Raw genomic sequence first — 283,493 nt, 5'->3', positions numbered from 1 at the left:
TGAGATTGAGAAGCTGTCCTTAAGGTCATTTGCTAGGCTAAATTCTTCACAGTAATTGTCATCTACATGTAAAGAAAGAACAGCATTGTTTAACTGCTTAGGATGTGTTTTTGCAGTTGTGAAGTTTTTAATTTTTATTCTTGAAAGGGAGGAAGTGGAAAAAAACCACCAAAACCAAAACAAACAAACAAAACAACAACAAAAACAAGCAGAAAAATGAAAGTTCCTGCCTAGTAGCAGGAAATTTGACCTGGACTTGGTAGGCAGCATGTTTACTTGCTATCAGTGAACACTTCTCCACCAGCATCAACAGGGTCCAGGGTCTTGCTTGTATATATTCAACAAAGGCCAGACGAGTACCTTTAGCCACACACCTACACCCCATTTAATTTCCTTTCACTGCACTCACAAGGTGTCTCTCCTCCTGTAGTTCTCCAAGGATGTCCCTAAGAGCTATGAGAACCAAGCTTACAATCAAGATGAACACCCAGATCTGAGTGCCAAAGAGCAGGAAAGCTCAGAAAATGGTGGTATAACTGAGCTACAGCAGCCATCATTTTTCTTGACCTCTTCTAAAGAAGAAATTGATGGCCTCCCAAAGACTTCCACAGCTTCCGCAGTCGTCTTTGACCTGGAAGAGAAAGAGAAAGAGGAAGAGGAAAAAGAAGAGGAAGAGGTGAAAGAAGACACTAAGCATGAGAAAGAAGTAAAGTCTATCCTCAAAACAGACAGGAATGAGGGGGACCAAGGCTACAAAGCCGTGTGGTTTAAGACCGATGTGGATCCAGATGCTGGAGAAAAAGTTGAAGTGATTAAGGACAATGCATCAGATTATGATGATGACAGTGATCAAGATCTGCAGGAGAATGAGGAGGAAGAAGATGACAAGGATGATCACCACAGAGGGCCAGGGGTATCTATTGATTCAGAAAACTCATCATTCCCAGCTGCAGAAGTGATGATTAACATGTCTCGCACAGCGACAGAAAATGACGTTAAAGTGTAATGGGAATAAGTCTGTATGTTCCCCACTGAAATGGGGGAATCTCTTCTGCTTTTCTGAGATGGAGCCCACCTTTCTGCTCGGGGGTAACTGGAATGCAGGAGGACACAGTTGCCTCTCCTGCATGCAGAGATTAAAGCCAGAAGAGATTATAACTAATTTAACCTCTTAACAAGACCTTGAAACATCATGTGGGATTTTGGACGGGGAAAACATGTCCCATCTCTCCACCCTTCTGCCTGTTTGCCCTGGAGTCCTCTACATCACGTTTCCCAAACTGGCTGCAGGAATAGCAGAGATATAGCTACACTGACTTTGAAGCAGTTAGCTCAGCTCATGGTAGCAATTTAATTGCACAATCCAATGCTCTCATCTCCTCTTGGTGGGTAAATGAGCCAGCACTGACTGCTTGGATGTTCCCTTTAGGGTGTTGCAGGTTGATGCCAGCTGCAGGGCGTAAGCCAGCGCAAGTCACTCTGACCCTGCAGTTGCTCATATGACTGCATCCAGGTGCACACGTCAGGGCTTGGCTCTGCTCTCTGCACCCCAGCACACGCAGCTGGCATGACATCAAGGGGACTGGGAGCAGCAGGAGTGCCACGACAGGTCCCCCTTTTGCCACAAAGCGGGTGTTAAAATGCTCGGGAGCTGTTGTTTCCTCTGTCACTGATAAGCAAGGACGGATCACGTGCTCTTTCCTGAGGACTTTGCCAGGCATTTTTCTATGTCACAAGACACCTAATTGTGCTGTACCTTGTGGGCCAGATAAGAGCTTCTGCCAGAACCTGCCTACAAAATGCCAGGAGTATTTCCACCTCCCTGGGATTTTGGCAGCGATAGATATCATTCTGGGGTGCTGGATGTAGGTCAGCACATTGCTTCCCATTGTGTCCTTTGTCCAGCAGGACTCGAGGTGTCCCTTATAAAAGGGACTTCATTGCTGCTGAAGGTGGAGGTCAGCATTTGCTTCCTAGTGCCTGACGTCACTGCCTTCTCTGCCCCTCACTTGTGGATGTAAACCTTTTTGCATTCCCACCTTTCTCCACTCATAAGAAGCCCAGCAGGCTCTTTTACTGGTAAAATACAATCTTCAGGCTTCACCGAGAGCTGAGCTGTGGCCTGAAAAAGGAGGTAATTTGCTGAGAGCAAGTAATCTCTGCTGTGTGTGGCTTTTGAGCTCAGGTTTGAGCTAGAAAGGCTGCTAGCATGATGGACCCCTTCTCCCTCAATCCTCCCTCATCTTTCAGCAATCTTGTCTTCAGCTGTGGTCCTGCCACCAATTCAGCAAAGAGAGCACTCCATTGCCTGGCGGCATGGGGAGTGATGCTCTGGTCCAGATTCACACTTCCCATCAGCAAATTGCTTCTCCTAGCTGGCAATCAAAAACCGGGATGTTTTCCACTGACTGAGAATATGGCAGTGTGCGTTTGAATCTTCTGATCTATCAACACAAAATTTGTGCTGCTGCTGGTTTTTCCACTTGGGGGCTAGCTCAGGGCAGACACGGGCTGTTGAGCATTAAACTTCCAGTAAAACAGGGACAATAATCCTGGGTCATAAATATTTATCTCACTTGCTCAGGTTAGCACAACTGCACAGAACTGTAACAGTGTAAGTGTCCTTTAAGAGAAGCAACAACAATAAGTACTCCTGCCTTTGCCCTACAGGGCAAATCTCCACATTTCTTCCTTTTATCTAGATAAACCCTTAAGGGAGTGAAACAGAAATACATTTGCCGGGATTCTCATGTACACCAAAACACAGGACAATCACTTCCAAGCAGGCTTTCATCTTGGTTTATACTTTGTTTCTTTACATCTCCCCGTCCCAGTGTTGTTAGTGCTCATCTCTGTTGTCCTGTCTCTGAGGAGAGCTGGCCTCGTTGCGTGTGGACTTTAGGAGTTGCACTTTTGCTGAAGGTGGAGACTGAGATATGGAAAGCTTTCGTCCTTACTGCAATAAAGCTATTTGCCCAGAAATTACAGCTGTGGTTTGACTGATAATGGAGGGTGGGGAGTGTGCCCTGTGTTTCCTTTGTAAGCGTGGTACCTCCAGTAGCTTAAGGTTATGTCCAGCAGAAGTTTCCCATGGGACTGTGAGAACTCTCCAGCAGTTGCTAGTTGCTAGCCCACCACCTTCAGCCATCAGCAAGGGTAGAGCCAAGCCTGCCCACCGTGCTGATGCTACCCATGGGAAGATTGCTGGTGGGTGGGTGGGTGAAGCTGAAATGTTTCTACTCTGGTTCCCTCCAGGCATTTGCTTTATTCATCTCGTCTGGCTAAAGGCCCAAAATATTGGCCACCAGCTTGCCGTACACCAACAATCAGCATTTGTGATGGTGTTGCAAGCAGTGCTAAGTGTCCTGCTGACTAGGGATCATTTTTTCAAGGCAGGATTGTGTCCCGGGGCAGTGGTTGACATAGCCTAGCCTACACAGGACAAGGGGTGATCTCTGTGGAAGGCAAGCAGAAAACTATCCTAAGAAGCAGCTGTTGTGCTAACGAAACAGCCAGTTCTCCCCATTGGATGGGCAAAGGGAACAGACACAGCACTGTGTTTTCTAACACATGTGGGAGTGAGAAGAGACTGCAAAGGACAAAGGAGGTTTGTGAGAGGGAGCAAAACACAGATAAAAGCAACCTGGATTTCAGCAGCCCCTCTGACCCATTTTTCCTGCATCTGGGACCAGTACTTCCCAGCTTCCATTTATTGCTACCCACAGCTCTGCTACATGGGTTACAATTGGCCGTTCCTGCCTCCATGCGTTATTAAGGAGCCTTGAATTATTTTAGCATAATGACCTGAGAAATGACTGACTGGCACTGGGAAGAACTGCTGATTGACAGATCATCTCTGTCTTTAACGAACCAGCAAAAATATTTCTGGGAGAAATGTTGGCACACAGATATTTATACTGAAAGCAAGGAACATGGGCCAGGCCCAAATCAGTCCTGGTGCACTTGGATATGGAGTGCTGGCTTGGTGTCTACTGTAGCACAGCAAATTTGGCCCCACCAGCCATTACTAAAGATGATACCACCACAGTGATGGTGGGACACACATATTCATGCACAGCTCCTCTGGATCAGCTGTCCCTGAGTAACTTAGTGTTACAGCAGAAATACCTCTCTTAAAGCTGCTAAAACCAGGCCCACAAAGTCCAGGTTGGCAGAGATGGTCCTCCACCTACTCAGATGACTGGAAAGGCAGCAATGAGAACCAGTGATGGAGGGCAAGAGCTAGGTTGGTGTGGTCTGCGATCATGTTCGACCAGTTCCCCCAAGCTTTAGCAAAAATCATGAGTGGAGTGTTCTCCATTGGGGGGCAGCAGGTCACCTAAAGAAAATTCCCTTCCTGAGTGAGACCAGAAGATGGATCCCTTCTCTCTTACTCCTCACACTGATACACCAAGCTATTTTCCTCACAGTCTCCCCAGATGTGCAGCTCCTGTTTTCCCATCTCATTTTCTGCAGCATTTTGCTAGCATGGGGATTACCAGAGACGCAACTTTCCTCTCCCTTTTACATTTGGAGACTGCTTTTCTGTGGATCCTCCTTCTCCAACTCTTCTTTCTTCACAGCTGAAGAAAAAAAAAATATCAAATCCTTTTCTGCTTTTCCAGAAGACTGTTTTGTGATAACCTGTGAGCAATGACTGAAATAAGTGGTTTCCAGCAGAATGTAGTTCCTGGTGGCTGACACAGCATAGCTGCTCCATTTCCTCCTTTTTCTGTGCCATATGTGATCTATTCCTGTCTGTTGGCACAGTGTTGCACGCTGTCTGCCCTTTGCTGCTGTGCTGTTTGGGCTGCTGGGCACGTGCATTGGCAAACTGATTTATGTGCCCCCTCAATCTGCAATCTGTACTCATTTGTTGGTGCTTTTCCTCCTCCCATTGGTGTACTTCTCATGCTTTCAGCTTTAGGTGTTGGCATGCAGTCTGAATCTGGGCACCTTCAGTTTGCTATTTGTTGGTTCTTTGGCTTCCCTCCCTTGGCATGCAATTGGAATTCTATCAATTTGCCACTCATCTGCCAGGCTCCTTGCTGGCAGTTTGTTCCTCTGCAGCCCCAGCTGACCATTCTGTTCCTATGCAAGATCTGATAGTCTTGTTCTTTTATCCAGCAAAATTCATACTGGAAGGAAAAAAAACCAAAACAAATAAACAAACAAACAACAACAAAAACCACCACCACCACCAAAAAAAAAAAAAAAAAAAACAGAACTCAGTGATTGTTAAGGCATGTTACACTGCAACACTTGGAAGTGAAAACGTGTTCAAATAGTGCCGTCACATGGACAGCAAAGGCATCTGTCTTTAATTCTACGCAGCTTGAATTAGAAAGTGGAAAGATAAGGTGCTTCTTCAGACTCCTTTCTGTACTCTACCATTCCTTCAGAGCCATTCAGTGAATTAGGGTCTCCTGTGAGCACGAAGGTTTCACACCTCGTGGCGTACCATGAGGGTTTAGAGACCCATACTTCACCTTTCCAATTATATTGCAAAAGATCATTCCCTCACAGATAATGATGTATTTATTCCTGGTAAGAAGGCAAAAGAAAATCCTTCCTTTTCTTGGCATGAATTTGACATACAAAGTTAGCAACACCTTCAGTCATGTTTCACTTGCTCATTCTCTTCCTTTTCAGTGAGATTTCAGATTTCATTTAAGAAGGTGTCTGATATTCCCTGTGTGTTCAGTTCCCCAGAAAAAGCCTTTCCTGAGAGGTAGGTCAAGGATGAGTTCCCTACCAGTCACCAGTTTGCACCATCATAAATTCTGGGAGATGTGGATGGTTATGAAGTCTCCTGAAGCCTCTTTTTCCTGAGTCTAAGGGGTGTGGGATGGGGGATGTCCTGGCCAAAGAGGAGCATTGGCACTGTGGGGCTCCTCAGTGGTTGGTCCTGCACCTACCACGGCTGAGCAGCCCCACTGGTTGCCTGGGGATACTCCTTGGAGCTGTGTGCAACCTTTGGGGTTGTTCCAAGGGGTCACTGAGGAGGGGCTGGCACAAGATTCAACATGGAGGAGGGCCTCCTTTCCATGGAAAGGATACTGGTCTTGTGGTCAAGAAGAAATTCAATCGATCCTGACTCTACTCTTTTGTTACCTAAAATTTTCCTTTTATTAATTTATTTATAGCAACATGTTTCTGTAGTACAGACAATTAACAACAGAGAAAGAACACAGGCAAGAGTGCTTTTCTCTCTGGAGCTCTTCTTCCCTCTTTCCTATTGGCTTCCCTTGTAGTAACCTTTTTTCTATCCCCAAACATGCATGATTTGGGATCCCAAGCGGTCTTTAACACAGTTGCCAGGACAGAGCTTCTGGCATCTGCAGCAGCTGTCATTTCAGGGACTCTGCTCCTCTCCTTGCTATGGCAAGAGAGAGTCCAGACCTGGGCATCATGAATTTTCCTTAGGAAAAAGCCTTGTGAATGGCTTTTCTGAAGCAAAGAGAGGCAGGTCTATGGGGGCTCCCACTTTTGCTGTCATTGTTTACCCCTAGGACAGTGGGACTTTTAGCAAAGTGGAGATGCTAAAATCCAGATTTAAGTGCAAAATAAAGGCAGATAGTGACAATTCCCAGCCCAAGTAACCAGCCTGTGCCTTGCCTCTAATCATAGACTTTACTAATCATAGACTTTTTTCACTAATCGTGGAATATCCCAAGCTGGAAGGGACCCATGTGGATCATCAAGTCCAACTCTGCAGAGACAAGTAATGGAAGAGATGGTGAAAGTCCCACATGCTCCACTTTTCCCCATTATTTAACAAGAGAGGGGTGAAATGATTCATCCATCTATACTTTTGTTTAATTAATTCATAATATACAGGATAAAATGCTACCATGTGATATCATCTTCCATAACTTGAATGCCATTAATCAGGAACACTACATTAAATGACCCCAAATAAATTGTACTATTATGGATTTGTTAGATGAGCTGGGAACTAAACTTGATGTTCTTCTTGTAGTGAGGGGCACAAAACTGAACACAGTTTTCGAGGTGTGGACTCTCCAAGCTGATTTGTACAGCTGTTTGGCAAAGTACAATAGTGTAGACAACCTCGCCAAGATTTCCAGGATTTTCCATGGAAAGGATTACCTCTATACTGGGCATCACAGAAGTAATCCTACCCACGTGAAAGGGAAGTTTCTAGTCCACAATTTGGAAGTAAAACAACATTTCTGTTAGGAAGAATAAATTCCATTAGAGAAAAAACATAATATCGGTTTTGTGTGGATATAAGATGTTAATACATTTCAAATACATCTCTAAGATGAATCTTTCAGACATATATACATTTGACAGATTCAGTTAAACCATTATTTTCTTTTGCTTTTCTACCTCTAGCATCAGTAAATACAGCCATTGTATTTATTATTTCAGGGTTATGCTTGTATCCATTCAAAAAGTTATATTTTGTAAATATTATGTCTATGGTAGTGGTTGTTTTGTTGTTGGGAGAGCTAATAAAACTTGGCAGCAGGCAGCGCTCAGCATCTGTGAGTGATTGCCTGTTAGAGTCTCCACATCCTATATTCTTTTCTCTTGTCTTGGTCCTGCCCTGACAGTATTTTTGGTTTAAGTAAATCATTGAAACTGGATGAAAAAATAGCAATGACTGAAAAATGGTAAACAAAGCCCTTCATTTTTATTATACTTCTAAAGTTTTACACTTTTTTTTACTTTTGATTTTGTTAGCTTTTATTTATTTATTTATTTATTTATTTTAAGTTGAACTCCATCTCAGGTTACACTGAGCTGGGTTAGATTTCTTGTTTGTTTGTTTATTTTGGGAATGTTGACTAACTTTTTGCAATACTGCAGAAGAAACTTTTATTTATATATATTTACATGAGAAATAGAAATATACTTAGTTACAGAAATGTTCTTCTATTTTTTCAGGCCAGTTATAAGCCTTTTGATAAAGCAAAGTAACAGAACTGTGTTTCAATAAGCTTCTAAACAAATGTCATAGGCTCACATACAAGTATTATGAGGAGCACTATATAAAGTATAACATTTCCTGAGGCAGGCAGGCACTGGTTTCTGCATTGACCCTTTTCTGTCCAGGACTGAAAAGTATATGTGTTTATTCTGAAGTAGCTTTTGATCACAAATAAGCATCTAAATACCTTTTAAATCCCATCTTTAAACTCCAAAGCCATTCAAATCTTTTTCAAAGTTTAACTCTACAGGTTGATTTATGAATTTCACCCCAACCCCATCTTTCACCCCATTCACAGCCAAGCTCTGATTTTTATCTCCATACCAGCTGATATAAACATTTGTTTAATATCTGTAGTACACATATCTGTAAAAAGCCAACTCTGGATTTGGACTTTGGCTTTTGAAATGGCTGCCTTTCTCTACTGATTATTTTATTTGTTTTACTGATGCAAAAAACAGGTAGGGCAATCTCTGCGATAAATACAAACCACTAAGGAACAAAATACACAGAACCAAGAACCTTCAATACTTCTCTGCTGGAGTTAAAAACAAAACAAACAAACAAAAACAAACAAACAAAAAACCACGAAGTTCTGATCAGTTAACTACAGTCCTTTTTCCATATGTTCAGAATAGTGTTTTGCAAACTTACCTTAATATTAGCTAAAGGACACATAAACAGAAAAGCTGTCATACAGCTTTCTTTATGAAAAGAAGCATTAATTTAAGGATCTGGATTCTCTAAATGAGTGTCAGACTTAAAACATACTAACATACTGTATATAACATGGGAATATGGCTCAGATAAGTTCTTTTTTTTTTCTTCTAAAGTTATGCCATTTCTAAGATCTTTGAAAAATGTTTTGTCATACAAGATGTGCAACTATTTCCAGATTTCTTTTCAGTGCAACAGCCTGGAGTAACACTTTATGGTCCAAGGTGAATGACCATGTAGGCAGCAATTCTAAGGAATTTTTCTCTAGCACTAGTATAACCCTGGCTTGCAGGGTAAGAAAATATATTCACAGTTGCCAGCAAACCTCCAAGGGGAGAACACCTTTTTCAGTGTTACAGAGGTAGATCTGGATTTGAGCTTACAGATGGTGACTGAAATGCATTGCAGAAATGACCCAGGGAGAGGACACATTTCTGAGGTTTGAGCACCCTCTTCTGGAGTAACATGCACCTAAGAAGTGGCCATTTCATTTTCTTTCTCAGACTACGAAGAGGAAAGAGTAAACATCCCTTCTTGGTTGCCAGGGAAAACTGTAAACCTAAATTGAAATCAACAGATACAGGCAGGGAATTTGAAAAATCGAGAAGTAAAATACAGTCATTTTACCTTCAGGAATTAGCAGAAACCAGTAAACAAACAAACAAACAAAAAATAAGTATCTAAAAATTAAATTTCTACTAGCCCAAATTCTGTCTCTGTTTAGAACTGAGTGATGTCACAAATTTGAAATGGATTTGGAACTGTCATTAAAACCGAGGCTGCAGAAGTTACCTGTGAAGAGCAGAGACTCTGTAGTAATACTGTGATACAGATTGTGTTTAGGAAGGTACAATTCTATCATTTGCTCCTAAAGGAAGGAATGATTCAAAAGAAGGTGGTGTTTACAGCTATGAAGGCAGTGGCTGAATCATAGTGAAAACAAGCACAAAGATCTGGGGGAGGATTTGTATTCTTCTGTTGAAATCGCCTCTTCTCTCCATATGTTCAAGAAGTATTCCTCCTAAAGCCTCCTCACAGCCAAGGAAAAGCCTTTTTCCTTTGTCTGTGGCTCAACACAGCCAAATTTTACAGTATAATATCAGGAGCCAGCAGGGTGCTCAGGTGGCCAAGAGGGTCAACAGCCTCCTGGCTAGCATCAGAACTAGTGTGGTCAGCAGGGCGAGGGAAGTGATTGTCCCTCTGTACTCAGCTCTGATGAGTCCACACCTTGGAAACTGTGTTCAGTTTTGTGCCCCTCACTACAAGAATATCGAGGTGCTGGAGTGTGTCCAAAGAGGGGCAAAAAAGCTGGTGAGGGGGTCTAGAGAGCTAGTCTTATGAGGAGCTGCTGAGGCAGCTCAGGTTGCTTAGTTTGGAGAAAGGAAGGCTCAGAGGAGGCCTTATCGTACTTTACAATGACCTTGTAAAGTACAGTATAGGAGGCTATAGCAAGCTGGGCATTGGGGTCTCGCAAGCACCAAGTGATAAGACAAGGAGAAATGGTCTCAAATTGCACCAGGGGAGGTTTAGTTTGGATATTAGGAGAAATTTCTTTACTGAAAGGGTTGTGCAGCATTGGAATGGGCTGCCCAGGGAAGTGATTGAGTCACCACCCGTGAAGGTCTTCAAGAAATGTGTAGATGTAGAACTTAGTGACATGGTTTAGTGGTGGTCTTGTCAGTACCAGGTTAAAGGTTGGACTAGATGATCTTAGAGGTCTTTTCCAACCTGTATGTTTCTATGATTCAAGTATTTCCTTCACAACCACTTGATTAGATAAAAATATTGTGTTCTAAGATATATATGAACAACGACCACAACAACAAAACCACTTTGATTAAACTCAAACTTGGAGGACTGTCCTCCAAGACAGCACTGTTGTAAAAAGTCAGATTTTTCATAAAATTTACGCATTTGGTACTAGGTTCAGCTTAGGGTTATTGCTCTCATCTCTGTTAGCTGAATGTGTTCTGGCACGCATACATGCAACTATATCTGAGCCAGAAATCAAGAATAACATGAAAAACAGTTCCAGCTATTAAAAAAAGAGATATATTGTCATAAATCTTATTTGGGGTAATATCCAAAACACATGCCATTTTGAGAACTTGTGATCTTTGTTTTTACTGTTCATCCTGTTTCACTGCTCATCCTGTTTTTCTCAGTCTTCTACCTTATTTTGGAACGGTGAGGCCTTCTACTGTCCACTTACCTACTTAGCACTTCTCCTTGTTATGACTACACAACTACCTTTGAATACAGAAAGTTAGTTTTCTACTGCAAAAACACACTCTACTTTGAAAACGTGTTCTACTGCAAAAATACAACTTAGTTTCTCACACATAACTCTCTATCTGTTTCTACACAGGCACTTGGAGGAGCCCAGAAAGGATGAGACGGAGACCTTTGTCATTACTGTGGACATATCTGAGTTTTTGTTGGTGGATAAAAACTTAGACGTTGGAAGTTCAGTTGTGCTATTGTTGTAAGAGCACAAGTAGGTCTGTGACAATTTGTGTGCAGGCTATTCGCTTCACAATAGCATACAGCATCTATTTGATGTTAAATATGGCACAGAGAGGTTGCTGGGTTGAATGACACACATTCCAGTTCTGATTCTCACCTTGGGGTTATGTAAATTGACATGAATTCTTCTCTGATAAGTCTCAGTGGAACAGCTGGAGTAATTAAGAGGCCATATTATGCCTGATGTTATGCTTGAGTTGATATATCTTTATGTGTACATTTTATATTTTATTGTAAGATAAGTATGTTAACTGTTTGTGTTTAGATGTAACAGATTTGTTAGGGGCATGTGAGACCGTGTATCTTTCTTAGGTAAGTCACATATTTCTTACCCATACAGTGAAGAAGCAATTACCCATTAGTGATATGATCACAGCTTGCCTTTGATATAGGCACTAAACCAAACAAAAACCAACCAACCAACCAAAACAAACCACCACCGCAAAAAAAACAAACAGCAGCAACAAAAAACTGCAAGTATGAGGCAGTGATGCCCCTATGTGTTTACTTTGCTTACTTGCACTCACAAGAGGACTCATGCCTTTTATTTATATCACATAAATGCTATGTGTGATTATTACATTTCTTCTGTGAGTACAAAAGTTTCATAACTCATAGGCACCACAAATGCCCTCAGAGTTTGTAAGTTATTAAGGCCTGCTGTGAGGGAAAAACAAAATATCACTTTTTACTTGTAAAATATTCAATTTACTTTATAATAAATATTTTTTAGTTATCACAATTACAATAAGAGCAGGCAGATAATCTGCATTACTCATTGGGTAATACTTATTCATGTGTAAGGCAATTTTTTTTAGCTGTCTCATATTTTATTTTTTTGCAGATATAAAACACAGAAGGGAGCAATACAGGAGTACACTTAGGACCCTGTTCACTAAAACTGCTGGCTTTTATTAAGATCTCAGCTGTCACTTAAAGGGAGGTAAACATTTAGCCCTAATTCATTTTTGTGTCTTTTTAGTCATTTTTAGTACCTAAAGAAGGCCTACAAGAAAGCAGGAGAGGGACTCAGGGGCTTCGGGCAACCTTGTCTAGTGGAAGGTGACCGTGCCCATGGCAGAGGGGTTGGAATTGGATGGTCTTTAAGGTCCCTTCCAACCCAAGCCATTCCGTGATTCTATGATTTCAGTTAGTCTGCAGGAACACAAGAACAGCTTGAAACTATTGTGGGGAGCTGTAAAGCACTTCAGCCATCTTATTACATGGCTAACTCTTCGGACATGCCTATACCATGTAAAAAAGGGCTGACCAGAAAAATGTGATCTCTCACTGCGTGTCATTCTCTGGCACTGGAAGCAGTATAGCAATATTATTGCAGCATTATTGCAGCCCGTTGCGTTAATTGTTTCTGCCTTGCAATACTTTAGGAGAGAAAGTAATTAAAGGGCTGAGCATCACATTAACACAGCAATGCTGCTTCTACAGCCTGAGCAAGTACCTCTGTACATTTTTTTGTTCTGACAGGAGATGTTACTTGGAGCCAGCCTCGGAAGCTCAAAACCCTGCATTGTGTTTGTCAGGGACAGCAGAAAAGTAAGTTTTTTTGTGGCAACAAAGCCCATCGAATAGCTGGTTGCATGCTGAAAGGAATTATTTTCCATTTTTATGACAGAGAACTGAGCAAATTCAGTAAAGCCAGCCAGGTCAGCCACAGACCTGAGCAAATGAGCTGCCAGGAATACGCGGAAGCTGGAAAAGGAGGGCGCAGGACTGCTCCCTGTGGTGGCAGCTGCCTTTTAGGTGAGATTAATTATGAAGTTTTCAATTAGAGAATTAATCAGCCATTTCTCTCTGTCCTGGAAGTCTTGTAAACTACAACTCCCATGAGGCACCGGCGCGGCAGGACGGGCTCAGGGCGTTAACCAATCAGGCGGGGCGCGGCGAGCCTCGGCCAATGGGCGAGGAGGCTGGCGGCGGTTGGGGGTTTGAATTTGAAGGGGGCGGGGCCGGTGCGGACGTTGCGGCGCGGGGGTGTGTGGGGCTGGGTGCATCGCGATCGTCTCTCAGGCAGGTCTCGGCCGCTGCCGTGAGGGAGCCTCTGGCGCGGCTCCTCGGGGGGCTGCCCCCAGCCGGAGGTCGCTGCCCGCCGGCCGCAGGGAGGGCGGTGATGTTGGGAGGGCGAGGGGAGCACGGGGCGGAATGGGGGTGGGGGCGGAAGCACCTTAATCTCAGTGTTTTCCCCCCTTAGATCACCTGGCTGGGGTTCTTGGTTGTAGAGGAGGGCTTAGCTCTGGTTTCGTGTGATTCCTGTGACGGGGAATGAAGCGCTTAATGTCTGAAGTGTGAGGTCTGTGCGATGTGTGGAAGGCTATGCTAAGTGTGTGCTGGGTAGGCTGATGAAAGCCAGATCTGTTGATTTTCAGGGTACTATCCTAGCTAATGTATAAATATTTTATTGTTTTTGCTCTTAATGCAGAATTCAGAGGAGAGGCTATCATGTCGCAAGACTGCAACGATGAGTGGGAGCTGAGCAAAGAGAATGTGCAGCCCCTCAGGCAGGGCCGTGTCATGTCCACCTTGCAGGAAGCACTGGCTCAGCAGGAGGCTTCCACTCACACTGCTGTTCAGCTCAAAAAACAGTGAGCAAGATCTTAGACACCTTGTTTTCCCTTACCTTCCTGCCTTCTTGTCAACTTTTCTACACCTTCTTTATGTGTACCAGTGTTTAAAAAGTATAGAAAAACAGAAGATTAGAGAGAGATCTGTGCTAGTGCTGTGCCACAGGTACTTAGGGCTTAGGTACTTGTGCGTGCTGCACAGCACAGATGGTTATTTTTAGGTTTGCAATGAAGTATTGTCCTGGTTTCAGCCAGGATAGAGTTAATTTTCCTCCCAGTAGCTGGTAGGGTGCAATGTTTTGGATTTAGGATGAGAAGAATGTTGGTAACACACTGATGTTTTAATTGTTGCAGTGCAGTGCTTACACTAAGCCAAGGACTTTTCAGCTTCTCGCGCTGTCCTGCCAGCGGGTAGGCTAGGGGTACAGCAGGAGCTGGGAGGGGACAGACCCAGGACAGCTGACCCAAACTGGCCAAAGGGGTATTCCATCCCATATGGCGTCATGCTAAACAATATATAGGGGTGGCTAGCCGGGGTGGGGGGGGGGGGCGGCTGCTCGGGGATAGGCTGGGCATCGGTCATCCGGTGGTGAGCAATTGCATTGTGCATCACTTGTGCATCACTACCCTGAACAAGGGACCGCGTGGGGAGTTCTAGAGGGCAAAGTGAGAGCTGCTACTAAGCACAAGCCAATGTTCTTATCTGACTCACGCTGCCAAGTGGCTTTCTTTCTTGACTTTTCTTTTGCTGCCTGAGAGCAAAGCCATCGTGTTGTAGGAATGGAATGATGCATGGGAGTTGAAGAACAAGGCAAGATAGTGACTGTCAGCATGGCCATTTAGATGTCTTCACTGTGCTCTGTGGTGTGGTTCTGTAGTTGTCTGATCATCATCACTTTCCGTTGTCTTCTGTAATCCAACCCAAATAATGTACTTTAATAATATATTTAGGTAAAGGATGTTTCATGCAAAAATTAGATTTTTAATATCTGTAATAACTTTTTATAAGAGAACAAGTGTTCTGTTGGTCTCTCACATGGGAGACCATCTGGGTTTTAGGGTAGTAGTTGTTCTTGGAAGAATACAACCGTCATAAAGGTTGTTGCAATGTATTTCTGTTCTTTTTAAATAAATGTTTCCTTATGCCTTCCTTTTGAAGAAGAGTGCAAAAGGGATGTTTATTTTAGCTTCTCCTGGTCTCAGTAAAAGATCAAGTCTAAATATATGCAAAATACCTTTCTTTGTTTACACTTAAAAAAAAAAAGTATGAGTGATAGCAAAGGTCTTAGTTTACAGAGTAGAAAACATGCAATTTATTGGATGGATTTTATATATATTTATTATTATTATTTTTTCTAGAGAGTTTGAATCAGAGATCCGATTTTATTCGGGTGATGATCCATTGGATGTCTGGGACCGGTAAGCTTCTTTCCACTCCAGAAGAAATAATGAAATCGTTAAATCTATGTCACTGAAATGTTAGATACTCTTGTAAGAGCCTAGAAAAATATTATTCTAATCTAATAATGAATTAAAAGAGAAGCTCCAAATAATTTTTATTAATAATCTGTAACATCTGTTTCAATACTATGCCTAATGTTTATTCTAACTTTTGTTAGGTTGTATTGAAACAGAAGCTGTGTATCTTATGTAGAACTGACTTCCTATGAATATGTTCCATTTCTAGGTACATCAAGTGGACAGAGCAAACCTTCCCCCAAGGTGGAAAGGAGAGTAATCTCTCAGCAATATTGGAAAGGGCAGTGAGAGCACTCAATGAAGAGAAGAGATACTACAAAGATTCCCGCTATCTTAATCTCTGGCTCAAGTTTGTGAGTGTTTTTAGAAAATCCCTTGGACGTTAGTTTTTCTTGCATTTGTCCTGTCATTTGCAGTGTTAACCTGATTTCTCTTTGTAACTGAGTCAAAAAGCATGTTGTACAGCAAGTGCAATATTAGAACTTTTCTCTGCAAACATGTTACTTATTCTGGAATTCCATTTCACACTCCGAATAGGATCTTCAGATGTTTTTCATGATCATTCAGTTTGGACAGTGGTATACTCTATATGCTTTGTTTTGGAAAATCTAGTTTGAATGAGCGAAGCTTGATTCTTTATGTATATTGGAAGAACATAAAAACGATTTAAAGATATATTTTAGGTGTAATATCTGTCCTACCACTCATTAACGTGTCTTGTATCCATATCCTATGCTTAAGAAAAACTTGAATATGTTCTGGTCTTGGCTTGTCTCTGCTTTGCTATAAATTTTGTTGTTGCTGTTCTTGTCATCTTAATGGGACTTTCTCCAAGCCTAGCTTTCTCAGCTGATTTACCAGTCCCTGGACTAATAATAAACTGTCCTTTATGTAGAGATGAAGTAACTATTCTCAGGAGTATTAAAACGGCATATTTCAGTCAATGAATTAGCTAAAAAACTTGAATTTGAGGCTCTGAACATGTAAGCTAGACTTATGAGGCTGCTAATAATGACAAATACATACAAGGAGTCAGAGGTATTCCTCTTCCTCCTCCTGTTGGGTTTCTTTCCTCTTTTGTGCACCATGATGTGATACAATCATATGTCCTGGCCTAACAGCTGCTTCTGTAAGACTTTTATTGAAATCAATGCAGTGTTGCAGGGTGTATCAAAGAGCAGACATTGAGTTGGAATCTTTTGTAATTACTGAAATACTTTGTTTCAGGGAAATTGCTGTAACGAGCCCTTGGATCTATACAGTTACCTGCATAGCCAGGAAATTGGTACAACATTGGCACTACTCTATATCACGTGGGCAGAAGAACTTGAGGCTAGAGGAAGCTTTAAGAAAGCTGATCTAATATTCCAGGAAGGCCTTAATCGCAAGGCAGAGCCTTTGGACAAACTCCAGTCCCATCACAGGTATGTTTTCAGCTAAGAGAAGGGCTTAGAACAGTTTTGTGGGCTTTAGTGGATATCTCGTACAGTGAAGTTTTTGCTGACTTCTCCAATATTTTCCTCAGGCAGTTTCAGACCCGTGTTTCTCGGCAGACACTACTGGGGCTTGAGGAAGCTACTGATGAAAGAGACACTGGTCTTCTGGGAACTGAAGAACCCCAAAGAAGCTCACTGGCAGATCTAAAAGGCAGGGGGAAGAAAAAAGTGAGAGCTCCTATTAGTCGTGTAGGAGATGCACTTAAAGGTACATTCAGTTGCTAAAGTCACATATTAATGGAAAATTTATACCCTTTCAATGTGGAATTTGCATTTGAGTACAGTAGGCTAAAGGTTAATTTGCATAAATCTCTTACTTACAGCCACAAACCAAAACAGAAGTCTCCAGACTCTAACTTCTCAGCAGCTTTCAAATAATCCAGGTTTTGCTGTGTTTGATGAAAATTCAGCTTTGGCTTCTGGACCTGAAATTCCTGTACTTATGCCACAGTCATGGGCAGCACCTCCAGTTCCAAGGGCCAAGGAGAATGAACAAAGTGCAGGACCTTGGAATTCTGGAAGGGTAAGGAGTCTCAAAGTAGACTGGAAAAAAAAAAAGGAAGGTGTATGTAAGTTGATGTCGTCTGATCACTGAGACAAATGTCGTGTTCTTTCTCACTTTCCTGACATTTGTTTCTATAGGTAGCAACCAAACTTTCTAGTTTCTTCCTAAAGACTCTCTGGCCCTGTGTAACCTGGTCAGGTTTAACAAGCTGATCTTGCTAAAATAATTTCTAAAAACTTCGTATTTCCTAAGCCAAACTTACAATTCTTGCTAACCAGAAAAATAGGTAGTTTTTCTGCCCTCCAAAGACTTTGCCAGGCTAAGAATATGAGGTAGAACTACATTCTGCAAAGAAAGGGAGAGAAGCCAGACACTAGTTATTTCTATAGAAAAGGGAGCAAAAGTTAAATTAACATCACAGAATGGTTTGGGGTGGAAGGGACCTTTAAAGGCCATCTGGTTCCAGCCCCCCTGCCATGGGCAGGGTCACCTTCCACTAGACCAGGTTGCCCAGAGCCCCATCCCAGCTGATCCTGAACACCTCCAGGGATGGGGCACCCACAAATTCTGTCCATTCTCTGCCCAGCCTGTATTTGTGCTTGGGATTGCCCTGACCCAGGAGCAGGACCTTGCAGTTGACCTTGTTGAACTTGACAAGGTTTGCAGAGGCCCACCTCTCGGGCCTGCCCAGGTCCCTCTAGAGGAGACCATACAATACCTACCCAAACGTACAATACGTACATGAAAAAAGAACTCATTGCCTAGCATATGAAAAGAAGGCATGTACAGCATTCTGCAAGTCTGTTTGGAGTGTTAGTGATGAAAACAGAAGAGTCAAGATCAAAGGAACTGAAGAACTGTGCCAGTTAAATATTAATCCTAACAATACAAAGAAGCTTGCCAGTAGATGGAAGAGGATGACAGAAGGTTTGTTTCAATAGTGTAAACTAATTGAAAACCAGCTTGAAATATCCCTACCGTATAACACTTTATTCTTGGGAATCTAGGGGAATTTCAAGTAGGTAGATGAGAGCAGAATGATATCAGAGTTGATGCTATGTTTACTCTCTTTAAATAACTGGCTCCAAAAGTAGTTAAGGGATTTCTGTGGTGTAGGAATGGTCCTTGAGAGGAAAAAGGAATGGTCCTTGAGAGGAAAATGGAGAAGTCTGGAGGTTCTTAGTGGGCAGCAGAAACAATAATATTATATGATTGAGACAGTCTTGGCTGAAAAATGTCTATAGCATTTCTGGAAAACAAACAAGGAGAAAATGGAATACCCTGCTAGACCAACGTTCCCTCAGAGTAATAAAGAACATGATGTCCTCTGATGAGGACATGCAGGAGTGGTGTCTTGCTTTTTTATGTGCCAGTGCCCAACTGACTGGTCTGTAACTACCTGCATATCAGAAAGGAGGTAGTCATTTAAATTTATGTCTTGGGAAAAGTATCAAGTTTAATTCTTCTTAGTAACAAACCCACCAAATATCCCATATTGGGGGGGAAAAAGGAGATTCAATTATCGGAAGAAAAGAGAAGCTAACAATGAATCTTTAGGCTGCTAACACTGACACTTCCTTTTTCAGCGTCCTCACAGCGGTGCAAATTCTGGCATAGAAATGTCCTGTCCACTGCCCAGTTTCACCCCATATGTGGAAGAATCAGCTCAGCAGCAAGTCATGTGAGTCTTCAGTTTGAAATGAGAACTGCATTTGAAATTATCAAAGCTGCTTTGTAATATTCTGACTTAGCCAGGTAATTAAGCTTCTAGATCTAAGAAAATTTAAAAATCTGTCAGTCTGGAAGCTCTTAGTATTTCAGCTTGATGGCAGAGGCTTCAGTGGAGGATGCATAAGGGTATGGGAAATATTTGGCTGTGTTCATTTTGGGGGAGGCTGTATCACATTTATACATGTTAAATAGTTTAATGGCTTGACTCGGTGTATTGAAACAAAACCACAGTTACCTCTCTTAGGACGTTGCTTGCTATGAAAGCATCCCCAGATTGACACAGGCTTACTGCTGTTTTCCTCTCTCTTCCTCTGTGCTCAATCTATCCAGAGTTTTATACTGAAACAAGCTGTCAGTTTCCATGACAACAGTGTTGCATAGGTTATGGAGGAGTATGCAGTTTTGCCTGAAATAACCTTCCTGCTTGTACAGCGCTCACTGTTTTGTTACAGCAGAGGAAAATGTAATATTTTGCAAAGCTGCCTAACTTTCTTTTTCTGCTGGCTGATGATGGCCATGGAAAGCATAGTTTCTCCCGAACAGAAGGGTGGAAAAGAATGTTTGATATTACAGGCTGCTTCCTTGGTTTTGAATTATGTGTAATCAAAGAATACTGAAAAGTGGCAGTGTAGATCTTCCTTATGGGTTTTGTATGTTGCATGTGGACTGCAAAGTAGCTCTGACCAAAGGGCATACCATGATTTAAGAATGCTAAGTAAATAAAAACTGTTCTAGCTATATGGCTTTCTCCTGAAAATCAGTGATGGTATAAAATTAGATTTGACATGCTGCTCTCTTGGCTTCTTTCACTGCACAGACGTATTAATTTCTGTAATACAGAATGTTTTTGTCACTTAATATGCAGAATATTTTCCTTGAGCAAACTTAAATCTTAAGTCTTAAATCATTTTTTATCCCCTGAATCTAAAATGCCAAGCACAATCTAGCCCAAGACCTTTCATTTTTAAGTCCTTCCATTTCTTTTTGTTGTTTTGTTTTTTTTGTCAGGTAAACTCTGTTTTGTAGGATGAGTGGGGACTTGTCATCTGTATGGTCACACAGACTGATGGAACTAAAGTAAAAAACAGATCACACTTCAGAATGCACAAAAATTCAGAGTATCATAAGACCTTTATTTGCTCTTGACTGGGTCTTATTAACACTTTTTTCTGACTTGATATTCTTGGTATTCTGACTTGATATTCTTCCCTTTTATGTACTATCATTCAATTTTTCTTGTTTGTCTGTCAACACAACAGAATGTCTGTAGACTTATTCTGCAGCTGGTTTCTGAAATTTGCTGTTTTCTTGCCTATAATCTCTTTACAGCGTTTTGGTGAAGCGCATATAATCCAAGTAATAACTGCTTGTGTTTTCAGGACTCCCTGCAAGATTGAACCCAGCATAAACAGTGTTTTAAGTGCTCGCAAGCCTCAGAAGGAGGAGGATCCACTACGGCGGGTGCAAAATCATCATCCGGATAATCAAGAAAAGAAAGAGATGGTGATGTATTGTAAAGACAAAGTTTATGCAGGAGTGGAAGAGTTCTCACTGGAAGAGATTCGAGCTGAAGTCTACAGAAAGAAAGCAAAAATGAAAGCTGAAGGTATGCTTCAGAATGGGATGACATAAGCCTTTCTGAGATAGAATAGTAAAATTGGACTTCTTGTCAGTATGAAGAAACCTCTATTATTGCAGCTGCTTTTTTCTAGTGGATTGATTACTTAACGGGTCTGAAATATAGAGAAAGCAACATAGGTGAAAGCTTAGTGTGTAACTCAGGAAATGGGGAAAGACCACCAGAGGTTTTAGCCCCTTAAAAAGAATTCAGGCTTGATAACAGATCATGTGTGAAATACATATTGTGCCATGTAAGCTCTTCTTCCTTAGAGGAGTTGCAGGCCATAATGCAGAAGAAGGAGGAAATACAAAGGAAAATTGAGGCACTGGAGAAGAAATTAAAGGAGAAAGAAGATGACAAGCAGCAGCAACAATCATGTGAACAGGTATTGTCCTCCTTGTTTACCTGAACTCCTACGAATAGCTACTATTTACAAGTACCAGAGGAACAATATCTTATGTTTGGCTTTCCTTTTTTTGAAAGGATACCTCAGTCTGTTGTATCATGTACATTAAGTGTCACCCAGTAAAAGAAAGTTCAGAAATATTTCTTAAATCTCCTTCCAGTATAAGGGTGTAATCAAAGACTTCAAGTCTTGTAGTCTAACTTAATTTTACAAGTATTGCTGCTATGTAAAATCTGACAAGATGCCTTATGCTCAGGTATAAGCTTTCTTCTTTCCTTTTTTTATAAAGGGAAGTTATACTAAGTACTTGAGATTGAATTGCTCTTTCAGGCTATTTACATGCAGTTTCCTTTTATATAGAGAAGTTGTAGTGCAAAAGAAGATAGAAGAAACTGGAACTAGGGAAAGGAGTGAAAAGGTGGCAAAGTGTTGTGTTAAACTCCTGTAGGCAGCACAGCCACTTTCTCGCTCCCCACAGTGGGATGGAAGAAAGATTCACAAGGTTAAAACTGGGGAGAACTTGTGGGTTGAGATACAAACAATTTAATAGGCAAAAGCAAAATAAGGAGTTCACTACTTCCCACCAGAAGATGGGAAGTACTACCTAATTTCACAGATCCAAAACATAGCACCACAGAATCTGCTATGACTAAAATTAACTCTACCCAGCTAGAATCAGTACGCAAGCCATATCTGAGATTTGTCTCCAAGTCTTATAGATAGTATGCTCAATCATGTATTATTTTTTTATATGCAGAGCAGTCTTGATCAAAGTATCTTTGAAGCAAATATAGTTTGTTCTCTTGGTAGTGTTTAATTAGAGTTGTATTTTTGTTTTTAAGCAAAAAAAATATATCACCCAACCTGTTCTTATGTTTGCAGAAGTTCTTAAACCCCAATTTTCCTACAGGTTGTAGGTAACAAGTAAAAGTTAATTACTTTAAAGCTTTTCCTTTTCTCTACTATATCCATTGGGCTAATAGAGTATTTCTATTTTCTCTTACTCACTGCCCCCAACACCCCCAGTACTCCCAGACCTCATTTCCAGAACAAAGACTTAAGGATAAATTTTTTTAAATGATGAAATGCAAAGTGCTCTGGATTTGGTGTAAACTATGTAACTGTTTCTAACAACACGTCTTTAATAGTTGCAGTGTATTTAAAAGTTCCTATGAAAATTACAGGGTTGCAAAGAGTAAAATCTATGCACTTTAACTGGACTAAGCATAAGAATGGACTCTATCATGCAACTTATTGAGTACAATAAAAATGTACAAAGACAATCATTAATCCATCAGGGTTCTCATGACCCACATGGGGATTATCATACTGTTCCTGGAATCTTCTTGTATGGTTTGTGATTCCATTCCATTCCTGTAGAACCAAAATATGTCTTTGTTCCTACAGCCAACAGAGATAACAAAGCCTTTTCCATCTCTGGGACAACAAGAACTTAATTTTTCGAGTGCAACAGAACTTGGGGTGAAAGAGCCTCACTTGGAAAGGTAATAAAGGATTTTTTTTCTCGGCAATGAGAACCTACGGGTACAATTACTTAAACAGCATTCTACATTACTTATGTTTTCACAGAAAGAGTGGAGGTAACTCTAGGCATCAGCCTGTAACCAGAATCTGAACAGAAATTGCGTGAAGATAAATTTGTTTGAGAATAATAATCTTAATTTTTTTATGGATAGCATAGGTCAACTTGGCTTGCCCTTTTTATGAAGTTTACTTATATTTTGTGAGTGTATAAAATAGAAGCTTGTATCTTGTTTACAGTGAATACCAGCCCTCAGAAGATATTAAGCTGCACAAACCATCTTGTTCCGAAGGTAAGGATTTAAATTTTTTAGTGGTAATGAGAAAGCTGCATTGATGGAAAGTGTTCTGTTACATGAATAGCAAAACTGCAACAAACTAAAAACAATAGCCTATATGGGTTAGTGGAATGAAAATGAGAAACTGTGATAGTGTCCAGCACGTTTAAGTATATTAAACAAAAGACTGAGCACCTGAGTTTCTGAGAACTCTCATAATTTCAAGAGTCTTTCAGGAAGAAGATAAGTTTTTTCTCTTTTAACAGCTGAAGACTTTCTTCTGCTTTTATACTCTTTTGCAGATTCTAGTAAGACTGCATACATAAAACTCATGTTAAGATTGATAATGTCTTAAGTCAATTATTTTTCCCTCTGAGGATTTGGTAGAAGGATATGATTATAAATTACATATCCAGTTTTGTTGGTATGGATATGCGCTATGTGCTGAAGGAAACTTACTTTTGAATGTAACTGACTACTGTTGCTGTTAGCAGAGGTTATCCAGTCTCTTGATGTATGCCCAGATACACAGAGGAAGTGTGTTTTTAGACTGAGGATGAACAGGAGGAGCAGAGGGATAAGGCCAGCCTTGGGAGAAGAGAAAAATTCAAAGGTGTATGCTAGAAAACAAGTTGGTTAATGTTGTAAAAGTGTGGATGTTTAACATGACAAAACCAAGCTTGTTTTCTAAAATTTCTTTAATTGTCAGCTCTAACTTCCTGTCAGGACTAGTATTTTTTAAGTATTAGAAGTTTTAAGTAGCATTTGATATGTTGTAGAAAAACTGTTGATATAATAGAGCCTCTTGTTTTTTCTCTCTAGATGTAGTTTTCCTTCCATCAACGGATCCGTGTATGTCTTTCTCCATATTTGATGAATCATCTACTTCAGCAAACCAGAATATAAGGTAGAATTACTCAAGGCGTAGGTTTTAGAGGGAGAAGGAAAAACCAAAATTTCAAACTACTTTATCAGCTGAATTAGTCTCCTCCTTGAACAGATATGGGTTTTTATATTTGTGTTTTTTTTCCTTTCATTACTCTGCTTGGGATGTCCATGATGACAAGAAATTGTGCTGTTGTTCCTCATAGGTTTAGAGCTATTCAGGGTGTTATATAAGCTTTCCTTTTTCAGGAGAGCAGTATATATTGCAGTCTGTTGGTAGTTCTGTAGTAGAAAATGGTAGATTGAAATGTTGAGTGGATTAAACTCTTGAGAGGAAGTTGTTGAAGATTGGAAGCTACTCTAATAAATATTTAATGACGTATAACTCTTATCTTAGTTGTTCTACAGATCATACAAAGAAAAGTGCCCGGCGCCCTCTCGCTGTTCGTAAACCTTCAGAATCTGCCACTGCGAAGGAAAACATACCACCAGAAGCCTGTGTAAGGAAAAAGTTTAAAGGAAACAATTTCCTGTCAAGGAGAAATCAAAAAAGAATGTCCTACTGTTGAACTGAGTGAGATAGGCTGAACTGACGTGAGATCTAAGCTTCTGTCTGGCATGCCAATACTTGAATTGTGTGATGTTTATAGAATCAGTTAATATTGCACTGGAATTAATGTTTTTATTAGGCTTTAACCTGACTAATATGGAGATAGTGGTAAAGAGTCTTCCACATTGTAAGCAATGGATTAGTGGTCAGGATTCTTCACTCCAAAATTTGAAAAAGCTTGTGTGATTGGGTCTAACTCTTAAACACTGCATCCTGTTCCATCCACTTTCTTGCCACGCATCCAAACAAACATTTCAGCTCCTGTTACCTAAAGAGCCACATATGAGACTCCTCTAAATCTCTGCACTGGCTTCCTAAGCTGTCTTGATCTGATGTCTCTGTATGGGAGTCTTGCAGATACTTGTAAAGCTTTCAGTAGAGGTGCTAGCTGTTGTCTCAAAGGATTTAGTTACTGCATGCTGCAGTAGACCTTTAGGCTGGTGCTCTAAAGAGTTAGAGGATTTTATTCCGAGCTGAGAAGGATTTTTTGTACAGCTACAATATGGAATAGTTAGGGTTAAATAATTCATGGTAAGCATCATACTGAGTTTGGTTCCACAGTCAGTCTGGATATCTGCAAAGTGCAGCTTTTACTTCAATGCCTAACACTTCTGTCACCTGTATGACTCCTTTAAATCTCCGCACTCATTTCCTAGGCTGTCTTGATCCCATGCCTGTATGTAGGAGTCCTGACCAATCAACACTTGAATAATGCAATTATAACTGAACTGAGAGGTACTTCTAGGGCGTTAGATACCAAGTAGTCTTTGGCAATGCCTGACAGCTCTGCAACACTCTAGAATGTAAACAATGATAGGCTTTTTTGAGGGGAGAAAAATGCAATTATAGTTAGGGTTCAGTTAATCAATTGGAATGAGTGATGTAAGTGGAGTATGCAAAGTGTGGATGTCAGAGCCAAGTTAGAAGGTGGTGGGGTGGAAGAAATGGAAGGAAGGAGTGTTCTTCATACTGATTAGGTGATGGATACCTGTTGGACTGGAATGACTAAAAGAGTCACATGAAGTATAACAGGATTGAAGACAGCAGAGAGAACATTATTATGGGAGATAATTATTCCAGTTTAAAAATTCAGTGACTAAATTTTATTGTTATACTTGCAGATAAACTTAAGTCATCTTCAATTTTTTTTAATATGACATACTTAGTAATTGCTTGTATGACGTGTTATACATACTTCGTGTTTGTGGAAGGAGTCTATGTTTGAAGCACATCTTGGCAGAACTTTTGAATTCCCTAACAGGAAAAAGGGGAGAGGTAGAAGATAGCTTTTCAGTTAAAAATAAGTCGTTTGACACAATCTACAGCCTTTTCACTGTCTTTCCCTATCTGTTTCAGGATGAGCTGAATGGAATTGAGCCTTTGACTGAAGATGCAATTGTGACAGGCTCCTACAAGAACAAAACCCTTTGTGCCAACCCAGAAGACACATGTGACTTTGTTAGGGCTGCCCATCTTGCCTCAACTCCCTTTCACGGGGTGGTAGCTCAGAGAATCCCAGATCCTGCTTATTCACAGAGTGTTCTGAAGGAAGACTGTCCAGAATTGAAGAGTGCACCTCTGAATCAAAAAACACCAGTTTGTGAGGGGACATACAATGAAGCTCTTTGTGTAAATAAACTGAGGTAATTAACAGCACTGCATCTTAAACCCGTTTTCTTGTCTCTTTGGTTGCAGTTTTACTACTGTTTCTGAAAAAACAATTTTCTGAAGAGATCAGAGTGTAACAAATGCTTTCTCTAGATCAGGATCCATTTTGCCTTGAGCAGATTTAAGAAGTAATAGCAAGCTCAATCTTCATTTCTGTTGTAAGACTTAACTTCATGCTTTTTCTACCAATTAATTTGTAAAGAAATTCATAAGCTTATTCTGACTTTGTAACAAGAGAATAAAAGCAGAATCATCGTTTTTTTATACTCGTTTCTGTAGTCATTTCAGTATATAAAATGGATCTGATGATTATGGCTTAGACTTCTACAGAGGAGAAAAGCTGCAGAGAAGGAAAAAAGGCAAAAAAAAAAAAAACCTGCTTCTTACTATACAGTAGATGCTTTTTTCCTTTACAGTGGTATTTTCTTAATTCAGAACTGAGTTTGATTTGCTAGCTGTTAGTGTGTAAACATGTACAACAACCTGAAGGTGTGTGTTTAGTAAGTTCCCTGGGAAGACATGCTGATTATAGTTACGAAGGAAAATCAAGAGTGATTTTTCTTTCCCCCACCGCTCTCCACTGTTTTAAAAGCATTGTTGGTCTGCTGCCAGAATAAGGTAGTAGAAAATGTTTGGCATTCTCTTCCACTGTAGCAGTTGTATTTAATGGAAGAGAAGTCATCTGTAGATTAAGATTCTGAGTGTGAACTCATTGAAACTAAAATGAGGCTGCAACACAACTGTCCACTTTCCAGGAAGGATAGGAAAGGGCTTTTTTTTTTAAAAAAGTCTAGGAGTGCACAGTATCCTTTCACTGGTCATACCCTGCATTTTCTGGAAGTCTGAATAGATGATGTCTTTATTCACAGTCCAATCATGGAAGCAAGCCTGGAAGATACTCGTTCATCAGGTTCTTCTGTCTCCTCAGGATCTTCTCTTTCTTCTGTTACACAAATATCCACAATTAAATACCTGCACATCCCTGAGAAACTGGAACTTGCTCAGACTTTGCCTGCTGAAACAATTACTGATTCTGGAGGTATCAGTGAAAACATTACTGGTTAGTACTAAACTGAATTTCACTTTGAACAAATAATTTGCAGCTGTTACTACCTTGTAGTTACTCTGTAGTGCTTCTGTGTATCTTATGTTTTACTCTGTTTGCTGTGTATTTACCACTACTCTGTCTTGTGACTGAACTTGTCATTTTTCTGTACTATATAGCATTGCAACTTGAGGTATGTAGTATAGGGTGCTTGTCAGTATCTAGAAGACAAATATTTAATGGACGGTTTCTTTAAGGTGATAGAGAAGTTTTATTAAGCTATTATTGCAGAGAATGTGTGGGAGTTGAGGTTAAATTCAGAAGTGAAGAATTCTGTCTGGATGGTAGGGAGAATACTTAAAGACAGCTTTGTTTTGACTTTTTCTTCTGTCATCACACTGTGTTCTCTTGATAGGCCAGTAATTGCCACATTGAAAAAGGCCAATCAATTTTAAGTTTAGAGAAAATTTCATACTTGTAGTTTCAAATTTGCACTCTAAATCTCCTGTAAACATCAGCATGTCTTTGCAGTATTTTTTTTCCTATTGAAGAAAAACAAAACTGATCCTTTCATAGTTAAGTATTTGCTAGGAAGAAAGAAATTTTGTTTTTCTGTTATAGATCTTTGTTACAATTAATACAGGAATGGTCACCGCCTTCAAAACGTGGCCAGTACAATTAAGTTTGTATTGAATGAGTTTTCAAGGTGTTTAACCTCTTTTGTCTCCTTTGATTTCAGTTTGACATTTTAATCAGACTTGTGTATCTGAAAATTCTCAGTGTGTCTATTTTAGGGAACAATATGTTGTTGTGTGACTAGACTACATTATTTAAGAAGTCTGTACCACTCGTGTTTTATGATGAAGCATGATCAGGAACTCAGGAACTGGAATCAAAGTAAAATTAGGAGAACACTAGGAGAAGAGTGCTGTAAACATAGCTGGCAATTCAACTAGATCCTACACTTTTTCATATTCGCTACTGTTTGGAGAAGGATGCAGGATCTTTCCTTTTCAGAAAGAGAAGGCATTTGTTCAGTTGCTCTAACGGTCCTTTTTTCTATCACTTATCACCTATCACTCTTTCTTCCTTCCTTCTTTTCTGCACATCTCCCTTGAAGTGCAGTTATCAACCTGGATGTAGTAATAAGTAATACTTAATGCTGCATAGCAGGAAAAATTACTTCAGGCATCTGACAGTTTATTATTCTTAAATTTCATAGAACTATGAAATTTACAGTGATATATTAGAACATGTGTTTAGCCTATAAAGTACAATATTTCCTGGATCTGCTTCCATGGACTGACTTGTACTAAATACAATGCTTTTAAATAAGTACAGTAGTAGGTAATAACACTCCGTTTCTTATTTCTGTGCTGTGAAAGATTATAATTAGTAATGGGTGACACCATTTTAGTATTTGGGATAGGAAGTTGGCAGAAGCCTTCTAGTTTTGATGTGTTTTACTCTGCCTGGTATTGGAGACCAACGCTATTCAGGCTACCTTGGTTTGGGATAGATGATCTCATCCACTGAATGGTGTCTTCTGTTATGCAGAAAAACAACCCAGACCTACATGTAATTTTCTTGTATGTTTTCATGAGGTGAAAGCCATTAAATCCTTATTGTAGAGAGCAGCAGAGTTGGAGTCCAATTTGTTCTTTCCTAAATAAAAACCCTGCTATATTCAAAGAAGTTAATTTTAATTAAGCCCATCACTTCAAAAACCACAAACTGATCACTTACTCCAGATTTAGATTTTAAAAAAGGAAAGCTAATTCACGAAGTAATGGTTTTGGATTCTGCTGTTGCTGAGCAGATAGATGTACATCATCTAATTCATAGCTTTGTCTCTTGTGAAAGGCACATCTTACAATACACTACAGTAGTGTCACGAATCTCATGATGAGATGCACTCGCTTTTGAAACTGCCTTATAGAGTTATGTTCACTTCATAGAACAAGAAACTATTGGGAAGAGACTAATGGACTTGCTGAAAGGTGATGCAGTGAATCTGTATGCAGATGGAAAGCTAAATTAAAGGCTTCCAATATCTAGGTTACTTTCTTCTTGACAGATACAATCGTTTCAGAGACTCAACACCTATATTGAGCTCATCTGTTTCTATTACTTGTCTTCCTAGGTGATGTAACTCCACTCTTGTGGAGTGCTGAACAGCATAAAAAGCTTTTAGATCCCATGCCAGAATCTTTGACTGCTTCTCCAGATTTTCATTTGGAGGCTGGGTCTGTGCCTGTCATGGAGTTTGAGAAAGACATTGAGCTAGGTAGGTATTCCAGACACCCTGGGGAGTGCAAGGGATCTATTGATGTTCTAATTGGTTTGAAATATACTTCATATTCATGCATACCAGTTTTATGTGGTGTAGAGGGGGAATAACGTGAACAGTCTTGGACGCACATTTGCTGTCACAGCTCATGAATGTAAACTTTCATAACAGGAGATGAGACTTACTCTATCAAATGGGAATATTGGACCAGTGAAGAATACAAGATGTTTTTTGCCATTCTAGCTAACTTTACCCAGTTGGATGCAAAGGGATTTGTAATAAAGGTAACATAGATGATGTTTTAACATTTTGCAGCTCATGTATAAAGCTCCTATGAGATATAACTTACATTGTAAGTGAACTTGGCCATGACTTCTGGAATTCCATGCATGAAGTTTGCTATCCCATGTCCTTTTTCTAATTGCTGATATAGATTAAAATTTTTTAACTGCGGCAAATGTTCCTTGCTAAACTGGGAATTAAAAAAGATGAGAAGAATGTGAAGATGAGCAATTTTTGCTTTATTCCAAAAATAAATGTTCTTATGCATTCTCTTGTAGGTGTATTCTCAGCCTGTGCCTTGGGACTTTTATATCACACTTCAATTACAGGAGCGTTTGAATACTGACTTTGACCAAAGCTTCAGTGAAAACCGCAGCTGTTTCTTCTACCAGGATGGCTGTGTGATTCTGCACAGGGATGTAAATCGTTTTACGCTTGGGGTCAGTACAGATAACCAAAGTACAATTGCAAAAGACATGAACTCTTCCATAGGTACTTGTTAGTGAGTTTTGGTCATTGCTGAAGATAGTTTCATGTGTTTATTCCTGCAATCTAAATCCTCTTTTTTGTTTTATCTACATACAAATTAAGGCCATCTGTTACAGCCTTAGAGCTGGTTTCTCATTTATAGATCATGTGCTTCTCTGAAACAAACCCATTTTTTTTAAACTTTATTCATGAGTGATAAACAACCTGAGCCCAGAACCATGCGCTATTTCACAATAAGGCTTACATCTAAAACTCTGCGTTGTTTAACTTGGCATCTTTCAATGAGTTCTGTCTGCTATAGAAAGGTCATAGCACTCAGTGACTTGTTGAAGGATTTACATTTAAAATAAAGTCTGGTAAGTGCATTTTGGGTTGTTGTGTATAAATTAAGTAGGGTATAAATCAAATAGTCATTTCAGTCTTAAGTTCAATTTTTCCTCATGTTTTTGTCCATTTCTGAATAATGGTTATTTTAATTCTGGCTGGATGGTTCGTGGGCAAAATCTGATTACACTAAATTTAGGGTAGGACCGTTATCTCTGTACAGTTAAGTAGGGGGGGGAAAAAAGGTGAGCTATAAATATTTCACTTAATCTGGCATACAGATGCATGTTTATTCCTTGTTTTCAGGATCTTATTCGTGGCTGCAAGTCTATCACAAAGGAAGTTATCCTGCTGGTTGTTCACGATCTCCTGAGCGTGGTTGAGAAGCTCCACAAAGCAGAAATTGTCCATGGAGATCTCAGGCCAGAGGTGCTCTTTCTGGGAGACAGGTTAGTTTCTTTGTATGGATCTGAGAGGATATGTAATACTTGGTTTCAGCTATAACTCTTTGTAATTTATCCCTTTTAGATAGGGAACTGATATCATAGTTCAGTTTTTTTAGGCTGCAAAATTCCAAAAACAGTGAAAACGCATAGTTTAGGAGTCAACCTTCTGCCCGTGCACCCCCCCCCCCAGTAATATATAGTGATGCTGTAGAATGTCTGTGATACTAAATAAAAAGGTTTCGCTATTGTCCCTGTTCCCAAATTTCTCCTTTACTGAAATTCTGTACAATTAACTGGATACTGGTGAATAACTTGTCTTTGGTCTTGCATATCTGGAAAACACAAAATTAGAAAACAAAGGACAGATGGGAATACCCAGGCACTCTTAAATGTGTTGCTTAGCTTCCACTGTAGTCCAGCTTGTAACTTAATGTACGTACAGATCTAGCTTTCTGCTTTAAACTTATTCCTATATTAATTCTTATATTAAGTTTAAAAAGTCATATATCCCTTGGAATGTGATCTATGAATGGAGTGTGGGAAGATAGTAACTTAAAGAATATCTAATGATTCAAATATAATTACATTAGAATAAATTCACTGAAGCAGTTCTTAGTCATTGCTGATAAATTAAAAATAGCTATTGACTTTAAACTAACTCTCAACCTCCAGGCATCTAACAGTCTCTAAACTTGCTTGTGCAACCCTATCAGGGGAAAAAAAGGGGGAAGGCACTTCCAATATATGTATACTTGTTTATATGTTATTAGTATGTTAGTAGTATACATGTTCTTCACACACCCCAATGGATTGTCTTGCACACTTTCTGGGGTGCATGCACCCCATTTTGAAAATCACTGATGAAACAGTGGTGTGATGGACTTGGCTATCTGCTGGTAGGTTTATTATGATTTCTCTGTGGAAAATGCAAACCCAATCTTAGCTGCCAAAAAGTAAGGATGATGATAGGTTTTGGTGTCATAGGAGAAAATTATCCTAGGACAGGTGTATAACGTAAATGAAGTCAAAATTATGAAGTATGCTTATAGCATGCAAATATTAAGAATAGTAGTGAGAAGTGTGATCTGGTTATATTGTTGACTTGGCAGGTGTCATTTATACAAGTACTCGCTTCTACCATTTAGGTTTGTCCTCACTGGTGTGTGGACTAGGGAAGGTTTAATGAAGTATGATTAATTCTTAATTCTTTCTTTTATTTTGATATCTTGAAAGAGAGGGAGAAGTACTAGACATTGTTGTTTTTCTGTTCTACCAACTGTGTTTCAGATAACTGATGAATATCAAAACAATGTCTTTAACCATTTAGAGTTTCTTATTGCTATTCTGGAGATGCAGGTATCATCTGTAAGCTTCAAGCTGCCAGCTGGTTCCCCTTTCAGGGGAAGACCTTTCAGTAGTAGTTCTTAAGCTAGCCATCAGAGGGGAGCATTGATGTAGCTAAGACTTGCTTCTTGAGTTTGTTGTTTTTAAGTATGTGTTGGTCTGTTTTATGCTTCATTTGTTTTCTCTACTCAGTATCTGTGACCCATTTGGTTATGATAAGATGACAAGAGCTCTGAAGGTAGTGGATTTCTCTCACAGTGTGGATTTGAGATTGCAGTCTCAAGTAAGCTTGCCCAATAGTTTTCCAATATCTCAGACTCCTCATGGACAACAGCTTCTGGCAAAAAGTTCCCTTCCTTATCAGGTAAGTCTGTTTGGCAGGATATGTTAGTTTGTTTCCTTTTCAAAATCTTGGTTTGTTATATTTTATGGAATCTATGGAAAATACTGAGAATTTCTCGTCTGCTTTACATCTTTGGCGTTAACTGAAGGGGTTAGCAGCATTGTTCCGGAATTGCTGGGTGCCTGTGACTACTGTATTTATTTAGGAGTGTAGAGGAAGACTAGAATTCTATTTTGAAGTTGTCTTGCTTAGCATCTTCTGAAGATCCTGATGCAAAGACAAATACAGACTTAAATATGTAAAAGCACCAACATTAGAAATCTGTGGTGGACTGTAGAAATCAACAGAAATTGAACTTTCTAATGTTTGTTATGACTGCAGGTAGACTTGGTTGGCATTGCAGATATAGTCCATTTGATGCTGTTTGGTGATCACATCGAGGTCTATCAAGAGAATTCCATCTGGAAAATCAGCCAAAATGTATCAGAGTAAGTCCTTTTTCAGAGAAGGCTACTGGGAAGTAATAGATTTCTTCCAATTTCCTTCACTTTCTTTAGTCCTTCATTTCTAGTGTTACTATTTTCAAAGCTTAAAACCTAGCTCTTCGTGTTGTAGCTGTCAGAAGTGGAAGTTCTGTGGGGGCCTAATTTTTGAAACTACTAGTCTTAGTACCAGTACTGCTAGACTTACTACCGGAAGCCTTAGAGTTATGTAGGAGACAGTTTTAAGCTGAATACAGGCTAGTTACAATGATGTGATCGACTTTGTTGTTGTTTTTTGGTCTTGCTTTCCTTTCAGACCAGACTGTCTTAGTATCTCTTTTGACTTGGTAGACAAAGCTTGGAGATGTTTATAAGTGGGTGAGTGGTAAGAAAATTCCATGAGCTTTTGCTTTAGAAGTGGTGATTACTTGGATTTTCTGCTCTTTTAATTCCAGGATCTATGGAAGGCTTACTAAGACACTGACACTAGGGTTCTGTCTGTAACAGCTGTGGAAGCAGTATAATTTTTAATTATTTTTCCTTCTTGTGCATTGATAATTTAAGCTGCACAGGCAACCGCTTCTTTGGAAGTTGGTGTTTGTTCTCAGTTATTAATTTATAGGGTCCCCATTTAGCCACATGCTAGGGCTGGGGCTATAACACTATTCTGCCTTCATCTACACTTTGTTCTTAAACTAAAGATTTGTTCATTTCATTAGTCATATCCTATAGAATTTTTCTGCCTTAGCATTTCATAAGGATTTTGTAGAGCTCTCTGCTCATAGCAGAAGTTGCTTGACAGCTATCTGCATTCAGGGTCATGGTATATTAGCTATACTTGGTGTGTAGATGCACTTCTGTAACTATTGCTTTAAGAAAACATACTACAGATCTGGGATTTGTCCAGTTCCCTAGCAACCTACATTACTTATACATCTTTGTTGTGTTCAACCATTAGAAAAAAAAAATTCATCTTAAGCTGGGTTATAGGGAGGAGGAAAGATTCCTTCCTCCTCTTACTCTGCATATATCTGTTTTTTACATATTGTTATAGAATGATACCAGTAGTTACGCAGCTACAGCAGACTTCTGCTGGGTACTTACTATATACTTCATATTGTACCTGGTTGCTTCTTTTTTTTTTAAGAGGATCAACTTACAGGACTAGATGAGAAGAACAAAATCACCAAGAGCAATTCACCTCTGAGGAGATGAATATCAATTATATATAGGTTGGCAGTAAATATGTATTTTATATCACCTTAGTTCCAGAAATACTGGAACATTCCTCTCCTTCCAAACTTTCCCCATCAGTTAAATCATTGATGGAAACAGGATGTAAGTATCAGGTATAGAAAGTCTGAGTTTGGAAGGATAGGACTGACCATTATGGGGAGTTTGGAGAGAAGGAGTCAGTTGGAAAGGTATTTGGGTCAAAACTGGGGCCATTGGATTGAAGGAAGGGCTCAAAGTAGAGGCAGAATTCGGAGGGAGACTTGGGTAGAAGAGCAGTTATCACTGAGAGCTGTGAGGAGTTAGAGGAGACTTAACGAAGAAGGTGAAGCCTGGACATGTGCTTTGTATAGCTGAACCCAGGCTGTAATGGCTCTCTTCACACTTGGGTACATTGGTTTATGACTTTTTCTCTGGAGTTGTAAGTACAAATAAAGAACTTATTTTCAGTCCTGTTTCTTATTTTGCTGCCGAAAATGTGATTGTGCCTATCATTCTTCTTTTACTAATTTTTTCAATATCAAGAATTCCAACAAATGTGTAACTAAAACACCTATACAAACATGTTATCCTTAAGCGTTCTACCAACAGTGTAAATGGTGTACTTCATTATGCAGGAATTAGGAATCTGCACTGATTTTTTTTTTGCTTGGCAAAGTTCTGCATTCACACTTACATCTGTTGGTGTGTCTGGTTCTTACTAACAGCTAATGACTCTTCCTCCAGTCAATTTGAAGCTTTCAATAAGTTCTCAAGTCATCTTTGACAAGCTGGTTTACAGCTGCAGGGAGTCTTCATCCACCAGAAGGGTCTGCCCAATTAAAGTACTTCCCATTTGATGGATATTACTTAATCTTGTGCTCTATCCTTGCAAGCTGAGAATTGCAAGGCAAAGCACAAAAATGGCCTTGGAGACCCAGTGGCACTCAATGCCACCTTAAGAGCTGACAGAATGAATGCAAAGCACTTGAGTTGAACAGTATAGTGAAGACTTCTGGAAAGGTAGAATGTGAATTTTGGTTGAGTTTCTATTTTGATCTTTGAGCCTTACTATAAGGTTGAATTTAATCTTTTTTTTTTAACATAGGGAGTTTTAGCATGTTACTGACGGAAACTGTTCAGTTCCAGAAGTATTTTTTTTAGTTTTTCTATTTTCACCATGTTATTTTAGGAAACTTCATCTGTGCAGGCTGATAAGGGCTATCATACAGAAACTGTTTAAAATTTTAGGACTATTTTTGTCACTCTAACTCCTTAGACATCTTTACCGACATGTAACATCCTCTGCTATTCCCCCTTACTTGCTGTGAAGGAAGTGGTCTTGTGTATTTTTTATTGGGTTCTGTATGGCTTCATTATCTTAGAAAAATGTTAGAGTTATTACTGTAATAGTACAGGTCAGATTCTCTCTGAGATGAGACTATGGCTGCTGCTGTTTTGTGAGTCACTTACATAAAGCAGAGGTAGATAATTTGTTCAAAAGCCAGCATAACTCCTGGCTTAAAGGGGAAAAGTACTTCAGTAATCAGAAACAGCACAGTCTATGGTCTTTAGTGCAAGACTGAAGAACAAAGTATTGGCTCTGATACTAGTTTCCTTAGACTTTAATGAGTCACCCTTTTATTCATGTTGTGTGGGTACATCTGTGAGATGGGATTTATCACTATTAATTGTCTTTGAAATGCTCTCTGTATGAGAACTCTGACAGATGGAAGGTGGAGGTTAAAAAACTAAACTCCAAAGGGAGTTTAAAAACTGGCTGTAAACCATCCATTTTTTATTTTTTCTTGGAACTTTCTTTTAATATTGACTAGGAAACTTAGCCTGTAAGTTGGGGTATAAGAGTTATATCCGCCCCTTATTCATGAAAGGAATCTGTCAACCTTGTTGGTGCAAAAAGTCCTCTTGCTAACTCATTTAGAAGTGACGTGTCTCTGAGTGGTAATAGTGGTCAAGTACACTAGAAGAGTTAACTGGAAAAACATTGCTTTTGATAGAACTGTGAAACAGCATGTTTAGTTATGCAGAAGCCTACTGGGGAAAGAAAGAGGCCCACACATAAACCTAACAACACTCCTAGTTTTCCTTTATATGCGGATGAAAATGTTATTATTGGTCTTCCCAAGGCATTTAGTGCTGAATATAAGTGGAAATATTGACAAACATCAGTGCCTACTGTTTAATTGAAAATTACTTTGTTTTAGGACTGTTGGTGGTGATTTCTGGCATAAACTTCTTGAGCGATTTTTGAATGCAGATGGTAAGTCCACAGTGCCTCTGCTGAGGGAGTTCAGAGAGGAAATAAGTGACAAGTTTGACACTGGTTTCCAAAAACGTCTTTATGAATTCTTAGCAGCACTGGGAGAAACCTTCGTCTTGGACAACTTCCTCTGATTTCATAGAGGACAAATCTCATGTATTATAGAAGGGAAATTAACTTATTTCTTTCAAATGTAAGCATGAGCAGCAATTGTAGACATTTCTATGGGACTTGCTAAAGAATGTTGCGTCAGTGCATAGGTATCCTAAAACTGTTAGGTGAACTACTGTCTGAGAAGTTTGCCAGAGAAAATAAGCTGTCATAACTGCCCACTCCCCTTTCTGTATAGCTTCTCAGAAATGAATTTAATATCTAGTTCACCCTGTAGTCTTTGAAGTGTCTTTGCCCTACATTTAGTTGTTCTATAGTACTGCTTTTAATCACTGTTTCATCAATAAAGTTGTTTTTTGATGGTATCTTGGTTGTATTAAACATTACTGTCAGATGGTTTCGAAACACTTGATTTATCATCCATACTGGAGTGCTTCTGCCTGACTGGGAATTGCCTTTGACTGCAAGATATGAAAGCATGTCATTTGGTGGCAGCTCTCATAACCACACAGGACTTCCTGGGCACTTAACACAACTTGAATGTTCCTATTTGGAATATGTTCTCATGGATGATTGTTGTAGGAAAAGTAGAAGGTAGAAGGAGTCACAAGCAAAAAAGATGCATATTTGTTTTTGTTTCTCAAAGCAAGGCCAAAGTTACTGTCTGGAACAAACACCTTTCAGAAATCACTTTGAAGACTACTTGCTATATGTGCTGAAGTGTTTCCAGGTTTGTGTGAAAGCTTTTAGAGATGTATGTCTGTGTAACTTTTTACAAACTGCATTATTAAAATCAATACAAAGGCCTGTACTCACTTTATTTAAGACTGAACAGAAATTATAGGATTTCATACCAAGATGCTATGTACCTTAAGCACAGAGAAACTTCTCAGATGCGTGGTTTACTTCCTTACAGCCTCTCCCTTGTATGAAAGAAGACTGCATCGCTAGTAATTCTGATTAACAAACAAGCTGGCTTAGTGTCTCTTTTATTTGGTCAAATTCTCTGGTCATGGTTCTGTTTGATTCTCACTTAATTGAACTTAAGTCCATATTTTCTATGTTGTTATAAGCCACTTTCTTTCCTGTTCTTTCTGTTTGTCTGTCACTAATCCTTGTGCTTTGACATGTGTTCTTGCTCTTCCAGATCCCTAATGTCTTCCTCATAGTTCCTTTTATGAAGATTATATCCTCTTGTAATTCAGGAATAAGACTAAATGTGTTGATAGACAAGCTTTACTATGTCCTAATGTAAACTGCTTATGAAGAATTTTGTCCATTAATGCCTTAAATAATGCTTCCTGTAATACAAGTTGTTAGTTAGCTACCTACTGAGCAAGTAAATAGTAAAATATGATAATGTTTCTCTAGCCAGAGGCTGAAGCAAAGATCACCAGTAAAATATCTGGGAGCTAAGCATTGGACTAACTGCTGTCAGCTGAAAAGGAATTTACATGCATGTCAGCACTTTTCATTTAGCTGAAATTTTTAAATTATTTTTTCCAACTTGATTTTAAACAAGTTGTGGGTGATATCACTCCTTGTCCTCTCATTTTTAGCCTTTACAATTAGAGCCTGAAACACAGCTAGGAAAACCAAGTAGCTTAGTAAGAAAGCGTTCCTAACACTATCTGGTCATCCTAAGGACCTCTCAGACAAAACCTGTTTCCAAGCAGCGTTGATGAAACGTTAGCAAAGTTCTTCTATTTCATTAATCTTACTCAGACAAAGCTTTTGGGAACAGTCTGCACAGAGTTTCAGGGAGGAAGTTTGCTCCTTATGTCTTCAAAATATGTAACTAAACCTCTTTGCCTTTATTCTAAATTGAATTCTACTTTAAAGCTGAAACACTATTATTGTGTTTTCTTGACTACTGTTTTCTCTGAGCAAAAAGTGTTCTGATTCTTTTACCTCAACTAAGACTCTATCCTAGAACAGTAGTACAATAGCATGTCTTGTTACTGTTCAGGTGGGGATTGTGGATTCAAGTCCCAGCAGGCTCTACAGCAGCTATTTTATAGCCCTGCACTACATTCAGCGTATAGGGGTATTCTGGTCTCTTCTTCCAGGTGTAGGTTGGGAGCGGTTGGGAGCCATGGCACAGAGAGCTTAGAACTAGGTGGTCCTTAAGGTCCCTTCCAACCCAAACCATTCTGCTGTTCTGTGTACATTCCAGACAATGTATGTACCTCAGTGTATTGTAACCAGTGAATTATTAAAACTAATGTTATTAGCACTGTAATTTAGCAATGACATTACAGACTTTGACATAAGAAACAAAAAAAGAAAAATGAAGAGGAACTTTTTACAAAAAAAAAAGTGCAGGCATCTCTGTATCTCATTCTCAGTTTAACTCAGCTGAAACTCTGTAGCTCTCCTGCCTGGGTTTGTCTTTGCCTCTCTTATATTGGTGCAATCAACTCACATAAAAGGTCTACTTCTTTTTCCCCCAGACATCCCTGTTATCTGTACAACATTTGCTTGCCAAGCTATTGGGTACAACCATGATCTATGACATTCCTTTGACTTATTTTTATTCATATAAAAACACTATATTTGAATTTGTAGCTCTTCCAATTGTCATCGTAGTTATTACTAACAACCTCCCTTGGACTTCTAAGCCTGGACATCAGCTGTGATTTTGCCCTACCCTTTATTGTTTGTGGCAGTTCTTGTCATCTTGGTGTCTTTTAAAGCTGCCTCTTTTCCTGTGTAGATGTTAGGACAATTTTGATCTCCTAGCATCTTGAGGGCAGGGCTGGTCTCTACTCTAGCTCATAACTGGCTTATTACAGTCATGGTATCTGAGGTGTCAGCATGCCTGTGTCTTATAATTCAAAATGAGATGCTTAGTGCAAACTTGTCTGAGGCTAGAGGCAGACACTTACCTGGAGGGCTGGTGGAAACCAATCCAAACATCCTAGCCCCAAAACACACCATTGCTTCAGACCTGGTTGGAGGGTAAATCTGAGAGGTCTTTTCCAATCTGAATGATTCTAAGATCATCTAGTCTAACTTTTAACTTGTACTAAAGTCCACCACTAACCCATGCTACTAAGTTCTAAATCTACATGTTTCTCAAAGACTTCCTGGGTGGTCACACAACCACTTCCCTGGGCAGTCTATTCCAATATTGCACAACTCTTTCAGTAGAGAAATTTCTCCTAATATCCAAACTAAGCCTCCCCTGGGGCATCTCAAGGCTATTTCCCTGTGTCTTAACACTTGCTGCCTGGGAGAAGAGCCCAATGCCCAGCTTGCTTTATCTTCCTTTAAGGTAACTGTAGAGAGTGAAAAGGCCACCCCTGAGTCTCCTTTTCTCTAGGCTAAACAATCCCAGTTCCCTCAGCAGCTCCTCATAAGACTTGTTCTCTAGACCCTTCAACAGCTTCATCGCCCCTCTTTGGACAAGCTCGAGCACCTGCCTGTCCTTCTGGAAGTAAGGGGCCCAAAACTGAACACAGTACTTGAGCTTTGGCCTCAACAGGGACGAGTACAGAGGGGCAATCACTTCCCTTGCCCTGCTGGCCACACCAGTTCTGATACTAGCCAGGAGGCTGTTGGCCCTCTTGGCCACCTGAGCACACTGCTGGCTCCTGTTCAGCTGCCTGCCCACCAATCCCCCCAGCTCCCTTCCTGCAGGGCAGCTTTCCAGCCACTGCCCCCAGCCTGCAGCCTTGCATGGGGTTGTTGTGCCCCAAGTGCAGGACCCGGCATTGGCCTTGTTGAACCTCATACATTTGGCCTCAGCCTATCCAGGTCCCTCTGCAGAGCCTTCCTGCCCTCAGGCACATCAACACTCCTGCCCACCTTGGTGTCCTCTGCCAGCTTGCTGAGGGTGCACATGATCCCCTCGTCCAGATTATTGGGGAAGATATTACAGAGAACTGGACCCAGCACTGAGCCCTGGGGACACACCACTTGTGACCGGCCTCCAGCTAGATTTAGCTCCATTCACCATGACTCTCTGGGCCTGGCCTCCCAGCCAGTTTTAAACCCAATGAAGCATACGCTCATCCAAGCCATGAACAGCCAGATTCTTCAGGAGAAGGCTATGGGAAATGGTATCAAAAGCCTTACTGAAGTCTAGGTAGAGAACATACACAGCCTTTCCCTCCTCCACTAAGCAGTTTGTCGAGCAGGACCTGCCTTTGATAAACCCATGCAGTCTGGGCCTGATCACCTGGGCATCCTGTAAGCATTTTGCGATGGCACTCAAGATGATCTGCTCCATGAGCTTCCCTGGCACCAAGGTCAGATTGACGGGCCTGTAGTTTCCCGGATCCTGAAAAGATTCATGTAAACTTTGATCCATGGTCAAAACAGGTTTGACCATGTTCTGTTACCAGAAAGCAATACCATTGGAATCTGGATAAAAAGGTGTCAGGCTGACTGATGCTACCTTGGGGAAACACCATATACTTGAAATTTAACACAACCATTCTACTTCTATTGTCTTTGGTTTCTTCTGTAACTAATGTGAAAATATGAAACCTGCAGATAAAATAAAAGTTACCTTGCTTAAGGAAATGGCTCTACATTTTCATCAGAATAACATAACGTTTCTTTAATTGTATAGTTGGGGGATGTAACACAAAGTGTGTGATGTTCAACAATATGAACGTTAGTTGAATCAAAGTGCCTACCACATTTGAATTCCGCAAATCAGTGGTTACATTTCAGAGTTTGAAAATCTTTAACTATAGGAGAGAAATACAACTGTAGAAGCAGATATACTAGAAAATCAATTACTCCTAAAACCAAACAAAAATACCTTTTTTAATAGATGAAATGTATTTCATTTTACTATCTGAAAGAAAAAACACACACCTGTATGATCTCTGAGATGTTGCTATTCCTCTTTAGCCTGCTTTTCATTTGTACACAAAGTCGTTTTTGCATGTATTGCACCGTCTAGAGATACAGCAAAAATCCTAGCTACTGGGTCAGTAATAAATTTTCACTGAAATCACTAATTAGATGCAATTCAAGTATAGTCTAAAGTTAAATATGAAGCTGTACTTAGAATAATATTATAGTCCAGATGATGCTTTTTCTCCTGCCTGGGTAACCTGCAGTAGGTAAACTAATCTTCTATGCACAGCTTTTTTTCCTTGCTTCTAAAATGTTTCTGTACATACTAGTGTTGGATGAGAAAGGTTAAGAGAATAGAAGTGATTTATAATGTTGGACATTGCTGGAAAGTAAATATGGATTCTCCTAAAGCCTGAGAATCTTATTTGTGTTATTTCTCTTATGATCTGTATATCAGCAGCAGTACTTTAAATTTTTGATGTCTCCCTAGATTTCTGACTGGCCAGAGAATGGGAAGAGAACAGTAAACAAACCTTATCCAGATTTCTTTCTTAGTCCTTGCTAGGATATTGGACTACAGGGAAAAGTTCAGCACCTATAGAAAAGGGCAAGGGTACAGAAGAGCTTTCTTCAGAGATTAAAAGTAACTTGACTGAAGCTCTGGATGTCCTTGAATGTGCAATTTGCAGAACAGCTCCATATGTGGTAACCTACCCAAATGCCAGATATTTTCATCTGAAACTACGGAATATTTGGTCTGCTTGTCTGTTGAGAAAATTCACGTTGTATATATTCCTGCCTCTTTCTACAGTATTGATGTTTCTTCTTTTTCTGCCAGACCTATTTACTGGTCTCTATAGGTTTCCACCTAGGTGTAGGAACATCTACATTATAACCCCAGCCAAGTGGCTTTTCAGCAGTTCAAGAAACTGATTTTTTTTTTTCCATCTGCAAAAGTCATCATTCTGTTTTGAAATTCCTGGCAGGACTAGTTTGAATCTACCTTCTCATTCAAGGCCATCTATGTCCTGAAGACTTTCTGTAATTCTTATGTTCTTTAAGAAATTCTTTCCAAAACATTTTCTACATGCAGTCTCTTTATTATTCTACCCCTAGAACTTTTAAACCGGGGTTGTTGCTTCATCCAGGAGTGTTAATTGTATCCAGCAATTAATGCATCTTCTTCTATATTGTCTTGTATTGTTGTAAGATACTGGTAATTTGTATAATGTAGCAGTAACCATGAAGGACTCCTGGACTGTCTCACTGTCCAGCTTGGACTATTTAGCTGCTCAACAGAAGATTCACATGGACAAAGACTTGAAGAAGTGATAGCTGTTTGTTCTTTGAAACAATTTGTTGCTATTCACAGGAACCCCCTTTCCTCCATGTTCACATACACTCTGTGCTTTAATTCAGAACTAGTAAAGGAATTATATCAATAATGTTGTCCACTCTGTTATATTTAGTGAAAATGGGTCTAGAAATTATGGCAGAAAGTCACTGAGCCCCCCAACAGATGCTATGGATAAAAAGAATCTACGCTAATAAAGTGTGCATTAGATGTGTATATATACTGTGAAATGTGTGTGGGGTATTACTGTGGGGTAAAAAACACAGATCTGAGTCACTTACTGCTCAGTAGGCCATGTTAGCTCTATCTGGGTTTAAAGGAGTTGCTCCTAGTATTTGTAGGGCTCATAGAGATCGTTGTCTTTACTTACAGATAATACAGGTTACCTCATCAGTATTTATGTACTGTAACGACCAGCGACGTTTTATGATTTTATTGCTTCTACCTGATTATGTCAGTGCAAATGATGAGAAAAAGCAGAGTTTGATAGTTGAAAGCAGAAAAGTGATTAAAAGAATCTGTAGAAGCCAACAATAAGAATCAGAGTTCCAAACCATTAACACCAAAGCAAAACTTACTTTGAAAAGCACATCTACAAATATTTACAAAAAATGTGTTGCAAGCTCTGAAGCTAACTTGCTAAGGGTTTGCATCTTAAAAGATTATTTTAAGGAAATGTCAGCTATAGAATTCATCACCTGCTCTCCTAAAAAGGTATTTAATTTGTATAAGATGGAAAATTTTAAAACTGAGATAGTTGATATATATTTATTTGATTTGAGTTGATATATATTTATTTGAACTGATAAGTAAATGTTCTATATGTCCTCATATCTGAGACTTCTCAAAGCCTAGGGTCTGTGTTAAAGACAAAGGCTATGAAAATCACACAGTTGAACTAGTCACCTGTTTGACTGATACATTATCAGAGCTCTAAGTTTTGCTTGTGCTAGCAGAAATTACTTGACAAAAAATTTCCAGAGTGAACTAGAAACAGTAGCTTGCAGTTTACCTTAATATGTGCCCCCTGTAACACTTAAATTAGGTGTGTCTATAGATTCAACTGATGAATAAGGAGAATGCATTTCATGTGGCTGGTGCATGAAAACCCACATTTGTATTCACAGCCTTTGCTATAGAATTATAACATTATTTGATATTCTTATTTATGGCCTATGTTATGTATTTATATAACTTCAGGAATGTTTAACAAAAATTCAGCACTGTATAAAGGTAATTATGTTGGATTACATCAGTAACCTTAAATTTTCCTGGGACAATAGTTAGGTAATTCTAAAGCAAGCAAAACTCTCACTATTACATATATGATTCTTGTCAGGCTTTCATTCTGCAAAATAGTTAAGAAATTGCGAAACCTTAGACAAATACAGGATCTGAATCTTGAGGTCTACATCTCTCCTGTACAGCAACATTTTTTCCCTCGCGCTACAGACTAGCAAATCTCAGAGCTCTTCTTTCATCTGGTGGAGGGCAAGGCACGAAAAGTAGACATAAAGACCAAGATGTCCTCAGCCTCCCCTCACAGGTCCAGACTTCAGGCCCTTTTACCGGCTTTGTTGCCCTCAGGATACTGTGAACAGCTGACAGGATGTGAATCTGAACATTTGGAAGTTTTTGAATTATTTCAATAAGCTGAATTATTTCGGTTTCGAATATCTTTATATTAATTTGGTAATTGGCTTCCATTGTTTTCTACCTATTGGTTGTGTCACTATCCTCACTACTTTGTAAAATAATCTTACATAATAAAATAAAGTCTACTCATCAACCTCATTGAAATTTTGCTGTCTGACTTGAGAAGAGACAGTGAAATCATATTTTAAAAGAAAATTTTAAAAGGACTTAAGTGAGCCACTTGTTCTATCTGTAGTCTAAAATTGAAAAAAATATAGAAACAAAAAATCCTAATTATTTTTTATGGAGTACACTGTTGCTTATCATGTTCTGTCATTCTGACTGACCTACCAGATTGTGGATTCCATGCACTAATTAATTCTGCTCTGGTTCTACAAAATCTACTATGAAACATATCCAACTGTTTTTTGGTCCATACAATTTATGAATACTTTTAAATGTAGACAAATTACACCTCCTGCATGTGCATCAGCGAATAATTCCAAGTCTTTCCTCTGTGCTGCTGCTGATTTCCCAAATAATAAATATTCCAAAGTGGCTTTGGGCTAAACTGTAACTTCTGAGGTATTGCACTCTGTGCTGTGCACTGGTGATTTCCCAGTGATGCTTCGGTGTACAAAAGCTCAGTGTTCTTATTCTAAGTGAGTTATTTGACTGTGGTCTTGAGAATTGGTGGTTAGAGTCTCTCATTTAGCCTTGGGCTATGGGCACTGCAGTTACATTAATGTGCATGCGCTTAAAAAGATCGCCCTTAAAGATTGTTGAAGGAAGACTGAAGCTCCTTTTGCAGTTTTATTCTCTCAGTTCTTACTATTTTACACTCATTGCCCCTCTCTGCTTGATTAATTCAACAGAATGCCATGTCTTGAAAACTCAGAAATAAGGAGGTTTCACTGTCATTCATTCTTTATATGATAGAATATTTTAAATTACTAAACTAGCTTGTGATCACTGCGGTCACTCAGGAAGACCTGGGAAGAACCCAGTTCCTTTTATTGCTTCTATAACTATTTATTGTTCCCTACTTTTCTTTTGTCATAAATTCCATCCAAAGCTATTTAATTATTGATCCTGTGGCTCCTGATTGATATGTAAGTGTGGTTCACAAAGCAGGAGCAGTAACTAAGTGACACAATTCCAACAAAAGACAAACATTAGTCTTCTGCTCAGTTTCTGTGCTCAAGCTTATTTTTGTTTTTCTGGTGCTTTGCATTCTTTAGATACACAGTTCTTCAGTATCTCTTGAATTGTATAGCTCCTTTCTTGAAGCTGGAATAATAATGTAGTTTGATGTAGTGTAATTCTTCAAATAATCATTCACTCGGGAATAATTTAATTGGGAAGAAAAGTGTTGAAATATTGTAGGATTTACTGGTGGCTGGATATAACTTACTGATAATTTCCTAAATGACCAGTAAAAATAGATCCAGTAAAGGCATTTTGGACCATTCTGCCACACCACTAGATTTTCATTTACTCCCTAAAGAGTCAACCTTGCCTAGTTTTTTTACCTCTACCATGAACTGAACTGTCTGCAACTTGTCCTTTCATTAGTCTGTTCCCATGGCTTCACAGTCCAGATCTGCTGATATCATTTTTTAAAAGATAAGTATTTGGGGGATTAAATCGAACATCCTTTAAACTGTAAGCAGACATCTATTTTTTCAGTGACACATCAACTGTTCCTGCTGTGTTTGCAGGCAAACCATGCAAAACTTCATTCATAGAGCTTTAGTAGGGTCGGCCATATTCTTGTATCTTGGAAACTATTGCTTAGATCCCGTGCAACTGAAAGCAGCAGTTTTTATATCAAGATGTAAAACATGAGTGTCAGCTGAAAGTAGTCTTGCCTAGCCTGAAACAGCAAACGTTACTGACAACTGGTGTGGGCAGCTGTACAGATAGTCTCTCATTTGCTTAACATATAGGGAACGTGTAATAAGAATATTCCATTTTTATGTAATTAAAACAATTATTATTCCCCCTCATCTCCTGGGAAAGCATTTTTTTCACTTGCTGAGCTAGACAACAATGGAAAAGTCACACTGATCCTGTTCTCAGTCCTTTCAACAGATAATTGCCACACAGCTGAGCATGGGAGCCATCCTCACTCCAAGATTAAGAGCATTCATTTCTGCTACACATGTGATCTATGCACCAAGATCAAAATGTCTTTTGCTTTTTATTTGCTCAACTGAGGATATTTTTATCAGTGAGCAGTGTACCTTTATACTTTTAAAGTGTCAGCAGATCACTTCATAACTTTCTCAGTTATAAGCCTAAGTTTCTGTGGACTTTCACTATATGGCATGTTCTTCACTTTCAGTAAACTTTCCTGTGGCTTCCACAATGTTGTTTCCTGAGGTATCAATATCCTTTCCAGAAATGGATGCATAGCAAAATAGGTGGAGGGGAAAGGGCTATGTGGTTGGGAATGCACGTTGCACTGGATGAGGCTCATGAAGAAGATTTACAGTTCTTGGTAAACTGGTAAATTTACCCCAGTCTTCTCAAAACAGGAGACAGCAAATATGGGAATGGTGTTTGAGTAGTTGGACTAGCTGTAAAGGTGAGATAAGGAAACCCTACGCTTCTCCTGAATCATCTTGCAATTTCATTATGTTAAAAGCCAACCTGTTGGATATCGTGCTGCAGAAGCTGTGGATGTTTTGGCAAAGCCCTGTTAATACTTCGAGCATTTATGGTTTTGTTAAATTTCTGTTACTGAGACAAATGGTTCCAGACTGAAGAACTACCTTCCACTGTCAGCATTGCTCCTGGCTTTGTGTGTGATACTGGACAAATTGTTTAAATCCTATGTTTTCCCATTTATAAAACGGGCACTATATTCTTATGTATATTTTCATATATAAATATGTATGTATATTTATAATGTTTCACTTCTGTGGAGAAGTGGTACATAAAAACAAGGTAACACTGATGCATGCAGTTACTGGTTTCCTAACCTGCATTTGGACTAGTACTTTCTGTTGTTTCCTATCACTGTGGTGCTTTTGGGCAGTTGAAGTGTACAGTGCAACCAGTAACATTTTACCAAAATAGGTTTTGTTATTGACGATAGTTAGTACCCAGAGAGTCAAACTGGGGAAAGCATTGCTCTGTTTTTTTGTTTAAACTGGAGTGTAGTTGTACCAACTATTGAGATCCAAATATTTTTTTCTTTGATAACTAAGCTGTTTTGTTGAGCGGATAGTATTAAAAACTGAATTTTGGACCTTGAACTGTATCTTGGTGAAATAATTCTTCTTAGCATCTGGCTTTTAGGAGTGTTTAGGTGCTTGGTTTAGGTGCTATACACATGCATAGATACCATACTCTCGACATCTGTGAGGCTCTCTGTCATGTTCTTAAACCACCCTTCATTCCTCCTAATTTATTCCATTTTGTTGTTGTCGTTCATGTCTAAATTTCTCTCTTTTCTATGTCTTCTGTGTGTTTGCAGTTTTTATATGCACTAAATGTTTCATTATATAAGGGGTACATTAATGCACAATGGCACCCCACATAGTTAAGGCAAAACCAACAGTCAGAGTTATTACTCAAAGTGATTATAAGCTGCATGAAGCCTTTACATAAAAAAGGGTATCTGTCTCCTCTCTTTTTCATTACATGCTATTGTCCTTTCAGAAGTGGCTATATTTCAGTAACACCGCACAGATATTCCAGGATAGAAATTACTATACAAACACGAGTGTTATATGACCTCAAAAATAACTGTGAATTGGAAGGCTAAATCCAGCTCTAATGAATGAAGTCCGAAAGCTGACAGCATTCAGCAATTTCATGAGCTCAGGATATTTTCTAACAAGAAAATTCATTTCTGAGACTTGTTGACAGGAACATCAAGAATGGAACTGCTGCCTTTGCCTCCACCCACTCCAGCAAAGAGTGGGGGGAGAAAAGCAGCTCTTTTTATAAATAGCACTGTTCCTGTCGTATTTGTAAATTCAGTGCTTTTTGTGTTAATGACATCACCCTTTTCTCCATGGCAACTCCCTACGATGTCAAAACTGCAGGGCACCATCAGAGGAACTTAAACCACCGAACGAACACATTGATTCAAGATGATTTAATTGAGAAATAGCACAGAGGGTGACAGGAGGGGGTGGGAAACACGAGCAAACAGACTACTGTCAGCTCTGCTGCTCTGGAAAGCGTGCATCTTGAATGACTGTCCTCTAAAACTCTGCCCCATCTCCTCTTTTTGTAACTCCTTGTCAGGAGGAGGAGGTGGGTGGCAGGCAGGCAGGCATCTTCTTCATCTCCGGTGTGTCTAGAGAGAAGCACTACAGGTGACTAAGCAGGAGGAGCATGACTGACTCATTCCTGAGTTATTTTCTCGCTCCCCTTCTCTCCCCCCTCCTATCTTTTCTGTTTGTTTTTCAGCTTTTGCCCAACAGCTTGTATTTTTCCCCAGGCCCTGATGAGAAAGAATTAGCAGCAGGCTTTCTTGTTACCTAATGTTCACAAAAAAAAGTGCTTGTGGTTATCCAGGTGAGGAAATAAAAGCCAACTCTAAAAGCAAAACACCACCAACAAAAAAATTGTCTCTTGGATACAATGTCTTTACATTGTTAAGAGGAAAAAAAAAAAAAGAGAGAGAGGAAAAAAAAAAAGCTTTTCCTTTGTGAATGTTGTCCAGGAAATACTGAAGTAACTGACATGCCAGGAAACAGTAAATAACTGGCTTCTTTATCAGACTACCTATGGAAAATACCTAATTGCTTCACTGGCAGCCCTGCTGGTTTTGACTTGATTTCTAAACTGACTGCACTGGGGGGAAGCTATTTCACTTGCTGTCTTGATTACAGAATTAGATTCTGCTGGGTTCCACTTGGGACTCAAGTAGCAGGAACATAATGGTTACATCTGCAGAGTTTCAGTCAGTGTAAACTCTTGTTGTTCCAATCATCTTAATAAATCTGTCCTAATTTACATCCCTATGAGGTCTAAAGCCTTAGAACACTTTACCTTCCTTCTTCTGCGGGGTGCCGTGAGATCTGTTGCTGAAATTTAGCCTGCAGAAGTGTCAAGATGATATTACATTTTGTGTTTCTGAATTGCATGTCATGGATGCAGGCCAGTTATGCAAGATCAGCACAACACCCACGGAGTTCCTATAGCCAGCCCAGGGACACAGGAGAGCTCACCAGATTGATAATAACACTTGGTTTGCCTGAGCAATGCTGTAACGCTATACTTGCCACTCACGGTTTGCAGCTTATATCTCTATAGGGCATAGGAGTCTTTAATCACTGATTCTCAAAGTGTGAGGCTTTGTTATGGCTGTTAACTCCCTCCCCGCCCTGGAGTGAAGCGTAAGTCAGCAGTCCTGTGATTTCAAGGCTGAGTTGAGGGGAAATGCACGTATAGTCTTTATGCACTAGAATCTAGATTAGTATCTTGCTCTTGCCTTTTGTGTAAAATGTCACTCAACACACAGTCCCATCCTCTTTGCTGAGATCACAGCATCAGCCCACAATAAAAAAAGGTCCCAGAAAACATTGATTCACTGCATTACAGATCTTGGTAGTGGTGTGTGTCTACACTGAGGTCTCGGCTACTTAACTGCAAGGCTTTAATGGAATTTATCATTGTGGTCTTCTCTGTCCTCTGACTGTGAGGTTATTTTACCTTCGGTTATTCTTCCAACACCTCTGCTGACTGCCAGAAAGAGGGGGCGTCTGGCACTGATATACTCCTCCGTGCAGCCAGCGCTGGGGTAATGCTGGTGAGTAAGCAGCTGCAAGCTTGATGTGCTTGCATGTGTATGAGACTGAACCAGGATTCTTCTGAAGAAGCTTTAAGATGAAATTGCTGAGAATTTTTGCCTGAAGCAAGGGATGTTTCCCATGTTTAAGACAAGCAGCAACCTGCCGTCAGAAGGAAGAAGGGACTGAATTCACTCTAGAAGTATTTCTCAGAGATCTTTTTTCAAGGTAAGACTCCTACTGTGGGAGGTAGAAGGGGCAACAGGGTCCAGCTCTGAACACTAAAATTGAGATGACTTCTAAAATATTCTTACTTTCCCAAATTGTAGAATTGAGATAAATCTCTGATGTCTCTACCAGTCCCTTTTCAAGCTGGAAATGTTAATCAGCCAATGAGAACTAATTTTTTTGAGGTCCAAAGCCATAAGAATGGGAGGGAGGACTTTTTTTTAACACTGCCTTTAGCTGGCCTGTATACTAGTGGTGAATAAGCACCATTGAGTGTGCTTCTAAATCATGCACTTAAATACTAGAATAATGGCTATTTTAGGAACAGAGTGAATTCAAGTAAAATTTAGTAAATAGAGGTTGGTTTACAGTTTATTAATTTTGTTTAGTGCCTTTAAATGCTGATAGAGTATTTTTTGTTCTATAGGAAGCAAAATGAAGGTGGTTCCTGCTTTGGGATCTTGAGCTCAAAGTTTCTTAACAGGCTTGGTTTGAAGAAATGGCATTGAAACGAGCAAGGAGGGTTTTTTTTTTTTTTTAAGCATCTATTTGAGTTACACCTGAACAACCAGTTTATCACTGTTGAAAACTATTTGCAGAGAGACAGAAAGTAGTAGAGACCTCCTTGTCCCTGTTGCTGGCATCTCAATTGAAAAGCATTATTTAAGATAGGAAAAAAATACCTTGAAGATACAGAGACAGCTTTGGAAAAAATGGTAACATCTAAAAAATCTTTATAATTAGTACCGCCTTCTCCCTGGCATAAGCTAAGACCTGAGACTATCCCGAATTGGGAACCCTCCAGACTAAGAATTTTGTGCTTGGGTTGTGGCGTATAAATTATAGTCCTCAATTAAAATGCAGCAAAGCACAGATCCTGTAAGGGTTCTGGAGCCATTAAGGAATGCACTTACCAAGCCTAGAAGTGCAGACGAGTGTGGGTGTGAGTCTACACTTTTTCTTTGCACACTAATTGATCTAATCATTGTGTGCAGTTCCACTTTCCTCTTGGACAAGAAATAAAATACGCTAGTAAAAGCAAAAGCATCTTGTGTCCAGGGAAGTAAATACAGTTGGTAAACTTTTCCACACAGAGCTGAGAAGGAGGAAAAATCCTTGTCAGATCTGTGAAAAGCATAATCAAAAGGATCTCTGACTTGTTGCCTCCTCTTCCCTGCCCTGGCACGGTAAGGAATGGAGTGGTGCCTAGGGGGGGAGCTGTGCTCTGCACAGATTTAGGAGTGGTTAGGCGAGATTGCCTGGGGAAGGTACTTGTGCCCAGAATTCAGGTAGGGAATAATGGCCAGGAAGGAGTTTGGTGCCAGCAGTCGTTGCGTAATGTGGTGCTGTCTCCGCAGCTAGCCTTGCCAGGTGCTGGAGCAGTTAATGCAGTTGGATGCTGTTGCTGCAGTTTGATTCCACTTTGCAGGAATAGTTGAGATGAGGAAATCTCTGCCAACTTCACAGTCAGGAGTCATCTGTTCTGCCGCTGAAACTTGGGGAGCATGAATGAATAGCTCTTAAAACATTAATCTAGGGCGGCTTCCAAGAATCATGTGTACTTGAAGTCTAGTATACATTGTGATCCGATTCATTATCCAGGGACAGCAAAGGCTTTGGAGAGGTGTTTAGCCAGTGTGTGGACATACTGAACTGTGAACTCCCAAAGAAAACCTCCCTTGGCAACTTTCAGTGGTACGTTCAGAGTGCGTAGGTGCAGCATCAGAGGGTAGGGGAGCAAGTGCCACTGCAAGCAATGGACGTGCAAGCAAGGCAACAGAGAAGAAGGGACACCAAAGAGGAACAGGAGGAGCAACATGCTGTGAGACAGGACAGAGCAGCAGACAGCATGGCTTCAGGGTATAGAAGAAGCTACTGCTTTTGGCAGTGTCACTTGACATCAATTTAAGCTCACTGAAATTCCACGTAACCAGTGTTGAGCACCATATTATCTTCCATGGGATTGTTCCTTTCTTTAGTAAAATCTTCTATCTCTTTTTGAGATGATAGGATCTGGGGGGAAAGGGCAGATTTTTGTGGTTCCTGAGAGAACTTGCGGGATGGATAAATATGAGGGAGCAAATGATACTGCTAGAGAACACAAAGCACAGCAAGATAGATAAAGGTGATCCTAACTGAGGAGGAGGATTGGTAGTTAATTAAAACTACTGTTAAAAAACAGGCTCTTAGTAGTAAAATAAATAATAGCAGGACATGAGTAATTCCTCTCAGGGGAATGACGGAGACAAAATTAAACTAATGTAATAATAAAAGGGGTGTGTGTGCAAATGCTCAGAGGAATAGTAACAGGATAGAAAGGTGTTTTTTTTTTTTCCACTTCCAAGAAGTTCAAATGTGGTTCAAGTCAAAAGGGACAGAAACCTGTTAAAGAACATGCTCCTCAGGGCTCATAGGCCATTTCAGAAGGCACAGTTGTCTGAGTTACTGAACCTACTATTGCCTCTGCTGCTCCACTTAGCAGTCTCAGTAGAGAGGTGGGAGACTGAGCTCATCCTCTGCTTTAACAAATGATGGCTAGTTAAGTGTGGAGGTGCTTGCACACACACACACACGCCCCTAATTCTGAAACCATTTCACAGCTCTGTCTGCCTTCCTCAAGCTGTGATGCCCATTATTCTAAGGTGATTAAACAGCATAAACTCATTAACCATTCTCAACTATGTAATATACAGTGATGTAACTTCTTTTCCATGGGTGGTTTGCATAATACTGCACTCCAGTTGTTACTCTGTTTCATCTTTTTCATTTCTGTGATGTCTGTCTACTAGACAAGGTTTAAAAAAAAAAAATAAAAAATTCCAGAATATATATTTAAAAGATTAAAAAAAAAACAAAAAAAACACCTAAACACACAAATGAGTGTAAAAGGTATTTAACAAAGAAGAGCTGTAATGAGACATTGGAATGAGAACTCTTGTTGCCCTGAGCAGGAAAGCGGGAAAAGATCCTGGGTGCTTGGAGACCAAAAAAGCAGGTTGTAGAAGCCTTTTCTTTTTTCTCTTCCTCCTTTCCTTCTCAGTGTCCTCCAACCCCCAGAACAAACAAATAAAAACCCTGAAACAGTTGGCCTTCTGAACAACTGTCTTGTTTACAAAGACTGGCATGCATTGCTGGCTGCAGTCAGCTGTTGGTCACATCACCTCCTAAAATGAAACTCTCTAGCAGGGGTTCATGTTCCTCTGGACTTGCATGAAGTCTAGTAAGAAACAACGATGCTTCAGCCAAAGACCACTGCGGAAACAACCTAGTGATGTGTTTTTTCTCCTGCAGGTTGCTGAGGGGAAAGACTTGTGAATCTCTGAGATGCTCAGGTTGCCATTTGTGCTAGAGCCTTGCAGGATACAACCACAGCCCCCCCAAACAAGTTTAATCGAAGGAAAGTGTAAAGTAATGGTGGTTTGTGGTAGATAGGGACGGTTATTTGTAGTCAGCTCTGAAGAGTCGCTCTGCAGCTAAACTACAGCTCTGAGCCTTGCTCGTCCTAGAGCTGAGGCACTGCAGTCAGCAGACATTGGCCAGTAACAGCTGTCTAGCCGATATGATGTGGAGATGCTTAATACACCATTGTATATATTAAAAAAAAGACATTTCTTAAAATGACACATACCCTTTCAAACTAGAAGGCAAACGTACTCAGCAGTTTCAGCAGAGACAAGTATCTCTATGAACTGACATTAGTCAACTTGATAGCTCTGAGCTCAATTGTTTTTCCCCTAAGAATCTAGTTAAACAGGACTGTCTGTAGTATGTTGTCTTACTGACGGCCTACTGGTTTTCTCTGCAATGCACAATGCCATGTAAGCTACTATATTTTGTTTTTTTCTCATCCTCTGTTGCCTTTTCTGTTGAAAATTCAAGGAAATTTTCATAGATCTTGCTTATCTTGTCTAAGCTTGATCCTATTCTTGTTACTGTGCCCAGAAGTTGGGACTAAACAGGCTGCAGAGCCTTGCTTGCCATACTGAAAGAGTATGGACCAGTCTGCTGTCCTCCTTATTGTATTGTGGGTATGTTTATTTTCTCACCTGTGTCAGCCTTTGGAAATTCTTTAAAGGCTGTGACTTTTCAAGGCATAGCAGGAGATGAGGGTTGTTAGCAGCAGAGCTGAAGATCTGTGCTTAGATAGGGAGAACAGGAGTGAAAGGCTTGCCTTAATCTGGACCAGGTACAGAGGGGTTAAAATGTGTAGTGGCCAGAAGGCAATGCACCGAGCTTAAAATAACCAAGATCAGGATAATTTAGCTTTAAAAACCATCTGGGGCCTGATTCAGTGCTCATTAAAATTCATAGTAGCCTTACGATTGGCTTCTGGAAGAATTAAGGAGAGTGTTATACTTTATAATGAGTGCCTTGGGCCTTGCCCAAGAAAGTACATAAATGTATACAGTAGTGTTAGAAATGGACTTCTTTTCTGTAACATCCAGCTTAGAATAAGAGTCCTTCTAGCACTTGTGGAAGTCAGTGAAAAAACTCTGTTTTCAGTGGACTTTGGATCGGAGCTGAAGAACAGATGTTAGAGCTGACTCTGAAAAGTAGTCTCTGGGCAAATTGTCTTTGAGCTGTTCATGCAACAGTAAGCTGCCCAGTTTGGGTATAAACATAATTAATTAGCAGAAATCAGAGCTGCTGAGTATGTAGTGAAAGTTGTGGAAAATCAGATTGCAAACCTAGATGCTCTTGTTAGCAACTGCCACTGAGGAAATCTCCTGATTTCTAATGCTTCGTTATAAAGTATGTGCAGCTGGGGGCAAAGAGACAAGAAAATATTAATTCTGCTGCTTATTCCTAAACCATGAACTTGCAGACATTCTTCAGGCTTTTGTGTTCTCTTCCAAGTTCTAAATATGTTCTCTCTAAGCTTCTGCAAAATAGCAGCCTGAGTGACGTAAAGCTGAGCCAATATCTTATTTAAAGAACATTGCCATTTATGTCTGTGTTATTTAAAAGCACGTTTTTAAAAGTCTCTTAGAACTTAGGGTCACTTGCCAGCTGCTCACCTACATTATCTGGCTACTTCTAACTTGTGGTTTGTGATCTCCTTCATAATGGGTTGTGGCTGTTCTTGGACCGAGCTCGTTATTTGTTGAAAGAAGGAAATGAGAGAATTTTCCAGATAACTACCCAAATATTTCTGCAGAGGATCTTTGCTTAAGCATTTCAGTACAACTGTTAGCCAGACTTTTGATTTCAATGAAAGTTCTGCAGAACAAAACAGAACGTTCATTAGGAATCTTAGCAAGCGTTTGATTTTAAAGGTCACGCATGGAAATGAACTAATTGATACTTTTTTAATTTGAACACCTTTCTCTGAATTAATTTATAGAATTTATTTGGTGCTCCAGAGAGCAAATGAACAAGAAATATTTTTTTTTGTATTAGTCATTTTTTGAAGTAACTAGAAGTTTAACGAACATTTTCCACTTATTTTTATGATGCCATCTTCAGAATCTCAAGATCTGCAGAATAGATGTGTCATTTTATCTGCATCTTAGATGGTTATGTCTGATGTTGCTCCTTTCTTATTTTTTTAATTAACTATATATATATATGTATACAGATATATATAAGTAAAATCGAAAGATTCTGAATATATATATATTATTGGATTAGTTTCTGGTGTTATCTTGAAGAGGATTCTGGTCCAGCCACACTGCTACGGTTTCATTTCTTGCGGTGACCAGCAGGACGTAGACTTGTTCCGAAGGAAGCACATTTGTTATGATTGTAGCCAAATACCGGCATGTCCATGTGGTCAGGTAGGCTGTATAAGCCTGTTTAATTTGGATTCCATTTATCATGTGGTATGGTTTTGGTATAAAAGTGTTCTTACAATCCCAGAAACAGACATCTGGCATGTTCAATCCTTTATAAGCTGCATTGCCAGTGTGCACATTTTAGTTTCTTATTGTGGAATCTGAGAGCATTATTACTTTCACAAATGTTTTAGGTAGTTTTATTTTTTTTTTTAACAGAGAATGGTGGTTGGAAGCTTCATTATGTGCCCACTGCATGTGTTCTGATGAAACACTGCCCCAGAGTAACCAGCATCTTATTCTGTCTTAGACAAGTGTTCAGACTATTATAAATCCTAGCTTCAATGAAAACTGGGGAAGAGAGCTGAGGATAAAGAAAGTAAAAGGTTTCTCTAACTACTAGCAGGAAAGACCAAAAAGCATTCTTAGTAGTAATTGACTTTTTCTCTTTTCTCTGTTGTAGCAGTTACTACACAAGACGAGGATATCACAGCTCACATTTTTCTACACTATACAAATAAATTTCTAAGTGGCAATTATAACCAATTAATCCTCTGCAAACCATCCTGCGGACTCAGTGCATTGACAGCTCATGTAGATAAGGGAAACTGAGGGTAGAGTATTATGACATGCTTGTTTCAGTGGCAGAACAAGAAGGCCCAGTTCCAGCATTGCAGGTTGCTGGCTTCTGAGTTGTGGTGGCATGACTGTGTGGTTGAGCTTTATGCCAGGCCACTGAAACAATCTGAGGTTAAAAATGAATTAGATATTAATTAAAAAAAATTAAATAAGCAGGTTTAACCCTTTGCCTACAGCCTTGTCTCACTAAAACCATTTTTTTTTTTTAATTATTATTTGATGCAAGTATTGTATTGATTGGCTGCATGGTACGGTCTGCAAGCAGCTGTACAGTTGTACCTGCACAAGGAGGAACTGCAGTGCAAAACTGCAAATGAGTGACATGCAGTGGTGCCAACCAGCCAGAGGAAAGTGATTGTTAATCCAGCCTCAGCAACTGGGAGGGGTTGACCTAAGGTCTGGAAACTCATCCCCATTGCAGCAGTCAACCCTTCCCCTTTTCTTTTCCTCATATTCCCCTCAAGCAGCTGCTCTCTGGCTTTACCATTTTACCCCAAAATGAGCTACCACACCACCGTAGTACAAAGCACCCTCCTGCACTTGCTGTAGGGTGGCTGCTGCTGGGAGGATGACCACGATGCCTGCTTCCTGGCACAGGATTCACAGGGCAGCTCTGAGAGGCTGCACACGTTCAGCTGCTTAAGGCTGCGTTGTCTGCAAGGGCAGTTGTTGTTCCCTGCCTCCACATGGCAGCAAGCGGGACAGGAGCCTGCTGTGCTGCAGGGAGCCATGCGGCTGGATTTTGACAAGCACAAACTGCAGCCCTCAAATTATTCTAGGCTCTTGAGAGTTGGGTTTGAATGTACCCAGAGGTAGAGAGCGACTAATAACAGCAAATGGTGTTAGACTTTTGCTACCTTTATTTTAGCCACTAGGAATTCTCTGAATTCTGATTAATACTTTTGCAATAGCTGACTGACCTAGTTATTCTGAGCAGAAGCTGTAGTATGTATTCCTCTTATGTCAGCCAGGGATTTCAATCTGCATTTCTGTAGCATCTTTAAGGATTGCAGCATGCTTGAATAAAAACAACAGATTAAGCTGCCTCTGTTCTGGGGGAGTTAAGCATTGTCACAGTCATTTTACTAGTGTGCAAAATGACTTTCCCAAGGTGACCTGGTGAATCTGTGAGAAGGTAGGTTACGCTGACTTTGTGCTGTGATGCCGCCGTTGCAGGACTGATCATCCTGACACTTGTGGGAAGCAGCAGATACACCTCTTGTAGAGTGGCACAGACTTGTCTGGTGGAGCATGATGTTACTTCTTTTATAATCTAACATGTCTGTGAATTTTTGCAAGTAAAAGATGTGGAAGAAGTGTGAGGCGGCTGTGATCCAAGCTGTATTGATATTACCTGCAGGGAATGTCTACCAAGCCACAGGAATTTTACCAGTAGCAAAATAACCTGTGGTGTGTTCAGGTGATCCTCTCAAGCTTTGGTTTCAACTTCTCATCAGAGTAGTAGTTAAAATTTAAAGTCTGTTGTTTTCCTACCCTCTTTAAGATTAATTTGCTTTCTTGCCTACGTTCTTGGCTCTCGCTGCTCCAGACATTCTCAGTCCAGGTTGCAGATCTCCATGCTACTTCCTTGCCAGCTGTGCTCTGCTCCATCATTGGAGTTGTCAGGCCCTGGCGAGACCGACTGTGATTCTGCCTTGGTGCTGCACGAATTTTCTTCTTTCATGTGACCCAGTGTGCATTGTAATTGGAGGTATGCACTCTCAGTCCCACAATGGTCTGCCAGATTTGAGCACGCAGACATGTCCTATGACAGCATGCAGTCCTCTAGATGAGGCGATAAACTTTAGCCAACTTCCAGTTCTTAAGTTCTGGTGTGTTTTATTTTCATTTTGAATTGGGGCAGAAAGATGGAAACTGGATTAGGCAGTAAATCCTTGAGGACACTTAGAAGCCCACTGAATAGGCTTATGCAGTAGGAGTGCAGATAAGGCCTTGTCCTGCTGGGATCTCCAGGATGTTACCTTTATAATGTCAGCAGTGCATGGTAAGCAGGAGATAGCCCTAATATATAAGCAAGCAATCCAGATAGTGCTGTCTTACAATTTTCTGCCCACCTCTGAATGCAATAGCCTCGGGGAAAAGTAGCACAACTGTAAGCACTTATTTAAAGTGAAACTGCCTCTGGATTGCTCCCTTCTCATCTCCAGGCCTGCTAATCTCATGTGTTGATTATGAGACTTGCCGATTTGATTCCTATCTTGTGCTTCCTCCCACCAGCTGATGCTTCGTGAGTTTGCAACACACCCTTTCTCGTAGTGACCCCTTTGTCCCAGTTGTTAGCACAGTTTTGCACTTCCATGTTAGTTCACTCTGGATTTCAAGAGCCATGAAAGAGAAGAAGAGACCACAGTTCCTGATGGAAGTGCATTTATGCCTCCTAGCAAATCCCAGAGTTTAGAGGAGCCCTGCTAGAAGATCCAGCTCCAAATCACAGCCTTGCTCCATGGATGGGATTGCCTCAGTTCTTCCTGGGATTTCCTGAATGCATCAAAGTTACTGTACCTTGGCATTAGGCTTTGTCTGGAAGCTTGGTTGAAAGAGAATAAGGTGGTTGTTGTTGTTGTTGTTGTTGTTGTTTTCTCTGTAGCTTGCTTAGTTCCCCAAAAGCACAAAACAGGCGGCCAAATACATTTCTCCTGACTGACACAGAAGGAAGCCCTTGTATATGGCACAGTTGGCCATGGTGCTTCTAAAATGTTTTTTTTTGTTTGTTTTAAAAAATAAGATTAGAAGTGTCCCATCTTACATGTTGCCATAGTGAAATGTTGAAAAGTTTGTTTCTCCCACAAAATTCTGCTCCATTAGAGATGACTCTCCTGGTGCTGTGACGTGGATGGGCAGGATGAGGAAGAGAAGAGAGATCAGCAGCTTTTATCAGAAATTTGTTATGTTTTGTGGGGGGAAGGTGGCATGGCATATGGAATGGCCATTTGCTGTGTAGATGAACGAGATAAGCAGTCTGCGACTCAAGCGTTTACTCAATGTACCCTGCAGCACTTCTTGCTCGCAGGTTATGGCTGCTATAGATAAGACAGGGTCTGAATGAGAAGCATGGAGTATACAGCAGCTGTAGGAGGAGTGGGGTGTGTGTGCATGTGTTTACAGAAATGTGTGAGCATAATTATTTATATTATCTTGTGCAATTCTCTAGGTAAGAAGGGAGCAGTGGGCAGGGAAGGAGCAGTGAAATGTTTAATAAAGGGACAAACGCTAAAGGGGAAAATTAGAGATGCATCGCTTTTACTGGTAAATTTTTCTTCAAAGTGTGTAGGACTACTGGGACCGAACTTGTGAATAGAAAGACTGGAAAGTGTCCTAATTTTTCATTAAGACTGTGGGCAGCAGAGGTTCACACCAACTCAAAGCTGCTTTGGTTCCATCTAAGCTTGTGTCTTGACAAGTAAAATCAGGCTCTTCCATTTATAAAGAACTTGCATCTTGTTCTAGAAGACTGTCTTAGCATGTAAATGCATAAAATATAATACTTATGCAAATCTGAAGCCAGTTTCCAAGCCTGGGTGACTCCTTGTAGAATATAAATGACATTTCTTTGTGACGCTCCCAAAGCTATCGTTGTGTAGATGACTGACTCCTCACTGATTGGCACATCACCAAAGCATAGATAGAACAGATGACAATGATGGTTAGCAGTCGTCATGTTTCCTCCACACCTAGAAGGATTAATGCTCTGTTTCCTTATTTCTGATCCTCCACAGTAGTTTTTCTGTCTTGCAAGTTCCAGTCTTCAGGAAAAAGAATGCTGTCCCTCTCTCTTGATCTTGATTGTAGTATATTTACTATTAACATGAACTTTCCTTTTTTTTTTTTTTTTTTTTTTTTTTTTTGTTGATTGCATCAGTGTATGGGGCTTGCCCTGTAGGGGGAGGCAAGCTAATCCCCAGACAGAAAGGAACCTGGCTAACTTCACTTCTTATACCCTAGGGATGCTGCTGTGAGGTAACAGGCAGGAAATCTTGGTCTCTTTGGCAGGCTCTGGCAGGCAAGGACCTGCAGTGTAACGTGTAAGCTGTGACTGCACTCTCAGGAAGCAGCCTTCCACAGTTTAGCTAGCAGATCTGTAAATAGGGATTATGAACCTCAGACCATCAGCTAAAATGCCAGGGTTTCCTTTACATTCTCCATAGGAACCCTAGTTCTGTTCCTTCTCCATAATGTTACGGTAGATCTTGGGCATTCCCACTCAATCTGTGACTCTGGGTGTTGTACGGCACCACCACCTCCTAGCCAGGCAGGATGAACTGGTAGGAAGGAAAACGGGAACAGGGAAATGTGCTGAGCTGGCCCGTTTCTACTGCACAAGCCCACTCCCAGTAGAAATGATGACAGCCTAATGGTTATTAGTAATATGACATTTATTCATTTTAAGGGCAATTTAACAGAATTGAGGTGGGAAAAAGAAGTGTGTGTGGGGGGGATTTTTTGGGGGGTGGGAGTGGGGAAGGAATAGTGCAGGGGGAGGATTTTTAAGGCTGACTTTTATCTCTGCTCTTTGGATCTAAATATAATGCACCTTGGGGTTAAGCCAGCATTGTTTATTGTTCGTGGTTGGGAGAGGCCAAGAATCCCCTTTATTTGCAGTGGAGAAAGAGCAGTCACAGGGTTTGCTGAGGTGAACTCTGACCTGTCCCCTGACGATAACGAGCCCTTCCACCTGCGCACACCCGCTACTGCTGAGCAGTGGTGGAGCCGGCGTCCTACCGAACGCAGGTTGCTCGTGGAAATGTCTATTTCCAGGAGCCAGTAAGCCCTGAGGCACGGCACAGCCAGCGCAACAGGATTACAGGGTGATACTAGACTTCAGACCTCGCAGCACTGAGTCACGGCAAGCGACAGGGGAGAAGTAAAAGCGCCAGGTCATGTGCTGCACATCTGCAATGCAAATAAATTGGTGAATTCTCCTATAGCCAGCCGTATAGCAAGCAATCAAAGCTTTCCTGCCAGGAATGACAAGGAATTGGTGGCAGGTCCTGAAATCTGCAGCCAGGCGACACAGGCGGAGATGTCGGGATTCGTTAGAAGCTGCAGCAGCTCTAGGCCCTGAGGCTGCGGAGCCGAGAGAGGGGAGCTAACAAGCAAGCCGGAGCTTTAATAGGTCAGCAGTGAAGCAGGGGGGGGGTTAGGAAAGGGTGGAGGCGAACGGGAGATGATCTTCCCGAGGTTCTTGCCTGAGACCTAGCAAGCCTCGGTGCCCAGGTGTGACTGAGCTCTTTCTCTCTCTCTTCCCCCCGTAGGGACCAAAAGGAGGAGACAGTGAGAAGGCAAGATGGTCCCATGAGGCTCTGCTGTCAGTGTGTGTTATTTTCCTTTAGAACATGAATCCGAGGCTTCTCTGCGCTGACTGTGCCTGTGCTCCATCTACTACCACACCCTGAAATCAAACTCAGCAGCTTAGGTGAACCAGGCACTGTACAAACATGTCAGACTTGCCTCCACCCCTTTTGCTTCTCCCGCTTTCTCCTGCCATCTTTCTCTCCCAAGTTTATCGGCGTGTCAGCGGATCCCGGTGGCAGAACATTTCCACCTCACCTCTGGTTACAGAGCAATGAAGAGCCAGGGGTAAGCTCCCTCCTGCAGGTTTGGGGTTCAACATTGACTTGCTTGCTTGCTTTAAAGCAGTAGCAACACTGTCCTAATCGCTGCAGTTTCATGCGATTTTGTTTCCTCTGTTTACAGAGGACTAGGTTTGTCAGTTTAAACTAACATCTCTGTTCCCCAGTGGCTGTGCTGCTACAGCTTAACCCCTTCCCTTCAGAGCTCAGCCTCGCCACTGCCAGGAACTAGCGTAACGATCACACGTGTGTTGGCAATGCCAGCCTTGGGCAAAGTGAGAGGCGAACGGTTCAGGGTGGTCATACAATTTTTTCTCTCGAGGGATGGTTCTGGAAGGGAAGAAAAACCAGGAGCTGGATTCCTTTGGGAAGGAGTTTACTTCGTCTTTACTCCTATAGCCCAGCAACACCGTCCTCCAATCGGCTTTGCTGCATGGCAGTGGGAGAGTTTCCCTGCAGACCCTTCTTTCTCCTCTCACTTGGAATTGTCCTCTACCGGCATTGTTGCAGCGGGACTGCCAGTAAGATCTTGTGTTTTTTGCTTTCCAGTGTCTTTTAGATGGGCTGATGTATGGGTCTCTGGGGTCTGGTAGTGTAACCTATGGAGAGTGAAGATGATGGGGAATGTGAAGAGGAAAATGCATTGTTGAATATTGCTGGGTGATGATCTTAAAGCATTGGGGTGAAGAAGGGGTTAAAATTACTCTGGGTGATGCTTGGGAAAGCAGACAGCACGTCAGGAACATGCATGCTCATTGCCCTTACGCAAGACATAGCAATATCTCCTCCTAAGTCCTGTGTCCGTGAGGACCCTTACCATACCTTTGAAGAAGTCTCATCGACTCACCAGTTGTAACCCCTGGTGTCTGTATTCCTGACCTTCTGGCTGCTGTGCTAGCCAAGGGCTTTTCAGCACACCCACTGAAACACTATGTTGTAGAACTCGCGTTTGTGTGTGTGTGTGGGTGTGGGTGTATGTGTATCTTGGCTATCTGAAAGCTGGCTAATTTCCTCCAGTTTAAATTACTATAAGTTTTACTATATAACTATATAGTTACTATCCTACTGGGCATTTGTACTTGATTATTTTTGCCAAGTGGTAGCCAACATATACAGACAAGTATTTCATCTCACAGCTACAGAAGTAGTCTTGTCCATTAATGTTTGCTGATACGTGTATTTTCTTCTTTGGCAGGACATTAATGCCTTAATGTATTTGGGGACACAGCACTGAAAAAAACCACAAACACACAAACCCAAACCAAAAAAAAAACAGAAGAGAAGTTCGTGGCTGGTGAGTGAGAGTTCTCAGGTGGTGCTGGGGAATGCACATATAGGAAGAGGTGTTTGCTGAAAAGTATGTGTTTGGGTAAAATCCAAGCAGCTATGCCCCTCCAGAGCTGCTGGGGAAAGGAATACTGCTGGCTCTCTCTCAAGTCCCATCCCTTTGAACAGTCTCATTCTTGATGGCATGACGAAGCTGTATAATGATGTTCATATTCTACAACTGCCCTGGTATGTACATCCTGTGTGCTAAGTGTGAGCAGAGGATTATGTATCCAGTAACAAAGACAGCTGATCAAATAAGGGAAAGAGCTATCGACAAATAGTTGGCTGGATTAGTAACTGTGCTTCAAGGTGGACAGTCTGTTCCCTGTGCAGGGGTTGTTTCTGTCTAGATGGGTGCCAGTATGGCCTTAGGTATACGTATGTACCTGGAAAGAATATCCTGGGTCCTATTGACAAGGCTTGCAAAAATGAAACACAAAACCTTGTTTGGTCACAAAATTATTTTCATTCACAAAGAGAAGCACATACCAGGAAGTTTGACTTTCCTGTCTCTGATTGGGGGGGGGCGGGGTGGAAAGAAGACTTTTTAACCTACTTCTCTGATATGCTCAGGGAAATTCACAAGCAGAAAAAAGAGCTAAAATATTTTGTGCAAACTGCGTAAAACAGCATGGACTAGCCAACTCCACCTGCAGCTAAAAACTCAGCCAGGTTCCAAGTTCCACATTGCACATCACGTTCTCTTGAGGTACTGATCCGAGGTACTGTGGTGAAGTCGCATCTCATTAAGAGCTGCCGATCAGTTCTGCACATATAGGACATCAGCTCTGAAGTCAGCAAGAGCAGCAGAAGGCTGGCCAGTATATTGTCCTTCTCAGCACTGATAGCTGGAGAAATGCAGCAAACTTTCAGATCTTGCTATGGGAGGCTCTGGGTTAGGGGATCAGCTTTCTTGCCTCTTTGCCTTCCAAGGTATAGACTCAGTGCAACGGAGTACAGAATCAGGACTTGGCTAATTTAGGCCTTGTTTCTAAGGAATTTCTCGGTATGGTTCCTAAAAGTTGCAGGAGAATTACTGTGTAGCTGGAGGACAAATGCACTGGGATCTCATGTTAGTTCGAGACTGATCAGGTAATGTGAATGTAAGGTGATGACAGACTTAAAGTTGGAATCTATTTCCCTCAGAAAAATCTCAGGAAATTACATTTACCCTAGGGCAGAGCCATTTTAATTTATAGTGTTAGTAATTAGATTACTTTGTAATTTATTGATGATCAGAGTGTAGTTGTAGACAATAGTTATTTATATTTACTTGTGTTATGAGTGCACCTTAGGTTTTAACATATGGAATGCTGCGAACATTCATACTCATAGCATGTTTTGTTTTTTTTTTCCTTTCTGCACTGAGCAGAATAGTTGATATTCCCTGGGAGAAGTCTTGTCTGTTATGATTTAAATTTCCGTATCAGTTGGTCTTGGTTAGTGGCAGTAGTGAGTAGCAAGGTGCTGAGAGACAGCCAGGCTGTGGGGCTTAAGCTGGCCTCTTCTCTCCATGTTTTGGGGCCCACTGCCTGGACTGCAGCTTTCTCATCAGTTATTTCATGGGGATAACACTAATTGCTGTCAACAGCCTGCAACTTAATATATATGCATCCCACTTTAGGAGAACATAGTGATCACAACCAGGGAGTAAGATTGTTTAGTGTTATTTGGATGGAAGTTTAACTCTTAGATCATGGTGCCAGCGGGTGGTCTGGGCATCACTGTGGTGACTCTTCCAGCCCTCTGCCATGCTGCTGGAGTGAGGAGTGTGATCCGGGATGTGTGTGGTCATCAGTGCCCCTGCAGGGGCAGGTGTGCTTTCAAGCAATCAGCCATGCCCAGCGAGTGTTCGACTCATGCTTGTCTCCTGACTTCAGTATGGTAAAGTCTGTATCATGTGTGTTTGCAGCACACGGCTATGGCCTCCCTCCTGCAACCCAACGTGTCGGAGGCAGCTGGATCTGTGACCCATGACATGGTATGGAGGAGCACAGTGGGGTTACAGTGCGCAGACAGAACCGCAGGACTTGGCACCCGGTGTTTCGAAGTGATATGCTTGAAGTAGCCTGTTCCCCAGATGCAGCCTAGTGCCTCGGCTCCCTCCTTTGCCACGTGACCCAGCATGCCAGATGGGGCCCCTTTCGCTTGTCCCAACGTAACCTTCTGTCTGAGAGATGAGATGTTGTTATACACGTGAATTTTTGCAGACAGAGCCTAAAATGTTCTTATTCTAATCTTGGTAGTATCTTTACGCTGACTTTGAGTGGATCTAGCACACAAGACAGTGGAGATTGAAGCCCCATATCCAAGCTTGCAGCCACTTGCTTTTAACCATGCATGCATCCTTCGTGGCAAAGTAATGTCCGTAAAACCATTTGAAACAATGCAGTGACTCTCTGGACATGGAACAGTGAAGTGTGCATGTGTCAAAGAGGTGCAGTGCTGAATGGCTTTGTACATCCAGAAGAGGACACAGCTACATCAAGTATTTGAAAGGTAGGGAAACGGTTCATCGATGTTATAGTGACATATGTCTCAGCCTTATGACCTGCAGCATACATCTCACTGGCTTGGGTAAAGAGGCTGAGATGAGCTACATCCTTCTTTTGGTGCTGCGGTGGTATTTGTTAGCTGTAACCCTCTTACAGACCAAATACAAATGGGAAAAGGCGAATCTTCTAATGAAGGCATTGGATTGCAATTGAGGTTTGGGTGTGATTTCTGTCTGTGCTTCTGGTTTTTGTCATGGTGTCTAGACCTACCTGCTGGCATTAAGATCAAAAAAGTGGTCAGAACATGTCTTAGCTCCCAATGGTGCCGTGCACCCATATTTTCTCTCCATGGAAGCCAGGGTGTGTTGGACCTCGATCTGGCCTTGATATGTAGTTAAAAAGCAGCCAGGAGACGTACCTGGAATCTCTTTTAGGTTTGCTAACCTAGACATAGCCGGGAAGAAATTGGGCTAGTCATTTTTTTTCTGTCTCATCTGCAAATGAGGATAATAATTCCTTTTCCTTACCTTTTGTCTCTATAGATGAAAACCCTGGAGGGTGGGGACTGTCTTCAGAGCTTGGCACAGTGGGACAGTGACTTTAGCTGGGATTTCTGGGAGACTGTAAATAATGGAAAGCTTTATTATTTGTCAGGGGAAAAAGTCCATTAGCATTTGGGACATGCCTGTACCGGTTTCAGAAAGTTCAAGAGGTCTTTCCTTTGCAAGTGCTTTTATATGTCCCAGAACAAATTTGGTGTAGTATAGCTGAAACACACCTAGAAATATGTCACTGAGCAGCATCCAAAACAAGCTTAGCAGATAGGCGTTCACCGTATTTCAGGTTTTAGTCCTAATTTATGAGCAAGGAAATGGAGCGGGGGAGAAAGGCAGCACCATAGGCTGTAGACCCTGTTCAGTGGAGGCAGTGCAAAAAATGTTAAGCTGTTGTGTTCTTTTTCTCATTTGTCAAAAATAAACCCAACAATATAACAAATACATCACTCCCTAAGCTTTTATTCTAATGTAATATTAATCTGTGTGCTCGTGTGTGTTTGTGCAGGATTTAGAGCATTTCACCGGTTTGCTGTGCTGCTAGTTCACACCAACACATAGCTTTGCTACTGGGGGCTGTGGAGGAGAGAGAGAAGGGGGTTGAGGGAAAGGACTTGAAGTGATGGCACACCAGACAAGCATCCATTCTTCCTTTAGGGAGGCAAAGTTACCTAAAACTGCATTTCTAAAACTAGCATCACAGATGAATGTGGCAGGGGTCATTGAGACAAAGCTCTGTGCTCTGAGATCTCATTTGAGATTTCAGCCCATTTACCTGTTCTTTCCCCCTTTCACTCACCCTTTGTCATTCTTTGCTGCGTGAAGTCACATTTAGATTTTTAAGCTCCTTAGGGAAGGAACCTGTCATTTTTCTTTGTCTGCAAAATGCTATGAACATCTTCTTTGGCTTCGTATAAATAATGATCATGTCAGAAACCTTAGGAGAGTAAACAAGGATTTTAGAAGGTATGGAATGCAGTGAAATACCATGTGTGCATATTCACATGCACATATTCATGAATATATGCCTACAACAAGCTAAATAGGCCATTATTAATGTATTTGAAATGTATTACATGACAGTGACCTGTATAGCAAAGTACGGAATTATGCTTTTCCTTTTAATTGGTGAGTTCTCTGCAATCTTCTTTATCTTCTGACTCCAAACCCAGTCTACATATTGCAATTCCTCAGGTCCTGAGTACTTTTCTTCCCCCACTCCTCTCATAACTGGCTAGAGTGGGTTGGCATTATCTGCTGGGGAAGTGCTTAGAAATCATGGGAACTGCTTTCTTCAGCCCAGGGACCCAGCATTATCTCTTGTCCAGGGAGGGAGGAATGTGGCAAGCTGCATCCAGATCTGTGATACAAGTGGAATAAGCACTGGGTGAGTGAGTTCAGTTGCTGCAGCAGGAGGGGGAGGGAAAGCTTATTTTTAACTGGAAACTACACAAGTGAGCCTGAAGTAGCTCTCTGCTGTTTTTGCTATCATCAAGTGTATGTGTGAGTGAATGAGTGTATGTAGATAGTTAAGTACAGTGCCTATATACTAATGGAGTATATAATCAAATGTGTATAGGGTGGAGGCAAGTCAGATTAAATAACAGTGCGTGTGAGCTTCTTTGTCTGAGTGTTTGAACTCTTGTGTTGTAATGAGCAATTCCTGATACCGTTTATCTACTTCTTTTTTTTCCGTGCAGTCGATTCTTTTCTGTGCCCTGCTCCTTGGGTTGCCTGTCTCCCAGTCGTTGCTCTTTCCTTTCCTAACTCTGATTCCCCTTTCTCCCTTCCATCCCTAATCTTCCCACCCCTTCCTCTCATCTGAGCCTGACCCTTCTTTATTCTTGCCCCTCCTTCCCAGCCGATCCCTCCCCCTGCTCTGGATCTGCTGGCTGTGGGATTTTTTCTCATGCTCACTGGCAGATGTGACAGCTTTTGGAACTGTATCATCTAGGAACAGCTATATCTGGAGTTGAAAAATCTAACGTGGTTTCCCAGGCAGCAGGAATGGATCGCTGAGAGAATTTCAATCTCCGACTGCTTTTGTCTTGTGGTAGTGACTTTTATTATTTATGTTTGTGACATTTCTTACAGTACAGTTGTCAGCAGTGAATGAAAGACTAAAGTCTAGTAGATTATTATAATATCAGTGTCACAGTATTTGTATTATTATATTAAAGGGATGCTGTCTACGTTTAACTACAGGTTTGTCTTGATTTACAAAATCTTATATGCATAAAATATTCTTATGAATTTGTTACTGAATTAGAAAAGGCCTGTTTTATGTTTTTTATTTAAACATTCGCTAGCTGGGTATTGGAAATAAAAATAAATAGCTCTTGCATGAAAACCACAAAGTGAAAGGAGACCGGTTAAATACAGACCTTCTCAATGAGATGCAAAACCTACACAGATTATTACAATCCACTGGATTTCAAATAACTATTTTTAGTGTATGAATTTCATTTGATCTTAATGCAGTGTACCTTTAAACCACCTGTCTGATATGGCAATGTCTTTATAATCAAAGATTGATACTGATCATATAAAGCAAATGTCACTGGATACCCAGGAGTATATTATATTTGGACTTGATTGCATCTTGTTGTTTTTAAGATGTCTATTATAAGCTGATAAGGTAGATGCAGGCTGCCAGTTAGTCACCCTAAAATTGACTGTGAACTTAGTAGATGCTGCTTTCTGGGTTTAGTAAGTATGCTTTTGTATATGGGAACTAAGTGTATTCCAGGTGTTGATTGACAGGTACAGTGATTTAATGTAAATCCACAAATGTGGTGTTTGTGCTTATGGAAACTGATATGCTGGCGTAGAGCTGCTGTTCTACTTGGGGCCAAAATATCACCTAGGCTTTAAAAACAAACATTCTGAACCTTGTAGTTCAGCTAGAATAATTCTTCTTCTGGTTCAGAAAACATTTGATAGTACAAGTGCTAATGGCTGTGGCATTTTTAAAACCACATTTTACAGGACCCCTGGCCACCTGAAGCCATTAAAGAGCAAACTTAAAAGACAGTGTGTGCTATGCCCTGAATATCTTCTCATTACTGGGATGAGATGAGGAATGAAGCTGTGAGAGTTGGCGCAGGAGAAGGAAAGATACTGGTTAAAGCAGTAACATCACTATGTCTGGAAATGCCCCCATTCTGGTGGATCAAGTAGCTGTTATGACTGATGTGTAAGCAGTGATTCAGAACTTAAGCACTGGCCATAATACTACAGATATACTTCCTGCTGTCCTCGGGGGCTGTGAAAGCTCCTCAGTAGCACCAGCTGTTGGTTTGAATAGTACTAACACCATGAGCTGTTAGAATATCTTTCCTTTCCAGGGTTGTCTGCACCTTAAAGAATTGCCCTTTGACTTTAGTCTTGGTAATTAGTTAATATGCAGCACCTAGGGGGCATTGGAGGTGAATCACTGCCTTTGAGCAGTTGGCAATACAAGCCTGGAGTATGGCCTCTCTTCCCATAAGCTCTCCTTAAAGATGTGTTTGGGTTTCCATTAGAACACATTCTGAACAAAGATTATTCTGGCTGCAAAACCTCTCCTAGGCAGAGCAGGTACTTCCAGTCTCTTTTGTACGTGTTTTTTAGTTGCCTAGGATTTTCTTCCTTTTTCATCTGGGAGACATCTTTAGTAGGCTTCTGGATTGCAATGGGCATTGTCAATGTGTGAAATCTATGTTGCACCACGGATGGATTGCACGACTCGGGGCTTAGATGGTGTAAAAGCTCTTCTGCGGTACATAAATGGTTCCCATTCCAGTGACTGCAGGATCATGGTAACCATGTCAAGCTAGTGTGTATGCATTTTCAGGATCTCAGAAAAGCACAAGGAAGCAATGTCATTGCTCACCTGGTGACTGCACTTTGCTCTCTCATCAAGTTTTAAGTAAAACAACTCAGAAAATGTTTGACTTGTTTTTCACTGTGGGGAAAAAAGCCTGTGGTGTGCTGATTGTTGGGGCTAGTGACTCCTAGAAGTGTGTGCATGTATACAGCACAATGTTATCTCTGTATGTGTTCATTGCCTCTGACCCTTGCAAATATTTACGCAGCACAAATAGTTGGAAGCTGAGGTCCTGTACAGGGGAAGATGATCGTTATAAAGGTGAAGTGTCAGAAATCTTCTGATGTCAAGGAAGTGGTAGTCTTCATCACTTCAAGCTATGTTAGTGAGAGGCAAATGCTAATATTAATGCAAGATTAAACCTGGAGATCTGTTGTTCAAGCCTAGTATCCAGAATGTGCTGTTTCTCTTAGCACAGTGCTTGTACTACTACTGCATGCTTGATAGACTGCAATAATCCATAGAGTAAGAAGTCATGGACTAGAATTGTGTTGTGTAGTCAGTCTGTTTCCCATATTAAAAACCAGCAGTTTACTACCTTGGTTTAAATTGAATCAATGAATGGCTAGGGGAAATGTTATCGATACAACATTATTACTTTAGAGTTGTGGGAACCACTTAATTAGAACAGTTGACTTCCTTCTAATGATTTCAACCTTTTTTCCAACTGTAACTCTGTAAATTTGTTTATTTCCAGAAGTTCAGAAATAGCACATCTGGGTTCATTTCTTAGAGAACTACAGCAGTATAGCAGTTATCTAGAACATATCCTAAGAATCTGGACATTGAATTTCAGTAAACGTAACAAAGTTTCATGTAAATTTGGTATACAAGAGTGTTGTCTTCAGAGTGACAGAAATAAGGACTGGGAAAAAGGAGTTCTTGTATCAGAACCCAAGAAAGAGTGAACCTAAAGTGAAAATTAGGAATAGGATTGTGTTTCATTATTCTGAGTAATCCCACAGAGGGGGTTAAATTCAGATAGCCTTGGGTCTATAAACTCTGTTCAAAGCAAGACTGGACTTTCACACAATTTATTTCTAACAGTGTCTAAGTCCCCTTCTAGAAGCTTTCTGACCAAAAAAGGTCTGAGTACAGATGGGTAAGCAGAAAATTGTCAGTGGAAGGGGGAAGAACATGTACTTTTTTTTTTGGGGGGGGGGGAGGGGGGGAGGGGAGATTTCCTGCTGGTGGATATATATTATCTAAACTAAACCTGCACAGCTTATTCCCAAACTAGAAAGATTAGAAAGCTTTAGCATTAAAGTACCTAAAGTGTTTTGGCAGTCTGCTTTGTCTAATCTCTTATGGATCTCCTTACTCAGTCCATCCTGATGCTGAGCTCTGGAGCACACCTGGTCCAATGCATCCACAGAACTGTCATTTGCCCATTAAACATATTTCCACAACAGTGGAAAGTTACAGAAATATTCCAGTTATTACAGAAGTATTCCAAGTTACATTTTTAGAAACTTATAACTTTAGAGTCATCAAACCATTTCACAGAATCATAGAATAACTCAGGGGAGAAGCCACTTCAAGAGGTTTGTAGTCCAACCTCCTGCTCAAAGCAGGGTCACCTTTGAGATCAGACCAGGTTGCTCAGGGTTTTGTCCAGTCTGTTCTTGAAAACCTCCAAGGATGGAGACTGCTCAGCCTGCCTGGGCAACCTGCTCCAGTGCTGGACTCTCCTGTCATGAAAAAGTTTTTCTATCTACCCAGTTGGGACCTTTCTTGTTTCAGTTTATGACTCATCTCTCAGACTCTCACCAGGCACCTCTTTGAAAAGCCTGGCTCTCCATAGAAAACCTCCCTACTTCTGAGCTGTTTCTTCCTGGAAAGGGCAACGTCCCTCTCACCTCATCTCTTCCCTGTCTGTCTTATCTGAAGAAGTTGTGCCCATCCCTTGCAGTTCTCCAGCTATTCAGGCTGTCCCACTGTGTCTTATTCTACCCATGTTGGAGTTAAGTGACCACATGCAGAGTGCTGATTCTTTCTTTTCCTTCATATGTTCCCAATTTCAGAACAGTGTAAAACTTTTGGCTTTTGGTTTATCTACATCTCTTTTTTGGATGTAAATTCAGGTTTTGAACACCTCCTGTGTTTGGATATACTTAAGTGTTAGCTGATTTTGGCTTGCTGTAATTGTAAGGACTATTACAGAAATTGTATCTCTCAGCCCTCAAGGGAAAGGAGTCTTATGTTTTTTCATTTTACCTTCTTCAGCTACTTGCTGGCAGAATTTTGTGTCCAGCTACCACTTCCTTTCTCTCTCAAAAGCCCTTGCTCCTATGCTAGAAAAATGAAGATTCAAAATCTGTCTTGGGCAGCTCTTCCTTTGACAACAACTCTGTTGCCTTTAAATGCGACTCAAACGTGTATTACTTATTTGTAGTAGTCTTAAATAACCAGTGAGAGGACAACCAGAGCCCTGTTTGTAAGCACCCGTAATTCCAGGTTTGTAGCGCATCAATATTGTCTTAACTGGCTGGACTCTAAAGCCAAACCTTTCACTTAAGTACAAACCTGTAAAATATAAATGTGTATCTATTATGTGTATTTTAATTTTTTATGATAGGCAAAATGAATTTGTAGAAATAAAGAGGAGTTCAGCTATGGATGTAATAGGTATCCTTTTTTTTCCCCCCTCTGAAATAGAACCACTGTTTCACAGTGGAAAGAGCACTAAAAAGGTCACCAGCAGTCCTAGTTCAGCTATTGACCTGGTAGGTGTTCTTGCACCGGCCATTGCTCTTTTATTGCTTCTATTTCCACATCTGTAAAAAGCAGATGATCCTGTCAGCTCCATTGTTGTCCAAGTGCTTGTCACTGAAGAATGCTTTTAATACAATATAATTAACTGATATAATCAATATGTGATGTTACTGATTGGGCAGATCGCATCTAGACATGCAAGAGCACTGACTACATTGCCATCTCTGATTCAGGCACCATGTTCCGCAAGAAGAAGAAGAAACGCCCTGAGATATCAGCTCCGCAGAACTTTGAGCATCGTGTCCACACTTCATTTGACCCAAAGGAGGGCAAATTTGTGGGCCTACCACCTCAATGGCAGAATATTCTGGACACGTTGAGGCGCCCCAAGCCAGTGGTAGACCCTTCAAGGATCACCCGGATGCAACTCCAACCTATGAAGGTAAGAAAGGAAGACTACTCTTTCCTCTTCCCTGGGCTAGGAGGGAGGCCAAGCTGAGGTAATGTCTCCAGAACCCCATATACATTCAAGAAAGGCTAAGGTTGGGGCCTGTAATGAGTTCAGTGGACAGCAGTGGTCTGGGCTTTGATAACACTGCTTTTTTTTTTTTTTTTTTTTTTTTTGAGGAGATAGTTCATCAGAAATAAGGACCTCAGTATCCTTAGTTGCAGTAGTGTCACTGTTCAAATAACCAGCTGGCTGCCTGTCACTGGAACAGGGACCTGTGAAAGCTCGCATGGTAGCTGACAGGGACTCGGATATATTCAGCTGTTGTACAGGGAAGTGAAGAGGAGAGTTCGTAGAGAGACCTGTTTTAGCAAGTTTGTCATTCTCGTGGGTGAGCAAATTTGGCTGGTAATTAAGTTGACAGGGAAGCCTGAGTGGGAGAGAGCGGGGTAGCACTAGCTTGCAGTTCGTGGATGTCTAAGTGAATGAGAGAGAACGGGGAGCAGAACTATGCTTGGGTTTAGGCTAAAAGGCTTTATAAACCAGCAGTTTTAACAGAAAGTGCGGCATAGTAAACAGGAGAATTTCCTTAAAGGAAGTCCTTCAGTAAGGAGAAAAAGGTTACTGATCCTTGCAGATGGGTGAATTTAGATGGTTGTCTTGCTTGGATGGCGGTTCATAATGGTCATCTGGAGACTGTGTGCTCATAAATGTCTGCAGGGACCTGGTGTGTGAAGAGAGGCAGATTCACGATGGCCTCTTGGAAAAGGGAATGAAAGATGGTGACAGAATTACTGTGTTTAAAGTCTTGCTAGCCTGTGGGAACTTATTGTTCTTGGTTAGAAGAATGTTACAAGAGCCTAAAAAGTGAAAAGTATGTTGTAAAATAGAGATATTACTACTTGGATTTTGGGAGGGACTTAAAAGAACATAGCTGTCTATCTAATGAATATATTTAGCCTTATGTGTATAGATGCCTAAAATGGACTAAATGGGACTACATTTTAGTATAATACAAGTAGTAATGCAAAACCAAACCTGCGATTTAAATGGCACATCAGGATCTTCCAGCAGAATGCTAATTTATAAGGGAAAAGCTTGTTCAGGAAGAACAGGTAAAATAAAAAGGGTATTGTCTTTGTTTTATGGTGTCCCGAATCTGCTTTGAGGTTCAAAATGTAGTAGGAGACAGAACTGCAATCCAGAGAAGACAGAAAATGTGTAATAAGAGACCAACTTGTTGAGATCAGGAGCTCTCTGATGAGCTTAAACTGCAGGAGGATTGCTCAGAAAAGTGGAAACTAGGTCAATTTATAATGGGCAAATGAAAAAGAAATTTATGTAGGGACAAAACTGGAAGGCCAAGGCACAAAGAGAGATGTTATTCTCAGAGAACATAAAGAGCACTAAGGAAACATCACAAGTACACTAAGGAGGAGGAGAAGGGGAATGAAGAAAAGAATTAGTTCACTGCTCATTGTGGAAGAAAGTTAATAACAGATGACACTGAGAACTCTTAAATGTTTAATGTCTTTCTTCAGGAAAAGGTTAACTGATCAGTTGGCTAACAACACAAGCACAAAAGGATAGGAACTCAGGCTAAAATAAGGGAAGAACACATGAGACTTTTTAAATAAGTTAGATATTTTCAAGTCAGCTGGGCCTAATAAAATTCAAGGAATTACAGATCAGTCAGAGTAATTTCAATTCCCGGAAAGAAACTGGAACAAATAGGCAAGTAATCTATTTGCAACCACTTCCTAGAAGATAACAGGGAAGTAGCTAGTAGCCGGTGTGGATTTATCAAGAACAAGCCAATCATGGCAAGCAACCCAATTTCCTTCAATGACAAGGTAACAGGCTTTGGGTCAGGGAGAAATGATGGATGTCTCCTACAACTTGAGTTAGGCTCTTGACACTGTTGCTTATGACATTTCCAAAGCAAACTGGACAAGTTTTTCTTAAGTATTTAGGAAAAGTATACTCAAGGAATACTTTGAGGCATCACTGTCAAATATAGAAATGTCCACAAAGAGTGGAGAAACTGGAATTTTTCCTGAGTCTGATACTGGTCAGTACTTTCATCTATGACTTTTTATATCTGTAGATGGTAAAAGCAAGAAGTAGTTGCAAAACTTTTAAGAGAACAAGAGGTTAGAATGCCCAATAGTCTTTAAAAACTGCAAAAGACTCTTAAATGAATACTTTTTTTTTTTTCCCAGTAAGTCCAGGTGCAAATACGCTTTTAGATTGCATTGTATAGTTGATTATTCCTGTTAAACTTCACTTGAACAAATTCCTGTTCAATGATACCAATCAATGGTAAGATATATATATATTTTTCTAAGTGCTAATAGGCCCTGTTAAGCTGAGCCATTATACATAAGGTTCTGGATTCAGCTTCCATAGCGTGTATGGTTTTTGTTGTTTGTTTTTTGACATGTACTGTGTGTGGCTTGTAGAAGGTCACTTTTCTTTTTAAAAATATCACTTCTAGATCTTGGTCAGTAAGACAGGATGTCTGTAAGAGCATTCCATATAGGTTTGCCTCAAATTTAGATGCTTATTCATTAATCTGATGCAGTCTTTAAATATGGCTGCAAAGTACAGCTAACTCCCATCTTCACTGTCTGCAGGGGATAGGACTGACTTCATGGGTTGGAAGTACAACGGGAGTGACTTAGTCTAATTTTGAGATGTTTTTGTCTAAAATATAAGGTGAACAATTTAATGGATTTTCTGAAGAGGCAACAGCATCTCTTCTTGGAGACTTCTTATTTTGTGAACATGCTGGACGGAAGTCCTTTCTGGAATGATTTTTGTCCCTCTACTTTGGACTACTTGGCATCTTGAGATTTCTTTTAACTTTATTTTGAGCTATTCTTTTTCCAAGTTTGTAGAAACATTGAGCACATCAGTGAGCTGTGGAGGAGGGCCTCTTTCTCTCCCATCTTCCCTGTGCAAGCATGTGCAAGGGTGTGGAGGCATCCTGCTGAGGGCTGTGTTACTTAGGGACATGAACATTCCATCTGTCCTTGCTCAGACTCATTTACGATCTTGTGCTCTTAACTGAGTGCATTACTGAAGTAACCTGATATGTCTTAAGTCTCTAAAGGATGAATTGGAGTGCAGAGAAGACTCTTCCCACCCCAACGACAAGTTTAAAAGACTGGGTTTCTTTATTTCTGGCATTTTTTTCCTACCAAGTTTTGTGCAAAAATGATGGAACCAGGTTGAGGAGTTAGTGCCTTCAGCGTGTTATTTACTTGACAGCAGCTTGGGCCGCAGAGGAAGGTGCATGTATATGGTGAGTGAGATATATTGCTACAATAGGACTGAAGAGCAGAATTTTCAGCTGCAGGTGATGTTGTGTGTGCAGTGTTATGGGTTGGATTATCCTTTCTTGACCTTGTTTGACAAAATCTTTCTCTTTGCCTTTTGTTCCCAGACACTGAGCAAGCCAGGTGCATTTCATGCACTGTGGTGGCATTCTGTTGAAATTACCGGAGCTGCTGTTTTGTACCAGCTAAATATTAGGCTTGGTGTAATTAATTCAGCATCTTTAGAAGATCCCCAGAGTTCAGTTAGCAAACAGGAGATTGCCATCACTCCAGGGAAGGATTTTCCTCAGGCAGAGATTCATGAAAGTGCAGGAGTGATTCTATGCTGTGAATTTCTGTGAAGAAATGAAACATTTTGGTTTCCAGCATTAAAAAAGCTTCTGTAAGCATTTCAGTTCTAGAATAAACAAGGTAGAGCGCTATGTAATATAATGACAGCTTCAAGTGTCCTACTTCTGTAGTGCTGTTGCTTGTTTGGATGGAAGCCTTGTTCTCCACCACTTGCTTACAAGGCATTTGTGAGCTGGTGTGACCCTTTGTTCATCATTTTTAATTATAATAGCTTGGCAGAACAGAGGAGAAATACAGCATTGGAACAATGTGGTCTTCAGTGGTCAAGATTAAGATGCATTAGCAAAAACAGTAGACAACCAGACTAAGGGATGCTGATTACAATGGTACTGAGACTGGTAGAGGGGAGTGATGAATCTTATCCTGGAATGGCAAGGTGATTCTTGCAGATAGAGCTTGCGGCATGCTCTAACTTCTTTGGAGAAGTATTAGTTCTCAGGAGCTTGTTGAGCCTAAGTTAGTGATGTAGTATGGCACAGGAGGGAGTGCTAAATACTCCCTGTTTTGCTCTAAGGTTGTCCTTTAGGATGCAAGTGCAGCAGCAGGATTCACTGTTCTGGCTGAAAGCACTGCTGCCTCTGTTAAATAAGCATGTCACCCAGTGATTCATTTTTTTTTTCTCTCAGTAAAGGAAAATTAAATTTTTCTGTCCTTTTATTATTATTATTTTTTAATTTACTTTACTAAATTCCCCGGGTCTGCTTTGGCTAGACAGACAAAATCTAAACTTTGTCAAGATTAACTGAACCTCAAATTGTAAATCTCTAACTTTTCCTCCTGTTCTCTCTGTTTCACAGACAGTGGTGAGAGGCAGCACCGTGGAAGTGGAAGGCTATATCTCTGGGATACTCAACGATATCCAGAAGCTTTCTGCCATCAGTTCCAACACTCTGAGGGGAAGGAGCCCCACCAGCAGGAGGAGAGCTCAGTCCCTTGGGCTCCTGGGGGAAGACAGACCCCCAGACATGTATCTTCAGAGCCCTGAAGCAGACTGGGCAGACAGATATGGAAACTACCTCAATTGCAATGGTGGGACCAAGGTGACCCGGAGGCAGACTATGTGGCCTGATTACAAACCCAGACTGGATGGACAGTCTCATCCCAACGGTATGGTTACAAAAGCCCAGTCCCTTGGGCCTTCGGAGTTCCAGGGTGCTGATGGCAGCTGCCTCCAGCGCACCTCTGGTCTGCAGCACATGCCTGCTCTGCTGGGGGAGAGTGACAAGATGGGAAAAAAGAGCTCAGAAGAGTGCTGGCCTCAACCTTGTCTAGTACGACAAGCAAACTCCAGGCCCTCAGGAGAGGGCAGCCCTAGCTCCAAATCAAGGGAGAACAGCTTGAAGAGGAGGCTGTTACGCAGTGTTTTCCCCTCCTCCAGCAGCTCAAACAAGTCAGGCCCTTCCCTGCACATAAAGGTACAGTTATTCCTTATTTTTAAGTGAATGAATGCAGTGTTGACTTTAGAGTTCCAGAGGTTACTTAAACAGTGGAACAAATTTAATTGCAAACAGTGCACAAACAGCTGTTACTGTCGTGATTAATGCTGGAATCAAAATAGTCCTGGCCAGAGGAAACATATACTCCTAGGCTTCACAGCGTATACTGCTAGGCATAGCTCAAAACAGCAGCACTATCTCCATCAGAAAGCCTTTTCAGTGGAGCTGTACATGCAGGGGTGTAAGGTGGGAAGGAGATAGTGGACTTACTAATTTTTGCCCTTTTGTATTTGTAAAGGCATAACTTAAATACCCTTATACTAACATAAATGTGCCTTTGCTATTCGGGAAATTTCCATAATTTACATTAGGAATGTATTATTTTGCCTGTGCAAAATACGACTACTTCAGGGGAGTCTGGTGGTTATAGCTTATCTGCCAACTTGCCTACAACAGGAATGTTTGCATCAGCACCCACAGTACTGTCAAACAGGAAATCTGACTTGGGTTTTGCTGCAGATGGGACAGCTCATAGCTACGTCTCCCCCAGGAAAGCTACCCTGAATGAGTGACTCACTTATTAATCTATGAGAAAAACTCCAGGTCCTTTTACTAGATAGGAAATACAGCCCCTCAGGCCACTGCTTCTAATTCATCACAGACTAACCTAGCACTCATTGTCCTTGCACAGCTGTTGAGCATTTTTAAAGGCTGTGCTGTGCTGGTGCTTGGCCAGGCTAATTTCTTGCAGGCGTGGAGTCCTGAACTCAGAGGAAGATGACAGGAACCACTGGCCCAACAAAACGGATTGCTCTAATACATGTTGCAAGCTCTAGCCCAGCTTGTTGCAGGAACACTTGCAGTTTGCATAAGGATCAGGCTCAAGGCTTTCCAACGCAGCCTTCTCCCTGAAGATTCCCTTCCTGAGGCAGTGGGGTTTTGGAGGAATGCAGTTCTTCTGTAGCACAAACCATACTTCAATGCTGTCTCAGTGACTCTAGGCTGATCTGTACTGGCTGGAGGCCTGTCCCTGAGTGTTTAGGAGGACTAACCTCTTCTTTCTTCTCTGGCAAGAGTGTCTTTACCATGCCTCTGCACTTTCACAAGGAGGAGCAGAGGTTACTGGCCAGATAGCACGTGTGCGTGCATGTGCTTGGGTGTGTTTTGAACTCGAGCTATTTGCGAGAAGAGTAAGAAAGACCTTGAGGTTATCTAGTCCATCTCCCTGCTCCAATGAAGGATCTGTGCCATCACTGGCAATTGTTTATCTCCAGTGATTAAAACTGGAATCTCCCTTACAAATGGAGATGATGGTGTGCAGCTGTGACATTTAAGAAATGTCTAATTGCAAAAGAAATGGAGAGGGGATATCTGACTGAAAATGGGGGGGAGTGTGCCTTGACAGGCTGCCGATGGTCACCGTGGGAAGGTGGAGGGCTCTCTCCTTTTGGCGTGGCATGGGGGGGAGAAGCGGGAGAACAGTGACACATCAAAATGTCCAGCGACTGCAAACGTGTGTACAGGGGCTTTCAAATAACCAGAGCAGGAAATAATACTTATGTGTGGTTAGACAAACATGTGTGAGCTTGCATGCGAGTTGTGCCCTTTTGCCTGCTCTAGGTTATATAAAACTTTTTTTTTTTTTTTTTCCTCCCTCCTGAGACAAAACAAGAGTTGGGAAATAGATATTTCGCTGCCATGAGCATGTCTCCACAGAACTGCAGGGGTGGAGCTGGTAAATGAAGAGGAAGTAACTTCTGACAGGCAGTTTGTGTTTGTGCACTCCAGCACCACGGTGCCAGGACCTGCTAAATCATACGTTCAGGGGCTGTGTGCATATGAGAATGAGCTGTGCATGTGCTTGGCTTATGCAGGTTTTACTGTTCTCAGAAATCCTTGATTTTTAAAAAAGCAAGGTGGATGTAATTAAATTCTATACAAATATTTTCTGAGAGAAAAATGAATGTTCTTTTAAAAATTTCTCTGCCACAAATCTTCAGTTCCCATGCCCATATTATTAGCTTTATTAACAACCTGTCTGGATTGTAAGAGTAAAAAAAGCCTGTTGCTTTGAAGTTCTTATTTGTCCTGTAATACGAATGGGTGGTTGGCTCTTTCCGAAGCGCTATGTTGTCAGATCCACTATTACTGTAAATATGACGAAGTATAATGCATTTTATACCTAACCTGCTAGATGTTATAATTAGTCAGCATTTTGAGGATGAGTACGAGTGCTTCAAGACTTCTCCTTCTTGGGAGACCGATTGTAGTGCTAGCATGGGAATGCATACCCTGAAGCCACGTTACCGCAGGCTGTGATCTTACTACATCTCATAAACTAAACAGGGTTGGGCCGGCTTGGTACTTGAGTGGGAGGTCTCCAAAAAGCCTCGAGTACTTCAGGAAAGAGCACTGCTAACCCCAGTTCATCGGAGACCAGTTGTAAGCCCGTGGTGTGGCAGGTGGCTCCGTGCAGCTGAAGTGCTGCCCTGGCCATCCGCAGCTGTTCTGGCTGGTTGTGCTTTTCCCAAAACAGAGGGCTAATTCTGTGCCTGATCGACAGGAATGCTCTGCAGGTACCAGTGGAAAGTGTAGGGAGAGTTTTCCGTAGGCAGAGTGTAATTACCCGGAGGGAATTAGGCCAAGACATCAAAGTGATTTACAGCTTTGGCAGGAATCCTCTTTCTTTTTGTGTATAGGAAGATCAGAGGAACAGAGGGATAAAGGATTTTCAAATTCTCTGCAACTCGGGTTGCCCCTGAGTTTTGGTGGCAAGGTTGAAATGCTTTTTAGCAGACTGCTGGTTCTGTGTGTGGGGGGGGGGTGGATTTGTTTGTTTTAAGCATGAGCTGATATCTAGCCCTCTGAGAACAGAGCTCCTGCCATATCTTGGAGGTCCTTAAAGCATAGCATCCATCCTTTAGCCAGTTCTTGAAAATCAACAGCCATGTGGCTTCCCCTAATCATGCAGAATATGCTGGGCAGGCCTGGAGACAAGAACATAGAGCTCTTAACCTAGAGCGCTTTGTCTGCTGCAAAATGCATTAGGACAGAGTGGCATAAGATGCAGCTGATGCCTGCCACTTAATCTAACCAGCATTTTTTCTTTCTTCTGCTTTCATATTTGTTCTTCCCATAGCCTAATGCTTTCTTCAGACCCCAGCAATGGGGTTCACCCCACAGCCCTGCAACCAAAGCCCAGTCTCTTCCACCAGATCAGCCTGCGTCTGACTTCCCCAGGATGATTTCGGAAGCTGGAACTCCCCAGAAATCCCCAACCACGGAGAAGGCGATCGCAGTGCCCCAAGGCAGGCCGTCACCAGCAGGGTCTCCAAGAAATCGTCAGACTCAGACGAGTTCTAGCAACCTTCACCTTCCCCAGGACTCTTCTGTGAAAGGGCAGCCGGCCAGTGAGGACCCAGTGGTTGTGACTCATGAGCAGTTCAAAGCTGCCCTTAGGATGGTAGTGGACCAAGGGGATCCCCGGACGTTGCTGGAGAACTATGTAAAGATTGGTGAAGGGTCCACAGGTATCGTCTGCATTGCTCGAGAGAAGCACTCAGGGCGTCAGGTGGCAGTGAAAATGATGGACCTGAGAAAGCAGCAGCGCCGGGAGCTCCTTTTTAATGAGGTAAACGTAGAGAGGTGGGGTTCTCTGTCCACCACAAAGCCATGGTAACAGTAAATGTGGTTTTAAAAAACAAAACAAACAAAAGAAAAAAAGGGGGGGGGGGGGGGCAGGAGACATCTTTTTAACAGAATTCTGCTAGTACCAAGGTAAAGAATGACTGCAGGGACGGAGGCTACTGCATTGTACTTGTAGAGTTCCACATATTTGCTTTGTAGGTAGGATTAGATTTTATAAGTTGTGGCGTGGTGGTCAGTCGTTCCCTGTGTTTTTACAGGTGGTGATAATGAGGGACTATCAACACGTCAACGTAGTGGAGATGTACAAGAGCTACCTCGTGGGAGAGGAGCTCTGGGTGCTGATGGAGTTCCTGCAGGGGGGAGCCCTCACAGACATCGTGTCTCAGATCAGGTACGAAGCAAAACCCGAAGTATCAGTGCTTATGTGTCCACCTCATAGACAACAAAAGAGTGGATATTTATGGGAAGAATAGTTTCCCTCAGAGCTCTTGTGATGCTTGTGATTGCAGTGCCCTGAAACTGCTATGCTTCATAACTGTCATCCATTTGAAGCATTCAGATCTGCTTCTGGTGTTGAAGGGAACTTGTTACCATACTGATCTCTTTAGATACTCACTGTTTATCTCCTTGATAACCTCCCCTGTAAAACACAGTACTTATAAAAAGTATCTTTTACTATATCTGTTGTATTTTGGCCAGGAAGCTCACTGAATAACTATTAAAGAATGTGCAAATAGTTTGACATGGTACAACCTTAGTGAGGTGGAATTTGTGGCTAACTCCTCTGGGGAAGTGCAGCAGATCCTTGAGGTCTGGGCGCCTTCCCAAATTTCACTGCCTAAAGATAGCAACTACTGGACACTCTCCTAAATTGGTTTTTGTATCCACACCACTTCATATTCATTAATGCCCAAAGCATTTCTGTAGGGTAAAGAAATTGTTCTCAAATGCCCTCTTCGGAGTCACACTCTCAAAGAGTTTTGGTGATGTGTTTATGAGGACAGTGTCTTACCTGCCCTCGCCCAGCTGCTGAGCAGTCCTGCAAGGCTGTAAACTGGCACAGGGAGCTCCAAAGAAAAGACTGACCAAGAGTTTCTGTAGAATGAGTTTTCCTCTTTTAAAAGATTCAGAATATTAATTGGATTACAATTAAGTTGTATTGCTAATGCTAATTGTATTTACTTTTAAAAATTTTGGAGACGTTTATCTGGCCAGCCCTCCAATTTTTTGATCAGAGGTACATCTCAGGGACTGAGAACCAAGGTTTCGCTAAAAGTCCCGTATGTGCTCCTGCACAGGAAACAGAACGTTTAGTCCTGAAAAGTGCTGAGTCCTGGCATTGCAGAGCCAGTGAAACTCTTGTAGCTCTTAGCTGGTATTAGTAGAGCCAATGGAACTATAATTTAAAACAAAGCAAACAAACAAAAAAAAAACCCCACAACATATTCTAGAAAGAGTTATGAAGTGTCTATGTAGTCTGTATCCACCATTGAGACAGAATTACATCATGGGATGTCAGCATAGATGTTATTTTACAAAGCCTTCCTTTGAACCCTTTAATGAATACTTGTTTTTCCACATAGTGGAAACAGGATCTGTTATAACCATAACATTTATCAAAAGTAAGCTGAAAGCCTTTATCATTATTTCACAGGGAGGAAAACACCGTCATTCCTCTCATTAAATACTTGCTGAAGGTGATAACTGATTTGCATCTCCAGGAGTGAGCTAATCCCCTAGTAATCTCTCTTACACTATGCAATCACTTGACTGAAACCAAATTCCTTACATTACAGGCTGAAAGTATACCCCTTTTTATCTTCTAGAACCACAAAGCTCAGAAGAGTATCAGCTTTCCCTATAGCTCATGCTATATTCAAAGTAAAAAACATTGTTTCTGAATAGGTTAGGTTCTGTACTGGGGTAGTCTTTGTACCTCTCCCTTCAGAGGTTAAATTGTAATGGCAAAAGTAGCCCCCTGCCATCCTTCAGATACATTTCTGACATAGACATGGCACAGTGCAGCCAAAATACGCAGTGTCCTGCTCAGAGGGTCACTTTTGTAGAATGAGATGTGGAATAACAATCAAGCACTGGAAATATGAATTTCTCAGGTGATGGTGCAACCTCCTTCCTAAATGTATAGAAATTGCTCTTACCTGTTCAGAAAGTGCTGTGTGCTCTGCACAGTTCTACATTTCGAGCTCTCTTTTTTCCTCAGTCTTACCGGCAGACATGGATTTGAAGAGTTATCATTTCCATGCCCTCAAATAAGAGTGGTTTGAAATAACTGCTAGAGACAGGCTGAGAATCAAAAGTACTCAAATAGGGGCCTTCAGTGATTCTTTGAAGTACGTATCTTCTAGCATTCCTCGGTGTACATGTGCAGAAGCCATTGCCGCTGGCCACAGCTACAAGAGATAATTTTCATTTCTGCCCTTTTTAACTTACATTTGATCATGAAGGTTCTTGTGTTGGTAGTCCACATAGCAGGAGTTTCTAAAGAGTTTCTTGGTGTTTCATATGCAGAAGTTTCTAAGGAGTTTCTTGGTGTTCTTACACAGTGTGCTAACAGATTACTAACATTCAGGAATGACAGCATCTCCACCTATTTGTGCTACCTTTAGTTAGGTATAAGACTATCCACGCTGTCTAGCTGCATGAAATCTGCAGGGGATCCCCCATTCTCTATAAAATTACTTGTTTAGATCCTTACTGCGTAAAGTTGCACAATAGGCCTTGTGAACAACAGCTTCACTATATGTGCTTAAAAGAAAAAAGCTGTCTCAACAGTTCCTGTGGCATCTTGGCGTGAAGAAGCAGTCTTGCACATCGCAATTGTTTGAAACAGCATGTTGCTTGATGAATTGAGATACCAGATTTAAAATGCAATTTCTCTGAATTAGACTTATTAAAGTTTTAAGTTGCTAATCATGAAGACAAAAATGTTTTCAACAGTAAAACACAGTTGTAAAAGAATAGAAAAAGAGGGAGAGAGTAATGGTCATGGGGAACCAAAATACCTATGTGCAGCTCAGCTTCAAAACTGTGTTGTGCCTTTACACAGGACTTGTGAGTTAATGCTATCCACAGAAGAGTATAATGCAGTTAAAAACCTATGTCCTTAATTTCAGGCTAAATGAAGAGCAAATTGCAACAGTGTGTGAATCAGTGCTGCAGGCTCTTTCATATCTTCACTCTCAGGGGGTCATTCACCGAGACATTAAAAGCGACTCTATTCTGTTGACACTGGATGGAAGGGTAGGTTTCCTCTGAAAAATTGTTTCCTGTCTTCTACTGCTGTAGCTTTAGTCTGTCTCCTTATTTCCTTTCTGTTCTCAGTCTTTTGTTTATACCTCATTCTCTTATTCCTTTTGTATTCTTTATCTTTGGTGCTTCCCTCCACATAGCTTAGAAATTATTTTAAAGTTTGGTTGTTTTTCTTTTCGCACAGGTCAAACTCTCAGATTTTGGTTTCTGTGCTCAGATCAGTAAAGATGTACCCAAAAGAAAGTCCCTAGTAGGTACGCCTTACTGGATGGCTCCAGAAGTTATTGCAAGGGTACCATACACTACTGAGGTAAGGGACCACTTTCCTAATATCAGAAGAGGTAGCAAATGATATTCTGAGGTGTCACACTAAAATATTAGGCTCTCCAGGAAAAGCATCTAGGATCTATTTAAAATAGAACTATAACTACGATTGCAGATATGATTGTGATGATATCAATTTGACCTAAAGCAATAAAAATAAATAAAGTTAAAAAAAAAAAAACAAACACGTTCAGCTTCCTGGAACAAGGTGTAAACTTACTCTATTTTTATACCTGAAGGTTGGCATAGGCCTGTATATGCTGTAGTGTGGACAGATGTTAGCAAGGAGCAGCCTGCGATGTGATATGGATCAGTAAATCAATCAATGCCGTGAGGGGTGGGGAGGAGAGCAGGGAAGACACAAATGGGAGCTCTGAAATTATGGGCAGGTGGCAGCAGACTGATTAGTTTTGTTTACCGACCGACCAGGTGTAGCACAAGCAGTTACTTGCAGACCTTTGCATGTTGCAACACCGGCATGGATCAGTGGAAAGCTGTCTTTGTTAAATGGCAGTAAGGGATCCAGTAGCATTAAGTGGGTTAATGGTTTATGCTCTCAGTAAGATTTGTCGTGGAAAGGGTGTTGTAGCCTTTGTGAAAGCAGCATAGTGAGGACCTGTTGCTCTGAGCTGTGTATTGATGCAACATTGGCTCCCACAGGTGGATATCTGGTCTCTGGGAATCATGGTGATAGAGATGGTGGATGGAGAACCCCCCTATTTTAGTGATTCTCCAGTCCAGGCAATGAAGAGACTCCGTGACAGTCCTCCTCCCAAACTGAAAAATTTCCACAGGGTGAGCATACCAGCAAAGCACTTGTGAACCTGATGATTATCATGGGGAAACATCCATACCAGCTGTTCCCTGCAAGAGCTGGCTGTGAAAACGGTCTTGCTAGAACATGTTTCTTGGGGAACTTCTTTGGACCTTCTTTGCCTCAGTGGATGCAAGCTGCTGCTGACAGCTAGTGGCTGGTTTGGGAAACAGTCCTAATAATGTAAAGTCACTAGGGCATAAACCTAGTAATGCAAATCAAAGCTGCTTCTGATGGAGGCAATAGTTAGTATCTTGCTGTTGTCAATAGAGTAGCTCATCTTCTAGGGAAATAACTAGGAGGATCCTTGCTCTGGAGAGTTTCCAGCTTAGCAGCTTTCAGGAATACAGAGGCTGTGTTATGGTCAGAGCAAGAGAGCTCAAAACAAGACAGCAGCTCACTGGGGACGCTGCAGCTGCTTTGAAGATTAACTCAGCTTCATGGTTTCTTAAGAAAAACTAGTAGTGACATAAGAAATGCAGTGATTACCTTTTAGTCATCACTTAGAGCCATCCTCTTTTCATTTCAGTCCAAGCCTCTAAGATCAAATAGCTTCTGCAGCATTCCAAGCTATGCGGCCTTTCCAATTAATCAGAATATCTGCAGCTGCTAAAACTGAATTATTTAACAGAGTAGGCTGCTGAACTAACAGCATACACTCAAACATCAACAGCTGCTGTCTTTCCTATTTGCCTTTGCAACACTAATTGAAGTTTCAAGGTCACATTCTGAACCCACTTACTTAGTGTAAAGCCAGTTCTGGTCTGGATCGCGCACCTTGATGGGTGAGATGACCCCACCGTGAGCTGTGAGAGCCAGAGCTGTTCATAGTCTTGCTCTGTTCCACTTCATCCTGGGAAGCATACTGGCTTTCAGCAGACCTTTGGATCGACAGGCCTCTGGCCATCCTCCTGTCTCCCTGCTGTCTGCATGGAGCTAAGAGGGCTGAATCCACAGCTGCTGCATTTTGATTGCAGTTAATGGTTCGCTGGGGTCAATTGCTGTAGCATTGGGTGCAACAGACTAAACAGACACCACCTGGGATAATCTTTGCTGGTTTTCTAAAGCATGGGTAGATTTATTGACAGAGCGATAAAGGTTGGATCCCGACATTCAGCTGTGTTGTGCCTTCATCCTCTGGCAATCACAGTGGTTGTTCAAAGCACTCTTGAAATAAGCTGTGCCTCACTGTGAACAGTATTTTGTGATCTACTAAGTTAACCAGAGCAAGAAAAGTGCCCTCAATCTAAAATGGACGTAATTAGTGACATTAAAATAAATAAATATGCACCAAGTTAATTTTTTATCCAGTTTTAATGTTACAGAGGATTACTACCAGCAAGAGATGTGCAGAGCCTTTCAGTGGTTCTTGGGTCTGGCGACTCAGCTGGCCTCGATACCTGTATTTTAAAGGACAGGCCAGCTGAGGTCATACAGTTCTTTTGGTACACTGTTATGTAGTTTCTTAATTTTGTAGCGGCAGCATCAGGTTTCCAGATTCTCAAATCCTACTTGGGTTATATATTTAAATATTTTAAAATATTTTAAGTACCTAAATTTAAGTATTTTTTCCGCATTCTTGTGCCCAGTAAAAGAAGGAATTGCTCAACCCTTCTCACCCAAGTGATGTGCCTTAGGAAGTCTACTGAATTTTTGAGCTGAAATGCAGAAAGGAACAAATAAAATGGGAAACAAAATTAACTTAGATGAAAGGACATGGCAGGCACTATTGTCCTAGTTTGGTGTGCCCCCTTAAAAACAAGCAGCCTGTAAATGTGCCTACTGGTGACAGACAGTTGTTACCATTATTCCATAAAAAACATGCTGTCTCCTGTTATGTTTCTGTGCAAAAACAGGGCTACAAAGTTGAATTGCACAGGTCCTTTTTAAGCAAACCCACCACAGCAACCTGTTGTCAAATGACCCGTTGCCTCGTTCCTCTACCTCGCTGACTTGGTTGGTTGCTTTTTCACAGACTTCCCCAGTTCTGAGAGACTTCTTGGACAGGATGCTGACCCGGGAACCGCTAGAAAGAGCAACGGCACAAGAGCTTCTGGATCACCCCTTTTTGCTCCAGACAGGACTTCCAGAGTGCTTGGTCCCCCTTATCCAGCAATACAGAAAGCGTACCTCTACCTGCTGACTTCACGTAAGGGGAAAATAGGAGGAAAAAGTAACACTTACAAATAACCAAGAGACCAGGCGGTCTTGTCCTGGGAATGGTGCTCGGAACTTGTCAGTGATCTTCTTACAGGATGAATGTGAATATTGTCCTTGCGGTCTTGGCCTTTGTGGCTTCTCATTTGCTGAAGACAATCAATATGTACTAGTTCCTAATAAGACCAAGTATGTCTCAAGAATAAAGCAGGTATTTCGTGACTTCTGGATTGCTTCTTCCAAAGAAAGGCATTTTTATGCGGAGTCTGAGGTGGTGTATCCGAATGCCTGCAAGTTCCTGTAAACCTTGGCTGCTGACTACTGAACTGGAACATAATTTCCCAGTTAGAAATGTGATCTTTGTTTTGTTAGTTGTACACTGGAGTCTTGAGCTGACCTAAATGTACATTTTGGGGCACAGATGCCTTTAAACTGTCCAACAATGCACAAAGACTTAACAATTTTTCTCTTCTGAGACTTTTTCCACAGATGATTTTAATCTTCAGTTAAATGTGGACCTAGAAAACTGTACATATGTTCCTAGGGAGCAGATGTGATATGTACATATTTATTTTCAAACAGCTCTCTTGCGTCAACATGCTTCTCTTTTGCTGAGGAATATGTATGGTTTAGTGGTCAGTCTTGAATCCATTTCATGATCTTAAACTTTTGGAGGGGAAACCCTTGGAGGCAGGCCTCAGAGTAGACTCTGTGAAGACAATTGTTCTTGCCACCAGGATTTTGTGGTTGAAAATTCATAATATGCAACACCTCCAGTGCTGTTTGGAATGGAGACTCTAGGGAAGCTTATTCCTATTTGTGGTTTCCAGGCAGCTTTCCTTCTGAGTCCTTTCTCACAAGAGGGGCCAAGAAGCGCTGCCCTGAGATAAGTGTGGGGCAGCACATTGGGAATGCTTTAGGGGACAGAATGAAAACATTTCAGCTGTCCTGCATGTCCCAGGAGAGATTTTTATGTTCACGGTGAGGCTGTTTGTTCAGCCTTCGTCTCCCCTGCTTGCTGCTGCAGAACACGGGGAGAAGGGAAATTTTTGATGTATGTTTTGTAATTGGTATCGCCTTCCCCACCACCCCTTTGCTGATATGTTCAGAAGGTTTCTGGTTGTCTAAGCTCTCTGTTATTTTTAAATAGATTTAGATATTTTGTATGATACAGTTTCTGATCAGTGAGGTAGTTGAGGTAATTGGACTCTAGGTCAGGATGTAACATTGTACAGTGATGGTGTGCACTTTTGTGAGGTCTTAAGAATATAGTCTTATATGTGGAACTGGGATCCCATTTTGAAAATCAGATACAAATTTATTGGAATTTAAGTTATTCTTGGGACAGTCTTACTGTCTCAGATACTAACCTCATAACCGCATTTTCTTCAGAAGATGTAAATAATCTCTATCCTCTGCTATTTACTCCAGTTACAGATCCTGCTTCAAAATTGAAGCCACAGTTGATTACTTGAAGTAATTTGGGATGGAATTCATCTGCACTGATGACAGTCACCTAAATGGTGGGCACCCAGACTGCAAAGCATATAGGTTGCCTCTGTAGACCATGGTGAGAAGAGCACCTCCAGAGGGTGATTCATCTCCATCATTTTAGATACATGCTGAAGGATGAAATTGCTTTCTCTCGATACCACTCTGCCTGTGGCCAGTAGAGGGATCGTAGGTGGTTTGCCTAGACTGGATGTCTAAGTTTGGGGCTGATGAAGTTAATTGAAATGAATTTGTTTAGTTCTTCCTTAGCTGCACTGGAAAGTTTTTGATGTAAAATGTTTCTGTATTCCAGATATACTGCTTTTTTATGCAAAAGAGCAGGGCTTTAAAGATTTATAATTTGAAACAAATGATCCTGCTCATCTGTAGTTGTGAATCCTTTGCACCTGTGTTTTAAATTAAAGTAGATCTTGATTTATTCACTTGCCTGTTGCAGTGTTGAGATGCTTTCAAATATGTCTGTAGTTCAGGGATCAGAGATGTAAGGGAAGAGTGTGGATGTTGAAGTCCAGTGTAACTTACCTATTCTGTGTCTGTGTGGCTTTTAAAACATGAAAAGGTTATAGCAGAAGACCTGGATTCTGAAACAAACATTTCTTGGAGCAAGGGATGACAGCTTTAAGCTTTAATGTTGTTTCTACTTCAGCCCAAGTCTGACTTAAAAACAGTGAAAGGCCCTTGGAAGATTGCATTCAAGTATCTTATAAAATTTTAAAAACTCATTATCATATCTGTGAGGAATGCAGGAAGTATCTATTTTTTCTGTCCAATACAGAATTAAATATGTGATTTTTGTGTGTTCCTCTGTACAGTTCATGCATGGCATATCACCAAGTAATTGCTCCATTACTTAGATGAGTGTGGAACCAAATATAAATCCTAAGATAAACCTGTGGTTGTTATGAAGACTGAAGTGCTCTGTCTCCAGAGCCAACAGTTCCCTCCCCAAGAACTATGCAACCAGTTAAGAGAATTATGATAAGCAGAGCAGGTTTTTAATTTGCATTGCAGCAATGTTCAGGAGCCAGATTTCCTGTATGCTAAGCGATATCTAAGTATATAACAAAATACAGCCTCTGCTCGGAAGAGCTTATAGTCTACTCAGTGGGTAACTATGCTTTGAGATGTTGTTTTCTCTGGATATCGTTCTGTATGTGCTATCAACAAGGTTACACTTGTATCTCTTGTTTTGTGTCATGCTTCTCCTGAATTGTTCCTTTTATTTTTTCTTTCTGCCAGCTTTGCTGGTATTGAGTCTTTTCCATGCTGCCACAGCTCTGGCAATCAGCATACAGTAGGCCTTTGAAGATGGTAGGCTGAATTTATATGAACAATTTGCTGAATCAAACAGGGAGTCTGCGACTGCTGTCACCTCCCAATTGCACTTGTGTGTATATAATGGTGCTTGTCCTCCTCAAACAGGGCTCTATGCTATCGACTGCAGCAGCTTATTATCCCATTCATTTCAGAATGGGACAAATCTTTCCCTAGAGGCCCCTATCTTTTAACCACTGATTATAGAAGGACCCTAGGTGAAATGAGGCTCCCAACTTTTAAGATTGTTCAATTTAGTGAGAAGAATCCTATGTTTCTCCCTGTCGCCTGGAGAAAGCATTTTGATGGGCTTTAGGTCCCGGTACATAATAAGCAGTAAATCCTGACTGTGTGGGGATGTATTGGGCAGGGAGAGTGGCTCTAAAATACTGTAGCTATTGTGCAGCACTTCTGTACCTTCTGTAGCAGCAATGGTCATGTCAGCGACATATCTTCATTACAGAGGTAGAAGATAATTTTAGATCTTCAGGTACAAACTGAGCCTGAACTGTGACTCTCAGCTGGACATGGTTTATAGGAAGATTTAGAGCAGCTAGCAGTATGCAGAGTGGCCACTAAATATTTGAAGGTAATGTTTCCTCTAATTGCAGGAAAGGAAGCAGAGAAAACAGCCTGTACAGAAGGATCTGCATCTACTCATCACATAAAACTAATTTGCATTAGCAGTGACTTTCAGGCTTTTCCCTTTTGTCTCTAAAGAGCTCTGAAAATGTGAAGGGCATGGTGATAACAAAGGTGCTAACAGCAGGCCAGCCAGCCACCGGGAGTTGTGCTTGCCCTAACTTCCCTGCTGCCTCCAGTTCCCAATGGATAGTGAAGAGACTACAAGGGGAAGATCAGGGAATCTGCCTGCAAAAATGTTAGCCCATAAAGGAGTTTGCATGCTGTGTGTCTTGTTAGTAATGCTCTTGATTTAGAGAGTCCTGATTGTGCTCCTTCAGGTATAGTGTATAACCCATGTTATTTGTGTCCCTTGTTGTGGCTGGAGTCCTTCTTTGCTTAGGAATCTCCATTATTTGATTTTGAAGAATATATTTATTGATATAATCAAATAATTATATATCTTAATATATCTTAAATATCTTAGTATAATCAAATAATATACATTATTTGATTGTTAAGAATATAATAAAAAGTTGGGTCTCCTGAAAAATAAGTATTTTGCACAAAAACATATAGTGGTAAAAAATGAGCTTTAGAATATGCCACATAAAAGATGAAAATATGAAAAGAATCTAAGATAGATCCTAAACCTGCTACTGTTCTCTGTCTGAACAGGCACTGTTCTTGTCTTAATTACCTTGATCTTGGTTTCTGTATAAAACAGCCTCGTTAAAGAGCTCTATCTCATCCAATTACTGTATCTCCCTGTGGTCAGGAAATATCCTTTGGTAAGCAAAAACACAGGCAGGGCTGCACAGCTACCCAAAGAAATCTTCAAAGGTGTTTGAATTCTGTAGGAAGAAATATTGCTGGAAGATCAGAAGGTGGCATTTCTATTCCGGAGTTTGTAAGTAACCAATACGCACTGACTCGGCGAGCTTCTGTGCTGCTGGAGGGATGGTGTCCCTCAAAACTGGGAAATTATTCCTTGTGCTGTTTGAAAACCCCTACAGTAACATTTGCCCAAAGAACTTTTAGTGCCTTTATCTTACTTTTGTCCATTTCTCATGTTCCAGAAATTTCATCCTCTTTGGTTAGAGCTGGTATTCGGTCTAGAGGAGCATCAGCACACCCAGCCTCTGAGGCATGAAGACTTCAGTGAGGAAACGTGTTGATGCCAAATGTGGTCTGTACTCTGAGATGTGGCTTTGCTTACACTTAGTGATTCTTCTGTATACACTCTGAAAAGTACTTTTAGCTGATTTTTTTTTTAGCACTGAGTTGTAATGTACATTAAATATTCCACCTATTTTTCATGCATTTCTGCATAAATCACCTGATAAAGCTGTACCAGTATTTTGTTTAATAGCAGAAGCACAACAGCACAATAGAAGCTGTGATGTGGTTTAAGGGTCGTCATGGTGTGAGGTTTCTTCCGCAGGCTTCAGACACCACAGGATGCTGATAACATGAATCCAAACTACTAGAGTTAAGTTTTCTTACATCTGTGTCATAGTCTAGCTGAGCTATGATTATTTTTTGAAATGTCCACACCATTAAAAAGAAGTCTCATTAAGAGCATTTTACTTTGGCATTATATCAGCCCTCATTTTGCCTAACCAATTTATGTTGTCCAAAGGCTGCCAAGAAAACTGATGTTCTGCTTGGAGCTGATGGCAAAAAGAGCTAATAAAGTTAGAAGAGAAGAGTACTGGGCTCAGCCTGCTATATCGACCTCAAAAAGCTCACAGACAGCACAGGAGCTCTCACTGAAGGGAGCTGCTAAAAAGATAAGAGGTCTCCTGATAATGAAGCAGCTGGGGATTTGGGGATTTCTTACAGGTGATGCCGGATGAGCTGGCGCAGGCCAGAGGGAAGGGGCTGTAGCTGTGCTGTCCCTCTTTCCTAGGGCTGCTGTAGGTGGGGAGCAGCCTGAGACTGAGCCTGCCTGACCTGGCTTAGAGAGACAGTCTTTGTCCTGTTGTGTGCTGCATGGAGGAAGAGGGCTCGTCCTTCCCCTTTTCTCTGAGACTGTGATTAGGGCTGTCCCTGTTCCTATGAAACGTGTTCTTTTTTAGGCAGTGTTGTCATGGGAGAGAGGACTGAAGTCTTCCACTAGCTCAAGCCCTGCTGCTCTGCCCTGGCTTTACATGTATGTCCCTGTAACTTGTATTTATTCTGTTATTCATAATATTCATTTGCTGTAAGGATGTGAGTGCAAAAAACCTAACCCCTTGTGCTTTAGCAATGCATGGAGAGGGGGGCACCCCATGTCCACATCGTGTCTGACTGCCCTCCAGAGAGAGATGAGATGAATTATCCGTTAAAATAACCTCTAAAAAAAAAATGTCTGGAGGGATTTGGGATGGTCACTGTGGACTGGGTGTCTGAAGCTGGGGACAACCCCCTGTTTTAGCCAGTATGAGAGCTGTGTTTCTGCAGTCCTGGGTGTTGTGTGCTTGCAGTAGGGCGGGAAGCACACCAAGCAATTTGTGTGTGTTAAGCAATGCATGCAATGTAATGACATGGAGCAGGTGGGGGCTGTCGTGCCCCTGGAAATACAGTTAGAAACAGCTCCAAACGGCTTTTGTTATCAGCAGTCTCAGGTTGTAAAACGGTGAGCGTTGCTGGTTTATATTTATGCTGGTAGGAAGTTCGCATGTACTTAAGTGCAGTTCCCTGTTTTCCAGCTGCATCCACGTGTGGCTGAATCCGGGTGAGTAATTGCAGGCAGTGTGGTGTGGCTGTTTTGTCTGGAAATAGCAGGTGCTTAGCAGAAACTGGGGAACCCCACTCCAGACAAGTGTTTTTTTCTGGGAGTTTTTTTGGGTATGTTTTCCATTTGCAGTCTCCCTTACTGCTGTGGCTCTGCTCTGTGTTTTTACTGGGAAAGCAGCCTCTCCTCTTGTGCTGATCCCATTTCTAACACCATCCTTGATCTCCACTGCCAGCTCCACACTGTAGAAAGCAGGGGGCTAATGAATATGAGCTGCAGTTTAGAACTGCCAACACTGCAAGCTGGTTTAATAAAAGATATTAAATTGCTTCCTGGCTGCAGTTGTCCCTTGCTGTGATGTTTGTCATCTTTTTTTTTGAAGGCCCTCAAACTTCACAGCATGAGTGAGACTTCAGGGATGGAGAAGGCTGTTCTAGAAAAGCAGCAAAATTGGTCTAACTGGAAAGCAGTATTTTATCACCTTCTTCCTGAAGCAAAAACTTCGGTCCTGCAACAGAGAAGGCACTGCTGTCAGCAGAAGGAAAGTGGCCTTTAGCAACGGATATCCATGGCAGAGCCCCGCTGTACGTGTGAAGGAGGCCAACCAGCAGTCACGATGAGCTGTGAAGGAAGGGAGCTGAGCCCGTGTTGTGGTAAGCTGGCATTGTTCGGGTCGGGAGGGTGGGAGACGACCACCTGCAAATGTAAGACACTGCAGGCCAGGCCCTGCATTGCTGTTCTGGTATGTCTGTGAAAGGCTTTTCTGTCTCTAGGCAGGCCCTTCGCTAGGCTGAACTAGGAATAAGCCAATGTGAGGAGTGTGAACACACCAAAGTAGTTTTGACTCCTGTTGAAATGCTCTTCTGACTTGTGCTTGTGAGGAGGATGCCAGTATGTGAGAGTCAGGCAAGGTTGCCTGTAATGGTAATCAGTAGTGGTATTTGAGCTGTCAGAAAATGGCTTTGCTAGATTTGGTTATTAAGTACAATAAAGAACGGAATGAACTAGTGCTGAATGTATATGAGAATGATGTAGGGTTTTTTTATTAAAAAAAAAAAAGCCACCTCACTGCATATTTAGTAACTGAAGAAGCTGAATTTGAGGACTGCAGGCGCAGATGGCAGAAAACTCTGGGCATTTGCTGTCTATATTAACATATGCATATGTTGTGCAGCATTTGGGACTTGCACCCATATCTGCTAACCTCAATCAAAGAAAGTAAAAAAGGTGATCCAGTTTTTGTAAGAAATGCAATGTTTTATTTTTTTATAGAAAATAAATAAGTCAGAAATTTACAATACACAATTCCAGTATTTTGTTAATGCCGCGGGGGAGATACGGTCTACGTCTTGGATGTCAGACCAGGTTTGGAACATCTCATTGCTCATGTCTACTTCAGCTGTTTTTTTATAGCAGCACTTCATGATGCATTTCTCGATGCAGTTTCTAGGTGTAACAGGTCTCATGTAATAAACACTGCATGCTGTAGGTTTGCCATGACTGAGCTCACTTTTCCAGGAAAGACAGAAAGCTGAAGATCAAGTTGAGGGGTGAGGAAGGCTAACAGGTTACTCTGTGGAGTGGCATGTTTGGGAGACAGACTGTCGCTGCAGTCAGGAACACCGCTCGTTGTCTCAAACTAAAGGCAAAAGTTTCACTAACAAGAGGAGGGAAGAAGCAACTTTTCAGAAAGGGTTCTCACCTGTTTATCTTCTATGGCTGGGTTTAAAGACGCTGTACTGTCTACAGCTCTGTATTGCCACAGTAAAAGGCGGCTTGAATGGCCAAGTGCATTGAAGGGTCAGTTCAATGCAAGGGTCTCTGGGCAGCTGGTGCTCAGACATACAGTAGCTGCAAATCTGCTCAACTGCAGGTCCAGGATTATGTACAGCAGTGTTTTGTTTTCTGTGGTTCCCCCTCCACACACACACACACTTGAAAAGCTTAAAAATGTGGAAGGTTCGACTTCTATTATCTGACTGCCAGGATGAGCAGTTGTAATAAAAAAGTGGCAGTTCCCCTTTCCTTTTGTATCCCCAAGCATATCGTCTTCCACCACTTTTATTGTCTTGCTTATGGACAAAATGGAAAACTGAAGAAAGACGAGTCTTTTTTCATTTGGTCAGATCAGTGCTTCCTCCGGTGAATACAACCGCTGAATTTTGCAAAGCCCCTGTGAGTTGGTGCATGTATATGTTGGCAGGCCAAACTCCAGTTCTTGGGCTAATGTTATTTCAGGACTTGATATAAGGAAGGCCAGGATGTTGCTACTTTGTACTGAATTATTGTTATTTTCTGCTTTTTTAGGATCCATAAACAAAGTCTATCTTACATGGTGCTAGGAAAAGAGTTGGACCATATGTTTCCAGTTCCTTCCTTCTGGATGAGTGAGAACTTGCTGTGTCAAAGCTGTTCAGTGCAGACGGTCATAAAACAGGTGAGAGAAAGTACATGTGGAGGCAGGGGACAGTGATGTAAGTTCTGCATTCACAAAATAAGGTTTTGCTGTCCTAGAAAGTGGAAGTGTAAAGATGGCTAAGAGGAACCTATCCTTTTTTTTCTGACAAAGCCATGATATCGGGAACCTGGACCTCCCAGTGTGTTCTGCTGGAAGATTTGATGTTAGTGAAGACAGACAGCAAGAGGTGTCTGCTAGGGCTGAGTGAGGTTGAGGACCATTTGCCCTTTAAAGTCATACAACTGGGCAAATTTCCTTCAGCATCAGGCTGTGAAACAAGACTTATATGTTATGTCACCAACGGGGGGAAATTGCTGTTAGTCCCAGGTGGGCATAATTCATAGCAAAATGGGAAGTGACTAAGGCTTTGGGGGAAGGTGTGAACAGTACTCTGGCAAACAGAAATAGTGTGTGGTCTTCCCCTCCAGGCCCCAAAGAACATGGGTATTTGAGGAGGCTGGCTTTCCCAGCAACAAAGAACATATTCTATAGATTACTGCTGAGCCCCTCTGTTGTCATTAACTGGGATGGCAGCCTGTGAAAGAAGCTTCTGTTTTTTGCTGTTCTTTCTGCTACCATTCTGATAATTCAATGTATTTTTTTATGAGCTGTGCTCAGCTTTCTGTGCAAGGTACTCTTATGGGCAATATAACTGGCTGGCTCTTTAAGCAACACAATTATTTTCAAACGGTTTAGAAATTTTGGTAAGTGCTGTTATCCTAAGCCTGTAATATGGAGCTAAATTAGCTCCATGGGAAAAAGTTTCACTGACGCTCTAAAAATGTCAAATTATTGTAGGTGAGAACTCTGCAAGCGTGTTTGTGTTAGCAGGAATAAATGCTAAGGCTAAGTCTCTTAGACTTCTCATAGTATTATTGCCTTATAATTGTCCAACAAGCCTGCTGAAGACTAGCAGGGTCTTCAGGAGATACCGGATCTAGATCTAAGAACTTGCCTGAAGACGTGTCAGAGTTATAAAGTTAGAATTAGGAGTGAGAATCAGCCCCTGGGGATAAGTGGAGGTTAAAACGAAAGAAAGAGGAAGCTAGAATGCTGGTAATGCACATTGCCACAGAAGGAAATGCTGTTTGTTTTATGGATACCATTGCACTGAAAAAATCTCCTCATCTGACTATTGGGGGGAAAAAATTAAAAAGCCAACACTGGCTGTGCAAGGGAGTGGTATGCTGACAAAAAAAAAAGATGGCATGAAGCTCTATCAAAACAACCTTTCTTCCTATAAAGAGAAGCTGTGTCTGTTAGCAGGTAGTGTTGCCAGAAGGAATGGTGCTTTACAGGACAAGAGTTTTTGCTGAGCACCTGACACCCACACTTACGTATATTTCACAGGGTGTTATTGTTATATAATATTATATACTTCTGTATATTTCATAGGCTGGTTGAAGCCTGTTAGGTAGGCTATTGTAGAATGTCTTTCAGTTAAAGTTTGTTCAAAGGAATCTAGCTCTGAGACTGCTATGATGAGAACAGATCTGTGATGAATGACGAGGGAACTTGCTCTGAAAATTGTTGTCTGAACCCAGACTCAGGTATTAATGTAGACATTGCCATCAGTGTCAACAACTAGCTTGTCTTCAGCCACAGGCCCCTTCACTGCTGAATCAGATTAGTGCGAAGACTGTAGAAGACAGTGAAGTGTGCTCTGGAAGGTGAGCTCGTCAGACTGCTTTCAATACCTAGAATACCAAAGTAGTAAATCCCTGAAGAAATTCAGAAGTTTCCCAGCATGGAAAGGGAGAGTAATTTGTCAAGCTGGTCTTTAACTTCACTATATATGTCCATAAACATTCCTGAAGTGGAACAGTGAGTAATGGAAGCATCTCTCAAAATCTACTTTCCTCAATATTACCATCAGTTTCAGTTTCTGGGGGCTCAGCCATAGCTATTGTAAGCCTTGACACCTCTGCCACAGGGATCTTCTCTTCCAGTTGCTCTGTGGAGCCTTGTTCTTCCTTACGAATGCTCAGAACTGCTTCATTCATTATCTCTGGCTCTTCAGGAAAGACTACTTTTGCATAGTTCTTCACCATCTCCTGCACCTCTGTATTCAGACTTTTCAATTTCTCCTCATACTCTGCCACTGCCTCCTGCTGAAGCTGCAAACAGAGACCTTGAATCATTCTCTAAACACTGAAGCAAAGTAGAGTTCAGGCTGAGAATGGCATAAAAATGTACCCTAAGAGAGGCCAATATGATGAAACATTAGCACTTCGCAATTTTGGTTTCAACCCACTATTGAATGACTTATCTCCATCCCCCAGGCAAATGTTGTCTTCCCTGAAGATGAAGAGGGGAGGAAGGCTGCATATTGATTTACATTATTCTGTTTTGCATCACAATTTGATGGATGACTTGTCTGCACATTCTTTGCATATCAACCTCCAAAGTACATGAACATGGTTTGTGTGTTCTGAGAGTATGAGTAACTCAGGAATGAGCCTCACCTCTTCTAAAAATACAGTTCCATCACATTTTAAATTTAGGGTTTTGTATGATTGGATGGAAGCTGTTGCTGGGAGAGGGAGTGTATGAGTGCAGCAACTCTGCCTCAGCTCTATCAAGGCTCCTATGGAGCCACCTTCTAAACCATTCATTTTCTCAACATACTGAGGAGTGGGTGTCTGAAGTATGTGTGCAGAGGATGAGTGTAGCTGTAATTAAAGAATACACAAGGAACGCTGATCCCCTGGGGTAGTGTGGATTTACTGTATGGAGTAGCAGTGTTGAACCTAAGAATCATTGCCTTTACCTGGCTTTCTTTCTCCTTGATTGCTCTCAGATTATCTGCCTGCTTCTCTTCCAGTTTCCGCTGATACCTGGCTGTTTTTTCTATCACCTTTAAGAGAACAAAAAGAAAAAAAACACTGAATTTTAAGTTTTCATAAACAAATGCTTGTAACAGCAAGACAGGCTTATAAAGCACATGCCCACAGTAACGCCCTCACTCCCAATTCTGAACAACTTCTGCTGGCTCTGAGTTACTTGTCCAGTACTCAAGACCCTGAACACCAATGCTACATAAGCACTGCAAAAGTATACATAATGTGTACATGCACTCAACACACAAAGGGCCATGCTCTACAAGGGGATTGGTAGGACAATCTCCCCTTCTGCAAAATTTCACACATTATTAATTAAATAGATGTGGGGTCATGCTGCCAATTAGTAATGCTTACAAAAAAAACTATACCACCTGAATTAGAAAGCCAGAAGCTAGACTGCTCTGTTTGCACTGTATCTGCAGCCTGGTGGGAGGTCTGATTAAATACTGAAGGACCTGCAGTATCTTAATAAGTGTAGTAACTGTCTTCAGCTGCACTTTAGTTGACTAAAGTATGTGTTCAGTCCTCAATACAGTAGCAATTTAATGGGATTTAAATACCTCAGAGAACTCACATTCTGCATGTGACACATGCTGATGACGTACACGAGACACCCCCACTTTGCAGAAAACAGACATGCTGTGGCAGATTGTCACAGAACTTACCAGTTTGATTGTTTGCACCACTTCCTGAATATGAGAGTTATTTATTTCTTTCTTCAACCTTTAAAGAAAAGAAATGTATAAAAAAAACCTAGAATCCATCTGTTATCTTGATACAAAACCTGTTTATCAATACTGATAAAGTGCCATACAGCAAGATAGGACTGCTAGTGCCCACACAGAAAGACAGGTGTGGTATACTCGCTTAGTGTCCTCCTACATTACAAGCTTTCTCCAATTTTAGGAAAGGGCAAATAAACACCATTTGAATTTGACAGAGACATTAGTCAAACAATTGGATGTAAAATTCCATATTTTTTTTCAATTTAACAGACAGCAAAATGACCTTACTATGAGCAGGAAGCAGAAGAGGCAGCATAGCCTCTTTTCTATACCCTTAAACACATGAAACTATTAAAACTGATTCATATCAAGCAGTACTTGAGTACAGAAGCCTGGTAGCTGAGTATTATTTTCATAACAAAATGATTGTAAAGGAAGGATACAGTCATTATATGCCCAAATACAACCTCTTAATTGAGAGGGCTCTGAAACTATAGATTCTACAGAGGCTTGGGAAGACCTGTTTTTGATTCTACAGGGGGAAAGTGCCCACTAAGGCATGAAGGCAGGCAGGAAGTATTTAGAAGCACTCTTAGAATTCAGCTGAACTGGCTGGAAGGTACCTTATCACTTTGGCAAGTAACTGAGACATGTAACAGAGCCAAAGACACAGGGGCCATAGGGGAGGGTCATCTCCAAGCTACCATTTCTCCACCATAATGACCTTCCCCTGTATTTTTGTGTTAGCTCCTAATCCCTGCAGAAGGGAGTATTTCTTTAGAAATGCTCTATGCCTCTCTGGCTATTCAGAAGTCCAGTAAGTGACATGGATCTTGCTGACTGCCATACACAAAAAGAATTAAGCCTAGGGAGAAAGCTCCAGAAGCCACTGTCAGCAGTGACTGCAGGAATGACATTATCATTGCAGCTAGGGAGCAGATGTTTGGCTTCACTACATATATGCCTGTGTACTGAAATGAAATGGTGAAAACAATGCTATGCCATGAGAAAGTGCAGGCCAGCAAACCTTCCCTGACCCCCTGTAGCTCTGCCACTACCCGTTTGGTTGCTTTAGAAAGTTTTTTTGATGGTGACAGAGACTGTGGAGTAGTGCTGTTCCCTGCCTGAAGCAGTATAGCTAGCATTCCCCATAGGTAAAGACCAGTAACATCTTCCTCAGTACCTCTCCTGAGCAGCCTTGTCACTAGTATTCCGCATCATGGCTTGGATTCGGTCCACTCTCTTTGCCTCCAGCTTCTTCTTAATATCTTTAATATTACTGTGGAGAGAAAAGTGTGCTGTGAGAGACACGACTGCTTACAAACCCCACAGGCTGACAGAGCAGCGTTAGCCCACCACACATACTCTCTGAAGAGTGCCTACTGTGCAGAAAAGCAAAGTTGAGTGATTGCGAGACAAAGTCATAAGACTTAAAAATATTTTAAGTCCTGGAGGTCTTTTTTTTTTTTTTTTGAGTCAGAACAAAAGCACAGGAGAAAACACAGTATATAATTAGGTTGCATTGTATACCTACATTTGGATTCCTCTGGAGCAGCAGAACACTTACTGAAAGTACTTGAGGGAAAGGCTGTGGATGTGGTCTACCTACATGTCAGTAAGACTTTTGGCACTGTTTCGAAAACTGTGTTCAGTTTTGTGCCCCTCACTACAAGGAGGACAGGCAGGTGCTAGAGCGTGTCCAAAGAAGGGCAATGAAGCTGGTGAAGTGTCTAGAGAACAAATTTTATGAGGAGCGGCTGAGTGGGATAATTTAGCCTGAAGAAAAGGAGGCTCAAGGAAGACCTTATCACACTCTACAATTACTTTAAGGGAGGTTGTAGCGAGGTGGGTATTGGTTTCTTCTCCCAAGCAACAAACAATGGGACAAGAGGAAATGGCCTGAGGTTGTGTCAGAGGAGGTTTAGACTGGATATTAGGAAAAAATTTCTTCACTGAAAGGGTTGTGAAGCACTGGAACAGGCTGCCCAGAGAAGTAGTTGAGTCACCATCCCTAGAGGTCTTCAAAATACCTTTAGATGTGGTGCTTAGTGACATGGTTTAATGGTGGACTTGGCAGTGCTAGGTTAGAAGTTGGACTAGATGATCTTAGAGGTTTTTCCAACCTAAATGATTCTACCTTCTATGATTCTACTTAAACTGCTAAATTTAAAAAAAAAAAAAAAAGAGAGAGAGAAGGAACTACACGGTTATATGAGAGCTAAAAAAGAACACCTGAGGCAGGTAGAGCGGAGCATCAGCTATGGGATGTGATCCACACAGCAGAGACCATAAATGCTTAGAAGGCATTCGATCAGTGAGTAAGATAGTTTAAAAGAAAAAAAAAATAAATCAAACAAGATCTCTGTCCCTGACTGAGGCATATGTGGCCATCAAAAATGCTACCTACAGGCCAGAGAACGTGACAAGACTGCTGGAGAAAGGTGTTAGCGTTAGAGGTAAGAGTCTGCTGACACACAATCAGTGCCTCCATCCTGGCCATCCAGGTACAAAATGATTACAGCAGGACATCTGGTGAGGTGGACATGAGAATGGCCATCAAATTGTGGCCCATCCATCTGGAGTCCTGCCTCCAACAGTGGAAAGAAGATATGCTTAAGGGAAGCAAAAGAAAGAGAACAGCTGTAGGGTAATTTTTCCCTTCTACACCTTACCGGTTTCCTGTCTATGCTCTTATCTCTATGCATTTATCTCCCATGCACGTCTCTCATACTTGGAGTTTAGCTCTACTTTTGGACTGCTTCTTGCCCTGAGAGGCAAGGAACTGCATTTATTTGCTCCGTGGAAGTACTCCCTGAGTACTTCACTGGGTGTTCCACATTTCTTCTCTTATGAGAAACAGTGAGTAATCACTTCCCTGTTCTTCTTCTCCATACCATTCATGATTTTACACATTTGTCACATCCCCCTCAATCATCTGTTCTCCAAGCTGAGTCCTATTTAATTTCTTTTTGTGCAGAAATTACTCCTTACTGTTGATTATCTTTGTCACTCCTTGCTCTTTCAAAGGTTTTTGTTTAAGATGGCATACTGAAAAGGTGACTGCACTATGGGAATACATCTGGAGGTTATGCTGACTTTGCTATCTGCCTCTCCCACACACCTCTCAATATTTCTTCCATACAATTCCTAAAATTCTGTTTGCCACTTTGGCTACTGCAGAGCTGTGCACATGATTGCAGAGAAGTGCCCACAGCAGTTGAAGATTATCTTTCCTGAGTTACAATAGCTCATCCCTGTGTACAGCTGAGCTACGGTTGTTTTTTCTTTCTGTACACATTACTTTGTATCTATTCACACTGAATTTATCTACCACCTTATTACCTATTGCTCAAGATCTCTGAATCTTTCTGGAGTTCCTCACAGCCAGCTGTAGATATGACTATACTAAATGATATCCTATTGGTAGAAAACCATTAGCTAGTTACTCAACCTGTTTTTCTTAGTCCTGTCTGAATATAATCAATAGCTGAGAGAAACAGAATCTTTCTTGATGCAAGGACACAAAAAGAGGAAGTTTTGTCTGACTTAGCAACTAAAGGTTGCAAGAGGATTTAATGGCAAGGAGCAAGGACTTTAGCTTCAGGAAAGTGTTACTGCAAGAACAAATGGATATATGTCTGGCTAGAAATTAGTGAATTGATTCTGCCAGCCTATTTACGTAGTGGCCAAAACTCCACTCAGTCTGAGCTGGTCAGTCTCTGGAAGGGATTATGTGATGTACTGACTACAGCAGACAGAGATGACATCCAGTGACTGGCATTCTTACTTCCTATCTTTCTGAATTAGTCAGTCAAGGCTACTTACTACAGCTCAAACACTAGTACCTATTTGGTTCCTCGTGGCAGGAACACTGTGCTGGGGGTCACAAGACAAGAGCTGTCTTCCCAGCACCGCCACTCTGTAACTGTGTGAGACCCTACACCACATTGCTGTGCCTCAATTTCTCACCAAAGAAATAATTCTCTTCTCCCATATTCACTTGCTCACTGTAGTACATTGCTCTGAGATCTAACAGAAAATGCTACCCGAAATAAGAGCTATGTGTTATCACTTTGCTATTCAAGTACTAAGTTTACCTTTCTGATGACTCCTTCAGTGCCTTCAGCTCAGCTGTCTGCTTCTCTTTGGCTAACTCCGTTATCTTGGTAACTTGCTGTTTGGGGAATGAAAACAAGATCAAAAACAAACAAACAAAGATGAGACATAGTGCACCGTCAACATCTAATTACCACCAGATTCAGCTTTATCCCTCCCTGTACTGAATTCCAAGGGCCAGCTAATCCACGAGGCTCTGTGCAAACCCTTGCACCACATCAGAGAGCTCTGACATGCACAAAGATTAGACTGTGCTAGTGGACTGACTGCACCAAGGCTTCGGAAAAATACTCTGTGAACCAGGTCACACACCTCCAGGTTGTCTTTGTGGACAGCCTCCTATCTTTCTGTGCTGGAGACGACAACAGATTTATGGTACTTGTGGGTAAATGGGAAATAGCATTGGAGCCTGCCTTCTAAACAACAGAAGCTAACAAGAGGATGAGCCTCCTGTCCTGTGGAAACTCCTGCCACAGTGTCAGTTCAATGAACCTTCTCTGCACTGCTGAGACAGCTGGAAAGGAGAAAATCTGTCTGCTGAGCTAACTGCCATGTAGAGAGAACTCAGTTTTTTATTTCATTTTTGTAGCCTTGATCACTAAATCTCACAACGTTTGACAGCGTTGGGAGACGGGGATGTTTTGTTCCTTTGGCTTCTCTGGTGATAAGCATGATTTCTACATAATCTAGTTCTAAAGAAACAGGTTTTTTAGAAACTTTTTTTTTCCCCTTCAGGGTTGGTATAGGATAGCCAGTATTGCATACAGCTTTACAAGGTTCTTGTCAAGCCAAAGTGCACCAGGGAAATTTAAGACATGATGCAAATTTCTCAGCAAAATAACAATAGGAAAAGGCCTCTGATTCCTGGAGTCATCCCCCTTTCGTTACAATGGGTAGGTAGCATATGCCATACTTATTATTACTGTCTGTGGACTGCAATTTGTCTCCAGGCATTGTGTCTCTTGCTAGTGTTTGCTCAAGGTGGTGGACCCAAGGCGATAGGAAACGCTCGTGCACTGCAGGACCAACTCGCAACATCTTATGTAGGCACTTACTTTGACTTCAACTAAGACAAACTGGAAGGCACTTTCCAGATTTCAAGAGGAATGAGATCCAGCCCTGCTGTCAGTGCTCGGGGGTGGTCCTCAGAGTACTGTCCTTTGCAAGGCTTTCCATTCATTAGCATGGATGTGTGCCAATAGAAAGCACTGAATGTATTGTTGGGGCTGCTCTGTTCCCACGTGTCAGCTGTTCTGGTTGCGTGACAGCAGTGGATATGACTGTCCCTACAGCATTGTCTGTAATGCTCTGATGCTTGCCACTGGTGAACCTGCAGGGCTTCCGATGTGTCACCCTACCTCTGATGGTACTGCATTGAGCAGGCAGCTGTGAGAAGCGTGGTACAACCTGATGTACCTATGCTCCTATACAGTTGGCACTCAGCAACATATGAAGCCAATAAATGCTATGTTAACCCGAAGCTAAGCTATCAGAAGAGTTTGAGACAGAGCCTGATGTGCACCAGGGCAGTTGCTTCTCATATTTTTTTCAAATTGCAGGCCTTTAAAAATGTTTCTGCTGTATGTTGTAGCTTCTACCAAATAAGTATCACTTTCTACATTCTTTTAGTTACATTGTATGGACCTAACAATTGCTATGAGGAGTGTTTTCTGCCCCATGGCCACATTTCTGAGCTCACAGTTCAGTGAAGAGCTTGGTTTTTCACATTGCCCTTGCAGGGGTTCTCCCAGGCTACATTTTCTGTTGACAGATGCAGTCCTTACCTCTGTGGCATGCTGCTCCTTCCTCCTTCGAATCCCATCATAGTGTTCTTCCCCCAGCTGGATGAGGTCCATCTCCAGCCTCTCTTTCAGCTCCAAAACTCGGCTATCAATGCTTTCTGCCATTACTACAGGATTTGCACATGTAGTACCAACATCACCTGTTGTCAGACTCCTGCAGAACAGATACAGCAGCTGTACTGCTTCTAGAGATGCTTATATGCTCCCGACAGTCCCACCCATCCATCCCTCAATAAAGCCAGGGAGATGTGGATGTCCACATCACTCCATGCTCCCCTCAGATAAGGGGAGCACACTGCTCATCCCTGTTTATCTGAGGGGTCTCTCTGCTTTGGTTTTCTTGACCCGGAGGCCAGATAGGCCTGCTGAAGACCCTTTGCTGTATTTACCTCTTCTTCTGGGTTTTCCTGGAGTGTATTGCCCTTTTCTTGCCTCCATGGTAGATAGGCTCTGAAAAGAGGACAGAGTATTTCTGCAGCAGCTCTTCCCTCCGTTTACTTCCTTTCCGTTCCAGCTCCTTTAGCTCCTTCTCCTGTTTCTTCAGCAGCTTCAGAAAGAGCTTCATCTGCTGCAGTTCTGCGAGGCTGGCTGTCTGAGGCTCTAAAATACAAAAATAGAGGCCGTTTTCTCTCACACACTATTTCTCACCCTGCTGTGATGTCTTTTGGGGTCAGACAGGTTTTTTCAGCACTGCCTTCATTCAGCTTTTCCTCTCTCTTTTAAGCTTTACATACAGCTCAGTTCCCCATCTGGTGGATGCCTGGCTTGGGGACAGCCAGAAGAATTGCTGACTTTTGGTATTTTGGCCAGAAGAACACAATAGTGGTAACGTGCCATTAGGTCTATCTCAGGACTTGGATCCTTTTCCACAATTCTAAGCATCCCAAGCACAGCCCAACTGTTAAGCTAGCTGGCAGTTCTAATTGCAAGTGAAAAGCTTTGTTATTTAATTACTTTTTTTTTTTTTTTTTTTTTTATTTTTGCAAAGCCAAGTTACAATGACAGGAGCTTTCATTCCCTCCAGTTCTAAGAGCTGGCATTCCCTTAGTAGTCAGGAATGAGTGAAAGGCCTTTTTAGGTAGGTGAAAATATGAGGAGGAAAGGTGCCTGTGAACTGTTGGAGAACTTTGTTATCTGACAGCAGCAAGTCACTAAGATGCAGTTATCTGTGGCAGAAAAGCCACAAGGAGTTATCTTCTCAGGGGAAGTAACTGTTTTTTGGCGTGGAACGTGCAAAAATTAACAGAACTCGTGGGCGTGTCTGCAGCGCAATGCTGCACAGGGTCAACTTCTTATAAAAGACTTGTATTGAGGAAACTCAAGTGTGCAGCTTAAATGCAAGTCTCTTGGTCAACAAGTCTAGACTTTCAAACCAGAGCCCACTACACTTCCATATTATGTGATGCCTCTTGCCAGAGTACATATTTAATGTAATCATAGTTCTGTCTCGTGGAGCATTTTTGTTTATGAAGAACATAGAAACAACCAACCAACCAACCAAAAAAAAAAAAATCAAAACCAAAAATCGACCAAAAAAAACCCGTGCTGCATATAGCAGTTATTTGGCAACACGTCCTGAGGGCAACAGGTTTATTCTTGCGCCTTCAGTTCAACTTTGTAGCGTAATTAGGCACACTGGTTATTAGTGTTTTGTATCAATTTGTACCATACTGCATTGAGACAAAAAACAAACAAACAAACAACCAGCTGAACAATACCTTATTACATGTCTGGTTTAGTCAAGGTAATGGACCCATCAAATCTGGCCAGAGCAGAACTTGTGTGATAGCTCTAAGCCTCCTACCTTGCTATGAAGTTGAAGTGCAGCAATGTTGCTGCAGCCTGTGGCCCCAGAAGGCTAATGCTTGAGCAGTCCAAAGCTCTTCTCACTAATCTGTGCTTACAGCAGTGGCTGAGCGGGCATAAGGCATGGACCATGGCAACTCTCAAGCTTCTTTTCTCCTTGAGACCTGCTGTGAGCTCAGTCCCAGCCTGAGAGCTTGTCACGCACCAGAGCAGTTGTCAAACTGGGTAAATGGTGCTGTAGGCAGGGGAAGGGGGTTCCGAGCCCAAGGGATTCAAGTAGTTTGTCCTTTATGCTGGCTACATCCAGCAGGGCTGGGTCAGGCCTTTATTAATTTGCAAACAGGTTTCAATTCTATCCCAGTTGGAAATTGGGCAGCAAGGGAATGCAAGATGACTGGCAAGGCCTCAGCCCATAGGAACAGCATAAAGGGAGTTACCTGTAATCTGTGTCACTTCTATCACATTTTCATCCTTGGCCAAAGCCACTGCTCCTGAAATCACAAGAGGTTCCTGTTTATGTTCTATCTTGAACCTTTGGGTTGAAAAAGGACAGTGGAGAGCTCATCAAGAACATGAGCCACACAAAGGTTGCTGATGTGAACAGGAAAGAATTAATTAAGCTGCTGAGATGCTGAAGTGCTTGGGAACGTTGTTAACAGGCACAGCAGAAAAGGAACAGGATTCTTGGCTTTGATGGAGAAAAAAGGGCATTTGGTCTTTAATAACTGAATATTGCTAGCGATGATTTGGAATGTGTTAACTTGCTTTGATAAGTTGAGGAGGATATTTGAGACTATAATGAAATTTGAGAAAATAGATTGTTTCAATGCCAAAATATTTGAAAGGACACTAACTACATTAATACGGCTAATATGGAAGAAACACTGATTAGCTGTCAATTACTACACAATAGATCAGAACGGAACGAGTTAATCTAAGTGCATAGTAGAGAACATGCTCTTACCTAACTTGAAATTACTCTATCAGTCAGTTTGGATTAGAAGCATATTAAAGGAATTTTCCTTCTGGCACTTTCACCAACACATCTTTAATGTTTGTTGGTTTGTTTTGCAAGGCCAAGAAGGTACCAGTATGAGAGGAACAAACAATGTGAGATCTTTCATTGCTACTCCTTATTTGAACGGAGTAATAAATGCTTTTTATAGTAGTAATAAATGAAAGAGACTTTGTCTCTTGACTTCTGGTCAGGCAAATCCATAATTTTTTTAACTTGTGGCTGAGCAGAGTTATATGGCTTTTGCTCTCATTATGTTAATAGGTCCCCATTTGATCTAGTGGTCAAAACACAGGACTGTGCTCCATTCACATTCTTGCAGAATGCCAGATGTGGGATCTGCTTACTCTGAACTTGTAGTGAATCTTATAAATGAGTCTTGTCTTCATCTGAGCTGATGAATAAAATTACCAATCTTTACAGCTCCCCAAGTATTACATAATAGAATGCTGGTTTAAGTGCAGTTTCAAAATGTAGAGTTTTCAGAGAGATCTGAACATACTTAAAATGTCAGAAGTCAACGGAGTGATCTATAGGAAAAGATCCTTGAACAACAAAGAGGTGAAGAGCAGTAAGGTGTTAAGTGATAGAATCAAGCCAGATCTTACAACCTTTCTCTCACAAACATCCAGAACTCTCATGTCTTTGCTCAAAATTAAAGTCCAACCTCCAATTTCACACTTGGGATGAAAAGCTACATCTTTGCCACAGACCACTTCTTCCTCGATTCCCTCCTAAGGTAGTTACCTCCCAGGAAACAGTGATACTAGCGCAACGAGTTAGCCCTGCCTTGGAGAGAAAAGACGTTCATGCCAGTTGAGCCTTCAGATTGATTCCTAGTATTCTTAGTGGATATCTGAGATTACGTTTCTGTTGTGGAGTAAAAGCAGTATACATGTCGCACCCACTCCTGTCACAACAGTCAAGGCATACCTACACCTTTTGCCATTAATGACAAGCACCAGAACTTAAGGTGGTGACTTGGCTTGAGAGGTTCAGATCCTGTTACCAAGGATCTTTGCCTTCCAGCACGCTTTCCAGCCATGTGAGTGTACAGGCTTTCCCTTCTGTAAACTCATCCCACATCCACAGCTTTACCTGCAGGTCCATTTGCAAAAAGGGTGCTGAATTTCCCAGCGGAGTCTGGTATCCCATTACTTTCAGCAGATGGGAAGTTCCTCTGCATGTCAAGCCTCTAAAACAAAAATCAGAAGTAAATCAAAGCACAGCAGATGGAAACTGAGACCATCAGATTAGCAAACAAAAGTTGTAGCAAAGACGCACAAAGCTGTCATATGCTTTCTCCCTTGTTGGACTCAGGAATGTGTTTCACACCACTGAGATTCCCTCTTCACTGGCAGTGGTGTTAACCTAAGAGAACTAAGACAAAAGAAACTGTAGCAATGTATGAAATAGTCTCTGAAGCTTCTCCCACTGCTGTTAGTCTCTAACACTTTCCACTTCTATACTGAGGGCAGTTCGCTGCCTGCCTCTGGCTAGAAACAACAAATAGACCCATCCTGGACAGCCTTGTTCCAGGTTAGTGGGAATCCTATTGGCAATCCCCTCTATTTCAGGCTGAATTCACACAGCATGTTTTAGACAATGACAGAACTTGGGAAAACTTACCTCCTCTGAGCCATCTTTTAGTTTAACAGACTTCTTATCTTGCAGACTGAAGAACTTAATTGGGTTGGAGAGAGCAATAGTCAGATCTAGAAACAAAAAGGAGGTCTTTGCTTGGATTATCAAATAACTCACACTACTCCGCTTTTTCTTGCCCTTTCTGGCCTAAATTAGGAAATTGTGGAGAAGGGATATTTTGTATTTTCTACTTGTAACAAGTTTCTCCCTGACAGCACAAAGGGAGGGGACTGTCTTCACCTCAGTCCTATTCTACTGTGATGGCTCACAACTGATGTTTACAGACAGCTGTAAGGAGCTGAGAAAAGCGTATTGCTCCCAAAAGCTCCAAAGCCCGGCTAAGACTGCCAGCTTGCACACCTCCCTGCTCCAAGCCTAGTTCAATCCTGTATAAAACTGATATTTTTTATGAATCTGTGTTAAAACCATCAATTTCACTTGATTTCCCCCATGAATAATGTTCCTGTATAAGAACACAGAGGAGAGAGCAAACACAAGATGCCTGCAGTTGAAACAGGAGTATTCACAAGAACTTTTGTGGCTGATACCATCAAAATTCTGCATGGCTTTGTTCACGATTGTTAAAAGGTTTTCCTGTTAATACCTCCAGGGGTTTGTTTTCCTCCTTTATTTCTCTCTCTCAATCTCTGTTTGACCATTCCCTTTTTAAAGGAAGATCTCTGTATTCCAGTACCAGCAAGAATCTCCCCTCTCTTCATACAGGGAAGAACTTCTCTCCTGTGCTTCCCATGCAATCCTTTCTGTAAAACCCTATTGCTACCAGTCCCTCACAGTCACCTCTGCACTTGGAAACTGCTCCATGCCACTGTGCAAACGCGGTAAAGAGGCCCACCAACTGCAAACCAGAGAGGCAGAGTTGCATCTACATTGCACATCGGGTACATGCACCGTGGTCCACACAGGGAACAGGTCACAATAACAGTGCAAGTGGCCACCTCTCTTCATCTAAAAGCAAGGGTGTGACAGGATGATAGTATGTGCTCAAGTCCCACTCTGACAAGGAATTAAGGGTACAGTGCGAAAGCACCTCCACAGCTGGAAAAATGCTTCTAGATTTGAGAGCAGAAGATGAGAGCAACGCGTCCTCCCCGCCCCCCAACTAACGCATACTACCTGCCCAAGCGTCAGGAACATAATCCTTTACTTCCAGGTACACAAATAGAGAAGGCATAGTGAGTGGCATGTTGCTTTCACTGCGGAGACAAACATGGTGATAGCCTGAAAACAGAAAGCAGAAGAGGTAAGCTGACACAATCTCTCTCCCTTCTCATCTGTGTACTCCACCAGTAAGACAGTCTCTGACTACAGGAGGGCATTGTGAATATATTAAGGCATTAAACCAGGGCTTTAATAGGATGAATTGAAGGCTCCACTGCCTACAGGTATATTCTACACCAGAGATTAATTAACAAAATTAGCAGATGTCCATATTTTCTTCACCAGCTTCAAATGGATAGGTCTCAAGGTTACAAAAGTTGAAGAGATTTCCACAAAGTTTACCTGAGTGCACCGCAATAATGGGAATGACACGATGACCAATGAACTTCCCTCCTTCTTCATAAGCCACGATTTTTAGAGATGCTAGCTCAGGCATCATGATCTAAGGGAAAAAAAATCAGAGTAAGGCAACTATGTTCTGATCTCTAGTAGCATATTGGCTTCACTAGGTAGAACTTTACTCTCTCCTCCTTCCAACAAAACAACACCATCTCTCCAGGAAAGTCATCGTCTATTTCCACATCTTGTAATTTAAGGCTGCGGTTTGTCACAGACATGACTGAATTTACAAAAACTCCACAAAACACAGGCATCTCAGAGGAGAGACTTAAGGAGGGCAGGCTGCCTAAAGAAAGAACTGTGCAATAAATCCACTGAACTAGCATTTCCACAAAGCAATTCACCAGAGAAGGAAATGAACTTGGAAGGATAATTTAGCAAGCTTGGTAACTTTGCCATAAGAGTTGCTTCATCAGCCTCCCCCATTTCCTTCTGCCATAAAATGAACTAAAAATTATTCTGTCAAAACTGTAGCTTGAAAAGTGTTTTCTGAAATGTGGATAATATTTATCTACCACATCCCAAGTAGGCTGAAAATATCTGTGATTTCACAGTGTGCTTGACAGAGATGAATTGTGTAACATATATTTTGCCTTTGTAACTTACAGCAGAAAGGCCAGACATTACTATCACCTTTGACTTAACCTCCCCCCATGCCCTACAGCTGAACTAGTGACCACTGAATTCTTGAAGACAAACAAGGCAGCTTTCTGTAACCTGACACAGCTAAAAACCTCCTGCTGGTCCCATTACTTGTCCTGTATGTCTGCTTCTCATTCACAGTTTAACCACAGACGTTCAGTTCCTTTCTGCTCCCTCATACTTGAAGTCTTCAAAGCTGATTAGTGAATTCAGTCTAAAGTGTGTCACAAAAGGGAGATTTCTTGATGCCTGTTATTGCCAGAAATGTTCCCAACTCCCCTTATCCATACCTGGAAATCTTAATGGGGAGTTGTTTTGGACAATATTGTTTGGGTATTACCTGAGGGTGGAACATGTAATAACTCCTTGGTGTGTCTAAAGCCATGACTGAGATCTCCAGAAGGGAGTCCCTTCTGTTGTCATTGACCTCTCAAAGCAGTGCTTGTGACCAACAGGATCTGTAAAGATTCTCCATCTAAATGACTATAAAATGATACTACCTTTTCAAAAACAAAAGGCTCTTCTTTCCATACAGGGTTAATGGAATTGGCAGTGGAGGTCAGTTTGGTTCTGTATTTGCGTTTTGTGTCCCTTGGCAACCCAAACAGCTCTACTTCCACATATGTCTTCACACTGCGGTCTGAGAGGAACTGACCAGAAAGTATCTAGAAATAAGCAGAAACATAATTAGCAACTGTTGAAAAGAATAAAACAAAAGAACCCACCCATACTTTCACCCTTTAAGGCCCCCTCCAGCCCCAAACATCTTTTCTGCTGCAGCTTCCAATCCACATTAGGCTTTTCTTTTACCTATTCTTCACCCATGTTTCTTGCTTCAGCACTTCCTCCAACCTCCTCCCTCCCCATCATCACAGCCTTGGCTTCTTTGTGTGGCAGATGCTAATTTTCCATTTTCATGTGATTATGATTAATTTGATATAGTGAAAAGACTGGGAGTTGCCATGGTAACACTCTCCCACAGGACTCTCTGGGTTCATTTGCCACTAAGAACCCTACTGGGTAATAAATAGAGGGGACATACATGCCAGTTATACACGTGGTGACAGCAAATGGCTGTCAGGGGAGGAACAGCACTATGGTTTGTACTTGCCGTGACAGACAGGGTACTTGCTACCACCACGTCAATGCGGTCCACAGAGAAAGGGTCAAATTGCTTGTCTGGACGCCGCATGAATTCGTGCTTAAGCAGATAGCCACACTGGCCATTGAACTCAAACAGAGCCATGTTCTGCTGCATGGGGACATCTGAGATACAAACAGAGGAGAACAATGAGAAAAATTTCTGTGGGACCTCATCAGATGTCTTGTGTAGTATGCATGAGCTGAAAGATGCTGTACTTTTATAGCTTGTGCCAGCCAAGGGCTCACAAAGTCCTTTCAAAAACTAATTAAGCCTCTCAGCACCCTACAGGGAAAAATATTACAGCAGCTGTTATAAGAAAGGTAAAGTGGTTTGCTTATGATTGCACCATAAATCATGGGTAGAACTAAATTAAAACCTACTCTAAGAAGTACCCACTATTTTGGGTGTGAAGTAAATAGTTGTCTCTACTCCTTCCTCCTGTCATTTTGGGCCTCCTCTCAGTCCATCTCCTCTGCTACTTATTGTCTTGTGGACAGTGTCTTGTGGCTTCTGCATCTGTCTTCAGTATGATACACTCTTCGTAACCAATCTATCACTCTCCCTTTTTAAGTAAATTATTTTTTTCTCCTACTTATCCTATGAAGTCTCTTACACTCTTTATATGTGAGATAGTGAAGAAGAAAGAGCAGTAAAGAACACCATTATCTGGAGGCTTTTCTGTGTCTCTTTCTTATGCTGGTTGTACAGCAAGGAATGGCCTTTTCTTTCCTGCCCAGGTCAGCATACTGGAAATAATAGGACAGACAGTCCAGTCCTGTATCCAGATGGAGCTATGCCTGCTGCCTTGTAAAAGAGGAGGCAGCTTAGGGGAGGCAGGAACTTCTGGTGCATCCATACAAGTTATTTACTCTGACATCATGTTACAGAACAGCCAGAGATGGTACCCAGATACTGGATGACAGCAAGCCTGTGTATGTGTGCATGCACAAATATGTAGGACAGGCATCACAGGCACTGCATGCCAGGTTTGTGCCGGGCCTAGAAAAGTGCTTTTGGTCTGTGGGAGACTCAGGCAGAAGAGCAATACTTTGGGAACAAGGCACACAGAGCAAATTCATTCAGGGAAACAGCAGTCATAGGAAATAGCAGCGAAGGAAGAGACAATGAACATGAGCACACAGCCTCATCCACTAAGAAGCTGGAGGACAATGCGACACTCACCCATAGTCTGGAAGTTCAGTGCCACCATCTGACAGCCAACATTCCAGAACATCTGGGGCATGTAATTAGAGGAGTCCATCCGGGTGCCTTTGGGGTAAATCCGGCTCATCTGTCGCTTGTTGTATCTACAGTTGCTCTATTGGAAACAAGTCTGGAGCACTCCTTGTGTACCCTGGGGCTAGCTCATGTATTCAGATTAAAGAGTTGTTTAAGCTCTTCTACGAATGCTCAGAGCCTTCTAAAAAGAGAGGCCCACGCAACAACAGGCTCCTTTCCCACATCCCTTTCTGTTTAAAAGCAAACAGCTGACAGTCTTGGCTTTTACTATAGCAGGATACAAGAATCTGTCAAGAATCTCTGTTAACAGCCCCCCAGCACACCCTGGAAGCTCCCACATCTCTAGCACCTGCACTCTTCATACCTCTGATGAAGAGCTTACCAGGTCCTGAAACCAGAAGCCAGTTGGACATACCTTAGCCTTAACTCGAGCTTCATATTAGCTCCCATACTCCATATGACCAACTACCATGGGCAAACATTGCCAAAAGGATACTCTACAAACTGCATAGGGAACTTGGTTAGCAGATCATAAGCCTTCAATTCTGTGAAGGAAGAGATGACATAACTCCGGTTCTTCTCTAGAAACAGGAAATAAGAAGTGTTTAGACAAAGGATGCACCCAGCTCCCCATTCTCTGTGTGGGGACCAATGGGCTCAAGAAGCACTCAACCTGTTTATTACCACTTTCTACCAGCTGCTGGTTTCTATCAAGGCAATTTACCTTTCTCTGGTCCAGATGTTGTGACTGTTTAGAGTAACCTATCGTGTATAAAGAAATTGCATGCATTTTCAGCATTTCAGATATTTCTGTCACCAGCCAGGGTCCTAATCACCACAGAAGAGGAAGGCCAGTTTCATACATTAAGAAAAGCTGGGCTGAATCCTTCCCTCAGAAGCAGCTAAGCAAGATCACATAGATGTCATTAGCCTTAAGCTGCTGCTTTTCATTTTCATTGATGTAACTGAGAGCAGTATCTGACATATTGTTGTCTTTTCCTTATCAATTCCTTACTACAAGGAGAAGAACAGAAGGAGAGTGTTTGTATTGTACATATCTTGTGGGAGAGAGAGAACACAGCAGAAAATAGGTTCAAGCAAGTCACAAAAGTAAGTAGAAAACAGCAGCATTTGAAAACAGTATTCTCCTGGTCAAATGGAAATACTCAGGACTTTCAGGACTGAGTATGACTTACGGGCAGAGACTTCAAAGGAGTCAAATTTGATAGGCTGTATGTAATTAACTAGGCTGGACATTTCCTCATACGCTGTCACTTCCAAACCAGCAGTGCCCTAGGCAGAAAAAAAAAATTAGAAAAAACACACAAGAGAAGACAGATGAAACCTTCTCCAGAGGTGAAACAAAACACACCTGGGCTTCACACACAAAGAGCTCCAATGGCTGCCCTGACCAAAGCACACCAGTTTCTTTGGCTTCCTGATCTAACAATTACATTGTGAGCAGCGTTGTCAAGGGCACACTGAATTTCTGGGTAGCTTGGCAAAAACTGAAACCAATACATACAGAAAGGTATCAGTACATAAGAAGTCTAGGACCTCTTTAACTTCTCAAAGCATGGGCTCTGGGACAAACCTGGGACATTTTTTGCCTCTTCTGAGTGATACTAGGGAGAAGGAAATGGGAAATGGATATTTTCTATTCAAGGCATTGCTGATCTGCTTCTTCCCTCTTCTGCAGCAGCACTTCATGTTTTTGTAACAACTTTTATCAGACTAAGGCTGAGCCTCTCCAAATACCCTGAAGGCACACATTTATCACCAAATCATGCAAAATATCAGTCAGAAATAATACCTCTTCTGCTATATCCTCTGTGCTATACTTGTCATAGCACAGGTTCACTCCCCTTTGCATTCTGGAATTAATCTCCATTCAGTATGGTCAGACCCAAAAAAAAAAACAAAACCACAGAAAAGGAAGAGAGACAGTAGTGACAGTACCTCGTCTGACTGCATCTTTTTAATTTCCTCCTCATCCAGGTTTCCCAGCTGTTCATCCTCTTCCTCTGGTTCCTCTTCAGCCACATCGCCTGCCCAAACTAAGCACACACAGCCCACATCAGTAGTGCTTAGCCAGCAGCACATGGAGACAAGACATTGTGACTGCTCACACAGCCTCCAGCTCTGACTCTGCTGACAGGGAAGAACTCTGCAAAACCTCACAATCACATCACACAGGAACAAGAGAGGAATGTCATACCATTATTAGCCAAATCCAAGTATGAATAGGCCAAACTGGACTAACACCCTCAAGAGACCAAGACATTCTTCCTGCAGGCCTGCCAAAAGTGATGATCACAATGCTGTTTTCCCCACCAAGGTCACACACATTTGTGGGACTGAATGTCTGATTTCTAGCTCCTCTGTAGGAGCACACATCTTGTCTTCATATGACTTCATGAGCTTCTGCCATGACAGGGACTGTAAAATTCACTGTTCTACCATAGGTAGAACTCTCTACCTGAGTCCAAGAGATGACGGCCTTGAGACTGCAGGAGGTGGAGGATGGGAGGAGAGTAGGGTCTGAATGTTCTATAGACCTTCGAGAACCTCAATGTGAGGACCAGTAAAGAGAGGAGCTATGCTGGACCTCATTCTCACCAACAAGGAGGGACTGGTGGGGAAGGTGAAGCTCAAGAGCAGCCTTGGCTTCAGTGACCATGAAATGGTGGAGCTCAAGATCCTTAGGGTAGCAAGGAGGGCACGCAGCAAGCTCACTACCCTGGACTTCAGGAGAACAGACCTTGGTCTCTTCAGTGATCTGTTTGGTGGAGTACCATGGGATAAAGCCCTGGAGGGAAGAGGGGCCAGAAAAGCTGGTTAATATTCAAGGATCACCTCCTCTAAGCTTAGGAGCTATGCGTCCCAACAAAGAGGAAGTCAGGCCTAAATGTCAGGAGGCCTGCATGGATGAAAAAGGCTCCTTACTAAACTCAAACATAAAAAGGAAGCCTACAGAGGATGGAGAGAGTTTCACCTGACCTAGTGGGTGGCATCCCTGCCCATGGCAGGGGGGTTGGAGGTAGACGATACCTTCCAACCCAAACTGTTTTATGACTCCATTATTCTATGATCTATGCCATGGTGAATTTGTAGTTATCAGAGAGCTACTGGTGGTAAGAAGTTGTGCACTCTTCCACAAAAACAACATGTTCAACTGTGTATCAATTAATTACCAACTCACGCAGCCATATGCCTCAGAGTAGGCAGAATTGACTGACCGTCAGGGAATTAAGTTGGTTGTCTCTTTTGGGTTGGAATGAAGTGTCTGAAAACATTCTGAATATTTAATGTATCTTCCAAGCTTATACTTTGTGGGATACCTGAATGAATGACTGGTATCGGCTTGCCTCAAGCTAGTATTGGGCGATTTGGAAGGTCTCCAGCAGGCCAGACTTGCTCATCTAGGTATAGTAGTCCAATTTTCCCCTTTAGACATACCAGTATCTTCAGCATCCATAGGGGCTGGCTGCTCAATGATCTCTGGTTCCACATTCCTCCCTTTCTTCAAAGAATTCTGCCTCTTCCCAGATACAGATTGTTTCTTTTTGTTCTTAATCAAGATTTTCCCTAAGAGATCCTTAGGACTTGGCAGGGGAACTCCCGGCTTCAGCTGCAACAGAGAAACTTCATACTGAACTTTCATCTCAAAGATAGAACTTGAAACACTCAGCTCTCCTGTCCCTCCCAGTGCCATTCCTCTGGCCGTTTACTGGTGCATGGAAATCTCTCGCCCACTGTATAATTTAATTTTTCCATCTGCTGGCTCATCCCAGTATATCTATGCAGATTTTTCCTAAGACTTCACTTTCCTGATGTCAGTTTAACACCGGCATTTTGTACCTTTCAGTCCTTTCAAGTTCTGCTGCTTGTGCATGCTGTTTCCAGCCACCCATCCTGCACCACAGCTAAAAAACCATCTGCATGTCCTGGAGGCATCCACAAACCTCTGGCTTTCACATGCCACCTACTTCTCTCATTATCCCAGAGCCTCAGTCCTAGATCAGCACTCACGCCATATTTAAACTCTCTGCCTAAGGCAGATTTGAAAAAAAAATCCTAAAGTAGGTGGGTTTGTATGTGTCATACAAGGATGTGTGATTCAGACTGTGCTTCTAGACCTACACTCCCCGTGTAGGGGAGCAACAGGCCTATTAATAATTTAGCTAATAGAATCACCCTTATCTGGTTCTCCCCCCCCACAGTTTCTCCCCATTGCCTGGACAAAGACATGGGTCTGAACAGGGGGCAACTGCCAATTTGCTCACTGCTTCTTTTCAGCTCTTCTTCTGATCTCAGTGCTAAAGGCAGATGCTTGGACTAGGTGTTTTAGCTCCCCTCTCCCCTATTTAAAAAAAAAAGGGAATTGCCTCATACTTTGCAGAACATAGGCACTGCCTGATTTGTAAATCACTACCCATTCACAAGGCAGCTGAAGTAGTGGTGTGCATAAGGATCACTGAAAACACCACCTTCTCCACTGCAATACATGCTTGCACAAGCTGTTGACTAGGGTCAAGCAGAGCAGGAGCTTTATTCAGCTGTTCTAAGCATAAAGTTATACATGTCACTGACCTGCCCATCTATGCCCACAAGGGGATATTTCCAGGGTGTAAACAGGGATTTAGAAGCATTGCTAGGAAGAGCCTGAAATGCTACTAAGCCCTTGTTCCTGTTTCTTTCCAAAGCAAGTGCTGGCAGACAGATCTGAAACTGTACCATGTATGAAATACACTAACTCATCTTGGTACAACCAGTATAGTTTGATCACCTAGAGCTCAGTTTCCAAAGTCATTCAGGTGACAGAGCTTTAAGAACAGAATCAGGCAAATGCTTAGAAACCTCTATGACTGTGAGGTCTTCCCTCCTCTTTCTGTGTTACTCTCCACTATGAACCAAGCTCATTTACCTGCTGCACCCTATCTTTGTCACTGTCCTTTTATCTGTTGTGGCATTTCCTAGCACCAGGAGTGACCAGTTTTTCAGAAAGACCTCTCCACTAATCCAAGTTCTTTAACCTCATTCCCCAACTTCCACTTACTGGGTATTTTTCCAGTGGCTCTGTCAGCAGCATGTCTCCAAATATGGTTCGGCAGTACTCAGCCATCTTTGCCTGCTGCTTGGGCCTAGTATACAAAGAGAAAAAACAGGAGTGAACAGGAGAACAGATGCCCAAATCCAGAGCCTAGCATGAGCAACCATCTTGAGATCCATAAAACTCTACCCAGAAAACCATCTCTTGCCTTCACACAAACAGTTACACATATCCTGAAATCCCTTCCCAGGCTTCTTATTTTTCCATACTCTGCCACAGCAAATTAAAAGGTTACACGCTTGTGGTTGCTCTCACTCTGCAGCTTATGGCTCACCTTTTGGCTCTAACCCCCTTTCAATTGATGCAAAAATCTCTACCAGTGTTTCATGTCAGCTCAGGCACTCAACTTGAAACCAAGCAAGTTTGTTCTGCTCTGGACAACAGAGAACACAATTCTCCCACATCTGGTCCCCAATCACCAGACACTCACGAGTCCACGTGGTTCTCAAAGGACAAGATGACAGGGTAGAGAGATGTTTTAAAAGCACTTTCTGCAATGGCCTCGATTGCATCCTAAAGGAGAGAGAATGGTCACAGAAATGAGATCAGCAATCATTAACAGCAGATCTATCTCCCCACTAAACTAATCCCCAAGTTTCAGATCTCCACACTCATCCTTGTCAGGAGGTTCTCTTTAATGCAACTAAACTTCTCTGTCAAGAAAGTGAAAGATGTCTTCTTTTTCATAGCTGTCCAGATTTCCAGCTCCAAAGGATACAACCTTAAAGCCCTATAATTCTCTTTCACACAGCTGAAGTCAATAGTTTGCATAAATGTGAAATTGAAGACCTAAAACTCAGTTGTTTTTTTCCTTACATGGCTTAATGTATCCAGAAATGACAGAATATCTAGTGAGGGAGGCAAATCACTGCCAGATGCACTTTCAATTGGTAGAGAAAGGTATACACAGCACCAGATTAAACTGCCTCAAACTTAATTTACGCTTACCTCTGAACCTGTCCAATTTTCTGTCATTTCACCTGCTCATAAAATTCTTCTGTCTAGCAGCAGAGAAAACTGGAATGTTCAGTCACCAGCAGCGCTGACATTTCAAATGCAAATACCATGGAAACATTCCCAGCATTAATGATGAAAAAATAATCATATTTCCCCCAAGTCCCTGTTAAGCTGCCACAAACTTTCCACTATTTTCTTCCCTGGTGCTGCTAATTGACATGGTAAAGAAACATCATTTGTTCCTTTGCAATTACCCCCCAGCTTTTATTCTGGTGTGTGGTGCATTGATTTTTAACTGGTGCATTGATGTTTGTAACTTCTGTGGTTAAATGCCCTAAATTTTCAAGGGAGAAGTAGGCTTTGGACTGTGCTTCTGAAGCCTGGCATCTAAATCCTCGGGGAAGATGTCTGCCCAGCATGCTAGAGAGCAGTTGCTCCCCTGAACACGTTCCACACAGTCATGTAATTAATTAGGAAGTAATTAGAACCTACTCCTCCAAAGCACCACCATTTGAGGCTGTAAAACACACAAACCTGCTGTAGAACAGTTAGAAAATGAACTCATTTTAAACATTTGTTTTCTAAAAGCCACCTTGATTGTTTCTCCAACTTGCATCCATCCATAAAATCCACCATTCTCAGGCAACTTTCTGTCCATACATCCATCTTGCTACACAACTGCGTGTGTGCAGGCACACCTACTCAACTGTCTCTCCATCACTTCTACTTGACTGCCTGCATTTCAATCATTCCTTCATCTTCATCCAGCTAACAACTTCCCTGGTGGTCCTCCAACTCTAAAAACGTACACAAACTCCAGCCTATCACCTATTTGCTCATCTGTCATTCTATCTACACATTCATTCACTTTGCCGTCAGTCTTTATATCTCAAACATTTTTGCCCTCTGCCCATGCAGTTGACTGTTACCTCGGTCAGCTAGCCTCCTCAAGCCGAGATCAGTTTAAAACCAAGCAGGACTACAAGCACGGAGAAGATTCTTTCTGTACCTTGAAGAGGATCTCAGTTGTCATGGTGAACCCATGAGTGATGATCGGCTCCTCATCCGGGGGACGGCCCTTCCAGCAATCCAGCTCTACGCAGCGACAGCCAGCCAGCAGTGTCTGGCGATACATTTCAGGAGACGAGATACCAGAAAACTGACCAGCTGGAGGAGAGCACAAGCAGGGAGGCTCTTTAGCTATTCATGTGGGACACTTTCTGCATAAACTAGAGCAACAGAACTCTGCTGTCTTTGAGCAGGTGTGCATGGCAGAATGACAAGATATTTTAGCTAACAGGGTGACATTTCTTCTTCTTACACAGCATTTAAGTGTCAAGCCCCTTACTGTGCTTTACAGACCTCAGCCCTCCAAACTTCAGGGCAGATGCATCTGCCTGAGTGATTGTCAGGATCATTCATCTATCCATGGTGATGATACAGACCTGATGGAGCTGAGGCAGATTCTGGAACTGCCCATACCTGTTAAATATGTGTTGTGTGATGAATTGATGAAGTAGTGTGAGAGTGGCTGCGTCATGTCCTGGTACAGCACCAATTTATCCAGCGCTATCACGTTGTTCTCAGGGCCACAGAGAAACCAGACCATCCCCTCTGGAGACAACTGCCCTACATAGAGAACAAAGATGTTAATGGTACTGAAACAAAATGCTTCTGGTACCTCCTTCCCAGTGCACTGCAACACAGAGGCTTGTGAGAATCAGGCTGGTTGTTCCCCTGGGAAAGCCAGGATAGCAGAAGGTGTGAGATCCTCTACTATTTTCATGCTACCTTGACAGCGGGACATGACATAAAAACAAGACCTACGGGCTGAGCAAGACTCACCTCTTTGGATGTTAATCCCACTGGGCTCATATTTCTCTATCAGGCTCTGCACCTGCTCAGGTTTTGCTGGTGGGAAAAGGATGTCATTGAGGCGAGAGTCTCGCTGCTTCTTGTTGATGAACTTTGCCAAGTGTTCCTTGGTCATGTAGGGTTTTGCTTTTAAATGGCTAAGGGGAGAGAATTATAGGGGAGCAGAGGTAAGGCAAGTGTACTACTCAGAAAACTTCACAAGAGATTGGTCCTTGCTCAGGTTAGCAATGGGCACCCAGTTCTCTGGGCCCAATGTTCTGTCTACATTCCTTCCCGTAAAAGATGCTTCCCTCTGTGGCTATTTTTCTTCCTTTATATTCTTCTTCCTAACTAATGTGCTACTGTTAAGAAGTTGTATAACAGAAGAAGAAAGCATAATTTGAGCCTCTGACTTGAACTCTAAAGGTAACTGAATTTCAGAACACATTGAATACTTGCCCTATGAAATTAAGTCCGTTTAAGAACTCACAGGTTTAGCTATTTGAAAAGAATTCACTGGCTACTGGCAAAGCTCTCTGGTTCTAATGCTGTACGTGGTCTTGTCTAGGGCTAGCCACAAGTAGTATCACGTTAGCACAATCTAGTGTTGACCTGGAATCAGCCCTTCTGATAGTGACCGTTTAGAGCCCATGCAGCACAGTGAGGCCTGATCCCTTTTATTGAGGTTGTCAGTGGAAGAGTTAAATGCACTGGCACTGTTTTGTGACATTGGTACCTGCCTTTATAGGCAGGCTTGAGAGCAGCCAAACAATAAATGTAGCAACCCCTCTCCCCACCTTTTTGCCTATCTTTTGCCACAAGAAATCAAGTCCTCTTATGTGGCTTGAGGGAAACTTACTGTGAGGTAAATATCTCATCAATCTCAGGCCGTGGACACAGATTCATGAGGAAAGTTTTATACACAGTCTCAGGGAAGTCCTCTGGATTGATGGCATCATTCTGAGAATGAAAGAAAGACATGTCAGTACCATTAACCCATGATGGTTTTCACCTCTGTTAACACTCAACACCACCAGTCCAGCACTCACTTGTGAAAAGGCAAATAAGCAACTGGAACATCTAGCGAGGTGTTTAGGAAAGAGGAGATGGAGTGGAGAAGCATTATAATGGCCTGCTTCGGAACAGACAGTTATTTAAACTGTCCCTTGGTGCCTCTTGTGTGACGATATAAAGCTAGTGCGTGGTGAACTGACAGGAACCGTTAGAGTTCCAGATTGTACTCTGCAGGTTGGTAGAAATGCTAAGAGTAACCATGAGACCTGTTGCTTCAAAGAGCAGTGAAACAGGCAGAAGGGAATGTGCTGTTTCTTGTGCCACATAATGCAAGTGACAGAGCTGCAAGTGCTATTGCTTTACAAACAGTAAGAATTTATCTTAGCAGGCCTGCAGTTAAGGCAAGGTAGCTGGCAAAAGGACAGGGTTTCAAAGCAATTTAGGAGCATCTGCATGACTGATGTTTTTAAAGCCAAGGGAATCACAGTCAGGGTAGTCAGAAAGATTTCTCTCAAGCTAGAGAGATCTTTGGGTACCTAGTAAGACCCTTACCTTGCCTTTTGGAAGATGACAGGCACTTAATGCTGCTTCCACCCTTTTCCTGTCTGCAGGAAACATCTGAAAAATACTAAGCAGACAGGGAAAAAAGAAACCATCACCACTGTAACAGGAGTCAAGTCAGAAAGCCTGGGTTTGGGTGGCTAGGAGCTGCAACCAGAGTGCAAGACATTCAAAATGCACAACAAAGGAGACCGACAATAAGACTATAAACATGAACCAGAGAAGGAAGGCAGTGTTTCTCCAAGAGTACCTGATGGACCAGATCTTATAAGCCTATAGTGGATTTTCTGACTGATGCCTTAATATAGAAATTCTATATTTTTGCACAGGGATCTAGAAGAATCCTGTCTCTAAGCTGCGCCAGCTTACTCCCAAAATCATTGCTCGCTGTCCTTGCCTACATCTCTTAGAGGTGCCCTCTTTGGTAGCTGGTCTCATGCTACAAATTCCCCATGCTTCCTCCCACAAGACATTACCAATGCAGTAGCTGGCATTAGCCAGCAATAAGTTTGTAGTCAAGACAATATTCCAAAAAAAGCAAACAAATATTGTACATATTTGCTGCTTTAGAAGAAGGCAAAAATTTCTGTCCTGGAAACCAAAGGCTTTCCATGAATTCAAGGAACAAACTCACTACAGAGGAAAAGAAGCTGGTATACTACAGGATGGAAACAAAACTCTGCTGCTGCAGAAACCAAAGCTCACTTTCAATTTAGAAAGCTGAGTATTGGTCTACAGGGCAGAACTCACCTGGTCAAGCCTTTGGCTTAAAGCAGCCTCTGCTGTATTACAGAATATTAACAATAACTGAGCTCTCCCTAATTTCAGAATATCCCAGTCAACAACAATGAGGTCTCTGTTGTGGATAAATTTAAATGTCAGATCTATTACACTCCTGGCATCACAGCTGCTCAAAGACAAAAAAGGAGAACAAAAAGTGCCAAATGTGTTGACAGGTGGAAAAGTGCTCAACTGGAGCTGCAGATGATTTATGCAAACTCACTGCATGCTGATTTCTCAAGCAACCCTTTGCAAGGCAAAAATTGCAGCACCCTTGTTATGCTTCAAAAGGGATTTAAATGTCCAAAGAGAAAGGCAAATAAATGTGGAATTTAAAAAAAATAGTCTGACATGGAGTTCTGAAAACCTTGCATACACCTGCAACTGGAAATGCTGAATATTTTTTATAAATCTGGCTCTTAATCCAGACCATTTTAAACATGTAATGCTTTAGACCATAAGTTTGTTTTTCTACTCTGCAAGAAAGAAAGACCAGGGCATTGAAGAGGGGTACAGACTGCACCAGACATTTTTTGAGCTAATTTCAGAAAAATAAGCTGCTTTCTCTCTACAGTAATGCTACCTTGCTTGCATTTTAAAGATCAATTTGAAGTACTCTTTCCCTAGTGTGCGTTATTCATTAAAGAGCTATACATTTTTAAAAGCCCCTTGATGTGTACACTGGTTTCTGGTAGAATGAAATTCTACTGTTTTGTGGTTTAGAAAACAAACAACAAAAAATGTTTATTGTTGAATAATGATCAACCATCCAGGAGCACATTTAGCCAGCACAGATTTAATGTGGAATCGTTATACAATATAACACACAGTAGGTAGTGTATTTATTACAGGTGATTAGCACTTGCATCTTGTGATGCGGTAACATAAGCATAAGCTTAGAAGCAGAGCAGTTCAGAACTTTCCTGTGAATACCCATGAATGCACTCAATGCAGGTCCTTGTTCTTAAGACAAAAGATAAATTATGTACCCAAAAGGGAATTCAACATTGCATCACAGCCTTTTTTCAGTCTATAAGTTAATCAACGTGGAGGAGTCACAGGGTCAGCCATGGAGTGATCTGACTAGGGAAGACACTGAGGGGCACAAAACCAATTCTGCATTTATGCCATGCAGTGTAGGGGAGAAGTAATAGGTCCGTCTTTGCTTCAGCAAAGCAGCATTGGCTTATTCTCATGGCAGCCCTATCCTGATGAACAAAGCCAATACTTGTGGCACTGAGCTCAAATCTACCTTATCCTGTACTTCAGCCAGCCTTAACATTGGCCCAGTGGTCTGTCCTCAAAGGCTGTTTCCCTCACCTGCATGCAGAGTGAAGGTGGAAGGCAGTGGAATTACACCAGGGGAGAATAGGTATAGCAGTCATACATGAGGACAGGAGTGAAAGCAATGGATCCCTACTTCAGGCTATCTGGGGAGTCAAGCAAAAAGTTCTCCTGTAGGAATGGAATGCATACAGAACTCCTAGTATGAAATCTCAAAGAAGTCTTACAAGTCTCAAAACTCAGGTTTGCAAAACAAATCCCCAGTTAGAATTTTACCAAAGTTATTTAGCTTTGGAAGCGAAGTCTGTGGCTGTTCAAGACAATTTCTTTCTGTAGATGAAGAAAGTGGTCACAAAAGGTCTCCCTTCCAGACCCAAACTATGTTCCAGGCCTTCACTGGGAGGGACCTAGGTGCAGCAGGACCTCATGACCTGAATACAGAGGCAATGGCCTTTACCTCTTAGGCACAGTAGTAGGCAGCTAAAGCCACTGGGCTACCATCCTCTTACCAGCTCCTCTGTCTTTACTGTCTTTAATTGAACATACAACAAAAAACGACAACCAACTAACCAACCAACCAAAAAAACCATACTCACTTCCTGACAGGAATCTTTCCTTCTGCATTAAGCTGCATCTTCAGCTTCACCAGGCTGTGAAAAAAGAAGTCAAGATGATGAAAATTCACTTGTACAGTCTCACAGATTCTGTTAAGGAAGGAGCAAAAAAGAAAATGCAATTGGGAAAGGAAACCAACATTAACTGGAAAACAGGGTCCTGCAGACTGTGAGCTTAACCTCAAGACAGAACCTGTTCTCACTTCTTGGGAAGGAGAAACAGGTGAATTGTAAGAGAACTGATATCAGAATGATTCCTCTGAAACATACGACGTAAATATGAGATAATGGTATCCTACTGTTCCTTAGCGATCCCAGGCTGCCAACCAAACAGCATTACAGACAAGAAGAGGAGGCAGCACGTTGCTGGGGTGAGCACTGTGACTGTGGGTGGGTGGGGGATATTTGAGGCTCAGAATTTTAGTTTGTCTAATACCACCTGTGTATCTAACACCATGTGTGTGTTTGACTGGCTCTGTGGTACTGTGGTACTGTGGTACCAGTCAGTTGGCATGCAACAGAGGGCCCATTTACCAACCCCCTGCCCTGTGCCTTAGGGCACCCAAGTTGAAAAAAGGACTCGTTTGGAGACTGCCCAAAAGACTTGGAAGCTAAGAAGCCTTTTCTTTCTATTAGAGGCAGAAAGGGCAACAAATAAATGTTTCAGAGAACAATGTTTGTCAGAAATCACTTACATTTTCTCCAGGAAGGTGTACCGAGAAGCGTTGTATGTGAGGGGATTCCGAACGATGGCCATAATATCCTCTGCCCAGCTCTGGAGAAAAAGCAAAGACACAAAGTGGAGGTAGTTGGGCATTACAGAACTGCATGAGTAGGTACACCGCATTGAACATGGAGAGGGCGTGGACATGTCCTGATACTGCTGGGCTACAAATCCCAGCTGCACCCTGGGCCTGGCTACATCACCTTCCTACTGCCTATGCATACCAGCAACCGAAAGTTTTCTTACTGAGTCATCTCAGCTGTTTATTCACACAAAGCACAAAACAACACACATGAACAAAACCTTGCTGGTAACACTGACAGGATGCAGGCTCCTTGTCTTCCCTTCTTCTTTCCTGCTCCCCCTTGAATGTCCCAGCTCAGTGTTTCCCAGTGCTTCCTTGCCCTCAGTTCCTCATACCTTGCCAACATTCTCCTTGTAGGACACAAAGTTATGGAAAGTGAGGTCCACCATGTCAGGGCCAGATACAATAGTCAGAGTCTTAAGCAGAAAGGTGCTGTGAGGGTAATCCAAATTAAAAACTTCTCGGAGCTTCTGGCACTGTAAAATAAACAGAACAGGTCAGGACAAAGGGAGAATGAGGCAAACTGCATCTGAAAAAAACACACAGGACCCAATGCAAACACTGACCCAAATCCACAGCAAGCTTTTCAGCATTTGCAAAAATATTTAATGCGATCTTCCTTGTCTTTCCTTATTTTTCATTTTTATTCTGGAGCCTGCATTACCTTGATCCTTCAAGGAACAAAACATTGTGACCAACATCACTGCACAAACATGCAGTTTTGGTCTAAAAAAAGTACACATTGGAGACTGCTTTGAAAGAAATTCTTTGTGAATCTTCAGCCTGAACTTGAAGACAGGCAGATGAGTATTTGGTCTGCCCATACCAGAGGTTCATAACCAAGTTATTACAGACAGCCATTTGTGAAAACATATGCTAAGAAGGTCTTTTAGATTAGCGTGATACTTCTTGCTGTAGCTTCCCTTCACCACAAGAAGGGTGGTGGTAGGGATCCCAGAAGGTCTACGGGGTTCAAGCCCCTTGTTATTGCAGACGGAGGCTCTCTCCTTCCAAGTGACATTTTCTGCGAGTTGTCAGTTGCTAAATTTATTTTTTCCATAGCAATTGCAATGTCCTACAGCGACGGCTCACCAGAGATTTGTTAAGTATAAGACTCATCCGATTAGTCATACTTGGATTTCATCACCATATGAAAGTATTTATAGAATCCCTTTAACTTATTTAGCATTTTCTGCATTCCTATGTAAGGCATCACTAAACCAAGGTATCCTGGAGTTACACTGATGGTCTCTTTTTATAACAAAAGGATAAAGTTCCCGTGTCCTCAAATAAAGCACAGCAATTTATTATTTGAAGTGCAGGATAAATCCACATCAAAGCAAACAGGGAGGCTGTCAGAGCATCTGCTTTTTCAGAAACTAAGGGCAAAATTCACAATCAGAGATTCTTAGAAGGGCACATCATTCTCAGAAATTTAACTAGAGCTGGAACCCGAACTCTCATTGTGTGCACATGCAGTTAGACACATGGCTGAGTTATTCCATTTCAACAAATAATACCCTAACATCAGTAATACCCTAACACATTACAGTTACCACATCAACCTCAGCAAAAGAGCTTTTAGCTAAATGACTTTACGTGTTTGCTATAAATTTAGAGCACTTAAAGTCAGCTACTGCAGCTCAGCTCATGTTTAGCAACTCATTAATCTGCTATTAACTGGACCTTTTTGCAAGGTGATGAAAATTAACTTCCTGGTCTTTCATGAACCTCAATTTAGCCAAAACCAATAAAAAATATATATATACAAGCAACTGTTTTCATTCCAGTGTGATTCAAATGCAACCAATTGTTTCTGCCACTGAATTTTCTCGTTACGTTTGGACTATGACAGTTGAGACTGAAACAGCTCAGCTTCAGGCACTCTCATATGTCTGCACTGTCTCACACAGAGAACTGCATATATATTTTATAAGGAACTATGCAGATTTTTTTTTCCACTGCATTTTTCCAAATTCCTGCAGCATCTGCAATTTGGACACACCTGTAGCAAACAGGCATCTTTAGAAAAAACAAAATGAGCTGGATTATAACTCAAGACCATCTGACTGCTGTCTCTCACTTCACAGAAGCCTCTCCTTGGTGGTACCTGAAACCTGTGTAATCCAAGAATATTTGGAGGGAAAGAAGTGGGAAGGCAGTCAGTCACCCAGATGATTTGCTTATTTTCTAAAAGACACGGGCTTTCAAAAATCTGTCATTTTTGCACTATAAGCAATTTTTCTTTGCAGAAGTGAACAGCATCCACATACCCTATCACACCCACAGTGACTTCTTGATGGAGCTTACACGTTTGATAAGTGGCAAAGTGTCCGGATTTTAGTCTCAAATTTAACTTCATCTTGCAAACCCAGCAGTATTTGTTCAGCTTCCTTACCTCTGGTGTTGTAAATTATACGAAGCTAAGACAATGGAGAACTTGTGGTTTATGCTGAACTCATTTCCTGTATTTGTTACAAATCGGCTCCTCCCTCCCCTTCCGTCTCTGCAATCTGGTGGCCCTTGGCCCTCCCGCAGCCATTTCTGAGCAGGATGTGTCCCTAGCAGGCTGAATGATGTACCAGGGCTTCTGCCCTTCTCGCTGTGCTCTGCCAGACAAAATTTGATGCGTGCAGTGTTCGGTAATGGCCTGACCGCCCTCTCTGAACAAGCAGCTGATGGTTAGCCTTGCCCTATAGAGCTTTCTAGATGCTGTATTAGTTTACAACACCCCTTAACACCTCTGTGAAGTTGTTAGCTTAGTTGTACAAGAAGCAAACTGAAGCAGGGAGAGGAAAAGAGGGAAGGATGATCATCTTAGGGATCTAAATTGGGTCATATTTTCCCAGCAATTATTTCCTGCCTAGCCTTAAGCAAGTCACTCACTTACTTTGTGATGCCTACTTTACATGAGGATTATCTTCCTCATGGGATAAATGCAGTGATGTTAGCATAACACCGAGCAAAAATGGGGAGAGCAGACTGTGTCCAAAGGCACAGAACCTCAAGCCATGTTTTCCTCTTTCATAACCTGTATTCCTTCAGCACTTTGTGTTGCAGCTTCACTGGTAATCACTTAATGCCACACTGCAGGTGGACATAAAAGAAAAGAAGGAATTGGTATGTGAAAAGCAGGACAACCACGTTAGCTATGCAAATCAGAGGAAGGGAAACACAGTTAGGAAATCCACTTAAAAAAAACACACAAACAGAAAACAACCAATCAGCAGAGTGGCTGAAATACAGAATCAGCTTTCATTTCCCTTCCTACCCTCCTGATTTCCCTAAAATCCTGATCTGAAAAAAACAAACACATTCATAATCCAGAGAAAAGCAAATTCTCATGCAAACATAAACAAAAAACTAGGCTTAACGCAAGAGATGGAAAGAGTCTTTTCTCTGCTTGAAACAGGATACAGCCAAATGTCAGCCAGGATTTGCTACAGCTGCACGCACTCGCTGCACAATGACAATTCTGTGTCCCCGTGAAACACGTTACGTGATGCAGCGCTTGTGGTATTGGAGAACAGAACTAGAAAACACAAGCAAACTCTTTCCCCCTTACATTCTTTAGGACAGCAGTACCAAGCCCATTAAAAAAAAAAAAAAATAAGCAAGAGAACTGGTGCATTCTCAAAACTGTAAGGAGTCAGAGAGGGCACTGTGAAGAGCAAACATGCCCAAGACTCTGGTCACTGTGCCCTGTCTAGAGGGGAAAGTGGTCCTGAGGACTGAAAGATTTTTGGAGAAGGAAGGTCTTGTTTGGTCACTCAAATGGAAAGGCAGCACCAAGATTATCTCACTGTCTCTGTCTCTTCAGGTAACGCTCGTGTTCTCTCCTTGGCAGAACTGCAGCACTGTGGGAGTCAGGAGGCTCGTGGCTGAGCTGCAGCAGGGAGCGCTGGCATCACCTGCAGCAAGCATCTCAGAGAGACGAGGGAGAGAAAGATACACAGATGAAGCACTTCACTGCTCTTATCTACAGGAGCCAGAAAACACAGCAGCACACAGATTCGCATGGCACAAATTAACCCACAGCCTTCTAGAATGAAACAGGAACAGACTGTGAGGGAGAGATCCAGACTGTGCATCCTCAATAACTTCTGTCCCTGTAGTCCACAAGCTCATGCTGCAGAAATACGGGAGAGGCAGCAAAAGGGCCCAGCATGGCAAAAGGCCATTTTTCTGATGTGGCTGTTTGCTTTCTTGACCCCCCTGCTCCACTCTCAGTTTGCAAGCCAGAGGTTTCTACTTGCTTCTCTTGTTCACAGGTATCAGTTTGTCTCTGTACAGCTTCTTAGGATCATCACTCTTTTATTCTGAGGCCCAAATATCAGACCTTGTTTAGGTCCATCCTGGGAACTGTGCTCACACCCATTGCTGAATGCAGAGCATAGCACTTGAGGTGATGTTAGATGCCCAGAGCTGCTCTCTTTAACCCTGCAACATAGCAAATTGATTGACAGCCCCCAACCTGGATATAGCCCACGGCTCAGCACTCTGCTCATGTCTGAGCAAATATGAATGCTCCCTACGTAGGTGGCTCCTAAACACTGCAGGTTCCTACTTTATTGTCCAAAGTCCATGAGAAATACCTCGTACATGTTCAGCTCAGCGTCCACATGTCTGGATTCAATAACAACAACGTGTGTATGGAGGATGAAATTGTATTATAATAATGAGCAATAGTGAGAAAATGCAACTTTTGTTTTCATGAAAAATTATGCTCATTTCAGAGCCAGTACCTTCTAAAATGTCTAAACAAAACCCAAGACATACCCAACAGCTCAGCAGCCTGGTCTACAGCACCATGTATTTTGGTCTTAATTATTACATTGTGCAAGTGTTCTAGGGTCTTGGTGCACCAGAAGAAAACAAAATGGAGCAGCTGTTATTGTTCCTTGTTACTCAAAGAAAAACACAAAATTGCATTGTAAATAACATCTTGATCTGCATGCTGCTGAACTACTTTCAATAGCTTTTTATCTTGTCTATGTTAAAAGTCTGCTAATTCTTATCTTTATTGTTCTTGAACGTGTGCCAGAGTTCATTCTGCCCCATCTCTCAAAAAAAAAAAAAAAATCGAGAAGAAAAGCTGCAGAACATTTTGTGTAGCTCTCAAAGAAAATAAAGTAACAGGGGCGAGAAGAGGAAAATGCACACACATAGAAGAGGTCATAGGAGGACTTCAGCGTGCTGCGTGCATGTTTGTGTGCTAACATGCCAGGAGGCAAGGGCTCCAGCCAGAGGCAGGAGCAGAGCGGAGAGCCTTTGCTGAAAGGGCACAGCTGTTCCTCACCTTCGGGCGGGTTTAGTTCCCTGAAGTTTCCTTCTGGGGCAAACAGAGCGCACTTGGAGGTAGCTCCTGTTGCTGCCAGCTCTTAGCTACTTGTTCCTTCTTGGATGTTACAGTCCTGTCTGCTGGACACTCCCTAAGCACCCTGCAGTCAGAGAGGAGGTCCCACCAACCCCTGCCTCACAGCTTGCTGGGACAATACTGGGACCTGTACTGGTGAGGGAGTGCATGCAACAGCAGATGTTTTCAGAAATGGTCTTCTGCACAGAGCCCTTGGTGTTAGTCTTCTTGCCATGCAAAGAGAAGTTACGAAGAAAATACAAGACCTCTTCCTTTGGCAGCGGCAGCAGAATGTTACTGTCCTGAGAAACCAGATTAACTCCCAACATCCATAGCACAACCACCCAGTAGGCAAGGAGGCTCATTTTACCTACCTCGGTGTGACAAAGCTCAGGCCATGTTTGACCTTCACAAAGATCAAACCAGGGCCAGAAAGCACATGGTACCTTGTAGAAGAAAGCACTAGATGCCCATGGCAAAGCACTGCCCTTCCTGGTAATTGCTTTCGGTCATGATTCAGTAAGAGAACTGAACCACATGCTTTGTCTCACAGAGGCCATGGATTTACTACGGCTGGTGTCATTTGCAAGGCAGGGGGAAAGGATGATTGATTTGTTATTGCTAGTATCTGAATCTCTTCTAACAGCTGTGATCTAGTTCTCTTTGTCTTAAATATCAACCATTAACTCCTTCACTTCCACTTTTAGCCAATAAGATGAGTAGCTCTCTATTAATTTCAGCAGCTATATCCCACAACCATTCCAAGCCATTATTACATAACAGGGGAGACCAGCACATTCTTTCATTCTTCCACCCTTCACCTCTCTCAGATCTTTCTCTGCTTTGCCACACCACTTTCTCATATTTATACCTTTTTGTAATTATGCACCAGAGCTGGATGAACTATGGGAAGGGTGTGGTGATTCTTGTTAAGAAATTTTCACTGCTTTTGGCATTTCTTTGAGTGTTCTCAAATTCTGTTCTCCAGAAAGCCAACTGAATACACAACTGAGGACTTCAAACATGCTCTATAAGCAGTCAGGATAGTACAGCTGTATGTAAACTGGAAATTTCCAGGACTGGATGGCACATCTCTCCCACCACTTTGGTTCAGTACCGACACAAGACCTCCCATCATCTCATAAGAGAAAGGTGGATAAGGAGCCAATCTAGTGCGTTTTATAAACTGCTTTCAAAGAAATGCCAGAAAATCTCCTGAAATAAAAAGATGTTATATTAAATGAAACTAAGATGCAGAACTCAAAAAGCACTTCCAATTTTCACAGCAGAGGTTGTCATCATGTGCATCACTTCTGCATGTTGAAAATACTTAATAAATGACTGAATGCTTGACCTTTGTTTCTTTTTTTTTTTTTTTTGGTAAAAAATGAACTGTAGCCAATTTCCAAGACTGTAAAACACTGGCCTATTAAAACAGCTAGAATACAACAGCTACAACAGGCCAGAACAAAGAGCCGTCCAGATGCCTGGGGAAGAGAATAAGAACAGGGCAAATCCAATGGTACTTCCCTGGCACATTTCTGCAGCTTCCAGCAATTTGTGGCTAAGCAACTTCTTAAGCCGGAGGTCTTATCTTGTATTTAATACCCGCAAAGGACATTTCCTTCTTGACCTAACCATAAGTTTTCATAGAATCACAGAATGGTTTGGGTTGGAAGGGACCTTAAAGATATTTAATTCCAACCCCCTGCCTTATGCAGGGACACCTCTCACCAGACCAGGTTACCCAAAGCCCCGTCTAGCCTGGCCTTGAAAACCTCCAGGGATGGGGCACCCACAGCTTCTCTGGGCAGCCTGTGCCAGTGCCTCACCACCCTCTGAGTGAAGAATTGCTTCCGAATATCTAATGTAATCTACCCTCTTTTAGTTTAAAGACATTACTCTTAGTCCTATCGTTACACCCCCTGACAAAGAAAGTTCTTCCCCAGCTCTCCTGTAGCCCCCTTTAGGCACTGGTAGGTCCCTGTAAGGTGTCCCCGGAGCATTCTCTTCTCCAGGCTGAACAACCCCAACTCCCTAAGCTTGTTTTCACAGGAGAGTTTCTCCAGCCTATTCATCTTTGTAGCCTTGAACCTGATCTTCTCTACAGCGGGTGGTTCTTCATTCTTACAGTCCCTCCCTTGGCCTTCTGGAGCCCAAGCCATGTGGCTGGAGCTCTTTTTGGTGACGACTGAGGCAAAATAGTCCTTATATACCTCATCCTTCTTCAAATCTTAGGTGACCAAGTCTCCCATTTCCTTCCAGAGAGGGCCCAGAATTTCCCTAGACGTCCTTTCATCACCGCTGTACCTATATAAACCTTTCTTATTGCCCTTGCTGAGCCTGGCCATATTTAATTCTAAAAGAGCTTTGGCTTTCCTAACCTGATCTCAGGCTGCTTGAACAATGTCTCTGCATCCCTCCCAGGCTATCTGTCCTTGCTTCAGCTCTCTGTAGGCCTTCTTCTTCTCATGCGTTGTGCAGGAAGGCATCCCACAACACAATGACACATGTCAAACAGCAGCACCTTTTTTTGCTCATGCTGAACCTGCCTTTGGAAAATTCCACTTGATGCATAGCTGTCATGGGAAGAAACACTGAGCAACAGCTTCATGCTTACCTTCTCCATTCAGCTCCTGATTTTAAAGCATTCTACAATACTCTTCCCACATTCCCCCCCCCCCTTTTTTTTTTGTCAGACTGCACACTGCAGACTGTCTGCTCTTCGTCTTTCAATGATGCTCTTCCTACAGCAGCATGTTAATAAAAGTATGAAATGGCTCTTTTCTACTTTTTCCTGTTCTTGGTTTCATTTGGGAAAGTCACTAGAAAAACTAGAAAATATGGGTGCATTCATGTCATACACAGTGGCATAATGGTATTTCCTAATTCCTTATAATTCTTAGCAGACAACTTTTTTGACCAAATACAACAGAACACTAAGTCAGCACTTTCATAGGTTTACTACTCAAAAACAAGATCGTGAGGGTATGTTGTAATGGTCAACTAAGAGCCTGTCAGAAGAAGGTTAAAATGTTGTTGGTTTTTTTTTTCCTCTGTGTTGCCTGATGTTTATCTGTACTAAATTTCATCGCTTATTAGATCATCCAGTCAACCAGTGATTCAAGGTCTTTCTACAAATCAACCCTCATTTTATTACTACAAATAACTTGGTACCATTGGAAAACTGCCTTCTCTATACACCTCTTTTGTAGATCACGTATGAATGTGGAATATGTCACAGGCCCAAGCACTGGTCTTTCTGGGAGCGTGGGAGTTTACTAGTTCTGTCTTCTCCTAGGAGACCATTTATATCTTCTTCTTAATCTCAAGCAGTAATTTTTGCATACAAAGACCTCATCTCTCATTCTGTTCTTTAAGAGTCTTTGATTAAGATGGGAATTACACAGGTCACTTTTCAATCTTATTGAAAAGATACAGAGCTACCTATGGGACACTTCCACTGCTTCCAACACTCTTGCTTTTTGCTACCCTGGTACTGCTCATGAACTCATACTCTTTTCTAGAGCCTTTTTCTACTTTTATTAAAAATCTTTTAAAAGGTTATTTCAGGTACCAGCTTTTCTTTGATATGGAATGTGGTGACCACAAAACCATTGTGAATTACTCTTAAACTGGGGTTTGTCTTGTTTCCAGAGCACTTCCTTTCTGGGAGTAGTGGCTCATCACAGAAAGATGTTTTTTGAGTAGAAATTCTTTCTGTCTAGAGGCAGCTCTGACACTGTACTTGTGCTGCCATGTTTCTGTTGGTAGTCTCCAATGAAAGCCTTCTTTAATTAATTACCAAAATCTCAGTCATTCTCCTGCCTGCCTGGCTGCTGCTACCAAATGGACATCCATTTATGGCCTCAGTACTCCCACCACCAATTTATAAACTACAAAGTTGGATTTATTTCATAAACAGGTTATCTGTGAAGTTTAACACCCTAGAAAACTATCTCGTAACTCTCCTTTGCATAGATCTTTTCCTTCAGACATTCTGCCTGGAGTGCAGCACTCAGTTCTATTAGCTCCAAAAACTGTATACTCTCAAATGAAAAAAAAATTCGGATAGCTTTTTTCAAATATTATTCCCACAAAACAAGGTACAGATGAAATTGTAGGCTTGTTTACAACTCAAATATGTTTAATTCTAGTAATTTTTCTGAAAAGAAACAGTTTCTCAGAAATAATTAAGATTTTTAAGAATTGTGAAAGATGGATACTGCTTTTGAGCTCTGCTGTACATTTATCATCCATCTCCTTAGGTTGTTTTGAGAAGCATCAGCCTCAGGGAACTTTGATTAGACATTTTTAGAGAGGTATTAGGAAAACATCCATACTTCTTGCGCAAAGAGGCTGCTCAAGTCTCTCAGTGTGTATTGCAAAATCTTCCTCTTTTACATTAGACTGAGAATCACCTATGTTACCTTATGGAGCCATTATCTTTACTCTTTTTTCCCCGTTTTCACATTCTAGCTTTACTTTAACTTTCTGCTCGTCTTTTTCATACACAGAAAAGTTCAAAGCAAACAAAAGTCAAACCCTGAAAAAAAGTCCTAGTAAGGACACAACTTTGCTGCAGGAAGCTTAAATTATAACTGAAACCAAAAACAAAGCCATAATCATGTGCTTCCCTTAGTATGTCACCCTGCAAGCAGGCAATTGAAAGCTATTTGAAAAAACAGTAACTTTTTTTCTGAAACTACATTTTCTTCCCTTTAAAACAAAAACCAAAACCACCACACACTGTGTTGGTGTCTCACTCTAACTACAGGTTTGTAGCTGCCTTGACCCAGCCTGTGCATCTTTGTACAATAGCAACTCTGGTAACTCAGTACAGAAGCATCACAGGACTCCTTCCCAGTGTAACTCAGTGATCAATAAGGCCAGGCCAAGGTTAAAACCAGCCAGATGCATGGCACAGGAGAGAACACAGCTGCTGTGCACAACAGAAGATTGCTCTTTTGGCATGCACTTGGAAGCTGAAATGTTGTTTTCCCAGTTTTGTGGCATACTCCTTCCAATAGGTTCATATACCCCAAACTGTGTCTTTCGGGTGTACAGTAAACTACTGGGAAGTTTAAGAACATGAGTAGACAGCTTTTCTATATTTACATAGTTCTGATGTGAAGAGACAATAGTGCCTCAACCTTCTTATAACAGAAAGCCAAGGTAAACTGCATCAGCTTATGCCAAAGCCCTAGATAGCCTTGCCATTCCCATACAAACTGACAGAAATGAAGCGATGACGCACTCACCTTGGGTATTTTGGCAAATCTCCCTACTCGAGTATCTCGGATGCTGGTTATATCCAGAATTTCCATTTCCTACAATGGAACAAGGACAAGGAAGATTAAGGAAAGGAAGAAGTAAAGACAAAACCATTGCGGAGCCCCCAGAAGCTGCAAAGCTGCTCTGAGCCAGTGCCCTTCGTTGGGGAAGAGCTCTCCCACCGGGAACAACGCAGGCAGGGGAACATCAGCTGCCGATATGCCGAGCTGGCAGGCTGGTTAGCATAGAGGCAGTGTTGGTCTGCAGCGCCATCCTTTTCAGGGTGAGGCCGGAGACTCTGTGTGGATTACAAAGGCTCTGACACTGGGATGAAATGAAACTCCTGTCTACCCACACAACAGGCCTCCGTTTTCCTGTCTTGACCACCAGATTCTGGGCTTCAGATATGGACTCTTGTCACAGTAGACCTGAGCTGGCCCAGACATCCAGGCAGAAACAACAGGAGTGGCAGAGCCTAGGCAGTATTTTTGCCAACCTTGGCAAGCAGGAAATGGGAACACCACCACAGCTGCATTTTCACCTCGGGGTACAATGGCAGGATGAGGATACTGAACTAGAGCTGGGTAAATAAAACCCAAGAAAGCAGATAGTGTGACTTTTGAAATGAAAATGGTGAATCTAGGCAGAGCTGTGGCAAAACATGAAGTGCTCAGTAAGTACTGCAGGGGAAGAACACAATGTTGGTGTGAGCCAAGTGTTCATCCTACTCTGTACCATTCGGATCAATTTAAGGAGACAGGTACTGCGGAAAAAGCATGCACGTGGATTTGATGCACATGTAGCCTTTCCTACTCTACTATTACATTCTCTCACTTCTGTACCAGTCGAGTATTGGTTGTTGGGACAGGAACTCATGTCATGCAAGGGAGTATATGATATGCATAGAGGTTTGAATGGGGAAACTCCTCCCCAGCAAACAGTTCATACATTAATGCAATCCTGCAATCTCCTGTCACTGATATTATGAACCTGTATTTTGCCTTCACGCAATCAACACAGAGCAGCTGAGCTGGAAGGCAGGCAGGACCACTTCTCCCAACAAGCCTCCTGAAGCAATTCCCATGGAGGACATTCCATGAGCTTCCCTAGGCAGCCCACTCCACATCCTCACTGTCCCTGCTACTGGCTATTTGTTGTGTTTGTTTGTTCTTTTAATATCCAGCCTGAATTTCCTTCCTCTGTTACTAATTTGCCTGCTCACAACATATCTGGAGAACAAATTATACTTGTTGCAGCAGATATTATTTTCCAAGATTGTAATAAAGAACAATGTGGATACCATGTCTTCTGGCTGTAGCCCCACTTTATTGTCAAGCGGGATGGAAATTTTAGTGCTAACCTCACTCCTTTTTGGATCCCTAGCACAAAAACAGTGCAGCTCTTCCCTGCTGCTTGTGACAAACAAATCTCAAGACAAATCAGCCATAGAAAGATTAGTAATCCATATGAATTCAGCAACTGAACGATGAACTCATGCTCTGTACCAGCACATCTCTTGTGCCTGGTCGCTGTGCTTGTCAGCCTGCACATGACCTTTGCAAGCCTGCCCCAGCTCCCTCTGGCAGCCAGCATTTGCCCGCCACCCTTGCTAGCTCACACACACTCTGCGGATTCCCTCAGAGAGGGGGAAAGGCACCAAACACTTGCCCAAGTATGTAAACCATGCTGTTGCTCCACTGCAGCTCTCAAATTTGTTTAGTTTATTTTAAGTGCTAACCAATACATTTTCCAGGAAAATGAGACCCCCCTGTCTGGGTCTTCTCATGTCAGCTGGCTTCCTTATCTCAGCAGCTTTCCAAACTAATTAAATCCCTCACACCACTAACCTAGTGAAATACCTCATTTTTGATAGGCGATAACAGCTCCCCTGGCCCATTTTATGCATCTCCCAGTGCTACAACTTCTTGATGCCTGCCTGGGACCATTGCAGCCTAACTTCTGTCACCAGGAGTGAGCACAGCCCTTGAAAAGGAGAATGAAAGTGACAGAGAGGGCTGAAAGACAAACACGTCCTCTGCAGGGATGTCACAGTCCCCAGCCTTGCAATACTGTATTCTCAGATGTTAGGGCTGTGTGGCAGTGCCTTGCCCAAGCTGGCACTGGGGCACAATCTTCGGAGAATTCAGAGCTCACCAAAACACGTCAGGCCTCTTGGTCAGCGTGCTGTGGAGGAGCACCGTCTCTGTCTTTATCTACCATGCCTCTTTAGCATGTAGGTCATGAGGAGGAAGTAGAGCTGAACCACAGCTCAGCTCTGGAAAGCAGAAGTAAACCCAGCCTTCCACCTCCAGGCAAGCCAGACCTCTCCACCCTTTGTTGTTACCCATCAGCAAGGAGCAGAATTCTCTTTCCTAAAATCGTGGCATCTAACTCCCCTCTGGCAGCCAGCATCCTGCGTTTTATCTCCAGCACTGCACACACCACCTTGGCCTTAGAAGAGTACAACTCAAATCTCCAGACCTGATGTAGTCTCTACACCACTACCTTTATTACTTTTAAAGATAGCAGGTCAGTTAGTTACACCACAGGCTACACAGAAGGTACATGTTAGCCAATGCTGCACACATTTAACTGCACACTTCTAGCTGTTTTTATTCCAGCTGCACCATTATATTGGAATGGAGAATCCTTTAGCAAGCTGGATAACAGGGATATCAATACTACTCCTTTCTGACAAGTCCTTTGAGGCACATATAGTGAACTTCACAGGTATAAGACTGTTTTTGCTTGTCACACTGAATGGCTGCGCTCACCTCTGGCACATTCGCAGCTTAGTTTTCTGCTCCTGCTGGAACTCTGAAGATAAATTGGCCATTGAATAAGCACTAAACTTCCAGGTCTGTTGCGTGGGGTTTCCTGCTAAGTGGAATGAGCGTGGCTGCTTTCCTGTGTGCAATACTCCAGCACTTCTGGTGTTCCAATTTTGCACAAACTTGAATTGACTATTTGGAGACCAACCTGTGAAATCTCAGCACTTACCTTATTCTGATAGGTCCAGTATAAGTAAAAGCCCTTTGGATCCACCCGAAGAATCACAGGAGAAGCATTTGCTGTTTCCTGACCAAAAACAAACAAACAAACAAACAAACACAAAACACAAAAGGTTAGCACCTTATGTGACTTGGGGAATCCATCATGGGATGCAAGGTTCTCAGTTAAAATATAGACCCAGTCGGGTGAATCATCTTCTGATTTATGGAAAGAACCAGATTATTTCAGTACATCTCGAGCGTAACAGTGTGAGGCTACAGAAGCTGATTGCTGCTGAAGCCTGGGTCTCACCTTACACTATGCATTTAGCTAAAATAACTCTTGGGACATTTCTATACAATTAATAGAGAAGGAAGTTCCTGTAGCTGTGACTGTTTCATTTGAACTGCCTTCCCTCCAAGGCACCTACTTTCTTCTGAGCTCCAGAAGGAGCCTAAGCCAAGCATAGATGACATTCATCTGTGACACCTACCATCTAGATATCTATTTGTGCTAGTTACCTGGGCTCTCTTTACAGTCCATGGGGATCTAGCCAGGAAGAGTTCAAGGAGGGGTCCATCTAATACAACAGATGAGTCTACTTCACGAGGTGATTCTTAAACTCCATGGATTAGATCTAAATGGCCTATAAGATGAACCACATCCTATTTAAACACTCAGAAAGTTAGATAAAAATGATTTGGGGCTGATACAGAATACTGTAAACCAGGGCGGAGGCCCTCCAGATCAGAATTAAGGCATAAACTGCAAAGGAAACAGGCTGCTGCGAGGTTGCATACTTTGCCTCTGAATAATTACGCTGCTTCTGCATTTTCAGTTAAAGGCAACTTCACAGACATTTCCGACACAATGCCCATTCCCATCTCACACCAAGCCTGTGCTAAGAGATGAATTAGCGTGAGCTCTTTGGAAACAATGATAAAGAGTGCGTGGTGCCGCTGCTTGGGGCCAGCCCATCTGCTCATTCAGTCTAGCGGGCTCCTGACTGCATTTGACCTCTGGTGGTAGAGATGATAGGATCAAAAGGCCTATCAGTCATTTCTGAGAAGGCTTCAAATTCACTTCAGGAAGCTGAAGTACTCAGCTAGTGACTTGAAGCCAGTAAAGGAATTTGGAGATTGTATTGGTCATTTGGCCTTGGGTTCTTCAGTTTGCTATTGAACTCATATTTTGCCCTAAAACGTATCTTTATTTCCAGGGACCTCTATTTCCAGATTCATTATACTTCTTGGGCTGTGACCACTACAGTAAACTGCCCATGCCATAATGCATCATATGTTCTTCTTTCACTCCCTGCCTTTCTCATACTATACTAGGGACAATGTTGATCTGCACAGCATCACGCCTATGTTCCCAGAGCTCTCAGCTGGCTCTCTGAACACATGGCTTCATGCCATGAAGAGCAAAAACAGGCACTGTTCTACTGCTACTAAATATTGCGCCAGGTTTCTAGATAAACCTTATCTCCTACAAAGCAGCTTTCTTGAAAATAAGTTGAGGCTGCAATAAGTACTGCCAGAAGGCATGCATCTGATCAGGGACATGGATGGCAGTGGGGTGCAGGTATACTCTACTACAGGGTTGGCTCCTTGGCAAAAAAAGGAGATGGTGAATTCCACAGCAGACAGTCCCACAGCCAAACTGGCTGCTGCTCACACTGTGGAATTCGGTTCTAGGACAAAAAAAAAAAAAAAAAAGCAAGCGTTGTCTGTTCCTGTAATGTGGGTTCTGTAATCTTAAATGGATAGAAGACATCTTTGCTTGTACTCAGAAGGTTAAGAGTCATCATGGAGCCAAATCCATACACATCTGTTCCACCTAAGAGTCATCTACTACATTCAACCTTAGATTTTGCAAGGGTTCCCAAGCTGGTTCTCCCTAGTCTGGTTGGCAGCCCCAGCACATTGGATGCTAAACAAGGCCCAGCAGAGTTGCTCCACAGCTCAAGATGTTGCATGCTAACTCAGTGGGGACAGGTCAGAAGAACCCAGCCTAGCCTGGATCCTATTGCACTCTCTAGAGAAGACATTACAAATGCTGGATAAGGTACAAGAAGTTCAGGGCAGGGGGTGGAGTGTGTTTTTGCTTTTCTCGAGAACCTGCTGGGTACAGTGAAGGCCTCAGTGCTACCCAAAACTACAGTGATGTAAGGAGCCAATCTGATCTACCTTCATTCCTTTGCCTCATTTATTGTAGAAAGAGGTCAAACCTGTTACCAACAGCATGGCCAGGTCACTTCAAAGAGTCAGACAATAAAACTAACGCAGGTTCCATGACCTCTGAAGCTCTGTTTTTATTCTGACCCTCCACTGGCAACCCAATTCTGACCCTCCACTAGCAACCCAACAGCCTGGAGCTCTTTCCATTTTCCTTTGCAGCCTGCTGTAACTGTAGAGTAGGAAAGCATGATGAGATGGAGCAATGCGACCAGAACAGACCACCTAAAGGCTTTTCTAATTATTGGACATCAGGTTTGTAAATTCGGTAATTAGAGGAAGCCTTTTCAGGAGTGCTTACAGGTCTGTAAACCTTGGGCAAAAATCCACACGGGACTTGAGCTCCCTCGTTCCTATTTGCTGTTGCAACCACAAACACTTTGTGAGTCTTGGAAGTCCAGCTTAATTCACCCTGGGCTTCAAGGGAACCTGACTAACCCAGGAATTCCCAGTGTATTTAACAACTTCAAGTTTTGGGGAAAGTGATCCCCCTGGACTGAGCTTAGAAAGTCAGCAGCGATTTTTGGAAAAGCTCAGCCTTTGATTAGGCAAGTTTGGCTCCTGTTATCCTCAGAAGCCAAAAGCAAAGCAGCCACAAGTGCAATCCGCAGGCGATGGCCCTGCTGGGAAGGAAGGGAGAGCTGCTCTTTCCACCAAAACCTGGTGTCATCTTCCCGTTTATGGAGAGCTAGTGGAATAATTGTCCAGTGATATTCCGACAAGTATACTTCAGCACTCATCCTTCCTGTCAGCAGTATATTACATTACTTTTTCATTTCTTTGTGCTACTGGACCACCCCTGCTTATGCTGCACACGAGCGATCTACCTCCCCCGCATGCACTGCCTTGGGACTTAAAACTCTATTCCAGTTTTACGCCCACAAAAGCAGGCACTAATCCCTCCTGTGTTGCTGTGGGAGGCTCCTTCTAACGAACCTCATTTGCAACACCACATCAAATGCTTTCCCGAGATCTCGGTGAATGATCATAACCTGGCCTGCTCCCTGGCTTACCAAGATTCACGCTCAATGGCACGCAGATCAAACTCCAAACGAGATGGATGGGCAGCTGCTATCGCCTTGCCTGGGCGTGTGGGCATTAGGGGAAATACTCTTTGCCTTCTTAGAAAACGAGGAGGGGAACTATTACACCCAAATTAACTCTTCTGCTGATCCACGCTTTCTTCCCCTCACAACAAAAGGCTGCAAACCAGGCCTTTTGAAGATACAAGAGAACACAGAGCTGAGGAGAGAATCAGCTTTTTACAGCACCCACCAAGGCTCCAGCACTGCTAAAGCCCAGGCCCCTGGCTGCTCGGCCACTGCACGTTTGGTAGCTCACAGACCCACAAGCCAGGCAGTCATGAAAGGACATGGCTCGCCCCTGATCCCCTCCAGCAGCAGGGCTGTAAGAGGAAGCAACTTGGAATCTGATTGCCTCTCATCTGCAAAGCATGGAGAGCCCATGCAGCAAGTAAACCCTACCCCTCACGCTCCCCAGACATGTCCAAGAGCAGCGTGTGCCTCAGCCTGGGGAGGCTGCCAGGTGGGACTGCCTTCCTGAGGACTGGCTCGCACAGAGAAGCAGGACCCAGGGGTCCTACACCTGCTGAACTGAGACCCAGCAGCACACTCCTTCCTTTACTTCTGGCCACCCCAAGAACGAGAGATGCAGAAGTCACGTCACCAACTCCCAACATATACGCCCTTCAGTTTTGGCCCTCAACTCCCCTGTTCTTCTCAGTTCACTCTCCCTCCTCAGACATCACTGCTCTCAGGTATGCCAGTGCCACATCCCCCCCTGCCCCCCCCCCCCCCCCCCCGAATATACACACTCCCAGGCCGCCACAAATCCTGCCTGAAACACACCACCTGCCCCGCCACCATGCTTACAATCTAGAGAAGCAAAAGCCCCGGTACTCACATCATCCCATTTGATGAAACGCTCGCCCTTGGACAGATACTCCTTCACCTCTGGGGGCTGCAGGACAGGAGTAAGCATTGACATTGTCCCGTAGCTGTGCTCCTCAGCTAAAAGGAGCAATAGGAGTAGCACAGTTTGTTCCTCTTTGGCCCCCTCTCCTCTATCTCTACCTCTCACATGGCAAGGCTCTCTGCCATCTCCACTGTTGGCATCAGAAAGCAAACAGCCTCTTACATCCCGGCCAAATTTAGGAGGGGCAGTGACAGGCAGGCGAGGACCGACGAATCTGCATTGTAAATCAACAGCTCTCCAAACAAGCACGAGAAGCTCAGCCCAAGGTCACCTAGAGGGAAGCCTGCGATGAGTAGAGATGCCCGCGTGGGCACACATGCACGCACACCGTCTTTCCAGGAGGGACCGACTCCTCGGGGCTGTGCTTGTGAAGCACACGGTTCGTAGCACTTCCGCAACTGAACTTCCTTAAATGTTCTCTTTGACAAAGTGCAGGCATTGCCAGTCGACACTCAAAACTATTTCAGCAGATGTGGTTACAGAACAGCTCAGGGTTTGGCTACAAGCAGACTGCCCCCTTCATGCAAACAGGACAAATACCACGTACAATTTATTCTTTGTTCTGTAGACTCCATTTGTGAGGCCGCTTGCTGCGCTGCCCCGTCTAACCTTTTTCTTTGTTTTACAGGTTCTTCCGAATGTTAGTCTCAAAGCGAGAAGGACCAGCAGGGCAGATGGAAATTTCACAGGCAGATGAAACAAAACCTTCACAAGAGTACTCAGGAACTGCAACATGCTCCAGATTCACTTTGGTCTACTGCAGGTCCTCTGGGAGCCCAGGATAACAAAGATGAGTAAGGTGGGGACTATAACAATGAAACTGCAGGGAAGAGACAGAAAGGGGAACAGAAGGTTAATGGCAAACAGTGCAAAACCAAGTCCCTGCTCCCAAACTTGGAGAAAAGGAATTAAGCGTGGACAGCAGAGGAGAAAAGGAGCTTCTGCTGCCAGAAGTGTACTGGCTAACCACAGGGAGAGTGGCTTGTGTGAAGTACTGAAATGGGAAAGGTTAATTTAAGTCAAAAAGGTAGAGCCATGGAACTAAGTAGAAGTGGAGATAACTGTACTGCACTTGCTGTAATAAGATTTCCATCTGCATAGAAGATGCCAAGGATGAAATCCTACCAGGAAAGTCATAGTGTGGCACTTGCCATTGTTTATAAGGGCAAGGAGACTGTAACAAGTAAAGATACTGTGCAAAGGGAGCTAGCTCCATAATTTTGTCGTGCCTTCCCACCTTCAACTTACCCACTTCAGCAAGGCCAGTTGAAGGTGGATCAGTCATCCTTCCCCAGGCTGTCTGAAGGAATCAGAAGGCATTTTCAAATGTCAGTGGCATGAGGGAGGAGAGAAATTGGAAGGAGATTAAATAGACCTGCAGGAAGTGCTCTAGCTGTAAAAATCAAAGATGGCAGCAATTATCAGACAGATTCATGCTGCAGAAACAGAACGCGGAGCAAACCTCGTATCCTTTGTACTTTTCTTTCAAGAGTTTATCTGCCTGACAAACATGGAATAAGGGAGCGTCTACACTGCCAGCTACCATTGAGTTTTCTGCATTTAACAACGTATTTTGCAAGGCACTGTACTCTAAGGATTGGCTACCAAGCTGAAGGCTGTTAGCTTTATTTTATTATGACAGAGAGTGGAGGTGGCTTACCCATCAGTGTGGTTGCTCAGTGTCAGGGCTGAGACTGAGACGTAGGAAAGCATCACCTCCAGTCTCATAACCAAGGCACGCTTGCAGTATTAAGTTTCTTTGCATGTGTGTCAAAGTTGCATGTGCCGACTGCTCTGGCAGCCAGCTGAGAGAGCAGGGGGCACTGCAGGCCCAGCCATGGCAGCACAACCAAACCCCCCTTCGCAGGGACTGCTGTTACTCCCAAGCAAAGTGGCAGATGACAGTGGCTGCCCAGATCCCAAAGGCTGTGATGGAAGAGCTCATACATGTCAGCAACAGCCTGTGACTTGGCATAAATTTCAGTGAAACTCCAGGCGCTGATGAGTGTTTTTTTTTTTCCTCTGTTCTCACAAATAGTGTAGGAACAGACCCTGAGGCTATATAGGTATGTAAAGCCCACAGGAACACAGGAGGCTACAGTGAGGAGTTAAAGTTTTTGCTACTCTCACCTGATCCCTTCTGCAAGGCCAGAGCAGTTCCAGGACTGCTTGTCTTTGACTCAGGGAGCAGCTGTGAAACAGACGAAATTGCTCAGGAGTGCTCCAGTCCTCCCATCCTCTGCAACACAAAGCACTGAAGGCAGGCCTTGGAGAACACAGCTGTGAAGAAGCAAAACGTGGGATGAGCTTTGCCACCAGGTGCTGTCAGAAGTCTGCAGGCAAAATAAGGCAGCCACAGCAACTGATTCCAGTGGCCACCCTGTATTTACCACAAATATAATAACTTCATAAGCAATGTTTGCTTCTTGCCAGAACCAGGGTGCCCCAGAACAGCAGTTTCTCTCCTGCATTCTCTCAGACCTGTACATTTAACAGCTTTCTCTGTCCCATCAACAAACCCGAAGCAAGAACCACGACATGGCTTTACTTGCTTGTCACTCACAGTGAGCTTTCCCTGAAGGATAACATAATAAATAAACACGAAGAAGCAACCAAGCCAGCAGCTGTCTTGAGAGGTTGCTTGGCACTGCAACACCAACTGCCAAGACCCCTGCTTGCATTAAGATGGTCACTACAGCTGAAGCTCACTTCCTTTTGCATAACCCAGGCACCTTATCTCTTATTTCACACTCCTTGCTCTATGTCAGAGCTTCTGCCTCTTGCATGAAGAGACAGCTGATGGAACAGCGATAGAATAAAACAGTCCTGCCCTCTGCTGAAAGCTCTGATATCAGAGCAGGCAGAAGCAACAGCACTTGGAGCAGTATTTATTCTAAGCACCCTCCTGCAAAACCATCACCTGGTCTGTAGTCATCCCACATCCACTGCACCTCCTTTGCTTTCATCCTTTACCTTCACCACTTTACATCCCACCACCTACTACAAGAATTTCAATATCAAACATTTCCCCCACACACACCTCCCCCCGAGACTCTCTTACCTCCTTTGTCCTACCTATTCAGCAGCCTCTACCCCCCACAAAGTACACGCAGAGGCAAGGTAGCCAGCATTACCCTTCAGAGATTTTAAGAGATAAGGTTTGTAGACAATGATTTTAAGACACACTATCTCCTGAACCACCTTGACTGGATGACTCCTCAGTTCTAGCAAATTCCTTTATAACCTCAACCCCAGCCCATTCCTAGCACACCCACTTCTTCTGAAATCTGTAAGAAATCTCTTCCAGCATTGCTCCATTATAATTATACTTTGCAGTGTGCAATACTGTCCTCTGCTGAATGAGCTATGATATTACACACACAGCCTTATAGCATTACCTTCAAACACCAGTAATGAATTCATGGCCAAGCAAAACTGAATTAATCTTACTAGTCCTTTTTCTATTCTGCAGTCTGAGCCACAGGACTCCTGAAAGGCTTTAGGACACCCTTAGGACCACAAAGGCCAACATATCCTCACCATCCCTGGAGATGGGAACTGCTGAGTGTGTGCCAGGATATACTGCCCGTCCTGCTTTCAGCCCAAACCACAAAGGCCAAGGATTCATGACAGCCCTCAGCTGACAGCACAACTCTTCGTCTTGATCTACAACAGCCGTGCTGTCACATCAGAGGGCTGTGGGCTGCTACATCACCGAAAGACAAGTGGTCACAGATGCCACACTGTAAAAGCAGTGAGGTCTTGTGTAAAACAAAAACAAAAACCCATGGTCATGACATGGCCGGATCCAAAACTGAGCAGGCACATGCAGCACTTACACCTACAACTCTGATTGCTTTCTGCAAAATCCCAGACTGCACAGCTGACTGAGTGCTTCCAGCAGAATCACACACAATTTAAGCATCCTATGCACTACTACAATACAAATGTAATCACTGCACAGGGGTGATGGGACCATGCAATTCTGAATTACAACCAAAAGAATAAAACTTCCCAAGACAGGTCATGAACAGAAGAGCAAGAAGGATGAAGAGCAGCAGCATAGTAGGCAAAATGTGTCAATCTTATCTTACCTTGCAGTAACAGAGCAACAAGAATATCTAATTGCCCCCTTTGTTCATCTCCAGTACAGCGTAATGAACAGGAAATCATGATACTGAGGGACAAAGACCCCCCTTTGCTCTTGATCTCAACTTTTTCACTGTACCAGCCCAACTAATTTCAACTTTAAACTGTCTCTTCCCATAGATGTCTGCCGCCTGCCACAGCAGACTCCCAGTCCTGATCGAGACCTTAGTATTGTTGTAACCCTGCTGCCATACTCACATCCTCATTGGTTTTGCTTTTCACAGTCAATTAGGTTCTACATCCTGGACGTAGCTCACTCTTCTTCTCATGGTTAGGCATATTTTTTTCCCACTTACATGGTCAGATCCCACAACAGCTATTTCTACCTACACAGGTCAAGTCCAGAAGAGTGCAGCCTCCTTGGGCAGATCACAGAGAACAAGACATTATTTCAGCTGCAACACGGAGAGCTTTGAAGATCAGGGTCAACACCTTAAGTGACACACCACTGAGATATGCTTGTGTCCTGGGAATGGGAGAATATTTTTAAGGTCATCAAGCTCATTCTCATCTGAGAAACTATTATTCCTGAAGCATCAGTCTTCGTTGTGGAATAAAGAATGAAAAACTACCTCTGATACACAACAGCTTTTGCTCAAAACGTTCAGGGTGCAAGAAAAACCAAGCTGCAGTGGCATGATGCGTGGTTCTTGCCCCATCCAGACAAGAGCCCAACCAAGAGCCTGGGTGTAGGCTCAGGTACTGACCATGTTTTGGCTCTTCCCCTTCAGTGAGTTCTGAGGCAGCCTCTTAATATTGGATTTCCAGGGTAATGCAACAGATTAGCCTTCGAGGGAGGATTGAATCCACACTTCCCTGAGAGTAAGTACATCTGTGTGTGTAGATTCAGAGAGCTATCAGCACGGTTCACATCAAGCTGAGGCAGGTAACATGGCCTTCAGACCACAGGTGGCTTTTTGTCATCCAGCACAGACTGGATGACAGTGCAGAGTTCACCTTTGCGGCTCTCTCCCAGGGAGGTACACCCAGACACATAAGTACTGTCATAGTGATCTCTCAACCCTGCATGAGTTATAAATTTATGTACTTTAAGACAGGACTACAAAGTAGTGCAAGTGCACTGCAAGTTTCATACATCACCTGGACACCTGTGTCCGCATAAGCCCCAATGCATGGACTTTGAAAGGCACTGTCCCAGTGAATCCCATTCAAAAGACTGAGGCTCCCAGTCCAGACTACACCCCAGTACAGCACTGCTCAGGGATGAAAGAATAAAAGACATGCTCTAAACCTTCTTTGCACTGCCCCTACCAGCTGACTCCAGGTCAAATCAGCCTCAGCCTGCTACCCAAGAACCTGCTTAGTAAGGGTTCTGTGTCACCCAGCCTTCACCTCCCACTATTCCACTCCTTGCCAACAGCCTTTGCAAACTACGTGCCAAATACTTTGCCTCTGAGGTGAAACACTCTTGTGAAACAACAACGTACTCAAGTTGTCTTGCAGCTAAGAATGTATTTTCCATCAGAGGCTGCAAAGCAACAAGCAGGCAGGTCAACAAGCAGGTCTACAGCCTCCACCGTTTCAAGCGAATAGCACAAAAATCAGACTGGCAGGCTTTTCAGGCCAAGGACCACTTTCAGCTCTCAGGTTTCTCACTGACCTCTGCCTGTGTCATTGAGGCTATTGAAAAATCTCAAAAGGCACCACGGCCTTTTGAGAAATAAAGCTGTCTGAAGCTAAAGGGGCAAGAACCCACTCATGCATTGGTCTTTGATAATCATCTGTGGAGGGGATGAGGGTTTTACAGCAGGTACTGAAGAGATGAAGCCTGCTTTTGTTTGCTTTTAAGGAGAGGTTTGCTCTACTGACGCATCATTGCTGGCCACAACCCTGCTGTACGCACAAGTGGATTATTGATGAGGCCCATGCCACTGACTGATGAGCACATGAATACACACATGGCATGGCCATCATATCCTTCCATTGCTCCTCTGAGGGACTCATCTCCCTGCCTTACCAGGAAAGGCCCTTCTTACCTTGCTTATTTGCTTATTTGTGCTTTTTACACAGCTTTTCTAGTCCTGACAAGTGCAATCAGCACTACATTTTAAATTACCTCCTTTCTCTCTAGAGGTTAAAAAAAATTATAACTTTTTTTTTTGTTATTTCATCACATTTATCTGACAGAGAACAAGCAACATGCAAATACAAAATGACTACAGACTCTTGGAAGAGAGCTCTCTAGGAAACTTTTAACATCAGCTCTGACCCAGGCCACCTGTTAGTACTCAGCACGTACACCACTGGGTTAGATGTCAGGGTTGATTTCATCCTGCAGTCCACAATTTGTGGTCTTTAAGATCTGGGTAAATGAGCCACAGTTGGTCCCCAGGATTACATGACCTCTGTAGTATTTTCCAGCTGATAATGATGCATAGTGGTCTGTAGGAAATCGTGTAATAACACTGTACCATAACCAAAATGACTTGGACACCTCTGTTGGCAGCGTACACATCCAGATGAGTGGATACTGTCAAACTATTGGATCTGGAATAAATATTTTCCTGAGCAGAATAGCCAGTGGTTTGTAACACAAGGTTTATCTGAAAAAAACAGCAGTAATACAAAACCCAGCTTAGGCTCATTACCAACAAGTCTTCCCCTTTTTCACAGGTGTACAACACAGCAGGACAGAGACTTCTGATGCTGATTTTTGTGCTTCCTGCCCCTGGAAGCATCAGAACAGTCACTCTCCTAAGACTTTACAGCTCCATTTCCAGTCACAGCCTGAACCAGGATGATACAAGCGTGAAATCAGTAAGATGTAATGAAAAAGAGTGCAGCTCCAGAAAAAGCTGCTATTTTAATTCACTCAGTGTAGTCTTCTCCCTTGCACAGGGTTATCAATAGAAGTCCAGCACATTTTCCTTATTCAGCTGCTGGAGCCCAGCACACAGAAACAAAGGAAGTCAAAAAGCTAACGGCTGCTTCTGAACGTTTCCACAAGCAAATGCTCCCTGATTTCACAGTAGTTTTATCACATTCAGAGCTACATTATTTTAAGTAGGGTGAAAATCCATGCTAACCCCATATATGAAAGCATTTATGTGGATCTTTAAAACAGTTAAAACTTCACATTGCCTTGGTGTAACTCGGCAAGGACCCGAACTTAAGCTAAGCCGAATTGACTGTGAAGAATGCACAAGCTGTTTGGTCTAACCAAGAGCTTGGCTGCATTAAGTGCTGGCCCTAAAGAGGGCCAGACATAGCCCTGGAGCAATCAAGCACCAACGAACTAGTGAAAAAGCACCCTTCTCTATTCTGGGAGAACATCTATACTGGATTGAAGCAGCTGTAACCCATGCTAAGCCAGCATCATTTTAGATTCATGTCCGCAACATGAGATTACAGATATGGATTTCCTAGAAAATCCTGTTCCAGTGCTTGTAGGGGCAATCAAAAGTCAGTGCAACTCCGAAATATTATAGGCTGCATTTTCAGAGAAGCTCTGCCAGGGGTCTGCCACACATACACGTGTGCAAATAATATAAACATATTTGTATGTCTGTGTGTATCAGGGAGAAAAAACATACATACTTATTCTCCACACAAAGGTGGATAAGTTCAGCTTCTTTGGACAAACCATGAAAATCAGAGGAAAAGATCCACAGTCAGGTTACATGGCCCTTAATCACTTTCCTACTGCTTGAAAAATGGTGATTATTTTCGAAATGCAGCCCAAAGAACTGCATTCGGATGCTAAGTCTGTGTGGGTGTATGCACACATACACATTTCCTCCTGGCAATAAGCAGCACTGATTTGTGACTCTAGATTCCTGCAGAGATTGTGTTTATAGTCACAACCTATACAGACAGCACAAGTTCACACCCAAAGAGATTTTATTTAAAAAAAAAAAAAAAGAACAAGAAAAGAAAAGAAAAAAAAATCCCTCTCTTAGTGCCCCCATACTTGGTGAAATGAGCGCAACTTTTCCCTCCACAACTCCATTTGTGAAACCTACAGCTCAGAGTGCTGGGAACCCCTGGGACTAGAGCTTAACATTCAAGCAAATGGTGGAGTTTCTTATTCTGGTGAATGCCCAGGGCACTGTCAAGCCACCCTTGTCAGCCTTTTTTTCAGTTTCAGAAATGTGTCGTGAAAACAACAAGCCAAAGAGAATTCATGTTATCTTGGAGAACTCCCATGCCGTCAGAAAGCTCTCTGAGTTCTGTATCCACTTGACAGTAAATTAAACAAAAGCAGAGCTTCTGCAGTTTTTTGAGCACCTGTTATAAAGCTAGCCAAGCAGCTCTCCCCACACCAGAGCCTGAACCATCATCTACTCACAGGAGTTTCTAAGCATTAAAAACAAAACAATGAATCTTTTTCAGACATACCTTTTCCCATAAATCTAGAGTGTTTTCCCACAGCATGTTCACTGTTCAAAGCTCTCCTACAAGCAGGACATCGTCTTTATGGTACATAGATGACAGAATAAGACAGCTCACCAGATTGATGACATGAGGTTGAACTGTTGGTGCACCACTGCCCTGAGCTACCAGGAGCTTTTTGCCCAGGGCCCCTACCCTGAGCAAAACCAGATCTCACTGTTATATCTCAAATCCAGCATCACTTTTACAATCTTTCCCACCCATCTCATAACCTCTGCAGATTGCTTTCCAAGTCAGTGCAAGACAGTGGGTTGTGCAAACTTACTACAGCTAAATCAGAAGGTGAAGGAATTAAAAGAACATCCCCAGCCTCCCCCCAGTCTGTTACTGGATTAACAAGAGAGAGAAGTAGCACCTTCCTACATAAGACAGAAGATTTTGAAGTGTGGTAGGAAAAATGCCAGAGAGGAACAGAATCAGATTTCCTGCAGGCTTCAAACGAGATGGGAACAACAGTGTAAAATCAGGCTTACTTCCTTTAGAAGAGTGGACAGCTGAGTCCGAAAGACTGCCCCCTAACAAGGGCAGAGACGTTCAGCATGACAGAAGGCTCAAGCCTAGCAAAGTATTTGCTCAAGAACTTCAGCCAAGAAAGAGGTGGATTTAAACATATCTATTCTGTCCTTTAAACAGTCGCAGGCTTCATCTGTCTCTCCCCTTCTCAACTCACAAATGTGACCAAGAACACTGTATAACAACACTACGTCCTTACAACCAATAAAAGGTCTGTAATCTACCTGCAGAAGTCACGCTGCTAGGGGCAGGCACCAAGAACAAAAACCAGGGCTAGAGTTCAGAAGAGGGATTGGACAGTGTCATGGTACTGAATTATTATTTTTTTGAGTTACGCAAGCTAGCATAAGTGCAGTGACCAAGACGCACACCTCCCAGAGCAAGCTGATCGTTTGTAGGGTGTCACATCCAACTGCCTCCCAAGGACTGAGCACGGGAAGGGAAGGCAGAAGAGCTTCTTCATTAAACCAAAAGCACAGGAACAATGGGACCGTAGGAAGCCCTGCAGCCCATCCCTTGTCCCAAGGCAGGATCAGCTGTGACTTATCAGCACTGACAGACATTAACTCAGAGAGCTTCAGGAGGCCTCCATTAACAGCGGAGGCTCAACAACCTCCCAGGCAATCCACTCCAGTGCTCCACTGCTCTCAGAAACAAGGTCTGTACAGAGGTAATTTCTTAAGCCAATGATCTTCCCATAATTAAGTCTTCTCTGTCCTGAAGCACTAGATGCTATCCGCTGACTTTGAGCATTGAAAATCAATAATACAAGTTTATTTAGCTACATCCTTCCGGGGCCCTTGTAGAGCAAACACTCATCCCACTGCAACAGGCAGCTGCAGAACTCAAGCACTGCTGTTCAGTTGGGGGGGTGGAGCACCTAATCTTCAATAATAGATTTTGACACTGGGATTTTCAACTAAACACAGGCATAGGGCAGTGAGTAGCAGACTCATAAGAAGATGAGTCTCCCAGAGGACCCTCAGACATGCAAAGTAAAAAATTAGAGGAGCTTTTACACAATCAGACCCTGAAGGGTACAGCATCTGAACCGGCTTGGGACAAAGGCTGGATGTCGAAGGGCTACACAGCTCTCCTCTGCTGGCAGGTCCAGTCACAGGGTGCACCACACGCCCTTCATTCCCCTCAGGCAAGTGATCCCTCTTGTGTTTTCAAGGCAAAATCTCAGAGAGGACTAATTTGCAAGTTTCATCTAGTCTGATGCATTCATTGACTTCACAAGACCTCTCTGTGCTCTACCCCCAGAGCTCTATTTCTGCACCACAGGAGGCTGTTTGATGCACAGTTTGGCATTTTTGCTGAAACCCAGAGGACAAAGAATATATCTTTATTGCAGCCCTGGCTTCCTGGCTCTCATTTGCCTTTAAAGCAGTTGTTAGCAAGGAGCTAAGTTTAGGAACAGAAGGCACATGCCTTCTGGCAGCTGCCTGTACTTGAACAAAAGGACCTGGAGAGAAACTCACACCCATTTCTTCACAGCAAAAAGAAAGGCTCGCCCCCTGATTACAGCAAAAGCCAACAAGAATTAGTACTTTACCAACACACCTCTTGTCTTATTCAGAGCAGAGGCAGCAGAGGGCTTGGCAGAGAGGAGAGTGCCTTAAGAACACTGATTTTCTTTGATACTGTGGTGAAATTATGAAGGCTAAGTCTTCACTGAAACCCAAAGGCACATCATGCCCTAAATAAGCAACGAATAAATGCAGCGGGGAGATGAAGACACCAGGTTCAAGGCACGATCTCAAGAGCAACACAGTTCAGTTTTAAAACTGCATATCCATAGTCCTGAAGAGTGAAGGAAGAGGAGCAAAAGAGGTGAGAAGGCAGGAAAGAATAACATGCTGAGCTGTCTATTGCCCCAGCTTCTAGCTGAAGCAGCTTCAGTTGCTCCTAGAATCTACATTCAAGAGGTACATGGTGTAGTTGGATCCCAATCACACTACACAGCACCTTTGCTGGGACTGCTTCTACAACTCCACAGCACATCCTTAGCAAATCTAGTCTGCCAAGATCTCCATTGATGGAAGAGGAGCACTATTAACTATTAGATTTAAAAACTGACTTTCAATGAGCAGAGGAGGAAAAAAAAAAACCACCAGTGAAAAAGCCACAAATATTTGCACAGATTAAAAATTTGTTTCCTTCCCAGGAGAGGGGAATCTGACTGTGGGGATAGAAGACTAAAGCATGCAGCTGTAACCACTCATTAGTACATTGGCCCCTACCAGCTCGTTGTTACATTCAGTCCCTTTGTTTCTTGTATCAACCTGCTGACTCGTTTAAACATCTTTTTTTTCTAAAAAAAAAAAACAAAAAAAACAAACAAACAAAGTCAACATACTATACATTTGAATAACTAGCAACACCAACTCTGAATTTTGTCTGCCAACTTCTAGACATTACAACAGGTTTAAAGTTAAATAATAAGGAATGATATAAGATCTTCAAGGACAGATTTAAAATGCAAGATAACAACATCGACTAGACAAGCAGCATGCAAAAAACTATCAGGGTCTCCAAAAGCAGCTAGCAGCATCACGCCCTTTAGCCCTTCCCTCCACACAGGAGCAGGGTGCGTATACAGAACATCCTATGACTGCATAGCAGCTCTCCCCCCCCCAAAAGCAGATCAGCTCAAGGAGATAAAAACGTATACTGCAGCCAGGCGGCTGCACTGTTACCAAAATCAGCACACCTTGATGGACTGTTTAGAGCCCCAGATTCCTTCACCCTTCTAAGAACGATCAGCCAGAGCCATCCAGTGTCCCTTACCGAGGTGTTTCATAGCCCCTTTCAGAAGGCTCCCCTTGCTGCTGGACACTGCCATGCCCACCTTATGGTTACGAGAAACCATAACCAGGTTAATGAGGAAAGCGCTGGGAGTCAGCAGGTACAGATTGTCACTACAATGCCACCCTTACGCATGCATGCAATAGAGCTTTTAGTTAATGCAATCCACATTTGGCAAGAACTCTAATTGCTTTGAAATTACTCCATCTTAATCCTTATCCCCAATAGTCTTCCTCAGAGCTGCAAGTTCCTTGCTTCTTTCCTACAAAAAGCTGGAGGTTTTCCCCTTCTCTCACAGCCCTCCAGCTTTTATCTTGTTATTAAAGGGAAAAGCAGAATGCTATAGTAAACTCAAAACTCACTCATTCCCTTCCTCTGAGGTCTTTCTGGGTGATGGTCTTCTCTTCAGCTGCCATAGGCCTCTTTTACAACTGCAACTCCTTGTAGACAAAAGGATTTCAGGTGCATCACACCTGGCTACCCCAAGATTGATGGGAGGGAAGAAAAGACAATGATTATAAAAAGCACAATGTAACCCTTCGAGAAGTAAACATCTTGCACCGTAAAGGGAAAAAGAAGAAGAAGAAGAAAAAAAAAAGAAAAAAAAAAGCTAATCCATACCCTGGAACAGCATTTCAGCTGCCTTCAGAATAAGCTGATAAAATGTTTTTGTGGGGAAATAACACGCAGAGAGCAAGGTCAACCCAAATCTCACCAGCTGTAACTCCACTTTGGATTATTTCAGCAAGTTTGGTGTCAGCCCAACCAGAATGGCACTAAAACAGCCTCTCCAAAAACTGCTGACTTGTCTCAGGAACAGCACAGCCAGCAGGAGCAGGGAGGTGATCGTCCCCCTGTACTCTGCTCTGGCGAGGCCGCACCTTGAGTGCTGTGTTCAGTTTTGGGCCCCTCAGCACAAGAAGGACATCGAGGCCCTGGAGCGTACCCAGAGAAGGGCTGTGAGGCTGGTGAAGGAGCACAAGTCCTGTGAGGAGCGGCTGAGGGAACTGGGGGCGTTTAGTCTGGAGAAGAAGAGGCTCAGGGGAGACCTTATTGGAAGGTGTGGGGAGCTGGGGGTCAGCCTCTTCTCACAGATATCTAGTAATAGGACTCAAGGGAACCGCCTCAAGTTGAGCCAGGGGAGGTTCAGGTTAAATTAAGAGACATTTCTTCTCAGAAAGAGCAGTCAGGCATTGGGACGGGTTGCCTGCAGAGGTGGTGGAGTCACTGCCCCTGGGGGTGTTTAAGGAAAGGTTGGACCTGGTGCTTAGGGACATGGGTTAGTGGGGAAAGTGGTGGTAGGGGTGTGGTTGGACCAGATGATCTTGGAGGGCTTTTCCAGCTTTAATGGCTCTACAATTAACAGCATCACAGCATTGCCTGGGGGGGGCAGCACCCACCCCAACAGCCACCCCATAGCGCTGTTTCCCCCAAACACCCCCACGCTCCCCCAGCACCAAAGCCCCCCTGAGGGGGGGGGGGGGTCAGCAGGCACGGAGGAGGTGGCCATCAGCCCTTTAAGCTCAGCCCCCCCAAACCCCCGCTCCCTCCTCCCCTTCCTGCGGGCGGTGCCGCCGCTTTTAGGGCCGCCCCGCGGCGGCTGCTGGAGCCGGCCGAGCAGCGCGGGCACGGGGCGGCGGCAGCGCCATGTCCTGAGGGGAGGAAGAAGAAGAGGAGGCGGCGGCGGCGGCCGGCGGCTTAGAGCCCCCACCACGGAGGGGTCGGTGGAGCAGCGGGCCAAGGGCCGGGCCCCCATGAAGGAGAAGGAGGCCGGGGCGGAGCGGGGCAAGCCCGCCACCTACACCGGGGACAAGAAGGCGCGCATGGCGGCCAAAACCAACAAGAAGTGGGTGCGCCTGGCCACCGTGCTGGCCTACGTGCTGTCCGTCTCGCTGGCCGCCATCGTCCTCGCCGTCTATTACAGCCTCATCTGGCAGCCGGTGCGCGGCGGCGCCGGCCCCGCCGCCAACTCCTCCTCGCAGCCCCACGCTTCCCCGCCGCCCAGCTCCGGCCCCGGCTCCGCCGCCCCGCGGCCTCTCGCGGCCACGCAGGAGGCAGCGGCGCGGGGCGGCCTCGCCCAGGCGGGGGGAGGCCTGGAGGAGCCACCGCCACCCCCGACCGATGCTGCTGCTGCTGCTGCTTCTGCCGCCCCCACGTCGCCTCCTGCCGGCCCTGCCAAGGACCCCGCGTTGCCGCCGGGGTCGCACGGAGGCGGCGCCCCCCCCTGAGGAGCCCCCGCCGAGGCTGCCCGGGGTGGGGGCGCTGGAGGCTGACCGCTGGAGGACGGTGGCTGCGGGACATCCTTCTCTCCCCCCTCCCCGAAATTCGTCCTCCGAAGATGGGGGGGGGAAGGGGGGTTCGTGGCTTCGTTCTGGGCTAGCTTCTCCCTCCGAACCCGCGTTGGACTCGCGCGCTGCTGGCGCCCGGCTGTTACCGTGAGAGGATGCCGGTGGTGCCCGAAGTCTGTCGCTGTTGGCAGGACCAGCCGGGAACAAAATGGTTTTAGAGGCTGTAACCCGTTGTTTAAGTACCAAGTTTTGTTTAGCCAATGAGCATAAACTTATTTAAAAAGATGTGAAGAGGTAAATTGACTTGTTTACTATATTAAAATATTTTCCCAATATGAAAGTCTCTGTAACACAGCATGTTCTCTTTGGCGATGGGCTGGGGGGGGAGGATGGGGATGAGTGGAAGGACTCTGGGTAGCAAAAACGACTTGCCCGCTGCGACGGGCAGCTCTGACATACCGTGTTGTTGCTTTTATTTGTCGCTGGTCTCCTTAGGAGAAACCTCTGCGTGTGCCCAGCTCCCGCCAGTCGCAGCGTTGGTGATGAGAGAAGGTCTGAGCTTTCCCAATGGGAGCAGGTGGGCGCTGGTGCGAGGTGTCCGGTGCCCTGAGTGGGCTGACTGGGCTTGCAGGCTGGGCATGGCACCTTGCTGGCACCCCAGGGCCAACAGGAGGTAGGTCTGTGCTAGCCTGGCATGCGCTGAGCAGGCTTTACTCAGAACATGATGTTTGCCTGCTGTGTAGCCTTCAAGGGTGATCTGCCTGGCTCTGCTCATTGATGATGGGTGCCAAAGAGTGATGTTTAATGGCTGTAGGATGTGGGCTCTCAGCTAGGAAGCTGCCAGACCTGTGTCATGCCGAGCAGCTGCTCTTCAGATTGATGGTTTTGGTTGAATGAGTTAACTGTTAGACTGCCAAGCTATTCAGTGTCCCTGTGAAATGATCCTTGGAGCTCAGATTGCCTCTGCTGAGGATGAAAACTGTGCTCTGATGTGTTGTATTTCAGTTGTACAAATCACATAGGTACTGTAAAATATACGTCACTCTTGTTTTATTTGAGCTGAGGGTGCAAATTGCTGCTAAATCAGTATGCTGTGGACCTGTGGTGGTGCTAGACCTGCTTCAGTGGCTTTGGTGTGATTTTTCCACCTTTATACAGCTTTTTGGACAGCATGCAGGCAAGCCTGTATGCTGTTACTCTGCTAAAAAAGGAGACTAGCTGGTAAGAAGGAAAAAGATCATGCTTAAGTCATTTTAAACAAAAGTGCATGTGTGATCATTGCCACCTTTCTGCGGGGCAAGTAGAAGTAAGCAAGAAGTGGTGCAGGAGCTGAAAAGTCCCAAGCTGCTGCTGTATCAGGTGGCTGCCCTTCCACACTGCAACCTCCAGAGCTGCTTGTAAGCTCTTCCTATTTATCCACTGTAGTGGCAGGACTCTGTTTTGTGGCTGTGTCCAGATGGTTGGTTGGGTTTAGCCCCATGCGTGTTCATTCTGTAGCAGTGAGTGACTTTGTTCCCTTGGCAGTTTGGTCTGTGACATACTGATACCCGCTCATAGGGCTGCAGCATGCATGCAGTGGCTCTGGCTCCTGGTGATGATGCTGTTTGCTGTCTTCCATATCTACATCTGGTGGTAGAGTCCAAGGCTTACTGCAGCTCCCTAAGAGGGGAATGGGCAAAGCAGAAACAAAGCAGGTGCCAGTTGAATTTAGTCTCTTTCTTGGCTCTAGTACTAAATGCAGAACCAGTTGGGAAGCGTCTCTGGAAGGGAGCTTGTGTTTAATTGTTAAAACTGTCTTTAAAGATACAGCTGGGTGGAATTATACAGAGACAAGGATTTCTCTGGTGCTGATGTGCAGCTCAGAACTGGCGAGTCTGTAGTGGCTCTGAACAGTGCATCTGATGTACAGTGGATGTACGTAGACTCTGGCATTTTTCCTCTTGCTCTCAGAAGACTAATGGGGCATGGCTGCCTAGAGCAGATGGAAGAGGAAGTGAATTGAATTAAATGGGCTGCATTGCCCTCTTCCAACCTGTCATGTGTAACTGTGGAGGGATGCCTGGTATTCAGGAGCTGTAACAACTTAAAGCTCTTCACCTGGTTTGTGGTTTTGGTGGCAGAGGATCTGCAGGACAGTGGGGTTGTGTTCAGATCTGCTTTTTAGAGGGAATAGACCCATTGGTGATTTTTGCCTCCCTTTCTGGTGCTGAAAATAGTTGGTTAGCTGGAATTAAGAGGGCTGCAATTGTTCTCTTTCCTCTATGAAAGTGCAGGCTTGAGTTTCCAGGCTGCTTCTGTATCTTCTCTGCTGACAAATTGTGATTTAAGTGAAACACTTATTCCTGTACCTGTTACAACTGGCTGTGGAGCATCCTGTTACTTCACAACTGCTGTACCAGGTGTGCAAGGGGAAATTTTGGCTTGGAAAAGTACAGAATGATTTCAAACTGCTGGCCTAATTAATGGCTAGGAAGATTTTGTAATTTGAACAGTGTTTTGCAAAGCCCTTCTGGACCTAAGCTTTTCAGCTCAAATCTCTTCTATGTCCTTTCCCCAGCTGGGAATTGAAGTCCTCAGGAGGACATTATGCTGTTGTCTGCCTTCAATGAGCCCGTAGTTGTGCTTGTTTATACTCTTCACGGCAGACTGTCCAAGAAATCGGTGGCTAAGTGCACTTTATAAGTACTTTTAGTAATCAAAATGGCTTGTATGGACTGGTTTCTATGTGTAAGTTAATCCCTAGTACCCTGAATTTTTAAAAGTTTTTTTTGGGGAAAGTAGGTTGGCTGCAAGAGGTAACAGCTGGATTGTCATTTGGGGCTGTGAGTTCTTGCATTAGGTCGCAGTTGTACTGAAACAGTCATCTGCAACTTGAACACACTTTTAGTGCCATGAAGTGGTGCAGTCACCAGTCTTGGCTAAACCTGAAATTTAAGAAGCCAGACCATGTTGTTATCTGTTGCATTATATTGGTCTCTCCCTTTATTGCTTCTGTTGGTAGGACTGGGGGAAGTCACTGAAGTAGGTAAGTGTTTCTCTAACCACTGTAATTGCATCAGGTGAGATAAGGCACAGGCTTTTACATTGTTTCCTAGATAGAAATCACTAACATTGCAATTTGTGATGTTATTTCCTTGGAATTGTTGGCAAGATTGATCCCTTTCCACAAATGCTGTCCTGTGTGTTCCTTGCCAGCAGAACTGTGTCTGTTTCCAGTGTGTGCACAGATCTGTGAAAGGGAGCTGTCTGAAAGGCAGTTTGGATGAAGGTAAGTCAAATGCCCAGCGTTGAATCTTAGGCCCTTTCCTTGAGGGAGTATAAGGATGTTAACAGGAGCGTCAAAGCCTCTCACTATGGGATGTTCCTGTAAAGGAACGATGGTTCTAAGGATATGGCAGGACTAGTGATATCTACTCATTTTTTTTTTTTGCCCTTGAGCTTTTTATTGATTAAAAGCACTAATGATTCTGTAATGCCAACTTCTCCGCAGCAGTTTAAGTTTTGGGTTCATTGTTCAGGGTATGAATCCCAGATTTTTGTTCTTTAAGCCTTGAAAAGTTTGTGGCACAGTAGTCACTGCATATTTGTGCTTCAGGTGCAGCATGGTTCTGAACTGCACTGACACAATACATCATTGTCAAGTGTCAGTAGAAAGTAAATGACACAGTAGCTTTAATCTTCCAATTCCTAGTCACAGTAATTGCTTAAGAGGATGGAGAAAAAAAGACCAGGTCATGTTCTATTTTTCCTTTCTGGCTGAGAAGGGTCTCACAAGCGAGGAATCAGACTTCATGTGAGAAAACTAAACTAATACCCTCTAGCACTTGTGCTACGCTGCATCTGCTTAGATCCTCACAGAAGGACTTAAACTGCAAGCCGAGTCAAAAGGAAGTGCTGCCTAAAAGGAGCAACAGGTGAAGAGTTAGTTAATGATGTCCAGTCAAAGGTGCCTCTAGATCAGAGGATATCTTTAAAGCTTCTGTTTTTTTCCTTGTGTGTAGATGCCTTTGGGCTTACACCTATCTGTTGACATACAATACTTGCCCATCTGTCTGTGCATGCTAGTCTTGTCCCATTGAGTTCAGTTTGTTCATGGAGCACGTTGATATAACTTGCGTGCAGAGGAACCAGAAGGAAGGGAAATAGCTGGAAAAAGGTTACTGGAGCATGTGATGTGCTCCAGCAGCTGGCTCACATTTTCACCTTTTAAAAGCCCCCAGCATATCTTCTTGCTTGGTCTCAGCAGACATAATGGGAATCAGATTAATCTCAGATTTTTAGGACTGGGCTGTAGTTCTCAGAAGGAAGGTGTTGCATTTTTACTCCAGATTTTGGCTTAATTCATTAGTGTGGCTGAAAAGCAATCCTGTGGTGTAGTGTTGATAATAAAATCAGTGGCTGTTTCTGAGCATCATGGATCTCCTTCAGAGAAGCCTAAATTAATTTCAGTGGGCCAATGGAGAGTGTTATACGTGTCTGTGTGTGTGTTACCAGTGACTGGCTGTGAGTCCTGGGAGGAGCTGGTGTGAGCAGAGAAGAGAATGATACGAGAAAGTTACTTCGGAGCTAGAACGTAAAGCAAAGGAGGTCAAGTTTGACTTCTGGCTATTCCGTATGTCTTCGGAGGCAGTGAGCTTTGGGAACACCTCATTTCTGGTTAGCTGCTGTGTTGCTGCACTAAATTGGTGTGCTCAGGGAATGGCTGCAGGCTTCCCAGTGCCTTCACTTCGCCTGCCAGCAACTGTGGGAGCGTGTGAGGCTGTGAACTGGTTGAGCTATTGTTGTACCTTGCCAAAGGAAGGCAGCAGGCGGTATTTTAACTTCACAGCAATGCTCTACTCTGCCCTGTATCTCTAATTGACTTACAGCTTTCATTGTAACTAAGAAAGCACTAACTACTGTATTACATACTTCAAATACAAAAACTTCTCAGTAAATGCCAGCTTAGCTTCAGGCTCCTATGCTGTTTGCATCTGGAGGGGAATTGGTGTGGAAAATTTGTGAATGTTTCTGTTCTTTCTGCTTTTAGCCTCTCTTTATAGGGCTTTACTTGTTCTTAGGAATTTGTGTGGTATCCTTCTGCCATAGCATTAGATTTGTTGAAATAGGGAATGGAGAGCCAGAACTGCTGTCAAGATTTTCTCTTGTTGCCTCCTGCAGTAATTGGCCTTGTAAAGCTCTGGAAAATGAAGTACTTCCAACCTTGTCCAGATGTGTTTTTGTCCTTAGGATGAGTTTAATCATCTCTTTAAATCAAGAATTGATTTCCTAGTCTGAAATCAATTTTGCTACAGAGTTGCTGCATTGAAACTGATGGTAAATTTTGCCAACCAGCAGTATCTCAGTGGCAAACCGCTCCTTTGGTTTAAAGAAAAAGGCGTTTTCTGTGTGATAGTTGCTGCTGTTTTCCTGTTCTTAAGAATAATTAAGAGTGAACTTAACAAAACCCCTGAGCTACCAAGCACTGCTGGGAGGGAACAGGTGTCTCCATAGGCAGATCATTTTGCACTCTATAAGCTGCTGTTGCATTTGCTTGCAAGAAAGGTGAAGTTGCAATGAGACAGCTTTGACACCTGTGGAAAAGCAAGCCTTGTGTTTTGAGGCAGGTTGTCATCATTACAGCGAGCCTGCTGGGTGGGTTGACTTAGCCAGGCCAGGAGGTGAGTCCTTTCCTAAGGGCTTAGTGATCCGAATTGGAGCTCTTACCCTGCAAATGCTACAAATTCTGTTCACATGTAGAAAAAGCCCTGAATATAGGGCTGAGAAACACTAAGAAACTGGAACTTTTTCTCATAATTTTTATTTAATATAAATAACACCTCTACATCAGATTTTTCAACTCTTCAATCTTTTCTCTCACTGTAAAGAAGAAATAGCTAGCCACACCTTTTTCGTTTTTTCTGAAAAATTCCAATCCAGGCACCATCCAAAGTGCGTTCAAGCAGGCTGTTGGTAAGCAAGAAGAAATTATGCTGAGGACAGGCACCATCTGCACAGCACAATCCACAGAGCTTGGTACAGACTTGATCCTTCCCAGGCATCATGAAGTGCAAAGTTGCTTGGATTTATGAGGGGTAGAGGGGAAAGAGGGGGGACGGAGGGCAAAGTGTCAGTTTTTCCTTTGAAAGAGGAAAGCTGTTCCTATATCTTATGTCAATAAGATAAAGTATAGCAACAATTGAAGTTGCATTTTTATCTCTACAACTAAGTCCTGGGCCAGAGGCAATGTAAAAGTTGCTTTCTATTGCTTGATTGCTGCTGGAGTGCAACAACAAGCTCTTCATCAGAGAATATTCTATGTGTGGACTGAGGCAAGATGGCAGTGATTCTGACTGGATCAAGATTGAGGTCAGTGAGCTGTTTTCATCTTAAATAAATAAATAAGCAAGTGTTCGAGCCAGTTGGTTGAGGAAAACCAGCCTTTAAGTGATGGAGAATTTCCAGGACCTGGAGCAGTCTTATAATCTGGTTTGCATCTATCTGTTCTCTTATCTGTTGGATAAGTCCAAATAAACCCAGTCTGGGCTTGGGTGGGGGAAGGTGTTCCTACTAATAAAACATGAAAGCTGCATACCCTGTTTCTTGCTAATGCCTGGTCTGAAGCCAGTAAACTCTCCTGAATTTGGCACATAGAGGAAGTTCCCAGGGTTGTCTTCCATGAGATAGGTATTGTGGATCCAAGTTACGTAGAATAGCAAAGTGTTTATATGTGCAAATATTAGTTTATTAAAACAGCATACAGTATTTCAGTCCACACATGCCAACTCCATCACCAAGGCAGTCTGTCATTTTGGTTAGCTAATGCATCTTGCAGTGACATTCAATAAATCTCCATGAATAAGTATCTGCACATACATTTACTCTTGAAACTGCTTCAAGTTTTAGGGCAGTGCTTCTTAATGAGGATGATAGCCTTGCTTGTTTTGTCATTTAGAAGTCAGGAATTATGTTATTCCTTGTGCCAGCTTTCTGCCTTCTTAATGGGCAGGCACATTTCAGCTAGATTCTACTTTGCTGTCAGTCTTTCATCTGCTTGTAATTCTAAACAGCTGGGATTTTTGCTCGTTTATGCTGTAGATGCTCATTCAGTTCCTTGATTTGAAAGGCACCTTTTAAGGCCAGGACAAAAGGTATCCTTGGCAGCTTCCAGGGGAACTGTTACCCTCTTACTTGTGCACAAGGCTACGAAAGGCACAACCAGGAAGGTGAAAGCAGTTGACAGGAAGCCTTGACTTTCAGCTCCAATTTGGCTGGGGTCCTGTTGCCAGCTCCTTCCTTGCAGCAGGGTATTAAGGAAAGTTACTGCGTTTATGCTGCCCTCCTCCTTGCTGCAGGCATCTCCAGTTAGTGTAGCCTTTGCGCTTCCCAGCCTTAAGCAGCAGGCTCAGTGCTTTGCCAAGCTGCGTACGTACCTGCTCAATGCAGCAGCCACTTTACTTAGAAAAAAGCATGTTCCTGATGTGCTCATTCAGCCTCTACTGCTTCTGCCCTACCATATCTAACAGGAGGAGAAAGGTGACCTTGGAAAGGACGAGATGCTGTGGCTGCTGTGTGCTTGTCGAAAGCACCCCAAGAAGGTTCTGTCCCCTCTGTGCCCACGACCTGTGCAACTACCGTACATCTCTGCCACCACTTCAACCACGTACAAACCCCTACTACAACAGCTGCCCTGAACTCTACTTCTTCACCCACCTACTGCACTACAACATAGCACCTCTCACCCTGTCTCCTAATGCTCTGCTTTGTCGCTTGTCCCAACGCAACCGCTGGGGAGAGCTCACCCAACCCCTGCTGTCCTCCGGGCACACACGGTTCCCTGTTAGCCTTGGGGAGGGAATGGGTGGGCTGCCCAGAAAGCTGAATCTTAACTTTAAACTGAATTAGTTATTAAATAAAATAAAGTGCATCCAGTAGACATTTCATTGGCTTGCCACGCAGCTGCAATATAGGCAAAACAAATACCAAAGAAAAGTGTAGGGAGTGTGTGTAGCCTTTCCTGTCCTTTGGCATCAGGATAGGAAGGGCTGATGCTGAAACTGAGTGGGGAAGGGTGAACGGGGGACCCTGTCTGTGGTGAATGAAGGGTGCGGGGCAGGTGCTGAAAGCTGATTTCATAGAAGGTCAGAGTGAGGACAAGGCTGTGCTCCTCTTCTCTTCTCATCCACCACCTTCAGCACGTTATCCTGGTGAAACAAGAGCAGAGACAGTAGCAGGATTATCAGCCTTTAGGGAACTGCTGAGCAGTAAATTAAAAGTGTCTGCTGAGCTTCAATGTGACCTTCCTGCATGGCTGGGGCTGCTTGGGGGGTCCCAGCATCGCATAACCCAGATACCGACCTGCCAAGTGTGATGGGAGCAACCCAGGGGATGCACCAAATGTGTGAGCCTGCATGAAATGTGTTCCCACTCCTCTGGGCTACATAAGACTACTTTATTTTCTCCTTTTGGCGTAAGGATGCTATTTTTTGTATGTTTTTGTGTGTGCTTGTATAGCACCGGAGCCCCAAGAGGAGGGACTGATTTTGGGTAGGAGTCCGTGGCCCACTCTTGTGAAACCTGGCCTGGGGATGCAGCATTTGTTTTCACAGGAAGGGGAATGAGCTTTTCTCTAGTGAAAATACTAACCTGTGATGAGACTGTTGTTCTGTAGCTGTCTCTAGAGCTAGATACATTGATTTTAATTAGGAAAGACAGACTTTTTTTCCTCTGGTTGCCAGATGCTTGCGTGCTACTCAGAATTGCTGAGTTGGCATTTGCCTGCATCCATGTTTAAATCCACAGGTCTGCCTTTTGCTGACGTAGAGTTCAACACCCAGAGCTCACAAGATAGGATAGAGGGGGAACATAAAAGGAAAAACAGATGAAATACCATGAAGGCAGGAGTAGCTTGGCTCACATAAAAGGGAAGATCCAAAGAAACCATTTAACGACACAACCACAGATATCTGATAAGAAACCACAAAGAAATGATGCCCAAGGTACTGAAATAATCGATGCTATGTGCGGTTGAAAGAAGAGTCTAAGGCTGTTTCTGGAGATGTTTTTTATTGGCCTGTACATGTGCAGTGGATGGGGCTGGCTGTATCTTGCTGCTGAGGGGTTGCTCAGTGCTGCAGGAGCAGCACGCTTCAGGACATTATTGGGAAGGGGCAGGAAGCAGATTTTAGAGTTGCGCTTCATGGCTTGAATGTTATAATCTGTTTTACAAGTCTGAACTGACTCCAGAGCTAGCTCTGTTTATTGTTAATCTATTTTGCTATTAGTGGTTCCAAAAGTCTTGTTGACATCCCTGTGCTATTTAGCGTTGGTGGGCAAGTCTCTTCCCTGTTTTGCAGCATTACCCTTTCGATACAGGCCCCTTGTTTCTGTGCATGAGTGAGTCTTTACAGCCAAGACACTGGTGGGCTTTAAAGTCATTACTTTTTTTAGCAGCGAGGCACAGTAATTAGCATTTCTCTCATTTTACGCTGTATCTTCCTTTCCATGCGTAACTGAAGGGCTGGTCGGGGACTTGGCGAGCTCTGTGCTGGTACAACATCCCCGTGGCTGGCGTTACTCTTTGTGACTCAGGGCTCGGGAGAGCCATGCGGCCGTGGGCTGCCTCTGCCATCAGCAGCAAGGGGACGCAGAGCCAAATTTGTGTGTCACCATCACACGAGAGCATTAAATGCGGACTGTTGGCAGTCTGTCTCAAAAGCCCCAGGCGTTCCCCAACCTGACAAAGCCTGGCTGGACGTGGGAAGTCGCTGGGATGACTTTCATAGCCAAGCCAACAACAGGTTACTGTAGGACCTACCGGTTACATCTCATGTCATGGGGCGAGATGCACCTGAACACTGTGGCTGAAAGTAGCTGAAGAAGTCCGGCACTTTAGGCCCTCCTTCCATCAGCTGAGATTGGCACTATCCATCCTCTGCGTGGGCTGGGAGACGTAATTTTGTTTGATCTGTCCCAGGGCAGGTCCACAGTTCTCACAGTTTTGTTCTTAGTGGACCACTCGGAGAGTCAGTCTTGTGAAATATCACGTGGCAAACTCAGACGTGTTGTGTAAGGACCATCTGTTAGACATCGCTACACCAGATTTCCTCGCTTGGCTTTTTTTTAAGTGGATATATAGCTGATGTTTCAGCATATGCTGAAAGGCCACAAAAAGGATCGGTAAGATCATGAGGCGTGTTCTTCTTCCTAGCACAGGCCATACAGCATCCCTGACTTAATTCTAATTTGAACTAGAACCATTTTTTTTTAAAGTGAAGAAAAATTCCTAATTCTTTCTAGATTTGCCTCTGGTAGAAAACTTATCACGGCAACCCTTGATGAGCTTAAATATGTAAAGACAGATTTTGGTGGAGATTCCTGCTGGAGTGGTTTGGGGTACTGTCACTCTCCACAGTCTGTGTGTTCCTTCTCAACGACAGAGCTGGCAGAAAGGAAGACGCAGACCACAATGTGGTGTAGTTATCTCTCCCTCCTTTTCATCTGGGGTTTACATTAAGAGGGTTGATGCAGGCATCTGAGGTATGGGCACGTGCTCCCTTCTGTCTGCTCTGCGATAACAGAGACAAACCAAAGACGAGGCAGAAGCTCTTGAAAGGTGCTGGAGAGATTTAGGAGTAAAGCTCCCACATTTCTGGGCAGGATGCGTACACTGATTCTGGTGGGTACCAGTGAAAGCACAGTGCTTTCACAGCGGTGACCAGCATTTACAGGAACATACACAACTTTGTCGCCAAATTCATCCTGTTGATGTCACAAGCACCACATTGCCTAATCCCTGCCAGAAACACGCTGGCCAAGCCAGCCTTGCAGGTGACGAGTCCCTGCCGCAGACATGGCACTCTTCAAATCCTCTGACAGGTAGTAACTTTTGTCTCATTTCTGCATATTTATCCACAGACTTCTTCATTACATCGATTCTTGCACCTAATTATGTTCAGGCTGGAATGGCCTTTTCCTTCACTGGTGTTTACTACCCCGCTCTGCCTTCATTTTGCTAGACTAAACAACCATTCCCTGAGTATCCTTGCGGTCCCTCCCCGTGTTCCTTCTGTCCAAGTTCATTCCTCTTGAACCATTCTCACATACAACACTTGAAAACTCAGGGATTATTTTCCCATATCGTGCCACTGGAAGGACTTTCTGTAATTCCAGAGGAATGAAGATAACTGCTCCAAGCCTTGTATTAAGCCGCAGCACTCCCTGATCCTGCGTGAGATCTAAACTCTCCCCTTTGGTGGCGTGTGGTGCTAGGAGGTGCTCGGGGAAATTGAAATGCTGTGGCATGATGGTGGGCTCCCCACAGCACTGGGGGGCTGCGAGGAAGAACCAGCGAGACCAACGCTACTCGAGTCAAGCCCTTGAGACCTCAGCCTACCAGATCCCAGGCCAGTGTCCGAGTCACACAAGATGCTATCTTCTCACCTCGTGAACCTTGAGGAAACCTTCCAGGACTGCCTTGCGAGGCGTTGGTTTCTGCTTGTGGGGTGTCCTGCGCCAACCTTTAGTGCTGGTTTGCAGCAGAAAGCTGGCCTCTCCCGACCCCTGGATCCTGCCGTACACAGGCCCTGCCTGCCCCACTCCTCTTTACGTCAGCCGGAGCTGCAAGGTCAGATCCCTGGAGCTGCTCTGGAAATTTACCCCCAGCTGCATTTTCTCTAAAGATGTTAAGATTAATTTTCTCAAGAGAATTCAGGGAAAAGCTTCTGTGGTTTTTTGTGTATCGTTTACTTCTCTGGGACTCGCTGGACATTCTCCAGGGATTCCAAGCCTGTACTTTGGGTAAATATTTACTCCTTGTTATTTGAAGCAAAGGATGAAAGCCCCACCACACACTCTGCGCAGCATCTCCAACTGGTTTGAAGGTGCAGGAGATTTTTAGTGCCATAAATAGACATTAACAGTGGAAGCTGTGAAATCCACATGGTGGCTGCTTGCTGCAAGGAGCTGCTGCTCTGCAGAACTGGGCGAGCAGCACTTGTAGTGCGGAGTGAAATCTGGATGGGTACTGCTGCTACAGACACTGGCTGTGCTTTGCGCTGTGAGAGATCCTGGAACTGGGGACATTTCCCTGACATCAGGTGAAGTGACCTGGTACAGTGTTTTTTGTTTTTTTTTTTACTTGATGGAAATTCCACAATATAACCCCTTAATGGAATGGATATTTTTACATTCCTTTTGGGGTCGATAGGTTTTGTTTTGCAAAATCATCCCATCTGTTTCTAGGCTGATTTTTCAAAAGTCACACTGTAACAAAACTGAATTACTAGCATAAATTTAAAATTTTCTGTTCTGGAAAGGTTTAATGAAAGCTCCAGTTTGGGTTTTACGAAATTCAAAATGTTGAGGAAGACACATTTCTGGTATTTGTCAAATCTGCATTTTCTCAGTGAGATTATTATTTTTTTTTTCTGTGAAGTTACCTATCGCCTCCTAGCAGGATTTTGTTAATCACCCTGATAACCCACGCCAGTGCATCCTTCCAGATGCTTCTCCTTAAGGATGGTCAAATCTCATGTGGTCCCAGTTACATTAATCACTGTTTTGCTGTGAACCCTCTATGCTCCACAACAACAGCCATTCAGACTGTATCACCTGGACTGTCATCACAAGTTTCATGTTTTCTGCCAGGCACTTCAGGTCCCAGTATAATGACAGCTGGTTACATGAACACAGTAAAGGTTTCTGGCTGGGACATGCCTGGATTTACCAAGACAGAGCCGCTCGGCACCTCCTGGAGATACAACAACCCATTCACCTTGCCACGTGAAGTCCTTCATCTACAGGGAAATTGTGTTAGTGTTGTTCATGCATCACAGAGTGAAAAACACTTTGCTCTGCTGCAAAGGGATAATCTTGTAATTTTGTTGGTCTGACATCAGATCAGTACAATTAGGCATGGGCATCTGCAATTTGGTGTATGCGTAAATTGTTAAAAACTCAGCGTGCGCCACCAGCCCACAGCTTCTTAACTCGATTATAGTACAGGACTGCCTGTTCCTGAAAGATTACACTCAAGTGGTAAGAAGAACCAAATAATTCAGGTGGTTTTGGCACCTGAATTCATTGTGCTAGACACCAAAGGAATAATCAAACTTCCGATTTTTCATTCTAAAAAAAAAAGTGTAGCTCTTTGTGTAGTGCTTGGTTTTATCGCTATTTCAGCTTCCTGAATGATGCTCTTTTCCTGGTTCTTGCTAAACCCAGCTCTGAGTAACAATGCTGCCCTTTTTACTAGATAGGCCAAGAAAGGCATTAGCCTGCCACACGCGGTTACATTCCTGAAGGGACTCCAGCTGATGTAGTGATCTCCCTGCCAAAGATGGCCACACCTATTAAGTCTTTTTGCAGGCCATATGCAATGGCTTCTCTGAACAGAGGTTTCCTCGAGGTTGCATTTTTGGCTGTCCGTGCCCTAAAGCATCATCTGATGTCAGGTGCAGGCATAAATCTCAATAATCCCCAAAACAAATAGAGGATTCTACCAAGGATTCAAACGCACCTCAAATGGGGGCAAACCTAAGGCATCTGGGTCCAAAGAAATTCTGTGATGTAACACTTTGGGGAGAATTACAAGAAAACAGGCTAGAGCTTTGCAGCATTTTATACATACCATGGTCTAAAACTAATCCGTCTGTAGAGCAGAAGGAAACAGAAGCCACGGGAGAAGGGAAGTGACTGTTACCAGCCTGTAGTTATTTATGACTGCCATCTGTGTCATTATGCAGCCTGTCATGTTGATTTGGGAATTTCAAAGCAACAGCAGGAATAGACATAAGACCTTTTCGCTCCAAACACACTGACAACTTAACCGACTTGAGCCAAATGAGCTTTTGCTTTTTGGGTTGTTGTTGTTGTTGTCATCGTTGCTATTTTGTTGCTCCTAGGAGCCCTTCTGTCAAGCCACAGAGATGAACTGTTCTGGTTGTGCTAAGCTAGCGCTTGAGAAATCCAGGTCTTGATTTTTTTTTTTTTTCCCCTGTCAAGAGATGTTCCTGACAAATTGGATGCAGGGAGCAGAGACCTAAAGATGGGGCCCTCTAGTCTTCCTTTTGGCTCACCCCACTACAAATAAATCATGGCATAACTCACCCACTCTGCAAATGATCTTGTTTGGGAAGCCAGCCCTGATAGTGGCCTGTCACTGGTGCAGAGGGAGAGGTCAAATTTCTTTGTGGTGACGTCAGTATGTAGGAGGTGACAGCGATGCTCTAGAACATCACTGAAGACAAATGGCCAAGCTGCACTCACTCACTCATTCCCTAAATGCTCTTGCAGTCAATGTAATGGGAAAAAAAAAAAAAACATGAAGAAGAAACCTATTTCTGAGATGGGGGACACAGAAATGGCTGCACTGGCTCACCCTGGCACCTCTGTGGATGCCTAGCCAGTGAGAATGTCGGAGCCTTCAGAGGAAGGTGCAAAAAACCTTCAAATGAAACAATCACAAACCAGTTTGCTCAGAGGTTACCCTTATTTATCATACGTGCTTGCTGTGAATCAATGATTGGTGAGTGCCCTGGAATCTAAAAAGAATGAAAGAGCATTCTCTTAACGTAAGGTGTGATGTAGCTGTGCCTATTCCTGTGATCCTAACACAGGTCAGCAGTGGCTGAAGGCTAACTCCCCGTAAATGACCTGCCATCGATATCCTGCAAAAGGCTCCCCTGAAACTTGAAGCATCTCCTAGGTGTGCAGGAAATACCAAAAAATGAAAGTATATTGCTTTAATCTGTCTCCACCAGAAGGTGGGACCTGCTGCTGAGCGCACAGGTTAGGCACACCTGGAAATTTTGCTTGTGCTGTTTGGAAAGAGGTCGGTGAGGCAATGGCATGATCTCTTGGCAGGGGGGTGGGTGCTGCATAGGAAGGAAATGGGGCTGGAGGGGAGGGCAGGCAGGATGAAATGGGGTTGTAGAGGGTAAATATCTCCATCTATCACTGTGTGCCCTCGCAGTCCCCACACACCGCCTCTGCTTTCAGTAGTCTTAGTAGCTACGTGCTAGGGCTGATCGGCCGGCATCGCCACGCTCGGTGTATCCCAAGCAATAAATATTTCAGAGAGCAAAATTGGTCTCAGTTTCCGGCTAAGCCAAACAGATGCACAAGTGCTTAAGTGCCAACACCTGCTTAAGTCGCCTTGTCTTCTCCAAGACATAAGGCTATGTTTATAATTAAGCCTGCCTTAATGACTTCACTGAAGAGCGATGGAGTAAAGAGCTGTGCTGAAGTCAGGGCCGCATTACCAAACCGTAGGAATCTCCATTGCATTGCTGAGATGAAAATGGACTGCTCTAATTTATTGTTGCCTCTTAGCTGGTGTCTAATTAATGGCTACTTTTCTCACTCGGGATAATTCTGATTCTTCCATTCTCTACTTCTGTGGGTGTTTCTGGTAGATTGGAGAGGCCTGGAAAGCAAAGTCACGCTGTGTGCATCCAGGTCTCAACATTTTCCTAAATACTGTTGGAATTAATTTCCCTCACTTGAAGGAATTTCAGTTCCAGTACAGAACCAGCATCTTGGTGTTTGTCTTTTTTAAATAGCTGTAACACTTGCGCTTCTCCATGCCTTTTGTATAGCACTGGATTATAGTGAAAGTCTCTTTGTTAGCAGCTTAACCACTTCATCCCTAAGCTCCTTTGTGCCTTGGGGATGAATACCAAACAAAACCCGGTGACAAGCTGCTGGTTAGGTGTCTGAAGAAAAGACTGTTGGAGTCGGGGAAAGGCGCTTGGTGGGGGCAACGTGCCTGCCTAGCCTTGAGCAGCTAATTGCCTGGAGTGCCTACTCAGGAGTATTGCCGCTGCCTCTCTGCTTGCAGGAGTATTGCTGGACTACTTGCTGCTGCCTCTCTTCTCAGTGCCAGAGCAATTTAGGGGTTAGGCACGCTAGACTGCATTCTGGAAGTGACAATCTTTCTCCTTCCAAGAGAGAGGAAGCTCAGATCTTAAGTTAGGTGTCTCTGTGCTAGGCCTGAGTTAGCTGGAGTACACTGCAACCTTACTGCCTAACCTGGTGGCAGGATCACATCCTGACTTACTGGTCTGATCTAGGACTTAAAGGTATGACACCCTGATCTGTGACACTGCTCGGAAAGAACATATTTGGCAAAGGTAACTGCCAGAGATCCCCTACTCTCCGTCCTTGCCCCTTCTTCCTAATTTCTACCTTACTTTTCTACCTGTCATATACTTTGTTCCTTTCTCCTGGCTTTTCTTGTTCTGCATCTGCCTTTCTGGAAGAAACTTCTTTGCTTGAGTAAAACCTGGAGCTTTGCTACATAACCAGCTCTGTTCTTCCCCCTTTCTGTTTGGTTCATAGGCCTTTGGAACAGGAACCATCTCATCCTGCCTTACTCATTATTGTTGCCATATACGTTATTTTTACATTCACAGAGCTTAGCACTCACAGATTGTGTACTGGAAAGAGAATCCCACACGATGTCCAGCTTTTTCAAACTACTGCCCACAAGGTGGGCCTCTATAGCTGCGTGAGTGTTTTGGAAACAGGACTACGCTAACCTCTAGTTATTCTAGCTGTGATTACCACAGAGACAGAAATAAATTCATGCTGCTATCCCCACCTTTCTGAGACCATCCCTTTCCAGGAATAGTTTCAGCTTGTGCCCTGACTAATGCCTGTCACTGACCAGACTCAGCAGTCCAGTTTTCCATACAGATTTTCCTGTCTGACTTTCCTTTGTTTCCCTATCTGCTCCAGGGCAGGTCTTTGTGATACACAGTTTCAGGATATCTGAGGGATCCCTATCACTGGTAACAAACGCTTCTGAATAGTTATCTTGTATGTTGTCTTTATGGCCACAGAAAATTGAACTATGGACCTGTACTATGGCTGTGAGTGTTACAAGATAGCAAACGCCATGGAGAGTGGGGTCAGGAACTCACCTTCCATCTCAGGCAAGCTGATGCAATCTTTGTTAGTTGAGCGTGTCCCTGCTGTCCTTGTCCTTGCAATCTTCAGGCTGGTCCCCTTCCCTGGACTGTGATTTTGCTGTGTCCTGCTCAGGCACAACAGTTTTGTCAGAGTTGTCTTTCCTTGGGGGCAAAGGCTTGGTTGTGTGTTCAGTGCCTTCAGCATCTTCAACTCCTTTCAGAGCAAGTGTTTGTCCCTCAAGGGCAGTGTTCTGGGTCACTTCCTCCCCTCTTTGTCTCACCAGCTGTCCTTGACCTGCATCCAGTCTGTCTTCAGCTGCTGTGTCCGTCTTTCCTCCATGGCTATTTGAAGAGTCCTCAGTGGATTCCTGTTCTGAAGCTATGTTTTTCTTAAAGCCAGCGCCATCTAAATCATCTCCCATGGGCAATGACAAGGTCTGCTCACTGCTATGCATGGTGGCCTGCACAGCATTTGGAAGGCTACTTTGTGAGGCACTGCTATTTGTGCTCTCCTCCTGAAAGATGTCAGCAGTGCCAGGCTTTCCATTGCCATCTTCCTCAACAGGTTCCTTACTCGGCTTGGGACCTGGCTCTGAGTCGCCTGTGCTGGTCACAGAGACCTCCATGCCGAGCCCCTTCACTCCTCTCCGTTCCTCCTTCTGGCCATTGGGGGCAGACTGGGCCTTCCCGCTTCGCCTTTGTGATGATGAGGCCCCATGATCTTGGAGGCCTGGCTGTTTCACCTTCTCCTCCAGCTCAGCTGTGCAGTTCTCTTCCACTCCTTCCTCACCTCTGCTCTTCTGCTTGTCCATACCAAGGCTCCTCTAAGAAAGGGAGGATATGTTTATGTCAGCTTATTGATCAGTATACAATATTCCTTGTCTATGATGATACCCAAAACACGAGAACAAATTTGCTGAGGCCATTAAAGGAAGCAAAAGAATGTAGGTGATGTATGGACCAGACTAAGTGAGGGTTGTTATACTGACAATATAAGGGCCAATGCAAGAAGTCAAGTTGCTCTCACATCATGCCGCCTGGAGAGTGGTAGCAAGGGGCACATTTACTCCAACACAGAGGTCTCCCCTCTCTGCACTGGCTAATAGCCTCCAACTTTCCTGATAGTGCATGTTTTGAGTAAACTCAGCAGCCACCCTTGAACTGATGAACTCACCTGGCTGTCAGGGTCATCCTTCAGAAAAGACATGTCCTCGCCTTCTTTTGCATCCCATCTGTGACGGAAAAAAATGCAGAATTTAGGCCTTCGGTTTCTCATATCAAAAAGCCACTTTCTCTGCCTGGGCAAGGATTTCTACCATGTCCATCCATTCCTTGTCTGAGGCCCTCGTCCAGGCAAAAACGGATAAAGGTGGTGAACCTAACTGATCCAGTTCCTTTTCCTGGCAACTGCAAAACACCCAGCCCATCCAGAGGCAGTCATCTGAGGCTACTAAATCTTAATAAACTGGCTGTTATAATTCTAAATGTAATGAAAACATAAAACCCAATTGCCAGAACAGACATTTGTTGTTAGACTAATAAGATATATGGTGATATGCTTATGGTGATGTCTGCCACAGCCTGGTCCTGCTTGTCTGACAGTGCCCAAACATCCCAGATCTCCACAACGGCAGACACAGAGGCAGACAGTGAAGGATAAAATTGCTCTGAAGTACCTTGGGAGATGGTAGGCATGGACATGTGGAAGGCTGCAAGGATGGCCATAAGGGTCAGACTGAAGGTCCAGCTCACCCAGGCCCTCTTGCCCACTCAGGATCACTGGCAGATGCTTGGGGTAGACTTTGAAAAGAGGGCAAGTGTGTTTAACACCTCCCCAGTTCCCTACCCAGCTTCCAGAAATGTGCAGCTCTGGAATTTCCTGAGCTTCAGATGGTATCTCTGTGTTGAGTCATGCTCACTCCGTACACAGTCTCTTCCAAGGATTTGTGTAAGTGCATTTTGGCCCCATAATAAATTTTGCAGCAGCTACAACATCCCATGCTAAAGAGGGCAACAGCTCTGCTTAAAGCTGCATGGAGAAGTGTTGTCTTTTGCTTCTTTGAACTTGCCAGGGTGAATGTAGATCTGAATTTGTCTATGCAGAGCTACTGGGCAGGGGAGGCCTTAGAAACCCTTCCCTTCTCGTACGTGTGCCTGGTGAATTGTGTCACACGTGCACATATATAAATGTATACGTATATATGTCGTCCCTGACACAAACTCTTAAAATACATGTGCAAAGGTACGCGAGATTTAATTCTTCTCTAGACAGACTCTGCTGGGCTCTCTGGCCTCTTCAAGTTGGCAAATTTAGGCCAAGATACAAGAAATGAAAACACACATTAAGGTGACTGCAGAGTCAAGCATTTCCAGAGGCAAAAGCGCACTGTTAAGGTGACCCCACATGCCCTTGTGAAAACTGTGTGGGCATTACCATCACAGCCTCCAATGTACGATCACATCAAGCTATTTCACACTCAGCAAAGTCCCTAGGGCAGGAGCAAGTTGCATTTGCAAGCACCTGAAGGCTCTCTGAGGGCGTGGAGCTGGGTATACTGTCCTCAATAAGCCTGGGGATGAAGCAGCTTGGAGCCATCCTTTAAGGTTTAGGGGCAGTTGTGACCCAGCACACAGAGCACAGCCAACAAGGTCTTGTCCTGAACACAGGGTAGGTCCCTGCCACTGGCTGTGCCAACTCAAACTGCAAAAGGGCCCTGTTCTTGGAAGCAGCCCCCAGCACTGGTGTATTTTCAGCAGTACCCTGCAAGAGCTCTGAAAGTTGGGCTATATAGGCAGAGCCCATCACACAGAGTCAATAGTGTTAAATTTGGGCACGGGCTGCCCTTGTTACCAGTTCCGTCTGCATGCAGCATCAGCGTTTGTGGGTCTGCTGACCACTTTCCCCAGATAAACGTCTAAGCTGAGGAATGACGTGCTGACTGTGGGTTTCTGCCTCACCCTGCTCTGCCTACTCAACCACTGTATGGTTCCTGCAGAGCCAGCCCAGAACAGACCACCCCCACAGGTCTAAAGATAGCCAAAACTAGCTAGACAGCAGTTCTGAAATAATCAACACCTCAGCCTGATGTGTTCCTCCTCCCCATCATTACCACTAACACACCAGAGTGCGTTACGAATCGCTGACACGCAACAAAAATACTCAACACATTCCTTAGCATAGCTAGTGCTATCCCTGGGAGGTGCTCGCACAGCAACGTGGCTCCAAATTGTTTTGGGGACAAGGTGCAGCTGGAAGTCATCACCACAGACATCATGATCCAAATGGCTCTTACCACTGCTGTTGAGTCGCTTGGACTTAAACGGGAGAGAAGTTGGCAAGTGGTAAAGGGCAGATAGGAGCAAAGGTAAGGAATAATCAGCACCCCTAAAGCACCCTGAGCCTTTCTGAAATGAGAAGAAAGGCTTCAGGAATGGATCTTCCCAAAGAGAAGCAGGGGAAGAAAGGATGCTCTTCCAGTTTCAGAGACAAGGTTACACGGCCAGATGCGACCCCTTCCAGGTCAACAGAGGATGCAGAAGCAGCAGAAGTCCATGAGATGAGATGGATGGGCAGGGGAGCTACTCTGAAGTGATTCTATCAGGATGGTGCTGAGGGAGGTGGCCATGCAGCAGCAGATGAATGCTTGGCTTCCTCTTTCCCCTGATTTTCCAAAGTGCACAGGTGAAGGTAAGGACTTTAGGGCATGACTCCATGCTCCAGCTACTCATCTCAGTAGTGTTTAAGATACTTCTTAGTAGTTTTAAATGAACCATGATTTTCCATGCTGGTAGCTGATAAGTAAGAAGTACTGAAAGGGCAAACAAGAACGAAAAAAATAAATCAAGCGACCTTTTAGCCCCATTTCTAATGGAGGATGCTCAGGGAAGAGTATGATGAATTATTTCATTGTTAAATAAAACGAGAAAAAAGAAAAAGAATAAAAGTCTCTGTGGAGACAATAGTACATAAGATTTTATAATTTCATCAGCAAGATAATTTAGACATCTAAACAGGATGCCAGCACCAGCCATTCTGGGGCCTTAAAGCCTTTAAATGGGTATGAATAATATCCTGACTAAACCCAGCAGCCCTAGAGGAGTTAGATGCCCTAAAATGCCTCCAAGCCTCTGCACTGGAGGCACAAATGTACTGGAAAATGTACCTTCTTGGTCTGTTGTGACAAAAGTAACAGGCTGTGGATGCCCATGACAAGCCAGACATCCTCTCTGATGCACACCTTTTGGGTCTCTCCCAACAAAAGGTGCTAAATCTTGCCGTGCAATCTGGCCAGCTGAGCTTCCCCTCTTCCCAGGCAAAGAAAGGATCCCAGAGACAGCTGTCACTTTGAACTGGCTGACGTCGCTGGTGGGCTTTGGCTTTCGTGTTCTTCAAGCAGGGATGTGCAAGGCATAAGGGAGCTTAAGTCTGCTGCACCCACTGCAATAAACCTCTTGTTAAATGGGCGGGGTGTGCGTGAGAAAAGCAAGGGAATAATCGGAATAATACTGTATTATTACAGCAGTTAAAAGTGCCGATACCCCCTATGCAGTCTGAAATGATGCTAGCTGTCCTAGCCGCTGGCAGGGAGGAGGCTGCCTTCAACGACCTAGCCAAGCTCTGGAGCTGAAGAGTCAAAGAGACCACTGCGGGAAGAAACTACAACTAACGAGGGGCAGCTCAACGAGATGTCGTCAAACAGCACGCCAAGCTGGCCAGTCAGAGTCCCAGCCCACAATTATTTCTTTGAATTTCTGCCATAAGAGAGCTCGCCAAGGCATTCCTTCTGAGCATGGTTCTGAGAACGCAGCACAGAAGGAGAAAGAAACATCTCAGGACCCTGGGGTGATTTCTGGAAACCAGTCAGCATCTGTCTGTCACAGGCACACTTTGGGGCATAAGTCTTTGCTGAAGAGGAGGAAAGGAGATGGAGACAGGGCACTGGGCACGCTCCCATCCCTTCCCCGGGGTCTGACTGGTGCAGAGATGGAACCCGAGGCAGGATCTGGGTGCAGCTGTTTGACCCGCAGGCTGTGGCAAGGAGGGAGCATATCGTTGCGTGATGCATCTGTCTGCTTTGCCTATAAAAGGGAAGCAACAAACTCTTTGTCCTTTCCAAGGCGCCACACAAAATCAACACAGCTCTTTCATTTAGTGTACTCCCGGCACATATTTAACCAACTATACACGTCTAATCTGTACAGCTAAAATGTCCTCAGAGCAGAAAATGACTGTATTAGGATTAAACTTTAAGATTAAACACTGGAAAGGCATGAGGCTTATCTTGTCATCAAGTCCTTCTAACATCATCATATTTTCTGAAGTCTTTCCTTATATTCTGCTGCTTAGGAGCAAAGAGAGGGCAGGGCCAGGGGTGTGCTACATCTGGGTGAGCTACTCACTGATCCCACACTTTCTACACCCAAGAAGGGCCCACAGATGCATCCCAGCTCTCATGGTGAGATAAGCTGAGCATGGCCAACAGTTGAAGGTGTGACCAGAATAAATCAGATGTACCACCACACGAAGCTCCCTTCTGTGCTTTCCCACCAAACCCTGAAAAGCAGAAAAACAAGAAGATCCCAGCAGAAAGGATGAAAAAGGAAGTAAGCGATCTTTGCAGTGAGTATAACTAATGTTCCCAGCAAACACTGACAGGGAGACCACAATGCCCCTGTTCTGTGCAATTTCTTCCAGCCCTTGGGAACACCAAGTATGTGTCCCACAATGAGACACAATCTGCTCTGCAGCAATCAGCTGTCCTCTGAACCCTTTTCAAAGCAGAGGGCACAGCACTAGATGTGCATTTATTTTAAAAGAACAGACGGATCAAAGTCCAAAGAAAAGGTGTCTCAGGAAATGGTGTTCTCTAATTAGCCTGGAGGACTACTAAAATCTGATCCAGTTAAGTTCAGGGGGATCTAGAAGCAATTCTGCATTAGTAGCCTTCCCTTTGAATCCATTTTAGCCCAAAACGAACTAACTAAAACTAACTGGTGTGTGACTTTAGGAAAGCTGTATACCATAAGTGCTATCTTTCAAAAAGGATGATGACCTAAAGCCTAGATCATTTGTGGCTGTTAAAAATCTTACTACTAGATTAAGGGTAGCAGTATCTGCTCAGCTGATACTTGCCATTTAACTTTTATTTATTATTGGGTGGACATATTTTTTCCTTCCGTTTCTCTTCTCCAGTGCAACTTTTGAAGTAATTCTTGTGCATTTATCACAAATAACCAAATTTTGGCAGCAAACCTCTGAACCACACTTGCTCCTGAGGGCAGTTGTTGAGGTCTGGGAGTTTGATTTGGGCCTGATGGGTTGGCATGTTCAGACAGGGCAGAACTGTGCGAAGTCACTGTATCCTTCATGGTTGTGAAGAGCAACATCCAGCCTGCAGTATGAAGCATTCTAGGGTATTCACATAAAGTAACAACATAAAGCAAATTTACTGGCATGCCCATCTTGCACATCCTCTGGGAACTGCTGTAATTCCCTAGTGCTGCAGTCACTGTCTGGGGGAGAGCAAGCTTGAGCACAGCTCAGCAGCTTTTCTTTCCAAAGCACATGTTGGGGATGGAGCTGAAGAATGGAAAGGGGTTCAGTGTAACTTCCAAACAATTTTATTTGATTATCTGCATGCTGATGATACTATTCTTCATCATTTTATCAGAATTAAATTAAATTTTGAAAAGTATGATTAACTAATGGGACTTAGAAAGACAGAGGACAACCTATCTTTACGCTTTAAGTAGATTCCCAATTCAGAACTTAACTAGCTGAGAGATGTGGCTGCTGAGGTGCATTTCCTCAAAGCACAGTCACTGGAAAAAAAAAGCAACATTAAAAAAACTCCAGGCTTGATATAGTGTCAGGCTCTGCACGTTAGACCTAATACTATCCTGACAGCAGAATTCTGCATGCACAGACCCTGCCTCCCACCCTTAATTTCAACCAAGTAGCAGCAAGCAGCAGCTGACCTCCAACCAGTTAACGTCTTCTGGGTAATGCTGTGAGTACTCCTATAAAACATATCAGTTTGTGCATCTATTTAACTGTGTGGTCATGACTGATCTGGATGGTAGAAGAATGCTAACATTAAAGGTTACTGGAATGGTTTTTTGTTCTGGATAAATGAAAAGGCTTGGGGTATGCAATCAACCCTTCATCCTTTTGTTGCCTACTAAGGGGCATGGCAGCGCTGTATGATCACTGTTATTAAACCGTTAGATAGTGTGGCTCCAGAAACCTGGAGACTGCACTGAAATTTAATTACAGAGAGCAGCAGGGGAGGGGGGCCCCTGGGAGGATGTGGGCGAACCTGTAAAATGCACTTAGTTTTGCTGATATTCTGAAATTGCTTCAGTGAACATTAATATATTGCTGTGTGCTGCCCACAGCTGGCAGGAACAGGCCACTTCCCTCCTCACCCTAAGCTCACCAGCTTAGGGATATATAAGATTTTTTTTAATGAAGAAAAGACATCTGTACTGTACTCTCAATCCTAATTACTATTGGATCAGCTAGGAACTATTTTTGGAGTCTGGTCCCCCATGTCAGCAATGCCTGGAAGTCAGATAAGATGCGTTCAAAAGCCTCCTGCGGCACGTGCCAGTGCTACCCAAATCTGGTCCCAGAGTAACGGTGCCCCCCTATCCACCCAGCTACTCTGCAGAGAGTTGATGCAGTGGGTTGGTACAGTGATGATGCGCTCTACAGGTGCCACAAACGCCACTAAATTAACTGCTAGTTTGTGGCACTACTGCCAGCACCTTTACCTTCTGGCTCTGCCGGTCAGTCTGTCCTTTCCTTTGGCTCGGCTGCTCATTGCTTTGGGACCGGGATTGTTCACATTCACGCTGTGCTGTCCTCCACCTAGAAGACAGGTTGGAAAGACCATGCAAAAGCAGGCAGAACTGTCTGACGGACTACTGAAAGGGCTAAAATCCCCGTATCACTGGAAAGTACCTCTGGAAGGGGAAGCCTCTGAAGCTATATGCCTACTAAATGTGTATTTTCTGAAGCAATGAATACAAAGTGAGAATTTAGGGGTGTTTCTTCTTCATTTTCTATTAAAAAAATCCAATTGTGAATTTACATCTTACCCCTTGTACTCAGTCTCCCTTGTGCTGTTCTTGGGAGGCTGTTCTTGTTCTACTTGCCACAGAGCACAGACCTTATCACAGGGCTAGGAAAGCAGCCACGTGATATGTGTCCAACAGGCACTCCAAGTCTGTGAGAGTGCCTGCAGAGAACTCTTTCCGTGAGGGTATAGCGGAGGTGCTGGCATTGAGTGGGATGACACAACTGAATCATGTGGTTTACTCACCTCTCCCATTGGGAGGAAAGGACCTGTGCTGGAATTTCCTTGCGTTTCTTCCCCCTAAAAGGACAAAGCAAAGCACGCACAAAAGTGAGTGAGGCTCTGTAATGGACATGTAGCAGAGAGCCTGGCGTTCAAATAGGGTGTTGCAAGGGAAAGCTTTGTTCTGCCAGTCCATCTCCTGAGAAACAGGAGTCGTGATGGACTTATGCTAGTAAAGAAGCCAGCATGTGCCACAGGGATCAGAGATGATGTGCTCTGGAATAGGATTGCCTCTCAAACCACTGTTTGGGAAAGGAGGCAGTACTGAGCCTCCGTATTGTGTCGTAAAAGGTTATAGAAACCGTGCCACTGCTCTCCCTGGGAAGGTAAAAAGCACTAGCACCCAGATGCTCAAATCCCATCCCCTGAGCACTCTGCAAAGCAGAGAGGGCTGAGACCCCAACACTGCGCGCAGAGGCATTTGCCCAGGAAAGCAGAGTTTCACAACTGACAGCCACGACAGCTGTGGCACTGGGATTCGCACGATCAGCATTCACTAGCGTCAGGACAGAATCTAGGTGTCCCTTGCCAACCTTTCTTATTGCTGGGATTATCCAAGGCTGGCTCCCCATCCTTAACAAAGTCCTCTTCAAACCTGCAGGTTAAAAACAGGCATTGTCAGACCTGACCATTCTCCTCCAGTGTGCAAAAGCGTGGGCAGGAGACCTCAAGACGATGCAGGTTCCAGCCATCGGCCCTTCTGCACCTGCCTACTGGCAAGGAAGTGCAGGTTTGTCAGCTGAAGCTGAAACTGCATGCACTAACCAGGAGAAATGAGGCTGTGAGGCAATTCTACCCCAAAGGAGAACCTCTAAAACCTTTACATCAGTACTTATATGTATGTATTTAATTCTATGAACATTCTTGAAACCTATAGATCCCTGTAGGTTAACTGTACAAAGCTCACATGCAGCTTCCCAAGCTTCTAGCTACTATCTGAAGCAGCTTCAGGACTTGTCATCTCAAATCAGACCTGTGGATCAGACTTGTTTGGTTTCTAATCCTGCTTGTTGAGTATTATGGCTTTTCTCTTTTAAATGGATAAACAGGAGAACAGTAGGGCTCAGAGCTGTCTTGGCAGCAACACTCAGCATCCACTGAAGTCAATTCACTTCTGTCCATGGGGGTCTCACTGACTGAAAGTCTACATATTCAGCCCTATTTTTCAGACAAAAGGTTGTCCCGTCCTCCTGCCTTGTATAAACTCTTTTATCAGCAAACCCATCCGCTAACTCTGCACCCTATCAAAACCCTGTCCTGCTGCAGGTGCTCATCATCCTCCAAAGCTTTCTAGACACTGTGATCCAGCTATACAAGCACAGTTAGAGGTGCAATGTTTAAAGGGGAAATGTCAGACCCCATTAAGAGCTCTCCCATGTTACCATCCCCAGCATTTCCCCTGTGCCATATAGGTGGCCCTCACACCACAGTGCCTACAAGGGCTGAGTTCATGAGGTGAGGAGGATTTAAGCACATTGGCCCATCCTGCGATTGAAAAGGAAAAACAAGTGGGGCTGTGCTGGGGGCTAGCAACACAAGTTTGTCCATTCCTGATTCAAGAAGAGCACCTGCACCCTCCTGACACTGGACCTGTCCATGTGGAGATGGTGAGTACCCTTTGGATGCAGACTGAACAGTAATTCATGCTCCCCTCCCTCCCTCAGTCCTTGTCGTGGTAGGACCAAAGGCAGGCAATCCTCCTCAGCATAAAATATCTCCTGTCAGGGTAGGAGACCTCATGTCAGAAAGAAAAGATGAGAATTGCTCTGGTATCTGGTCCCACTGACAGACATGGTCAGGAGAAAGAGGTAGCGATATGGATTTAGTCAGGGAGAGGCAGATGACAGCGTAGAATTCGATAAACAACAAACATCTGCACAAGGTCTTATCACTGGCTTTAAATGGCCTGCTGCAGACAAACCACCCAAAGACACTGGAGGACCTACATGTGCTCTGACTTCTCCACATCCCAAGCCCGTCGCCACTCGCCCTTGGAGTTCTTGTGACGTGCCAGTCGCTCCAGGTCAATCTGATCTCGCTCCCTCTTCCAGCGTATATACTCGGAGCGTTCCCGTCCGGTCATGGGGAAACTCAGGTCTCCAGGGCTCTTCTGGAGTGACTTCCCACTCTCCTAGTGGAGGCAAAAGACACACTTGTTAAATGTCTGAAATGTCTGCGTTCAGCATACTCTGTCGTGTCACCACCAGAAATGCTCAGTAATGTTTGAAAACAGGTCAGAGTAATGTGAGCTTCTGCCTCCATAAAGCAGTGTGTACACAGAAGGGCTCTTTTTTACCCACAGCCTGATTATGCCAGTCCCAGGGTTGGTAACATTTCATTGACTTTATGAAGAGGGAAACTGAGGCAGGAAGAAGTTAGCTTGCTCAGAGCCACATTGTGAACCCATGGTCAAATCAGAACTAGGAACCATTCCCTCCCAGGAATATTCAATTATGAGAAGGATAATTTGTGACAACATATTTCTGAATAGTTGTTCCACTTTGTCCAGGCTAACATGGACAGCATTACATTTCTAAGAATTAAAATCTGTCAGACTAAAACCCTGAATTTTGTCATCTGAATACATTCCTGTTGTCTTAAAGAGATGGGGCTTCACTTCTATTTCTCTGACCTGAACTGCAATGTTCCTGGGTTCCTGCAACAATAACTATCCTCCTGATCTGGGGAGCAGCCAGGAAAGACACCAGTTTTCATTCTTGATATTCAGTACCTAACCACATACTTTTAAAGCATGCCCCTGTAATTCTGTGTTCAAGTGGCCACAGGAGTGATTCACTCCATTTGCACTTGCAGTCACTTTAACTGCAGGCATAAATTAGCCATGGCTTTCACTTATTGTGTTCCTGCTCTCTTATAGGTTTCAGAACCAAATCTTCCCAATTTTTCCTAGAACAGGCACTCTGCCATGGTTTACTTATGGCATATAGTTAGTTCCTGGAGCGCCTGCAACATTTCCCAGTTTCCGAGAGGTTGAACTCTCATAGAAGATGCACCAGGCTGGTGAATCCCCCCACCTGAATACACTGAAATCAGGGTTATGCCTATGAAATCCTTCTCATGGACAGGGCCAAGACGGAAGAGACTTTTGTGACCACCAGGCATCCACAAGAGCCCACAGTCACAGGGCTGGTTCCAACCCTGCGCCAGGGCCCACAGGGCCCAAGAAAAGCATCCTCAGAGTGAAGCGGTTCTTCACCTTCATTGCTTTCAGCCTCTTTGTTTATTACTCTTCATAATAAACCAGTTAATGGCTCCCACTGTTCAAAAATGTAAAGCTTAATGAAAAGATAGTTCAGAGGTGATGGAGCTCTGTGAAGCTGTAGCAAAGCATGTGAACAGGGAAAGGTGGATAACCGAGCCATCAGGTTAATGGATGTGATAGAAATAGAAGCCTGCTGACTACGGTGTGTTGTCAGGTAACACTGTACAGCAAACAGCTTAGTGCAGAGCTGAGTCCTGGGGTGTTAATTACCGGTGGGTAATTCATCACTTCATACATGAGCCCTTCCATGCCAGCCACCCTCACTCCTTCCCCATATGGGAATTAACTCCTCAGTGTTGCACTGCTGATAAAAGCAGAACAGCAGGCAAAGAGTGACTGAAAGCCCTGTTGCCAAGGAAATCCACCTGCGTGGGCTGCAGTTGGGGTGGCGGTAATTGCTCCTCCATTTCTTAGCTGGCAGGAGCTGGGGGACCTAAGACTGCATCCCTGAGAATGGGGAGATGGGGTCTGCAGAAAGGCAGGACCTGCCAGGGCAACCACTGGTCCTTGGGTTGGACAAAAGGTCTAGAGATGCTCTGGAGCTCCAGAGCCAGCAAGGCACAGCAGGTCCTGCCACAATGGATCTTGATGTGTCCCAGGATGGGGGAACACAAGAGCTGAGCAGCACACAGCTGGTGAGAGAAGGGTTCAAACTCCAGAGGCAGAGGATAAGGGAGATGTGCCCTGGTCCCTCACCTTGACCCTTAGCAAAAGGGAAGTCAAAAGTAAGGAGAAGACTGAGGCTGATGCCCATGCTTTCCTGTGGGTAGATGCAGATGTAGCTGTGGGGCCTATCGGGCAGGGGGAGCTGGTCCCTGACCCCTCACCCCCTCCTCACCTTGGTTGGGGCACAGCTGTGGTTAGCTGGACTGCAAGGCCATCCTTTTGCCCTGTTCTGCTCTGGGGGGCTCAGCTGGAATTAATGGTTGAGAGCCCATCTGTGTCCTCTTAATGAATCATGTTGAGGTGGGTCTATTCAATTTGTGCTCCATTAATTAAGAGCATCTGCAGGCTCAGGGGAGCCAGCATGTCCTCCAGGGTTTGCATTAAACAGTCAGTGGGAAGGCCTGTGCTTTAATTTACCTTCATCCTACTCAGCTTCTGTTGAAGTGAGGAGCTGTAGCTAATGAGGCCTGAGACTTTCAACCCACAAGCAAATGTTTTTTGGGAGAGAAAGCAGCTAGGGCTGTGCTTTTGCGTGCGTGTAGGTGTGCATCCTGACATTCCCACTGCTGTACTAGGGACTTGAGCGGCCACAACAAGGTGTGACGAGCAGGTCCCTTCTGCTGAAGCAGAAGCCTTACTATGCCTTAGGTGTGTTAGCTGCTCAGCAAAGCTTTGGATGAGGAGAAGGATAAGCAGTGGGAACCACATCAGAGCACACTGCTGCTTGCTTTAGCATGAAGGCAACTCTTATTGACAGGGAGGCACATCCTGCTGGTTTCCTTTCCCAAAACAAGGGTCCCTTAAAAGGGACATTGGGCCTTACTCACCTTCCGGCTGTGCTCACTTTCTGGGCCTCTGTCACTGTCTGATCTCCTCTTCTCTGCTGTTCTTCTCTCCTCTGCCTGCAAGGGCACAGACACAGGAATTATTTCAGGGATTAGCCAAGGACTCCTGGCTGAGGAGTTCATGCCCAAACCCTGTGCCCATCCTGACATGTTAGAGCTGCCCAGGAAAAGTCAGCAAAAGAGGAGAGAGTGGTTCCTGGAATGTGGGACCCTGAATCAAACTGATACGGAAAAGAGAGGCTGGAAAGTCAGGAATGTAAGAAGAAAAGCAAGCAAAAGGGATGAATTCCTACAAGTCACTCTTCCTCCCAAGCCAGAGACAGTGACCTCTACAGTCCCAGTTCTTTCGAGGAAGACCAAGTTTTATGTACCTTTACAGATTTGGACCCAAGACCCTGTTTATGATCCAACAGTACAAGAGCTGGGAGTCCATCTGAAATGCAGCTAAAAGCCACCGTGGTAGCGACGGGAGAGATTTTTTTGTCCCTGTAATACACCAAGCTGCTCTACCAGAATCTATCCCCTCATCTACTGAGTTTAGCCACGCTGCCACCAGATTTATAGAATCATAGAATATCCTGAGTTGGAAGGGACCAACAAGGATCATCAGGTCCATCTCCTGGCTCCACACAGGACCACCCAACACTCAAAGAGTGTTGTACAAAGGCTTCTTGAATTCCAGCAGGCTCGGTGCCATGACCACATCCCTGGGGAGCCTGTCCCAGTGCCTGACCACCCCCTGGGTGCAGAACCTTTCCCTAATACCCAGCCTGACCCTCCCCTGTCCCAGCTCCATGCCATTCCCTCGGGTCCTGTCGCTGTCCCCAGAGAGCAGAGCTCAGCGCCTGCCCCTCCGCTCCCCTCGTGAGGGAGCTGCAGGCCGCCATGAGGCCTCCCCTCAGCCTGCTCTGTGTGGGCTGAACAAACCAAGGGACCTCAGCTGCTTCTCACACGTCTTCCCCTCTAGACCCTTAACCACCTCTGTAGCCCTCCTTTGGACACTCTGTAAGTTTTATGTCCGTATACCGTGGTGCCCAAACTGCACGCAGTGCTTGAGGTGAGGCCGCAGCAGGCAGAGCAGAGAAGGACAATCCCTTCCCTCAACCGGCGAGCAATGCCGTGCCTGATGCACCCCGGGGTGCGGTTGGCCCTCCTGGCTGCCAGGGCACACTGCTGGCTCAGATTCAACTTGCTATTGACCAAAACCCCCAGATCCCTTTCTGTGGGGCTGCTCTCCTGCCTCTCGTCCCCCAGTCTGTATGTATAGCCAGGGCTGCCCCGTCCCAGGTGCAGAATCTGGAACTTGCTCTTATTAAAATTTCATACAGTTGGTAATTGCCCAGCTCTCTAATCTACCATTACTGGCAAGCTCTGCTCTAGTGTTTACATCCCCCAGCCTGGCAGGAGGTGAAAATTAGCCTCTCTGTCTTAATGAACTACAAACACTAAACACGAGGCATGCCATGGACTAGGCAGCTCTTGGCCCCTACATGGCCCTGGTGATACTGCCACAGATACAGCCACAGCCAAGGCTGGGGTGGGATCATAGCGGCTCTTAGCAAAATACAGCCTGCAGAGCATAATGATCTTCTACGAAAGGCTTTCTGCCCTTATTAAATAATAGCTGGAGTGCCACTGGGAGGGCTGCTTGCTGTTGCTCCAGGATAAGGAGCATGTGTGGGGCAGATGACCAAAAGGCACCGGCCTGGTCCCCACGCTGCGGCAGCCCTTGGGGCAGGGGGTGTTGGCCTTCTCGAGAGATGCTCCTGCTCCCGTCCAGCCGCTGCCGCAGCATGTGACATTGCAGCACAGCGGCTGCCAAGCGGCACAACATTTATTACGGAGGCCTCTCCCCTGTTTTGTAGCCGTACATGGCAGCCCTGGGGCTGCTTTGCATAAACGCTGCCAGCTCGCAGCGAGGCCTCGGTGTGCTGCAGCCCTGGCGGGCTCCCTCGCACCCAGCAGAGCTGAGGCATCCCCAAGTTCCCCTCCCTGCTGAACGGCTATGGGGCTGGGGGGTGTGTGGGGCTGAGATTATCGTGCTCTTGTTTTGCACAGCCAGGCAAAACTGAAAAACAAAGAGGGAAGTCACAGCACAAACTGCCAGGTCAGCCATTCGAGAAAGAGTCAGTGCTGTGAGGTCCAACCCAGGCTGGAAAGAGGACTTTTATTCCAATTATATTCTATCCCCAGGCTTTGCCCAGCATGACAGGGCTGGATGCTGGGAACCTGGGATACTTGTCTCTACACTTTCGAGCTCTACCCAGCCTCCTAATGCAACTCATCCCCCCTGCAGCCTGTTTGCACATACGCTGTGAGAGCTGGAGAATGGATGAACTCACCCCACAGCAGCGAGCAGTCTTTTATGGGGTCATGCATGTGTGCTAAATCTGAGGCACGAGGGAAGCATGACCTTACAGCCAGCATTCACTGACACTGTGCTTGGCACACGACAGCTTCACTGGTCTCACTGGTGTGAAGCTGTGTAAACTGATGCTATGAGGAAGACATTAGCTACATAGTCCTACGATTTGTCAGCAAAGATTTGGGAAAAAAAAATGCAAAGAAGTGTGTATGCCCAAAGAAGCCACCCCATTTTTTTGCAACAGGCCAGGACATGATAAAAGGCAATACTGAGTATTCAAAAACGTTGCTGTGAAAATTTATGTAACTAAAAACGCTCACCCCAGGCTCAAAGTCAATTCCTCTTCCAGCCCCATGTGAAGAATCTAGCAGCCAGAGATCCAACAAAGCTCTGCAGCCCTAAACTGAGACATTGCATTTATAGAGAGATAAAAAATGCAGAAAGCTGGAAACTTTGCTTATTTGAGGAGGCTGGCTGGGGAACAAGGTGCAGATGGATGTTTAGCCTTTGAAGCAACTGTAAAAGAAACTGTCCATTTTAGAAAGAGCACAAAGGAGCCAGCTGCTGCAGAAGAGTTGGAGCCCCTCTGTCCCTGGGGGAAACAGGAGGATTAAGAGGAGAGACAGGAGAAAAGGAGCACTGCTTGTCTTGGAAATGCCAAAGACAGCTCATGGGGAAACTGAGGCAGGGAGCTGCATGGGGGTGATTATCACTACATCTGAGTCTGCATATTTCTCACGCAAGCTCACACAAGACGTGATTTGGCTTGGCCCCTGTACAATGCCTGATTGTGTCCCCAAAGATGGGAACCGGAAAGCCAGAGCATCCGCACAGCCGGAGCGCTGAGCCAGGGTGTGCGTAAGCTGCAAGCTGCGGGGGGAGCGGTGTGTCTCTGCCTGTCTGCAGCCGTGCACAGCTTGTCTTCAGCCCTGTCTCTGCCAAGGAACAGGGAAGAGTGAGCCTGCGCCCAGGAAATGTACTTGGACAGCCTGGCGGAGGGACCGTGCTGCAGCTCAAGGGAAGACGCAGCTGCTGCGTGGCTGGCCAGCCCGGAGGCTGTCCTGCTCTGGGCACCAGCACTTCAGTGCACAACACAAATCGTTCTGTTCCAGGGACACTGCATAACTCGACATCCTCTTATACTCCCCTCCTCTCCCCTCAAGGCCAGGCTGCCTTGTTCCTTAGTCTGCTTCTGGTTGTGCTTCACAAAAGGCACTGTGGAAAATAGAGAGAACCAAAAATATCTGGTTCTATCCTACCAGAAAAGCAGGTCTGAACTGTGCAGTTAAGAAAATATGTTACCTTTGCTTTTGCATTGGCTCAGGAGCAGATTTTTGCATTTTCTCCATGCTGCCCCAGAGCTGCTGTTAGCCTGTTACGACACACCCAGGCCATAGGGAAGCAAAACATGTTTTTCTCCTCCTTCCTCCTCTCCGCCCCCAAAATTATGAAATATGACAATGACATTATCAACTCATAGTTTAACTGTTCCTGCACAGCAGGGAAAGAGATGTGAGGAGGGAGCAAAAATCCGAATTAGACAGAGTAGATTACGTTGCTTATCCTAAGATTTATTCAAGGATTTCTCAATTTCTCAGCCATAGAATGGTGCAGGGGGATTGTTAGATGGGCTTTAATGTCTCTGGTTTACTTCACCGTCTTCTTATTTTGAAAATAAGTGTTAACAAGATGCATTAAATTAACCTTCTGGTACCCACTTCTCTGGGCGATGACGGTAACCAGAACTCACATTTCTTCTGCAGGAGGAGGTTTTTGTAAGAGCTTAGAGCTGGTTTTCCAGCTCTCAGATCCCCTGCTGGGCAGGATTTTTGAAACTAGCTCAGTGCATGAGAGGATAATTTTTTTCCAACTCTTTTGAAAAATCTGCCTATTAATTGTGATGCCTGAAGGGAGCTAAAGGCTTCTCAGCCACCCTTTCTGCCTGTCCCCGCCTCCCACGTGCAGAGCAGCGTTTCTCCTGCCCCAACTTTGGTTCCTCTCCTCTGCAAGCACGGGGGATCAGACTCATCTGCATAAGTCCCCGAAAGCAGCTTTTGTGTCTCTTGATTAAAAACAGTAATTTTTGATATATAATCCTGGGAAACTGTTAATAAAGTGACAATTTAAGAGCTCTGAAGCCGTATCTGCTGTCCATTTAAAAGATGATTTGTAACCTGCTAATTAATCATTAATCCTGGGCCTGGGCCGCTAGCTTGCTTCTCTAATGTAGTAATGACACTGAAACAGTGCCAGAGCATGGAGTGGCTTTTTAGGAAAAGTAGAGCTAAACATTAGGCATTATCCCTGTCCCTGTGTGCAGGAAGAGTCCTGATGCGGGCAGAGTTAAGGGCAACCAGGCAGGGTGGGAAGGAAGGTCCCAGATGTGGCATCACCAAGCCAGCAGCAGCAGCACTGGAGGCTATGCAGCTGTATCGGGCTGATTCGTTCTGCAAAGAGATGGGATAACTTGTTCGGCCCAGCCCTGTGCTACCAGGACTATCATGCCTAGTTCACTGGGTAGAGAAAAACAGGGCTCAATATGGCAGAGTAATATGTCCAGGACTGGGGCTGTTTTGGAAAGGAAAATTATGAAAACAGCTTTTTGTTTCTCACATTTCCTCTTACGCACAGCCTTTGCCACAGCTGTGCACAGCCAGCTGTGATGTGGTATAGGACTGACAATGTGGCACTAGCTAGAAGCACCCAGGGTAGCGAGAATGGGAGTCTTTTGTTTGTTTGCTTAGCTTCTTAATGAATTTCATCGTGAATAAAAATAGAGAAAAATGTGGGATAGCAAGGATGGTCTTCAAATGTTATAATAGGATATATTTAGCAAGTGCAGGAAGGAGGGGCTAGATTTGACAGTGGCCAGGCTACAGGATGTTACTGAAAGGAAAGCGATGGGTGTGATCCGTCTCCTAGGCATTGCAAGCCTCTGTGAGGAGAGCACAAATAACCCAGAAAGAGCAGGGAACCAGCTGGGCCACAAGGGGAAAAAGGCAAAAGAAAGGACTGCACTGGGATAGTGAGAGAGACTGAGAGCTAATCCTCAAATTGGGGGTCTCAGCTGAGGTCTGAATGAACAGCTACACTGATGCCCCATCAGGCAGCTGAATTATTTGGGGATGAAAATGAAGTTTCCTTGGGGATCAACAACTAATAAAAGGGTAGAAAACAGAAAGTGGCAAGAAAATGTCGGTTTCCACAGTAGAAGATTAGCAGGGGTGTGCCGCTGGAACATGCGTTGCTCAACATGCTCATAAATGGTCTGGAAAAGGAGCTGAATAGAGAGATGACAGTTTGCTGATGATACTAAATCATCCAGGGCAAAGAATGTAATTTGCCAGCAAAGAGCTGCAAAAGATCTCTTGACATTGAATGCCTGTATCATAAAATTACAGATGAAATTCAATATCAATAATACAAAATAACTCACATGGAGAAAAACGCCCCTTCTTATATACGAACACACAGTGGTGAAGTCTGAACTATGATTACCATTCAGGAATGAAATCTTGGTGTTATTGTGAAAACGCAAAATTGTTAGGACAAGAACAGAGAACAAGCCAGAAACATCACTGCATTACTCAGTACATCCACAATGAGCCCACGGCTTGAATACCATGTACAGCTCTGGACCTCTTGTATTAAAAGAATATAGTAACAATAATATATATATATTTAAAGGCACAAACAAGGGCAATGAGGGTGATCAAAAACACTGGAATTCTTCCTCACCAGACATGTCTAAATAGGTCTGGACTCTTAAGCCTGCAGAAAAGATGACCGAAAGGACATGTGAAACAGGTCAATAAAATCATTTGTGCTTCAGAAAAGCGAATAGGGGATGATCTATGCACTGCTTCCTGTGATGCAAAAACATCGGATGGGTGTTACAAATTCTGACCTTCTCTCTGCATTGCAGTCTTCCAGTGCCTCTTGGAGAAACTCATTGCTCTGAGGCACAGCACATGAGGCGTACTTGCCTGGTTTCATTTTTTCAAGCACTATCCCAACCAGCAAAGAGAAGCACTAGTTTAAAACACTAATCCTCAATGCAGCTTAGGAACAGCTGAAATGACAGGGTGGGCCAGACCAAGCCTCATGTGCCTCAACCAGCCCAAGCTAGCACGATGTGTGAGATGCCAATGTGTCAATGTGACCTGTCACTTCAGGCCCCATCTGCCTCTCCCAGATCCTGGGAAAAGGTTGACCAAGTGCAGATGGAAGAAAGTAGCCTGTAGAGGTGACTGTGAAACCCAAACCCTTAACTGTCTTTCAGCCACATCCTTTGAGTCACACATTGCAAGGTGCCTGCACACTGAGAGCTGGTTTCTGCCCTGGCTGTAGTAGCTGTTGTCTGGAGTTACACAGTTAATGTGGAAATAAGAAGGCATCTTCATTAGCTAGGGAAGAACAGGGCCTGATCAATCTAGGGAAACTGATGGAAACAAGGAAATCTCCTGTGCTCGGCTGGACTCTGAAACATATCCAATTGGTAACAGGTATTGGAAAGTGGAGTTTCAAACACGCAGTTTTATATCTTTTTCTAAATTATAAGAAGAATGCAAAGAACAACAACAATTACTACCATAAAAGCCCATTTTTAAAATGATTTCTACTAAGCCCTCTGTTTCCCAGCCCTTGGAAGTGTGCTCTGTGAAAACACCTGTGCCTTCTCCCTGTCTCCTGTGCAAGCTGGAAGAGTGCACAGATCCTGAAAGCACCCTGAAAGCTCCCCTTCTGTTCTCCGTGAGCTTCTGAGAGGCTGGGAGAGGTATGCTGCAAAGCTCGGTAACAGAAAGCAGAGCACATTTTTTTTTTTTTGTGCTAGCAAGAAGCATGATGCTATTGCTAAATGGGTCTTGTCAGTGATATGAGTCCAAGACTGCTGTTGAGCCAGACTATCTGTCCTGCCAGCAGACAGGTGATCAAGTGAAACTGATCTTTCCTTTCAATCTTAAGTAATGCTGAGGGTAATTGCTCCGTGGTATTGTTGTTTAGTAGCTAGACTTACACCAAGCCTCTGTGGCTCTCCTGTGCTCCCAATAGAGATCCTTTTCTTGTTCAGCCAAGGCATGAAGGCCCCGAATGGCTCTACACAATCTCTCTCCCTGCAGATGTCAGCATCCAGGAGGCCTCCCTCGCAGCCTGTTGTTGCTAGAAGAATAACAGGGCTTTGGTCCTACCCTCCACCAGCTGAGCTTTGGATTAAGGAGGAAAAAAAAAAGTAAAAAAAAAAAAAAGTAAAGATTTTAAATGAACTTTGTATCTGAGGAGGAGCAGCATGGAGTTGTTTGCATTCCCCGGGGATTATCAGGATTGGGTTCTAGCACAAGCTGTGTGAAAGAGACCACTGTGACTATATACAGTTGAGGAAAGGCAAGATGACAGTTATATGAGCTCCTTGGACTGCTATATGAAGGCAATTGCATTCACTGGGATTGAACTTAAATGAGTGAGCTTAAATGAATGGTAGCAGAGTGGGACCTGAAAGTAACAGGAGCAAGACCCGAGACACAACATCTGCTCACTCACCAAAATTAAACTGGCCAGGCATTAGGGACACCACACTCTCCTTGCCAATCTACAATTCAAAGCATCAGATCTTCAATGGTTCATGCAGAAAGGTGTGGGCAGACATGGCTTTAAGCTGGTGCAGCTGTAGGCCTGCTCTCACACACACTCTTAGTCTAACCACTTTGAGATCCATACAAGTATGGCGTCACCAAAAACACATAGGATATAGGATATGTGGACTCTCAGCTTCAAATTTCATGTTCTATAGTAAAAGCATACGAGATATTACCTTTCCCAGGGCTGTCCACACACTTTTAAAACAGAACTCAGGATCTATAAAACCAAAATATCTGCATTTTTCCTGTTGTCTCCTAGCACAATCCCAGTCCTGATGACCCCAGAAATAAGCATTTAAACAAGCCCAGCAAGAACCAAAGTTGAGAGACTTGCCACGAACAACACAGAATTACATTTGACAGCCTAAAGGATAGCTAGAGCATAGGAATGGTCAGGTCACTCTCACCATCACATCTAGACATCTCCGCGATGTCTAGTGTTTGGCAGCTGCCACGTGAACCTCTGGTGAATGGATGGATAGTCACTAGTGGCTCAATTGGGCAGCCAATATGAGATTTATGGTATTCAGAGAGTTGCTTGGTAGCCATAAGAAAGGAACTCATGGGCTTTCAGGGTCTAGGAAAACTCTGTGGAGGAGGAGAAGCTGAAGATTTACGTGGGCAGTTGGCAGATGGCTGGCTGCTGTCCCAGAGAGGGTGCTGCACAGGTCTCCCAGTGCTCCTGGGTGTGTTTGGCAGCTACAGTAAGTGTTTTCTTTCGTAGTCTTCACTGGCCCTGTTTGCTGCAGGCATTCTTACTTATCTTGCAAACCCTCGAATAGGAAAATATCACATGCCTCTCTCTGTGTGTGTAAAGAGGAAGGTATTTGCAAAGAGGTATTTGAAATATGCTTCAAAGTTCAGCCAGCTCACCCAGTAGGCTATGGCGAGGTGCAGCAGGACTTGGGTTTAGAAGCAAATATTGCCCCGCTCTGTTAACTTTTAAGTTGTTCAGTGTGTCAAGAGGACAGGGCTCTTGACTCACAATCTGTTGTACGGCTCCAAACAGAAGGCAGTAGGAGACAGGAGTCTTCTGTGAGCTTCATGCCACATATCTGGCAGTGCTTTCATCAGCTCTCCTGAAACAGCATCTGGTATTTCTTATGGACCCTGTACATTTAAAAGCAAGCTAGACCTAGCTAGGAACACAGAGAAGGGAAAGGGGATTGTAACCTTTCCCCTTTCATGGTGATAAAAGCCAGAGAGTTTTATGATAAACTCCACACTTTTAACATGTAGTCTCTCCCAGTGTCCTGTTGCTGGGCTAGCTCCTAATCTGTCCCCGTGGCACTTCTCATGCCAGCAAAACTAGCGGATGCCACTGATTCTTTGCAGTCCAGTCATTCACAATGCACTTACTTTTTCCTTGTTATCCATGGTGATGGCAATCTGCATCCTTCTCCCCCGGCGGAAAGCCACCAAGTGGCCTGCCTCCTCTTCACTGAGGTCTGGCACCCTGCCTGGGCCAGGAAAGCACTCGGTGCGTTTCTCACTGACAATCCGCTTGCCCTGGAAAGAACAGGATGAGCTTAAGGACACCTCCATTAGCCCTATGCAGTTCCCTTCCCAACCCTGAATTGCACAGGATTTTGGCCTGGCAGAACAGAAACATGAGCCAGGCTTCTTTGTTTGTAAAGCTAGATACTTTAAGGGATATATAGCATTACATAGCCTTGTTTAACTGAGTACATACTACTAGGTAGGGTGGGATTTCCCCTGTTCAGATGTTTTCCAGCATGAACAAGATTGACATTTTTATTCCGGATAGGTGAATGCCACACTGCATTTTTGTCTTTGACACAAATATGAAGTTGTCCTCTCAACAAACAAAATGTCCGAGTAAAACATGAGGCTACACTGGAGCAGAAACCTATGAGGTGAGATAGAAAGGAAATAGTGGTGTTCTCTCCACTCTTGTCTGCAAAGCAGTTACTACCCCAAAGTGTATTAACACTTGATAATTTATTATCTTCATAATCATTGTGCATCTGTATTTCTGGGATGATTTATTCAGCAGAGGAATAGTTTAGAAAACTGATATATAAACTCCTTAAACAAGGGCAGTTTACTCCCTTTCAGATATTATTTCCAGCTGTTTGTATCAGCTCATGTCTTTACTGCATGTATTTACATCTGGTTCTAATTTTGTTAATTATCTTTGTAGTTGGTTGAGCTCCAGCCAATGCCCTCAGCCATCACTTCCACAGAATGAGTACATCTTTTGTACAAAAATACATACTTTTTCTCATTTGAAAGTATCATATTTCAGTTCCATCATGTGCCTTTTTATTTTTGCCTTACAGGGAAATAAAATACTTGGTAAGTCATCTCCATCATTATCTCTGACCTTTTTCTTTTCTATTCTATATTCTATATGATTCTTCTGATCAACTTTGTCTGGGTTCATCCCTTAGAAGCTTCCCTCCCTAAAGGATGGTACATTTTCTTCTGGTTTTCTCCCTGGACTTCCACACATACCAGAGTCTTGATTTTAATGGGTCTCAGAACCTCCGAGCAAAGTTCAGTGAACCTTGGGAACTCTTTGTCGCTACGAACTTCATTTCAAAAACAAACAGCACACACTGACCTCAGATTTGTATGGAAATCTTGCAAGCATCAGTGAATTTGCCATGAAATATGATATCAAGATGTCTTGCATTAGCCTCATCTTCACTTGGCTCTGCCAGAAGTGCAGATGTTAGCATGGAGGGAGCCTTGGTGTAGACAGCCTCCGTAAGCAAGACCTTTTTTATCACTTGTCCAGTTATCGAGCTTCCTAAAACACAATACCCGCTTTACAAAGTAGTGGAATGTTTTCTGCATCACACCTTCAGTCTCTTGCTCATTTTGCTTTCACATTGTGTAGTTTTGCTGTCTCAGCAGAGACTGTTCTTGAGTTGGTCTATGCGTGCAGGTTGAGGAGTGGGTCCGTGTCCTGCTGTTGGTTACAACCACCAGAGCCGTGTGGACACACTGGGGATTTTTTATACATTCCCTTAACCATGTACAGCTCTGGTTTCAGGTTTCAGCTCCCGCTTCTAACAAGTTTTGCTGCCCTTAGTAGGACCCTTGCTATTTCTGCTTTTCTTGAAATAACTGAAGCCACATGTTGTGTTCACAGTAAGGATCTGCTGCCAATCTGCTCAATGCTGTTCTGGTGCTTTCTGTGGTGTTCTCAATGTTTGTGTCAACGCAGTCTACTTTGACTGCTGCCACGGACCAAGCAGATATCTGTGAGCCACCCCCAGCAATGTCAAGATCCTTTTCTGAGAGAGTAAAAGTTGATAATCAAGAGAACAGGCGACCATTTAAATACGGAGTACAACTGCCTGGGCGTCTACCATGGCCAGCCACTCAGCTGCACTTCCACCTGGAGCATGGATGTATGCCCTGAAGGTGCCCCCTTATCTAAGAACTCTGTGAGCTGTTTTAAAGGTCTTAGGCTAAGTATCTGTCTCAAGAAGGATGTGATTTTAGCAGCTGGGACAGAGCCAGAAAGTTCAAAGCAGAATCTAAACTGCTCTAAAATCCTCGTTTTACCTTTCCTCCATGAGTAGGGCATACTATAGTGTCCTTAACTGCACATCCCATTGCAGTCACAAGATTACCAGTGATTGCATTACCACATCTTAATAGCTGACTGCCTGATTTTTAAAATAAAGTGAGAACCAGCTGCAGATGAGAAGACATTTAGCAACTTTGGCATCAGTGACCAGAGGATGTTGGATTTTAGGAGACTGAGAGCATTGATGAAGGCAAGCAGAAGACTAGAGACCATGGGGTTCTGGAAAGGAGATTTTGGCTTGTTCAGGGAACTGGTACGCAGGATCCCACAGGAAGCAGTCTGAAGGTGAAAGAAGCCCAGGAGATCTGACTGGTTTTCATAGACAAGGCTCAAGAATGTAAGTAAGGACTTACTGTTGTGCAAGAAATGAGCAGGTGTGGTAGGAGGCCACCTTGGCTGAGCAGGGAGCTCCTGGTTACACTTACACGTGAAAAGGGGGTCTGTGGGAGGTGGGAAGGAATAGGGTCTCAAAGAAGAATATAGGAGCAGCACCCGAGGGTGCAGGGATGGAGTTAGGAAAGCCAAAGCTCAGTTGGGATTGAAACTGGTGAGAGATGTGGAGGTCAGCAAGAAGGACTTCTGTACATATATTAGCAGCAAAGAAAGATGAAAAAAGATGTTGGCCTGCTGCAGAATGGTTTGAGCAACTTAGTGCCATGAGACATAGAAAAAAATGAGGTACTCTATGCTTTCATTGCCACGGTCTTTTACTGGCAAGATCTGTCCAACCTCTCAGACGTGCTCAGAGAAGGGTCAAGAGGCAAGGGATACAAGCTGCCACAAGGGGAAGTACGACTCAAATGAAGGGAAAAAAATCACAATAGTAGGGGTCAAACAGTTGAAAACAGGTGCCCAAAGCAGCTGGGAAATACCCATCGATGGAGATTTTCAGAACTTGACTGGACTCAGCCCTGAGCAATCTGTGACAACCTTGAAGTCAGCTGTGCTTTTTAGCTGGGGACAGAACTAGATGGCCTCCTGATGTCCCATCCCACATTAGTTGTTTTATGGTTCTGTTATTCTTTTCAGGTTGTTAGCCTGCCTCAACTCTGAAGGAAAACCCGTTTAGATTTTATGTGTGTACATGCACAAACGTATGTGTGCAGATGTGTGCAAGCATAGTAGTTTTGCCTGTTTTCTTCAGCTTGTGGCTTTTATACAGCAAGCACTAGGTAGTACAGTTCTGAATTCAGGATCAGTCAGACACAATGTTTGTAAGTACCTAGGTCATGGCTTTTAAGTGGCACCTGCTTCTCAATGACTGAATCACCCCATGTCCAGAGCTAACATAGCTCCGTTGCCAGAACTATTGGCCAATACAAACACAGGATGTTTTAAAACTAAAAGTATATTTCAAGTCCTATTTATATTCCGTGATTTGTGTATTTTATTCCTAATTTTCACTAAAACCAGAGACCGGAATTATAATGGTCAGCACAGGATTCCTACTTGCAGTCAAAGCCACCAATGTGGCTTTTCTTTATGCTGCTGCAAATCAGTATTAATGGACGTGGGTAGATGAAAAATTAACCTTTTGAATAGACTATCTTGGTCTCATATTTCAGACCACAGAGCTGTGCTGGATAATTTGAAGCTGCAAATTTCTTCTGCCATCCTCTTTGGGTTCATAGGGCACCATCTGCAGTCACAGGAGTATTCTCTGGTCTCATTCATGTTAGCAGTTATGCTGAGATGACTCAGTAGCTCAGAAACACAATATTAACACGGTCATTTTAGGAAGATACAAATGGGAAATGCCTGTGCTCTTACCTTGTGATAAACACAGGAAAATGCAGTTTTATTTAACTCTTCCTTTATAGACTATGTAAATGGCTACCTCTTATACAGCAGCTTGCCAAGTTAGCTAACTGAATCATGTGTCTTCCAGACATATGAACAACCATTTCCCATTGAAATGAAAAGCAAGTGAAAATAAAAAGTCTTGTTAGCTGCTCTGAAAACCTAAGCATTCCTATTTAAACTTTCTCCCACAGCTAGTGAGGATGAAGTGGAAAACGCCATTGTGTGTGATTCACAATTCCCCTTTATAAGGGAAACTAAACAGTTTCTTATGCCTTGAGACATGGAAGAAAAGTGCTTAGCAGTTTTTCAAGGCCCCCTACACATCATGGGTCCACAACTTAACCCTAGCAATGCCAGGGCAGTCACAGCAGGGACAAAACCAGCCAACCCTGGTTTTGGAATAGGTGTATGCAAGACTGTACCCCTCTTCTTTCTCTCCCCACACCAGCATGTCCTCTTCTCAAAACCTCTTCCTCATTCATGTCTGTTGGGTGGAGGTCTCTATAAAGCAATCTGGGCAATTGCCCAAGACAATCTAAGGCAATTTTCTATGAAAAAAACTCTTTCTTTCTTTTCCCCAGCTTCTGTCTCCCTGTCAGCAACCCTCGAGCCAAGAAGGCTGCCTACTGCCACCCAGGAACTGTGCAACCCAAGCAATGCACTGCTGCTTCCTCAGTATGCAAAGAGTCCCACAAAGGACAGTGTTCTCCCACCATAAGAGCAAAGTTCTTGGGAATCACAGGAACAACTCAAGTTAGACCCCCCTGCATAAGACTCAGTTTTCCATGACTAAATTACCCGGGGAAGAGCTGAGAGCTGCTGGTAACCTCTGAAGGCAGCGGGATACATTGTGCCTTGCAGAATAGGCTCTGAACTGCTTGCTGTCCTGTTTCCCTGCTCTATTTCTGGCATGAATCAGAGGCTGAAAATAGGGTTTGACTTTGCCTTGGAACCACTGAATTGCTCAAGCCTGGTACTTACTTTGGTGCTGAAGCTGTACATTACTTTTTTCTTCAATTGTTATTATTCCCAGGAAATACCTTTGCTCCAGGGATAATTCTGAGTTTCCTGAGGCATTCAAGGCAATACATTTTCCCTTCTGTTAAACCCTGAGCAGGCATGTGCAGTAATTCCAGGCTGTCCTGGTGAGGTTAATTAATGAACTGGTGAGTTGGGCTGCCCTACCCTAAGCAAAGGACCAATACAAGGTGTTTAGCATCTCGGTTATTTTTTTTTTATTATTATTTTTAATTTTGTTTTATTTTGTTTTGTTTGTTTGTTCTTCATGAAGAAAGCAAGTCCAGTGATGGCTTAGTAGGGTAATAGCAAGCTATTAGTCCATGACTTGTACATCAAACATTAATTCTAGCTTAAGTCAACAGCCATACCCTAGAGCTCTTTTAGGTGTTTAGGTGGCAATGACCTGTCCTTTGGACAAATAACACAGTCCCAAGTAACTCCTGCCAGGGAGGCTCAGCACTGAGTGGGTATGTCTGAAAGATGGGCTAATCCCTCACTGCCTGAGAAAGTCCTTCCTGAGGACAGACACAGGGCATGAGTAAAAACAACAGCAAAGCCACTATGTGAAAACCCAAGAACAAGTGCAGAGGGGCTTGTACCCAAATACAGTGAACGAAACTGAAGCTCCAAAGCGCATTACTGGATTTACAAGAAGGTGACACCTTCTTAGGGACATTATATGTTAAAAGTCACGGTAGGAAGGCTGGCACATTGGCAAAGCCATTAAACCCTGCAGTTTATGGAGCAGATGGCAGGGAAGGCCGAGAGGCTCATACAGGAAATATCTCTTTAGCAGAGCAGTGATAGCTAGACTTATACAGGGGTGGGAGACCACTGACTTTTCTATGAAACACCCTTTTCCCTCCCTCCCCATGCTACTTTTGGCTAAGATGGGTCGCCTGAAGGCACATTCTGCTTAACATGCCAGCATATCTTTTGCTCGTTTACTATTTTAAGAATATCAGAGATTTCCTAGATTGCTTGTCCCACATTGGGAAATCCTGGCCCTCAGCGGGCTAGCTCCCAAAGCGAGGGATGTCAGATGAGGAAAGTGCCTGTGCAGAGCCAATGGGAACAGGGAGCAGGGCCCAAACAGGCAGCAGTGCCTGGCAGAGCCACCTCCTCCCCTCCACGGGACCTGTCCCTGCTCACTTGCTGCCTGTGTGAGATTTGAGACTCTGGCACTAGCTATTTAGCTGCAGGCAGGCAAAGCTACACTGCTCGTGACAGCTACACCCTGCAAACAGTTCACTGAGAATCTGGAAATGGAGAAATGCCCCTCTTATGTCTGAGGCATGCCCCAGATGGCAACGGTAGCGTTAAAAATGCCCACCTGAGGGGTGTCAAGAAAAAGAACATGGGGAACAAAGACATACCCTGGAGTTCTGTCCAGTTTATACAACTTTCCAGCTGCCTTTCCATTGGAGCTTCTCCCTTTGTACTGCTTTGTGACATTGAGGTTTTAGTGCAAATTGTTTTCTGCACAGCCCAGCTGCTCTGTTGCTTGAACCTTGCAGTGGTCATAGGAAAAACGTTGGTGAGGCAAATGAAATAGGCCTATTTTGTCATTCCAGTATCACCAAGCAAGTCTCTTTGCGGACACCTGGTGAAGCCTTGCTCACTGGGAAGCTGAGGCAAATTATCTACACTCTCTTTTAATCTTCAGCAGCCCAGAGGATGCCTTAATAGAGCAGTAGTAACAAATAAGATTGTACTTCATGTGACAGCAAATACAATTTTGTCCAAAATCCTGGTAATTTTCCCCTCTCATCCAGTACAGTTCCACGTTCTTCCTACTCACCCATTTGAAGAACTAAATTTAAGGTAACTAAAGGAATGTTCTGAACTGACGCCACCGGAACATTCAGCAATAAATCAGTTTTCCTCTGTCATCAAGTCAGGCTGCTGGGTTGTGCTTTACACCAACACTCACGAGGCCCTGGGGGGTTGCTAAGGCCTGAAAAAGGTACTTAATGCAGGCAAATTTGTATATACCATACAATAGGGAACTTATGGGAAGTTTCCATCAAGGTCTGCATTTCCGGCAGAAAAATCTCAGAGGTATATTAACTGGCCGTGCTGAAAAACATTGGTGCAGAGTTTAAGGCAGCAATGTGCTTTAGCTGCCAGTGCTCTGCGCTAATACAAATCCCCATCTAGGATTTGAATTCTGAGCTGTAGATTACGGAAAGGGCTCCAGGGGACACAGCCTGTCTGTGAGAGGCATTCACTCTGCCAATGTAATTGCTTCAAATGAAAGTCCCCCGCACACAACTACATGGCCGTGAGAAACCTTGGAGGACACTCTTAAATATTTCACTGATAAAGTTCAGTCAGTAATGAGGGATTTCTATGTATCCTCTATTCTAAGAAAAAAAAAAAAAAAGGCATTTCTTTCTTTTGTATCAGAAGGTGGTTTGGTTGTTATGGAATGTGATTTCATTTGAAAGGGATGTTCACGCTACTGGTTATGTATCTGGAACGAAGGAAATGAGAGGCCTCATTCTTTTTCTCCTGAAAAATCATTCTGAAAGCTACATTATTTCCAAAATGATTCAGTTCCTTCAAGGTAACATACAATGACTTCATAATGGTGCAGTGATTGTAGCCTACTTCTTTATGGAAAGAAAGGCTAGCTAGGTCAGGGAGAAACAGAAATGAAAAGGCATTCGAGGCACAAAATTGGAAAAAACATTTCCAAGCTGCCTCGGAGGGAGTAAATGGCTCTCTGCCTTTTGTTTACAGCCAAGGTTTTCAGCACTCCTACCTCAAAGCACCAGGGTAGCAGGAAGGGTGGGGGCTCACATCATTACCCTGGGAAATGGCTTTGGCCTGGACCGGACCTCGCTTCACAAAAGCCCTCTCGGATTTTGTGGGCCAAGCATGTTGCTGTGCCTAAAAGGGGCTCCGGGGGAGCAACGTTTGCTGCCACCGTTTCCTTTTCCCGGTGCTGCCCTGGCAGAAATGGGCTGACCTCGTCTGCCCCAGTGGCTTAGAGAGGCAGGGGATGGATGGCTGAGGCTTTCTGTCTGCTTCCCATGAGCACGGTCTGCACAAAGGGTTCGTGCCCATCTTGGCAGTCTGTCTCCAGGTATATCACTGGTGTCTAATTAGTGTTAATCAATTAACAGATAACTCTGCTTCCTGTGTTCTTGTGGAACATATTAAACATCAAGAAAATGTACCAGCTGCAGCAGTAACCTTCTCCAGAGGCTCACTAACTAGAGGGCTTCCCTGAGTTCCCATGCAGGTGCAGGTGCACATGCAGGTATTACATTTTTCCAGGGGAGGTGGCATTTCTGGTCCTTGTTCCTATTGATCTCAGTGGCCAAACTCAGTAACTCCAGCAAGAACAGGATCATTTCTCTGGGATATACCAGAGGTAAATAAGAGCGTGAAGCTTGTACAGGCGCATATTTCCTTGGGCATATTGCCAACACTAACTGCCAAACTTTTATCAAATCCTTCCTGCCAAAACTTCAAAAAATCTTTACATCTAGATGCACAGACTCCACGAGAGATAGGGGTAGCACCTAGGAAGGAATGTTCTGGCATGATCATGTTCAATTACTTTTTCTGTTTCGCAAAATTTCTAATTAAGTCTGAAAATACTGGGGCACATTTGCTGCCCAGCACATTGGCAGCTGCAACTGATACTCATGTCACTTTGGATTTTATTCTGCATTTAGGACTTTCTGGAATAGAGCAACAGGGAGAAATGATGCTGTTTTTACCACTAAACATCATTGCCTCCCTGGGAATAGTTAAGGAGCAATGCAGCTAAATCTATCTGGGCTCTCACTTATCTCCATCCCCTTTCCAGGCACAGCAACAGAGTTTAACACCCTGCTGCTGGCCCTAGTGGTGGGCAATAAGGCACCTGCTCTCCCAGAAAGGGCTCTGCATGGGCTATGGAAGGAGCTGCAGGGAGGTTTAGCAAGGCCTGGGGGCTGATTCCAGCAAATCACATATGGGGAGGAAGACACAGCGCATGGCAACTCGAGGTGTAGACTGAGGCTGTGCCAAGGGATCTAAAAATGAGAGGAAAGGAATGGGAGGGGATCTATCCCCTTCAGAGAGGAGACACTGGAGGACAGGCTGAGCAGAAAGCTCAAGTGAGTGGCAGGACAGAAGCCCCTTTGTAGTCTCCTTCCCTGCTCACCTTGGCTTTGTTGTCCATGGTAACAGCCAGCTGCATCCTCTTCCCCATTCTGAATGTGAACATATGATCTGCTTCCTCCTCCTCCTCCTCCTCTTCCTCACTGCCAATTCCGAATCCAGGGCTCGTAGGACAGGGACTCCATTTCTCGCTCACCACCCTTTTGTCCTGGGAAATGAAGCACTTCCATGAGCAAATCCCAGCCCCTCAGCTCACCGGGGCGTTCCCCTTCCCCAAACACACCTGCCCACGAGCAGGGCAGGCCGGTTAAGGAAATGGCAAGCCTTGCCCTGAGGAAGTTTTCTGTGCCCGGCACTGTGCCGTGACATTCCTACGGAACAAGGGGCTCGTTGTCTGCTCAGCAGCAAAAGCCACAATTACAGAGGGTCTAGAAAATCCTTTGCACTTACAAATCTGACATTTCAGACTAAAATGCCAGAGTTTTAGGAAACAAATGTCATCCTCCTCTCTTTCTGCAGCACTCTGAGTTAGATCAGGAAAGCCTAAGTCCTGATGGAGATTGCCTGGGAAGCCAAGTGGATGGCTCCTGAGGGTTGTGCTCACCATCGAGAGGGCTGGGCTATCTTGTCCATAGTGTTCAGTCTGGGTAATTGCATCTTTCAGGTCCTGTATGAGAGAAAAATGTGTGCAACAACGCACCTCCAGAGAAAAGCAAGGGCCAGGGCGTGGTGAAGTGAGCAATGCACTAGCCTGGATCTGACAACCCAGGAGCGCTGACTGCGCAGGCTGAAGCTCAGCCTTGGACATCCCCCGGGGGTTAATGCAGGACTGGCCTGGTGATTTACCAGCTCCCACACTGCCAGGAGAGAAGGACAGGCTTTGCCAGACACAGATTTGGTGCAGTCAGGAAGGATGCCTGGGACTTGCAGCATTTGACTCAAAGCCCCAGAGCAGCCAAGGGCTATTCGCTTTGCAAGTTGCTTTGCCTAAGGAGAACGTGACTTTGCCCAGCCTGCAAGTATCCTCAGATGCATTCCTGACACCTCCAATGACACACACACATGGTGACAAGTCCTGCCTACACATCTGCAGCAACGTTCATACCCAGGACCCATCCAGAGCCCAATGTGCCTGTTCACATATTCATTCATCTTCCTGCCTGTTCATTCTGAACGTTGGGTACAGGTGCTTGGGCATGGCTGGAAATGCGTGGATCAGCAAACATCAGTTTGGGCACACATCTCTGCAAAGCTTTTATATCCTTTCAGGGACCTTTAGGAGCTATGTCCCGTGCCTGAAAGAGCTTTACTGTGGAGGCTGTCTCCATCAGCAATGCCACTTGTGGAGGTCCTGCTGGAGTGAGAGCTGGCTTGTAAACAGCACTTACGTTGTGAGCTTTGGTGATGGTAATAGTGAGTCCATCTTGCTTGGGCCTCCTGGAAGTAACAGCCATTCCCTCCTGCTCAGCTCGCTTTTTGTCCTCTTCTATTTCCTGAAACAGATATGTCTTTATCGTCAGCCTGAACCTGTCTCTCTACAAAGGTTGTCCATGTTCCTGTTTAGAATTTCTCCTAAATGGATCCATCTCCACTTCTGAAAGGGAATGGACCAACTTGTGTCCCTTCCGCGTACCCTTGGAAGGGGTGACAGTGGCTGGGACATATGGAGAGGCTGGGAGACACACCAGGCCTGTAGAAAGTGAGAGCTGTGCACAAAAGCAAGAGTCCCCATGCCAGGTTGGGGCCAGGGCTTTATGTCTTGCCAGGAGAAGGTGGCTGTGATCTGCCTATCTACCAGGCAGCTTCTAGAAGCCAAGTGATGGTAGTTAGGTACGTAACATTTCACACGGAGTGAGGGCTCCTCTCCCTGACTGCTTGTAGCATTCAGTCCTTCCTATAGCTTTCAGCAAGGTACCATTTTGTTGTTGTCACCAGAAAAGATCCAAAATGGCTCCTCTGGTATCAAAGGAAATAAATCTTCTAAGCAAGACCCAGTCCAAAACTCCACTGAGTCCTTCAGCTCTAGGTCTAAGACAAAACAGCTCTTCGCTGGATTCAAGACTACCTGCCCAGCTGGCAAATGTTAATCAGCTCCAAAGCCAAGAGGCTTTGTGCACAGGTAAAGAGGTGGGAAAGGTGTGATAGAGACAGAGGAAGAAAGTAGGGTGAGAAGAAATGCTGATGTAGGAATGGAGACATCAGCAAGCCTGGTTTCCAATTTCAGGAGCCGTAGCAAAGGGCAGAGCTTGGCCAACCTGCTCCAAACAGTATCCTGTGTAATAATGTTATCTAACCAAGTTGTTCCTACACTGCTGACTGTTTTCTTCATGCAGCAAGCTGTGAGGACTCAAAACAGAGGTGGAGAAGATAAGAATCAAGTAGACTTACCTGGTATCTTCGTATGAGCGCTTCATTCTTCTTCCGCAAAGCCAGGATTTTCTTATCAAGTTCAACATCTTTCTGTTCTTTCTTCCTTAGCACGGCATCATCCACTGTGGCATCCTGAAAACAGAAGGAGCAAAGCTTTTCCCAGTCATCGCACCAACAGGACACAAACCTCATCCTTCTGCTTCAATGGGGGGAAAGCTGAAGGGTCTTTCCCCCCCATTTCTCCCCTTAGACCTCCGCTTAAAAGGACACTGTACCTTTTTAGTTGAATAGTTGAATTCTTCCTGACAGAATCGACCCTTTTTTTTTTTATTATTATTTTTTTTTTAACACTTCTGTTTGGCAGTGAGGTAATTGGAGCAAAAACGCGATGGCCCACTTTGATGGCTGGCAGTAGGCTCCAGAGTTAACACAGCACTTAGTAAATGAGACCTCTCCCTGCTGCTGGTTCAGGTGCTGCCGGGCACACCCAGTGCCCTCCGTTTGCATTCAGCCAGCACCTTGGTTACCGCAGGGAACTGCAAAGCAGATTTCTAAATTCTAGTGACAGCAGCGTCTGGTGGAAATTAATGCTGATGGGTATCAACTCGCTGCAGCAAGCTGATCCATTTCGTCTAGCCTCTGCCTGGTGTTTACAGGAAAAGCAAGGTGGCAGGGCTGAGATCTCCGAGGCACTACAGGTTTGTTTTTAAACAGTGTTTTTGTGCTCTCCTTATCAGCATAGCATCTGCGTGCCTCTCCTCTGCTCACATGCAGCTGGGTGAGATAAAGCGAGACCGGCGAGGGGAGGAAAGAAAACCCTAGGTTTATGGGCAGGCACTGGATATCTGTTTTGCTGCCCTTGCAGCTCCAGCCAGTGGGCTACCCCCAGCCTGCCTTCCTTGCTGTTTGGTCCTGTGCAGGAAATCTGCTGTGGGAGCACTGCAGCAAATCTGCAGCACACCTGCACCAGGAAAAAAAAAAAAAGAAAAGATGGGGCCCAGGGAGAAAGCTGGGCCTCATCTCCAACCCCAGCCTCAGAAACCTCCGAGCCCAGCCCCAGTGCTCTCACCTGGGCCCCTCACCCAAGCAGCCCCCTTCAGGGGTGGGCACTGCACCTCTGGGGAAGAAGATTTAATAAAAATGGAGAAGTGAGGCCACAGCAGGAGGTAAAGAAGAAGAAGACCCTTCTGGAGAGGGAGGAGAGGGGGTCTGGCTGAGCAGGGACCCTGGAGGGGCTGCTGCCAGTGGGGGGGCCCTGGCGCTGCCTGAAAGGGCCAGGGCCGGGGAGCAAAAATACAGGGGGAGAGGTGCTGGGAGGGGAGTGGGGCGTTTTTTCATAAGGGTCTGTTTGGTTTGGTTTATTCTTAAAGCTAGAATCCAGCATTAATAGATGGTTAATTGGCAAAGAAAACCAATTGAAATTTCTTGAATCACTGAAGCGTTTTCCCCCATGACGCATTAGTGACGCATGCTTTTTGCCAAAGCCCTCGTCGTCCCTGTTGGCTTCCTAATTCCCCACAAAAATAACAAGACCTTTAGGACAATCATCAGTTTCCTCATTTTCACAGGACCTCATCACTGCAAGCATTTCTGCTGCCCTCCCTTCTCCCAGGCCCGACAGCTCCCGGCTGTGCTCATCCCAAGGGCAAAATCCCCAAAGCATCCTCCACGGCTTGCTCCGTAGCATTTGAGTGCCATTTTGCAGATGAATTACATATATACTTTTTTTTTTTAACTCTACCTGCAGCCACGGACAAAAACGTCCTCCCTAGTAATCCTGTCAGCCCCACTGGTGAAAGCCAGAGCAGCAAAGCCTGGGAAGAGCTTCTGCACAGGCCGGAGGGGTTTTTCCTTCATTAATCATGACATAGCAGGTGTGACCTCCTTCGGGGAAGGATACGTCAGGGTCTAGCCACGGCAGCTGGGGACACGGGATCTGGGTCTGACAGCCGTCGTGCCCGGGGTCCAGCCTCGAGCCATAGCCAGCGGGCTCATAAGGCCCTTTTCCTGGGAAGGGAGTGTTTCTCCTGCATTCCTGCCTTTTGCCTGGTCCTAATTAGGTCACCAGAGGAAAAAGTGGAGCGGTGGGTATCCGGAGAAGGTGCTGTCAAACAAAGTTTTTCTTAAACTGAGCAAACACACAGTGAGAAGCACGAGGCTTGAGAGGAAAGAGCAAAACCACAAAGCTGTAGCCCAGGGGAGGGAAAGTCTTTGACTCTGCTCCATGTTCCCAGCTAAGTTTGTGCACCTCATCCAGAGACTTACAGGGCTCCAGCCTCCGAAGCTGTGCTTGCAGTGTGCCCGTACATCAAACGAGGCTGGATTTAGGCGCTGTGAACCTGACCCTTGATTTTTTGTGTCTCTTACAGTGGAGTTATTAGCATTTTACCGGGATGGGAAATGCACAGGAATATCCTGCCCATTTGAGAGAGCAGGATTTTGGATGAGCTGGAGGAATTACTGTCTTAATGTTACAAAGTTTTTGGCTACCCAGGAGATGGACAGAAGTAAGAAGAGGGGCACGTCTGATCCACCAGCCCTTTGGTAGTGTTTGTGCTGTGGTTTTGTCCTGTATTGGTGCAGAACCTGGGCCATGCTAATGTGGAAAATAACTGTAGGTAGCACATGGGAATTCAGCCAGGGGTTAGCATCGCTGCTTTTCCAACAGTGTCACGGGGCTCCTGGGAACCAGGGCTGCAAATCATCTGCTGTTGTACATGGCCAACATTCGCTTTCAAAGGAAGGGATCCAGCTGCTGAATCACTGCACATCCCTGCAATGCAAGGTATTCCTTTCAAGGGCTCTACATGAAAAAAACAAAACAAAACAAAACAAAAAAACAGAGCTAATGACATTTCAGCTCTGATCAAGCAGACCTGTGTTTGATCTGGACCATCGTTGCAGGGCGATGAAGAGGGGGCAGAAGAACAGGGCGATGGAGGGGCAGAAATCTCCCCACATAATGTTCTTTGGAGGGAGGGACTAAAGGTCGACAGCATGATACCGTCACAGAGCAGGAGGTGGGCTGGATGTGGATGTTGTCGGAGACCAGAGAGGATAAAGGCAGGAAAACCAGTTTGCACAAGCACATCTTCAAGGGCGGCTTTGCCAGGACACAGGAACACATTCACGTTCAGGTGGAACAATTGGGATGTTTAAACCACTCCCCCATGTTCTTCTGGTGGACAATGGGGTTTTGTCAAGGTCTACAGAGAATGAAACGAGCTTTTCCATCACCATCCATCATCCAGGTATGTGATGGGTGAGTAGATTGTATACGTGGGTGGATACACTTTGGTGGCCATTTTGCAAGCCTGATTAAAGCTGAATTCAGTGTTTACCTGAACAGAAGCTATTCTGTGAGCTCTAAATTGGCAGGTTTGGCGTTTGCTGGGTGCTGGGGTGTTGGCTGCTTGAGGGTGGGATCAAAGCGGTGCATGCCCTCAAACACACCCCTTTCATCTTCAAATCGCTTTGAACAAAGACCGACGGAGCCGCCTGCTCGGGCAGAATTCAGAAACTCCTGCAAAGACTGTATTTGGGCTCTTCTCTGTTAGCAGGCAAAAGATGGAGAAGTCCTGTCAGGCCGTTCTGCCTCCCTGCATGTTTGTCAGCATTTTGCATTGCCACACAGCTACTGCGGGGGGAAGGGGTCTTTCTATTTCCAGCTGGAAACAAATCACTCAGAGGAAAGTTTCGCTGGTATTCATCACTTCACCTCCACATTATTAATGAAGCCATTTGGGTACTTCTGCGTGACGTTTCAGCGAGTGCTGGGGAGCCGCGGATGCCCCTTCCTCGCAGCCCCCGGGGCCACCAAGCATCCCACGGGGCGCAGAGGCACCGAGCAGTGTTTCGAGCCCACGCAGCGGCTCGCAGGGGCTCACCCATTGTGCAAGGCAGCCAAGTCAGCGTTTGCTGGCCAGCCACCGCGCCGAGCCGGCCGACGGCCGGGGAGACGTGTCCGCCTCTCGCCGCGGGAACGAAGCTGCCACCCCAGCCCCTGCTGAAGCTGGTGCTCAGGATGAGAAGTGACCACACTGCGTCCTTCCCAGAATAAAGCTCTTCCGGGGAAGCAAGGTGCCCGTATGTCACGGCGATGGGCGAGTTATAAATGGCTTTGGCAGAACAACCGTGCGATGGCTTTGAATCAGAAAGCAGCCGAGCCCGGTTCCTCCTCGATAGCGAGGCAGAGCTGCAGAAGGGGAGGCCTGCTTCTATCCCAAATAAAATGTCGCAGAAGGAGAAATGGGGAGCAAGCACCTTCGCGCTTCGATTACACGCCGACATCTCGCTCTGCCGTGCCCCCGCGCCCCAGTGGCACACACACACGCGGTGCAGCTCATCAGGGGCTGAGGGGTGTCTCGCTCAGGGCTGTGTCTGCATGCAGCGTTTTCCTGCATACCTCTCCGACCATCTGCCTCTCCAGTGAGAGCCCTCGGAGGCAGCACGGGTGGGAAAGAGCGAGGGACAGGAGGTTGGGGGGAGGGACGGGAAGAGAGGAACGGGGGCTCGAGCTAACGCTCTTCTGCACGAGCAAACGCATCCGCTCTTTTTAAGAGATATTCTCTGCCTTGACAGCTGCGGCTGAAACCCTTGCCGGGATGGGCAACATCCAGCCCTCCCCAGCTGGGTGCTCTCTGTTCCAGTCTCCCACCCACCCGGGAGCACATTGTCCTGAGCCAGCCACCGCAACCTGTGACATGCGAGCCCCGGCACCCAAAATCCGCCCCCCCCCAGCACCCTCCCCCCCATGACGCAGCAGGGTTCATTTACACTCTGTAGGCAAGGAATTAAAAAAATTAAAAATAATAATAATAATAATAATAAAAAAAAAAACAACAAAGCCACAAGCACCAAAAGGCCACCCTGAGCGCAAGTCCTTTTGTGGTCTTTTTAGGCGAGAGCCCCCGCTGCCCCGCGCCCCCCCGGGACCCCAAAGGCACTCACAGCTCGGTGCATGTCGGACGTCGGCAGCAAAGCCCGGCGGATTCCAGCGCAGAGCTAAAAGAGGAGAGCCATCAGACGGCCTTTCTCAGCACTGGTTGCACAGCATACAAGATCATGTTTTGATTACAAAAGCCTCGCCTGGGCTCCCAGCCAAGAGCACTGGCTGCCTAATATACCAAGCGCAGACAGGGTTTTGAGTGCCTGTGTCCTCCTCTCCGATCTCACTCTCTTTTTAAAAGAAACACTCCCCCTTTTCCCCCCTCCTGGCTCCTTTTAACTTCCTGATGCCACAAGCCCTCGTTCAAAGTGGAGAAAGCTAGCGAACAATGAAAAATGGATCAGGCAAACAGCTTGACTTCGCTTTGTGGCCATTCATGGGGTCGTGTTATTTGTTATGCATGGCTAGCTGCACGCCTGGCGGGGAATTGTGAAAATATCTGGGGTCCTGAATGTCTTGTCAGTGCGAGTATGTGCATGAGCCTTCACGGGAAAACAAGTGCCAGACTTGCCTTTTTCTCTTTATTTTCATTATTCTCTGGGAATTATTTCCCTGTGTTAAAAAGGCGTCTTTCGTTCAGGGAGGGGGGAGAAGTGGTGCTGTGGGCTGTATGCTGTCAGCTTGACACTGTGAGTGGCAAAAAGCACAGTTAAGGGAGAAGGTCCCTCGGTAAGCCCCCACTGAAACCTGCCAAAAGGACCCCATAAGAGTCACAGAGGGGCTTTCTGAAACAGGCAGCGTTTATCTGCTTTGTCTTGGGTTGCCGCACTCAAGCCCTCATCTCTGCACTATGCCCTATCCTGTGTGCTATGCCAGACCTTCCAAGAGGTGAACAGGAGCTGGAAGCACACAGGGGGATATTTTGTTGCCCAAGGACTGTCCCCCACCCCAAACTTAATGAGAGTCCTGCTCTGTCTTCATGTCGTAGCGTTAAAAAAGGAGTTCCTCTGCTGCAGGTACCTATCCCCTCTAATGCTTTTGAGCAGGTCAACCCCTCACAAAATCCAGAAAGCTCAACCCCAGATCCAGCATGGTTAAAGGGAAACTTTCAAAAGACTTTGAAGAACTTTGAACCCGGCCCCTCCTCTGCACTTAACTCTAACTACTGGAGATCAGGGCTACTAAAGGAGGGGAAAGCATGGCTTAGCTAAAGTGCTTAGAGGGAAAGACTGACCCATATTAATTAGTAGCTTCTCCAATGATGAAAGGAAATTGAAGCCATTTCCCTGGCAGTGCCTCTGGATTCAGGCTTGAGGAAGGAAATGAAGACTCTCCTGTGGATGGAAACTTGGGAGAAAGACACAAGAGCCTTGCTAGAGCCCAAGTGCCCAGCAAGAGGTTTGTGATGGAGAAGCCTGTGCAGGTGTGGAGCCATGCAAAGCCCTTCCTCACCCTGGGAACCCACCTGAGCCAGAGGGAGCTGGAAGGATGCTGCTGCCTTGGGTTTCCAGGGGAGTAGTCCCTTGCGAGGACAGAGCCCATTTTCAGTTGGGCTGGGGGCCAGAGGGAGAGGGTCAGCCCTGGAAGATGCTGCTGGGCTGACTCAGAGAGGCAATGCTCATGGAAACACTTTTTTCCAGTGCCAGTGCCATATCCTGCAGGTACGGTGGACATGTTTCTGAGCTCGAGGAATCTGCACACACCAACAACCAGCTCCAGATTAACACAAAGACCCACTTGATTATCCCAGATACTGAAGCCAGGTTGTATGCACAGTGCAGGGTAAATGTCACGCGCAGTGGGGTCTTTTGTGCTACCCCTGGATCTCATTAGCTAACAGTGCTCTTCATGCCCAAGCTGTCAAAGCTTGAGCTAAGTGCTCACAAGCAGTTCCTACAGATTTCACGGCCATGTCATCCCGGGTCCCTGCTGTCATCGACGGTGCAGCCAAGCTCTTGTCCAGTGACGAGCAGGCATGGAGTGTCCCAAAATACCCTTGCCTTTGCTAATGACTCTGGCAAGTTGCAGTTTCCTCCAGGGCAGCGTCCACTGCCCTCAACACAGACAGCTGATGTTTCTCAGCTGTCCTTCACCCTGTCTGAGTGGCATAAATGAAAGACATCTACTTCTGCATCATCATCTGAGACAGATGAGAAGATGTTTTAATGCTGTGGACACAGAAACCCAAGGGCAAAAGGGGCCAATCAAGGGAGCAGCATCTGCAGCTTCAGCAGTGGGGCAGAACAGGCTGGTTTGGGGACCTGTTGGTGCTCTTGGTACTCTCACAGGATAGAAAGCAGGACCTTATAAATATGCTGGTATTTGTGGGGTTATATGCATGCACATATGTTTGCTTATACATGGTGTCATGGCCAGGAAGGGCTGCAGTAACACCAGAGCTGCCCTCACCTTGAGGGCTTTCTCTGAACCGTCAAAAACTCTGATCTTAAGTGGGTGTCATAGCTGGGAACAGTGCTGCCTTCCCATGGGATCTGTGCCTACCTCGGGATAGGGGTGATCTTCCAGGACCACCACTCCAGCCCTGGGGAGCACTGAAACCCAGAGATCTGCCACTTGGGAAGGAGAGGAGCCAGAGCTGGTCCCCATCTGCCGTTCCAGTGAGAGGGATGTGCTGGGTATGAGACATTTCGGTGGTCCTGCAGGATCTCAGGACACTCTGAAACCTGTTCACATGAGCACCTTCACCTTGGTGGCTGAAGCACATCAGTACTGCTCTCTCAGGAAGTTGGTGGCAGCTATTTCCCAGCACGTATCAACTTGACTGAGTACTTCAGACAGCGCGTGCATGTTACATCCGTGCGTGACAGTAAGGACATTTTGAGAAAACAGCCTAATTACTCACACAGGAATTTGTCCACCACCCCCAAGGTAATCCCTGTATTGTTCTAAAATAGCGAGAGGACCTTTAATAAGCAGGATGGCCTGTTTCTGAGTTGTTTATCGTGCTCTGTCCTCTGCAGGCTGGCTTGTGCCATCTCTGAGGCCTGCTCGGCGCAGAAGCCATGGGGCGTACCCCATGCAGGTACCCCAGGTCGGCTCTGTGATTTCCTCTTTATGGCAGGGGGATGTATCAGCTATTGCTAACTATCGGCACCCCCTGAGGGAGCAGTCCCTGTGGTGGACAGAAGTTTGCTTTCAGAAAAGCCTGAAAGCTGGAGGAACCAAGAGGACGTGAGGAAATTTTTGCCATGGATGTGCGACATGGGCTTGGCTGACCTCCCATAAGCAGGGCCTCCAGCTGCCCACTTGGAGGCCCCGGTCTCCACTCTGGGCAAAGTTTGCTGGAGATTTTCCGGGGCAAATGAAGGACATCAGAGCAAAGACCTGTCCATTTTGTGCTCATGACTGTGAAATAATCCTTTTATCTAGCTGTGTGCTGCAGTTTCTCCCTGACCTGTTTCAGCAAAAAGAACCATCTCTGACAGCAGCCCACAATCACCCTGCTCCAGGACAGCATTCAGCAGCTTGCAGACTGTATTGCTCCACATTTTGACAGCAAGTCTGATTGTCTCTTCTCCATCTCTCTGCCTTACACAAAGGCTGAAGGAAAGAATCCGATTCCTCAATAAACCTGAACCTGACTGCCCCAAGAAGTGTTCCTGGCATCCCTTTATCAGACCTGCCACCAGTAGAAATGACCTTGGCTTGAAACCCTACTTCCTTTTTCTTTTCTGCTTCGTGAAACTCCTCCAAAGCCACTCAGTCCCATGCCGATGCTTCTCCCAAGGGCACTGCGCCCATCTTCACCTTGGCTCTCTTCCATTTTTTGCACGACCACCATTTAGTCAACAGATGGCACTCGGTAACTGCTGGGAGAAGCAGTTAGCTGTGCTTGGCAGCCAGCTGCCAAAAAGCCAACCGTAGAAGGAATTTAATTCCTGGCTTCTCCGGGAGGCTGCTTTTATATCAGGTATCGGACTGCAGATAAGCTGCATGGCCCAGTTTCAGAGGTGCTCCTCCTCAGCAAAACTAGCAGCCCCTCTCCGGGCCTGTCGGATGCAGGGAGGCATGGGAACATGCAGATTATCGAAGAAGAGGTTGATGGCAGCCTGGAGGCATCTCCCGTATCAGCCACAGAGCAAACTTCCCCGCAATAAGCAAACTCCTCCTTTGCCTGCCTTCCTCCCCCCCTGCTCTGGTCCTTTGGCCAGCTGCAACTGCAGGATAAAAAGGAGTTTGAGGCGTTTCCTCAAGCCAGACAGAAGAAAGGTCAGCATATTCCCTAGACTGGGAGGAGGGACGAGCCAGAAACTTTAAACGGGCTTTAGTTGGAGAGACTCACAGGGATCAAAGGACTGCCGGGACATTCATTTTGAAATACATCAATATACAATGAAACTGAAAACTACCGAAGCTAGTTAAAGGATATAAGAGCAGTTTTCACATAGCCATAGCAGTCATACCACAGAAACCTGTCAAAATGTGCAAAGCAACTCTGTACCCGTTGGAGGATGAGTTTGTCCCCTCTTTTTTCCCTCCCTGCACATCTCCCCAGCCTACAGGTTGTTGCCACACATCCTGTGGGTAAGATTTGTGCCTACCCATGTTTAATGCCACCTTGAATAACTCACGATCTCACAACCCCACTTGACATTTTCCACTCCTGAAAAACCTGTCATTCTGCTGTAGGGCCTCTGAAGTAGTTGTAAGCTGAACAAAGACCAAGAGGATCTGCCCTCTTCCCACTTCCAGACATGTACAGCAGGGCCAAAAGCAGGTTTGCTGACCCCATTCACTACCCCAGCCTCCAGATGTAGGACACACAATCGAGCCTTGGGAAGGGTGCCAAGGCGTGGAAAGTGGCCAGGACAGCCAGTCAAGCAGGTTCTTTTCATCTTTTATGAAAATGCAGTCCACGGGGAAGGCATGGAGAGTTGCAGACAGCGACTGGCTCGCCCAGGGTGAAAGCTGTCATCAGCAGGGGCCAAGGGTGGTTCCCCATTTCTGCACATGGCTTCAGCCAGGATCTAGGAGGAGGGCATGGTCAACCCAATGGCCTGTAGCTTGTGGTGCGCAAGGTGCAAATGAGCAAGCCAAGAGCCAGCTTGACATGGTCGCGTGCGCCTTGTGAGCTATAAAACCTCCGACTTATTTGACACAGGACTTTGGGGCTACAACAGCAGCAACAGGACCCACTTCCAATCTAATGCAGCAAGAAAGAAATTGCAAATTCTGCTCCCATCCCATCCAAGCTCAATTAAAACCTAACAAACCATTTCACTTCTCTTTGCCAGCAGAACTCAAAAGCAAACTCTAGAGACCAACCTTAATTCCGGGGTCTAAACTGGACTGAAGACTCTTCGTGGACTCCAGTGGCGTCACATCACACTGATGCTGCATGGGTTCAGGCTGGGCTCAGCAGAGAGATGGACTTTTCTTGCGCAGGATTAAGGTGTGGAGCTGATTTGGAGAACGAGCCCAGAGAAAGTGCAAGGACCAACCTGAAAGAGGCACAGAGACGCCTGTGAAGGGAGGAGATGAAAAGGGGAGCCAAGGTGACAATTAAATATTAAAGGACCAGTTCAACAGTAATTAATCCTAGGGTGGAGAGAAAGGGTGGAGGTACATGAAGCACTTGCAGACACTTGCTGTTCTGTGTCTGGCTGGCCAAGTACCACACTCTAGTGTCACAAAACTCTGAAAAATGCAAATAACCCATGCTGCAGAAGGATGGAAATCGTGATCCAAGAGGGCAAATTAAAACCCAGCTGGAGACGTTGGTCCTTTTCCCAGCTATGGTCAGAATTTGAACCATGTTGGCCTTGATTCTCCCCTTGCACAAGCTGAGTGTCTCAGCCTTGGCTTTCTTTCTGAAAAAAAAAAAAAAAAAAAAAAAAAAAAAAAAAAAAAGCTGATTCCTGCCATTTTTGGTAGATGCTTTTTTGTTCCTGCCCTCCAGCCTTTCCATCTCTAGTGCCTGTATGTGTGACTTGCTTTGCAAAGAAGTGAGTACCTGAGGGAGCCTTCTGAGACCTTCACTTGGAACAGTGTACTTCTGGGACGAGGGCTTTCTCTGTTCCCTCTCTGGACCTGGGAACCACACTGACCATGGCTACGGCAGTGAAGTATGGCTTGCCTGAACCCGTGATGTCCCCCAACTGCCGCTCTCACTGTTTGTATCCATTAAAGACAATCCATCCATCCATCAGATCCATCCATCAGATGAAGGTAGCAGGAGCCAAATTCAAAACCACCAAAGCTTTCTTTCTTATCTGTGGAACACCTTGCTGAGGGACACATGGAGGCAGAAGGTTTTCCCAGGTCCAAAAGGAGACCACACAGATATTTGGAACACAGTTCTGTGGAGGTTTCCTAACTGGGCACATCATATCACACTCAGAGAACCCCCTGCAAAATACTTGGGGAACCATCATATGTGCTTGCCCTGTACTTACTTTTCTCTGGACATCCATTTCTGGCCCCTGGGTGAGCGAGGAGGACCTTGTTTGGGAGCCTGGCCATTCTGGTGGTCCTTCTGACACTGTCCCTACAGAGTGATGGAGCAGGGCTGGGGACACATCACAGCCCAAGCACTCAGGATTAGGATGGGCTAAAATAAGGGGGCTTAGAATTGGGTTTGTAAAAAGGAAAAAGATCCATTTCCTTTCTTCCTGGAATATTGCATTTTCTTCAGTCTCTTGAAAAGGAATTTGTTAATTTTGGCCAATTTCCTCTCCAAATGTCAACTGGTGGTTCCCTGGATGACCTTGAATCCCTGGCACTGGTGCCATCTGGACAGAAGAGTTTGGTTCTTGCTGAATCCTACTGGTCCTGTGGGGAAGAGACTGGCACGGGCAGGGATCAGCAGTTTGCAGCCAGGTCTGCTAGCTTGAGCTTCCTTCCCATCACAGGGGACCGTGCAGGAGCCAGACCAGCTGGAATCATGTTAGATCCAGCCATAAAGCCACTACCTGTGGTCTGAGTAGGGTTAGGGCTGTTATTGTGAAGTCAAAAGGGGCAAATTCACAGCTGAATGCAGGATGACGGCTGGGATCATGGTTAATTCCCTGGTTGTGATGGCCCTGGGCATACGATGGGTCTGGGCTGACGTTGGCTACTGTCCGTGTTATACCAATGAAGGCTCAGAGGGCTAAGGAAATTACTGGTGCCAGCAGCACTAAGTAGCTTACGGGAGGAAAGTTAGCGTGGCTCAGCTCTGATCAACGTTTACAGCAATGATAGGGAACAGGGCTGACAGCTCAGCCCCATGAGGACGGGACGGATCCATCCTTTGTTGGGATGTGCCAGCCCTGTGTAGGCAGGATGAGATCCTTCTGGCAGAGAGGAAAGTCTCACTGGTGCTACCTTAAACTGCCAGGATTAGGGATGTGTCTCAGAGTAGCTCTTCTGTCCTTCATTATACCTGGTACTAATCCCAGCTGCAGCTTTGATCGTCACCTTCACAGCAGTCCAGAAACCTGCCAGAGCCACCAAACGGGTTTTAGGGAAACCATCCTGCTAGGAAACCACCCCAGGAGTCTGTGCAGGAGGCAGCACGGCCCCCCATAGTCCCAGAGCCAGACAGAAGAGACTCACCAACCCCATCATCTGCCCACACCTAGACAACTCGTCTCTCTTCTTTCCTAACTAACCTGACAAAACCCAAACTTTTACCCCAGAACAGTCATTCTGAGTGAAGGGTTCAGTCCTCTACATGGAGATTCAAGGCTTCCAGTGCTCACTGGCCCAGCATTAACCATGGCACAAAAGTAATGTTAGGGTTGTGCATTGGCCACAAGGACCAAAGAGAGTGATTTATCAAGGGTTACAGCAAGGTCCATGGGGTTCTTAGAGCAAAAAGGCAAACTGAAGAGGGAGTGTTCACCAGCAATTTGTACGGGGATTGTGAAGGCTTGGGGTTACAGCTAGGGTTTGGGTTGGAGGACCAGAACGGTGAAGCCCGCCAAGAAGCTGGCCCAGTAGAGGTAAAGAGCAAATAACTCAGCTTGCTGCGATCTCCAGGCCATGATCTGAGCTGAGGCAGCAACTGAAGGTTCAGCTTTAGCCCTTCAAGTCCAGCAATGCTGAGAAGGGAGGTGGAGCTGGAAGGGATGAATCTCCTATGCCATCACCAAGCAGTGGGGTTAGATGGCTGGGATGATGCACAAAGTAAGGGTTACATGTGAGAGCAGCACAAAGGCTTTAAAGCAAGAGGAAAAAGCCAAGTTTCTTGCTCAATGCTGCCATGTTGGGGCAGCTGGTGAGTCTCTGACCATAGGGTGATAAGGGGTGCCCAAGGAAGCTAAAGGAGGTGCCACTGCTTTTGGGCTGAATGCATTGTGGTTGTCAAACATCAGAGAGAAAAGGGCTTTTACTACAGACTCACAGCATAAAATCACTTATTGGTGGAATTTAAGCACATCCTTGGCAAGACTGAAATATTCATATTTTGCAAGCATTGCAACAAAGCTTAGATTCACCAAGATAAAAAATGAAATAAAAAGCCCTTCCCATGTTAAAACTTCCTAGCCAATACCACTCTGATTTGCTGATTCATCTGATTTCTTTTTCTTGGCATGGACAGAGTCATACAGGCTGAGAATTTCTCTTGCTTGTAAATCTGTTAGCACTGCCTTAACAAACCCAAATGAGGAAGGGGAGAGCAGGAACCCCTTAAATACGCCTTGCCACAACAGAAAGAGCAATATGGTCTCCCCTTTACAGAGATGGAACAGGAGGGCAGACAGTTAAATACTCCCTGGAGCTCTCAGCCAAACTTTCCTTATTGAAAAATTAGATTAGCAAGGCTGAGAGTCTCCTGGTAACTGATACCTCCTCTGTGTTTGCCGAGCGGTGATAACACGAGTCGTATCAGCCACAAAACCACGGGAACTGGCAGTGCTTGTTACCTCTTGTGAACAACACTGCTAATGAAGCAGGGAGCTCTGGGCAGAAGGGGCCTCCAGGTCAGGAGGGAGATGCCAGAGATATGTGTGTTGGGGAAAAGCATGCTGCCGGCTTCAGACGTGGCTTTGTGGAGATATTTTGAATGCACTTTCATCTGCTGATGCAGAAGGGCTGTAGGCAAAGCAGGGAGCTTAAGTCTCTAACAATACTACAGGTAGTTGGAGATTTTTTTTAAAATAAGATTTCTATTTTTACCGATTCCAGAAATGTCAGTTCAGGAAAACAGACTTTTTTCATGTGACCAGCTGACTCCAGTCAATCTCCTGCTTCAAAAAATCAGTATTCTGAAATCTTGGAGCTGTCCCCCTTTCTGTGTTTTCAAATCATAGCGTCCAGTTCCACAGACAGAAAAATATGCTTGTCTCTCACCTGGGTGTTACTCAGCATCAATCAAAATCCCCCTTTTGCACAAAGCTGTGTCACTGCACAGCTTAGAGGCCCAAGGTATTGTCAGCAAATGGTGCCTCACGGTGTTCCCCTTGCTATATTTATTATCGATCCGTCCTTTTGAAAAGAAAATTTAATGTCTGAGGCCCACCGACTGTGATACTTCCCTTTAAACAACAATTTACCTTCATCAAGCCAGGAGCAAATATGATATGAGAAAAGCAAGGTGTGCAGAGATGCAACAGATACAGCAGAAAAAATGTGACTTGCTCCCTTCTCTGTCAGGATGGATGGTGGGAGGGTGAGTCTTAGCCATGTCCTGCTTCCTCCCACATCTTCTTGCCAAGAGGGGTGCAACTCTCACTTGAGAGGTCAGGTCTTTCGGTTCTGCTGGAATTATTTCAAAAACCCCATAAGTTCCTCGTATTCTCCTTCGTGGTCTCTAGGGAGTCTGCATCTAGCTTGCTGCTTTTCTCTTGGAGCTGAGAGAACCAAAGGCTGTCTTAGCAATATGGGTCACATATTGCACTCAGCATCCTTTCCACACTTAGCAGACCGTATATGTGCTGCAAATCAGGACTGACAGCAACAGGGCAAAACTCCCATTTCTGGGTTGTGCACAGGATGTAGAGAGGGTGACTGACACTGTGCCAGGGCTTTCCTGAGGTCTCAACCCCTTCCAGATAAATGGCCCCACACCTTTTTTCATTCTTAGGGTTGACAAGGGAGTTTCCCCAATTCATTGCATTCTCAAGGCCAGATCTCCTTTCCTTCTTTTACCGCCTCAGTAAGCACACAGAAACCTAAAAGCAGCCACTGATACTCCAGAGACACAGGTATTTCAGTGCTAGACTTTAATGTGCCGTGAGACACTTGGGTTTTGTGTTTTTTGCAGAATGAGGCTTGAAATGTAGGGCTCCCATGTGAATCGCAGGAGCCTGGGAAGGGGACGGCTGGTTTTGAAGTGCTGGATTTTGTACAGGTATTTGGCTGCATCCTGCAGGACCATGCTGTGAAGGCTGTCTGCAAGAACCTCAGTTCCACTAAAAGTCAGTCATCATTTTCAAACCATTTTGAAGCTAAAGAGGGTGTTATAGCAGAGACAGTTAGTCAAGACAAAAGTTGATGTCCCAGCATCTTCTCTGGCCTTCCCCAGCTGAGAACTTGTGTACCAAATCCTCCTAAGGACAGTATTTACCCGCAAAGGCTAAAGCAGTCTCGGATATCTCAGGATGCCCTGGGGGAACTGGCTCACTGTCAGTCACGCTGGGAAATGGTGAGAACATATGGGCTGCTTCAGAGCAAATGTGGATTCGGTGCCAGCACAAAGCACTGCAGAAAATGGTACAATATTTTTACAGTGAGATTTTCCCTGCCAAGACAATGCTGAATTAGGTCTCCATGGGCCTCCTGCCCCTTCATCAAACTCATCACATCTCTGATTTCCTTCAGTTTGCACTGTGTTTGTGCCCAGAAACACCACCGCCGTATGCCTGGTACCTTCTCAGCCCACGGTATTGTATCAACAGCCACTCAAAGGTTTCCAGCACTGCAGGAACCTTGTGGTCACCCTGAGAAGCAGAGAAGGGCCCTGCCTGGACCTCTCTGCCCTGTGCTTCCCTGGGCCATGCTCCAGCACACATCCTGGGCATGTGTGATGGACAGAAATAATAACTGGCTGTTCGAATTGCCCCGTGAGCCTGATTCCTCAGTTCCTTTGAAATCTTGCACCTTCTGCTGATTGATACACATTTTGCAGAGGATGCTTCCTCTTGGCACAGATAACTTTGTACAAATTTTGGAAGGTGACAGATCCTCCAAGCCCATCAGGACAGAGTGGTGTGGTGGTTTTACCCAGCTGGGCAGCTGAGCTCCACCACAACTGCTCTCTCACTCTCCTTCCTCAAAGGGAAAGGGGGAGAAACTAGAATGGAAGGGGTCAGGGGTTGAGATAATGGCAGGGAGATCATTCAACAGTTAGCATCACGGGCAAAACGGACTCAGCATAGGGAGATTAATGAAATTTATTACCTATTACTAACAAGCTAGAGCCGTGAGAAATTCAAACTAAAAACACCTTCCCCCATTCACTCTCTTCTATGTCCTCCCCCGAGCAGCACAGAGGAATGGGGAATGGGGGCTGCGGTCAGTCCCTGACGCTTCGTCTCCGCCGCTCCTTCACGGTCACTCTCTGCCCCTGCTCCATGTGGGTCCCTCCCACGGGATGCCCACAGGCAGCAGCTCCTCAGGAACTGCTCCCACATGGCTCCGTACCAGGGGGTCCATCTGTCAGGAGCAAACTGCTCCAGCACGGGTCCCCCACGGGCGGCAGCTCCCCCCAGACCCCCTGCTCCTGTGTGGGCTCCTCTCCACGGGCTGCAGCTCCGGCCCGGGGCCTGCTCCTGCGGGGGCTCTCCATGGGCCGCAGCCTCCTCCAGGCCACATCCACCTGCTCCACCGGGGGCTCCTCCACGGGCTGCAGCGTGGAGATCTGCTCCATGTGGGACCCATGGGCTGCAGGGGGACAGCCTGCTCCACCAGGGGCCTCTCCACAGGCCGCAGGAGGAGTGCTGCTACATGCCTGGAGCACCTCCTGACCTCCTGCTGCACTCGCCTTGGGGGCTGCAGGGCTGCTTCTCACCCCTTGTTCTCCCAGCTGATGTGGCACAAGAGTTGTTTTTGTTGTTGTTGTTGTTGTTGTTGTTGTTGTTTTTCTCTCTTTCTTAAATCTGCTCTCACAGAGGTGCAACCAACATGGCTTACTGGCTCAGCTCTGGGCAGCAGCAAGTTCCTTTGGAGCCAGCTAGAACTGGCCCTTATCTAACATGGGGCAGGGTCTGGGGTCTTCTCAAAGAGGCCACCCCTGCAGCCCCCCACTACCAAAACCATGACATGTAAACCTAATGCAGGTGGTCAGCAAATGACTTTGAATACAAATCGCTTTTAAAACAAACAGCAATACTCCATAGCACCCACTGGTTTCTGCCTCCAGCACGCTTTAGCTCTCCTCTCTGCTGTCCTTGCCCTGTTGGGATTTGCATGAGATTCCACGTCCACATGATGGAGAAGTGGCTGCATGACTGTGTGGTGATTTAGATTAGGGCTGTGTTTGCCCTTGATCCGGCTCTTTTCTTCTTCTCAATCACATCAGTCACGGCCCCTGGTTGAGATCAGGCTTGCCAATCACACCCTGAGCTGTACAGATATAGAAAAGCACACACACAGCCGCAGCCCCTGTACTTCACAGCTTAGCCCTCTGCTTGCTCAGGTAAGTTTTTAAAGCTTTCTTCGTGAAGGGTGGGTGAGCTTGTGTGGGGGTGTGAGGAGCCGAAGAAAACAGGCACCAAATTTTGTTTTTCGATAGTTATATTTCCAAGAATTCGCAGCCTCAGTGCAACTCCAAGCCAGAAAAATGCAGTCACAGACCACTTCATCTGACTCATGTAAATGGAGTCACAAGCAGGAAAAAGACAGGCTCCAGTGAGTGTGGATGCGTGCAGAGCTGTGTGTCCTTGGGTTGCAACAGCACTACCCGTGCCGTGCTGCCGGCACAGCAAATCAGACCAGTTCTGTACAGGAAACCGAACGTGTGTCCAGGCCTTTCTCTTCAGGCACCCAGAGCTGACATTTTTGGTGTGTCAGCCTAGAAGCAAGCGGCTGTTTGGATAGATGGGTCCAAGACTCAGGTCTTGGCAATCAAACCGTGACTAAAGCACATTTCTATATCTAATTTAAGCCCTCCTGAAGTTGCAGAAAGCGGGCCTCTACATTCACCTGTAAAATAAGCTCTGTACAGTGAAGGTGAACGGGGCTTGGTTTGCTAACACAGCACCAGCAGCCCTGTGGACCTGCACTCTAGTTAAGGAAGCAATTTCACAGGCTGAGGTAACAAGGGGTTTATGAAGCAAAAGAGCCCAGGACTGCTGCTGCTGTACCCATGGAAATCTTCCAGCATGGGAGGGGACTGGCACACAGTCACTGGCTTTGAGGAGTGAAAATACCCTTGCTATTTTATTGCTACAGTGAGCACGGTAGCAGGCCAGAGTTCGAATGTAGCTGGCTGCAGATCTCGAAGATGTTTCACATTGCTTGGAAACCAGCAGCCTGCTGCAAACCGGAGCAGCGTGTGCAGCCACAGAGCAGCCACAGGCTGCACTGTAATCTCCGGCCTTGGCATGACCACGGTGACTCCAAGGGCTCCTCTGTGCAGAAATGCTCACAAATGTCATAATATGAGTGATTTTGCTGGAAAAAGCACTGTCCTCAACATCGTGGTGGGGTCATCATTGCAAGCAGTCGGGTTTGAATGTGGTTTTCCTGGGACCCAGGGTAGCACTGCAGTGAGAGGGATGGATCCTCATGCAAAGGGACTGATCCAGACCACCCTGTCTCCATCCTGCTGACGAGTCACTGTGGAAGAAAATATTCCTCTGTATGAATGTTTGGTAGGCAAGAAGGTCTCAGCTTGAAGGAATGGGCTTATGGGTATCAGTTATGTCCCTAAAAGAGTTTTGGGGTCCCATTTTCTCAGCCTCCCTGTTCACTGTTGGATTTTTTCCTTGAGGGCATGAAATGTTCTCAGGATCAGCACAAGCCTACCCTAACAGAGCACAGAGATCTGCTCTACCAGTTTCAAACCAGCCAAGCACAGAGAGGCCACAGAATGGATATATTTTAGATGGCACCAGGCAGTGGGGACAACAACAGCTTCTGGTCGATGGGCACAAGCAGTTTCTCTGCTGCTGCAGTGCAGGGACAAGAGCCAGGCAGATTTTGAGGAAAGGGACTCCTGGCTTCCAGAATTTCAGCCACCACAGCTGCTCACTCCCATCAGCAGGTCCAGGCAAAGGTCTAGGTGAAGCTCCTGCTCTGTGCCAGCCTCCTCCTTGGATGGGGATGGCACGGTATGAATGTAGCCGTATTTGCAGCAGCCTGCTCGCATCGGTTGCCAGAAGGACTGCAGGACTTGCTGTTTCTTTCTCTGTGCTGGCACTGGCTGCTCACAAAGCCAGACACACAGCAGAGAGGGAAGCAGCAGAATGTGGATGTCTGGCCAGAAAGGCAAGGGCTTGTTTTGGAGCATTGCTGTGCAACATGGCTGCGCCGGCTGGTGGGAATGGCTCAGCTGGGGGACAGCCACGTGCTGCGTACACAATCCTGCTGCTGGTTGTGGATCGCTGCAATCAGGGCAGAAAAGGCCCTGAGGATTTACCCTAGCTGGAAAAAGTACAGGCGCGCAGGTAATATTTCCACCTCATTTTTCTTCCCCAGGTGCTCTGGGAATCCACCTAACCGAAGAAATGGCCATTTGAAAACCCCAGGGCTCAAAGAGGATTGGGTATGCAGAAAGCACTGCTTGCTGTGCAACAGTTTTTGCGTCTGATGGGTGCTGCAGCAGCTCCCAGGTTTTCTGACATAGCAGCTGATGTAAACACAGCAGTCTGTGTTGTACAGGGAGGAGATGACCATCGCTGCTCTCTGGTCTTAAAGTCCAACCATGTGCTCGTGCTCGGCGATGTTTTTGAGAACAGGAGCTGCTTTGCATACAGCAGCTGCCTTGGCAGAGCGCATTTGGTGTTAGTCACGTACATATGTAACACCGGGGGCTGAGAAAGAGATGTCTTCAACTGCGATAAAAGCAGCTTCCTTTGTCATTCCCTTTGACAGCTGTTTTCCTTTGCCTGTGACCCCCAAAACAACCCATTATGCATTCAGGTAAGGGACCCTTCGGCTGTTATTGAGATGCTGTCAGGTTTTGCCCAACAACTGACTTTCTTCCCCAGACCACTCACGATGCTGGAATTTTCTTTTTGTCCTATTCTGAGGAAGATAAATGTCTAAATGATAGGGACTGAAAACAACTGTCAGGCATGGGAAGCAGAGCACGTGTAGCTCCAGGCATGCTGGGCATGTATCATCTTGGCTCACTGTGCCATTCCAGGGATGCTAGGCAATGCAGGCTCTTCAACCCTATAACAAATAGTTAGTTTAGAACCACAAAATAGCCTGGCCCATGTTTCCAAAGGGGCCAAACCCCAAAGCATCTCCTAGGGAAACAAGGGCGAGAAACATGCCAAAAGACTCAACAGCAAGTTGCAAGTTCACCTCTGTAAAAAGGTGAATGGGAGCAAAAGCAGAAAGTGCGGAGCACAGGGGGGATGTCTTGTGACAGCATTGGTGGAGACAAACCGAAGTGATCCGAGCCAAAAGTCAATGCCAAGTGTCAGCAATCAGCCAGGAGACTGCAAAATGAAGCCTGTCCGAGCGTGCTCCGAGTGTGCTGGGGCACTGCGTGGGCCTCGCTGAGCCAACAGCACCCGGCGTGCGAAATGCTGAGCTCTGCTAAGGGGGTCAGGACATCACGAACCGAGCTAAATTCTGCTTGTGGAAACGCTGATTTACAGGGAAGGGAAATGAATTGTGCTAAGATAGGGTGCTGTGAAATGATGCACACTGAACTGTGACAGGAATCCATTTGGAAATGCTCTCGGTCACATCTCCAGCCCATCAAAGTAAAGCCTTCTTCTGCCTTCTTAGAATTCTCTAAGGTTATGCTCAGCTTGTACTCCTAAGGATAAAGGGAGCCTTCTTGCTGACTTTAGCAGGAGAGGTAGGAGAATGTCCAAACTGTGGGAATTTATCACACGCAGCACGTGAAATGCAGTGTTCACTTCTGACTCAGATTCTGTCCTACAAAGGAGAGCTGGAGGGGCAATGCTTTGCTTTCTATTTGTCAAAGAAATGCAAGTGGACGGTGAGCAAGGGGGTAGGAAAAGCAATAAGCTACAAAAAAAAAAAAGCTTCAAGTAAGATATGTATCAAAGCTTAAATGCAAAGTTATTTCTCTCATCTCTTTCAAAGGTCAATCAGGAGAGGTAAGAAATCTGTCTTCATTTGCAACAAATACCAATTTTGTTTGGGGAGCTCAAGCCCAGAGACAGCAGGCTTGCTGCTCTTGGATGCTCTTCGTGAAATGAGGAGTAGTTGATGGATCCCCTAAGTTTCTCAGGGGCAGCAGCAGAAAATTGCTGTCTTGGATGACAGGGTTTTTTTTGCAGCACAGCAGCTCTGTAAACCTGCCTCAGCCACCTCTTGCATCACCCCTGGTGCATCTTTATCCCGTTCACCTGTCGTATATTTTCCTTCTCCTTCCCCCTTGATCTCTGCTCATCAGATTTTCTCTTTTCCACACATATCCATTACTGTCTGTCTGCTTTTTTAATATTCCTGACCCCACCTTTTTTTTTTTTTGCTGTATTTCTCCTTTTTTTTTTCTAGCTTTTGCTTGTTTGTTTGTTTGGTTGGTTTGTTTTTTGGCCACTTCTCTCTCTGTCCCTCTCGCTCACCTGCCTCCACCTCCCTTCGCGCTGGGGCACACTGGGGACCAGCTGGACCCTCCTGATGCCGGCAGGTCTTGGATGTGGGTTGCCATGGCAAGGAGCCAGCTCCCGCACTGCCGAAGGGTGAAAAAAAGCCAGCATGCGACGTGCCAAGCCACCACTCCAGCCCCAGCCCTGTGAAAACAGCCCCGAGAGGCAGGCGGGCAGCCCCACTGACACCTCGCACCGTGGTTAGCAGCGACCTGGTGGCACGAGCCCTGCTGTAGTCCCCGTGTAAGGGCAATTGCAAAAAAAAAAAAAATCCACGTCGAATACCTCGCAAGCCACAGAGGAATCCTGCCAAACCGTGGGAGTGAGGAAGTGTTATCGCCCCCACTTCACAGACAAGGAGTTCACACATCGGGCTGAGCCAAACTATAAGCTGTGGGATGCGACTGTCTGTCAGAAGCGGTGGGAGGTTTGCAGTTCAGCCTCTTCCCACCCACCTTTCAGCTCCCGTGGCTTTATTATTATCCTTACTGTTGTAAGTATTATTATTTAGCATCGGGAAGAAAGAAAAGGAAACGGCACCCATGTTCTTGCCATCGCGTTAATCCCAGCCCATCTTTACAGCAGATACCAGGTTTCGGTATTTCCTGCCGGGCCACATAATGCAACACGAGCACTAGGTGCTCGGCGGCTCCGATCCTACCGGGCAAGCAGCATTTCTGTGGCTCAGGCTGAGCAGAGCAGGCTGCTCCCCTCGCCGTAGGCAGCACCCCACAGCCCAGCCCAGCAGGGATTGTCACGCCAGGACGCCGGCGCTGCCTGAAGCCTGTCCATGGAAACTGTCTCCTGCTGGGTTCAGAGAGGCGTGAGCCTACAGGTAGGAGAGTCAGCACACAAGCATTAGGAAAAGCTTTTTGTTCGTTAAACTGTCTCAGGCATTTAAGTCATTAAGGCAGGAAGGGCTTATTCCAAGCAGCTAGAGGATTAGTGGGAATTATAGGATACCCTTCGGTCTAATACTCTCCCTTTTTGCTTTGGCTTTTTTGTAGCACGTGAAGCAAAAAGGGTGCCGTCCTCATGAGAAAGAAGGTCACCGCCCCCGTGAGGGCCACGGCCATGAGAAAGGAGAAGGTCATAGTCATCATCATGGCCTCAGGCAGGGTCACACGGGAGGTCACTGCCACTCCCCTGGCCATATGCATGGCTATGGGAAAGGCTTAGGCCATTCCTGGCACAAATAACACCGTGGCCATCGCAATGAGGGAGGCTGCAGAAGGAGCAGCCACCCTGAGGCTCTGTGAGCTCTCTGGGAAGATCTGCCCATGGCGCAGGGCGATGTGTGGCTACCGCAGTGCTGACAAGCAATGCCAGCAGGTCTGACCTCCTTGCGTCCTCCACGTCATGTCAAAACTACATCGACACCTTGTTTACCTATTTAATGCTGCTGCAACCAGAGGGTGAGCCCAAACTCTTCAAAACGCTGCCTTGCACCCGCCGCATGAAGTCCAGGAGTGCTTCTGGGCGCTCTCCCATCTTGGGCCAAAGCAGCACAACTCCGGCGGGACGGGGGACCCGCCACCCAAGGGTGCACCGCTGGAACCCGCCGCCGGCCTCGCTGCACGCCCTCGCCACCTCGTGAGGCTGGGGGTGAGGCTGGCGGGGCGAGCATGGTTGTGTCCAGCCTCAGAGCTCTCGCTCGGGGGACCCCCCACCCGCTCAACCCCTCCCGGCACAGCGCCCAGCCTCCCCTCCGGCCTCCCCCCAGCTCTCCCACCCCGCAGCCTCCCCCGGGGGCAGCCCGCGAGGCCCCGCGGCCATTGGCCGCCAGCACCGGCACCGGCACCGCCTCCGCGGCCGCGCAAGCGCTGCGCCGGGCCCCCGCAGCCTCCTCCTCCTCTTCCTCACCCTCCTCCTCCTCCTCCTCCTCCTCCGCGGCGCCGGCAGCGCTCAGCACCGCGGACAGCGCCCCGCCGCCAGCCTCCGCCGCTGCCTCCCGCGGGCCATGGAGGCCGCGCCGGGCTCGGCCTCGCCGCGCCGGGGGGAGCAGCGGCCCCAGGGGCCTCGCGGAGGCCGCGGCCTCGCCTCGCCCAGGTAGGAGCCGAGGGGGCTGGGGGGGGTGGCGGTGGGGCGCTGCGCCCAAATCTTCCCCGTTTTCCGGGGGGCCCGCCGCGTTGGTTGGCCTCCCCCGAGGATTTTTGCCGGGCTGTCGCCGGCGGTGCTCGGTCCTCCTCGCGCTGGGTTTTCACTCCAAAGGTTTTCTCTATAAAACCCCGCAGCCTTCTCCTGCTCACCCCCCCCCCCCGTGCCGTCTGTGCTCCCTTACCTGGTGCCTTACACCGGCCGCGGTCGTGTTAATTTTCTGGAAATGTCAACAAGCATCACGGGCACGGAGCCGCCCCAAATTTTCAAGCACGTTGCCGTTTGGTAGACCGGAGGCAACAGATCTGAGCTGTTCACATCCTCGGTTTGTTTGACCGGGGCACACCCCGAGGCGAACAAAACCCAAATCCGTTCTGAAAGCCGAGTTTCAGTTCTGTCTTCATCTCCTTAGCTCTGGAGGTCTCAGCCTGAGGCTGGGTGGTTTTGGGTCTCGGAGCTCGCCGAGTGACTATATATGCAGTCCAGCCCTGCTTTCGGTTCGTGGCATGGGATGGGGGCTGAGCTACCAGCATCCCCGTTAGCTTTGCTTGCCTCGGTAATCCTTGCTCATTTGACTGGGTCCTTTGCAATGAGTGCTGCAGGCTGGGAGAGTTAAGTTACACTAGGAGTTGCGCCATCTGAAAGTGGCGTGTTTGTAATCTCACTCGTGCTGCATACTTGAGAACTAGAATTTATGGCAATTAAGTGCAGGCATCGCTCTCCGACTCCTGAGCAAGCACATATGTAACTGCTTCTTCATGCACGGCTCTTCACTAGCCACCGAATGGTTAGCTCAGCACTGCCTGTCCTCCAGCCCTAGCCAATGCTCTGCTGAATTTACCACCAGAAAACTCCCCGTGTTTGAAAACAACCCCTTCTTTCCGACCTTTTTAGGACCGGGATAGCAAGGTATTGTTTTCTTTCGTTTTCTTCCAAATGGGGGTTAGTTAGCAAACGCAATTTTACCTGCACATTTTCCACTGCCAGTGTGCATACGGCAAACTGCATCCAGACCTACCCTGGCGCTGAAGCCTGGGTGGGGACCACCGAGCCCTTTGTGTCTGCTTGCATCCCGTCGCACATACCCGTACCCACAGCAGCACGGGCTGCCTGGGGTAAATAAAGGTAAGGCTGTTCGGGCGAGTCAATGGGAGGAATTATAAAACTAAACTTTTCTTGGCAGACTACGTGGGAAGCAGAGTTTTGCAGTCTCATTAATTTTTCATGAAGATTTAACATACTCAGGAGTCTCATTAAAAAAAAAAAAAAAGATTGTAGCTCTTCTCAAGGATACGCACTGTTCTGCTGCTAGAGTGAAAAAGCAAAACGAGGAGCAGCTACACAGAAATTTTCCTGTGCACAAGAATTTGACCCTGCCTAAGGAGGAGACAAATTGCTCGAGAAGTGCCCGTCTCTCCCTGTCAGCTCGGCACTGGATCTAGATGATAGGTGAGAGTGAAATGCAATGAACCCTTCCCTAATTTCTGAAAAGGGGTGCTCTCATCACCTTAAAAAACACAAGCAAACACAAGCTCTTTTTTTTTTTTTCTTCTGAGAGCTTCACTGCTGTGTTGCTGGGGGTATGTTGAAAGAGAAAACCTCTGTTTAAATTCTAGTATAAAATCCCATTCTTAAAAAGTCATTTACAACTCCCGAAGAAAAAGCCATTCGTCTCAGTGGAAGCTGACCTCTAGCACATGGTTTTAATTCAGAAAGAATTTCTCCTTTTATTCATCTGGGAAAACTCGTGCAGCTGATGTGCAAGGAAAACCTGGCTAGAAAAAAAAAAAAAGGGAAAGAAAATAACACTAGCTTCTATTTGTGAATGAAATTTTGCAGTGCTTAATATCTGATTGAGCGAAGGTTCCTGTGGAAATAGGATCTGGTTGTAGTCAAGGCACAGGCTCCCGCCCTTACTCTCGCTTGGTTTTGTTCCCCCTTGAGATTCTCCCGTCGATGGGAGACGCTGCCATTTGACTCTGGTATCAGCTCCATCGCTTGGTAGGTGATGCCCATCATTTCTATGCAGAGAGCTGCTTTTCTGATCCTCTCCTTAGTATGCAAAGGATGAGATAAATAACCTTTCTTAAAAAAAAAAAAAAAAAAAAAAAAAGCTTTCCGCACCCCAGCGGAGGTGGAGTGGCAGCAAGCTGTCTCTTTCCTGACCTTGACCTTATCTTGACTGCTTTACCGTGGGAAGAGGCTTCAGTCCTTTTGCTGTCTCCCCCACATCAGGTGGGCTGCCTGTGCCCTGGCACTTGTCTCAGAAAAGCACTCCTGCACTCAAATTGACTCGGGCAGTTTCATAAATTGGATTATTATACTGTCTAGACATCTCAAGGGGAAAGCAGCATGAGAAACGCAACTGACTGCTGTGGGTAACAGGAGCAGTTAGCTCCAGTCTGGCACTTGCCCTACACCTCCTCTTTCTTCTCTCTGCATCACTTCGGCTGCATCCAGCTGAGCTTGAAGAAGAAAAAGGAGGCTGTCAGGCTGCTTCGGTAGGCTTTTCTGAGGCTGAGAGACCATTTCTGCCCACACAATCCCAGAGATGTCAAACATCTGACACGTCCCAGGATGGGAATGAACATTCAAAAGAATTGTGGTGTTGGCTTTTGTTAGTGGCACAGAGCCCAGCGCAGTACTCTGCTCACCTCTTCTCCTGCCTGACAGTAAACAGAAATCAGAAACTCCCCCACAACCATTTTTCAAGCACAGTTCAGGGTCCCGTGGGCCCGGAAAAGTGCTCGTGACCTGCTCACAGGCAGACAAACAAGGACCACGTCTCTGGTGCAGCCCTCAGCAGATCAAATGTTTAGCCCGCCAGCATCCTGGCTAATTGGGAGCGTAGCAACCGAAAACCCAAAATGTGCAGAACTGCCACCAGTAATTACCCAAAGCTATCATTATTTGTGAGCTCCAGGTTTCCCTGGAGATTTTGGATAACCAAGGTCACATTGTCACGGCGTTGGAGAGAGATGAGCATAAGGCAACTTGGATCCAGAGGGTGATTGACAGAACTGTAATTGTTTAGCCTGAAAAGGAGATGATGAAGAAGAGTCGCGAGTGAATGATTTGAACTAGCTAAAGTTATTCTAAAATATGAAGCCACTGAGCAGCCAGGGGATGGAGCTGAGACAAAATGTGGAGGAAGGATGGAACCAGACAGAAATCCGCAGCAGAGATGGTAAACAAGGGGAATGGGCTTGCGTGTGAAATATTAGCCTTGAGAACATTGATGTATGTGCAAAAAAACCTGGACGCAATCTGCAACCCACCAGGAGGTTCTGTAGCTGAGGGGTTTCAGAGAAAGAATTTTTCATTGCCTGTTTCCTGCATCTCCCTGAGCATCTTCAAAGCGTTTTTTGTGAAAGCCTTTCTCTTCTGTCCAGTGTTACAGATGAGGCGGGCAGACCTGGCGGTGCAGTCATCAGATGAATTCAGTTATGCAAAGCCTCTGGTCCCTATGCAAATCCAGCAGTTTAAATGGAAAATAATTTTCTTTTTACTTTGAAATATATATATATATATATTTTACTGGTGTGGGAATACAAAAAGTGCAAGTCATTAGTGTGGCAGCCTCTGTGAATCAATTATGCATTTTAGGAAAACATTGCTTATTTAAAGTGTACCTAAATTAGGGAAAATAGGCTTGATAGGCTCAAGGTAGAGGGAAAATAATAACTTGGAGACATCAAAAAGGGAGTGGGAAAAGGTCTAGACCTTGCCAAAGTTTGACACTACCACAATCCCAGCTTTCTGATGAAAATTCCCCGTCCCATCACTGCTAGTACAAAGCTACAAAGCAGAATCACCCTGCACTCCAGCCGCTGGAAATCTGGGAAGAGAGCGATGAATTACGCTTTGATCTCAAGAGTGGAAGTGAGATGCTCCCCAGGTCGGCTCTCACAATTAAACCCTGCCCCTGCAGCTCACCAGAGCTGTAAGGGATGTGGTGGTTAGTAGGTCCCGGTATGGTTGGTTCTATAATTACTGTAGATAGGCAGTGACTAAATATGCCATTTTAGATGGGTGACTGCAGACCGTAAGCTTTCATCTGCCTGTGTTGCACCTGGCCCACGCTGCATCAGGGATGACTCTGATGGGGCTGTAGCAAGCCCAGACGAGGCCTCAGATTACACCTCGTGAACTGCTGCCGTTTGATTTGCACTCTCCGGTATTGCATTCGCACACACCAACGACATATTTGTAGCCTTGTGTTGGAAACTGCCTTCACATGGAGCTGTAACCCAACTCAAGGGTCTCTGAAAGTCTGGGTAATCCTGCCGCTAATCCATCTGTGACAGGGCCGCAAGGACTTCTTCGTGCGATGGGATTTTGTATTCTTTCTTTTGACAAACTCCGCGGGTGGATGGGATGTCACTGCCACAATCTGTTCAGGAGCTTGTGCTCTGGCACACAGCACTCCCTCGCGCTGCAGCGAGCTGGCTGAAATCTTACCAGTCCTCTGTAGTGCGGAGCGGAGGCAGCTGAGTGCTGGCACTGCCGGGAAGGACCCGTCAAGCTGATCTCAGCAAGGTGTGCACACATCTGGCTGCGGGTTTCCTGGCACCTGCTTCAGGGCAAACTTTGGCTCGTTTCCACCGATTTGTACTTCTACTGTCGTAAGAAATGGCGAGGGTCTCTCGGACCCTGTCTGACTGCTGCCATTGGGTGTACATCATCTCCCAGGGACGCAGAGAAGCTCACTCACAGCCGTGGGCATGTGCTGACTACTTTGATACCATTTTGCCATTTCTCCTCTCCTTTGTAGGCCAAAAAATATCCAGCAAATGAATTTCGTGACCCCAAATCTGCATGTGAACATCAGTTCTTGCTTCCAAAGTCGCTGTCATTGCAATGAGCATCCTTGACCGTGCCGTCCCTGTCTGCAGTTGTCTTCTGGCATAAAAACTGGCACTGGAGAGTGTCCAACCAGTCAGGGTCTCCTTGTTATTAGCCCCAGGACTGGGACTGTGTGCAAGTAATGCCGAGCATGATGCCTGCACCATGAGTCTCCGCACCAGCGCAGGAAGAGCAGCTACTGCAAACATTACTCTGTTGTAATGATTTTAGTGAAATGAGCCCGTTTTGTATAATAATGAAATACAGTTTCTCGGTGTTGATAAGCTCAATTGATGTTGGAAAGTACATAGCACGCGCTGCCAAGGCCAGTATGTCCTCCTTTCTGGAAAAAAATACCAATTTTCAAGCAATACTGAGCTAACAGCAATCTCCAAATCTCTTTTGTCATTGATATCACTGTGCTAGTTAAATTTGGGTGCAGTTCCAGAGACGTGTAATTGCTAGAATTCTGTCTTTTTGTGGCTGTCTGAAAGAGAAATGAGATGAACTCTGCAAAGTTTCAAAAATATTCCTTTCTCAAACATATTTTGCCTTCTTTTTTTTTTTTCCACATCGCATCAGGTGCCTCAGGCTAAAGTTCATCTCATTCTTGTCTCGCTCCAGCACTCAAAATTCTGTGACGCCTTGAGACACTTTGTGATTCTAGCTGGCCCATATCATCCATCATGCTTAATTCTCGATGCCAGACACTAGAGCAGGCACATAAGTCAGCTGTAGACACCACGGCACGTGCTCTGATCAAGCTCCAGAGACTACTGGTATTTCCATATCGTGCTTGCTTTGAGCTCCAGATAGCACAGTGCTGCTCAAGCTCCCCGACACACTGAGATGGCAATTTGAGAGGCATTTTGGGATCAGTGCGGCCTCATTCTGCTCTTGGTGAAAAGTTTTCCTGGTGTCACACAGTAACTGGTCCCTCAGGTCTCTGTAATTACTCTGTGCTCCTGGGATAGGACCAGGCCTTTATCAGCAGCCAGTTTGTCTTGTCCCTTCCACACAGAAATATCTTGGAGAAATAAGAAGAAACAACGAGGTCCATCCAAGTAAAATGCCATAAGCAAAATTTAATTCTGCTTACACGTTGCAGCCATACCTCGCTTCTAAAACCACAGCCAGTAGAGGAGTTGAACACTGTTCAAGGGAGCATTACACAATTTTTCATAATTTTGGAGCAACATGCACAAAGATGTGATGGATTCACCATCAGCTGGAGTCCCTGAATGAGTCATGGATGTTCTTGTAAAAAGCACGGTCCAGCTCAGCCCTGGCTCCCGATACAGCAAAGAGAGGGGGAGGTTTTAGGTCTTGCATTAAGTGGGAGGCAAGATTCCCCCGTTTAGCTTTTCTGTCAATACGGTGCTGTAACGGAGAAGGGTTTCACCCTCCCTTTATTTCCTCCCACAGAGAAAAACGCAATGCAGGACCTTGCCAGACCTGCCTCGCCATGCCAGAGATCGCCAACACTGAGCCCAGCTACAGCGGCACCTCTTGGGAGAGAATCTGCCCGGTCCATCACTGCCCCGTTCCTGCATCCCCCAGGCTGGGGGGCGACCACCTGCCCTCCTCCAGTCGCACGCTGGGGCCAGCGCCCACCCAGTCCAACGGGCAGGTACCGTCGAGCTCCCAGGACTCGCAGCAGCATCACCTGTATTACCCCTGCAACCAGCAGGAGCCCAGAGGCAGCTACGGCCTGCCCCAGCTCCCCGGGCACGGCGAGAGGTCCGTGCTGTGTTCCCACCTTTCCAGCGGCGACCCCATGCCAGCTCCCCACCGCCAGGTCTCAGAAACCCCCTGGAAACAGTGGTCCCCCGGGCAGCGACCCTCTCGGCCGGTGCAGCATCACGTTGTGACAGTCAGGTGAGAGGCTTTCGCAAAGCATCTCCCGAACTTCGTGGTGGGCGGCGGGAGGGGATGAGGCAGGTCTGAGTGGGGAACGCGTGAAATGTGGGTTTTCTCCCCCGTCTGAGGCAGCAGCTGCCCCCAAAAGCCGGGAGGGATGGAGTTTGCTCTCTCTGCCTCTGTGGGGGGCGTACAGACAGATGCTGTTCCCGCAGAATTTGCTTCTCAAGGTGACTCGCTGGGTAAAGCCAAGGTCACCCCGCTACTCCTAGATCATCCAGCTGTGATCACGGCCAATTCTGTGGTCCTCCTCTTTTCTCCTTTTGCATTGCAAGATACCCAGCTGGCTAGTCCTTTATCTTGGTGGAGTTTCTGAGTGATAAAAGCACAATTAATTTATTTTTATGCTCCCACTGGATCTGCTGCCTGTGCTGGAGGAGAGAGGCAGCAGAGGGTAATAAGCACTGGCTACCGCAGAGCAGTGAGAAATACAAAGCTGGGGAGCACGATTTGGTTTTCCAGGCTGGACAGCAACAAGGATATAAATTCTGTGCTGTCCGTGACAGAGTCAGGTAAGATCCATTTGTGTGCAGAGCACACGGATTCAAATTGCTTGCTTGGTGGATGTTTGCTGGCAGTGCTGTAACAATACATACAGCACAGGCGTCCTCAACAGCCTGAAGTACATCCTCTGCCCCATCCAGCATCATCCTGCCTCACTGAATGTGCCTTTTGGAGCCCACTGTTGGCACAGACCACGATCCCTTGGCTACCACAGCAGCAGGCACCAAACGGTGTCTGCTAGGAGATGGTGCAGCATTCCTTGCCTTCGTACAGCCGTGTGGGGTTAGGCACAAAAGCCTTTTATGATCTCATTCTGTAACCATTAACAGAGGCTTTAATTTGCTTGTGTTTGCATTTGCATCAACACTACATCAACAAAACTGTCAGCTGCGTTCTCCGTAACAGGTTAGTTAAGCAGGAAATGCAGCTGGATTGCAAATCCCTGGCAGAATGTGCAGGACTAGCAGACAGAAAAGTGATATTGTAATGATGGTAGAAAGGGGGTTTTAATCCGAGCAAATCTGCTCGAGAAGCTATTGTGAGAGAATTAGCACAGAATGGGCAGCATGCTGCCAAAAGGAGACCTCTCTTTAATAACCTAGTGAGGATTTTTCTTTGCTCCCCTCTCTCTCAAACCTATGGAGAACAATGAGGAAAATACAATGTGATTTATTACACGTGCCACAAGGAGTGACTCCTCCGTGGGGAGCTCTGCTTTGTCACTTTTTTGTTCCTTCCACTCGCGACGACGTGCCAGGAGGGATGAGCTGCCGCAGGGGCACCAGTTGGCACCAGCCCCACGTTAATAAATGTAACCTTGGTCCCCTGGAGAACGCTTCTCTATTTTGTTCCTCAGAGCTCTATGAGAGGAATGACAAAAGCTCCCCTGTGAGGAAAACACCAGTAAAATGGTTTTTTGCAGCTCCACTGGCCGTCTACTGCTCTAGATTGGACAAACATCTTTGAAATGGCTCAGGAAACAAATGAGATTCACCTTTCTGGAAAATCCTTGCTGAGTTGAACGGAGAATAAAAACTGTAGGCACTGTTAGCCCAGCTCATGGAATTTTGTAAAGAGTTATGCTCTTGTCAAGAAGCAATTTAAAAATTCGGTAGGAAAGCACTTAAAACAGATAGATTTTCATGGATAGGTGTTACGGGGCAATTTATGTGGGATTGCTGTGTATGTCCATTATGTTCTGTGGTGTTTTTTAGAGGAGCAAAAAAGAGCAGTTAATACCTGTCTTCCCATCACGCTTAGTTAAAATGCCAGTGGGAGAGGAATAGGCTCTGCTATTCATTAGACTAATCCACGTTGTGCCAAACAACTCTTGCAGCCGCAGCTCAGCTTGGTGCTTTGCAGCCCCTGAATGGGTTAACTTGCTCATTAGCAGCCCGGGACTGTGCTTTGTAGGAAAATAATAAATGATCATGACGCCTTCTTTTTTTTCTTTTCCGTCTGCAGACACGACAAAGCTTTCAGGATGCCAAAAAGGTATGTTTAATATCAAAAGCTTGCTGTCCTTCTGCCCTATTATCACCGCTCTCCTACCCCGCTGTTAGGAAACGCGGAGCATTATTGCTGGTTATGTCCCCAGCAGGCCCTGCTTCAGAGGCAAGGTCAGCGCTCCCTGCCCCGTGCTTCCCATCTGCTTGGAAAAATCTCAATTTGCTTGCGAGATCAATTTAACCTGCGTTAATGAATAGCAACGCAGTCCTGATAGCCGTTCTCAGGGCAGGTGCCTGGCTCTAGTCCATACGACAGCTTTATATATATATATAGTCACATTTATTGGATTAATCCAGCTTGGCCTACCAGACGGGGAATCAGGAGGGCAGCAATAGCAGTAACAGTGGAGTCCTGTGTTTTCTCACAGGCTACAGTGGAAGAGACGTCTGTACCCAGACTACGTGCAACGATTCCTAGTTTTTCATACAGTTAGATACCAGAAAATCTGCAGTTAAGTTAAGAGATGTAAAATATTCCAAGGAGGTTAGGTTTAGGAAGAGGCAATCCTTGTGCAAAAGTATAGGATGCTCCCTGACAGTGAGAAGAAGTACAGCTAGTCTAGCCATGCTTGGGAAAATAGCATTTTAATAGAAAAGCTAAGTACCACAATTATTTTATCTCCAGTTTTCTGCTTTCAAGTTAAGTGAACATATAAAGAGATCCTATCAGCATGAAGCTCACCTTTAATACAAAAGAAATTACATAAACATTTCAAATTTGATTATTAAAGTATAAAGATCCCCTAATGATCAGAATTAAATGTGAAAGGAACATTTTCCATTGTATTTGCTTTATAGCAGTTTTTATCTTTATTGAGTTTCTTTACAGTATTAGGAAACTCTCGTTTAGGGCATGAAAATAGGCAACAGAAATTCCTTCCTCGCAAAGAACTTGGATTTTGCATGTGGGCGTGCAGTACTGTTGTGGAATGTAACATTGCTAAACAACAGCTTCAGCTGGAATGCCTAAACCGAATAAACATGAAAACATGCCTGGAACTCTTTTGACATCCTTAAAAAAATTGAATAAGTTCACCCTTTCCAAAATACAGAGGATTTTTAATATGTTTCTCAAAATTAAAATACTTTGATTGCTTTTGACTTCTGTTTAAAAGCTGATTTTTGTAAACTGTTTTTCTCTGGAAGGTTTGGGTATGGCATCAGATACTGCAGTTTATTTTTATTTTTATTTGTTAATTGGTCATGGAATTAACCCAAAATAGCCTCCAGATATTATGTAATCTAATGCGGAAAGGGCAATTTTTGTTCATTTTCATAGTGTAGACTTCATCTATGAAAACAAATTTGATAACGGAGCCTTAAATTGAAAACAAAACCAAACCAGACCTGACCTGAAGTCATGCAAAAAGCTGTTTGAAGGGTTTAAGATGATTTATAATTAGGAGAAGAAAGCTGCATTATTTGACTCAGTGAAGAGGAAAGAGAAGCAAAAGATCAAGCAAGCAGGATCCTCAAGGCTGCTAAACACTGGCACAGCTGCTCAAAGTTTCATAAATATTTCACTTCCCCATGAAGCCCAAATATTTGTCAACTATTTGTGAACAAAGGTTTTCTTATATTTCAGAAATACATCCAAATACATCTTAAAAACTTAGAAACCTGCCAAGCCAGAGAAGGAACCCATTCCAATATTTTAACAGATTCACTCATCCTGCAGATCCAGAAGCCACTTGTCCACTCCGTGGCTGCTGCTGACAATCCTAACAGCAGTCGCACATCAGATCGGTGGTTTCCATCCCGTTCTAATTTTGCAGATGCCTACATAATTCCCAGCAGTAAGGCAGGCCCCCATACAGTGAGTGAATGTAGAGCAATGACAACGGACTTGCTTAAGATAGTTATCTGTAGAAGAGCCTTCAGAATATTCTATGACTTCTCAGGGTCCACGGGCTGAAGATCTGCAGGCCAAATGGTAAATGTAGCTACTAGCTTAGATTGTACAATGGGGAGGAAAAAAAAAAAACAAAAAATAAAACAAAACAAAAAACTAAAAAGCTCTTTCTAAATGCAATGTTTTAAGTTAAACATTTAAAGCTTCGTTTTGCCTTAGGACAGAACAGTCTGGATTTTATTGTTTCTGACTGAAAAAGCAGGAAAATGTAGGGAGGCAAAATGTAATTACCCAAGTTAATTAGAATTGCCTGCAAACATCCAGTTGGAGGCATAATATGTTCATTAATAGCTGTACTAGAGCCTCGCAGCTCTTCAATAAATAAATGCTCAAACCAGAAAGGCCTAACTCTTTTACTTCCTTTCACTAACATTGTGTTGGTTCAACAGCAGGTTTCATGCTCGAAGCAGAAGTGCCTTAACAGCTGCATTTTTTCTTCTGTTGATTCCAGTTACTCTCAGATGATCGCGGAGTGGCCCATAGCCGTCCTGGTGCTGTGTTCAGTGACGGTTGTAGTTTGCACTTTAGCTGGCCTGCTTGTTGGAAATTTGCCTGATTTTTCTGAACCCCTAATGGTAAGTCCTTACAGACAAAATGTCAATATGAACGTAAGGAATGTCCACAGGCCAACCATTGATACAGTCTTTCTGCCATATAAAATAAGTCTGTGCTTCCTTCCTTCTCTGCAGATAGAGGCAGGACAGCAAATCAAGGAGGACACTAAAGCCACTAGAAAAAAATGGCAGTGCTTTTCAGTGGTCTGCTGTCCTTTCCCCTCGTCTTCACAATGTGCAACCAAAGCAAGATTCCTTCTGGACGGACATAATATTTGAGAGTAATGCACAATACTTGCTGTTTCTTGATACCACAGTCACCAAAAGAGAAACGGTGACTTCACCCACTCTTTTGTCCAGCCACGACTGTGTCCAGTGCATGTGCCACCACTTGGCCTGTTGTATCTTTAAAGGACGTTAGTGAAAGGCTTTCATTTCTTGCTATCTCACTGCTTCACTGATTAATAGCTCTCACTGTTGAAGCATTTCTGTTGGTATTCAGCGTTAAGTTTCCTTCCCTGAGGCCCAGCATGCTGCTCTGGTGGTATGTCCTCACCAGCTTCTGGTATGTAAGGGAGGTCATATTTCCAGGGAAAATTCGATTTCTATATCTCTCCAAGATGCAGTAATAATCTCGTATAGTTTCTGTGTCTAGGAGAAGCATTAAGGAAAACTAAGCTAAACTAGAAAGCAAGCTGATGACAAAACACTTTTTCTTGGCTGCAGGGTTTCGAGCCACGAGATACAGACATTGGCAGAAAGCTCGTCGTGTGGAGGAATGTAGAGAGCCATACAGGCTACAAGAAGACCTTCTCCCTTTCACCGTATGCCGAGAAGAAAAGGTATTTGAGTTTGGTTTGGGGGCTTAGAGGAAAATGTTGGCTATAAAGTTAATGACTCACTGTTCCAAGATATTTACGTGAATTACATCCTATATCCTATGCTCAGAAGCAACCAAGGCACTGGGAAGTGCCTTGCACTCTTTCTCTGCAATGCACCTGGACTCCCTGCTCTGGAATCCAGGAGTTAGGCTCTAAACTCTCCATGCATTCACTTCACTGTTTACCTTTAAGAGAATGCAGTGGGACTCAGCATGTCTGCACAAGGGGATGCAAGTTCTCACGTAGCCTCACGCAGATTTCTACAGAGGGCACAGTGAGCGCAATATCAAAAAGCTCTCATCAAAGCAATGCTGTCTTTTAAGACTACAGTGACAGTTATTGCTGCAGCAGCGAGGTGTATGGCACCAGAGCCTTGCCGGTCAACGTAACTCATTGCCAGAAGATCTCTCTACTTACACAGACAATCTCTTCTCTTGCTAGCTATGATGACATTGGCATTAGCAGAGGACAAAAGGCTGATCAGGGAGGACAAGAAGCCAGGACACGGAGAATGGTGGAACAAACCTACGGAGCAGATGGTTTCTTTTGCGGTCCCCCGGGTGAGTGAAGTCTTGATGGGGTAGTAAGTGTCAGGCACTCAGAGCTCAGAACTGTCAAAATAGTTTAGGACACTGGGAAATGTTGTGAAAGCACTCTGAGAAAGCAGTGCATACAATACCACTCTGCGAAGGCTAAGCCACCTCTGGGATAGTGATCTTTCAGCCCTTCCTAATCAAGTGGTTAGAAAAGGCTCGTTCCGAAATTCTGGAGTTGTTTCTCTGTCTGATTTTTTGCCATATTTGTTTTTACCCTTTAGAAATATACTTTAAGGGTGCAAATAAAAAGACTAACATTTTCACCATTTACCTGTATCAAAAGTGAATACTATGAAAAAAATGCATATTCCCCCCTCCCTCTCTGTTTCTAGTCTATCCCTGTTCCTTCTTTTCTTCTTGAAAAACGTGTGACAGTAAAAAAAGGGGAAAAAAGAAAAAAAAAAAAAAGAGAGAGAAAACTCCAAGACACACAAAATTTGTCCCCAGATGGATGCTAAAAAGTAGAGGAAAGAGGAGCAGCACGCAGGTATTCTGACTCCCTCCCCTGCCTCTACTCCACCTCTGAAACCAGGCAAACACCAAACCCTCGGGTCCTTGGGAGTTTTTGGCTGAACTTCAGCTCCTTGCTTTGCAACAGGGGGTTGCAGAACCAGGTGACAACACTCACTGGAAGCACGCTGACAACATGGAGAGTGGATTTTGCAAATGTCCTCCCCCTGCTCTCCTGCTGCTGCCAGATGGGTGGAGAGCAGAGGTCGGACGGCACAGGGCAGATGCTACCACTCACTACAAGCTATCTGTGACCTGGTTCCCTCCAGGGAGCCCTCCATAGCAGTCTTATAGACAGCAAGATTTATTTATTTTTTTTATGCACACAGAGTCTACTCCAGCCAGCTTGGCTAATTCATCATCATTACCTAATACTTTCTATTTTTTTCCTTCCTTTTTTTTTTTTTTCTTTCAGAAAAGAGCTATTCCCAGCTGGTATTTATGTCCACAACTGCTGGGAGCTTATGGAACTTGCAAGCTATTCAGTCCATGTGTCAAATCGAACAAGACAAGGTTAGTAATGTCACACAGAACATACATACATGCTGTCTCTTTCCTGACTTTCCCATCTTTAATATCTAGCTGAAAGGAAGTAGCAGACAAAAATAACGTAAGCTACAGAACAGGCTTCAGCCTAGAGGACTCCAAAGCATTTTACTGACTTAGCAAAACAAGAATGATTTCACCTATCAGCTGGTCTGAAGTAATGTAGCCGCTGCCATTGAACAAGAATAATCAGACCCTGAACAAGAACTTGGTCCAGAAGCCAGCGGTGTCCATCAGAAGCTGCTGTGAATTTTGAGCAGCAGAACCTAATTACCAAAATGGAGCTATTGTTGTGGGGACTGCCACAGCAAGCTTTGCAAGTGGGAGGCTTAATTGGATTAGCTGTGTTTGCTGTAGGATCTGTAATAACTCTAAGTGATCAGACCCAGGAAACCTCTGCTGCAAGAGCCTGACGTCCCGCTAGCAGGAGGCAGCATGTTCACACTGCACCCTGCCAGGTACGCAGCTCAAGGAGCCACAGCCAAGTCAGGTTTTAAGTCACCCCACAGCACATAGGTGAGTGCAGGCTCCCAAACCCACCCGCCTCACTGAATATTGCACTCTCAGCCTGCGCTGCCAGTGATATTGCCAACAACACCCTCACTGCAGTGCTGTGCCTGCAGCAGCTGTCAGGCCAGTAACAGCCAGTGATGGTACTGGCAAGTCTAGTAATAATATAAGGCATAAAATAAAAATTAAAAAATAAAATAAAATAAAATAAAATAAAATAAAATAAAATAAAATAAAATAGTAAAAGGTGTATCCCGTCTCTGTTCTAGCCTTGCAAACTGTAAAATGAAGGGCACTGCTGTCACTAACAGAGTGGAGAAGGATCCACATTTTCAAATCAGAGGTTATAAAATATAAATAGTGAACAGGGTTTCATTTTTTGACAAAAGGCCAGTGTGTTTCAATATCTTTAGCATGGGCAGTTTGTCACTGGGAGGATGGCAAGCCATGGCTTGTATGCCAGGACGGGAGGGGACGATTACTGCAAGAAGCAAAGAACCCCATAGGGCTGCAAGATGAAGCGTGCAGAGGATCTGACACGATGCTCCCTCGGCTGTTTTTCAGATACGTTCACATGTTCATTTTAGAGACCTCTGCCAACGTACCGAAGCCAATGAATGCTGCCCAAGCTGGTCTCTGGGAAACTACATCGCTGTCCTGTACAACAGGTCCTCTTGTTTGGAGATAACCCAAGGGGACATCTCCCACACCCTGGCCCTCCTTCGTGCCTGTGCTCCAGACTACCACAAAGGTATCCTCACTCCATCTTGCATAGGTCCTGAGACTGTGAGACAGAAACACTCTCAGTGTGCCAAAGTCCCAGAAAAATGTACCCGCTTCAATGCTATTTACCAGCTTCTTCACTTCTTGGTCGACAGAGACTTTCTTAGTCCCCAGACAATGGAGTACCAAGTGCCATCCCTCAAATACAGCCTGCTGTTTTTGCCTACAAGGAAAGGTGCATCTATGATGGGGATCTATTTAGACAATCTTGAATCCTGGGATCTGTTTGATAACTATACATCTATCACTGGAATGGACCTGGGCCTTAAACAGAAACTATTCCAGCACTATCTTTTACTGGATACCAAGTATCCAGTTCTGGCAATATTAGCTATTTTTCTAAGCATTTCTTTTTATTTACGCTCAGTCTTTATTACTTTGATGGTCCTGCTCGCTGTTGTTAGTTCTTTGATGATCTCCTACTTCTTGTACAAGGTGGCCTTCAGATTCACCTACTTCCCTTTTGTAAACCTGACAGCGGTCATCATTCTCAGCAGCGTTTGTGCCAACCACACCTTTGTCTTCTTCGACCTCTGGAACCTCAGCAAGAGCCAGAATCCTTCTGCTGGATTTTCTCAGTGGGTGAGTCAAACCATGCACCACTTTGCGTATCTCATGCTGGCGTCTTGCTTCACGACGGGTGCTGCCTTCTACGCCAGCTACATCAGCAATATAACAGCCATCCGCTGCTTTGCTGTCTACATGGGCACCTCTGTACTGGTGAACCTGGTATTCATGATGACTTGGCTTCCTTCTTCGGCTGTGCTGTATGAGCGCTACATAGCAACAACCTGCATTTACAAGCCAGAAGACTACTGGAAAAACACTGGCCATAAGAGAGTCGCCCTCTCCCTCCATTACATTCTCAGGGGTCTCCAGAAGACGCTGTGTGAAACCTCCAAGCTGCTATTTGAAAAGCTTCTGCCTTGCGGGGTAATAAAGTTTCGGTACATTTGGATTTGCTGGTTTGCTGCTTTAGCAATAGGAGGTGCCTACATTTCCTGTTCCAACCCGAAACTCAAACTCCCGACTCTTGAGACGTCATCTGTTCAGGTGTTTCGGCTGAGCCACCCCTTTGAGAGGTACGATTCTGAGTACTGCCACCAGTTCATGTTTGAGAGGCTAGAGCATGGAGAAGGGCAGCATATGCCTGTCACAATAGTCTGGGGCATTCTGCCCGTGGATAATGGGGACCATTTCAACCCAAAAAGCAATGGTACCCTAGTGACTGATGCCACCTTCACAATCCAAAGCCCTGATGCCCAGAAGTGGCTCCTTGAATTCTGCCAAAAGGTGAAGAACCAAACTTTCTATTTCCCCGATGCAGAGCAGAAGTCTACCGTGTGCTTCATGGAGGAGTTTATCAGGTGGATGGACAGTCGGCAGTGCTCCCAGCGAGACCACAGCTTCAACCTTTGCTGTAACCAGTTCTCTTTCCCTTACAGAAGCGAAGTCTTCCTGCACTGTATCAAAATGATGCTCCTGGAACAAGGCAGGGAAGGGGCAGAAACATACGATCTGGGCCTCAGGTTTGACGGAGAGGGAAATCTTGCTGCCTTGGTACTGCAGTTTCAAACCATTTATCACTACAGCTTCAATTACAGCAAAGCCAAACACTTCTATGAGGAAATCAACCTCTGGGTAACAGAGGAAATGAAAACTGCCCCCGTGGGGCTTCAGAATGGGTGGTTTACCAGTAAACTAGAGCTATACAACCTCCAGCACAGTCTGAGCACAGAAACGATGGTGGTCATGGGGCTCTCCATAGCCATTTCCTTCGTGGTGCTGCTGCTCACTACTTGGAACGTTCTCCTCAGCATTTTCTCTGTTACTGCCATTGCGGGCACTGTGCTGGTAACTGTTGGCCTTTTGGTCCTCTTGGAGTGGCAGCTCAACGCAGTGGAGTCTCTCTTCATTTCAGCTGCAGTAGGTCTCTCTGTTGACTTTACCGTCAACTACTGCATCTCCTATCACCTGTGCCCCCATTCGGACCGCCTGAGCCGAGTGGCCTTTTCCCTGAAGCAGATGAGCTGTGCCACAGCGATGGCAGCTTCTGCCCTCTTCTCTGCAGGGGTCATTATGCTGCCTGCTACGGTCCTGGCGTATCGGAAGTTAGGGATATTCATAATGATGATCAAGTGTATCAGCTGTGGGTTTGCCAGCTTCTTCTTCCAGTCACTGTGCTGCTTCTTTGGCCCAGAGAAGAACTGCGGACAGATCCTTTGGCCTTGTGCCCACAACATGAAAGACTATTCTGATGACTCTGGGCCAAATGGAAGCTATGCCTGTGGGGGAAATGAGAAGCAAAACCGATTGCGGAAGGTCCAGGAGTCCAACACTGCAAACGAACAGTACGAGCTCCAGCCTTTGTCGAGAAAACTCAGCGACAGTTTTGACAACAGCACTTCTACAAGCAAGCTGTCCAACAGGCCATCAGTGCTCTCTGAAGACACGCAGGTTGAAGATAACAGATGCCCAAGAATAGGAATGCACCCTTCCCTTGAAAGAGAGAGACAGAATCTGCAGGAGACCCTCGGAGAGCAGCAGGTTGGCCTGTGCCAGTGTCCTGCCTTGCAAACTTCCTCTCCTTACAAGCACAGCAGCTCAGGAGCAGAAATTCACAGGGAGAGACTCTGCAGAGATTGTCAGTGTCAAAAGTACGGTCCAAAAGCTTGGGATGGGTCTGGGCTGGACTATATCCAGCCAGCTGGCATGAAAGAAGAAGGGCAGATCAATAAATCACAGTGCTCTAGTGACACTGCCCAGCAGCAGTCGGATTATACCTCAGACAACAGCCATCTTCCTGCTGCTGACATCTACAAAATTCACAGATGCCTTTGTTCTCTTGGCAGCTCTTTTGACATGCTCAACATCTCCAGTGAGACATCGATTAGCGATTTTGAGCAAGGCCTAAAGCTTGCTGAATCAGCCAGTTCTTGTCCTGATGTCTTAGAGCTGTCTGATTCGTACAGTCAAACAGAGAGAGGTTACTTGAACGGGAAGAGAGATACCCTGCGGCTGGACCTGAGGGAGACAGTCTTTGATATCTCTCCAGCAGCATCACAGCAAAACAGCTCTTCATGGAAAAATCGATTTGGATTAGGGAGTGAAGGCCCGGTGGTGTTACCGAACAGCCAACCAGACATGCCTGATGTTTGGATCAAGCGATCCAGTGCACAAAGTTCTGGTTACAACAGCTGAAATCTTGCAGAAAACAAAACTGTACTGCTAGGGAAAGGGGAAGTCGAAATCTCCTTGGAACTGTAAATATCACCTTTTTCTTCCCACCTCTCCTTCGGCTGAGACTATTTCATAGTATATCAGCTGTGCAAATACCTGTGTTTTCACAGAACCAGCAAACACAATACTAGTGAGAGGGTGCGAGATCAATCATGACAGAGAACAAGCCCTTTGCCCTTCCAGTGTCCTGTGCCATGTTCACAGCTGTACTGCAGAACTTATCGAGTAAACCTGTTCTGTCATTTCCTAAACAGTGATTCGATTTTTCTTGTCAAGCTGCCTAGGAGAGACATAATGAGAGAGATGAAACTCCCCAGATATTCAAAGACAGAGAGCTCATGTTAAAAAAAAAAAAAAGAGCCAAAACCCAAACCTGCAGCTATAGAAAATCTAGATTTCAAGTGGAGTGTATTGATAAAAAAAAAAAGTCTTTCATTTTCTACTGAATCAGAAACTGCTTTATGTGAAGTCCAAGTTCACAGATCTCTACAAAACCGATATAAAAAAATCTCATCAAGACCTTTCAGTTGATGCAGCCTCTTATTGATCATGGAGAAGGCTGTAGAATCAAGCCCAAATCTATTTTTAGGAACAGTTTCAATTTGTTTTATCAGACAAATTACTGGTACTGCCAAAGATTTTCAGTGTGAGGTTTCTCCTTTGAGAAAAGTGTCCTCGTTCCTGCAGCGATTTGGGTGCTTTGTGTTTCGTCTCCATAGCTTATTTCCACTCAAGGCTACAAAGATGTAACTTTTTAAAATTTGCATATCCGATGAATCTTGAATTTTACATGTTTTTTCTCTACCAGAAACAAACAGAAAAACAGGTACTTCCTTGCCTTTGTCTGTGGAAAAAAAAAAAAAAAAAGACAAAACATTCCCTCTACACGTTGACGTAAAATAAATGCTTATGACAAACTTTTCTAAATCTGCGTGATGCTTCATTTTCACCAAGAATGCTGCAGTTAATTTTCTTTAAGTGCTTAACACACTTTCCAGTATCATCAGCAGAAGGAAAATATACATTTTAAGAGAATCACTCCTTTTGACATCCAGGAGTTTTCTGGGCTCTGTGGGAGAGGGACCATGACTACCTAATGGAGATTAGGAATATGCTCTTTTAAAGCTAAAACCCTTCTTGAAATACATAGCACATTTCATGACTGCCTAATGTAGATTAGGAATGTGCTCTTTTAAAGCTAAAGCCCTTCTTGAAATGTAAAGCATATTTCAGTTTTAAATTTCCATGCTATAGCTCTCAAGTACTGGGCGTTCGGGGCAGTGTTTTGGCAACCACAGCTGCTCCCCGGCTGTGCAGCAACGCCGACTGCAATCCTCTCAGCACCAAAACCTCCTCCCGTTACCATTTGCAGGGACATCCCCCCATTTTGAAAACCCTGTTTTCACAGTTTTTTTCACAGCGAAAGGAACTTAGAAATTTAACCACTTCACACAGCCCACTCGGGGCGGTTTGAGCCACCTCAAGCACAGGAGGCACACCCAAGGCTCAGCAGCGAGCAAAACCCCCCTGAGGGCCTCAAACACCTCCAAATCTCCGCTCCCCGAGCGTCCACCCGGCGGTGGGAGGCAGCGGGCGGCAGTTAAAGCCCTGCCCGCCCCCTCAGGGCGACCGCCATTTGCACGGCGCCTCCCCTCAGGGGAGAGCCCTTCCCCGCTGCCATGCGCGCTGCGCTTGTGCGCATGCGCGGCACCGCCCGACCGTTGGGCGCCCGCTCCGGTTCAAACGGCTGCTGAGGGTGCGGGCGGGCCGTGCGGGAGCGGAGCGGAACCGGAGCGGAACCGGAGCGGAACCGGAGCCCTGCGGGTGAGTCCAGGCCCCGGGGGGAGCCCAAGGTGCTGGGGGGAGGCCTGGGAGGGAGCTGCGGTGCGGCCGTGGGTTTCGGTCAGGGGAGTTTTGTGGGTGGTCAGGTCCCGTTTTGTTACGCGTGCGGGGGGTGGTGCTGTTAGTGCTTGTAGCGGTTTCCTGCTGTGTGAGGAACCTGGCTTTAAAAGTTAAAATGTGGGAGCTGGTCTCTAGCGGGCTGCGCAGGGAGGCTGTGGGTGCCCTGGAGGTGTTCAAAGCCAGGCTGGATGGGGCTTTGGGCAACCTGGTCTGTGGGAGGTGACCCTGCCATGACAGGGGGTTGGAATTAGATGGCCTTTAAGGTCCCTTCCAACCCAAACTGTCCCATGTCACTTAAAGAGACTTAAATTGCTAAAAGAAAAAAAGATAAAAATAAAACCGACATCAAAAATCCCCTGTGTTAACAAGGCATTATATACTCAAATAGCTGTGGTTTAAAGCTATAAACTTTACAGAGAAAGCTACTTCTCTCTAGTTATTTTAAGAAGTGTGTCTACTCCTAATGAAGAGAAATGTAAAGTTCTGAGAACTTTCAAGTGGGCTGTGTGTGTTTTACTTCAAGTACTGAACAACTTTGCTTGGAACACTGTGGCTTGCTGACTACTTGACATTGAGATTTTGTTTATTATTGTGCCTGCGTTATCATTTTCAAACTTCATTTCCTTAGCGCTAGTCTGATAACTACATTCTGAGAGTGTTTACCAGGAGATACTTGCAGCTTACCTGGACCCTTTATCCTGGGAGGAATTTGAAGATTGCCCTTAGTTGTTGCTACCTTAAAGTATTTACTCTAGTCAGATATAACTGTGATCTCCTCAAACTGAAGGCTTATGATCCACTAGTACTGCATATTTTGGTGATCTGTTGTAGAACATAGTGTTTTCATTGTTGTCTTTTTCTTGCAGAAATGCAGATGGCTTTTTCTTCAAAGAAACAATGTGTCGGTAAAACACTGGATCCAGAGTTCAACAAAGATCCTAATTTTAACTTTAGCTCCAATATTCCAGTAGATGGTGTCTTCAAAGCTACAAATCAAGGGTAAATGAAAGTGAAGTATAGATGGATTTATTACTTGACAAATGTCCTAAAGACAGTGTAGCATTTCGCAGAACCCTTTAGCCTTGAAAAGACCCTTAAGTCCAACTAGCCAACATTCCCAAGTCCACCACTAAACCATGTCTCTAAGTGCCACATCTACACATCTCCTAAATACCTCCAGGGTTGGTGACACCACCAGCTCTCTGGGAAGCCCATTCCAATGCCTAACCACCTTTTCCATGTAGAAGTTCTTCCTAATATCCAACCTAAACTTCCCCTGGTGCAACTTGAGGCTGTTTCTTGGTGTCCTATCTATCACTTTTCACCTGAGAAAAGAGACTGATATCCTTGCTGCACCCTCCTTTCAACTAGTTGTAGAGAGTGATGAGGTCTCTACTCAGCTTTCTTTTCTCCGGGCTAAACAGCCCTAGTTCCCTCAGATGCTCCTCATTTGTATTGTTTTCTAATCCTTTTGCCAGCTTTTTTGCCCTTCTCTGAACATATCCAGCAACTCAAACTTTTTCTTGTAGTGAGGGGCCCAAAACTGACCCCAGTACTCAAGGTGCAGTCTCACCAGTGCTGAATACAGAGGGACAATCAGATCTTGTCACATGAACAGATTTAGTAATCTGTAAGTATGCAGTGATCTGATAATTGTATTCTATATATCTTTTAAGGTTTCCTAAATCTGCCAAGAAAGTAGAACCACTTCTGAAGAAGACTGCTACAAGAGGGTATGTTTCCTCACATTGCTCTTAGTTGTCCTTGTGCAGTAACGTTCCTTCTCAGAGGGTTATGATGAGCTCTAACCATATGCAGCTTTGTTGCCAAATTTGCTGATGAAATCTCTTGGTCAGTAATAAGAGTAAATCCTTCATAGAAGAACACGTTTATGAAAGTAAAAGGTGTCTGATATTGATGTTTGTGCACTTAAGTCTTTGATGTTTGACTCTATAGGCCTCTGAGCAGATACAAACTAGAAGCAGAGCTGAAAACCAAGAATGAGCTGCTAGAAACAGCCAAGCAGCAGTTACACACCAGACTAACAGGAGCACAGGTAAGGATGGGAATGGGGTAGAAATCCTTGAGTAGCTCTTATATTCTGCTCCCCTACAGGGCTAGATCAAAGGACTGGCTTACTCATTTTCCAGTCTCCGTTGGAAGCCAGTAGAGTTTGAATGGGATGGGTTCTTTCTGCCAACAACACCAAAGATATTTGGTAATCATCAGTGCTGCAAATAGATAAGGCTAGATGGCTAGATAATGCATCCATATCGCTGTTAACAGCCACCAGAACTCAATTCCATCTCAAACTCGTTGCAGGAGAATGTTTCCAGTTCACAGTGATATACTTGCATGAAATTCTAATAAAAGAGCCTCACTATTACCAGATTCTTCCTAGCTACATGAAGAGAAACAGTACATAATCATTCAGTACTTTACACTGATCCTTTGAGATCTATTACATCTTTTTCGTCTTAATATATTATTACAGTAGATAAGCTATTTTGTTCAGTCATCCTTGTTTCACTTGCCCAGTCCTTCCTAGTTGTGTTAACCAGTCACAAATGTGGTGTGCCACAGCACATGGCATTGGAGATGTGGGTTTGGGGGTGTTTATGGTCACATTTTAGTGACTAAGAACATTTGAGTTCTGGTTACTGTTGTGCTCTAAAAGTTGTGAGGGAGTGACCTTGTTCTCTTTTGTGTATTCAACTGAGAGATCGGTGTACATAGCCTTACGTTTCCTCATGTGCTATTGTATCATATTATTGCATAGTCTTTTAATATCTGGATAGGCTTCTGCAATTTTTTCCCATCTGCTCATTGCTGGTGAGGAGGCCACACCTGGAGCGTTGTATCCAGTTCTGGGTTCCCAAGTACAGAAAGACAAAGACATATTGCGAAGAGCCCAATGAAGGGCCACTAAAATATTGAAGAGGCTGAAGCATCTCTCCCGTGAGGAAATACTGAGAGTTGGGACAGCTTAGTGTGGATAAGAGAAGGCTTGGGGGAATCTTATCAATGTACATTAATATGCAAAGGGAGGCTGTAAAGAAGACAGTGCCAGGCTCTTTTCGGTGGTGCCCAGTGACAGGACAAGAGGCAATGGGCAGAAACTCAAACACAGGAGCTTCCATCTGAATTCCCTGCTTGAGCAGGGGTTGGACCAGATGGTTTCCAGAGGTCTATTCCCACCCCAGTGATTCTGTGAAAATCACCAAAGATTTTACTTTCTTAATTCAAGTTTAGATTCAGAATTGGTACCCCGTTATTCATCACCTCTTGCTGATCACTTCAGAACACAGCACAGCTTCTTTCGTGTGCAAGAGGCCCTACTTGTAGCCTTCAGTTGTACAAGCTCACTTTATTTCCTAGTTCTCGACTGGTTACTAATCTGTGAGATGATCTTTCCTTTTATCTCACAGCTTAATTTCTTTAAGAGCCTTTGAGACCTCCTATGGGATGTTCAAAAAAGCTTCTGGCACTATCAGCGGGATCACCCTAATCCACATGCTTATTGATTCTCCTGGAGAATTGCATTTAACTCGTGAGGTTGATCAGCTTATCTGATTGCCTGGTAATATCTGAATTATGCAGGGAATAATGCTGTGGCCTACAGATTCTAAGATGCCCCTTTCTTCCTGGAGTTAGCTGCTCTTCTATACATAAAACTCTTGAAATATTTATATAGAGCACAAGAAAAGACGTGCTAGAACTGCCTAAAAGGAATTTATCTCTAGGATTAATTTTTTGAGCCATTGCTATGACATTTGCAAGTGATAAATCCTGTCGAGTAGCAGGAGTAAGGGTCTGTTTCTCTGCAGTGGTAGAGATGGCAGGGTAAGATGTAATTCTAGGTACTAGAGGAGCACCTGTTAAGCCATTAGCGTTGCACTGAGCATTACCGATTAATGGGAAGAAATTCCCCCTGGAAACTTGATTCACTTAAAACCTTTGTTAATGACAGAGCACTATAAAGGAATTAAAGGAGGAGAATGAAGGCCTGGCGCAAGAAGTCGAGAAGCTCAAGAAATTTCAGGAGACGTGCATGGTCATTTTAGAAAGCAGAAACATTGATCCTGGTAAGGGCTATGCATTTTACATACTGTTCTGGTAGTTCTTCAGAACATTTTTCCTCTTATTTTTTTTGTATTGTTAGTATTTGTAAAATATTTGGCTTCTCCTTTGTCAAGGAAATACTGGTGGGGGATTTTTTTTTCTAATGTAAGAGAAATAGACACTTCCTTCAGGCAGTCCTGTCCTGGATAAATTTTGAAAGCGATTTACTTTCTCTTGCTGTAGAAAGTAATTTTGAGAAGCTGTTAGTTCCTACAAGCGAAGTTATCAAAGAACATCTAATATACAGACGTATCTCATAAATCAGTTACAGGCAGCAACATTGTGGAGGAGGAAGAAAAGACAAAGGAATGCCAGAAGCAGACAATGGTAAGAGAATTTTGAAATGGCAGTGAGTTAAATGGGCTCTGGTGAGAAGTTTGTGTGTAAAAACGGCTGCTGAGAGGTGTTTATTTGCATTATATTAAACCATTTCTTTTGGCTCTTCAGCTGTTGACTGAGAAGCTCATAGCAGAACTGAGGGTATTTAATCAAACGGCTGAAAAAGAAAAGGAAGCACTTCAGGTAAGGCTGACTTTGTTTCAGAGTCAGACAGGTAGTGAGCATCTGGTGCTGAGAGAAACTTTAAAGCTTGTTTTCCACCTCATGCTGCTCTGGTCTCTAGATAGCAAATGCCTGCAGCCTTACTAATCTTCCCAAAGTGCAGTAAGGGAATGGTATGTGTTACTCCTCTTATAAATAGAGGGCTTACAGCAAAGTTTGGGAGGGGCAATGGTAGTTCTTATCAAAGTCATTTAAAGCTTAATGATACACAATTCGACTTGGAACGAGATAGAAGATGGAAGCGATGCTAAAGACTGATAGCTTTCAAATTAGGCTCGATCAGTTCCTGTGTAAAGATGGTTGTCAGTGCTGGAAATGGAGCTGTCTCTGCTTAGAGCAGCTCTTCTCGAGAAAGAAAGGTTTTTCAAGACTGTTGCAGGTGGTTGCAAGCACCACTGGAAGAACACGGAGAAGACTTAACCTGAAGTCATGCAGACCGGTGACCTCAGGGATACCTCAGGGAGCTGAGTAGTATGCAAGCACAAGCGGCTTCAATAATAAACTTGTCTGTGTACTGACCAAAATAGTCATTAAATTACAGCTCTGCAATTCTTGGTAAGAAGCTTGAGCTACTTAATGAAATTGCTATTACATAAGGCCAAATGTTTGGTCGTGGTTAAGTTAACATTTTTCTCAAGGAACCGTGGTGAAAGATGTCCCAGTCAAGTTAGGCTAACCTTAGCTTAGCAGGTGAGACTGAAGAGTTCAAAAATGTCTGGAGCTTTTTTCCCCTGTTCTAGTTGCAGCTGCTTTGGAAGTTTAGTTCTGCTATTCTTGCACTGTCATGTTAGTGAGATGTTGTGTACACTGACTTTTCCATACAGACGGCAATGGCTAAGTGGAAACTGGCAGAAGAAGAGAGGCAGCAGTCCCTGGAGAAGCATTCTTCCTTCCAAGCAGAAATAAAGGAATGTTCAGCAATACTCGATGAGTTGGAGCAGCTCCTGGCTATGTGAGGCACAGGGATGGACTGCGCTGCCGTTTCTCGTTTTACTCCTAGTTCAGAGGTCTCTACTTTAAAACCTGGTCCCTCTGTCAGGTCCAAAACAGTGAGCTGGGCAGGCTCCTGAGCAATCCCTGGCGGAATAGCACCTGCGGTGTGGGAACAAAGCAGCAGCAGCATTGGTGAAGCGCGCAGAGCTCCTGTTTTTTCCGTGGGGCTTAGCCTGGACTCTTTCTTAGTAATTTTTTAAGTGTTAATAAAGTGTTTTCGATTAAAGCTTTCGGAAAGACGTACGGGTGCACGGTTCCGCAGTTTTTTCTTCTTAATTCCGAGGCAACGCTGCACCACGGCTCCCTGTGACCTCCGCCAACCCTCGCCCCCGTACGAGGGGCCGGGCCGGCTGCTGGGCGGGCCGGGCCTCTCCCCGGGGCCGGGCCACGCTTGCGCACCGGTGCCGGCTGGGGGGGGCAGCGATGGCGGCGGCGGCGCTGCGGAGAGCGGCGCTGACGGCGGGCGGGGCGGGGCGGCGCCGAGCGCTGGGGTGGCCGCGGCGGGGCTGCGCCGGGCTGGCGGTGGACGACGCCGTCAACGGGCTGAGCGACGAGCAGCGGCAGGTACGGGCGGGACCCGGCCCCGGCCCCGGCCCCGCGGCGCGCCTTCCCGCGGGGGTGTGTCGGCCTCGGCGGCCGCTGATTGGCTGCGGCCGCGGGGAGCTGACCTATCCCCGGGGCGCTCCCATGGCGCGCCGCCGCCACGTGTGCGCCCTGCCCGCGGGGCCCAGCGGGTGGCCGGGCCCCGGTGCGCAGCGCGGGGAGGGAGGGGGCTGCTGAGCGTTGAGGCTCTGCAGCGTTGTTCTCGTGGTCACCCAGGGACCTGAAGCTTTAGGATGTCAGTTCTGAGCTTTACGGTTTGCTCGTAGTCGACGCCTTGCCTGCTGCCAGCCGTCATAGTATTTATTCCCGATTGCCCCAGGGAACGGAATGATAGGCAGCGTCTTCACAGGCTTCTGCCAATGAAACTTTGCGTTGGTGCTTCTCGGATCTGCAGCTATTGCCACACTTGCTACATAATTATGACAGTGCAAGTGTACAGGTGTACAAAAAACTCGTTCATACTTCTTACTTTCTTACTTGAGAAGTGGAGTACTGTAGCACTTACTACTGTTTTCTTTACCTGGCTTGTGTTTGTGATTTATAGGCTCACCAGCTTGAATCAACTTGATGTTTCTGTGTGCTTCTAAATTTAACAAGTATAAAAGGGAGAAAATAATCTTGTAACTAGTGCGTCTCTTGTGGAAAAGTTAAGAGAAGATCAGAAACAGATTTTCGGTAATGTTAATCTGTAAATTAAGAGCACTTGTAACTGTTATAAGCTGGTTTAGTGTGTCTGGGATGCCTGTCAGAGTCTACCCCCATCCTCCCCCAGTCTAATGATTAACAATTTTAAGCTATTTTTTTCAAGCTTTATGCTCAAGTTTACTGCTGTCAATTTTGTTACAATGGAAAGTTTAAAAAAGGAGGAAAAAAAAAAACAAGAAAAGAGAAAAGCCCATCGACAGAGGAATAAACTTGTTTGGTGGTACTGGAATCCAATGTCTGGGTAGCCATGGAAACTAACATATCTTTTTAATCTGAAGCGAGAGAAAGGCAGAGCAGCTCAGGCATATTTTGCTTTGCTGCATTTGCTGCTTCTACAGGTTTTGGTTAAAGAGCAGAGGGTTTCAGTCTGAATGTTCCTTCACCAGCATTAATGTGTGGGAATAAAGAACCAAGAGGGAAAAATAGGATTTTTAAGCTCTACTGTAATGTCTGTACAAAATTTTTAAATGTTCACATTAAAAACATTTAAGGTATTGTATAAGCTTCTTTTGAGTGCGTATAGACTTCTGCAGAACGCGTGTAAGTAATTGGATCTTAACATTTAAAAGAACTTTGAGTTCATCTACATTTAATTAAATGAAACCATCGGCAGGTACTCGATGGGGATAATGAATTATGAGCTCTGTTCTCCAGTTTTCAAAGTTTCCTGACCCAAACATCCCCTGAAACCCCAGTGCAGGCAGGAAATAGTTCCCCAGCACACTCTCATGTGGGGTAAGATTAAGTTAACTGTCAAGAGGAACTTAGGTTCTCTCTTGAGGACTTCTCTTAAGTCCTCTCGCAAAATGGCTAAAGGGCGTTTCATATTTTCTTTCAGCTAATAACCTGAAATACTGATTTCCTTATGATCTTGTGCTTCTGGGTTTGAGATCATGGGATCGCCTGTCAGGGGAGCACTGGAAGTATCCTAGAGAAGAAGATGACAATATATTAATGGGGTGTAATGTATGCGTTTCTCCTCACCTCTTTTCCCAGCTTAGACAGACCATGACAAAGTTCTGTCAAGAGCATTTGGCTCCGAAGGCCCAACAAATTGACCAGGAGAATGAATTCAAAGGCATGCGGGTAAGTATTTCATGCGTGCCTGTGAAATAGGTGGTAGTCTGTACTTTGATCTGTATGTAGGCTCAGACCAGGAATTCCAGCCCGTGCCACAGGAAGATAAGTGTCAACTCTTCAAACTTATAAGCTACAGAGAAAAAACAAACAAACAAACAAACAAAACTTTAGTTTCCTGTTTCTTCTTTTGTTAGTTTTTAACAACTTGGGGAAAGACCGAGCTAGTGTCAAATTAAAAAAAAAAAAAAAGAGATGGATTGGTAATGGTCTTGTTTGGATTCTCTTCGTGGTATTTCTGCTTGGCCCTGTTCAAAGACTCCTTCTCTAATATGTGTGTTGTACTCTCCTAGCTAGGACTCTTGTTGTGGACAGCCCGGATATCTGAGCTTCCTCTCAAATTTGCTTTGGAAATACTGTGTGCAAATGCAGAAATGTAGAATGGTATGACTGTTGAGCTGAAAATTTTCTTCCTAACAAAACCAACAAACTCTGCGCAAAAGAAAAGGTTTGATTGATAAAAATTCGATTGATAAAAAAAGGTTTGATTGATAAAAATGAGAGACCGAGGGACCTCACTGTTGGTTTTCATAAGCTCCACAAGATTTAAAACGTTCAGAACATCTGCTAGGATTTCCTACAGCTCTGATGCTGATATTTTCAGGGCTATGTGCGTGGCTTTGAAGTTAGCTATATAGATTTAGTCTGGCGTACCAGATGTCATCCAGTGCTATTGAATAATACTTTTTAAAGTCTCTGGAGGCTATTCACAGATAACTGTAATCGCTGGCCACCGAGTCCATGTGGGAAGCATTCACCTGCGTGTCCATCCCCTAACGGAGGAGAGCCTGCAGCCTGAAGCAACACCAGCGATGGCTCACCTAGCACGTGTGACCTTCGATGGTGGTGTCCCCTGCGCTGTGCCACGGCTTCTTTCTTCCTCTGTGATGCCGTGTGCCCCGCACAGCTGATGTCTGTGTCTCCAGTCAGGCAGCGGCTCCATGCCTCGAGCTGCGTGGCTGCAGAGCAGCGGTTAATGGCGTGCTGCTGTTGCAGGGCAGTAAGGCTGGGCGAAGGGAGGAGCTGGCAGTCAAGGACAGGCTGCCCTCTAGCAGATGGACTTTGTAGGGTGTGTGTCCAGCTGCACACAACTAAGCAGCCTTGTCCAGTCCCTGTGTGCCTCAGGTCTCCCAGGAGGCTCAAAAGCCTAGAGGCTCGTGTATGGAGTGGCCATTGTGGATTCAGCTCTCTTGGCTTCACAAGTCCAGAGTGTTCACCAGAAATCATCGTTTTTTATAACTTTTCTAATACCTTTGCCTGCCTCAGCAGTTGCTTTGCCTGACCCAGCTGTAGCACTTTTTTTTTTTTTTTTTTTTTTTTTTACATAATCTCTCACAAGGAGGTTTCCTTGGCTTTACTCACCAGTTTCTGGTTTTGCTCTAGTCTTAAACTGTTCAGTGACTGCAACTCTTCTCAGTACTTTCCAGGCCTTCAGTCACAGATAACTTATTCTAGCCATGGCAATCACAGGCTAATAGACCTACACAGTGCTGCCAAAGCAGCGTGACAGGGTTGTGTGAGGTAAAAAGCAAGCATAAATTTAAGACATGACATCCTAACTTACCTTTAGCCAGAGACAGCACACAAAAGCCTAGAATTTTTGAAGGTAATTGGAGGTTTAAATTCATCTAAATTCTTAAACTGGGTAATGTGTTAAAATCTTAGGACCTGTCCTTCCCAAATTAAATTTAGGCTTGTGAGTTGCCTCCCTGCATAACTGGAGTCCTTAGGCCTGTGTGGGTTCTTGGTTCGCAGCATGGAGCTGCTGCTGCAGGAGGAATGGTACTGATGTGGTTATCTCTGAGGTTTCACGCAAACAAGGTAAATCAGTGTGTCCAGTGAGCTACCTGGGAAGACTTCTCACCCTGCTGCCCTGACCACACGTCTGGACTGATTTCTTTTGTTGTGTATTTGTAGGAGTTTTGGAAGAAACTTGGGGAACTGGGAGTTCTGGGGATCACGGCTCCTGGTAAGTGTTTTCCTGCCTCCTACCATCTGCTGAGTGATTCCTCACACAAAAGAGAGACGACTTAAACTCACTCCTTGTCTGTGATGTCACATCTGTTTTTGTCCAGAAGTTCCTGTTTTCATGTTTTTTAAAACTCTTTGGACACTTCTGTTGTTGTTTAACAAGGAAAAAGGAGCTTGAGTCAGTAGACTTCTGGACAATTATGAAATGGCTTTTACAACTTACAAGTACTGTTCAGAACTGTTTTCTCCAGATATACACGTAAAATAAACACATGCAACTTGAATGTGTTTGTGCTTCTCCCATATGAAGCGTTTGCTTCAAGTTTTGAAGCCTGAGAGCTACAGATAAAAGTATCCTAGAGCAAGCATCCATCTCTAATAGAAGAAGTTACAGGGTATAAAACAATGCTGTGAAAAGCTGTGATAGCTAATGGAGGGCTGACAGCATCCAACCCGTCAGAAAAAAAAAAAAAAATCGGGTAAATCTCATTCAGCCTTGTCCAGGTTAGTTGAAAAGTGTTTTGATTAATGTTACAGATTACTGAGCCTGCCGTGGTCATGCTGAATGCACTAACGCAGTGTAATGAGGAGAAGCCCTTAGTGGAGAAAAGCAGCCAATGGGGCCTTTATTTCCCCATCGTAAAGTCTGTGTTTCTAGATGTGTGTGTGCAAAGGCTTCTGCAGAAGCAAGCTGAATAGCAATGCGTTGAAATAATGCCTCTGCATTTCTTTCCGTGGCACCAAGTCTGCTTGAAAGAGTCTCTATTTCTGCTTTCTTTCTCTTTACTCTTCCCAATTTACTGCTGCTCCTGTTTTTTCTCACTCTTACCTTCTTTCTTCTTTGATGTTGTGCCTGAGGCTTACAGCAGTTTCCCACACTATAAATAAGCTATCCCCTCATGAGTCCTGTCTTTTCTGATTTCCTGAAAGATTTACCTCTAAAACCTTGCTATGCCCAAACGTGCAATTTTTGATTGTATTGCTATGTGCAGTTTCTTTATTGGCACCGGTTTTGCTGTAGGAGGTGGAGGCTGGACCTGAGGATGTGAAGATGATGTGAAATCTTATGGGAGTGTATGGTCAATTAAATGGTGTGCTTCAGCACCAGTGGGTCAAGTCTATTAAGGAAACATTTTAAATAAGTGCTTTTTACTTTATTTTTAAAACTTAGTAACCTGTGTTGCTTTTGGGTAATTTTGTATTTATTTTTTAGAAAAAAAAAAAAAGAAATGTAAATACTTTGGAATAATCATACAGGCACATCATATATAAAGAGTAATTTTGAAAGGGCACCGCCAGCCTAGATCACTGTAGCTTGTATTATATAAATAGTTGTCTGGTAGGAATATTTTCTTGTACCTCTTGCAGTACAAAGTAGTTACGTACCTGTACTGCTTACAGCAGGCAGTTGCCTTTCCTGCATTGAGGCGATAGCATCCAACCCAGCAGGCAGTATAGAAAATCTTTTGTTTCGGCACACGTGAGAAGTGGTTAAACCCATCTTTCAGGATATGGAGAGTAAAAACCCAAACCCTGATTCAGGGTGGAGAGGTGATTTCGGAGGATAAAGAGCCCTGCAGATAAAGACAGCAGTCAGAATGAGTGACGTGGGAGAAAAGCTGCACCTAATGGTAGTGGCTGCTGTATTAATTCAGGTTAGGGGCAGCGGCTCTCTTTCAGCCCAGGTTATACACTCACTCATCTCTGTGGTCGCTGCACGTGCAAACATTCTTGCTCTTACTGTTGCTGCTGCTTGCTTACAGCACTCTTGTTGATGACTAGTTGGTGCTCGCAGATTATTTCCCTGGCTAGTTTGTGGTGGCTTATGTCCTCCTGTTTTAGTTCTTCTCTTGTCAGTACAGTCACTTGCTTCTTGCCTGCTAAGCTTTTACTTTTGGATGAAACTGTGTTTGTGTGTATACAAATGTCTGTTTAAGTAGATGTATTTATGTAGGCTGTCAGCTGCTCAAGGCCATCATGCATTTCTCAGCCACCTTTTTTTTGTTTTGTTTCGTTTTTTGTTGCCTTCTCCCTCCTCATCTCACCCTGTGTCTTTAATCTTATCAGCCCCTGGTTTTGGACTCAGCTCAGGGTGCCCAGCTGGACTCGCTGTTACAATGGCTGTGTTGCTGTCTCGCTTAATCTCTGAAATCCACGTTCTTGCTGCTGTTGAATTACAGCAGTTAAATTTTAGGATCATTCTCATTCCAGACCAGTCGTCCCTCAAAGTGTTGATCTCCTGCATGTTTGTGGGCATTAGAAGTCGCTAATACCCCAGATCTTAGACCAGTTTGAGGGTTCCTTTTTTTATTTAAAGGTCCTGGTTAAGACAAACGTAGTTGGACTTTGCAAACTTTGCTCCTTTTCCCCTCTCCTAATACAGGTTGGCATTTTATGATTTAATCTTCATGATGGTATTAACGTTGCACTTAAGGATAGTTGCCAAGAAAGATTTCTTGCTGTGCAAGTGTTGGTAGCATGTCTTAGGTATATCCTTACCAGTTTATATTTATGAAAATAATATTATATATTTATGAAATATATGTATTATGTATTTATGAAATGTGCTTTACAAGAACAAATCGCTATCGATTGTGCTGAAGAAGTAATGTCGCTGTACTTTTAAGATAAAACTCAAATTCTGAGAGGATGGGGAAAGCCAGAGGTGCCCAGCTCAGAGAAAAAACAAAAACAAACAAACAAAAAAAAAAAAAACAGCAAAAACCAGCAGCCAAAACCAGCAGCTCTCTTGTAACTGTCTCAGATCTCTCTCAAGACTGAGCCCAGCCCTGGGGTCTTGTGCATGTGTGCTGTGTCCCGTGGTGGTTAACGTGAGGTTTTTTCTTCTCAGTGAAGTATGGTGGATCTGCTTTGGGGTATCTGGACCACGTGCTGGTGATGGAGGAAATTTCTCGTGCGTCAGCAGCTGTTGGGCTTAGTTATGGAGCCCACTCCAACCTTTGTATCAACCAGCTGGTGCGGAACGGCAACGAAGCCCAGAAGGAGAAGTATTTGCCCAAGGTATAAGGCAGGATGGGGACCGGAAAGCATCCTGGTTTGGGTGGTGGTTTTGGGGACGAGTTGGGGGAAGGGGGTTGCATGCTTTAAAGAATTGTTAGGGAATACAATAGATTTTGCTGCATTACGAGATTTGGGACACTAAAATACAACAGTTCACTAGATTTAATGTTTTTGCTGTTGCTGGTCTGGTCTGTCACTACTCATGTTTTCTGAAAGCATGTTTTTGTGCCTGGATTCTTCTATCTGGCTTCTGCTTGTAGTTATAGGGGTGAAGAGTCAGAGTTACCACTGTATCCATATGCTTGTGGAATTAATACTTTTTTTAATGAAAAAGCATACCCTTCTTGCTCGGAGGGTCTACTTGTTTCAAGTAGGCAGCAACAGAATAAAGCCCAAAAAAACTTTGTAACACAAAAAAACAAGAAGCAGTGTGTCCACCTGCTATTTCAGTAGGAGTGTGGGGAGACAGGGCTATGGGAACACTGCTAACAACTTCCCAATCTCTTTCCACCCGTCTTATTGGCCTTTTGTGTTCAACAACTCTTGTTGATCTAAAAGGGCAGTTGTGAAGTGTGGAGCAAGGAGCTTGTGAAAGGCATATGGCTGCCGGCACGGTTCTTTTGGCACCTTCCTGGAGGTAGCTGCGTGCAGCTCTGTTTATAAAACACTCGCTCAGATGTGAGTTGAGCCATCCTGCTCCTCCCGCTGTGATTTGGTTCTGTTCCCTCAGCACAGCAGCACAGGGGAGCTCCCTGTGAGGACTCCACCAGGAGCAAACTCTCTTTTTTTGGCAGCTCTTGCATGGAATAGCTAGTATGGAGATACAGCACAGAAAAAGGAGTGGAAGGCACCCTAAGGAAGGAGCAGGAACAGTGCTACTATTCCACCTCTTTTTCTTTTATTTGTCTCTTCCAGCTAATCAGTGGGGAGCACGTTGGAGCCCTAGCAATGAGCGAGCCTAATGCTGGATCTGATGTTGTGTCCATGAAGCTGAAAGCAGATAAGAAAGGTAAAACCTGTCAGGTGCTTCCTGGGTGGGAAGCCAGCATAAATGCCTCCTGTAAACTTAAACTAACCTCCCTAACACCGTTCAGAAATGGTGCTTAGCCTTGGATTTACCAAGCAATGTTAGTGGCCTTGTACTACCTCCCAGAATAATCTGGGGTAAAGCATGCATAGTGAAAAAGCAGAGTGATAAAGCAAGGTAGTGAAGACACAGGATGGGTGGTTTCATGTCCAAAAGTGGACTTCTGATTGTGGTGGTGGAATATGGTGGTATGATGGACCTAGTGCTAGGAGCCTTCGTTTGTCAGGGATTCATTAAACTGACTTTGGACTCCAGAAATGAAGGAAATGAGTTTTCTTGAGCTTGAGAAAGATTTGTTTGTGCTGTTTGTGGGGATCTTAGAGCATCCTTGAAAGCCTGTTTTGAAACAAATGGGGTGAGGATGTCGGTGTTGCTCTGTCTGTTGTGAGCTAACAGACTGCAATTCTGTGCTTCCAGGGGACTACTTTGTTTTGAATGGGAACAAATTTTGGATTACCAACGGGCCCGACGCAGATGTTCTCATTGTTTATGCTAAAACAGACCTAAATGCTGTACCAGCCTCCCAAGGTATAACTGCGTTCATCGTGGAGAAGGTAGGTTTACATTACTGTTTAGTAACTCTCACAATTTTATTCTAGTGTTGTTGTTTTTTTTAAAGCTACCTCCTTCAGCCTAACAGGCTTGTTTAGAAACCAGCTAGTTTTATTTCCACAACTGTCACCCCCTTTCTCAAAGACACGCTATTTCCTGCCTGAATTTTATAAACTCATGAGGTTAGGCCTCTGCCCCAGTGATATGACGTGCTGCACTGCCAGCTGGGAGCTCCTGGATTTTGGCATCTAAGCACATAGCCAGCCTTTTGGGCTAGAAATGTGGAGAGAACGGACAAGATCCTAATAAAAATGGACTTTGCTTGTTGCCCAAAATTGTCAGGAGTTATGGAGACCCTATAAATCTGTCCTACTGTCCTGTGATCTATCCCTGCATTTTTTTATGCCAATACATTGAAATAACTTTTTTCGTTGCACCCCCCCCCCCCCCCCCCCCCCCGCCCCCTTCTTTCACTGCCCTTTTGGATTCCTGCAATGACCCAAACATGCAAGTAAAAGTGATCAGAAACAGGACTTTTGATAGGGACCTCTTGGGAAACAGGGATCTTTTGGGGTCTTTCTTCCCTTTTAGTTAATTGGGGCTACACTAGACACATTTTCATCCCCACAAGGAAGATAGGAAGCTGTAATACAATAAATGGTACTGGAAATAGAAGATCTCAGATCAGTAAACCTTCTGATGGCCTTACCTGACTGAGAGACTAGAATAGTTCAGGCACTGTCAGTGCTTGCAGTCCTTGCTGTAGAAAAGTGCTCGTGTTGGCAGCTGGCCAAATCTCTATTTGCTTAATATTTATGTGCAACAGAAAATTAATCCACTTCATTTGAAAAGTGGACCCACTCAGTTTGCCATGTGTCCACGTTTCTCTGATTATTTGCTTCCTGCTTGTACTTGTTCCTGGTTTTGTTCCCACAGTGGGCACCTCTTTGACTCCCTTCTGGTGCTCCACATGTACTCATGTGGTCAGGGAAATTTCACACATCTGTAGTGATTTTTTGTCTTTCAGAACTGAGAGATTTGAGACTCATTTTTAATGTCTTGGCTTCTTTGCAGGGAACCCCAGGTTTCAGCACAGCACAGAAGCTTGATAAGCTGGGAATGAGAGGGTCTAACACCTGTGAATTGATCTTTGAGGACTGTAAGATCCCCGGTAAGCTGGCTTCAAATCATGGCAGTATGCATGTGGGGTGGTTCCTTCTCTTCTTGCATAGATAAATTGGATCACCAATTACATGCATGTTCAAACTGTGACCTAGAGGGCTTTGTAGATGGTTATCTGCTCTTTGGCAACCTCCTAAGAGCTGGTGAAATTGGGAAGGTGTAGTCTGATGGATTCCAATGAACGAGCACGTCCCATGTTAGATCACTCTTGTTTCTCCCTCAGGGACCTAACTCTTAACCACTGCTTTTACAAAGCCTAGATGAGGCTTGCAGAGAAACTTCTGATTGTTTCCATTAGAGCTCCCCAAATAGTACATAGGAGAACTTATTTGCCTTGAAGTTTCTTTTCTCCAAAAATGATTGAAGGCTACCTGCCAGCCTTCTGGTTTGTTTATAACATTTCTGAATTCTTGTGGTGTCAGGGCCTGAAAATAAATGTCCTTTCCGCTGTTAATACAGCAGGGGCAACTGTAGTGGCTATTTTTGTTGATAGAAAGTTCACAGCCACTCTACAGCAAGGAGAGGAGATCCCTTATCTGAACTCCAGAAACTCCCAATAGCATGTCTGCAGAGCAAGCAACTCCACCGCTCCCCGTACACAGAACAGCTGCTTTGCAGCCTGTGGAAGGGTTTCAGCTGAAATCTGACATTTCTGACTTGACTGAATCCCTCCACTCTGAAATCAGAAAGGCCAGTACCTAGAGTCTTCAGATCATCTTCTGGGTAATCATCTGCACAGAACAGCATGTTCTCATGGTAACAAGATTCCATTTTCTGATAGCTCGGAGAAGTACATCGCTGCATGTTGGAAGTTAACACACTTTGCACTATGGCCATTAATGCTGCTTCTGATTTTCTGCATTGGGAGCTGAAGCGTTTTGCTGTTTCATATGTCTGCAGGATCTTTCTCTCACATCAAAATGTCTTCCTCTAGCACTGCAATTCCATCAGCTTTAAAATACAGGGGGTTTGTTGTCAGCCATGCTCCACCGAGTGTTTTTTCTCATACTTAGTGGATTCATTTGGTCATGTTGCTTTCATAAAAGTTGGTTCAGAGCATCAATTTTCATTGCTGTGACATGCAGCCAGCAAGCCCACCCCCTCCTTGTGCGGTCAACACACATCCTTTAGCAACCTGTGTACATATCCATCCCTTTTCCCAGGACGTACAGGAAAACGTTCAGGCTATTTGGTCCTTTTTATTTGTTTTCAAGCTGTAAGATGTCATTACTTATGAACAGTTACGTCACTTTATTATTACTGATTCTGGCATTTGTGTTCTGTTCTTCAAAGTGATGTTTGCTATTAGTGTTTTTCTTTGTTTCTGGACGTGTGGGGGAACAGATGCTGAGTTTTTTCTCCGAGAGCCAAGCATCATTCTTCCTCTTTTAAACTCATGATCCTGGTCCTGTAGAAGCTGCACTTTTCCGTACAGTACACCAGCACGCTCTTCAACAAGCAGCAGAAGACAATGCAGTCCTTGAGCTTCAGCCACTGAAAGAGATTATTTACTTCAGGAGATTAGCTGCACGTGTCCACAAGTGCTGCCACATTTTCTCATTGCATATTGCACCTCTCAGATCTCTTGTGATCAAAGCCTGAAGCATATGTCAGTTCTTCGGCGGGGCATGCTAAGTGAATAATCTCTGTCCATCTGCAAAGCAGAGTTGGTAGGCTGTAAGTTCTCTCCTGACAGTAGGAATACAGCCTTACTGAGATGAGCCTTTTGTTCCTGCTTCTGTTTATATTGTTAACATCAGTGCATGCTTTAGGTTGTCCCACAATGACATGGCTTTCAGTCTTTTTCTCAGCCCATTATCAAATGTGGTTTTTTTTTCTGTTCCATTTTCATCATGTACTCATCTTTGAAAATGTGTATTTGTAACAAATGCAATGTTCTGCTCAGTTGCCCTCACAGAAAGGGCGATAAGTTTGCATTTTCCAGTCTCAGAAGGCCAATGTATAACCCCAACATGTTATGAGTGGTGAGCTTTGGTTGGTTGCCCGTGCAAGTTTTGATTCCTGTATTAGGAATGCCCAGTGAGGTGACCTGAGTATATCAGATGAGAATTTGCATTCATTTCAAATACCATCCGATGTCTGCTGAGTGTGGTAACACCTTTTGGTCACTGTCAGTTTGGGTTAGATACAAACTAATGGGATGGCGAAGAGGGCTCCCAGTTTGTCCTCCAGGTGATTAAGTCTCCTATTCACGTTGATACAAATGCTAAGCTGGAAGGTCTCAGCTCAGATACACTTTATAACCATTTACTGCTTTTCCTTTTTGGCTTTGTATGGATTGAAAAGATGTTTCAGTGGCAGGGAGTGTATACATCGAATCTCAGCCTGTCTAGTTTGCCCTGAATGTTTGCATCTCAAGCCAGAAAGAAAGTTGTGCATGAGTAAAAGCTTGGTAAATCATTTTCTTTTGATTGCAGCTGAAAATATCTTGGGGACACTGAGCAAGGGAGTCTACGTTTTGATGAGTGGGCTGGACCTGGAGAGACTCGTGCTGTCTGGTGGGCCACTGGGGTAAGGGTTTGTCGTCTTTCATAGATTATGAGGCTGGAAAGAAGGTTCACAACCACCTAGCCCAGTGGAGTCTCAAGGTGGGATCGCACCTCTCCGTAGGATACTGGGATACTGGGGCAGCTTTGGAGAGAAGAGGAAAGCGTGGCTGGAGGAGGTGGCTGGGTCGGAGCTGTACGAAGGAAGCAGGATCAGGGAGATCTGTAGCTTCTGGGAACTCATTAGCTGCGTTATAACTGCTCTAATGGGCTCCTGCTGGAGAGTGCTCAGCTCGGCACTCCTAGGCAGCTGCAGGGCGCTCTTCTTTTGCTCTGCGTGTGCTCCGTCTTTTCTGTTAGCTTTCCTTACCTCTCCGTTCTTCATGGAGCCTTTTCTCCATTTGAAAGCATCTAGGTGAAACGTGCTGAGGGCTAAGGGATAAAAGAAGCAATGCAAGAAGGAAAGTTTGGGAATCCCTGCCCTCTGGTGTTGCGCAGGCAAGATTGTTCTCTGGATTGATCATCCAGAACATGGTTTTGAAAATGTTGGTCTTGACATAAATGTTACCAGGAGTGGTAAGTCTGCTTCAGTCCCTGAGAGCTGGGAATAGCCAGCTCTGCATTTGTGTTACTGATTCTTTAAAACTTAAAAACACTATCCAGACTGCCACACAGAAGGATCGTCAGACTGGATAAAAGGTTTGTTATTTGCTTACTCAGTCCTTAAGGTTCCTAACAACTTATTTTTCACCGCACAGCCCCTTTGTCTCCTCCCAAGTGGTCTCTCTGTGCTAACCCTCATGTGGACAGATTATCTTCCACAAAGCAGGAAGAGGGTTTTTCACCATTCTTCTCTACGCTTTTTTATGTCATCGGCTAATGCTCCTTCTGTTGGTCTTCTCTGGAGACATAAGGCAGCACAAGCTGTCCCAGCTACAGCTGTAAGAAAGCTCTTCAACTCCCCATCTCATTTCCCTGAATTAAGAAGGTAAGGCCTTGCCACAGGATGTCCCAAATGGGCAACGTGGAGAACGCTGCGGAGAAAATATGGCCTCTTGAATTTTATAGCATTGTTTGAGTGGAGCTATAAGAGAGACAGCAGCAATTGTTTTATTTTTTTTAGGTAGAAGAACCTTTTTGCCTTAGACTGAGCTTGCAAGATTTCATCATTATTTTTCTGTTGATTATTCTGTTGTCTTCCTTCTCCTATCTGTGCTTTTTCTTAGGATCATGCAAGCTGTTCTTGACCATGCAATTCCATACCTACATGTAAGAGAAGCATTTGGACAGAAAATTGGCCAGTTCCAGGTGAGACAGAAAAGGAGTTAGAAGTTTTTCTCTGTTTTTTTTTTTTTTTTTCTTAAAGAGAAGATGGGGAGCTCTTTTATGGAAGGGCTTTTCGTGGGGAGGTAGTTTAGAGTTTGTACTGGGGCTGGGAAGTAACAATGTGGTTTGGAGGTGAAAGGATCTCTGAGCCTGTTTACCTGAGGCCACTCCCCCCCCCTTACTCCCTGTGGTATTAAAACGTGAAGTTTTAACAGCTGTAAAATGGATCTCATCTTCTGTGACGTGCAGCTCATGCAAGGCAAAATGGCTGATATGTACACGCGGCTGATGGCATGCCGGCAGTACGTCTACAACGTGGCCAAGGCCTGTGACCGGGGCCACTTCAACGCAAAGGTGAGCTTGCTCCCAGGTGGGCTGTGTCTGCAGGGGGAATTCCCTTTCCTTCCGCCCCACATTGTGAGAGGGTGAATGTTCTGTATGGGGGTTAAAATGACGTGCTCACAGTTCTCCAGGTGCTGTTTTTCCCCACTAGAGAAAAAGAAACCGCAGTCCTACAAGGGAACAGATTTAGCAGGATCAGTAGGTGTTTATTGGAAGCCCAAACACAGTATCCTGCCTGTTGTACGGGGCTTCAGCAGTCGTTCTGAGGTGTTATCGCCTCTGCACACCAGCACTGTCACCACATGCCTATTGAAGGAGAGAACTGAGTGATAGAGCAAAGCCCTGCATCCCAAATCAAATCACATTGGTCTCCTGTGGGCATGATGTGTTTGTGAGGACCAGCTCCCCTGCTGCACTTGTTTTCCTGTCTTCACGCGGCCTGACACAAATGCTCTGCAGTGACAAAGACTGCCCCAGCTTCTTGCTTGCTGGGGAATGAATCCCGTGCCTTTGTGAGGTGGTTCGGGCTTGTCAGCAGATGTATGTGAAGTAATGAAAAGGTTGGAGAAGGGCAGGTGGCATCTTTCCTGACTCTGTCATGGTTTCTGTCTCTCCTTGCAGGACTGTGCCGGAGTGATCCTCTACTCAGCGGAGTGCGCTACCCAGGTGGCTCTGGATGGGATTCAGTGCCTCGGTAAGGTGCAGTCTCTGGCAGGGCTTGTGGCTTTGAGCGTGCTCTCTCCTATCCCACCTTCATCCCCTGAAATGAGAGAGAAGAAGCAACTCGTGACATCTTTTTGCTCATAGGTGGGAATGGTTACATCAATGACTACCCGATGGGACGCTTCCTGCGTGACGCCAAGCTCTACGAGATAGGGGCAGGCACCAGTGAAGTGCGCAGACTTATCATCGGCAGGGCGTTCAACGCAGCTTTCAAGTAATGTCTGCCAGGGAAAAAGGCAGCACCCTGACCACCGTGAGGCCTTTGACAGTAGATACAGCAGCGCACAACTCTTTTCTTCCTGTGATTCTGGGATCGTCACTCGTGGACTCTTTCCGACCCGCTTTGTGAACAGATGCTGCTAGACTGGGCTTGGGCAGAATGAATCAGTCTGTAGCAGGGAAAGAGAAAAATACATACTTTTTTCTTCTCGTGATCAGCCTGATTCTCAGTGTTGCAGAGCTGAGGTTCATCAAGGAGACGTGTTGCTATCAAAGCAGGCTGTTGAGCAGCACATCTGGAACAAGAGGCGGCCACTGCTGAGCACAAACTCAATCCAAAAAAGGGATGAGGGAACAATTTAGTTCTCTTTTTAAAATTGAGTGCCACTAAATAGCTAGCATTTAGCATGCTACCGCTGGAAAGGGAAATTTCCTATTGTCACCTTGCAGCGGGATTGATAACTTCTGTTCTGGGGAACTCAGCCACCTCCGTGATGTGGGTGGCGTTACCGTGAATGCTTGAGCATCATAGCTGCACAACTGGTGTGTTAGGTGATGATTCTTAAAATCATGTTAAAATACCACATCTGTTTCTTTGCATACTGCCTTTCTATTCCTGCGGCTTCTCAAGATATTTCAATGCAGCCCAAAGTCTTTGCTTCTCTGATTGACTGCCTCCTGCTGAGTTATTCATTCCGATGTGTCACTATCCATCATTCTGGGAACAGTTAAAATGTCAGACCTGTATTGTGACATCCATGAATGAAGCAGGCAGGAGGAGGCTGACTTTTTAGGTTGGGGTTATTTGTTTTTGTTTTTCTTTTTTTTTTTTTCTCTGAAGATTGTTTTTTTGGCAAAAGCGTGCGTTCACACTCCGCTGTTGGTTGGCTAGTGAAGTCAATGAGCACAACAGTATTTGTGGGTGTCTTCAGAGCACATTATATACAGTAAGTTGAAGTTTATCTAGCCTTAATAAAGAAAATGGCACAGTATGCTGCCAGCTTTAAAGAGTGAATCATACGGAAAAATTGGATGGTGTAAATATGACAGGAGAATGAATTAAACAGTTGCCATATAGGCAAACTCCCAGAAGCTTAACATAAAGAATTTAAAGCTTTTTGTATTATTTGGTTGCAATTGACATCTATCTGTACTAGGTGACAGTAGCCTAATGCTGAATTTTAAAATACTACAAATTGAAGAAAAGCTCACCTTCCTGAATTGCCAGGTAGGTCACCCAAGTATTTATTTTAAAAAAGTAAAAGCAGAGCTTCAGTTCTTCTGGAGTTAGAAACAGCTTCTTAATGGGGGCAGTACTTTCTTCCTAAACTTCATTTTTATTCAGCTACAGTGGGATCATTCTGGAAGTGTCCCAGGGTTTAATTTTCAATCTTCATTTCTGGGTAGAGCTAGTGGAGAGGGGACAGAGGTGACATTGCCTGTCAAGAATATCTCACTGAGCTGCACCTAGAAATGTTTTGGAAATAAGCTTTGTCTGGAGCAGACATTTTATATTTTACCACCAAGTGATTACAGATGTCATCATCTGTACCTGCAAGTGACAAAACTGCAGATGCTGCACCCCAGCCTGGTGTCCCTGTGAGAGCCTTGGGGCAGAAGTTTTCAGATCTGCCCGAGTGATTTGGTAGCAGATCCTGCTGTGACAAGTAGTGGCAGTTGTGCAGCCCTTGTACCTCCGAGCACTGTGGTCTGCTTGCATTTTTTCCAGCAAGCTGCGGCCGGAGCAAGTATGCAGGAACCGGTGCTGCAGGGTATGGTGCAGAGCTGTCTGCTCTCCAGGGTAAGCGCAGCTCCACATCTCAGTAAATAAGCAAACCTCATCCGAGAGGTGGTGGGAGCGCTTGCCAGGGAGGTGAGGAGTGTGAGCACGGTGTCTCTAATGCGCATCGGAAACTCGTATCTTGCCTGCGTGTTCTGCAGCTCTTTAATATGGGAATGAATCACTGCAATTTTCTGTGAAAACTCTCAAAAGAACATTGGAGCTGAATCATTGTGTTATGATCTGTCTCCAGCCAGAGGAGCTTTTCTGAAATGAATGTCAGAGCAACATCGGGATGTGGCTAGATTCAGATTGTTTAAAAATATATATTCTAGGCTGGAAGGGATCCGCAGCTTTTTAAACCTGTCCTCTAACACCAGAGAGCTCTATTTTTTTTAATACAAATAATAAATAATGCCTTCGCTTTCTAGGCTGATCAGCACCTTTGAGTTAAAGGTGTAATGAATCAAAGTCTAACGCATCATGGGACAGGGTGGAGAGAGGGATTAATAAATCTCAAGCAGGGTTATGTTAATCAAACCTTGTCTGCTTCCACAACAGCATGGCACGGGCTGCCTTTCCTTGCACGGGGCAGTTTTCACTGTGGTGTAAAAACAAAGCTCCCAGCGCACCGGGGAGTGCTCCAGTGTTTAAGGGTAAGGGGGTTTTTAATCTTTATGCAATATAATGAAATAAGCTTCTGCTGGACAGCCCGTGTCCCTGTGGTGTTTCCCAGCAGAGGGCAGGTGCAGACCTCATCTGGTACCCGCTGCAGCGTCTCCAGGCTGGCAGCAGCTGAGGGACCAGCAGTGCCTTCTCTTGCCCACCCTTAGTCGTTCTTACCTACTACAGCTTTTTTTTCCCACTAACTGTTTAAAAATAAATATGTATGTATATAGAGAGAGATAGTGATGCACTGAGGCTGTGCCTCGGGCCCCCTCTGGAGAGCAGCAGGGCTAACAGGGAAAATGTGCAAGAGCACTGTGCCTCTAACACGATCCTGAGGGATCATGTTAGAGGCACAGCTCTGAATTTGCAGTGGAGGTTTTCCTAGCCTGATAAACACGTGGCTGTTAGCAGAGCAGGGTTGATGTGCTGCACCCTTCCTGGTTTTGAAGATGCTTGCCCTGTTTGCAGCTGGCTGCTCAGCAATGGGGAGAGAGAAAACACGGAGAGCATAGGAAATTATTCACAAGGTTAAAAATAGTTTATTTTAGCAGCGTGTTTAAAATGGGGAGATTTTGAAAGAGGCAGATTTGTAGGGAAGCTTCTCCTAGTTTACTAGGGATTCAGAAATGCTTCCTGTCCTGGGAAAGGCAGGGGTGAGAACACGCACTCAGCAGCACCTGCCCACGGAATGAGCTTTGAGGTACTCCCATCATTGTTTTGAATGTGTAAAGCATCCATTCTGTAGCAGCTGGGTAGGTTTCACAGGTTAAGAGTTTATTGATTTCTTGAAAGAAAAACCACACTCGGTTCGCTTGCTGAAGCTGCTTGCTCCTGGGGAATCCAGCTCAGGTGATTTATTTTTTTGTTGTGTGCGTTCAGGACTGCTCTGCAACTCATTCCCTGAGGTTGCAAACCTGATGAAAGAGCAGTCCTAGCATAATGACCTGAAGGTAGCAAAGCTCTGGCTTGGTTTGATCTTTTAGAGGTGAATTTTGCAGCTCAAGTCATTCTGCTGAGCAACAGCTACGCTTGCCCTCAGCTCATGTGGACCTGAGGATGCTTTAATCTCAGGATCTCAGCTGCAACTGCTGCAGTGGGTGGGTGCGTGAGACCGAGGCGTTCAAAACAAAGCAGGTTCTCAAATTGTTTTGTGCAAGGGACGCGCAGGAAGTCTGGGGTGAGTCCTCCTGCCCAGTTTTCCTGCTGCGTGCTGCTGCTCTGCTCCCTTCTAGCTCTTTCGCTGTACAGCCGAGTTGCGATAAACACCCAATTTGCAAGAGGAAACTTGTTCTGTGTCCTTAATTGATGCCCCTTTGCTCTGTGAGCCCTCGCTGGAGCTGTGAGCTTGTTGTGTAAAAGCTGGGCTGGGGCTGAGCTAGGGCCTGGCCAGAAAAGGCACTGAAATGGATCTGCTGCAGAAACCCATGCTGAAAGAAAGGTGGAAGAACGTGAACGACTGTTATTACCTCTGGGTGTAAGATGTCAAGGAGAAGACAGGCTGTGACCCCACCTCTGTCCCGCCTCGTGCTTCCCGGGCAGGTGGGGCCATGGCTCCTTCACATCACGTCCAAACCTGGCATCTGTTGGAGGGGATGCCCACAGGTGTTTCCTTTATAAACACCATCAGGACGGCGGTTTTAGAACAAAAAACTGCTGTGGAAGGGTCTGGTTCCTATGAGACCAGCCCTGCTTATACCTCAGAGCCCTGGCACAGTGTGAGGGTAAAGCAGGGCCAGGCCCCGCCGCACCCAGCAGGATGCAGGCCCCCACGTTTGCCCAGGGCCATCCCTGCTTCTCAGGGGGGTCTGTGCCTGTTGCTTCCCCCTTCAAGCCCTTCCAGAGCCGTGCTGGGGCTGCTAGCTGGGTTTTCCAGGCCACTGCCTTGCTGCAGGACCACCCGCCGGCTCCCGTCCCACCGCAGGCCCTGGGGGGAAGCAGGAGGCCTTGCAGCTGCTTTTGCGGTGGGGGCAGCGTGCATGCGCCCCTGTTTGTGCATGTGTGCGGCAGAGGATGCGGTTTTTTGCCCGTCAGGCTGATCCACAAGGGGAAGGGAGGCTTTGTGGTACGAGGTGACACATAATGAAAGTGGCAAAGAGTCTCACTTCCACCGGGCGGAGGAGACACGTTGAGGCGAAGCAGCCCTGCGGTGCTGCACCTCGCTCCTTCCCCATGCACCAGCACTTCAATTGTGTGGCCCTGCTTGGAGCGGTGTTAAAAATCTCTGCTCGTCTGGGCTTTTGCTTTGCTTCTGGCCTTCCCCCGCTGTGGTTTACGGTTGGTGCTGGAGCAGAGCCCTGCTGCTGTGTCACCTCCATCCTGCGCGCATGCGGCTGAGCTGCCTGCTTGCTGGGGGCGCCCATGCAGCCGCGTGCTTTTGCTGCCCCAGATGCAGGAAGGGAGATGGCAAAATCCCCTTCTGGAAATAGGGAAGGGGCTCAGCCAGGGGCGGTGGAAAGCAGCTGCTGCGGGGGGAGCAGACCCCGGTGGTGGCTGCAGCCCCGCACAGCTGTGCTGAGCCACGCTGCCCCTCGCAGCGACGCACCCGCTCTTCCCGAGCAGCGGCTGGGTAGGGAGATTAGAAAGAGATTTCTTCTCCTTATAAAAGAATTTGCAACTGTGAAGGGGAGACAAAAACATTCTTGAGCCGAGGGGACAATATTGTGCGAGAGAGGCCCTGGGGGGGCAGAGCGGGGATTACTGCAGCGGAGCCCGGGGTTGCACCACTTGCACCTGCTGTTTGCTGAAAGGCTGATGCTGAGCAGCAAGCAGCTGATGCTGAGGCCCAGTTGTCAGCCTGAATGTGGGGGGAAAAAAAATAAAAAGCCTCCGATCAGTGCTCTCGCCAAAGGAAATGGCAGGCATCCCATCCGTGTGGCTGGAGGAGGAGCGTCTGTCTGTCCTTCCAGCCCAGGCTGGCGCGTGGGGATCGGAAGCAGCACCCCTTGGGCATGAGGAGGTCGAGGGTACCGCGTACCCCAAAAAACCAAGGATTTGAGGCAGGGCCAGTCGCATACAGCATGCGTGGGGCTGGTGACGGTAGGACAGATGTACCCTGCAGCACCAGGACCAGGGAGCAGCGCTTGCATCGCTTGGCATCATCACCCAGGGGTGCCTCAGTGCGAGGTTCCCAGCGCCCTGCAGAGCTCGCTGCAGCTGCCTCCGGGCACAGTGGTGGGAGCAGGGTGCCTTCCCTTCCTGCAGCTGTTCCTGGTCATAGCTCGCGTGCCCCAGGCTTTTCCAGGGTGAAGGGGATTTTACTGGCGTGATGCTTTCCCCATAGAGCCAGCCATGTCCTCTGACAGCTGTGCTGGGTGCTAAGCACACAGCCTGTGGTCAACCTGTGCCTCACTGCAGAGCAAGGAGCTTCTCCAGAGCCAGCAAAAACCTGTCATCGGTCTGATGATATTTCAACTCACCGGAGACCCCCGAGAAACAAAAAGGCAGCTGGCCATCAGTCCGACCCTGAAAAACAAAGGGAAAGGTTATTTTTCCAGCCTGGTGGGATTCAGCACCCAGGTGCTTGCACTGGGGCAGCTGCCAGGACCCACTCGAAATCCCCCGGCAGCCTTGCCACTGGAATGATTTCTCTTGCTGCAAACCTTGCTTGGGTACAGCCAAAGCTCACAGCTTCTCCACTGGCCCCGAGCATCAGCTGGGGGAGGTTTAAAAACAAAAAAAATACAGCTGGGGCAAACCTGATGGGGCAGACATGGCTGTGCCCTTCCTCGGCATGCAGAGCTCAGCTGTTCTTGGTGTGAGCTGTCCGGCCGGCCGGCCCGGTTGTGTTTCAAAATACAAATACA

The 283,493-nt window shown here is 44.5% G+C and overlaps 9 protein-coding genes and 1 long non-coding RNA gene across 32 annotated transcripts in view; 8 read left to right on the top strand and 2 right to left on the bottom strand.

Annotated features, from left to right (window-relative positions):
- The window catches only part of CDHR5 (cadherin related family member 5), a 14,907-nt gene extending 13,746 nt beyond the window's left edge, over positions 1 to 1,161 (top strand). For both annotated transcript variants that reach the window (XM_013198378.3, XM_066997858.1), the window contains exon 14: positions 431 to 1,161. In XM_013198378.3, coding sequence (XP_013053832.1) covers positions 431 to 1,006 — 576 coding nt within the window. In that variant the 3' untranslated portion in view covers positions 1,007 to 1,161. The remainder of the gene's footprint in view (positions 1 to 430) is intronic.
- Positions 1,162 to 12,946: 11,785 nt separating this feature from the next.
- Positions 12,947 to 37,017, top strand: BUB1B (BUB1 mitotic checkpoint serine/threonine kinase B). 6 transcript variants are annotated; one of them, XM_066997856.1, is made up of 23 exons: positions 12,947 to 12,964; positions 13,641 to 13,803; positions 15,142 to 15,201; positions 15,470 to 15,614; positions 16,489 to 16,685; positions 16,787 to 16,965; positions 17,081 to 17,280; positions 18,849 to 18,943; positions 20,373 to 20,599; positions 20,884 to 20,999; positions 22,428 to 22,525; positions 22,803 to 22,855; positions 23,663 to 23,747; positions 24,123 to 24,225; positions 25,692 to 25,978; positions 26,873 to 27,063; positions 29,192 to 29,335; positions 29,510 to 29,622; positions 29,899 to 30,060; positions 30,740 to 30,882; positions 32,416 to 32,587; positions 32,948 to 33,054; positions 36,486 to 37,017. In XM_066997856.1, the coding sequence occupies exons 2-23, from the start codon at positions 13,661 to 13,663 to the stop codon at positions 36,673 to 36,675; spliced, it is 3,210 nt and encodes a 1,069-aa protein (XP_066853957.1). In that variant the 5' UTR covers positions 12,947 to 12,964; positions 13,641 to 13,660; the 3' UTR covers positions 36,676 to 37,017. The 6 variants fall into 6 exon arrangements, with proteins under 6 accessions (XP_066853957.1, XP_047920890.2, XP_047920893.2 ...); XM_048064933.2 differs by lacking the exon at positions 12,947 to 12,964 and adding an exon at positions 13,133 to 13,231; XM_048064936.2 differs by lacking the exon at positions 12,947 to 12,964 and adding an exon at positions 13,178 to 13,195.
- Positions 37,018 to 49,708: 12,691 nt separating this feature from the next.
- On the top strand, positions 49,709 to 91,126 carry PAK6 (p21 (RAC1) activated kinase 6). Of its 10 annotated transcripts, none has more exons than XM_048064937.2 (11): positions 49,709 to 50,437; positions 62,124 to 62,448; positions 62,764 to 62,962; positions 73,636 to 73,844; positions 78,340 to 78,957; positions 82,118 to 82,609; positions 82,884 to 83,017; positions 85,761 to 85,887; positions 86,081 to 86,206; positions 86,881 to 87,015; positions 89,010 to 91,126. In XM_048064937.2, the coding sequence occupies exons 3-11, from the start codon at positions 62,875 to 62,877 to the stop codon at positions 89,175 to 89,177; spliced, it is 2,097 nt and encodes a 698-aa protein (XP_047920894.1). In that variant the 5' UTR covers positions 49,709 to 50,437; positions 62,124 to 62,448; positions 62,764 to 62,874; the 3' UTR covers positions 89,178 to 91,126. The 10 variants fall into 10 exon arrangements, with proteins under 10 accessions (XP_047920894.1, XP_047920898.1, XP_047920899.1 ...); XM_048064938.2 differs by lacking the exon at positions 49,709 to 50,437 and adding an exon at positions 61,527 to 61,984; XM_048064940.2 differs by lacking the exons at positions 49,709 to 50,437; positions 62,124 to 62,448 and adding exons at positions 63,637 to 63,735; positions 65,683 to 66,269 and having other exon boundaries at positions 62,769 to 62,962.
- A 5,511-nt stretch (positions 91,127 to 96,637) lies between these two features.
- PLCB2 (phospholipase C beta 2) lies at positions 96,638 to 159,601 on the bottom strand. Of its 3 annotated transcripts, XM_048064928.2 has the most exons (35): positions 159,457 to 159,595; positions 149,339 to 149,488; positions 148,457 to 148,508; positions 147,137 to 148,028; positions 142,986 to 143,063; positions 139,973 to 140,041; positions 129,691 to 129,831; positions 129,242 to 129,321; positions 128,529 to 128,582; positions 125,860 to 125,935; positions 125,153 to 125,253; positions 124,285 to 124,451; positions 123,922 to 124,068; positions 123,449 to 123,606; positions 121,913 to 121,995; positions 121,429 to 121,513; positions 119,829 to 120,000; positions 118,329 to 118,426; positions 117,566 to 117,662; positions 116,866 to 116,950; positions 116,313 to 116,437; positions 115,098 to 115,252; positions 114,487 to 114,651; positions 113,288 to 113,387; positions 112,901 to 113,005; positions 111,752 to 111,837; positions 111,221 to 111,317; positions 109,545 to 109,598; positions 107,691 to 107,901; positions 107,284 to 107,455; positions 105,481 to 105,557; positions 102,567 to 102,662; positions 101,324 to 101,381; positions 100,586 to 100,672; positions 96,638 to 99,932 (listed from the first exon to the last, which is right to left on the bottom strand). In XM_048064928.2, the coding sequence occupies exons 4-35, from the start codon at positions 147,218 to 147,220 to the stop codon at positions 99,660 to 99,662; spliced, it is 3,636 nt and encodes a 1,211-aa protein (XP_047920885.1). In that variant the 5' UTR covers positions 147,221 to 148,028; positions 148,457 to 148,508; positions 149,339 to 149,488; positions 159,457 to 159,595; the 3' UTR covers positions 96,638 to 99,659. The 3 variants fall into 3 exon arrangements, with proteins under 3 accessions (XP_047920885.1, XP_047920886.1, XP_047920887.1); XM_048064929.2 differs by lacking the exon at positions 109,545 to 109,598 and having other exon boundaries at positions 159,457 to 159,596; XM_048064930.2 differs by lacking the exons at positions 96,638 to 99,932; positions 100,586 to 100,672; positions 101,324 to 101,381; ... (2 more) ...; positions 107,284 to 107,455; positions 107,691 to 107,901 and having other exon boundaries at positions 109,555 to 109,639; positions 159,457 to 159,601.
- A 1,049-nt stretch (positions 159,602 to 160,650) lies between these two features.
- INAFM2 (InaF motif containing 2) lies at positions 160,651 to 161,722 on the top strand. Its single transcript, XM_048065108.2, has one exon. It carries the CDS (start codon positions 160,849 to 160,851, stop codon positions 161,320 to 161,322), a length of 474 nt encoding a protein of 157 aa, XP_047921065.1. The 5' UTR covers positions 160,651 to 160,848; the 3' UTR covers positions 161,323 to 161,722.
- Positions 161,723 to 167,179: 5,457 nt separating this feature from the next.
- On the bottom strand, positions 167,180 to 222,901 carry CCDC9B (coiled-coil domain containing 9B). Of its 5 annotated transcripts, none has more exons than XM_013198354.3 (15): positions 222,484 to 222,898; positions 217,260 to 217,313; positions 212,328 to 212,441; positions 211,328 to 211,432; positions 210,544 to 210,606; positions 209,983 to 210,147; positions 200,792 to 200,941; positions 191,414 to 191,488; positions 188,584 to 188,768; positions 187,171 to 187,232; positions 186,602 to 186,655; positions 186,051 to 186,147; positions 179,449 to 179,506; positions 178,287 to 179,098; positions 167,180 to 169,565 (listed from the first exon to the last, which is right to left on the bottom strand). In XM_013198354.3, exons 1-14 carry the CDS (start codon positions 222,556 to 222,558, stop codon positions 178,319 to 178,321), a joined length of 2,037 nt encoding a protein of 678 aa, XP_013053808.3. In that variant the 5' UTR covers positions 222,559 to 222,898; the 3' UTR covers positions 167,180 to 169,565; positions 178,287 to 178,318. The 5 variants fall into 5 exon arrangements, with proteins under 5 accessions (XP_013053808.3, XP_013053812.3, XP_013053813.3 ...); XM_013198357.3 differs by lacking the exon at positions 167,180 to 169,565 and adding an exon at positions 169,577 to 171,517 and having other exon boundaries at positions 222,484 to 222,901; XM_013198356.3 differs by lacking the exon at positions 167,180 to 169,565 and adding an exon at positions 175,387 to 176,788 and having other exon boundaries at positions 222,484 to 222,901.
- On the top strand, positions 212,854 to 216,259 carry LOC106047055 (uncharacterized). 2 transcript variants are annotated; one of them, XR_001213581.3, is made up of 3 exons: positions 212,854 to 213,007; positions 214,978 to 215,094; positions 215,214 to 216,257. It is a non-coding gene; the product is annotated as an uncharacterized lncRNA (long non-coding RNA). The 2 variants fall into 2 exon arrangements; XR_007163736.2 differs by having other exon boundaries at positions 212,868 to 213,007; positions 214,679 to 215,094; positions 215,214 to 216,259.
- Positions 222,902 to 235,710: 12,809 nt separating the features above from the next.
- On the top strand, positions 235,711 to 254,782 carry DISP2 (dispatched RND transporter family member 2). Its single transcript, XM_048065107.2, has 8 exons — positions 235,711 to 235,931; positions 242,250 to 242,702; positions 244,713 to 244,742; positions 247,120 to 247,243; positions 247,949 to 248,064; positions 248,545 to 248,663; positions 249,625 to 249,722; positions 250,830 to 254,782. The coding sequence occupies exons 1-8, from the start codon at positions 235,843 to 235,845 to the stop codon at positions 254,247 to 254,249; spliced, it is 4,449 nt and encodes a 1,482-aa protein (XP_047921064.2). The 5' UTR covers positions 235,711 to 235,842; the 3' UTR covers positions 254,250 to 254,782.
- Positions 254,783 to 255,960: 1,178 nt separating this feature from the next.
- On the top strand, positions 255,961 to 262,109 carry KNSTRN (kinetochore localized astrin (SPAG5) binding protein). Its single transcript, XM_013198413.3, has 8 exons — positions 255,961 to 256,112; positions 257,057 to 257,189; positions 257,867 to 257,923; positions 258,147 to 258,246; positions 260,161 to 260,275; positions 260,578 to 260,639; positions 260,760 to 260,834; positions 261,698 to 262,109. The coding sequence occupies exons 2-8, from the start codon at positions 257,059 to 257,061 to the stop codon at positions 261,827 to 261,829; spliced, it is 672 nt and encodes a 223-aa protein (XP_013053867.1). The 5' UTR covers positions 255,961 to 256,112; positions 257,057 to 257,058; the 3' UTR covers positions 261,830 to 262,109.
- Positions 262,110 to 262,271: 162 nt separating this feature from the next.
- On the top strand, positions 262,272 to 278,233 carry IVD (isovaleryl-CoA dehydrogenase). The gene is made up of 12 exons (XM_048065236.2): positions 262,272 to 262,430; positions 264,171 to 264,260; positions 266,229 to 266,280; positions 269,134 to 269,303; positions 270,219 to 270,312; positions 270,808 to 270,944; positions 272,017 to 272,113; positions 274,563 to 274,656; positions 275,858 to 275,939; positions 276,207 to 276,311; positions 276,921 to 276,993; positions 277,107 to 278,233. The coding sequence occupies exons 1-12, from the start codon at positions 262,290 to 262,292 to the stop codon at positions 277,238 to 277,240; spliced, it is 1,269 nt and encodes a 422-aa protein (XP_047921193.2). The 5' UTR covers positions 262,272 to 262,289; the 3' UTR covers positions 277,241 to 278,233.
- The last annotated feature ends 5,260 nt before the right edge of the window (positions 278,234 to 283,493 follow it).

The sequence above is a fragment of the Anser cygnoides genome, chromosome 5, assembly GCF_040182565.1.
Source record: "Anser cygnoides isolate HZ-2024a breed goose chromosome 5, Taihu_goose_T2T_genome, whole genome shotgun sequence".
Lineage (NCBI taxonomy): Eukaryota > Metazoa > Chordata > Aves > Anseriformes > Anatidae > Anser > Anser cygnoides.
This window is presented reverse-complemented; position numbering and strand designations above follow the sequence as displayed.

What these genes read in the sequence shown, in the direction of transcription:
- KNSTRN (XM_013198413.3), top strand. Translation starts at nt 257,059, where the DNA reads ATGCAGATGGCTTTTTCTTCAAAGAAACAATGTGTCGGTAAAACACTG. An exon ending in CCAGACTAACAGGAGCACAG is followed by an intron (nt 258,247 to 260,160) that starts GTAAGGATGGGA and finishes TGTTAATGACAG; the next exon opens with AGCACTATAAAGGAATTAAA. An exon ending in AAGAAAAGGAAGCACTTCAG is followed by an intron (nt 260,835 to 261,697) that starts GTAAGGCTGACT and finishes TTTTCCATACAG; the next exon opens with ACGGCAATGGCTAAGTGGAA.
- INAFM2 (XM_048065108.2), top strand. Translation starts at nt 160,849, where the DNA reads ATGAAGGAGAAGGAGGCCGGGGCGGAGCGGGGCAAGCCCGCCACCTAC.
- DISP2 (XM_048065107.2), top strand. Translation starts at nt 235,843, where the DNA reads ATGGAGGCCGCGCCGGGCTCGGCCTCGCCGCGCCGGGGGGAGCAGCGG. An exon ending in TTTCTTTTGCGGTCCCCCGG is followed by an intron (nt 248,664 to 249,624) that starts GTGAGTGAAGTC and finishes TTTTTCTTTCAG; the next exon opens with AAAAGAGCTATTCCCAGCTG. An exon ending in GTCAAATCGAACAAGACAAG is followed by an intron (nt 249,723 to 250,829) that starts GTTAGTAATGTC and finishes GCTGTTTTTCAG; the next exon opens with ATACGTTCACATGTTCATTT.
- PAK6 (XM_048064937.2), top strand. Translation starts at nt 62,875, where the DNA reads ATGGCAGTGGGAGAGTTTCCCTGCAGACCCTTCTTTCTCCTCTCACTT. An exon ending in TTGTTGCAGCGGGACTGCCA is followed by an intron (nt 62,963 to 73,635) that starts GTAAGATCTTGT and finishes TCTCTGATTCAG; the next exon opens with GCACCATGTTCCGCAAGAAG. An exon ending in GACATCGTGTCTCAGATCAG is followed by an intron (nt 83,018 to 85,760) that starts GTACGAAGCAAA and finishes CCTTAATTTCAG; the next exon opens with GCTAAATGAAGAGCAAATTG.
- IVD (XM_048065236.2), top strand. Translation starts at nt 262,290, where the DNA reads ATGGCGGCGGCGGCGCTGCGGAGAGCGGCGCTGACGGCGGGCGGGGCG. An exon ending in AGGAGAAGTATTTGCCCAAG is followed by an intron (nt 269,304 to 270,218) that starts GTATAAGGCAGG and finishes TGTCTCTTCCAG; the next exon opens with CTAATCAGTGGGGAGCACGT. An exon ending in AGAAAATTGGCCAGTTCCAG is followed by an intron (nt 275,940 to 276,206) that starts GTGAGACAGAAA and finishes TGTGACGTGCAG; the next exon opens with CTCATGCAAGGCAAAATGGC.
- BUB1B (XM_066997856.1), top strand. Translation starts at nt 13,661, where the DNA reads ATGTCGCAAGACTGCAACGATGAGTGGGAGCTGAGCAAAGAGAATGTG. An exon ending in AAAGAGCCTCACTTGGAAAG is followed by an intron (nt 22,526 to 22,802) that starts GTAATAAAGGAT and finishes TCTTGTTTACAG; the next exon opens with TGAATACCAGCCCTCAGAAG. An exon ending in CTTTGTGTAAATAAACTGAG is followed by an intron (nt 25,979 to 26,872) that starts GTAATTAACAGC and finishes CTTTATTCACAG; the next exon opens with TCCAATCATGGAAGCAAGCC.
- CCDC9B (XM_013198357.3), bottom strand. Translation starts at nt 222,558, where the DNA reads ATGCAGCATCAGTGTGATGTGACGCCACTGGAGTCCACGAAGAGTCTT. An exon ending in CTTTCCTCCCAATGGGAGAG is followed by an intron (nt 186,148 to 186,601) that starts GTGAGTAAACCA and finishes CCTGTCTTCTAG; the next exon opens with GTGGAGGACAGCACAGCGTG. An exon ending in AGGATGACCCTGACAGCCAG is followed by an intron (nt 179,099 to 179,448) that starts GTGAGTTCATCA and finishes TCCCTTTCTTAG; the next exon opens with AGGAGCCTTGGTATGGACAA.
- PLCB2 (XM_048064928.2), bottom strand. Translation starts at nt 147,220, where the DNA reads ATGTCAATGCTTACTCCTGTCCTGCAGCCCCCAGAGGTGAAGGAGTAT. An exon ending in TTTTGCAAATGGACCTGCAG is followed by an intron (nt 109,599 to 111,220) that starts GTAAAGCTGTGG and finishes TTGTGATTTCAG; the next exon opens with GAGCAGTGGCTTTGGCCAAG. An exon ending in AGGAGCAGCATGCCACAGAG is followed by an intron (nt 105,558 to 107,283) that starts GTAAGGACTGCA and finishes TTCCCCAAACAG; the next exon opens with CAAGTTACCAAGATAACGGA.